The 288,358-nt window shown below is 42.5% G+C and overlaps 2 protein-coding genes and 2 long non-coding RNA genes across 12 annotated transcripts; 3 read left to right on the top strand and 1 right to left on the bottom strand.

Moving 5' to 3' along the window:
* Positions 1 to 73,265: 73,265 nt before the first annotated feature.
* Positions 73,266 to 225,074, bottom strand: LOC138740630 (uncharacterized). Of its 8 annotated transcripts, none has more exons than XR_011343086.1 (4): positions 224,793 to 225,074; positions 158,015 to 158,073; positions 134,522 to 134,656; positions 133,575 to 134,026 (listed from the first exon to the last, which is right to left on the bottom strand). XR_011343086.1 is itself a non-coding variant. In XM_069893546.1 (2 exons), exon 2 carries the CDS (start codon positions 202,670 to 202,672, stop codon positions 201,584 to 201,586), a length of 1,089 nt encoding a protein of 362 aa, XP_069749647.1. In that variant the 5' UTR covers positions 202,673 to 203,365; positions 224,926 to 225,074; the 3' UTR covers positions 200,460 to 201,583. The 8 variants fall into 8 exon arrangements, 1 of the variants encoding a protein (XP_069749647.1); XR_011343083.1 differs by having other exon boundaries at positions 224,926 to 225,074; XR_011343091.1 differs by lacking the exons at positions 133,575 to 134,026; positions 134,522 to 134,656 and adding an exon at positions 73,266 to 73,711.
* LOC138751137 (uncharacterized) lies at positions 75,249 to 115,771 on the top strand. Its single transcript, XR_011349746.1, has 3 exons — positions 75,249 to 75,303; positions 77,080 to 77,204; positions 115,716 to 115,771. It is a non-coding gene; the product is annotated as an uncharacterized lncRNA (long non-coding RNA).
* LOC138740646 (uncharacterized) lies at positions 120,681 to 179,421 on the top strand. 2 transcript variants are annotated; one of them, XR_011343093.1, is made up of 4 exons: positions 120,681 to 120,845; positions 131,587 to 131,664; positions 176,907 to 177,020; positions 179,225 to 179,421. It is a non-coding gene; the product is annotated as an uncharacterized lncRNA (long non-coding RNA). The 2 variants fall into 2 exon arrangements; XR_011343092.1 differs by lacking the exon at positions 120,681 to 120,845 and adding an exon at positions 124,226 to 124,327.
* Positions 225,075 to 225,104: 30 nt separating the features above from the next.
* Positions 225,105 to 276,316, top strand: snx2 (sorting nexin 2). Its single transcript, XM_069893537.1, has 15 exons — positions 225,105 to 225,270; positions 227,678 to 227,789; positions 228,323 to 228,480; positions 232,135 to 232,201; positions 236,764 to 236,807; positions 237,696 to 237,837; positions 246,922 to 247,000; positions 253,983 to 254,058; positions 257,328 to 257,441; positions 257,672 to 257,765; positions 259,189 to 259,394; positions 263,548 to 263,691; positions 270,721 to 270,801; positions 270,880 to 270,951; positions 275,834 to 276,316. The coding sequence occupies exons 1-15, from the start codon at positions 225,145 to 225,147 to the stop codon at positions 275,882 to 275,884; spliced, it is 1,566 nt and encodes a 521-aa protein (XP_069749638.1). The 5' UTR covers positions 225,105 to 225,144; the 3' UTR covers positions 275,885 to 276,316.
* The last annotated feature ends 12,042 nt before the right edge of the window (positions 276,317 to 288,358 follow it).

Below are 288,358 nucleotides of genomic sequence, written 5' to 3'. Positions count from 1 at the left end.
AACTGAATTCTGTGCAAGATGTATGCTCAGTTCATATTAATTTCAATACAAATGCACCATCATCTTGATCCAAATACCATCTCTGCTCCACACTTTAATTCAAGAATAGCCATGATTTAGCCCGTCCATTGAGGAGTGATCCAAATTCTAAGCACTTGTGCTTTGAAGAAACCTAAATTATGCTAAAAATGCAATTTTGTAATGTTGCTGATTGCTTTCTTTAAAGAAAGTGTTAAATGTGGTCAGTGCTAGCAAATGTAAACTAGCAACTGCTTAATGAAACTTTATAGGTTTCCTACTGTTCTTTGGAAGTGAGTCCATTTTAAAGAAGTTCAATTAGTTTGCCATGTGGAAACCTGCTGCAGAGGATTTTCCCTCGAAAGTGTCTGACGGTCTGAACCTGGGAGAGGTGCATTTGTGTGACTGCCTTTCCCACTGAATAGCAGGCAGGAAATTTTACACCGAGCTGTCTAGGATTGTATACGTTGGTTCATGTGTATCGAGAATCTGGTTAAAGACCAACTGGAATACAAAGGCAGAAACCTCATAAAATATAGAAAATCAAGCCGTGAGCTCTCAAATGGTTGAAGTAGCTGCCAGTAACTGAGAAATGCATCTAATCTGAAATTGAATGTTAGAAAATTGCAGGCAATTTACCAATGGAAAGTGTAATATGATTAATTCATCTTTACATAACACTAATTATCATTTATGATGGAATACTAAATGACTTGTGGGCATCCTGGTGAAAACCAAAGATTAAAAATGCAATATCATTTACTACTTTTCAAGGCCTTGAATGCAACATTGTATGTTTGGTGCAGCGGCTTATAATTTAAAAGCAATCAAAGTGAAAATTCCTTCTATCTTTTGACCAAACTCAACAATACCTCCATGTTTTCCTGTTACCTGAATATTTGATTTTCTATTTAAAAATGACAAATCTTTGATAAGAATTCCACTGCTGTACTTGTCTTCCAAATATGAGGGCATCAGCAATCTTTTCCTGTACTTAAAGCATATGAATCCCCATTATGTCTCTTCATTACTGATCTCCATCTTTTCTGTTTTTGTGTCAGATTTCTAGCATCCAGAGCTTTTTGTTTGTAGGTATTCATATTGTGAGCACCTCTGTGCAAAGAATTCAGACACAAAGTCCACAGACTGTACAATAGACTTTAATCAGCTTAAACTTGTTTGCACTGTACCCTGTTACAAGCCCAGAGGACCCCAAAACCCAACAGCAATAGATATTTACCAACTCAAAGGGTTACTTAAACAAAAGTTGTTTTTAATTATCTATAAACATGAAAATAGAATCAAACTTTAACTTATCACTATTAACTTACTTAACCCCCTTCTAATTCTAAGCACACGTGTATGTAATGTGTATGAAAGCTCAAAAGTTCTTTGGTTCACAGTCCAATCTCACTTCTCATTCCTTCAAGTTCGCTGGTGGCATGCAATTCCTATACTGTGCCCTGAATTTAACATTTATAAAGTTCACCAGGCTTTGGTGCTTGAAAGGTAAATGATTACCACTCAGGAAGGCTCTTGTCAGTTTTCAGAGAGAGATTTCTTGTTCCAGGACGTCTACAACTGTTCCCTTTTTAATCAGCCACTCCAGGGTCTTGCTGAAGAAACTTGCCCCCTCGGGGTTCTCCAGATGATAACCTCTTTCTTTCAGGTTACTACAGAGTTCCTTTTTGTTTCTCTTATTCCAAGTGAAACATTAGACACCCAGTCCTCCCCTCTTCTAAGGGCTTTGACCAGACCGACTTACAAAAGCTTGCCAGCTTTTCGTGTTCCAGTCCCGTCTGCTGGCTGTAACATTGTAGAAGTGATCATTCTCTCGCTCCTTGCAAAACCACATGACCGTCCTAAAACAAGTTCTCTTCCAGACAATCTGTGTCTCCAGCGAGGTCTTTTATCTAAACGACAATCCATTAGTGAAGTCTCTTGAGCACTCTTCAAAAAAGCTGCGAGGCCCTGATATGCCTAGCATTAGCAGAGCTCCATTGTTTCAAATAAGATCTGTTTTAAAGTGTTTGTATGTAACCTACTCTAACAAATCTTTCCCAATTTAATCTCCCAAAAATATATCTATATATTCTGTCACAACCCTTCTGGCTCCATGAGCCTGACTGCTCCCAAATGGGACGGCTCGAGTCTTTGTACAGGCTGATGATTGACAGCAGGTAAGTGGGGTCAGCCTCCCAGGTTGCCTATCTATAGGTACAGTGTTGCCCCCTGCAATAGGCCAATAGGAATGTGGCCAGTGTAATGGTTGTATCACCACACATGCACTTGGGTAAACTATTGAAAACATAGTCTCGTGTTCAATATGGGAGATACGAATGTATGTTGATAATACTGAAAATGGATAACTTTGCATGGTTAATGTGATTGGTGGAGCAGTTACTCTTCTGCAGAGCTTTAAATATACTCATGTTGGACAATATTATTCTTAATTGACTCCTGGTTAGATTTTGCAGCATTTTTTAAAAAATTATTTACATTTTTAATTTTTAATTTTAATTTTTTAAAAATTTAGACATACAGCACTGTAATTTGGCCAAACAAGTCTCCCCCCCCCCCCCCCCATTTTACACCTCATTAAACCACACCCTGGTATGTTTCTGAAGGGTGGGAGGAAACCGGAGCCCTTGGAGAAAACCCATGCAGACACGGGGAGAACGTACAAAAGACAGTGCAGGATTCAAACCCAAGTCAGGTCCCAATCACTGGCACTGAAAAGGCATTGCGCTAACCAACACACCAACCATGCCCCCCCACCCCAACCATAAATTGTTATTTGGCAAGCAGCCAGAATACTAGATTATAGATGCAAGTTAAAATCCCACCATGGCAGCAGGGGGATTTGAATCTAAATAATTAAATAGATTTGTAAGTTTAAATTAAAACCTGGTTGACTGTCATTTTGAAAAGCAAAGGGAACTGCTCTATCTTGAAAGTAACTCTAGACCTATTGTGGATGACAATAGGTGCTGACTGCATATGTGAAAAATCTGTTAATTGTCAGTAATTTAAACCATGAACAAAGGTATGTTATTGATAAAGCAGTTTACAGAACCAGCAGGCAAGTTTACAGTTGCTTGCTTTCATCTAACACCACTGCGTATATAGTCACATAATAGAAGTTTTCCTTAGTTAATGAATGTTCAATGTACATATTTTCATTTAAATGACTTTGATTCCTTGGGGTGATTCTTCTATTTAGATATTCATTATTTGCTCTACTGGGTAGCATTTCACTCTCCACCCAGAGGAAAACACCTAACAAACATGCCAAAATGAATAATGTCCAGCCTTTTCAATTTATAGAATTTAATTTAACGAATGTTTCACAGAAACTTGTACTGTCTATAAGTTGAATAGGATATTTATTGCAGATGGTAGATATGTTTATTTCTGTCTCCATAATAGATGACAAATGATTCAAAGTATTCAAACACCATATTCTTGGCTGATGATCTCCCGTCTGCACCCTTAGTCTTTTTCTCCCACTGAAGTTGCTCGACCCACTGACCTCCTCCAGCAGATTGTTTTTAACCTTTACAATGTTGAAATACCTGCCCAATCATTTTGTGCTTTACTTTGGCACCGAGTCCTTGAGAAATTTGGGTTGCAGATTGAACATTGAACAACAAAGCCTAGTATAGGCCCTTTGGCCCACAGTGTTGTGCTGACCCATATATACATACCAAACAAAAACTAAACCCTCCCTACCTCATAACCCTCCCATTTTTATTTCATCCATGTGCCTAAGAGTCTCTTAAATACCCCTATTGTTCCAGCCTCAATCACTACCCCTGGCAATGTATTCCAGGCACCCACAATTCCCTGTGTTTAAAAAGAAACTTGCCCTTGATGTCTCCTCCCTTTACTTCATATAAATGTTCTCTGGTGTTTTCTACTCCTGCCCTGGGAAAAAGGTGCTGGCTGTCTAATCTATGCCTCTCATAATCTTGTGACCTCAATTTAAGTCACCAAAAGCGAAAAGGCCTGGCTTGGCTACCCTTGCCTCATAAGACATAATTTCCAATCCAGGCAACATCCTGGTAAATCTCCTCTGCATTCTCTCCATAGCTTCCACATCTTTCCTGCAATGAGGTGGCCAGAACTAAACACGATATTTTAAGTGTGGTCACACCAGAGATTTCTAGAGATACAACATTACCTCATGACTCCCAAACTTTATCCCTGATTAATGAAGCTCATTATTCCATAGGCCTTCTTAATTGTCCTATCAACCTGCATAGCAACCTTAAGAGATCTATGGACCCCAAATTCCATCAGTTCTTCCATACTCAGAATAAGAATTTATTGTCATGAATAAGTCATGATATTCATTGTTTTGCGGGAGCATCACAGTGCAATATTTATATTATAACCATCTTACTATTTTTAAAAAATGCATGAAATGTAAGGCAGTGTCTTCAGTTTATTGATTATTGAGGAATCTGAAGGCAGTGGGGAAGCTGTCCTTGTGCTGTTGAGTGCTCATCTTTAGGCTCCTGTACCTTTATCCCAATGGTAGAAGAGTGAAGAAGGTATGACCTGTGTGATGGGGGCCCTTGAGGATAGAAACTTTTTTTTAAGACACCGCCTCATGTCAATGGAGTGAACTTTGGTGCCTGTGATGTTCCAGGCCAAGTTAGCAACCCTCTGGAGTTTGTTCTTGTCTTGAGACTGGGCCTCTCCATACCAGGCCGTGATGCAACCAGCCAGAATACTATCCAAGGTACACCAGTAAAAGTTTTTGAGAGTCTTCAGTTATGTACTGAATCTCCACAGACACCTCACAAAGTATAGCCTCTGTGAGCCTTGCATCAACATGGAGGCTCTGGGACAGATCCTTGGAGATATTGACACCCAGGAATTTGAGGTTTTTGACCCCTTCTACTACTGAGCCCTCAATGAGGACTATTACCCTGCCTTCCTTCTGAAGTCCACAATCACCTCCTTGGTTTTGCTAACTTTGAGTGCAAGGTGGTTGTCGTTACACCATTCAACAAGCTGATCTATCTCCCTCCTGTACGCTTCCTCATTGCCTCATACTGTTACATATCTTACATACCATGTACTCTGCCTTCAATCTTGATCTACCAAAATGCATCACCTCACACTTATCCGGATTGAACTCCATCTATCACTTTTCCACCTACTCTATATCCTGTCCTCAGAACATCCAGTAACCTATGACAGCCTTCAAAACTATCCACAACATTTCCAACTTTTGTATCATCTGCAACTTTACTGGCCCATCATTCTACTTCCTCATTCAGGACTGACTCATCTCTCTACTTGTCTGAACTGGCTGTGATTGTTAGTGGCGTGCTACCAAAGTGCATCATTTGGTATCTCCACACCAGTTCTTTGGTGAAATAAGCCTTTGTGATCATCCTGTTCCCCTCCTCTGTCATAGCACCTGTGATTCATCACTGACTTCTGTCATGCCTGTTGTACATCTGATTGGGCTTCACCTCGTTCTATGGCGATCTCCAAGTAATTGTAGGCCTTTGAAACTATTGTTTCAGTAACATGCTTGTTCTCTTTTGAAAACTTCTTGCATTTCTGATTCACTTTGTTGTTCATCTAGTTCGAGAAGCCTTTCTGTTTATAGACATAGTTATAGTTTATCTACCTATAAGTCTCTGCACAGGCCTGCAACAATAGTGCTAGTGATCAACCTGACCACTAGAGGAAGTCAGACATTAGTTTGGTTGCAGCATCATTTGGATTCAAGATGGATGCCTCCATACAATCTTGTGTTCTTTAGCTAATAATGTATAGTTGTTTTAAAAGAACCCAAGTTTCTTTATTACAATAAACAGAAACATTGCATGGTACCAGAAGTATGCATTGTACCAGGAATGTGTATTAGTTATTAGCAGCAGAGAAATGGAAAGTGTGAAGACTCCTGATGCTATAAATTGGACTGAAAATATTGACCATGAATGGAGGCTGTTCAAAGATTCATGCTGTACCCGCAATCCATTGGACTCGATAGCAAACTTGATGCATGGAATTCAAGCTCTAGAGGTTTTGAATACATTTGCTTTTGCCGAGGCAGAAGACCAGGGCAAGTTCAACAAGGTTATTGAGATGTTTGATGGTACATGTTTCGCTCATGCACAAAGCTGCAGGGAGAGAGCTTTGATGTTTTTAATTTCAAACCCATTTAAAAAAAAAAGTAAGAACATGCAATTTTGAATCGCTGCAAGATTCAATGAGCCGTGATCAAACTGTGTTCAGGATTATTGATAAGAATGTGAGAGAGAGAGTGAGAGAGAGTGAGAACCTACCTTAGCTGGAGCTGTGAAGATATGCCACACCAGTGAAATAGGTCTGTAGCATGTGAAAAAGATTGGTGATGGTGCAAAAGCCAGTGAAAATGAAGGCATAGCCACAGTGTTTGGACACACATATAAACAAATAATGAGATAGAGGGAACAATAAAAAGATGGAGAGATATTCAAGTGCAAATGATGTGGCACTCAACAAGTGCCAAAGCAGTGCCCAGCCTATGAAATGTCTGTAATAGTGCAAAGAGCAGAATCACTATGCAAAGCAATGTTTTTCCAAAAGGAAACCAAACAGAAGTGAAAGTATGCACACTCTAAAACACTATAGAAGAAACTGCTCTCAGTGATGTGCTTTTCATTGGCACAGTAGTGCAGGAGATTATAAACCAACAGACTCTGAACAGCTAAGCATGAACAGCAGTGAGAAGGACAAGTGGGCAGTGTCATTTCATACAAGTGAAACAAATATTCCTTTCAAGCTGGACACGGGCAATGGTCAATTTGATCTGTAAGCACAACATCAGGGCAAAGAAGATAAAGCCATACATCCATGCAAATCCTGTACAGCTAAAACCCTACAATGGACAGATCATCGACATGAAAGGTAGATGTAAACTCGAGGTGAAAGTTAAAGATAAAGAGGACCACCTCAGGTTCACAGTAGTCCCAGATGAACATGAATCACTGCTTCGTGACAAAGCATGTGAAAACATAAGCCTGGTCAAGACGGTGTACACACCAGGGAAACTATTGTGTTAGCTGATGCATTGTCAAGGGCAATGATGCAGAGTGAAGCACACAATGAGATTTCCAAGAGACAGATGTGAATCTCCACGTGAATCTGATCACTGAATCTCTTCCCGTATCTGACATGAAATCTAAGCAGATCACAGCTGAAACAGAAAAGAACACAGTTCTACAGAAGGTCATGAAGTAACTGAATGAAGGATGTCCTAGGGGTGAATGTCAGCCATTCTACAACATCAGAGCTGAACTGGGCTTCTTCTCAGTCAGAGCAAAATTGTCATTTCTCAATCATTGCAAAAAAAAGATGCTGAAAAGAGTGCACCTTGGAATGGAAAAATGCAAGAGGAAGGCCAGAACTGCTGCTTATTGGCCAGGGATAAATTCTGACAAAGAGGAGGCCCAGAACTGCTGTTTATTGGCCAGGGATAAATTCTGATATTGACAGGATAATTTTCAGCTGTGAGTCCTGTTTGAAATATCATGCAAAGCAGAGAAACAAACCCACGATAATAACTCCACCATCCTCAAATCAAGCAGACCTTGAGATGTTTCTTTTTATTGTAATAAAGAAACAGGTTATTTTAATGGATGGACTATTTAGATGCATCCATCTTGAATCCAACCCAAGCTGCAACCAAATTAGTCTCCAACTACCTCTAGTGTTCAAGAAGATCACCAGCACTCTATCACTACATTCCCTTTCCTTGAGATGTTTAATCTAACAACATAACACACCAATACAGTATTCATTTCAATTTAAAGTTCAACACATACATAAACACAACATCAACAGCACAAACTTTAAGTGTACAGTAATTTTTTTCTTTTAAGAGATTCAACCTGTCAGGTGCTTTGATAACACGTGGATCTTCTTAACACAGGTGCATGTGTTAGTTCTACTGGTCCACTACTGTCTGGCACTGGTGGTGTTTTCTCTATTGCTGTGCAGGCTGGATCTTCTGCATTTTTTCTGTTCCTGCAGTGCCTCTTGCATTTTCAGCAGGCTCTTTCAATTCCTCCTCAGTATTTGACCCTCCTCTGTTCTGACCGTGTAGGATCTTGGATTTACTACCTCCAGAGCAGTGGCCTTTTTGACTTGAGTGTTGGAATCTCTGAGTCTCACTGTGTCATGTTGTGCCAGTGGCCCTTTCCTACTGTTGACTTATCCTCAATAGCTTTTTGTCTCCATTGCAGATGCTTTTGTTTCCGTTTGATATCTTTGACATTTCTATTTTTTGGGTCTGCAGGCAAGGAAGTGGTGCATAGTCTATGTCCCATCAGAACCTCAGTAGGTGACATGCATGTTCAAGTGTCGAAGCTCTGTAAATCAATAGAGCTAGATACTGATCTGAGCCACTGTCTAGTGCTTTTATGAGCAACTGTTTAACTATATGAACTCCTTCCTCTGCTTTACTGTTTGACTGGGGATGCAGAGGACTTGAAGACACATCAAAAATCATACACTTCTGCAAAGTTCTGGAATTCTCTACAGCTGTATCATGGACCATTGTCACTGCAGATGATTTGAGGATTTCCATGACTTGCAAAGATTGAATTCATAGATTTGATCATACAAGCAGCAGACATGTTAGGAAGCAACACAATCTCTGGATAGTTCAATTATTAATCAATAACCAGCCAGTAATTATTTCCATCCATGTGGAACAGATCAGTCCCAACTTTCTGCCATGGTTCTTGAGTCCTCTCTTCAGTTCTTACTTGAAAGTATGAGGTTCAATCTCATGCTGTGTATTCCTATCCTCTCCGAATCACTTGCATTGTGTCATCATGTGTGGGAGTTCCAAAGCCTTCTGTATCAATGGCGGAGAGATCAGAATATTTTCAGAAGCATTCTCTGCAACATTTTGTACTCTATGGATGTGGTTTAACAGCAGTGATGTCAGGGGCCTTGAAATCATGATACACAGATGCCATTCTCTGATTCCATGTGATACATTTCCCTGTCTGTTGGAGTCCTGCTTGCTTTACTCTCCTGTATATTATTATTTCAGGACCTATTCCTAAGCATCTGCTTGGAATGTCAGCTCTTTTTTAAAAATAACCATATGTCTAAAGTTAAACTATCTTGTTTTTAATCAGATAAAAATCCTCTGTGATAAATGCAATATTCTTTGTTCTGAGTTTAGAAAAAGGTTTGAAAGACTATTTTAAACATTATTGGCGATTCTTAAGGTCAAATTAAGAACCTTGCCCTTTAATTGCTCTATTTGGACTCTCAAGAAAGATGTGAAGAAGGCAAATGGAATGTTGGCTTTCATAAAGAGGGGATTGGAGTATAGGAACAGAGACGCCCTTCTGCAGTTATACAGGGCCCTGGTGAGACCCCACCTGGAGTATTGCGTCCAGTTCTGGTCTCCAAACTTGAGAAAGGACATACTAGCTATAGAGGGTGTGCAGCGCAGATTTACAAGGTTAGTTCCAGGGATGGCAGGGTTGTCATATGCAGCAAGGCTAGAAAAACTGGACTTGTATCCATTGGAGTTTAGAAGGATGAGGGGGGACATGATTGAGGTATACAAAATCATCAGGGGGATAGACAAGGTGAAGTCTGATTACTTGTTCCCAATGATGGGGGAGACGAGGACTAGAGGGCATAGTTTAAGAATACAGGGTAGGCCCTTTAGGCCCTTTAGGATGGAGATGAGAAAGCATTTTTTTACCCAGAGAAGTGTGAATCTGTGGAATTCTCTGCCACAGAGGGTGGTAGAGGCGGATTCGCTGACTATGTTCAAAAGAGAGTTAGATAAGACTCTTGTGGGTAACGGAGTTAAGGGTTATGGGGATAAGGCTGGAAAGGGGTACTGATGGTAATGATCAGCCATGATCTAAAATGGCGGTGCTGGCCCAATGGGCCAAATGGCCTACTCCAGCTCCTATTGTCTATTGTCTATTGTCTATTGACTCCAACTCAAATGTTATCTTTTACCTCTGAAATGGAAAGACATTACTCCACCTACTCATGCATAATGGCTAAATGATATCTTGTCTTATCTAAGTTTAGAAAAAATGATATACTATTAAAGAGTCAAAAATTAATTTCAAAAGACGTGGGGCCCACTTATGGACTATTAGAACAATTAAAGCAGTGGTTCTCAACCTTTTTCTTTCCACTCACATACCACTTTAAGTAATCCTTATGTCATCAGTGTTCCATGATTTAATAAGGGATTGCTTAAAGTGGAATGTGAATGTGAAGGGAAGGTTGAGAATCACTGCTCTTGACCCCATTGTTACTGAAATATTTTGCTTGAGAAAAATGGTCAATGGCCCATTTCCTTTGGAGTTATGAAACTGTGCACATAATGCGTCAATTAGGTACGATTAAAGCAGTGGTTTTCAAACTTTTTTTCCACCCACATACCACCTTAAGCAATCCCTTACTAATCAGAGCATTAATGGCATAGAGAATACTTACAGTAGTATGTGAGGGGAAAGAAAAAGGTTGAGAACCACTGATCTAAAGAGTTATGGTAGTCAAAGTGCTTGGGTCACTTGATGTCCACGTATAATTTCATGATCTTGCTTAGCGCTGGGGTTTTGAGCTAAATGGGGAGGGGGCATCATTTTTCCCTTTTCAATAGTTCATTTAGGATTCATTTTATTCCTTTTTTTAACTGGATAATATATAACAGAAAATGGCTTTGCTGAACTGAATAATACAACTTTTGATTTTAAAAAAATTCTTAGAGAATAGGAAGAGGAGGGACAATTATATCTTATTTTTTCAAAAAAGATATTTATAATCCATTCAAAACTATTTATTTTTCTTTATTTCTCTTTTGGATTGGGTTTTTTCTTTTTTGGTAATACTGTCATAAAATATTTCAATATGTGTTGGTGCTTTGAATTATGCTCACATTTGAAATATTTTTTCTGTAGTTTTAAGTGTATTGCACCCTGTATTATGGTATCGTTCAATTGTTTATACATTAAATAGCAATCAGCCCACTGGCGGATTCACCCACCGCCAGTGGGCTGATATCGCCTCAAACCGTGCATCTTGGCGCCTCACAGTTTGGCGGGCAGCAACCTCCTTTGAAGAAGACCGCAGAGCCTACCTCACTGACAAAAGGCAAAGGAGGAAAAACCCAACACCCAACCCCAACCAACCAATTTTCCCCTGCAACCGCTGCAATCGTGTCTGCCTGTCCCACATCGGACTTGTCAGCCACAAACGAGCCTGCAGCTGACGTGGACTTTTTACCCCCTCCATAAATCTTCTTCCGCGAAGCCAAGCCAAAGAAGAAAGAAGAAATAGCAATAAAAATATTTTTAAAAGATAAGAATTAAAACAACCACAAAACACTCTGCTGGTCAGTTTTGAGAGAAGTAGAGGGGCCATTGCATTAGATAACAAAAAAGAATTGGGATCTATCTTACCAAATGAAACTTATATTTTGGATCCACATCCATTTCAATGGACTCTCTGAGTGGTTCGTACCTCTTGCTCAGATTGGAGCAGATGATGATCCCAAAAAGTGATGTCCTTCTCCAATATCAGTTAGATGTTGTACCTCCTTCTCTGCTTTGACTTTTCCTGGATCTGGCTTCAAATTTTGTGAGGAGTCTTGGTTCACTTTGAATATTTGATCAGTTACCTCAATTCCTTATCAGGGCTCTCAGCATTTGCTTTTGGCCTAGTTCAACATCCTTCAGTGTTTTCCCTCCTCTGAAGATCAGTATCATAATCTTGCAACCTGTCATCTGTAGAGCATTCAGTAATATACCCAGTCAGGTCTTTCGTCGGAGTGCTACTGGTACCACTTAACCCAGTTTTACTGGTCGCATGGTTGAGGGGTTGATGATTAAACAGGCTCCCCCACCAGGCTTGCCTGGTGTGGAGGGTGGCTAGACTCTCTGCAGGATGAAAATCAAGACCTGTTAAAGAGCAGACAAACCCTCTCGTATGGTCAATCTAGCAAAAACACGCGTGGAAAGGGCATCCCTTGCATCAAAGCTTAGTCTGGCCATTCACTGCAACAGAAACATAATTCCCCCCCACCCCCCCCATCCCCCAGCCATCTTGAACCTTCCCATGCCACTGGATCCAGGAGGGAATATCAAGGGGGTGGTTCTGGACCTGTGCAACACCCCTACTCATCTAAAATCCATTCACGCACACGCTGTTCCTTTCTGTAGCGTGGAGTATCCTTATATCAAACCCACAAACTGACTGAAAGGAATCATCATTTTTCCTATGGGTTAGAGAGCTCAAAGAAAAAGACCCAGTTACATATAGTGGATTCATAATTATTAGAATTACAGGGTCTAATGTAAAACAGTTGAAATCCTTCAGGTAACATTGTAAATGCATGAATTCATCTCATTCACACCAGAAAATGAGTATATTTGAATAATTTCCAATATTTGTTGTTTCCTATCATCAGGCACAATACTAATGAAAGAAAAATTGTTGATGACAGCAAAACCATCTCTAATAGAGAGAGAGCAATCACACAAGCAGAAGAAACCATGAGTCAGCCAGATAATGAGCAATGTTTTTAAGGAGCTTAACTGGTTTTAGAAGCTTTGATTCAGCAGGCCCATTCCAGGACTCAAGCCATGTATACTTTATTGAATGAGTTGAACTATATGGATGATGCCTTCCCTAGTGAAGGTAACTTTGATTTTTCTCACCAGTGCAAGACTGGCATTAGCTTATCGGCCACCTACTTTCATTTTTATTTACATGCCTTCACTGAAAATCAAAATGACTCCCAGGATCACAGTTTTCATTGTTGTGACAGAGAATATAGATAAGTTTTTGGGAGATAAATTGGGAAAGGTTTGTTTGAGTAGGTTACATACAAACAATTTAAAACAGATCTTATCTAAAATACTGGAGCTCTGCCCCATGCTAGACATATTGGGGCCTCACTGCTTTTGCAAGAGATTTGAAGAGTGCTCAAGAGACTTCACTAATGTATTGTTGTTTACAAAAGGCAACAGATGAAAGACAGTCTGAAGGAGAATTTGCTGTTCTAAGAGGGCCATGTGGTTTTGCAAGCAGAGAGAGTCAAGCTGGCTTTCTCTCAGAGGGAGAGACACAGAGATCACTTGTACAAGTTACAGCCAGCAGAAACAACTGGGACTGGAACAGGACAAGCTGGCAAGCTTATGGAAAGCCCATTTGTAAGAAGGCCTGGTCAAAGCCCTTGTGGTTCATGCAAGAGGAGAGGACTGGCTGTCTAATGTTTCACTTGGAATAAGAGAAACAGAAAGAAAATCTGTGGTGACATGAAAGAAAGAAGTTATCATCTGGAGAACCCAGAGGGGGCAAGTTTCTTTGGCAAGACAATGGAGTGGCTGATTTAAAAGGAATCAGTTGTGGATATCTTGGAACAACAAATCTCTCTCTGAAAACTGACAAGAACCTTCTTGAGCGGTAACCATTTACCTTTCAAGCACCAAAGCCTGGTGAACTTTATAAATGTCAAATTCTGTGCACCGTATAAGAATTTCCTGCAACCAGTGAACTTGGAGGAATGGGAAGTGAGATTGGACTGTGAACCAAAGAACTTTTCTGAACTTACACACACATTACATGCACGTGCACTAAGAATTAGAAGGGGGTTAAGTAAGTCAATAGAGATAAGTTCAAGTTTGATTCTATTTTCATGTTTAAAGATAATTAAATCAACTTTTGTTTAAGTAACCCTTTGTCTTGGTGAATATCTATTGTTGCTGGGTTTTGGGGTCTTCTGGGTTTGTAAAATTGTAACCCTAGTGGCTTTAAAATTTGGACATACATCACGGTAATAGGCCCTTTCGGCTCACATGCCAGTGCCGACCAATTACACCCAATTAACCTACAACCCCGCTATGCTTTTGAATGATGGGAAGTTACCTGAGCACCCACATTACAAACTCCTCACCGACAGCACCATAGTCAAACCTGGGTTGCCGGTGCTGTAGCAGCGTTGCAATGACCACTACCCTAACCATGCCGCCTGGGATCTCTAAATGTTCCTTGTTTATGAGGTTCTCACTTCCAGTTGCATGGTTTTTTTACTATTTTAAATACTCACTGAAATTTGTGAATGGGTGTAAGTGTCATACAATTCTGAATGGTGATAAATCAATATCTCAATTATTAACAGAAGAAAAGTCATGTGTGTGAATGCCATGCACCATACAAGGTAATGCATTTGGTTTCTAAATTCAGTAATGATAATGCCCCTATAGAATTAAAAATATATGCAAGCATTCTTTTACAGATACTGGATTGTGGCTTGATACTCTGCCAGGGGAAAATGCTTTAATGAAATGAAGTTTGAGTTCTGTAATGAAGATAATACATTGTTTTCATTAAAATGCAATCTGCATGGACTATATCTACCAACACTAGAAACTCTTCAGTTGTCCTATTTATGTAAGGAAGGGGAGCAGGCCCTTTCATTCTAATCACTGGAGTTTGTCAGGAACGAAAAACAGCTAGCTTCCCACAAATCAACAGACATGTACCCTGATAAGGAGATTGAGTTTGAAAAGACCAGCAGTCACTCCATTGCAATGCCTATACTGGTCTGATCAAAGAGCTTTAATTTGAAGGAGATAAATGAAGTACATTAAGACTCTCTATGTCAGTCGATACTCCAAAAAATTGGAAACTGGCAAACCTGTATCATATATAACATATAATGTTTATTCAAGGCTGACCTTTATCTAAAGTGGTTCATAACCAGCTAGTGTGAACACATTGTAGAATAGTGTATAATAAACTATTAAGCAAGCAGAAATTCTGCATTATATTTATTGCCAAAATTTGTTGTATTTTATTATTTCACGCATCATTTAAATATAACATTGAATTAAAAATATGCAGTCTTTGCATAACCACTTTTTAAATAATGTAAGTCAACACTGGAAATGTATAAGTGCATTTACACGATTCTCCACTGATGTCACTAGAGTACTAGTCTTATGTCGCACATCTCACTTTGTACTCTTGAGAAATTCCTATACGCCGACCATATTTTGCAATCAAGTTATGTTTATCATCTTTCAAAAATTGTCAATACTGTATAAGGATAAAATATGCAGGATGACTTTCAATTGGGACAGATTGCATTACTGACTTTTGTGCCCCATAGGCCCTGCCCTCTGTAACATCCTATTTGGGGCACATTGCTTGCTCAAGAATACAAGTGACATCTTTTTTTGGCTAACAAAAAATCTATCTAGGTGGGATTATCTAATTTCAGTAACTAAAACCAATGGATTTTTTTCCACTGAATGTAACATTAATAGTTGCAGATTCCCTTGGTACGCTTGAGCTTATTATGAGAAGAAAATGTTACAAGTTCAGAGGACCCCAAAATCCAGCAGCAATACATATGCCCCACAACAAAGGGTTACTGAAACAAAAATTGCTTTTAATTATCTTTAAACATGAAAACAGAATCACACTTTAACTTATCTCAATTGACTTACTTAACCTACTTAAACCCCCTCTAATTCTAAGCACAGGTGTGTATAACGTGTGTGTAAGTTTAGAAAAGTTCTTTGGTTAACAGTCCAATCTCACTGGTTGCAGGGAATTTCCGTACTGTGCATAGAAGTTAGTATTAATAAAGTTCACCAGGCTTTGGTGCTTAACAGATAAATGGTTACCACTCAGGAGGGTTCTTGTAGGTTTTCATAGAGAGAGTTTTCTTGTTCCAGGACAGCCACTCCAGTGTCATGCTGATGAAACTTACCCCCTTTCAGGGTTCTCCAGATGATAACCCCTTTCTTTCAGGTCACCACAGAGTTCCTTTCTGTTTCTCTTATTCCAAGGGAAACACCAGACAGCCAGTCCTCTCCTTTGACCAGGCCATCTTCCAAAGCTCGCCAGCTTGTCCCCCTGGAACCGAAGTCTGTGTCTCTCCTCTCTCTCTCTTTCTCTCTCTCTCACTCCCTCCTACTCTGAGAGCAAAGCTGTTCTGCCTCTGCCTGCAATGTTCACATGCTCTTCCAGACAGCAAACTCTTTTTCAAAGTTGCTGCTGTATGCTGCTACATTGTAGCACTCCATCATGAGTCTGTGAGCACTCTGCAAGAATCTGTGTTTTAAAGTGTTTGTGTGTGACCTGCTCTAACAAATCTTTCCCAATTTCTCTCCCAAACACCTTTACATCCTCCGTCACAATACAATTTAGCTGATGTTTTGATTTACTTTAATGAAAACGAGAAATGTTTAAGATTCACGTCCCTGTGCTTGTTTTCATGAGCGTGTGGGGAAATCATTAGCTGGTCAGTTTTGAGAGAAGTAGAGGGGCTATTGCATTAGATAACAAAAAAGAACTGGGATCTATCTTACCAAATGAAACTTATATTTTGGAGAAACACACCAAATGCTGTAGGAATTTGGTGGATCAGGCAGCATCCATGGAAGGTGGAAGGTAGCTGATGTTTCAGCCTGACCCATTGATTTCTTCCAGCATTTCTCCAGCTTCTAGCATCTGCAGTCTCTCTTAATTTATATCTTTGGGAGTGACACACAACACCACCTGACAATGTAATCAAGATACAATTTATTGTCATAGTAATAAAACAGGTTCATATTCCGTGAATTTTCCTTTTTTCCTGCTGTAAAGCTGACAGATTTGCCACTGGCAGGAATTGCCTGAACCCCTCTTATAGTCAGAGAGAGAGAGAAGCAAAAGAGAGTCCCCCAAGAGTCACTGACTGTACATAGATTTGCCTCCAGTCCAAACCATTGGCAACCTGAGCTCCAGATCTGAATCTCCCACAGGGTCAGGAACCCTCCAGCACCCTTGGAACTTCCTTGCATCCCGGTTCAGATACCTGGTACCCCTCCAGCCAATTCGAGTCAATCTCCAGCAGGCTGCAACCCCGTGTGAGTATCCTGAGAGCAGCCCACTGCTTCCATGGGTTCACCAGCAGCCCACAGCATGCACTGGTCCCTCATCCACAGGGCCCCCTCACTGGTTCACCGCCATGGTCACCGTCACTGAGCGTTGTCTTCTCTGCTTCTCCTTCTTATATGGGAGTGGGTGGGGGGGGGGGTGTGATCTTGCTGTCCTATGGTGCCCTGCTCCAGTTCTCCACTTCCCCTCATGGCTGCTGCCAATTAATAGGCATCGCCATCTTGGGAACAGGCCCGCGGTCACGGGATTTAAATAAAACCACTGTCGGCTCCTTCAACAAGCTGTTCAAAGCCCGTGCAGTGCCAACGGCAGTTGACTGGGTGGCTAGACCCCCAGCAGGAGCGCTGCATCTCCACCTCCCCTCTCCCTGGGGGTCCGCACCAGTGGCAGTGCTGTCATCTTCCTGACAGTTTATCACAAACAAACCAGAAGCATCAGACTGTTGGTGATGGAAATTTTCACACGATATAGACCAGGCATGGCCAAACATGCTTAATATAAGAGACACATATGATAAACTTCAGATGTTTGATGGCCACAAGCCATCGTGCACATTTCACTCTTACATGCACATTTTGTTTCAAAAATATAAATTAAAATAAATACATGAATACAATTATATTTATTGATGTAGTAGTTTTTAAACTGCTAATTTGTATTTGTTTCAATAATCAAAAAGTACACATACGCATGTAATAGTCAAATGCTGTGGACCAATTTTTAGGATAAAATTTAGGCATAGTCCTTTTGACCATGGTAAGTACCTGCTGGGAGCTCAGATGGGCGAGCGGCTGGGGTGTCGGGAGCTTGGATGGGAGGGCAGCCTATGCGAGAGTCCAGAGTCGGAGCGTCGGGAGCTTAGATGGTTGAATGGTCAGGTTGTCGGGAGCTCTGATGGGAGGGCGACCTAAGTGAGGGCCTGCGGTTGGGAGCTCGGGTGTGCAGGAGGTCGGGTGGCAAGGGCAAGGATCCACAGTCGGAACATCAGGAGCTCAGATGGGAAGCATTGGGAGCTTGGATAAGTGGGCAGCCTGGGGGAGCATCGGGAGATCCGATGGGCAACCAGCTGGGGAAAGGATCTGCAGTTGGGGCATCAGGACCTCAGATGGTGGGGTGGCCTGGATCACACTTGTACTCTGCTAATTCCACTTCCCCCAAAACTGCCACACGATTACAAGCCACACCTAATACCACTACACAGCCAACACATTCATGTCAGAGAGCTGCATGTGGCACACGAGCCATGGTTTGGCCACACCTGGTATAGACTATAGTGGAACTCCACCTCAGCCAGTTTTATGCATGTCTCTAGGCTGAAGTGTTCTGTGCCTGAGTCCCAAGATGTAGCATGCATGCATGTGTTTTAAAGGTGGCATTGGTGAGCAACTGCAAAGCATTTTGAAGGAAATCAATGTTTAGGCTGGTAGATGAGATGCCAACCAAGCAGGCTGCTCTGTCCTGAATTGAGTCAAGCTTTCTTAGGACTGTTGGCATCCTTCTAATGGAGGTAAGTGGAGAGTATTTCTGGCATGCTCCTGACTCATGTCTTGTGAATGGTAGAAAAGCTTTGCTTTGTCCTAACTTGTGGGACAATAGAAGTACAATCTGTTGTTTTGATGGGAGTGAATGGTCAGGAAATGAGTCAGTCATTGCAGGATTTCCAGCCCCTAACTTGTTCTTGTAGCCACTATGGCAGGTGAGCTTCTGTTCAATGGTGGGTGAGATGGGTCATCCTTGTGACTGAGGATAGTTCCAAATGCTTCTTTCTTTTATCTGGCAATCACAAGCTGTTGTTGTGGATTATGGGAATTTTGGAGCATTATCCTCCCACGAGCAGATGAAGTGTCCCCCTCTTTTTTTTATGACAAGATGCAGCAGGACTGCCAAACTTTGATCTGAGGCATTGGCTGTGAAATCACATTCTTCCATCTCTTTCTTCTGTTGGGAAGTCATATAAATCTGTGTGACAGCTTCACTGGGTTATCATTTGGTGGAACTTATGCTGCTGCCAACCTAACCTTTTGCTCTGACCCAGGGAAATCTAAAGGTGGAGTGAGGGATATGCCTGGCTGTGAATATGGTGATACATTTATGCCCAGTCTTGAGCTTCCAGTTTTGTTTTGAGTCCATCCCATTCAGCACAGTTGTAGAGCTGCAGAAAACAATGGAGGGTATCCTGAGAATGAAGAGAGGACTTTCTCTCAGAAACACTTTGTAAGACACTTCTGCCGATGTTATCTTGGACAAATGCACCTGCCACGGATAGATGGATGAGGGCAAATTGAATCCTGTTTGCTGCCAATTGTGACAATATGTCAAAAATACTTCATTAGCCATAAAGTGCTTTAGGAAATCTAAGTGTCCGGCATCTAGATATTAGAAATGCAAACCTTTTCTGTAATAGCATTAAACAACTACATACTTTCAAAGAAAGGCCCAGCAGCGTCTTAGCCATGGCTATAAAAATGGCTCTGACACTTACGAAAAGAACAGCATTGGGCCAGCATCCCTTTCAGAAACCTACAGCACCTCCCCACCAAGTTCTGACCAGGCCTGAGGCTACTTAGCTTCTGAGATCAGACAAGGTTATTGGGCTTTTGATGTGAAATGAGGCTTGCGCTGGTTCCCTCAAAAGCCTCAGAACCTGTTTTTACTGTCCATTTTACTTTATGCCCCTTCAGAACTTGTTCATGTAAATATAGGATTATTTATTTTGTGCTAGTTGATTCCCTGCATAAAACATCACTAAATTTTTGATTGCATCTTCATGGTAACTGCTCACATGGGGATGCCGAGGCTTTTATTTTCAATGCAGTTGTTATTATCCAGGATAATTAATTGTATTTGTTGCCTTTGATTCTTGTGAGGTAATAAATCCAATGACGTGCCAGAGATGGAAGGCACACCAGCTGAACAATCTATCTCATGTTGAGGACTGATATTTTTACAGTAGTTCTTGTGTGATTTCTGAAAGTTTGTGAGGGCTTTGTTTGAAAATGAAAGCATTAAAATATTGGAATGGAAATCATAGTTAGGTGCTTGAGTTGAAAATCAAAGTTGAATGTATGATTTTTGTGAAGTTGTCCTCACCTTATGCCCACATATATATGTGGGTGCTCCCTTCGGTGAACTGTTTGTGGCTGAAGACCATGGGAATGAAAAGTTCGATACTCCATCTAAAAGGGCAGCTCAAACTTCCAGTAGCTTTCATGGCAGTAGTGGTCTATTTGTTTTCAAGTGATTGCATTGCAAATGGTTGGCATAAATGGTTCTCTGAAGAAAATAATTTCACACAAGAGTTGAAGAACTATTATTGGCAGTTTTCTCTTCCATCGACAAATTGAAAGCGACGAGCAAGAAATAGTACTGAGGTTGTTTTGTTATTTTGCTTTTATTAAGTGTAACTAAAAGGTCAGAAAGAATGAAAAAAGAGAAGCTTAACTTCTTCTTAATAAAGACATACACTTGTAATAAGAGTTCATGCGTAGCTATAAATCTCAGCCTGAACACGGCACTGACAGGACAATGTACCATGCCCCCAACTTGTTATATAAATGTAGCCAATAAATCAGTCAGAAACATTTTCATAAAAAAACACAGATGACCTGACACTTTAATGACATTTTTAGTTGTTTCATTCTTTTATACTTTTCAACACCAAATCTAAGTATTTCACTTTGATCACTTGATTGGATGCAGTGGGACTCTTAGAAAATCCAGAAATATCAATAATCTAGTCGAAATCATGTATATCCTGTCATTTACCATGCCCTTTGAGAATTATCTGCAGCTTTACAGAGAGAAATACCATTAAAAGTTTCAAAACTAATTGTTGATTTTGAAGGTTATGGTGGGACATAAACCATCTCTTCATGTTTAAAGAAATAAATAGTGAGGGTAAAATTCCTTGTAGAATTTTTAAAGATGCTGGTGACTTTTTTATTACTGCTATTTATTTGGTCCACAATGTTATTAGCTCATTTAACATTTTTTTTAAGAACATAAAATAGCTAATCATTTTCATTTTGAGATGTAACCACACTTGGAAGGCTTAAATGGTGATCTGAAATGGCAAAATTGTACAGTCTAAATGGAGTCCATTACTGACTTTTTTCTGTCATTACACTTCTTCGTGTACATGAATTTTGTTTTGCAAGAACAAAATATTTTTATAGCTCAAAGATTTACATGATTCTTTGTAATTTGATTAGGGCTGAAATAAAAGGGGAATTGTTATCTCTAAGAAAACAGATTATTAGCCATAAAATTGTGACAGTGGAAGCAAATTCAGATAAAATGAGTCTCACTTGATGGAGTATTGATTGTCCGAAGCATTAGCACCTCATCCCCTGTATATAAAAAAAACCTTTCATTCCATTTGGCCTCAGAAAATCACAAAACTCAAAATGGGAAATGAATATTTTGATTAATCTGCATAGATTTTATATATATATATATCTATCAAGTTTAGGGTTCATACACTGTCATTGTTGGATCATTCCTTTCCAAACCCATGAACCCAGGGGTGTATGCAATGTGAACCCTTTCAGAAATTAAGTTGGTGGGTTTCACATGGTTTCTGAATACTCCAATTTCATTGGTAAAATCAGCAATAATTTGTCTTTTAGTGACTTTGTATATACTTAGGCAGTTTACTTTAGACAGAAGCCAGTAACTGAAATGTAATTAATTTTTAAACTTTTATCTGTTAAGAAATAGGAATGTTATGTGAAAGAAATGAGCATAAGCTGGATAGTTTTGCATGTGAAGGGAGGGAAAACTAAATTGTGAGGCAGATGACTGGGTATGGGTCACCTATCCGCCCTGAGGAGTGGTATGTTGTGTGGGAGGAATTTAGCAAGGGAGTGAGAGTCTGAGATAATTATTTTGAATTATTAACAAGACACTCCCTATTAAGCTGCCTTGTTCATCCATCTATGTCTTATAATTGTGTCCAACTACTTTACCATTCAGAGGACAAAGCTGTTCACTTTTCTGAACCAAATGTGGAGATTTGAGGATTAACAGTCATTTTTAAACAGAATAATATTTGAAATTTACATAACCTAATAATGATAAAGATGTGACTAAGAGTAATGCAATCACAGTAGGATTGACATTAAGCATGTACACTATATACAGTGTGTTTAATGCAGAGCGAATTAAATCTACACAATTCCTCCTGGCTGTGCATACTGCTTTATAATAAGTCAAATGAAAGAAATTAAGAATTTGTTAAAATTAGGTTTAATTTAGAATATGAAGAAATACAGAAAAAGCACACTCTATAATAGAAGCAGCAGAACCTTCTTCAACCCCATGAGCCTGGTTCAACATTCAATTAGGATCTACCAGTATATCCCTTGATTCAATTACCAAACGACTACCAATCAATTTTAGGCTTGCAAATATTAATTGATCTAGCTAGCTACCACAGCATTTTGGGAGGAAAGGTTTCTAGATTTGAACTAGCTCTCAAATGGATTCATTTATCATTAATTAAAATAGCTGTGGTAGGGGACAAATCAACAAACCAAATAGTTTGGTTCTGTGCTGCAATAGTCTCTGATTTCTACAGATCATGAACGTCAGATGTTTTATAAGGTTGAAACTGAACAACTATTCACTAATTCAGTATCGCACTTCATACTAATTGAAAGTTGTTTGCATTGTTTTGGTTTCAACAATATCAGAGGTACCTGTGCCTATTATATGGACACAATTACCACAGCTTGCAAAATGCGCTTATGATATCTTTGGTGAAAACGTCTTGAAATGCAGATATTTGCTGATTAAATATGTCAGTTAAAAGCTTTATCTAGTCACAAATTTATTTTGTTTTTAAATAATAGGAAAGATATTGAACAAGCAAAGCCCATCAATTTTTATTCTAAATTTGCATTTTTAAATTGTTTTTATCAAATGTTCCATAGATACATGACAATAAAATAAAGTATTAACAAATCTCATTCAGCAATACTGAGAAGTACTGAGACCTCTGTTCCATTAAAAAGAAAGATTAAAAGGAAAGACTATACTAAATATCAAATTCAATCCCCTCCCTTCTGAGGCTACTGACTGACACAAACAATCCACCACTACTGATAATAAAAAAAAAGGAAGGTAAACGTTGGATTGAAAAGCCAAAAACTAGTTAATCATACAAATTTTGAGAGTAATTAAGAAATAAGCCCCATAAAGAAGCAAAATTAAGATTCATTTCAGTTGTGAAACATCTAATTTTTCCCAAAGTCAGACGAAGCATCATATTGGACAAACCTCGAATGTGAGTGGGAGGGACGGCATCTTTCAATCTCGTTAAAATGGCCCTTCTAGCGATAAGGGGGGGTCAAGGGCAACTACATGGGATTGTGAAGCAGTCAGAATTAAACCAGATGGCCCACTTATTCCAAAGAGAGCAAGAAAAGGATTTGGAGACAAATTAATATTAAGGACTAAAGACATGGCACTAAATACCCCTTCATAAAAATTGGCAAGAGAAGGACATAACCAGAACACACGAAACACAGTGAACCTTCTTCAGTTATACATTTATCACGTTTAGAAGAGAGATTAGACGAGAATTTAGCCAATTGGACATTGGAATAGCGGGCCCGGTGCACAACCTTAAATTGTAATAAGGAGTGTCTAGCACAAAGAGAGGATGAATGCATTTGTTTCAGAATAGAATTCCACATAGTTTCAGAATTTTTTTTTTTACCATTTGAAAGATTTTTTTCTGTTCTCAATTTAATTTTGAAAGTGAAGTGTTGTGACTCCATTGGACCAGGGTCCAGGATCAGCCTCTGGTTAAGTGGAGTTTTTGCTCTCAACTTAGTTATGTATGGCAGTTAGTGAGCAAGGTTAGGCATACCCTGGGAAGTGACAAACATAGACTAGAACACAAGAGTGCTGCATAACATGTTTATCCAAAGATCCTGGGAGAGTAAAGGGAAGGTGACAATTAAGTTTGATATTAATAAATTAACCTGGAATTTGAAGATTACCAGTAGATTAGTGTAAAAACAAAGACCCTTTACTTTGTTTCAAATGTAATGTTGAGAAGACATTTCTACTCAGATCAGAGTCATGAAATTTGGGGTTAGCAGCAGCAATTATAGTGCAAACATTCATATTACAACCGTCTTACAACAATAATAGAAAAAAGATGATGGCAGATTGACCGTTGCAGGAATAATTTTAACTTTTCACTCTTATCCCTTGTGATATTAAGAGATGGGAACACATGGGACAATGCAGATGCTGGGATCTGGAAGAACTCTGGTTCAAGTGGCATCAGTGAGATAAAGAACCTCAGCTCAAAACTTTTTCTCCCACTGATGCCACTTGACCTGCTGAGTTCATCCAGTGGATTTTGTTTACAATTCCAGTGACCCTGGTTCAATCCTGTCTGTGTGGAGTTTGCATGTTGTGTCTGTGATCAGGCGCTCTATTTCCCTCCCCCGTCCCAATGATATGCAAATTGGGGAATTAAATAGCAACTGTGTTACTTCTGGTTTGGGGGTAGAATTTGGAATCTATAAAGAGTTGATGGAAATGTGCTACTGTATTAGTAGGAATGTGTGCCTGAGGTCAGCCAGGACTTGGTGGGCAGAAAGCTCTGCTGCCATGCTGTATGACTCAATGAGTTGACGATCAGGTGCTAATGCACCTGAACTTTTGCTTCAACACTGGACCTTGCTCCAGCATGGATTCCAGTGGAGGAACATTGGCCTGCTTAGTGTTTTTGATTTCACTGTTTGGCTAACTTAAGCCAACGTGTGGAAAAATTAAATAGAATAAATCAATGTACTTAGTTTTTTATAATATTTTAATGATTTGTTGTAATTTTAAGGATTTTAATTAAATTTATGTATATTGCAGTTCTCACTTTTGATCTAAGTTTTAAAATTTTGCTTAAACCTATTTGAAGAACTTTTAAAAACAATATCTCTCACTCAGGCACTTCATAAACAACTTCAAAGTCCTTTGATAGCAGTGGACTGTCAAAGGCTGTCAGGATATTCTGGGAATAGGGTCTAACACCTGAGGCCCGTACATATTGTGAAGCTCATGTATCTGGAGCAGTTCAGTGCGGATGGGCAGGCAGGCACCACAGGTGGCTGGTTAAGTTGTGGGACACCTCCAAGTCCAAGTTCAAGTTGGTTATCACCTGACTGTACATCTACAACCAGACGAAACTGTTTCTCCAGTCTACGGTGCACACACATAATACATTTCTCACATAGCATGTCTAATAACAACAGCAATAATAATAATAAAAAAACTATGATATAAAATAAATATTTATAAATATTCTTGAATAATTTATTCAATTTCATTCATATAAGATTCAAGGTTGCAGGGTTACAGATGATCTGCCTTAACGTCTAGGGAGTGGAGATGAAAGGTTAGATTATGATTTGATTATTACAATGTTTTGTCATTAATTAATTAGCAAGACAAGGCAGAAATTAGAGTTGGAAAACAGCACATGTGGTACTGCTTCAGCCATTCATTGTACATCCCTTTGATGTTCAGCTATTTTGACTAGTTTAACTGAGCATTAGGCACTTTGTGTTCTGTTTTAGACAAATTTCTATTCCTTTATTAAGGAATTTGAGAAGTTAACTTATTGTTCACTACGTGTGTATGTTTATTCCATGTTACACCAATTAAAACAGTTAAAACAAGCACACGTGATGTATAAGCTTTAAGCACATTGATTATTCATGTGAGACTTTGGCCTCTGTTCAGAAATGCCAGTGTTGTATGGAGAATGAACCTGAGTTCTGTGCTGGCAATGAAAGTAAATAACAAGTAATACAAATATTTTAAACTACTGGATGTTATAGTAGGCATAGTATTTTTGGGAATCATGATAATGGCTTTTGTATGTAATCATTCTGGAATGTTAATATTTTAAATGAAAAGTTACGATATTTTCATCTCAGCCAGATAAAGTGCAGGTATGCCACATGACATAACATAATCGATAGGCTGATGTTAAATCAGGCAAAAATACTTCAGTACTTTCAGCAAGCAGGACCCTTGTGTTAATTCTCCTTGTCTCTGGGGATTATTAATAACGTCGTGGTTAGATATGTAAATGCATCACGTTGTCAGAGGATTTTATCACTTCATCATGATAATATATTATGTAAGCACAAAATGCTGAGCGTTCTGGCTTATAGAGTTGAAATAAATAATTTGCTCTGTGATTATTATGGTAGGCAGAGCTATCCATCTGTATCCCAGGCTCAACGTACGATCCACAACTCATAATGGTGGAATGCCTAAACTAAAATGTAACACAATTTTAAAAAATTCTAACATATTCAAATTAGAACCCTTAAGCCAAAAATGATTGCATCATGATTATTCTACATCCTCACAGCAAGTCTGATTCTTATCACACCAGTGAATGTTTTCCTTTCTTCCCCTCTCAGAAGCTGCCATATCCTTTATCCTCGATGTTGAATACACAGCTTTTTTTTTCCCACTTAGTTTGATTCCTCTCATCTCCAAAGGGTTTGGGTTTAATCCAAACTCCAAAAACTTGAACACAACTCAGTTGTCTCAGACCACACTAGTACCCGATCAATGACCTTCAGAGAAGAAATCTGCCATCCCTATCTGGTTTGGCCTATGTAAGACACCCAGCAATATATCTGACCTATAAATGGCCTTTGAAACTGCCAGCAAGACACTCAATTGAATCATAAGTGCTTTGTTGAATCAGAAAGAATAAAACGCATGGTTTGCCTAGTGGTTAATGCATTGCTGTTACAGCGCCAGCCACCAGGCTTCAAATCCGCTGTCAGGAAGGAGTAGGTATGTCCTCTCTGTGTCTGCATGGGTTTCCTCCAGTTGCTCCAGTTTCCTCCCACCATTCAAAATATACCGGGTTGTAGGTCAAGTGGGTGCAATTAGGTGGCGTGTGCTCAAGGGCCAAAAGGGCCTGTACTGTGCTGTAGGTCTATTTTTTTTTAAATACTTACCATCTGAAATAGACTAAGGCAATGATTTCTGACATCCAGCCTGGTCAAACTTGGACAGTTCTACATGCCACCATCTAGGAATTGTTAACTAAATTAGAAAATCTGTATTACTTCCTGACATAGCTGCTTTTGCTTGACTGTACCTTATAGACAGCATGTCAGATTCATTCTTCACAATCACTAACCTAGAGGTGTTAAGGTGGGAAAGAATAGACCTGGGAATTTTCAGCATTAACTTAAAATCACATGAAGTCTCATAGAAACAGGTCAAATATACATGAAGAAACCTCCTCCTGATTATTGCTTGTGATCCTCCTTCAGCTAATGATTCAGTGCTTCTCCATGACAAGCAGCCCCTGGAAGAAGCAAAAGCACTGAATACACCCTGAGTAGGGGGTTTCAATGCATGGTACCTGGTTGACCTAGCCCAGGAGGACATGGATGACAAGTGCGAGTAGTGGGTGAACTAACACCAGGGATAAACTTGCTTTATCTTCTTGTCACCATTCTATCAAGGATACACTCTATTATATTGTGTTGCAATACCCTAATGCTAAATGGTATTGATTGAAATGGACTTGGAAGCTGAAAACTGGCTGCACCTTTATATAGTGTGTCAACTTACCTTGGATAGCACACAAAACAAAGCTTTTCTTTTTATCTTGGCAGGTGTGACAACAAAAATCCAATGCAATTCAGCCTGGTGATGTTACAGCACAGGCTGAAGATGTATTGAATTGGAAAAGATAAAAGTGCCTTCTGTAGGCTGAGTGATCCCATGACCAAAGGGGCAAGGCGCATTTCTGCAATCCTGCCATGGCTACCTGTGAACGGCGATGGACAATCAAACCACTATCGGGTATGGTCCAATTATTACCATCTCCAAAATGCAGGTCTCGCCTCTGATTGTCTGACTGCCACTGCAAATTCTGTCGCCTACACCACCGAGACAAAAAATGGTGTCAGGTGCATCGGATGTTTCTCCATCAGTCATAGAATACCCTTGCTTGAAATCTAGCACTGTCCTTTCTCATCAACTGAGTCCCGAAACTCCTGATCCAACACATTGTGATCCTGCTCCAACCCTTAGAGCTCACTCTCTACAGAGCCACAGGACTGGGGCCAAGTGTTTGTGCTGCCTCATGGTTGGCTACAAAGAAGTGTAAGGAAAGGAATGTGACCCTGACTTCATGGACTTGGAGCTCAGTACTCTGTTGGATTTGTTGAAGCAGAGGAACACTGTCCTCAATGTCAGAAGTTTCAATGGAGATTTCAGAGTAGCAGTGACAGAGAAGATGATGATGTGAGATGTTTGCGTTGGAGAAACCAAGCCAAACATAGATTGGGTGGTCACTTACTGAACATATGCTTATCATCTATTGGGGCAACCATGAGTTTCCTGTTGCCCGTCACTTTAATTCTCCATCCAACTCCCACTCTGAACTATCAGTCTGCGGCTCCTGTATTGTTGCAGTGAGGCCTAATGCAAGCCTGACGAACAGCACCTCATTTTCATTCTGGGCATTTTTCAGCCTTTTGAACATAATATTAAATCTGACAACCTCAGGCAACTTAATTTCTGCCTGTTTCGGACATCTGGTTATCATTATGGCTCAGATTGATTATCTTTTTACCCATTTTGTTTTCCTCCCAGAGTGGAGACAATGCTCAGGCAGAATGCTGGATCATTTCCTGACATCTTCAAGGGGTTTGGAGTTCTACCAATCACCTATAAGATACCGTTAAAGGAGGACACACAGCCAGTAGTGCATGCCGTGGGGGGGGGGGGTGTTCCAGCACCACTCAGAGGAAAGGTCAAGCAGGAATTCAACAGATAGATGTCAATGGAGGTCATAGAGAAAGTGGAGGAGCCCACAGAATGGGTGAATTCAATGGTGTGTGTCAAAAAGAATGGTGACCTACACATGTGTATGGACACAAAAGACTTGATGCCAATATAAAGAGGGAACGTTATCAGTTTCCAACCAGGGATGAAATTACAAGTGAGATGACTGGTGGAAAGTTTTGCACCAAATTGGATGCATCCCAGAACTTCTGACAAATAAAACTGCATGATGATAACATAAAATACTGTACATTTAATACACTGTGTGAGAATGACCTTTGGAATTTCCTCAACTCTGGAAGTGTTCCACGGGACAATGGAGCACATCATAGAAGGAATAAATGGGGTACGTGTGTACATGTATGACATGATCCTATTGAGATCCACACAAAGACAACACAATGAGAGACTCATCTAAGTGCTACAACACATCCAGAAACATGGATTAAGGTAAAACAGAGAAAAATGTCAATTTGATGTGAAGGAAATCAACTTTCTGGGAGATAAATTTCAGAGACAGGTGTGGAGCCAGACAAGAGCAAGGTCAAAGCAATTTTAAAGATGCCCAGACCCACTGACAAAACAGGCAAATTGAGACTGTCTTCCAAAACAATGTACCTAAGGAAGCTGTTACAGGACAAATGTGAAATCAAATGGACAAACAACCACAAGGAAGAATGTGGATGACTGAAAACCATTCCAACTACAGAACCAATACTTTTGATGTTCTTTGATGCATCCAGAAGGAAGAAAATATCCACGGATGCTTTGAAAGATGAAATAGGTGTCGTACTATTTCAGGCTGTGGGAGAAGATTGGAGGACAGTACCATACACAACAACGTCAATATGAAAGTCAATACGTACAGATCAAAAAAGAGTGTCTAGGTCTGGTCTATGGACTCTAAATTTCACAGAATGATCTATCAACATTCATGGCAGAGACAGACTACAATCAAGAAAAATCTCAGGAAAATGTCACCAAGAATCCAAAGATCGATGATGAAGTTACATAGTTATGACTTTGAATTGGTGTACACACTAGGGAAACATTTTGTGTTAGCTGATGCATTATCCAGGGTTACGACCCAGAGTGAAACACACAATGAGAGTTCCACAGAGACAGATGTGAATCTTCCTGCGAACCTGATCACTGAATCTCTTCCCATATCTGGTATGAAATCTAAGCAGATTACAGCTGAAACAGAAAAGGACACAATTCTACAGGTGGTCATCAAGAATCTGAATGAGGGTTGGCCAAGAGGTGAATGTCAGCCATACTACAACATCAGAGCTAAACTGAGTGTGGTCAATTGGTTTCTACTCAGACTGAGCAGAATTTTCATTCCTCGATCACTGTGACAAGAGATGATGAAAAGAGTGTATGAGGGGAACCTTGGAATTGAAAAATGCAAGAGGAGGGCCAGAACTGTTGTTCATTGGTCAGGAATAAATCCTGTCATTGACAGGATGGTTTCCAGCTGTGGGACCTTTATAAAGAACTGCACACTTAAAAGTTTGTGCAGCTGATAGTCATGTTACCTTTGTGTTGAACTTTAAACATCTCAAGGAAAGGAAATGCCGTGATAGAGTGCTGCCACCAGGAGGAGTCAGAGACAGAGTGCGTAGCATCTGTGGAATGTTGCATCTTCAATCGATTCAAGATGGATGCCTTCCCATGAGGTCGATGTGTATGTGTTCTGTTTTTAGTGCTGGTTGGTCAATTAATAAATCTAGTTATTTTAAAAAAGAATCAGTTTCTTTATTGTAATAGACAAAAAAATCACCCCCTCCCCAACCCCTATTCTCATCATTGCAACTTGGAGTCATAGAGTTCTACTGCATGGAAACAGATCCTTGGTCCTTCTTGTTCATGCTGACCAAGCTCATCCCTCAAAACCTGACCCCCTTATCCCTCAAAACCTTTTTATATTCCAATAAAATGCCTTTGAATGTAACCAATATCTCCTCTTTTACTATTACATCTGGCAGCACGATCCATATTTCCACCACTGAGAAAGGTTCTTTTGCCTCCTTCCCAGTTCTAACAAAGGGTTTTCATTCTAAAGCATGAGCTTAGATTCTCTTTTCACAGATGCGGCCTGACCTGCTATTTCCAGCATATTTAGTATTTATTTCACTCCAATGCTTCCTGTCTTAAACCTTCCCTGTTTGCATATATGTTCACAAGCATACACTTGCATACAGACCACCACAACAATTAAAACATTACAGCACCACTTTGAAATTGCATTTCTCTTTGCCTTCAGGAGAAGGTAAGTTGCAATTTGCACCTGTCTGAGACGAATGAAGTATGTACCTGACCTGTCCTCAAGCACTTAATAAGCTAGAGTAGTGGCTCTGATTCCTTGTAGGAATGGGGGGTCACACAGATGGAGTGGAGAATGGGATGAGTGAAATGAGGTATGGAAATAACATTGACCTTTATCTAGCCTCACCCCCCAAGGATATTCTGCCTACATGCATCGATATGTACATCAGCTGCTCTGTTCAATAGCACTAAGTAATAAAACAGAAGCATAATAGCCTGAATACGCCCGAGATGGTCTGATCTTGGAAGCTAAGCAGGCTCAGGTCTGGTCAGTTATTTGAGGGGAGATGGCCTTGGAGCATCAGGTGCTGTAGGTTTCTGTAACGGGTGATGGACAAAGTGGCAACTCTGTCTGCCTCACAGTAGACAAAAGTTAAAGAATCTCATGTATGTTACATTCTAAATGTAGTGCTACATGACAATAATAGATCCTTTACCCTTTACCTTTACTATGCATTCACCATTCTCATTCTTTTAATTTCCACTGCATCAGCACACTTAAAACCAAAACGCATGTGCTCAGCCTAACAGGTCAAAGATCACATGGAAACACCTGCTGCAGGTAGAATGTAAGGCAGTGGTTCTCCACCATTTTCTTTCCACTCACATCCCACTTTAAGTCATCCCTATGCCATCAGTGCTCTGTGATTTGTAAGGAATTCTTAAGGTGGTATGTGGGTGGGAAGGGAAGGTTGAGAATCACTGCTCTAAACCCAATTGTAACTGAAATATTTTGCTTGAGGAAAATGGTCATTGGCCCATTTCCTTTGGAGTTCTGAAATCATGCACATAACAAGTCAATTAGGTACAATTAAAACAGTGGTTTTCAAACTTTTTCTTTCCACCCACGTACCACTTTAAGCAATCCCTTACTAATCACAGAACACCGATGGCATAGGGAATACTTAAAGTGGTGTGTGAATGGAAAGAAAAAGGTTGAGAACCATTGATGTAAGGAGAGTGGTTAACATGCATATCCCCACTGGAAGATGTCACACAGAGTTTTCCCCAAGCAACTGGGAAAAGAGGTGTGATAGAAATGAACACTTGCAGAAGGTAAGATTTGTCACGGTTGTGAGGAAGCCCAGCTCTAGCTTCTGACAAGACCCCGACTGGAGACAGGAGCACTTATTGTCCAAGCTGTAAATGGTGCTCCACCTGAGTGAACTCCACCGATCAGCACCTGATGGTGGTGGTTTGTACTTTCACTGAAAGGTAGAGGTCAATCAAAGCCTGGGATGTCTGGCTTCTTCTCATCCAGAAGTGAACTGCGCTGCAAGAAGAAAGTTGCCATCTGAAAGCATCGTGCTGCTACCAGGAGCAGATCACTTCTCTGAAAGCATGAAGAGAGGCTCCCATACTAAAGATGATCACTTTTACCCATTTAAAAAAATAGGTAATACGAGTTTATGACAGATGTGTGTAAACTGATCAATGTCAGGGATCTTTTTCTCTGCTGAGTAACTAATGTCTTCCTGTCCTTTAACTTTTCAGGTGCAGAACAAGCTCTCCTACAATCTTTTTTCTTTGGGAAGTCCGACGTAGACATTCAGTGTATGTCAGCCTGGAGATAAAGACATTCCTATTACTGATGACCAAGGTAATTAAATGAGTCAAGTTGTCTGCTTTTGCTCTTGATTCTTCTCATTTGAATGTTTCCCACAAATAATTCATATCATATAGCAACATTATGCTGAGTTTATTACAGTTTATCTGAGAGAATAACAGGCTAGTGTCCTTCCAGGCAACATAGACAATTGTGGACGCTATTTCCATTTCTATCTGCAAAGGGATCTGTAGATGCAGAAATGTCACTGCAGTGTTTGGCCTTTCTGATGAGAAGCAAGATTTGCCAAGGTGCATGAGGTAGCCCAACTCTAGCTTCCCTCAGCACTTTATCTAATAAAAAAAATACTTCGGATAGAATTAGGCCACGGCCCATAGAGTCTTCTCTGCCATTCTAATCATGGTTGATGTATTTTTCCATTCAACCCCATTCTCGTGCTTTTTCCCCACATCCTTACTAATCAAGAACCTACCAACCTCTGCTTTAAATGACTTGTTTAGCTGCCACATGTGCAGCACCTTGTAAAAGGCTTTCTGAAAATCCAAGTGAACAACATCCACTGACTCTCCTTTGTCTGTCCTGCTTGTTATTTCCTCAAAGAGTCCCAACAGATTTGTTCAAGATCTTCCCTGAAGGAAACCATGCTGATATTGGCCTATTTTACCTTTTGGTTTCAAGTACCTACTCCAAAACTTCATCCTTAATAATGGGCTCTAGAATCTTCACTGAAGTTAAGTGAACTAGCCTATAATTTCAAGTTTTTTGCCTCTCTCTCTTCTAAAAGAGTGGAGTGATATTTGAAATTTTTCAATCCTCTGGAATCATTTCCAATTGAGAGATCACAATAAATGTGTTCCCAGATTTTTCAGTTACCTTTTTCAGAACTCTGGTGTGGACTCCATCCTGTCCAAATGACTTATCCACTTTCAACCCCTTCACCCCAAGCACCTTCTTCTTAATATTAGCAACTACACTCACTTCAGTGACATGGAGTTCTCATATTTCTGGCACATAATATGTGGTTTCCAGAGTTAATTGATGCAAAATACCAATTCAGTCCATCCACCTTTTCTTTGTTCCCCATGACCACTTCTCCAGCATGATTTTCCTGTGGTCCGATGTCTACTCTTGCCTGTTTTTTTATATATCTGAAGAAACCTTTGGTGCCCTCTTTTATGTTATTGGCGAGCTTAATTTATATTTTATATTTTCTCCCCTTACTGTTTCATTTTATTGCTTTTTGTTGGCTTTTATGAACTATCCAATCCTCTGGCTTCCACTAATTTTTGCAATACTGTATGCCCTTTCTTTTGATTGTATGCTATCATTGGCTTCCCTTGTCAGGCACGGTCATCTCACCCTCCCTTTAAAATGCTTCTTCTACTTCGAGATGAAATGATCCTGTGTCTTTTAAATTCTTCCCAGTATCTCCTGCTGTTACTGTTCTATCATCTTCCCTGCTAGGGACCCCTTCCAATCAATTTTGACCAACTCCTCAATCATGTCTCTGCAGTTACCTTTACTCAATTGTAATTTCTGCCTCTCAACCTGCAGAGTGAATTCCAACATATAATGATCATTACCTCCTTTTACCCCCAAATCAAATCTGGTTTGTTGCACAACACCAAATGTAGAATTCCCTTTTCCCTCATGGATTTGACCATGAGCTGCTCTAAAAAGCCATCTCGTAGGCATTCTACAAGTTCCTACTCTTTGAATCAAGCGCCAACCTGATTTGTTCAGTCTACCTCCTCATTGAAATCGCCCATTACCACTGTATCATTTCCTTTCTTACACACCTTATCTAATTCCTTTTATTGTTTGCACCCTACATCTTGGCTGCAATTTGGAGGCCTGTATGTAACTCCCATTCAGGGTCTTCATATCTATGGAGTTTCTCAACTTTACCACAAGGATTTTACATCCTCTGAACCTCGCTACGGATTTAATTTCATTTTTTACCAACAGAGTCACCACACCTCATCCACCCACCTGCCTGTTCTTTGAGAGACGTTTATCCTGGAATGTTTAGCTCCTTCAGCCATGTCTTGGTTTTGCCCACAATGTTGTACCCACCAAATTATAACTGTGCTTTAAGCACACCTACCTTGTTTTTGCACTCTGTGTGTATTTAAATACACCTTCACTACCCTTCTCCCTGTTTTTCTGAGTTCCTTTGCTAAACTTTCTGTCCTATCCTTTATTCCAGAGACTTCAATAACTTCTCCTGCACTGTTCTTCCCTTTAATTTTGTCCATACTTTTCTAATCTATTGAACCCACCCTGTCCACAGCCTGAGTTGTGTAATTCTCCAGGACCCTGGTCCCATCACGATTCAGGTAGAGCCCATTCCATCAGAAGGTTCCTTCCTTCCTCAATACTGCTGCCAACATCCCATGAATTCAAACCCACTTCTCCCTCACCAAGTCTTGTAGTCACATGTTTAACTGCCTAATCTTATCAGTCCTATGCCAATTTGTACATGGTTCAAGTAGCAGTCCAGAGATCATTACCTTTTTGGTTCTGGTTTTTAATTTAGCCCCTAACTGCTTTCATTTCTTCAGCAGAACTTCTTTTCTTGTTCTATCTCTGTCATTGGTACCCAAATGGACCATGAGAACTAAGCCTTAAATTTTTAAAAATTTAAATATACAGCACAGAAACAGGCCATTTTGGGCCACAAGTCTGTCCACCCAATTTAGACACAAATAATTTTCAAATGGTGGGAGGAAACCAGAGCCCCCGGAGAAAACCTTTAACCATAGCACTCCTCTCTTGCGACTCTGAAAGTAATCACTGAGTTGAATGGAATGATTCTTTTGAAATGCTGAGAATTTTTCATCAGTTCAGATTCTGATAATGAATCTATCTCTGCAGTCTCATTAACTCCAAACCACTGTGATTGAGGAATAGTTTTGGACAGATAATCCTTTCTGAAGGTAGGAAAGACTACATTATTCCCCCCTGTTTTATTCAGGGTCTATCTGTTCCTCAGCAAGAACTGATGAGCTGTCGTGATCAGCTTTTCGAAAATTTGTAGCACGTTTTATCATAGACCAAGGTTGAGGCTTTCAGAAGTGATGTTTACTCAGTTGAGGTATAAAATGTGAGTGACATGATTTTTTTTAAGCAGAGAATATTTAGCAAGTCAATACCCACTGCTGACATTTTCCTCACATATTACCTTTAAGTCCTGGTACCTCGACCTTGGTCCTCAGACTTTTAATTGTGCCCTAAGTGGTCCAATTGTCCTGGGGTTTCCATTCCACCTGTTTCCACCTCCTGCTTGATGGCCTGAGGTAAACACTGAGCCTTCCTAATGGGAACCATGTGTATGAGGCAAGATAAAATGACAAGGTGCTCAATTCTCTCTGCAAAATATTGCCAAACTGCTGCAAACATTGGGTACAAACCTGAAGAATCTCAGGAGCAATTAGCAGTAAGAACTTTGCATGATCCTCAGCAACTCCAGTTACAACTGCTGGAACCCACAGCACTTATAAGCCTTCCCCACCTGATCTCTCCCTTACCCTGCCATATAATCTGCAGAATGGTGATTAAAATATTGCATGCAATATGAAGTGCCTAATAAATGGAACAATGAAGTCTTTGCAGGTATATTAACTTTAAATGTGATATATTTTTATTCATGGTCAGTGTGTTGAATTTTCAGGTAGTAATAGAACCTTTACCTTCGGTGGAACTCTAGGTTCTGAAGGGGAGCTTGATGTAGCCCTATCGATCAAGCACAGTGGACTGAGAGTTGTGATTAATAGGCTTTAATCACCATGAGACATTAGCACATCTCACATCTTGCCAGTCTGGTTCCAAGGCAGGCACTGAGGGAGGGGTTTGGGTGTAACAGCCTTTATGAGGATTCAGAAAGGAGGACTCACAGGTGCAGGGGAGGGCCAGCCCCAGACAGTACATGCATACAGACAACGTTAATAGCTATACAGTGGTTCCACCACATTCACCCCTTCTTTTAAAACAGAGTTCGATGGGGTAAAGTGAATCAATGTCCGTAATAGGTTTATCTTGTCCGGTGGGCTCATCTATCACTGTTACTGTTGCAGTGTCTGCTGTGGCTCAGGTTTTGTGCAATAGGATGGGTCTCCGGTGGCTGAGGAGGGGTTAATAGGACCATGGGGTTGCTTGGTCTGGGGTGGGGGCGGGGCCACAGATGCAATTAGTGGCCTGTTATGCTGCCAGTTGGATAACCAACAAGGTCGGGTCAGATACAGCAATGAGCTCTCTGAACCCTTCTCCATTAACAATGGCGTGAAGCAAGGCTGTGTTCTCGCACCAACCCTCTTTTCAATCTTCTTCAGCATGATGCTGAACCAAGCCATGAAAGACCCCAACAATGAAGACGCTGTTTACATCCGGTACCGCACGGATGGCAGTCTCTTCAATCTGAGGCGCCTGCAAGCTCACACCAAGACACAAGAGAAACTTGTCCATGAACTACTCTTTGCAGACGATGCCGCTTTAGTTGCCCATTCAGAGCCAGCTCTTCAGCGCTTGACGTCCTGCTTTGCGGAAACTGCCAAAATGTTTGGCCTGGAAGTCAGCCTGAAGAAAACTGAGGTCCTCCATCAGCCAGCTCCCCACCATGACTACCAGCCCCCCCACATCTCCATCGGGCACACAAAACTCAAAACGGTCAACCAGTTTACCTATCTCGGCTGCACCATTTCATCAGATGCAAGGATCGACAATGAGATAGACAACAGACTCGCCAAGGCAAATAGCGCCTTTGGAAGACTACACAAAAGAGTATGGAAAAACAACCAACTGAAAAACCTCACAAAGATAAGCGTATACAGAGCCGTTGTCATACCCACACTCCTGTTCGGCTCTGAATCATGGGTCCTCTACCGGCACCACCTACGGCTCCTAGAACGCTTCCACCAGCGTTGTCTCCGCTCCATCCTCAACATCCATTGGAGCGCTTTCATCCCTAACGTCGAAGTACTCGAGATGGCAGAGGTCGACAGCATCGAGTCCATGCTGCTGAAGATCTAGCTGCGCTGGATGGGTCACGTCTCCAGAATGGAGGACCATCGCCTTCCCAAGATCGTGTTATATGGCGAGCTCTCCACTGGCCACCGTGACAGAGGTGCACCAAAGAAAAGGTACAAGGACTGCCTAAAGAAATCTCTTGGTGCCTGCCACATTGACCACCGCCAGTGGGCTGATAACGCCTCAAACCGTGCATCTTGGCGCCTCACAGTTTGGCGGGCAGCAACCTCCTTTGAAGAAGACCGCAGAGCCCTCCTCACTGACAAAAGGCAAAGGAGGAAAAACCCAACACCCAACCCCAACCAACCAATTTTCCCCTGCAACCACTGCAACCGTGTCTGCCTGTCCCGCATCGGACTTGTCAGCCACAAACGAGCCTGCAGCTGATGTGGACTTTTTACCCCCTCCATAAATCTTCGTCCGCGACGCCAAGCCAAAGAAGAAAAAAAGAAGATGCTGCCAGTGGTGGCAGGGGGAGGAAATGTTGGTTGGTCAAGGGAAACCATGTCCTGCTGCCCATCCTGGTACACCACTTAAGCATACTGGGGGTTTGCTTGGAGGAAGTGGACATTCTCAACCAAAAGGTCAGTCTTGCAGCCCTTGGTATGCCTCCGGAGCAGGACAGGCCCAGGGATCATCACCCAGGATGGAAGTGGTGTAGTTCCTGTCACTGACTTACTGGGAAGGAAGAGTCTTTCATGCAGTGTTGCATTAGTAGCAATACAGAGAAGGGGCCTGGTAGCGTGGAGCACTTCAGGGTGGTCCCCTTGCCACTGGGAGATGGGCAAGCCTTTCAACCTGAGGGCTAGAAGGATTGCTTTCCAAATGGTGGCATTATCCCTTTCTATCTGGCTGTTTCCTCAGGGGTCCTACTCATGGCTATGCCCTTGGCCAGCTGGTACTGGCACAGTTCCTCACTCATAAATGAGGATCCCTGGTCGCTTTGGATATAGCAGAGATATCCAAACAGTGCAAATATGCTATGTAGTGCCTTTATGACTGTGGCCATGGTCATGTCTGGGCAGGGGATGGCAAAAGGGAAGTGGGAGTATTCATTGATAATGTTGAGGAAATATACGTTCTTGTTGGTGGAGGGGAGGGGCCCGTTAAATTCATTTGAAAGGGCGGTGGTGTAGCAGCTGCTACACACACAGAAACACACCACAGGACACAGAGTTGAACTGTTTCTTTGAATTTCGTGCTTGCCCCTTTAAGGCCAACAGGAATTCCACCCCGCGCAGTGGTGACATTATCACATTTCCCGGGCGCGAGCTGTGGCCAAAGCCATGAAGTAATCAGCAAGCCTCAATGGTACCATCTTCCTGCAGCTGACCCGCCAGCATGGCAATACAAGCGGGGTTGGTTCACTACAAGAGATGTGCGGCACCACACAAACTGCCCCCCCCCCCAGAACCAGCTTACGCATCTCGCCGCTTGGGCGGCTGACCCCTCCGCTTAGGTTGGGCCATCCTCATGGGTTGATCTAAGTCCACATGCGCCGGTTTCAGTCTGTCGATCGTGAATAACTCCTCCCTGCCCCCAATGGCCAGGGTAAAAGTCTTTCCAGACCAGTGTCGAACCTTGTACGGGCGCTGCAGGGGAGTTCAGGTCTGGGCCATGCCAGACGAACACGAACTGCTTGGGAACATTCGCCGGGTGTTTCCCATGGTGGGTTGGTGGTGGGAGTGCCAGTGAGGCAAGCCTGTTGTAGAGGTCTGCGAGGAGGGTTGTGTTCTCACTTCTGGATTCTGCGCCTGCCCCGAAGAACTCTCCCAGCAGCGACAATGGAGCACCATAGTCAAGTTCCACAGATGAAACCTGGAAGTCCTCTTTCAGAGCCATTTGAATGTCAAATGGAAGTTTGTCTGTCCAATTGGGTCCTTTGGGCGATGCCATGAGACCTGCCTTGAGGTGTTGGTGGAAACATTCTACTCGTCCGTTCGCCTGGGGATGATAAACTGTGGTGTGGTGCAGCTTGATCCCCAAGCAGTTTGCCAGTTGCGCCCAGAGGGAGGAGGTGAACTGGGCACCCCTGTCCGCTGGTAATGTGGGCTGGAACGCTGAACTGGGCGACCCAGTTAGCGAGCAGTGCTCTGCTGCAGGACTTGACGGAAGTGTCTTTCATGGAGATGGCTTCTGGCCACCTCGTTGTCTGGTCGACTACAGTCAGGACACTGGTAGGGGGCCCACTATGTTGACGTGGATATGGTCAAACCTCCTGGCTGGCGGGTCGAAATGTTGTATCAGGGCTCTGACATGGCGCTGGATTTTAGAGCCTTGGCAGTGCGTACAATTCCTCGCCATCTGGACCACTTGATTTTTTAGTCCGTGCCTCCCACTATTTTATAAATAGCTAATGCTTAAAAGTGTAATGAAGTGGTTCTCAACCTTTTTCTTTCACTCACATATCGCTTTAAGTATTCCCTATGCCACAGGTGCTCCGTGATTAGTAAGGGATTGCTTAAAGTGGTATGTTGGTGGAAAGAGAAAGTTTGAAAACCACGGTTTTAATTGTACCTTGTTGACTCGTTATGTGGACAGTTTCAGAACTCAAAAGGAAATGGCCCAATGACTATTTTTCTCCAGCAAAATATTTCAGTAACAATTGGGTCTAGAGCAGTGATTCTCAACCTTCCCTTCCCTCTCGCATCCCACTTTAAGTAATCCTTTACTAATGACAGAGCACCAATGGCATAGGGATTACTTAATGTGGGATGAGAGTGGAAAGGAAAAGGTTGAGAACCACTGAGCTATAAAGTGGATCCACCACTCTTGAATTCCCACACAATGCAGTCTTATCACTTCCTGAATCTTTAGGAAGGCTGGAACACAGCAACTTAGCCTGAAGGCCTCTGTGGAAGGAAAAGCAAGCAGAGTCCTTTCCACTTGGATGGAAAGCTTCAGAAGCCTTTCTGTTGTTGTGGCAAACTGGGAAATATGCATTAATCAGTTGCTTGAAATGGTTCATTGGTTATAAAGTTCAGTGTGGCAGTTACCTTTGATAACTCAACTGGCACAAGTGTACCTCTGACACAGAAAATCTTAGCTCTTTGATGAGCTGCAGTAGAGGCAAGTCCTTTATCTCCCTTCTTCATCTCTGTGATAAGCAGATAAGCACCGCTTCTCTTGGTAACCAAATAACAAGTTTTAATTATGTTGGTTGGTCAGAAAAAATCTTTGCCAAACACAGAATATTATATTTGTGAAACAGCTGTTCTATAAGAATAGTTACTGATATATCAATAAGCATTTGATATATTGTTCTGAATAGCAATTCAGACAACAAGGAAATTTTCACCTCACCCCCTCCCCCCAAGGCTGTCGTAGATTCATCACCTCTCAATTGGAATTGGTCTGTCTTAACTAAAATGAGTTTGAAAGTCTGGATCAATATCCCTTTTTCTTAAAATATTCCTTTACAGAAAGAACATTATTGATGGTGTCCTCGCAATTTCCCACAGCCAGTAAAGTCCTGTTTATCACTAACTACCATGCATTATGTTGAGATCAGTTAATCTGAAAAAAAACTAAAGGTAGATGCACCAAGACAGCAAAATCTCCTCGGAGTTTGCTCTTAACGTCAAAAGTGGTATTCTGCTTGAATAGCGTATAAAATTTACTTGCTTAACCACAAAAAAAACTTATCTATGTGTACCCATCTGAAGGTTTGTAAATGAAAACATTACTGTAAACATTTCTTTTTTTTTTGGGGAAGATTATTAGAGCATTTTCATTCCTTAGACCGCAGATTGTGTTGAGCAAAAGTGAATATTATCTGTTAAAACATTAAAATGCTGGAGGAACTCAGCTGGTTTTTTTCAGCATCTGTAGGAGACAAAGATGTATTGCTGATGTTCCAGGCCTGAGTCCTTCTTCAGGAAAAAATCAAATAAGGGATATATCAGAAAGTCTCAGAATTCAAACAAGGGGGAGGAAACCAGACCAACAAAAGGTGTTAGTTGGATGTGATGACAGAAGGGGTAGAATTTATCATATCTGTGTGAAAGGAGACAGGGAATGGAGAGATGGGAACCTTTTTGATTTTTCCCTGAAGAAGGGTTCCAGCCGGAAATGTCGGCAATATATCTTTGTCTCCTATAGATGCTGAAAAGACCAGCTGAGGTCCTCCAGCATTTTGGTGTTTTTACTACAATTGCAGCATCTTCAACCTATTGTGTTTCTCTCAGTTCAGGTAATCCACTGCAAAATCTCTTCAAGGGAAGCCTGCTCTGAAGAAATTCCCCTCCTCTCTTTGAAGAGAATTCTGTGAGAGTCCCTCTCACTGCTCCCCATCTACACTGCCTGCTGCTCTCAAACTCTACGACCATGTTCTCACCCAGACTCACTTCCACCACCATGTGTCTTTCCTGGCTACTTGCTTCCCCTTCTGTCTGGTGCTACATGAATTCCAGCTCCAGTTTCAAGCCATCCAGTTTGCTCCCCACCAGGATCTCAGGTACCTGTGCTGCCTTGACTCCTGCTCTCTTTGCTTCTCCTGCCGCATCCTATGGACTACCTTCAGCTTGATGCGCAGGTAGATACCAGTGGACCCTCACTCTCTCACTACCACAGCTCCATACCTCACTCACCATGATCTGCCATGGTCCACTCCTGCATTTCATCTTCTGCTGGATCCGTGTATTCACCCATTGATTCTACGAACACTTGGCATCCATCAAGGATCAGAAGCTTGTGTCCCTGGAGACTATCGTTTTGGGTCCCAACACTTGGGTCTTCAATTTGGCCCTGGCAGTTTAAAGGACCAAGCTCCTGACGCAGGTCTCTACCTTAGCCCCGATGCCTACAGGATAAAACCTCCGACGTGAACTTTAACCCTGAACCTGCTGGCCCACAGGATGGGGTTTCACATGCGTATCTTTGTTTTGGCCCCGCAAACCTACAGGATTGAGCCTCCGACATGAACTTCCACCATGAACTCAGAAACTGACAGAACTGAGCTTCTGATGTGAGTTTCCCTGCAATCCACAGATCTGAGTGTTATGTCACTGTGTTAATTGGGAGGCTTCTTAAATAACTTAGAGATGCAAGATTCAAATAACAGAAGAGACTTTACTTACTGATGTCTTCCACCATCTCAGGAAACTGTTCACATACACATATGCATACTCCCCACAGTGGTGTATTTTTACGTGGTTACAAAATAGTTCACATTATCCTTCTTAGTGCTCTTTATCACTCTCCTTCCAGTGTAACTTAAGTCACTGAACTTGTACACTAGTTTATTTACACAACTATTTTTTCTTATCGATATTGCACTGGGAGCAGAATGTTCCTTTGCCATCTTGTGGATTAGGCTGAGACCATTGGGCTCTGTATTGCTGGTCTACGTGTAGGTGATGTAGCTTGTTGTGCTTCACCTGACAATTGCTGTGTTGATGTTTTGGTATTAGTGGTTGTGGTCTCTTCACTTGATACCTCACTTGCTGTTGGTGTTGCAGGCTTTGCTGGTATTAAAGCTTTCTGCTTCATCACATCTTGTGTTGGCCGGATGTGAATTCTGTTCCTCCTCAGCTGATTGCCAGAGTCTGTCTCGACAATGTATGATCTTGGTGTCTCAGCTTCTCTGATGACCTTTGCTGGGGTCCATGTTTTCAACATCAGCTCTTGAGTATGCACATGCTGCCCTCTAAACATTTCTGGTAATGTTTGTTATAATGCTGCCATCCTTCTTCTTGCATGTCAGCCAGTCCTCTTCTGGTTTCCTCCTGCTCTTCTGGAAGATGTATTTTGTTTGGCAGAGTTGTTTTAGATCTCCTGCCATTTAGAAGTTCTGCCAGAACTTCATGTCATCCCTTAAAGGTGTTGCTCGTAATGATAGAAGAGCTAGGGATGGGTCTTCTTTTATTTTGTGAACCTTAACTAGTGTGTGTTTCACAGTTTATACTTGTCTTTCAATGAACCCATGACTTTTGGGGTAGTGTGGGGATGATGTAGTGATAACAAACCCATACTCTGCAGCCAGCTTTCTGTATTCTTGTGACGTGAACCGTGTTCCATTGTCACATATTACTTGCTCGGCTATTCCTTGTTCAGCAAGGAGCGCTCTCATTTCTGAGGTGATAGTTGATGCTTTCAGGTCTTTCACCCTTTTGACAAATGGAAAGTTAGAGTAGTAACAGGCTACTATTAAATACCACACTTGATACTCGGTGAACAAGTCTGCTCCCATTGTGTGCCATGGCCTGGCAGTTATGTCTGTGGAAATCTGTTGATGCTTTTGGATGTCTTCTTCATCTGGATCCCATAATTGACAGAGATACTTGCAACTCTCGGCAGACCTAAATTGTTGGTCCATCTCCATCTACCACATAGAATGTACAGAGGATGTTCATTCCCTTATGGCAGCCATTGATCTTAGCTCTCCATAGCTGTTTGATCATGGGTCCCCCATAGGCTGTTAAGGTGACATTTGCTGTTTCCAATGCATTGTCTTTTGGATCCCCTTTTATTATGTTCTCTGGGAACATCTGGCAGTAGAGTCTGAGTGGAAGGATGTTGCTTTGTGATCCAGTATCCTGCTTCACCTTTAGGTTAAATATCACAGGCTTGTTCTGGATTGTCCTCTGTATTCGCTTCCTTCTTTCATCTCACCTGACATCTCATGAAGGTGTATGGTTTCCATATCCAGTATCTGGGTGTCAGAGACTTCATTGTTGTTTCCTTTTATGTGGTAGATCTTCTTCTTGCATTCTTTCTTCACTGGTATTAATGTTTTCTTCATACTAGACTTACTCATCTTCGCCCAGTGGTTTGCTTTACCACAAGCTCTACGTTCAGAACAGTATGCAGGGCATTTGTTTCAGTCATCGAAGGAATATTGTCTGATGCCCTTCCTACAGGTCTTGAGGGTTTGCACTTTTCTGATTGTCTTCTTTATAGCATCAGCCCTTCCTTCTCTTTGCTGTGGGTGGGTCTGCTTTGATAGGGATTTCATTTGCATCCTCATGGCTTCGAAGACTCTGGCTGTGTCTATAGCTTTAGCCGGCTTCAAACTATCTTTCTGTTGGGCACTACCAGTTACCCCAATAATTACGATGACAAAGACTGAGGGGAACGATAGGCTTTATTGTACAGAAGACTTGAGCTGGCCCAGATCCAAACTAGGAATGTGCAGGGAAGAGAGAGGTGGCTCAACCTTTATGGCCTAGATACAGGGGAGGAGTCCAGGGGAGAGTCTCATCGGGGGCAAGCCAGCCCGAGCCAATTAGTACACACAATCCATACCATTACATTCACCCCCTATTTTTAAACAGAACCACCCCCCCTCTTTTTTGACACAATGAGAGGGGAGAGAGAAGGAGAAAAAGGGAGAGAAAAAGAATTATTTAGCTAGAGGTTTAGCCGCACCGGTGACTTCCTCCTTCTGCGGACTGCCGGAGGGCAGGCGTGTCCAAGCTCTGCTGTTTTGGAAGGGAAGTGGTCCCGGGGGGAGTAGGGGAGGGAACCATCTGGGTTGGGGTGATGCTTGAAGGCTCCCGGGAGGAAGGGGGATTTGATGCCTCCCGGAGGGCCGACACCTGGAGAGGTGGGGAGTTTCCGTGTGGGGTGACCTACTCCGTGGGATGGACAGTGGCAGGCAGGGCAGTTTCGGGATCCATGGCCCTCACCAGGTCTCAGGCACAATGTCCTCGTAGTCATCGGGGTACCTCACAAATGCATATTGCAGGTTGGCGTATATGAGGTGTACCACTTCCACCAGTGGATCCGTCTTATGGCCCCTTGCATGTTTCCATAGCAGGATCAGCCCCAGGGTTGCCAACCAAGGATGAATGGAGGAACCATTCACTGATCTCCTAGGGAAAGCAAACAAATGTTCATGCAGGATGGTGTTAGTTGCACAAGAGCGATCGGATGGCGTAAAGCCCCTTGGGCAAAACATCCTGCGAGCGGGACACCAGCATGTTTTTGGACCTAAAGACCTGGAGCACTGCCTTCCAGATGGTGGCATTCTCCCTTTCCACCTGGCCATTACCCCTGGGGTTATTTCTGGTGGTCCTACTGGTGGCTATGCCTCTGGCCAGGAAGTACTGTCGCAGTTCCTCAGTCATGAACGAGGTCCCCCAATCACTGTGGATGTACTCGGGGTATCCGAACAGGGTGAAGATACTGCACAGTGCCTTGATTACTATCGCTGAGGTCATATCTGGGCAGGGAATAACAAAGGGGAACCTGGAGAACTCGTCCACTACCGTCAGGAAGTAGGCATTCCTATTTGTAGTGGGTAGGGGCCCTTGAAATCAACACTGAGCTGTTCAAAAGGGCGTGTGGCCTTGATGAGATTTTCCTTCTTGGGCTGGTAGAACTGCGGCTTACATTCAGCGCAGATCTGGCAGCATCTGGTTGAGGACCGGACATCCTCAACAGAGTACGGAAGGATCAGAACCTTGATGAAATGGTATAACCTTGTGACTCCGGGATGGCACAGACTGTAATGGAGAGTCTGGAGATGGTCAAGATGAGTGCTGGTGCATGTCCCCCGGGATAAGGCATCTGGGGGATCGTTGAGTTGACCTGGTCAGTACAAGATGTCGTAATTATAGGTGGAGAGCTCAATCCTCCACCTAAGAATCTTGTCATTCTTAATTTTACTCCTCTGTTTAGGGTTAAACATGAAGGCCACAGCCCTCTGGTCTGTCAGCAGGGTGAACCGTTTACCGGCTAGGTAATGTCGCCAGTGGCGCACTGCCTCAACGATCACTTGGGCCTACTTCTCGACCGAGGAGTGACATAACTCAGGACCATGCAGGGTGTGAAAGGAAAAAGCTACTGGCCTACCTGCCTGGTCAAGAGTGGCGGCCAGTGTGAAATCTGAGGCATCACTCTCCATCTGAAATAGGACGGACTCATTCACGGCATGCATCGTGTCCTTTGCGATGTCTCCTCAGATCTGGTAGAATGCAGCTTGAACTTCCACCGATAACGGGAAAGTTGTGGACTTAATCAGGGGGTGGGCTTTATCGGCATAATTGGGCACCCATTATGCATAATAGGAAAACAGCCCCAGGCACCTTTTCAGCGGCTTTAGGGTGTTTGGGACTGGGAGCTCCATAAGGGGTCACACACGGTTGGGGTCCGGGGTAAAGACACCATGTGCAACGCCAGATGGTCTGTGTTGAACACGCACTTGTTCTTATTGTACGTCAAGTTGAGAGACTTGGCCGTACGTAAGAACTTTGAAAGGTTTGCATCGTGATCCGATTGGTCGTGGCCGCAGATGGTGACATTGTCAAGGTATGGGAACGTCGCCGTCAGCTTGTGCTCCTCCACCATCTGATCCATGACCTTCTGATAAGCAGAGACACCGTTAGAAACACCGAAAGGAACACGCAGGAAGTGAAAAAGTCTGCCATTGGCCTCAAAACCCATGTAGAGCCGGTCGCTCGGGCAAAGGGGGAGTTGATGATAGCCCGACTTGGGGTCAGTGGTCGAGAAGCTTCTGTATTGTGCGACCTTATTCACTACGTTGGCTCTCTGGGGTAGGGGGTACGCATCTAACTGGGTGAAGTTGTTGATGATTTGGCTATAATCAATCACCATCCGGGGCTTCCCCACCCCTCTGACCATGAGGGGCTGGAGCTACCACAGACATGATAAATTCTACCTTGTATGTTATCACATCCAATTAACACCTTTTGTTGATCTGGATTCCTCCCCCATTGTTTGAATTCTGAGACTTTCTGATATATCCTGTTTCTGCTTTTCTGATTTTTTCCTTGAAGGGCTGAAACATCAGCAATATATCTTTGTCTCCTCTAGATGCTGAAAAGACCATCTGAGTTCCTCCAGCATTTTGGTGTTTTTAATACAATGGCAATGACTGCAACCTCTTGTGTTTCTCTCAGTGTGTCTATACAGTTGAATATCTTTCATATGTCAGGCATGCTGGAACCCTGAAATTAACCCTGTTCCTTTTCAGTAGTAAAACCATCAGCAGTACTGTTTCATTCATTCAATTGAATTCCATGTACAAAAATCAGACAACTCAGTTTGTAAGATACAATCATGAACTTCAACACCTGACTCTTTAATTTTGCATCACTGAAGACAAACCAAAATCAAAGCCATCCATGGGGAGATCCTGGTCAAACTGATCAGCATTTTAAATTAAGTTGGCATGTTGGTTAAGAACTTTCACCAGCTGTGTGAGTCCAGCATGTTGAGAGCTGGGAACTAAAGCCCTTTCCAGGAGCCAATGTAGAAAAACAAATATTGTAATATTGCTCCCAAAACAATTGTTACATAATGGATAATTTAACGAGGCCTCATTTGGATTATAGGTAAAGTAGTGATTAATTATATGTGATTCACATATCAATATTTTATTTTCCAAGGGCTTCTTATTTCCATGGTTTTGATTGCACTGTAGCAGCCGTGTAGCGGGCCAAGCGGGCACACAGCATGGTATCATGAACTGTCGCCAGCGCGGTTATGTGGGTGTGAGGAACCATAATACGGATGGCTGGATACTCACCCAATGGCCCACACGTGAGTGATACCAAGTGCTGAGGAATGGCACATTGATCTGCTGAGTCTCCCGTCGGAAGGTGCGGGACATTCACGAGGGTTAATTTAAACCTGACAGTCCTGTGGATCGGCAGCAATCTCATAGCGACATCCCACATCCCACCTTGTTCCATGGAGCCTGGGACATGCAGTGTATATAAAAGAAGCCTGTAAACCCTGAATAAATAAGTCTTGAGTTGACTAATCTGGTGTGTGTGTGTGTGTGTGTGTGTGTGTGTGTGTGTGTGTGTGTGTGTGTGTGTGTGTGTGTGTGTGTGTGTGTGTGTGTGTGTGTGTGTGTGATCCCACCTTGTTCCATGGAGCCTGGGACATGCAGTGTATATAAAAGAAGCCTGTAAACCCTGAATAAATAAGTCTTGAGTTGACTAATCTGGTGTGTGTGTGTGTGTGTGTGTGTGTGTGTGTGTGTGTGTGTGTGTGTGTGTGTGTGTGTGTGTGTGTGTGTGTGTGTGTGTGTGTGTGTGTGTGTGTTACTTTAGTAGCCGCTACAACACATTAAAAAAAATCTCATCAAAGTAAATATTTATTGTATTAAATGTGGTGTAAAATAAGTTAAAATTCTCAATATGTTGATTCCAAACTATGTTATCAATAAGTCATTATTTCAACCATGTTCTGATTAATTATTTGCATTCTCTCCTCACCAAAGACTGTCATATATTCAAGCTGAAAAACCAACAAAAGGCACCTCCTGCCTTTGTAGAATCCCTGTCTCTGAACAGCTTCTCTGAATATACAGAAAAAAAGGAAGTCTCATTTAAAATTGAAGAAAAATTCTAAATAAATCTTGAAACAATAGCACACTTTCAATTGATTTTTGAAATAAATTGATACTCTAATATTTTTGTAAGTGCTTTTCATAAATTTCTTTTAATCAGAAAGGATAAAGGTCAATATTTTTAATTTTACCAAACATTGTTGCTAGAAGGTTCTTCCAAGCTCTTTGGTTTTTAATGAGACATATCACTTTTGTGATTGGCTATTATAATGGGCCAAAATGTTGCATCCCAAGTGATTCATTACTTTGTCATCTTCCTGTGATGGATTTTTAAGGATACTATAAACAAGAATAAACCATTGGTTAGTATTTCTAAGATTACTTTTGAGTCATTGTTAGGCCCAAACAGTAAATTTTATTGTTACACATTCACCCAAATAGAATTGTCTACCAAGGAGAGTGGATAAGATCAGGTAGGCAGGAGCCAGATACATAATCTCTGATCTATTCAGTATGATTATGCCAAATATCAAACTATTCCAAAAGAAAGCTGCATGTCTATTTTTTTGTTCAGTGATTGGTGTTGAATATTATTCCACCCTAAGCATTCAAATCTATCACTTTGATCTTTGTCTCAGATGATTCAATTATACAGCATGTGTCTGTCTTACTGGAATAGAATGGGAGATATGTGAATCTATTGACTGAAGTAGTTAAGAGCAGCTTGGCTAAATTATATCATCTGTCAACTTTTCCAAAAATAAGCTCATAACGTTCATCACATAGCAACTTTGTGTATGTATTTTTGAGTAAAGTAGTGAACATCCTGAAGCCTTTCAATCTTGTTATTGATCAGTGCTTATTAACTGGATTTATTGCATTGTAGGGAAGCATAAAAATAATGGACAGAACTTCTGTTTCAAAATGGCAAACAATCCTCTAATTACACAGTGAGAAAGACAGCAATTTTGTATGCTCTCAATCCACAGCACCATATTTTTGAATGTGCATTTTCTATTACTTTGCTATTGGCAATTCTGTCACCTTCGTAGAGAAATAGAAATGGAAATGTACACTCACACTGTAATGGAACTGAAATATGTGCAGGCGAGTAATGTGATTGGACTTGCACAAAGTGGTTCACTGAAGAAGTGAACTGAAATATGGATGAAGTGTGATCCATAAACCCCTAACCAGAAAACCAAGCAGTAAGTCCTTGCTATCGTGAGCTTTCATATAAAAGAGCATTGTGAGTAGGTCCTACACGTCCTGATTGTGTCAATTAAACCTAGAATGCATAGAATGGGGAATCTGGCCATCCAGTCAGGGCTCAAGTTTTCCTCCCATTGCATTTACTGAACTAATTGGAATCCTTTCTTCATTCAGCAGGAATTCATGTCAGATGATGCAAATGGCTCAACATGGATCATAACATTGTTCTAATAAACTGATGAGATATTTTTACTGTCCACTGAAAGCTTAGGGTCTCCCTTCATACTGACCAGCCTTATCCTATAAAATTCAGCAGTTAAAGCCTACAGTATATCTCAAATTCCACAATGAATGTTAGTCAAAAAAACCATTCACTTTCCTTTACAATGTCTTATACAGATAAGACAGTGTTCACGCAATGAAATGGAATAATAGCTATCACATTATAGGGCAAGGAATCCAGAGCCATGATTCTTCAACCTCTTCTTTGGCAGTTTGTGCATTTGAGTTTGCTTAATTAATTAAATCTGGAATGAAAAAGATTGGTTCAGTATGTATATGCATGAGATAAGCAACAGAATTGCACCAATTCCCCATCCAGAAGAAAACTATTATCCTTACCAAGTTACTCCAAAGTCACATCAAATTCTATTTGAAATTAGCAAGTACCCTAGCCAAGCTATTCCAGCACACTTATTACATTCTCATCTACCAGCAATGTGACAAATTGCTTGGCTATGCTTTGTCCTCGTAAGTCAGGGGAAATCTAACCTGCATCACCAGCAAAGATGTCAATAGAGCTTCCTCATTGCTATCAGTTATTGGTTTGGATTCTGTCAGGACCTCTCCTCAGTCTTCGATCAAACGTGAAAGAGAGATATGAATTTTTATCATGAGACAAAATTATCTGCCCTTGTCATCACGGCAGCTTTTTCCCCAGTGTGATGTCAATGAATATCGATGCAATTGATCTCATTGAGAATCTCCCCAATGGTTGAAGTCATGTTTAGCACAAAGGAAGATGGTTAAGATATTTGCCTTTGGACATCATTGCTTCTGAAGCTGAACTGGAGTTACTGACTGTGTTTATTGGATCTCTCTTCAACAATTAGAAATAAATTTAAGGACGTTCTGAGGTGACGCACATCCTTATGCTGCCCTTAAAGGGGCACGCTGAATTTGAATAAAATCTATCATTAACGACCCTCAACGTGGTGGCTGTGTTTCTTCCACTGCTCACACCACCACAATTCTATGCAAAATAACTCTGTAAAGGGAATGTAGACTGTTTTAGAAGGGAAATTTTCTTCTTAACCACCCTGCTGAGCAACACAAAAGCAAGGTTAGCACTTGGGTGGCACAGTGACCATCGCTGTTAGTGAGATGCAGTAACAGCACCAGTGACCCAGGTTAAAAATCCACTACTGTCTTTAAGGATGTTTTCCTCATGTGGGTTTCCTCCGGGTGCTTCGATTTCCCCCACCATCCCAAAGACATAGTGGATGAGAAGATTAATTGGTCACATGGGGGTACCTGGGCAGAGATGATGGGTTGGCTGGAAGGGCCTGTTATTATGCTGTATCTAAACTTTAAAAAAAAAGGTAAGACGATGATTCATGATTCAAAGAAATCATCCATCAGGATGGATAGGAAGTTGGGTGAAGATTAGAAAACAATTTCTTGGCGTGGAAAACCTGGGCGATGGAAAGACAAGGAGTTGATGAGCTGCATCAAGTGAGGGTGACGACGCCAAACGGAACTGAAAGCAAAAAGAGAGAGTGTCGTAATTACAAAATGAACTCAAGTAAGTTGGGAATGGCAAGTAAAGTGCATAATATACAGTATTCAACCAATCGAGAACAGCAGTAAACAAATCCTCCACAGTATTGAATTTCATAACTATAAAGACAGAGGGTCTATTAACCAAATGAAGAAAGATCAACTGTAATGGTTTAATGTGATGATGTTGCACTTTCAATATTGTTTCTTGTCGAGGTTATTTATACACAAAGGAGATATTCAAGTACAATAGGTAATGCATTGATGTTGTCTGTGATGAAAATAGTTTTCAAGCAGTCCAGCTAGACATCTCAAGTAAGACACAGAGAAGTGCAGAGTTACACAGAGAGGTCAGATGATACAGAGTAAAAGCATCATAATTTTATTATTTTGAGGTCCATTAATGGTCTGATAATGGCAGGAAGGAACATACATCTGAACATAAATACGTAGGACCAGGAGTCGGCCTTCTGGCCCGTTGAGCCTGCTCCACCATTCAATGAGGTCATGGCTGCTCTGATGATGAGCTCATCCTCACCTACCTGCCTTTTCCCCATATCCTTTAATTCCCTACTCTGTAAAAATCTATTCACCCTTGTCTTAAATCTATTTACTAACGTAACCTCCACTGCATCAATGGCCGGTAAATTCCATAGATTCACCACCTTCTGGGAAAAGCAATCCCTCTTCATCTCCAAAAAAACTATGCTCGAAGCTGCCATAGCATCATGGCACTTGTGAATGTTCTTCTCCGTGTGTGTGGTGGTGGGAGGTGTGAAGAGAGTGTGGCTGGGGTGTGATGAGTCTGTCAATATGCTACCTGCTTTTCTAAAGTAGCAGGAGGGGAGTGGGGTATGTGTGATGGCCTGAGCATCCCTTTGCAGTTTCTTCTCATCTTGGGCAGAACAGTTTGCATGCTGCACATGACACAGCTTGATGGGATGCTTTCAGTGGTGCACCTGCAGAAAGTGTTAAGGGATGCAGATGATGTGCCAAATGTTATCAGGCTTCTGAGGATGTAGAGGCACTGGGGCACTTTCAATGTTGTGCCAACAAAAAAAAACAGAACCCTCCCTACCTCATAACCCTCTATTTTTCGTTCATCCATGTGCGTTTCTAAGAGCTGTCATGGTTGTGTACGTATGTGAGCCGGTCACTGCTGGTGACAGATCCGGAGCGACATCCAGCAGCTGTCAGATCTACAAATTATTCCCATCTCCTGCACATGGCTTGAAGTCCACTTTTGCAATTTTAAGATGATTTGGGAGCAATCTCTGACCATGCACTGCAACTGGAGGACCTCAGGTCTCTATGTGGTGGGTCACTGTATGTTTGATGTCCCCATGGCATTCAGATGCAGAGACTGCTGCTCGGGCATTCATAGATCATTAGGTATTGGTTTAAGTATTTTGGGCACCATTACAATGGGCCGGGTGTCTCAGATTAAGTCGGCGTTGTTGCAAGCTCTCACCGATCTTTTGGGCAGCACCTGCATTCAGATTACTCTGGATTCCGGTTTGTTCAGTGGACCTAATGAATTGATGATACCCAAACTTTCATTCTGCTCAGACTCTTTTTCTTCTGCAGATTTGTGAGTTATCTGCACAAGGTCTCATGAAGATGCTCTCTCTATAAAGGCTGGAAGAGACAGACCTCGTGTTTCACAGCTTGCCTTTGTTCAGTTTACACATGGATCAGGTTACATTTGGCCCAATCAAAAGTTCACACAATACATTCTTACCCAATGCAGTTACTACTAAGTACAAATTCCATTGCTACATAAGATTGACAGCCTCTTATCAGACCTGCCGGTTGATTGGTTCCGAGTAAATTCCTATAGTTAGTTGTCATGCTAATTGGTCCCTTTGAATTGCCTTGTCCGCCTTGCTAGACATTGCAAAACCTGGCTCGGAGCTCTTATTTGATGTTAACCCCTTCCTTCCTCACTACAGCCTACCATCCGCAGGACAACGGCTTAGTTAAATTTCCACCATCATTTGAAAGCTGCATTGACAGTGGATGGACCAACCATTTGCCCATGGTCCTCCTTGGCATGCATACTGCCATAAAATTGGTCCTTGGTTGTTCAGCAGCACCTCGCTGTTAATCCGGGAAAAGCTCTGTATGATTCCTTCAGTTATGTCGACCATCTATGGAAAAGCATGCCATTGCTCAACACTCACACCACATGCGTCACCTGCAGTGTATGTGCGGGATGATTTGATATTGTTCGTCAAACACTTCAGCCTGTTTATGATGGCCCTTACAAGATTGTACAATGTCACCTGAAAACTTTTGTGATCCAGAGAAATGGGAAAGTTGACAGTGCCTCCACTGACCTCTTTCTTCCTTGCTGCCAACTTCAAAGGATTAGCTACTCTCCTGCTAGTCGGAGCATACACTGCCTGCCTTGCAGTACCAAACAAAGTCAGGCCGGCATGTAAGCCCTCCAGATCGTAATGTAGTGGGACAGGTCCATTAAATTGCCTCCTTGCATGGCTTGGGAGCTGGAAAAGGGGGCATTGTGGGCACATTCTTAAATGGGTCAGGAATGGAGCTGGTCACTGCTGGTGATGTATATGGAGCAAAACGTGAAGGTAGTAATGCCCATGCGCAGGGTCACAGGAGGAGGAGATTAGGAGCGTTGCAGTCACGAATGAAAAGGGCAGGGGGGCTTGACTCGGTGGTGTTTGATGGGAAGAAGAAGCAGTTGTAGCGCTGAGAAGAATAAAGAAGGTTGATGCCATTTTTGTACTGAAGAGCGAGTGAGAATGTTCTTTTAATTGTGTGTGTATTGTAAAACATAGTCACTTTTCTTTCTCTTTGCCTTGGCTTCGCGGACGAAGATTTATGGAGGGGGTAAAAGTCCACGTCAGCTGCAGGCTCGTTTGTGGCTGACAAGTCCGATGCGGGATAGGCAGACACGGTTGCAGCCGCTGCAGGGGAAAATTGGTTGGTTGGGGTTGGGTGTTGGGTTTTTCCTCCTTTGCCTTTTGTCAGTGAGGTGGGCTCTGCAGTCTTCTTCAAAGGAGGTTGCTGCCCGCCAAACTGTGAGGCACCAAGATGCACGGTTTGAGGTGATATCAGCCCACTGGCGGTGGTCAATGTGGCAGGCACCAAGAGATTTCTTTAGGCAGTCCTTGTACCTTTTCTTTGGTGCACCTCTGTCACGGTGGCCAGTGGAGAGCTCGCCATATAACACGATCTTTGGAAGGCGATGGTCCTCCATTCTGGAGACGTGACCCACCCAGCGCAGCTGGATCTTCAGCAGCGTGGACTCGATGCTGTCGACCTCTGCCATCTCGAGTACTTCGACGTTAGGGATAAAAGCCTCCAATGGATGTTGAGGATGGAGCGGAGACAACGCTGGTGGAAGCGTTCTAGGAGCCGTAGGTGATGCCGGTAGAGGACCCATGATTCGGAGCTGAACAGGAGTGTGGGTATGACAACGGCTCTGTATATGCTTATCTTTGTGAGGTTTTTCAGTTGGTTGTTTTTCCAGACTCTTTTGTGTAGTCTTCCAAAGGCGCTATTTGCCTTGGCGAGTCTGTTGTCTATCTCATTGTCGATCCTTGTATCTGATGAAATGGTCCAGCCGAGATAGGTAAACTGGTTGACCGTTTTGAGTTTTGTGTGCCCGATGGAGATGTGGGGTGGGGGCTGGTAGTCATGGTGGGGAGCTGGCTGATGGAGGACCTCAGTTTTCTTCAGGCTGACTTCCAGGCCAAACAAAAATGGCAGTTTCCGCAACTACAGAGTATCTTAAATGTCCAATTGTTGCAGCCCCCACCACCACCCCTGGCAGTGCTCTGCCTTCAAATTTAACCTTTCAGAGTGCATCACCTCAAACTTATAAAGACTGAACTCCATCTGCCACTTTTCCATCCAACTCTGCATCCTGTCCATATCCTGTTGTAACCTATGACAACCTTCAACATTATCCAAAACCTCTCCAACCTTCATATCATCCACAAACTTGCTGACCCATCCCTCTACATCATCATCTCCAGGCAGAATTCTTCCCATCACTTACTATTTCTCTGCTTTCAACAGACAAGCTAATTCTGAATCTACACAGTCAAGATTCTACAAACCATGCCTCATGATTTTCTGAACAAATCTCCCATGGGGGACCTTGTCAAATTCCTTACTAAAATTCAGATACACTACATCTACTGCCCTACCTTGATCAATTTCAAGTTATAAGGAGAGACAGGAAAGCCTAGGATTTTCACATAGTGGGGCATATATGGGACAACCCACTGGAGGAAATGACAGAGGAGGCTACAATAATGACCTTCAAAAGTCTCTACCTAGTAGGTATTATTCAGTACAGAAATTGATTGATATTTGGGTATCAAATGAATTAAAAGTATATCATTTTGAATACTGATTGGGGGTGAATGATCTACCAGGGATAAGTCGTGTTGGTTAGGTCTCTGGCACAATGTTTGGCCCTTTGGCTCAGAAGGGAAGGAGAGAGGAGAAGAGATTGGGGATATATTAGGGGAATGGATAGGATAGGAGGTTCTGTGAATGAGATTAAGACTCCCAGATGGTATGTTGCCTCCCAGGTGCCAGGGTCAGGCAGAGCAGCCATATATTGTTGTCCACATGGGGATCAATGACAGAGATAGAAAGGGAGGGCACTGCAGAGGGATTGTACACTGAGTCAGTGTGGGTGGAAGTCAAGACTAGGAAGGAAGCCATCTGTATTGAGAGTCATCTATCGGCCCCCAAATTGTCCTGGGGTCACTGAGGAACAGTTAAGCAGACAGATTTTGAAATGGTGCAGGAATCACAGTGTCGTTGTTATGGGAGACCTCAACTTCCTGACCGCAAGAGGGGTAGATAGGGCTGAATTTGTCAGGTGTGTCCAAGAAGGATTCCTGATATAGTTTGTGGACCAGCGGACAAGAGGAGAGGCCATACTGGATCCAATTCTGGGCAATGAACAGAATGAACTGGCCAAGTGGTGGACCTCTCAGTGGGAGAGCATTTTGGGATAATTAAGATGGGATGAGGCAAGAACTAGCGAGAGTAAATTGGAAACAGATGTTCATGGGAGAAATCACCGCAGTAATGTGGAAGAAGTTTAGGGACCTCTTGCGCTGGGTTTAGGATTCGTTTGACATCTGTGGTAAGTAAATTAATGGAGAAAATTCTTAGAGATAGTACTTATAAACATCTGGATAGACAGGGTCTGATCAGGAGCACTCAACATGGATTTGTGGGAGGAAGGTCATGTTTGACCAATCTGATTGAATTTTTTGAAGAGGTGACTAGGAATGTGGATGAGGGTAGCGCAGTGGATGTTGTCTATATGGACTTCAGTAAGGCCTTCGATAAGGTACCACATGGAAGGTTAGTTAGGAAGGTGCAGTCTTTAGGTATAAATTTTAAGATAGTCAAATGGATTGAACATTGGCTGAAAGGGAGAGGCCAGAGAGTGGTAGTGGATAATTGTCTGTCAGGTTGGAGGCCGGTGACCAGTGGTGTGCCTCAAGGATCTGTATTGGGCCCATTGTTGTTCGTTATATACATTAATGATCTAGATGATGGGGTGGTGAATTGGATTAGTAAATATGCAGACGATAGGTGGAATAGTGGATAATGAAGAAGGTTTTCAAGGATTGCAGAGGGATTTGGGCTGCTTAGAAAAGTGGGCTGAAAAATGGCAGATGGAATTTAATGCTGTTAAGTGTGAGGTGCTTCATTTTGGTAAGAAGAATCAGAATAGGACATACATGGTAAATGGGAGAGCATTGATGAATACAGAAGAGCAGAAAGATTTAGGAGTAACGGTTCATCGTTCCCTGAAGGTAGAAACTCACGTGAATAGGGTGGTGAAGAAGGCTTTTAGTATGCTGGCCTTTATCAATCATTGCATGGAATATAGGAGTTGGGAGGTGATGTTGAGATTGTATAAGACGTTGATGCGGCCTAATTTGGAGTTCTGTGTGCAGTTCTGGTCGCCTAATTATAGGAAGGATATAAACAGAGTGGAGAGAGTGCAGAGAAGGTTTACCAGAATGTTACCTGGGTTTAAGCATCTAGAGTATAGGGAGAGATTGGACAGATTAGGTCTTTATTCTTTGGAGCGTAGAAGGTTGAGAGGGGATTTGATAGAAGTATTTAAGATTATGAAAGGGATAGACAGAGTGGATGTGGATAGACTATTTCCGTTAAGAGGAGGAAAGATTAAAACAAGAGGACATGAGTTTAGAGGTAACATGAGGGGGAACTTCTTTACTCAGAGAGTGGTAGCCGTGTGGAATGAGCTTCCGGGAGAAATAGTGGCGGCGGAGTCAATTGTATTATTTAAGAAAAGGTTGGACAGGTATATGGATGAGAAGAAGATGGAGGGTTATGGGCATTGTGCAGGGAGGTGGGACTAGAAAGGGGTGTTTGGTTCGGTGCGGAGTAGAAGGGCCTAATGGCCTGCTTCCGTGCTGTAATTGTTATGTTATTATGTTATGTTATTTGATCAGGAAAAAGAAGAAAGCAAAAGGGAACCGCGGTTGACAAAATGGGTGAGGTAGCTGGTTAAGAAGAAGAAGGAAGCGGACATTAGATTTAGGAAACAGGAAACAGGAAGGGTTCTTCATGTTATATGGTATCAGGAAGGGGTTTAAGAAAGGATTTAAGAGAGCTAGAAGGGGGCATGAAAAGACCTTGATAAGTAGGATTAAGGCAAATTACAAGCCATTCTATCTGTATGCAGAACAGAAGGATGATGAGAATGAAGGTGGGGCTGCTAAAGGATAAAGGAGGCAACATGTGCCTGGACACAGAGGAGGTTGGGGAGGACCTAAATGAACACTTTGTTTCAGTATTCACAAGAGAAAAGAACCTCGATCAAGGTTGGAATAGAATAGGCTTGTGTGCTTGATGATGTTGAGATTAAGGAAGAGAAAGGTTTTTATAGATATAGAGCATAGTAACAAGTCATTTCAGCCCATGAGTCATGCCGCCCAATTTACACCCAATTAACCTACACGTTTTGAATGGTGGGAGGAAACTAGAGGGCCCAGGGAAAACCTATGCAGACTCAGGGAGAGCCTACTAACTCCTTATAGATAGTGCGAGATTTGAACCCCAGTCCCAGTTGCTGGTGCTGTAAAGGCATTGACTGTGCTGCCTCTATGTTGGATCTTCTTAAAAACATTAAGATTAATAAGTCCCAGGGGCCAGGCAGGATATACCTCAGGTTCCTTTAGGAAGGGAGGGAGGAGATAGCTTGGGCTTTAGCTATGATCTTTGAGTTCTCCTTGGCCACAGGAGAGGTGCTAGGGGATTGGAAAATGGCAAATGTGGTCCTCTTGTTTCAAAAATGTAATAGGGAGAATCCTGCGAATTATAGACCAGCAAGTATTAAGTCAGTGGTGTGCAAAGTATTGGAGAAGATTTTTAAGCATAGCATCTATGAGCATTTGGAGAAATACAGTCTACTCAAGGTTAGTCAGCATGGATTTGTGAAGGGAAGGTCATGCCTCACAAGCCTAATTTAGTTTTTTTGAGAAGGTAACAAAAGTAATTGATAAAGGTAGGGTGGTGGATGAGGTGAATATGGATTTTAGTAAGGCATTTCACAAGGTCCCCCATGAAAGACATGGGACCTTGGTTCTGTGGGTTAAAAATTGGCGTGCATTTAGAAAGCAGGGACCAGTATTGGATGGAAAGTATTCTGTCTGAGGTCAGTGACTAGTGGAGTTCTGCATGGATCTGTTCTGGAGCCCTTACATTTTGTGATTTTTATAATTGACCTAGATGAAGAGGCGGAAGGATGGGTCAGTAAGTTTGCAAATGATATGAATGTTGGAGGAGTTGTGGATGGTGCTAAAGGTTGTCGTACGTTGCAAAATGTGATGGATGGGATGCAGAGTTGGGCAGATGGAGTTCATTCAGATAAGTGTGAGGTGATGCATTTTGGAAAGTCAAACCAGAAGGCTGAGAACAGGGTTAATGGTCGGTTACTTAAGAGTGTGGATGAAGAGAGGGATCTTGGCGTTCAAATCCACGCATCCCTCAAGGTCATCGCATAGGCTGATAGCATAGTTAAGAAGGTCAATGGGCTGTTGTACTTCATTAATAGGGCAAGTGAGTTCAAGAGTCTGTCATGTTGCAACATTACAAATCTCTGGTGAGACCACACTAAGAGTATTGTGTTCAGTCCTGATTACATTATAGGAAGGATGTGGAAGGAGCAGAAAAGATTTATCAGGATGAGCTGGATTGGAAAATAAGTCTTATGAGGCAAGTTTATCAGAGCTGGGACTTTTTTCTCTGGAGTGAAGAAGGATGAGAGGAGACTTGATAGAGGTCTACAAGATTATGAGGCATAGCTAAAGTTGACAGCCAGCACCTTTTTCCCAGAGCAGGAATACCAAACTCCACAGGACACCTCTACAAAGTGAAGGGAGGAAAGTTCAGGGGAGACATCAGGGCAAAGACTTGTGAGTGTCTGAAATGCCTTGGCAGATATTGTGGTGGAGGCTGAAACATTAGTTAACTGACAGGGGGTTATGAGGTAGGAAAGGTCTCATAGTTTTTTCTTTTTTTTTGGTTATAAATATATAGGTCTGCACCACATCGTGGGCCAAATGACCTGTTCTGTGCTGTAGTGTTCTATTTCCCTATGGATTTGTAAAGTGGCACTGAAGTAAAAAAATAGCTCTGACTTGATTAAATAATCAAGCAGGCACAAAGGGGCTGAATGGCCTGGGCCTACTTCTCTTTCTTACATCCTATGCCTAGTTTGCAATTGAACAGTGGAACAGGCTGAACCATTTTTCTTTTCACTTTTTGCTGCAATCACTAAATTCCTGGGCACTTCTTTAAAAGACTCCTTTCACAAGTGATGGGCTTACTAGGGCTACAGCTGCAGACTTATGGTAAACACTTGGATTATGTTTTATAAAATAAAACTTAATTGAAGGCTTACAAGGGCAGGAATTTCCCCCCCCCCCCCCCAATCTATTGGTGGCCCAATCTAGATAGGCCTCAAGGCCCTCTCTAAAGATGGATGAAACCCCCATGAATTTTGACATCTTAGGCAATAGAACAGTGGAATGGAAAGGTGTTAAAAGTGTGCAAACCAGAAGGATAGGCCTCGAAAGGACCAAGGTTACCATGGAGTTATCGTGTATGGCTGACTGGACCCATGGTAATCTTAAAATGCAAAATTAAAGCTAAAATAAAATTCCCTGCAGGTATTTTTGTACATTTTTCGTGAAAAGTATGGATGGATGGATAAAAATAATGTAAAACTATGGATAGACAACATCTGGAACAGGTGGCCAGGCAGGCAGTTTACACAAAGCACAGAGTTTGCTGGTCTGAGATATGTTTCGTAGCCACTTAGTGAGATCACTAAAAGTAGATTAGCACTACATAATACTTACATGGTGGTTATCCTGGGTAGTTTGACATCTATATTGCAACCTCTCGGTGTCTACTTGAACAAGACCATGGGTATGAGGAATGGAATACATTGATGTCGAGTGCAGAAAAGTCATTTACAAAAGGCGGGACATCACTTAGTGTAAGTTTGTGCTCAAGGCATTGGACAAAGTTAAAGAAGAAACACTGATAAAATTGTTGAAAAAAGTGCGCTATCTCTTGTGCAATTGATGACACAAACTAATTTGTTATGGGATACTGATGATGAAGGTGAAACCCTTTCATCAGATACAGACTGGCTGTTTAAACAATGAGAGTATGGATGTGCTTGCTGCCATCTTTGTTTCAGACGATGATAACGAGAGGGATTTTGAAGGGTTGTTGCTTTCAATAAAAATCTCAATGAAATCTGATGTAGTCGAGTTTTTTCTTGGGTTTTTTTTTCAAGGGTCGACTTATACATCAGATCAGCGTGGATTGGATTTTGAACTGAATTTAAGGTCTCAAAAATATATCTGACATAAGTCAACCCCTATTTTTTAGAGTTTTTTTGGGTATCATGGCAACTTGTGCACCAATATTTTTATATATATCTGGTAACCTATGACCATATCTCCCTTTGAAATAGCCACTCTATGAAAGAGTTATTCTTAAATTATTGTCAGATGTTGTTAGCTTTATTTATAGCAAAGAAATGTATCGCTGTAACGTGGAAATCCGATGTTTCATTAACATTAGATTGATGGTATGCTGAGATTCAAATTTGTATTCCTTTAGAAAAAAATACTTGCAATTTGAGGGGTAAATATTTCTTTATCCTTACAAATTTGGGGCCCGTATGCTAGAATTATGAGGTTAAAATTATAATTTTTTTAAAAATTCTCCTGTCAAGTGAAGTTTTTCCCTGAAAGAAATAGTTTTATGATATTTCTGGGGTCCTTGAGGGTCACCTGATGCAATCTGAATTAATGAATGATATTATGTATTTTAGTTATGGGATTAGAATTAGAATAGGTTTGGGGGGGGAAGGAGGGTTTCGAGGGTTTTTTTTCAGTATTTTAGTTTTTTAGTTTTTAGTCTTATATATTTTCATATTGGTTAACATTGCATTATGGTCACTTATTACTGTCCACTATCATAATCCTATATATGTTGATTAAATAAAATATTTTTTTAAAATACAAATGGCTACCCTACTTCCAACTGGTGTCACTTTGTCCATAAATGGACCTAAACATTATAAATTAGTTTTATTTAAAAATAACCCAGTATGATTTGTTTCTTTTTATCTTACATGAGCTTTTCTTTCAAATATTATTTTTAGCAGCGCTTTTGCTGGTTATAACCATGTGTCATTTTGACATATCTACAAGAAACTCATTTCTCAAGAGAATTTATCACAATTTACAGAGACAAATTCAGCTAAACTTTGAATCTTTATTCTTTCAAATCTACTGATTCAACTAGTGTCCCTTCCAAAGATTACTTCTGAAGATAAATGAATAGTGGGAGCAATTAAAGTAAGAAAAAACCTACAGATTGGCTGACATGATTTAAGTTTTCTACTGAGGCAGTTTGTCATTTTGTCCAACAATAGTCTCTATCAGAATTGACTACAGGAGTAAACATAAATCATTATCCTAATTTATTTGACCACAGAGTAGTCCAAGAGTCGGGAAATTGGTTTTCACTGACTTCAGGGACCGGGGTAGTCACCATGAATGTTTTTCGACTGAGGATCAATGGAATTAGTAACACTGTCTAACAAAATATTTTGCTCTAGTGAGCAAATTGGCCTGCTGGAAGTGACACATCCACATTAGTTATAGCGTAAGTGATCATTGGGTGCAAAATAACAAAACCCCACATTTGCTTATTTTAGGATTATTGAACCTATACAGTTTTGTCCCATAATATCTTTGCCATTAAAACTATCCCCTATGTAATGCTCCATGTTTCTATGTATTAATTTTGCAGAAAGGGTAAAATTGAAGTAAGAATGCAAAGAATAAAATATGTTATCATTGCTGTTTATTTAGAGTAACTATTTTTATAAACTATGGATAAGATGTAAGTTGTCCCAAAGGAACTCTGAAGGCTATTTTGCTTTATTTTCTCACAGATCATATTAGAGACTCGCGATATTAGTTTTTATGAAAGTGAAGTTAAACTGATAAATTCTACTTCATTCATTGAACAACAGTTCAAACTATTGTCTAGGGAGTCATTTGACACCTTTGAACACCCTGCTAACTTAATTGGTGATAGTTGGGGGGGGTGGGTAGAAGGAAACATTTACACATGTAACAGGCCTCTGCAATGTGAAAATGGAAAAAGCAAGCTTTTGCTCTTTGACAAGGGAAGTCATATATAGATTTTTGTGTCCATTGTTTTGGCTTATTTGTGTGTGCTTTACTCAGTCAATCAAATATAATTGACACCACTGGGTTCTTGTGCTTTGTGGATGACAGGAGCTAATACAGGGAAAAATCTGCAAGTAAACTTCTTTATGGATGCAGTGAAAAGGCTCTTACCAGCCCTGTGACATTTTTTCTCAATTGTATTAATTGACAAACTTGTAGGCTCTCAATGCCATGATTGATAATGGTCACCAAGTCATTTAAAGGCAGTGGAAATATCTCAAGTATAATGATACAAATCAACAGGTACCTGTAACAGCAAAACAATTAATAAATTACAGAATATCTGAGGGGAGGGAGTAGGGTAAAGCAAGCCCAGCTACCAGCACCAATGAGAACAATACCTGAGAACCACAACAGGTTAAAAAAAAATCCATGGGACCCACATATACATCTTGAATCTTTGTGTCCAGGAGTGATGGCACTTCCCCGGAAAAGAAGTTTCCGTCTTTGTTTCCACCAAAGAGACTCCATAATTTAAAATACTACTGCAGCATGGTTCACTCACACTTCCATCTATAATTCACTGCTTTCAGGGAAGATTCAGTTCCATTTTATGAGGAGACAGCCTTATTATATACCATATAGGTGGCAGTGCACTCAGGATATAGGATCAGGAGGCCTGCTGATCATGGATGCTACCATTTTTAAAGAATCAGGAGTCGGTGGGTGCCTCAACATAGGACCTAGGAAATAGAGTTCACTGAGTTGAGGCTTCCTGGTTCTCCATTTCAGTTCAAGGTTTTTTTGAGATTCTGCAGAACGGATTGATGACAGTAAACAATCAGGAATAAAAGTCAACCTCGAACCCAAAACTTTGAGGAAATTGCAATAACAGTTCATGTGATTTATCCAGAAAAGCATCTAACAGCTGTTCACAATTCTCAGTATTTTGGAAGGTAAGTATCAGTGCAACATCAGCACTCATCCACAGAAAGTTTCTAGGGATAGAAACAGATGATTGAGAGGCTCCAAGAAGAGGCAGGCCAAGAGCTATGGATCTTAAATGGAGAGCAAAACTCCTCAGCCCAGCATTCATTGGCACACACAGGCTCTTGGATTAAAGGGGTGCCCTTTTAAAACTGAGGTGAGGAGGAATTTTATCTCTCAGATATATGTGAATCTTTCAAAATCTCTAAGTATTCAAATCTTTGATGGATATTGTATTTATAGGGAGATTGAGAGTTATGGGGCAGGTAAGTGTAGTTGACAGAAATTATCAGATTTGCCGGCATCTTATTGACTGCCAGAGCAGATCAAAGCCCATAGTGTCTCCTCCTGCCTCCATACTTAAGTGACATCCCGAATCTCTTCAAAGTATAGCCGCTGGAGAGCCTTCTTCATGATCGGATCAACATGGAGGCCCCGAGACAGATCCTCGGCAATGTTGACACCAAGGTATATGAAGTTCTTGACCCTCTCCACCACTGAGCCCTCGATGAGGACTGAATCGTGTTCTCCTGACTTCCTCCTGAAGTCCACAATCATTTCCTTGGTTTTGCTAACGTTGAGCGCAAGGTTGTTGGCGTGACGCCATTCAAAGAGCTGATCTCTCTCTCTCTCTCCTGTATGCTTCCGCAATTCTGTCTATGATTCTGCCCACAAATGTGGTGTATGAAGTAGAATTAACAGACATGTATTCAGATACATTTTAATACAGTGTGATGAAGGACAAGGATAGACAATATTGAATGAATGATACAATTCTAAAGGTCATACTGGAACAGAAGGACCTGGTTCTATGTGCATAACTCTTTGAATGTGGCAGAGAATGGTTAAGAAAGAATATGAGAACTTGAGCTTCAGAGGGGGAAGCAAAATGCCAAAGAGGTTACGTTAAACCTTTATAAACCATAGAATGTGTCTCAACTAGAATATTGCATCTGGTTCTGGTCAACACATTTTGAAAGATTATGGTGCCACTAGAGAAGATAAATTAAAGAATTACTAGCATGCTTCTGGGGATACGGAATTTCAATTAGAATCTTAAGAATCTGCTGTCATTCATTCACCTTTGATGAGGAAAGATTGGGAGGAGATTAAAAAAAAACATTTTTATGCAGAAAGTAGTTCTATTTTAGAATGACCTGCCAAAAAGTATGGTCAACAAAAAAAAAATTAAATATGGCTTTCAAAGTTTGAAAAGTTTTGTAAGTTTGCTTGACTGTGGGGAAAGGGGAAGAAGATGCGATTGACTGCACTGTTCAACAAGGAACCATTGATCATAATGGCTTGTTTCTGTGTGCTGTAAACCATCACAATTCTAAAACCTGCTCCTCTATGGCTGACAAACTTACATTAGAGAAAACTCTTCATAGGGATTTGGGCTCAAATAATTTGATACTTATTTTTTGTTGTCCATTTAAGAGGCCTAGAGATTGGAAACATGAATTTAGAAGCGGGACCAAACCCAGACACAAAGTTGTCTTGGTTACACCCATTTTGTGAGTATATAAAAATGAACATTGTGTACCAATTTATATTGTAAAACCTATTTTGATTACATTGTACTGTGGGACTTTTGTCAGTGTTGAGCTGCTCCCCTAATGCTGTTCTGACCTTAGATGGTGGGAGACAATGTTCCAAGAGTTATGGACAAAACTTTGGCAACCAGGGAAATGACTAGGCTTTGCCACCTATTGATGATTTTGAATGTTCCCAAATATACCTGACAATTAGAAACATCCAAAATAATTAAAAGTCAATAAAAACTTTGAAAGTGGCAAAAATCACAAAAAAACTAACTTAAACACTCCAAAAAGAAATGAAAATGTTTAATCATCCATGTAATAATAACAGTTTAACCTCTTCTTTATTCACTATTAAAATGATTGGGCTCAGTGTTCAAGCGCCAGGCCAAACTCTGTGTAGACTTGGAGGAAATTTTCCAGGCCAAAGTGCTAAGAATTGTGATAACTACTTATTTCCAGGAGGACCCAATTTCTCACAGTTGGGAAAATCCCGAGAACAAGGCTGCCAGTAAGTTCAAGAACTCCAAAACAACTTGGTGGGACTTGGAAGAGTAAAGTCAACAGTTCTAGCCGGGATCTACTACATCTATCAATAGATTCTGGCTTTTCTTTACTGCTTGGATCTCTCATAATTTTACCCAAGGTGAATATAGTTCCAAATGGTTACCTTCAATTTATGTTGTACTTAAAACTATTGTTGCTCATTTGAATGACTGCATTTACCTGTGCTTTGTACGTATGAAGTGAGAAGTATCGGAATCAGAATTTATTATCGTGAACATGTGTCACAAAATGTGTTGTTTGGAGCCAGCATTACAGGTGCTAAAATTGCTATAAATTACATTTTTTTTTAAAAACAGTGTAAAAGAAGAGAAAAGTGAGGTAGTGTTTGTGGTTCATTAAGAGATCTGATGGTGGAGGGGTGTTTGTCTTCAGGATCCTGTACCTCCTGGCTGATGGTAGCAGTGAGAAGAGGGCATAGCCTGGGTGGCAAGGGTCCTTAATGATAGACACTGTTTTCTTGAAATACTAGCTCTTGAAGATGTTCTTAATGGAGTGAAGACTAATGATAAATCAGTGATAAACAACTGTGCAACTATGAAAATATCACTATGAAATCCATTTCGTGAAACATGAAAGTCTGCCGATGCTGTGATTGTATTCAGGCACCTGCCTGCTTTTTCTCAGACCTTGAAGAAGGGCTCAGGCTCAAAATATTGGTTATATATCTTTACTTCCTATGGACGATGTGAGACCTGTTAAGTTTCTCCAGCATATTTGTGCTTTTTCTACTAAATCTAGCTATTTTCAGGTGCTCGGTCGCAGATAATGCACTGGCAGATGCAGCTGGGGGAGTGCAGCTGGGACGTTCAGGTGGCCGTGGAGAAGACGCTTTTCTGTCACCTGAATGTGCCGGCTGAAGGAGAGCCACGTCCGAGCGAACACTGAACACTGGCTACTGTGGACTGTGGCCGTAGTCCCACTGCTGCTTTCAGGTGCAGGAGAATATACCTGAGGAGGAGGGTTAGGTAAGTGCTCCTGCTCCTCCTGGCCGGGTTCTCCACTTTCAGGGGGCCACCCAACAGCTGCATCGGGGTAGAATAGGTGGCTTTATAGTCGGGGTATTCTGGCCACCTGAAAGAGGCTAAAGAGTGAATTCAAGGAAAATCTCATCGCAGAAAGTAGTTAGCCTGTGAAATTTTCAAGACAAGTAATTGTGGGGATCCTTGATAAATACATAAGGGAAGATAGAATAGATGATTGGCTGATATATTTGGTTAAAAATGGATGGGGAAGGGATTTAACTGGAATGTAATTATGGACAGGAATATGCTGAATAACCTGTCTCTGTGTTAAGTACAATGGGAGATAGAAATTGTTAGCAGTTGATAATCTTCTCACATTGTCCTTGGGAAGGTAATGATGAAAAGCTGTCTTAAATTCCCTTAGTCCGTCAGGTATGTTTGTAATGCAATCTAACTGTGACACTTCTCAACAATTTCTTTTATTCATGAAACATGAAACATTTTTGACAAATATTATGCATATTTTATGTACAACTTTAAAACGCTTTTTATGTTTTATGTTCCAATTTCAATCAGGGCTGTTAAACAAGGCATTTGTTTTTAGACCAAGCTCACATAATCCTTATAAAATCAGAATCCATTAAATTAGACTTGAACACAGGTCTCACGAAGTAGAGAAATGGTTTCAAAACCTCCTGAGGGTTTGGGATTTTTTTCAATGACATTGTTATCACTTATGACTTGAATAAAAAATTCCAAATAGAAAGAGAAAAAATATAAGACAAAGAAATAAAGTAATTAAAAGATTTTTTTTAACTTGTCCACTTGCTGTATTGGCTTCTCTAGTGACATTACACTGAGATGGGTTTATACAAATAATTTTGGATACAAGTGTAGCTTCCATTCCTTTCAATATCAAGTTTTTGCAAAATCCTATTTTGTCTGAAAGCTAATGGAACTTCATAATGGCTGTTATTTTCATAAAATTACTCTTATTGTGTAAGTACAGGTGCTAGCATTGTGTGACATTTTATGATAACATTGTGTAAATTCTTGGGTAAGCACACTTGCACATTAGTAAGGACTGTAAAGCATTTTTACATGTCTTTAGCCTAACTTGGTTAAGTTGAACCATCAATTAAAAACAGAATGGCGATAAAACTTCAAAATAATTTCTCCAAGCTATTGACCAAACTTGGTTGCTTTTTCTCCTTTTGTTTAATTGTCATCCTTTTTTTCTGCCTTGCAACTTATCTTATTGATCTGTGTGGGGCTCTTAACTGTATATTCCTGAAGGGATTGAAATTGCTTGTCCCAGCAAGCCTCAGAGGCCTTAAGATTGACTGGCTCATTTGCACCTCAGTGGAATCCTCCTTACACCAAAGCATCATTTAGGACTGTGTTCTTCCATCTACCTTGTTTGCTGTAAATAGCTGCTCATTATGTCAGGTCAGGCAAGCGCTGTGGCGTCATGGCTCAGCGATCGTGAGCAGCTTGCAGAATACTGCAGGGAAGCCTCCAGGGGAAGATGCATGTGTCAAGCTCTGTAGTTGTCAAGGTTATAAGCGACAGTTTAGCTTGAAGCTTGAAAACGTCCTAGCAAAACCTTAACTTCTCCGGCAAATGACTTTACAAAGGGTTGACATTTGGCTTGAAAGAAGACAGATGTTGGTGCAGTTTTCTTCAAGTTTGCACTAATTCTAGATGGTGCAATTCACCAAACGTAATGCTTTACATCAACTGAAGACTGAGTGAGTGAGACAGGGCCATTCATTTTCTGAACACTGTGACCAAATATTTTTTTTACTGTGGCTTGATTTCATTACTTTAATTCCATTTGTAAAAAAAAAACAATATATGCATTGGTCTGTATTTATTTATTGGGCAGAGAAAACACCATGATTCTGAAAAGCTAACTTATGAGTATACTTTTCCATACTTGGAGTCAGCAACCGTGAAACTTCACTGTAATCGAAGGCTACTGTGTTTTGTGAGCTATCCAATTGTCAATGTTCATGGTATTATCCTGAATTATACCAGGGTAATCTGGTGCATAGTAATTCACGGTCTTCTGGAACAGTGGACTCCATAACTGACACTGTAAATAGTAAGTAACATCAGAACATTTTGTAGTTCTTTTGAATCTATGATTTCTTTTGTTGTCTAATTGGAAATTGTTTTATTGAAACTGGGCTGTAAATCCATTCAGTACTCATATTTCAATTTAGTTGGTCATGTTTTACTATTCATTAGACAGTGTAGCAGACTTCAATAGGGATTTTATCTAAAGGCTGCACCTGGCAAACGGAGTCAGGTGACTCAGGCAATTGGAGTTGAAAAGCTCAGATCAGCAGGAAGCTGTTTGGGCAATAGAGATCAAGTGATCCAGGGAACCTGTGACACCGAGTGGTATTAATTCACTTCAACTCAGCAGTCTCGAGTATTGGTACTATTGACTGGATTTCCATGCAGTACATGCAGCAGTGAGTAGGAAATTTACAACCAATTACGTTTTTGTTCTTTAACAGCAAGCAGAAAAGTGAATTCATAAAGAAATGTCTTCAAAGTCCTCCACTAGAATTGTTAACTTTCTTTGGCAAGATAGGTTCCATTTGATTTAATGGTTAAGGTGATTGAAGCTGTATATCTGTAGATGTGGGATAATCCCAATGATTATTAATCAGTCTTTGTTTATCGTGAATTATGCTTTTCAAAACTTTTGTGTGAACATCTGATTTTTGCTGTGTCATATCCTGTCTATTTTTGTAGGAATTAGTTCAGAGTCACTGAGGCATCTATTTCAACTTCTGTTAGATATTTAATTTCACTAAGTTCATGTTATTTAAAATATGGCTATTACTGAATTCTAATTTAGAAATAACAATTTAGATTCTTGATAACTTCAGGAAAAGATATTAGGATCTGAAGGGAGAGATTAATCCTTGTGCACAACCAGCCTCCAATTAAAACAATCACTTCATCTGCCAAATTGTGTATAGGACTTGCAAATATGGAAACAACCAAACTTTACTTTTCAAAGCTTTTTTTCAGTAACGTTAAGTACAACTAGAGTTGCTATACATTTGCTGCGCTATGTTGTTATATCAGTTTTACAAGGTCACCATTTACTATGACAAGATTAATTCAAGTCTCCAGGCTTTGGAAGTTGTGCTTTAATTTATTCATACCAGCCGACATTGAAAACCAAATTTTACAGAATTGTTTTGGTGAGAGCTACTATTAGGATGTTATTTTTTTTTGTAATTCCCTCTCTTGTAGAACATGTTGACTTGAAGGACATGACTCAGAGACAACAGATGTTCTTCATGTTGTTCTCCCATTGATTGTTTCTGCACTTGCTTACTCCTGATGACAACATCTGCGATGTTTCTTCTTTGAGGACCACTGAACTCCTATTTCCGATAGGATGCATTGCTCGTTTGCAATTAAGTAGATTCTCAAAACAGCTTGATGTTGCTCAACACAGAGTTCTGAAAGATTCACAAAGGATTTGTTTCCATGGCACAAGATGTATCATTAAGTTACTTATTATTTTTGGAAGTTAACTTTTATAATGTGATTATTTTAATTCAAATGTTACTGCCAAGGATTTAATATTGTATGCCCTGTGTATTAAAAGAATGTCTTCCATTTATTCAATGTGTATTAAGCAAAGCTAAACATTGGTTTGTTTCCGTCGGGAAGTGATAATGCAATGAAGAAGAGGGGTAAATTAAATGGTGATAACTTGCAAGGAATCCCTAGTGGATGTCAATTGCTCAATAATTTATAAAATATGGTATGTTACTTCTGTCTTAAATATTCTTAACTGCCATTTTTCAGTTTAGTAGCAATGGAAAAACTCATAACAGGCATAATATATTCCTTCATTGAAACTAGATTGAGTGACAATCTAATTAAAGAATAATTAGAGTGCATTTCTTAAATACCAACTACCTCTCCATGTCCTATCAGGTACACGTTATGCTGCAAACCATTTTCATGTATGAAAACGAACTGGTTCAACCTGCCCAATAATATTGTTTCCAAGAATACTTTTATTCTGTTTTCCACATGAGCTTTGTGATGCATCAGTATGAAGAACCAAAGGGATAAGGTTATTATCTTATAACCTATACTCCGTATAGGACTTGCTGGAAATATTCAACAGATGCAAAATATGTGAATACAACATCTGGAAAGCCTATATATTTGAGGGAAAAAACCCAAGATTCCACTAAATTTAAACTTAGACAGTAACAGGCCATTTCAGCCCAAGAGCCCATGCCACCCAATTAACCTACAATGCCCAATATGTTTTGAACAGTGGGATGAAACCAGAGCCCCTGGAGAAAACTCACACAAACATGGGAAGAGTGCACTAATGCTTTAGAGTTGGCCGGCGCTGGGTTTGAACCCTGATCCCAGTTGCTGGTGCTGTAACGATGTTGCACTAACTGCTACCCTAATCGTGCCACCTCCAAATGTAGCAATAGTAAATAATTCTAAAGAGAAAAGGCTTTAGAATGGTATTGATAAAATAGAACCTTGGCAAAAAGTGCCGATGCAATTCTGTGACCGTATTTTTGAGATGGTATATTTTGATTTAAAAAATATTAGTTTTATACACCAAATGAGGTGCTCAGAGCAAGAGGATTTCCTTTCAAGGTCAAATTAAATAGAATATAACTAATCAAACCTTAATGCTAAATTTCTGCATAACACCAGAAGCATTCTAATGAATAGGAATAGTGTATTTACTTATTACACCAGGACAATACAGATTTAATTGATGCTATTTGCAGCAAAAAAAACACATGCTAGAAAACTGATATGAAGCAAAAAGTGTTGGAAGCACTCTAAGTCAGGCAACACATGTAGGAAGAGAACAATGGGAAACCCTTCAAGATGCTTCATAAGAAGTTTCATTTTTCTCTTTAATTTAGTTGTTACCTTGGTCTCCACACAAGCACAAACTTTTATTGTCCTCTCTTTCTCTGCAACTTAACTCAGTTGTTTTCTTTCTTTTTCCATTCTAATGAAAAGTCCTTGAACTGTAACATCTACTCCAGTGGTTCCCTCTGCCATCGGTGCTCTGTGATTAGTAAGGGATTGCTTAAGGTGATCTGTGGGTGGGAAGGGAAGGTTGAGAATCACTGCTCTGGACCCAATTGTTACTGAAATAGTTTGCTGGAGAAAAATGGTCATTGGCCATTCTGAAACCATGGACATAAAAAGTCGATTAAGGTACAATTAAAACAATGGTTCTCAACCTTCCCTTCTGACTCACATACCACCTTAAACAATCCCTTACTAATCACAGAGCACCGATGGCACAGGGAATACCTAAAGTGGAGTGTGAGCGGAAAGAAAAAGGTTGAGAAACAATTTGTCTTTCCTAAGTAAACATCACAAAGGTCCCAACCTGAAACATTGACCAACCATTACTGCCCATGCACACTGCCTGGCCCACTGAGTCCCTCCAGCAGTTAATTGTTTGCTATCGGCAGTTCTTGAGCTTCTCTGTTTCTTTCCCAAATGATGCAGCTTAACTTGCTGAGTGATTCATAATTTTCGGTTTTTATTTGGTTGCTGATTAGCAACAAACATTTGACCCTCTTGGTGGGACGTTTATATGGAGGTTTGATTTTTTTTCTTTAAGTGGAATCAAATTCAATACTGTAATTGTGCTCTTGCTTGGTGTTTTCTTCATCTGTATCTATGTTAGAGTGGGTCTGCTGGACAGCTCACGGACGAACTCTTCTCACTGTACCAGGTATAATGTGACAAGTAAACTTCCAATTTGTGCTTTGTCTGGACAACGATTGAAACACTCACACTGGGGTCCATACAAAGACAACCAGTAAAAGTAGGTTGGATCAGCTCTGGAGAAAATTTATCTGTGAAAAGATAGACACAAGAGGTTATGAATTATAATGTTAGGTAATAAGCAATAATCTAGAATAATTTCATCTTATAATTACCTTAAAGTACATCTCTGCCAACCATGCACTACCATTCTAATCTCTTAGAGACTTGAATAATGCAAGAATAGCTCTGTTCTCTGACCACAGTGACTATTTGACCTCAGAGTGTCTCTCCAGCCTTTTCTGTTTTTATACGAGAATGGCATTGACCTTAAAACATTTTCTTATTTTGCTATTATGTAACTTATTTATTCATTTTTTCTGTGCGATACAAGACTGGATAATACTTATATATCTAGTGTGCACCCTAGGAGAAATAAAATATATTGATTGATTCGAATTTACATAAATAATTCCATTTGTAAAAGTTATTCATAAGCATATTAAAATAATTAATGGGTGACTGGTGATAAGAAAATTCAGAAAACTGAAAGCTATGAGCACAAAACATTAAAAATAATAAATTTCATGAAAATGAATGAGAGTGCCTATGCATTCAATTTCCCAATTACATTAACAACTTCTACTGATGCAATAGAAACAGAAAATGATCAAGCAGCTGCTGTAGAAAGAGGACCAGAATTAATATTTCATGTTGAAGATCCTTCATCAGAGCATTCTAACCTGCTGAGTGTTTCCATGATTTATTTATCCATGCACATTGACATTGGGATTATCCAGATGAAATTCAGAAGAATGTAAGAATGAGTTATTTCAATTACTTTCTTTTTTTGGGGAGTGGGGTGGGAGGGGGGGGGAAGTTGTTTGGATATGGTTATGACCAGGCCTTAATAGTATATTGGGAGATGACGTCCCAAATGAAGATGACCCAGAAGTGACTCTAGTGTGTGGCAAGCAACTTCAGCATCAGTGGAAGATCTCACTCGTTCTTTTTGGAGTCTCAAGAATGTACCAACAAGATTTTAAAATTAAAATTTGCTTCACTTTCTTCACTCTTCTCAACTGTGCTAATATGCCACAATGTGGGCCTTCTGGTGTTTGTCATTATGTAGAAACATGCTTAACTTTTGACCATTAAATGATTATCAACTTGCATGGAGAATAAGTAAATTATTGGAAAGTCTTTGGAGAGTTAAATTCAAGTTCAGCATTGTACAGCATTTTGTAGCTCAGTCCAAGGTTCACAGAGCAAATCTTCTGTGCATGTTTACATGAGAACAAATTGATATCACCAACATGTTTGAGGGAGTTCATAAGGTCCCTTATGCTTTTTTTTAAAAAACATTTTCAGACAGCTGTTTAAATGACTGTCTTCAGAGTGACAGCAAGTTTTAGTCTTTCTTCCCCCAAAGGACTTCAATATCTCAGCAAGTCAAAAACCCTTGACAAAAGCAAACAGGGGAATTTTTCTCTCTGACCTTTTAGTTGCCTGTTTCAACAGAGGGTAATGCTTCCTGATGAATCAAGAATTTTTTTCTGAAATAGTGGGTTTTTTTGTTTCACTTGAGTTTTCATCATGAATTAAGCAAAAGTTATTCTGTGTCCTAAGGCAGCAGTTTTCAATTATGTGTGGCTAGTCAGTGTCTCGCTCCATTTTACATCAGGTCAGTTCTTTTAAGAGTCTACAGTTGAATGAAAATGGTCAAAATCTGTTCTGTGGCACAATCCCATGCATATTATCATGTGATTATGTTACATGTAGAGTTTTTCAAATGCATGTATTTAGAAATATGGTTGTCAGATCAAGTCTGTTATTTTTCTCTAAGGTTGTAGATGCACAGTTTCCCCTTTACAGTTATAGCATAACTGGCAATACTTAAGTGCACATTGCTTAACCTATTCAAATGTCATGTTATCCTCCACTGATACTGGACAGTCATCTTGAGATCCGGAAACCAAAAAAAAATCCATCAATTCTTTGTTGTGTTCCCCTCATCCAGTGGGAGACTCGGCAGCACCAGGTTCCAGCAAGGACTCCTCATTATGTTCTCCGACTTCTTTCTAATGGTTAACATAGCCTATTAATAAGTGCCTGAGGTTGTGAAGGTGCATAAGCCCAAACCATCAAAGTGATGTGCACATTTGTCATCTATCATTTGAGTTTCCATTATTCTCCATGGAAATTGAAGATTGAAGGTTTTTCTGCATGTTAGTGGCTCAAGGCCAGTAACAAAAAGGTTAATACTTTTCTGGATTTTCCCATTGCTTTCATTACTGATACCTTTCAGCACTTAATAGTAAAAGCACAAGAACAGCACTCTCTTAATCAAAATGAGGTATTGAAAGGATGTAATTTCAGAATCTGCTCTCTGCATTTTGTATATTGCTGGTACTTGTGACTTAGTACATTTTTGCTCCACAGTAAACCACATTTTATAGTCCTTAGCCTTGGTTAATCTGGTTATGAACTGAAAGTAAATGAATTATTTAATTACAGAAAGAATATTATGTAGTCTCGCATAATTCTAATCCATTGCTCAGCAAATCTTTGTATATTCTCTCAATGTCTTAATTCCCCACCAATGTCTTAATTCCCCACCAAGCCCCTAAATCTGTAGTTCTAATTCTTTGATTCATATACAAAATCTTCTTTGTTGAGTTTGTTTTAATCTCTTAAGTGTAACAAAGTCTGAAAATTGCATCTCATCTATTGCAAGTTCCTTTGGCATAAACGTGTGGGAACCTTGTCATAAATGCAGAATGGAAAAAACGTTGTCATGCCCCATTGCTGCACATCATTTAAAACAGTCTCAGAGTGACACTTGCACGAAAATTTTCCACCCATCAATTGGGCTAATTTTTAAATGCAACAGATCGACACAAAAGGAAATGGACAAATGAGAACATAGAGGAGATTTTTAAGTTTGCTGGGGTGCTAAGAATTGCCTAGACCCTTGGTTCTCTACCTTTCTTTCACCCACAAATTACCATAAGTAATCCTTAGCTTACCTCGGACCCTTAATATTAAGTCCATGAATATTGAGTCAGGGTGTATGGGGCTGGTGAACACTTGTTTCTTCCCAGACCACTGTCGGAACTTGTGTTTTGTTTTAACGGGAAGACGTTTTGTAAACTTTGTTCTACATATCACATTTTCATTATATCAGTGATGTTATTCAAAGCCCTATTGCCTTATTATCAATGGTTCACAGTCCAAAAGTTGAGAAATAATGGCCTAGACCAACTAAAAACACTCTGAAAAAGACTGCAAAACATTCTTGATATTAACATTAATTTGAAGGAAAATTGACTGTACATTTGTGGAATCCTTCCCAATTAACCTTCTTTCTCTGTCTTTCCCCCACCCCACCCCCTTCTGTCATAGCAACAGTTAAGACAAAATATGCTCCCATTTATAGCAAGGAATTTTTATTCTCCAGAGCACCAAGCATTCTTGGTGGGATTCTGAGTTGGAGGATGATGGAAGAAGGGGATAAGCTGAGTGAGAACATGGAAGATGGAATGGAATGTGAACACCACAAAACAATGGACTATTTGTTAAATGGTGAGAGGGTATTCCTATTTAAAAAGGACATACAGATACAGCAAAAAATGAACTTCTGAAAGACTAAGTGGGTTGAGCAGCATTTGTGCAGACAGGGGGATGGTTGACATTTCAGGTTGAGACCCTGTATTATTGTTTCTTCCTGATTGCAGCATCTACAGTCTCTTGTGTCTCCTTATAACCCCATCAAGTGACTCCGTTGTTACTTCTCATTATGAGAGAGCTTGAGTGCAAGTCTTATTGCATTTACATGAAGCCTTTTTGATACTGCACTGGCCTATTGTATATAGCTGTTTCACAAATATAATATTCTGTGTTTGGCAAAGATTTTTTCTGACCAACCAACATAATTAAAACTTGTTATTTGGTTACCAAGAGAAGCTTATCTGCTTATCACAGAGATGAAGAAGGGAGAGAAAGGACTTGACTCTACTGCAGCTCATCAAAGAGCTAAGATTTTCTGTGTCAGAGGTACACTTGTGCCAGTTGAGTTATCAAAGGTAACTGCCACACTGAACTTTATAACCAATGAACCATTTCAAGCAACTGATTAATGCATATTTCCCAGTTTGCCACAACAACAGAAAGGCTTCTGAAGCTTTCCATCCAAGTGGAAAGGACTCTGCTTGCTTTTCCTTCCACAGAGGCCTTCAGGCTAAGTTGCTGTGTTCCAGGCTTCCTAAAGATTCAGGAAGTGATAAGACTGCACTGTGTGGGAATTCAAGAGTGGTGGATCCACTGTATAGCTCAGTGGTTCTCAACCTTTTCCTTTCCACTCACATCCCACCTTAAGTAATCCCTATGCCATTGGTGCTCTGTCATTAGTAAGGGATTGATTAAGGTAGAATGTGAGTGGGAAGGGAAGGTTGAGAATCACTGCTCTAGACCCATTTGTTACTGAAATATTTTGCTGGAGAAAAATGGTCATTGGCCCATTTCCTTTTGAGTTCTGAAACTGTCCACATAACGAGTCAACGAGGTACAATTAAAACAATGATTTTCAAACTTTTTCTTTCCACCCACATACCACCTTAAGCAATCGTTTACTGATCACAGATCACCTATGGCATAGGGATTGCTTAAAGTGGTGTGTGAGGGGAAAGACAAACATTGAGAACCATTGGCATAGACCATTTAAGACTGTGCTGAGGAGAAATTTCTTCATGCAGAGAGTGGCGAGCCTTTGGAATTCTCTACCCTTGAAGAATGATTTTGTTTCTTTGAAGGTGGATATCAATAGATTTCTGGATGTGAAGGAAATCGGGGATGTGGGCATCCTCCAGGAAAATGGTGATGAGGTAAAATATTAGCCATGATCTTGATGAATGGTGCAGCAGGCTCAGAGAGGTATGACTAACTGCTGCTCCTATTTATATTCTTATTGTAAATAAGTTGAAACAAATTAAAATGTTCAACTGTATGTTACTCAGGTTTGTTTATTGTTCAAGTTTATTTATCATCTGATTGTACCAATACACCTCGATGAAACAGTGTTCTTGGGTTCACAGTGCAAAGCAATGAAAACACACATCCAGCACCTAAACAGACAAGTACCTTAGCTGTATACATATTTTAAAATAAATATTATTAATTAATAATAGTCTTGGAGAGTTGTTATAGCAGTTCATCAGTCTTAGCAGTCTCACTGCCCATGGAAAGAAGATGATTCTCAACCTGGCAGTTCTGCCTCTAATCTTCTTTGGCTTGGCTTCGCGGACGAAGATTTATGGAGGGGGTAAAAAAGTCCACGTCAGCTGCAGGCTCGTTTGTGGCTGACCAGTCCGATGCGGGACAGGCAGACACGATTGCAGCGGTTGCAAGGGAAAATTGGTTGGTTGGGGTTGGGTGTTGGGTTTTTCCTCCTTTGCCTTTTGTCAGTGAGGTGGGCTCTGCGGTCTTCTTCAAAGGAGGCTGCTGCCCGCCAAACTGTGAGGCGCCAAGATGCACGGTTTGAGGCGTTATCAGCCCACTGGGGGTGGTCAATGTGGCAGGCACCAAGAGATTTCTTTAGGCAGTCCTTGTACCTTTTCTTTGGTGCACCTCTGTCACGGTGGCCAGTGGAGAGCTCGCCATATAATACGATCTTGGGAAGGCGATGGTCCTCCATTCTGGAGACGTGACCCATCCAGCGCAGCTGGATCTTCAGCAGCGTGGACTCGATGCTGTCGACCTCTGCCATCTCGAGTACCTCGACGTTAGGGGTGTGAGCGCTCCAATGGATGTTGAGGATGGAGCGGAGACAACGCTGGTGGAAGCGTTCTAGGAGCCGTAGGTGGTGCCGGTAGAGGACCCATGATTTGGAGCCGAACAGGAGTGTGGGTATGACAACGGCTCTGTATACGCTTATCTTTGTGAGGTATTTCAGTTGGTTGTTTTTCCAGACTTTTTTGTGTAGTCTTCCAAAGGCGCTATTTGCCTTGGCGAGTCTGTTGTCTATCTCATTGTCGATCCTTGCATCTGATGAAATGGTGCAGCCGAGATAGGTAAACTGGTTGACCGTTTTGAGTTTTGTGTGCCCGATGGAGATGTGGGGGGGCTGGTAGTCATGGTGGGGAGCTGGCTGATGGAGGACCTCAGTTTTCTTCAGGCTGACTTCCAGGCCAAACATTTTGGCAGTTTCCGCAAAGCAGGATGTCAAGCGCTGAAGAGCTGGCTCTGAATGGGCAACTAAAGCGGCATCATCTGCAAAGAGTAGTTCACGGACAAGTTTCTCTTGTGTCTTGGTGTGAGCTTGCAGGCGCCTCAGATTGAAGAGACTGCCATCCGTGCGGTACCGGATGTAAACAGCGTCTTCATTGTTGGGGTCTTTCATGGCTTGGTTCAGCATCATGCTGAAGAAGATTGAAAAGAGGGTTGGTGCGAGAACACAGCCTTGCTTCACGCCATTGTTAATGGAGAAGGGTTCAGAGAGCTCATTGCTGTATCTGACCCGACCTTGTTGGTTTTCGTGCAGTTGGATAATCATGTTGAGGAACTTTGGGGGACATCCGATGCGCTCTAGTATTTGCCAAAGCCCTTTCCTGCTCACGGTGTCGAAGGCTTTGGTGAGGTCAACAAAGGTGATGTAGAGTCCTTTGTTTTGTTCTCTGCACTTTTCTTGGAGCTGTCTGAGGGCAAAGACCATGTCAGTGGTTCCTCTGTTTGCGCGAAAGCCGCACTGTGATTCTGGGAGAATATTCTCGGCGACACTAGGTATTATTCTGTTTAGTAGAATCCTAGCGAAGATTTTGCCTGCAATGGAGAGCAACGTGGTTCCCCTGTACATCATCACCCTGTACAAAAACAAAGGCGAGAAATCAGACTGCTCAAACTACAGGGGAATCACGTTGCTCTCCATTGCTCTGCCTCTAATACTATGGGGAGAATGAGGGGATTTGACTCTCATTGTAAACATATTCATTTATCTGAAGTGAATTTTAATTAGTGTACAAGTTGGCAACTACTATATTTTCCAGCAATCTTCATGTTATTGTGGTAGTCTTTTGAGCATATTATTATATGCAAAAATATCCAGTCCTTTTTAACTTTAAGCTTTCACAAACTTAGTAATATTTTAGTTTGTTCTTGATTACTGTATTGAGGCAGCAATTTTGATGAAATAAAATTGGGGTTATTGAATACATTGACATAAACACGGTAAGCCACGATTAGCATTGCCATTAGAGAAGTGCATTACAAGTTCAAATCCAGCACTGTCAGGAAGGAGTTTGTACCTTCTCCCCGCTTCTGCATGGGTGTCATCCCACTCTTCAAAGCATACAGGAGTTGCAAGTTAATTGCGGTATTTTGGGCAGCATGGATTCAAGGGCTGGAAGGTCCTGTTACCATGCTGCATGTCTAAATTTAAAAACTATCACCCATCCCTCTTTCTATATTAAAGTCTAACCCTGGGGTATCTGTTCAGAGTGAGATGCCAGGGAAATTGGGAGAAAGATGAATTTAAATTGTGTTAACCCACTAGAAGATTGTTGGTGAATGAAGGTAATGGTTATATAAATTTTTAAAAAGTTTTCAGTCTGGGTAATATCTGTAATATTTATAAATATGCTGAAATAAAATAGTTTTGTCTTGTCTTGATGGAAACTCCATGATACCACTATCTCTGTACTCCAATACACTTTTCTGATAAATCAGCAAAACTCAGTGGCAAATAATGCCAATACAGTAACTTTCTGACCTTTTCAGAATGCACCTTAATTATAAAATCTCTGGTAATGATATGTTTCAAAGAAATTTGTACATTAAATATTTAAAAAATCTGATAGAAACACAATTGATTGTAGAGGGCCAATACATTGATATGGTCATGTTAATAGCATCTTAGTCGTGCTTATCAATTCTTCTTGGATCTTGGTTCTTTGAATTAACATTTTATAAATGAGAATGAGAGGAAAATTCTAAATAGGCTCCAGCAATTAAATTCAGGATCTGGATTTTTTTTCTTTGCATGATGCAATGGCAGATCGATATGTAGTTTTGTTGCTGTTAAATGTTCAAACTGCCTATTGTCGATGATCTTTCTGGAATCATTGGATTCTGGTATGGTCCCAGAGGGCTGGAATATTGCACTTTCACCCCACTATTCAAACAGCGAAGGAGGTAGCAAAAATGGACTTATAGATGGGTTAGCCCGTTGTCAGTGGTTGGGAAGATGTTGGAGTCGATTGTCAAGGATGAAGTTACGGAGTACTTGGAGGCACATGACAATGGCTTCCTTCAGGGAAATTCTTGCTTGACAAAGTTATTGGAATTCTTTGAAGTGCCAAGTCATCTGGTTAAGGGAGATGGAGTGGATGTTGTGTATTTAGATTTTCAGAAGGCCTTGGACAAGTTGCCGCACATGAGGCAACCTCACAAGATAGGAGCCCATGGTAAAACAGGAAACATACTAGCCTGGGTGGAGTTTTAGCTGATTGACAGGAAGCAGAGAGTTAGAATACAGGGATCCTATTCTGACTGGCTGCCAGTTGCTAGTGGTCAGTAATGGGCCCATTTCTTTTTATGTTCTTTTTAATGATTTGTTTTTTTATGGAATGAATGGCTTTGTGGCAAAGTTGGCTGATGATACAAAAGTAGGTGGAGGAACAGGTAGTGCTGAGTGTGGTGCTACCACTACGTGTATAGATGTGTATATATATGTGGCTGGCCCACCCCCTGAACCTGTGACTCCTCCCTCCCAGATATCAAATCCCTCCCTCAGTACCTGCCTTGGAACCAGGCCAGCAACATGGAAAGCCTATTACAATTCTCTGTCTGATTGTGGTTTATTGGTAGCACAAGTTAATCACCTTAATTTTAGACTATGGACAAGGTAGTGCAGGTGGATAGATTAGACAATTACCCCAAGGATTCAGAGGCTTTGACTAAATTTGGCCCGTGGTGCACTGACACAATGTTTTCATGAGGCACAACGAGGTGTAGAGTGAAGAAGACGAGGGAAGTGCTCATCACTCAAGTCGGCCACTGGGTTTTCCAAGCGATAAGGGACTAAGTATTTACTCTGAAATGATGGGGTTCCTGCCGAAGTAGTACCAGGCCCTGATGAATGGCGTATACAAATGATTCCTCCTGGGCAGCCGAAAACAAGTGCCAGGTGAATCGGTTGATGAGTATATGGGAGCATAGTGGCACCTGGGGCAAGCCTGCGACTACCGAGAAGTCTCTGCGGCTGCCCACTTTGAAGGCCTAATACGGGATGTGTGTGCAGCTGAGTTCAGCACTGGCTACGTCAGACAGAGACTCCTGGAAAAAGATGATCGGAGCCTGCAGGAAGTAGTGGACTTAGCTAAATCGCTGGAGACTGTGCAGAAAAGCACCGAAGCATTCTCCTCAGGTAATGAGGCTACCATGTGGGGGACACAGATGCTGCCATCTTGAGGTGCAGTGTCCCATGTCACTACCCCTGCCATTGAGTGCCAGAAGTGCTACTTCTGCGGACACAGGAAGAACCCCCGGAAGAGCTTCCCAGCCCGAAGCGCCACATGCTCCACTTGCGGGAAGAAAGGGCACTATGTGAAAGTGTGTAGGTCCCAACCTTCCCCCAGAAGCGCCGCATGTGACCAACACTGTCACCATCTTGGACCACCCCATTGTAGTATCACCTCAGGCGTCACTTCTGGTGACCAGGGACAGATCGACAGGGCTCTGGGGACGACAAGCCAGGGTGGCACCACTCCCAATGCAAGAGACTGCACTGAATGCATGACGTGGGGCAGCCATCTTGGCGAGTGCCCCAGAACCAACACAGTAGCGACTTGAACAGCGACAAAATGCTTGCCTCCATCGTCCTTGACCAAGAGACCCCGCATCAAATGGTCAAAGCCATGATGAGCGTCGAGGTAAATGGCCAGCCTACGAACAGTTTCTTTGACACAGGAAGCACTGAGAGTTTCATCTGCCCAGGTATTGTAAACCAATACTCCCTCGTTATAACGCTGATGCAATGTAAGGTCTCCATGGCCTCCAAATCCCACTCAGCCAAGATCAGTGGCTGGTGCACCATGACGCTGACTATGCGGGGCACAGAGTACAGGAACTGATCATGCCGGTCATACTGGGACTGGACTTCCAGTGTCAGCTACAGAGCATCTGAATGCAGTTCAACGGCCCCCTCTCAGTCTGCAACATCAAACTTCTGAACCGGCCGACTCTATCCCCCCTGAACTCTCTGGGTCCCACCACCGCCCATGTTTAAGAACCTCACCCTCAACTGCAAGCCGGTAGCAACTAAGAGCCCCAGGGACAGAGCATTCATTAAAGCAGAGGTCAAATGGCTCCTAGCAGAAGGAGTCATAGGACCCAACACAGAGAACTCAAGTTATGGTAGTAAAGAGCAGAGAGAAACAGCACATGGTCATTCACTACAGTCAGACCATAAACCGCTTCACTCCGCTAGATGCCCACCCACTTCCCCGCATCGCTGATATGGTCAACAAGATCCCCCAGTTCCACGTTTTCTCAACTATCAACCTTGTTGTCTAACCACCAACTACCAATCCAGTGTGAGGACAGCCTATACACTGCCTTCAAGGTGAATGGCTGCCTCTACCACTTCCTCTACGTCCCTTTCGAAGTCACCAGCGGGGTCTCTGTCTTTCAGAGGAAGATGGATCGCATCATCGATGATTCAAGGCCACATTTCCCTACCTGGCCCATGTGACCATTTGTGGCCATGACCAGCAGGATCATTACACCAACCTCCACAAGTTTCTCAAGATGCCCAAAAGCCTCAGTCTGAGCTATATCCAAAAGAAGTGCGTCTTTAGATTTCAAATCTGGTTATCCTGGGCTGCGTGGTGGAGAATGACATCATTGGGCCAGACCCGGCCCACATGCACCCCCTGTTAGAACTCTCTTACCCCAGACCCTCAAGGCCCTGAAAAAGGGCTTGAGCTTCTTTTCCTATTATGCCCAGCAGGTCCCCAATTACGTGGACAAAGCCCACCCCCTGGTGAAATTGGCCACCTTTTACCATCGGCAGAAACCCAAATGGCATTCATGAGCATCAAGGGTGACATCGCCGAGGCAGTGATGCACGCTGCAGATAAATCCATCCCCTTCCAGATGGAGAGTGATGTGGCCGCTATACTCAACCAGGCAGACAAGCCCGTGGCATTCTTTTCCAGAACCCTCCAGGGCCCCAGGTTCCAGCACACAGCTTTTGAGAAAGAGACCCAGACCGTAGTGGAAGCCTGTGCACCACTGGATGCACTACCTGGCCGGAAAACCATTCACCCTGCTTTTATGCTTAACCATAAACAGTGGGGAAAAATGAAGAATGACAAGATCCTGAGGTGGAGAATTGAGCTATCCACCTACAACTATGAGATCTTGTATTGGCCCAGGAAGCTCAACAAGCTTCCTGATGCCCTGTCCCCAGGCCCCTGCACCAATGCACAGTTGGATCATCTCCAAATCCTCCACAACAACCTCTGCCACTCCGGAGTCTCCATGCTCTCGCACTTTGTTAGAGCCTGTAACTTCCCCTACTTGGTTGAAGACATAAGTGTGTTGACACACAACTGCCCAGTCTGCGCTGAGTGCAAACCCCAGTTCTATCAGCCTGACAAAACCCAGCTTGTCAAAGCCACCCGCTCCTTCAAGCAGCTGAGCATGGACTTGGACTGAGCGTGTACTTTGATGGACCTGTCCTGTCCATCAATAACATTAACATTGTGGATGAACACTCCCATTTTCCCTTCACCATTTCCTGCCTGGATATGACCATGGCCACAGTCATAAAAGCACTACACAGTACCCCTGCTATATCTATAGCGACCGGGGGTCCTCGTTAATTGAGCTAGGAGCTGCGCCAGTACCTGTTGGCAAAGGGCAGAGCCATGAGCAGGATCACAGGCTATATTATTCCCCCAGGGGAATAAACAGGTTGAGAGGGAAAATGCCACAGTTTGGAGGGCGATCCTCTTAGCCCGAAGTTGAAAGGACTGCCCACTTCCTGGTGGCAAGACGTCCTCCTCAATGTGCTCCATGCTACCATATCCCTTCTCTGTACGACCACAAATGCAACACTGGATGAAAAGCTCTTTCCTTCACCAGGAAGTCGGGATCCGGAACCACACCACTGATGAACCCTGGGCCTGTACTGCTTCAAAGGCACATCAGACACCACAAAACTGACCCTCTGATCAAGTGGGTCCACCTCTTCCATGCCAAGCCCCAATATCTCTACGTGGAGTATCAGGATGGTCGGCAGGAAACTATCTATTATATAGTCAGGATAATGTGAACTATTTGGTAACTGCACAAGAATACACTCTTCTCGCTGTAGTAGCTGTATTGCACCACTGTGGGGCGTATGCATATGTATAGAGAGTGTGAACAGTTTCCTGAGATGGTAGAAGACATCAGTAAGTATACTCTCTTCTGTTATTTGAATCTTGCATCTCTGTTATTTAAGAAGCCTCCCAAGTAACTTCAGAGACATAACAGTCTCTATTCGGAACCTAGAGCATGCAGAAGATCCCTTGACTGACTGGCCAATCCCCTCCATCGGTATCCCTGACCAACCAGCCCCATATAAGTGCCTGAATTTGCATCCCAACCTCCAACACCCCCTCAACCATTGGAGGCAGAGCCTGTTGCACAAGACACCACCTGGGAACCGACAGCTATGCCGCAGCAGACCCTGCAACCATCACAGCAACAGATGAGATCACTGGACAGGGTGAATCTGTAAGGGTCTTTGGAACTTCAACGAACATTAAACCACAACACCCTGCCGGACTTTGTTTTAAAAGGAGGGGTTAATGTGGTGCTACCACTGTGTGTGTGTGTGTGTGTGTGTGTGTGTGTGTGTGTGTGTGTGTGTGTGTGTGTATGTGTGTGTGTGTGTGTGTGTGAGGGGGTGGTGGGGGCTAGCCCACCTCCTGAACCTGTGACTCCTCCCTCCCATATATCCCTATAAAGGCTATCACACCCAAACCCTCCCTCAGTACCTGCCTTGGAACCAGGCCAGCAACATGCAAGCTGTGCAGTCACTTGAAGGTGATTAAAGCCTATTAATGATGACTCTTTGTCTGATTGTGGTTGATTGGTGGTACACTGAGGAAACTGGGAAGCCGCAGAAAGACTTAAGCAGATTAGGAGAATGGACAGACCAAATGCAATATTGAAAGTATACCTGAGCGTCCTCCTGCAGGATAGCCTAAGGATAAACTTGCATGTTAATCTGGTGTTGAATAAGGGGAAAGCAATGGTGGCATTCATTTCAATAGAAATAGAATATTAGAGCATGGAGACAGGGGACAGGGCTTATAAGGTGCTGGTGAGACTTGGAGTATAGTGGGCATTTTTGGGCTCCTCGATTGAGAAAAGATGTGCTGATGTTGAAGAGGGTTCAAAGGAGGTTCAGATGGATTTTTCTGGGAATGAAAAGCTTTTGAAAAGCTATGAGAAAAGCTATGAGAAGCTTCTGACAGCTCTTGCCCTGTAGCTGATGGTATTTAGGAGAATGAGGAGGGGGGGGTGGGAATCTCATTGAAACATTTCAAATGTTGAAAGGCATGGAATGAGTAGATATAGAAAGGTTGTCTCCCATGGTGGGAGAGTCTAGGTCAAGAGGGCACATTTTCAGGATTAAAGGGTATCTTCTTAGAACAGAGATGTGCAAGAATTTCTTTAGCCAGAGGGTGGTGAATCTGTGCAAATTTGTTGCCACAGGAGGTTGTAGAGGCCAGGTCATTGGATATATTTAAGGGAGAGATTGATGGGTTGTTGCTAAGTCAGGGCATCAAAGGTTATGGGGAGCAGGCTGGGCAGTGGAGCTGAGAGGGAAAATGATCAGCTCCTGCTTAAATGATGGGGTCAACTCAATGAGCTGAGGAGCTTATTTCTGCTCTTATGTCCTTATGGCCAAAAGCTTGAATTTTTGAAATATGTTAAGTAGATAGGTCATTTGATTTGCCTAAAATTCAAGGTAGTTTTTTTAAAATAAAGGACTTCATATTAATGTGAAGTTGTTGATCTATGGGTTATACAAGGAAGGCATTGTAACTTGAACAATCTATGTATGGTATTTAATTGAAATTATCATCATATTAAATTCAAGTATTAATTTGTTGAGGGCTATATATTTGAATTTGCAAATCATTTTGATGAAGATGCATGGGCTGTTAAGTTTTTAATGTTGTAACCACACAGATAAATAAAGGGAAAATGTATTTGAAATTGTGTTTAAATGTCAAGAAACATTTCATAGCTTTTGGGAGAATTGTTGACTTCAACTGGCTGTAAGCCAAAAATTGCACATTTGATAACACGAGGAATATGTTTCCTAATGGAGGAGAAGCATCTACCTCATAAAGATCTGTTTAGGTGTCTTTCTTTCAATAGGCATTGATATTGAAGGCTACTGATCTAACCAGGTACAAGTATACATGCACAAAGCATCTTGTCTATAAATCTGCATCTGCAGATGTTCTTGTTGGTCTAAATTCATATAAAGGTGCTTTTATAGTAAATTGGTTGATGTAGCAATTGAAAGTCAGCTGGATGTTGTCTCATTAGACTCATGTGGAGCATGAAGCTGACAGAGATTGTGTAATCTAAGTATTCCTGGCACTGTTTGTACTTGCAAGTTATTAAACAAGAAAGTGGTTAGTAAATGTGGTTCTGGTTCTGGACTGTTCCTGCTCTACGTACAGGTGCGTCTCAGATTAATGAGAGGCCGTCAACATGGATTTGTTAAGGAATTTGGAGTCTGACCAACTTGATGAATTGTTGGAGTAGGTAACAAGACCAGTGAATCTGATGTAGTCTACAAGGCTTTGGACAAAGTCCTGCATGGCAAGCTGGTAAAGAATAAAGTAACGATTCATGGTGTCTGAAGGTGAGTGGCAAACTGAATGCAAAAATGGCCCAGAGGCAGGAAGCAAAAGGGAAGGGTTTGTTGGTGACTAGAAGATTCTTCTGATTGGGCTTCCACAACCTGCTGTGGACAGTATGCACTGATACCCACTCAGTGTGACACTGCAGAGGGTAGATACCCACTCAGTGTGACACAGCAGAGGGTGGATACCCACTCAGTGTGACACTGCAGAGGGTGGATACCCACGCAGTGTGTCACTGCAGAGGGTGGATACCCACGCAGTGTGACACTGCAGAGGGTGGATACCCACGCAGTGTGACACTGCAGAGGGTGGATACCCACGCAGTGTGACACTGCAGAGGGTGGATACCCACGCAGTGTGACACTGCAGAGGGTGGATACCCACGCAGTGTGACACTGCAGAGGGTGGATACCCACGCAGTGTGACACTGCAGAGGGTGGATACCCACGCAGTGTGACACTGCAGAGGGTGGATACCCACGCAGTGTGTCACTGCAGAGGGTGGATACCCACGCAGTGTGACACTGCAGAGGGTGGATACCCACGCAGTGTGTCACTGCAGAGGGTGGATACCCACGCAGTGTGACACTGCAGGGAGTGGATAACCACTCAGTGTGACACTGCAGGGAGTGGATACCCACTCAGTGTGACACTGCAGAGGGTGGATACCCACTCAGTGTGACACTGCAGAGGGTGGATACCCACTCAGTGTGACACTGCAGAGGGTGGATACCCACTCAGTGTGACACTGCAGAGGGTGGATACCCTCTCAGTGTGACACTGCAGAGGGTGGATACCCACTCAGTGTGACACTGCAGAGGGTGGATACCCACTCAGTGTGACACTGCAGAGGGTGGATACCCACGCAGTGTGACACTGCAGGGGGTGGATACCCACGCAGTGTGTCACTGCAGAGGGTGGATACCCACTCAGTGTGACACTGCAGGGGGTGGATACCCACTCAGTGTGACACTGCAGGGAGTGGATACCCACTCAGTGTGACACTGCAGAGGGTGGATACCCACTCAGTGTGACACTGCAGAGGGTGGATACCCACGCAGTGTGACACTGCAGAGGGTGGATACCCACGCAGTGTGTCACTGCAGAGGGTGGATACCCACGCAGTGTGACACTGCAGAGGGTGGATACCCACGCAGTGTGTCACTGCAGAGGGTGGATACCCACGCAGTGTGACACTGCAGAGGGTGGATACCCACGCAGTGTGACACTGCAGAGGGTGGATACCCACGCAGTGTGACACTGCAGAGGGTGGATACCCACGCAGTGTGTCACTGCAGAGGGTGGATACCCACTCAGTGTGACACTGCAGGGAGTGGATACCCACTCAGTGTGACACTGCAGGGAGTGGATACCCACTCAGTGTGACACTGCAGAGGGTGGATACCCACTCAGTGTGACACTGCAGAGGGTGGATACCCACTCAGTGTGACACTGCAGAGGGTGGATACCCACTCAGTGTGACACTGCAGAGGGTGGATACCCTCTCAGTGTGACACTGCAGAGGGTGGATACCCACTCAGTGTGACACTGCAGAGGGTGGATACCCACTCAGTGTGACACTGCAGAGGGTGGATACCCACTCAGTGTGACACTGCAGAGGGTGGATACCCTCTCAGTGTGACACTGCAGAGGGTGGATACCCACGCAGTGTGACACTGCAGAGGGTGGATACCCACGCAGTGTGACACTGCAGAGGGTGGATACCCACGCAGTGTGTCACTGCAGAGGGTGGATACCCACGCAGTGTGACACTGCAGAGGGTGGATACCCACGCAGTGTGTCACTGCAGAGGGTGGATACCCACGCAGTGTGACACTGCAGAGGGTGGATACCCACGCAGTGTGTCACTGCAGAGGGTGGATACCCACGCAGTGTGACACTGCAGAGGGTGGATACCCACGCAGTGTGTCACTGCAGAGGGTGGATACCCACGCAGTGTGACACTGCAGAGGGTGGATACCCACGCAGTGTGACACTGCAGAGGGTGGATACCCACTCAGTGTGACACTGCAGGGAGTGGATACCCACTCAGTGTGACACTGCAGAGGGTGGATACCCACTCAGTGTGACACTGCAGAGGGTGGATACCCACTCAGTGTGACACTGCAGAGGGTGGATACCCACTCAGTGTGACACTGCAGAGGGTGGATACCCACTCAGTGTGACACTGCAGAGGGTGGATACCCTCTCAGTGTGACACTGCAGAGGGTGGATACCCACTCAGTGTGACACTGCAGAGGGTGGATACCCTCTCAGTGTGACACTGCAGAGGGTGGATACCCACTCAGTGTGACACTGCAGAGGGTGGATACCCACTCAGTGTGACACTGCAGAGGGTGGATACCCACTCAGTGTGACACTGCAGAGGGTGGATACCCTCTCAGTGTGACACTGCAGAGGGTGGATACCCACTCAGTTTGACACTGCAGAGTGTGGATACCCTCTCAGTGTGACACTGCAGAGGGTGGATACCCACTCAGTGTGACACTGCAGAGGGTGGATACCCTCTCAGTGTGACACTGCAGAGGGTTGATTTCTTTTTGTACTCTGGCCCACCAGCCCAAACATTTGCAAGGCAAATAGAACTCTATACATTTTTTTTTAAACTTCCTGCCATGGTAGGTAACTCTTCTCCACGTGTTCTTGCACCAGCAATGGATCCTAATGTGGAGAGGCTACCTATGAGAGCTGGTGATGGCCACTCCAAGCCAAATGATGTTCCTACTCAGTGCTGAGATTGGGGGCTTAGGGTGCCTTCTCAGTGAGAGCCATTGCTATAAGCTCTGTTCTGGTGGTATTTCCATGTCATTTCTTCCAAAGAAGGTGTCCTGGGCACCAAGTTCCCTGTGTATATTATTGTATGGTAATAGTGCAGGGAACGAGATCAGAGCTGCTCAGGTTTACCTAAGAGCACTGAAGGTCAGTTTCTTTCTTGCTGCATGTCACAATCACTGTCTGAATGAAGAGTTTCAGATCAAAATGTTCTTTTTCTCCCACTGAAGCTGCTTCACCCATTACGTTCCTCCAGATCACAGATAGCTTTAAGTTCCTTGGAGTAAATACCTCCTGAACGAACTGCATTGACATGAGAGCAGAAGGAAACTTGGCCTTTCCTCAGTGTTTGGCTAAACGTCATAATCCTCTGGCCCATCAACCTGCTCTTTCCAAATAAATCCCCACTCCTCCAAAATAGGCAAAAGATAATAACTTGTGATAACATATTCTTAGAATTTCCCATTGAAAATGAATAGAAATGAGGATAGTTAGGTAAAGAGAGTACAAACAAAGATTGTGTAAAATCTGTGAAGGGCAGAGCTGTAGGAAATGCACAGCTGGTCGGGGGGCTGCGTGGTGGTGAGGGTGTGTGTGTGCTTGTGTGAGAGAGTTGAATATATTGTGCTGTGTATGAGTGCTGGCCTGTCCACTCATGACTCATTCCCCAGTAGCTCCTCCCCTTGTGACCTGGCCATAAAGGTTGAACTCCCTCCCCCACCCCCCATCCATTCATTTGAACACATGGAGTTGGGCCAGCTACAGCCTATCGTCTCTATCTCTCAGTCTTTAGAGTCATTGATAGAGCATATCAATTTAATACATATTAATTTTCCACATGGGATGGACAAGCTGCAGAGACCCAACAGGCTAGACACCGATCCACAGATGCCTGGAGCTACCGAGCAGTACAAGCAGTGGATCGCCTGTTTCCCAAACCTTCTGGAAGTCACAGCAGGCATGGTGGACTTAGAGGAGAAGAGACTCAAAGTCCTACAAGTGTGAGTGGGCCATAAAGCGTAGCAGGTGATCAGGAATTGCATGACCTATCCAGAGGCCATGGCTGAACTCCGCAACCTCTACCAACCCCGGGTGAACGAGGTGTACTCACGATATGTGCTGGCCTCCAGGAAACAGCAGCCTGGTGAGTCTATGAATGAGTTCCTTCAGGTCCTGTACAACCTGGGGAGAGACTACTGGAGCATTGTGTCAGCCCCTGTACCTGCAGCCCATTGTGTGGAGGTGTTGGTCCGGGATGCCTGTGTGTCTGGTGTGAGGTCTGACTACATCCATCAGCACCTGCTTGAGGACAAACTGCTTCTGAACAGAGCCTTCCAACTTGCTAGGACTCTCAATTCTGCCCAGCGCAACACCAAAGCAATCGCTGCCAGTAAGAATGGGCACTCCATGTGTGGGCTGTGGGCGCTGTCATTTTGAGACCCGTCATCACTGACTGCCTCCCTGCAAGCTGGCCAGGACTCTGCCACCGCGATTGGACACCTGAAGTGCCAATTCTGTGGCCAGGTAAAGCACCCCCGATGACTCTGCCTGGCAAAGGAAGCCATTTGTTTGGGATGCGGGAAGAAAGGACATTACCAGTGCATCTGTAAATCAAAACTCACCTGAGTAGCACTGTGTGCACCCCTGGGAGTGGGCCATCGACCCTGATGCTGTTTCTGGTCCTGAATAGCTTGTCAGCATGCACAACCCAGGAGTTGCCATCTTACTCAACGTCTCTTCCACCTTCTTGGACGCCATCACTTCCACCGCCTTCCTCCTCATCGCTTAATACAACCATGTGGTCAACATGGGGGCTGCCATCTTACTGACCGGGCCCCCCCTCTGACAGCAACAACGATCCAATCCTGGCCTCTCTGATACTGAACCAAGGCAGTCTTCACCTGATCGCCCACTCTATGATGGAGATTGAGGTAAATGGGAAAAGAACAAAATGGCTGTTTGACAGTGAGAGCACGGAGAGCTTCATCCACCCGGACACTGCTCATAAACTCTCTCTCTTTGTTAGACCTATGACCGGCACCATCTCTTTGGCCACAAAGAACCAATCCTTGGGTATTGTTTAGCGTCGTTAATGGTAGGGGGCGAACATTATGATAACTTTCATTTCCTTGTGATGCCACCGTTCTGCGCTCCAATCCTTCTGGATCTCAACTTCCAGACCCGGTTCAGGAGTGTCACAATGGCATTCGGAGGACCACAACCGCCCATAACAGTATACAACCCCCCCTCCACTGACTCACTGCCAGCCTCCACCTGTGACCTCTCCACCCTCCACATACTCTTTCCATCATTATTTGAGAACCTGACCCTAGACTGCAAGCCCCATTGCAACAAAGAGCAGGCACTATAGCGTTGAGGACAGGGCATTTATAAAGTCCGAGGTGCAGCAACTTCAGGTGGAAGGAATCATAACCCACAGTTCCAGCCCATGGAGAGCCTAAGTTTTGGTGGTCAGAGGTGGGTGTAAGCCCCAAATGGTGATCAACTATAATCAGACGATCAACCGATTCACGCAGCTTGACACTTAGCCCCTCCCCCAGATCACCGACATGGTCAATAAGATCACCCAGTATAGGGTATTCTCCACTATTGACCTGAAGTTGGCATACCACCAACTCTCCCTTTTCCCAGGGGACTGACAATATACCACATTCAAAGCAGATGGCAGGCTCCACCACTTCCTTAGGGTGCCATTCGCCATCACTAACAGCATCTCAGTGTTCCAGAGGGAGATGGATCGGATGGTAGACAGATATAAACTGACAGCCACTTTCCCCTAGCAGGACAATGTCACCATCTACGGCCATGACCAGCAGGACTACGACACCAACCTTGCTAAATTCCTCCGCACGTCCAAGTCCCTCAATTTGACTTACAACAAGGAGAAGTGTGTGTTTAGCATAACTTGCCTGGCCCTCCTCGGGTGTGTCGTGGCACATGGTATCATTGCCCCCGACCCCGACCACATCCATCCTCTCATGGAGCTCCCAGTCCCACACAATCTCAAGACACTGAAAAGGTGCTTGGGGTTCTTTTCCAACTATACCCAATTGGTGCCCAATTATGCCGATGAAGTCTACCCCCTGGTAAGATCCACAAACTTCCCCTTATCGGCAGAAACCCGGGGTGCATTCATTTGAATAAATGAATAAATCCATCCCATTCCAGGTGGAAAGCGATGCCTCGGACTTTGCACTGGCTGCCATTCTCAACCAGGCAGGTAGGCAGTAGCATTTTTTTCCCACACCCTCCATGGCCCCAAGACATGGCAATCCTCTGTCAAGGAGGAACAGGTGATCGTTGAGACAGTACCTGGCTGGGAAAAGATTTAACCCTGCTGATGGACCAATGAGCCATGGTCTTTATGTTCAACACTAAACTGTGGGGTAAAATCAAGAATTATAAAATCCTGAGGTGGAGAATCGAGCTCTCCACCTACAACTATGGTCATCTGTACCAGCCAGACAAGCTCAATGACCCCCCCCCCCAAGATGCCCTATCCCGGGGAACATGCACCAGCATGCATCTTGGCTGCCTCCAGTCCCTCCTCAACAACCTCTGGCACCCAGGGGACACGAGGTTGTTCCAGTTCATAAAAGCTTGGAACCTCCTATACTCCATCGAGAATGTCGGGTCTCTGACCAGACAATGTTGAGTCTGCATGCAATGTTGTTGGGCCTGAAAATCGCAGTTTTCAGGCCCGACAAGGCACACCTCATCAAAGCCACACACCCCTTTGAATGACTCAGTGTCAATTTCAACGGACCTCTGCCCTTGTCCAGCAGCATATTCACCCTTTTCGGGTACCCGAACTATACCCATAGTGATCGGGGTCCTCCTTCATGAGCGACTAGGAGCGGCAGTACCTGTTGGCCAGAGTCATAGCCACTAGTAAGACCTCAAGCTACAACCCCAGGGGGGAACAGCCAGGTGGAGAGAGAAAACATCACCGTTTGGAAGACAGTCCTCCTGGCCCTCAAGTCAAAAAGCCTAGTGGTGTCTCACTGTCAGGAAGTCCTGCCAGAGGCACTCCATGCCATTCTATCGCTCCTATGCACTGCTGCCAATATGACTCCCCATGAATGCATGTTTCCTTCCCCAGGAGGTCAGCAACTGTAACCACACTGCCACCCTGGCCCTCATCTCCGGGACCCATCCTGCTGAGGAAACACCCAAGACCGACCCGTTGGTCGAAGCGATGCAGCTCCTACACGCTAACACTCAATACACCTACGTGCTGTACCCTGTCGGCCACAAGGACACAGTCCCCATCCAGGACCTGGTACATTCCGGAGACACACATCCACCCCCCCCACCCCAGCCACCACCTACACACACATCGCCTCCCACAGGGGCTCGGTGCAGGTTAGCGACATGTCCTGGGCATCCATACTGTGCACCCTAGACCCACTTCCAGCTGCTCCGACCACCACGACTTCCCCCACAGACAACCGAGCCCCACCACCTACAGAGACAGTGTACCTGCGCCCCCCCCCCCCCACCAGCCTCAAGACACACAACCAGTACACCACCAGCAGAACAGAGGACTTTAACCCGGCGGGGTTTTGTTCTTTAAAGAGGGGGTGAATGTGCTGATATGTATATACTGCTGTATATGAGTGGCTGACCCACCCACTGATGACTCACTCCCCAGTAGCTCCTCCCCTTGCAACTTGACCATAAAGGTTGACCTCCCACCCCTCTATCCATTCATTCGAGCACATGGAGTCGGGCCAGCTACAATCTAAAGTGTATTAAAGCCTATTGTCTCCCTCTGTATTTGGGGTCATTAATAGAGCGTATCAGTGTGTGTGAGAGAGAGAGAGTCTAAGTCAATATTACAGATGAATGTTGTAAAGCAGAACTGACCAATTCTGAAATAGAAAGACAAAATCAATCAATTACGTGAAAATACAAATTTCCAAACAAAATTAATTTCAACAAGTTTCAAAATGGAAGATGAATTGGGCCTCATTAGAACAAAAAGTTAGTTCAGTGGGAGGATGTGGGATGGAGCAACCAAAGTTTGATGAGCAATGAGTTGTCCCTGCAAAAGTTTGTATTAGGTTTCTCCACTTGGAGGAGACCACGTCACAAGTACTGAATACCCTACACTAAATTGAAAGAAGTACAAATGAATCACTGATTCATACAGAAGGTTTATTTGGGTCCCTAGATGGTGGGAAGGGAAGAACAAGTTTAGCATCTCCCATGTGAAAGCCACATGAGAAGAGGCATGGTTGATGGAGATGGAAAATCAGATTAGGGAATGTGCTGGGAATGCTGGTGATGCATCACATTGAAGGTGGCAGAAGTTGTGAAGGTGAGAAATGGAGGATTAGGAGGGCTCTGTCCAGGAGGAGAGTGAGTAAGAGCAGAAGTGTGGGAAGTGGATGAGAGGGCCAAGGACTCTATAATTATTATGGGAGAGGGAAAGTCACCTTTAAGAAGAAGAAAGCCATCTCAGACGTACCTGTATGTAGAGGAGGAACAGCAAAGACATTGGAACTGGCAGAATGGAATTGTGTCCATGCAGGAGAAAGAGTGGGAAGAAATATAGATAAGGCTAAATAAGTTGCATTTTAATTAATTATGTTTGTTGTAATGTTTTAATTATTTAATCGATTGTACATTGGAAGGTTTATTTACTTTTACTAAAAACATTTTTGTCTTTTTTAAAATGAGTTCTGTTTAGTTTATGAATGTCCAGCTTTTCTGTTGAACAAATATATTCTTAGCACTTTAGTGGGTGGGGCATTTTCTGCATGGTTTCATCGTCTGTCAAAGATTCACTGAGCAGTTTTGCGGGCATCACATTTTCTGACACACCCATATGTTCCAAGTAGCTCACATACTCCCCTTGCGAATGGGTTCAAGAGTTGAGTTACAGGGAAAGATTAAACAAGCTAGGATTTTACTCCTTGGAATGAAGGAGAATGAAGGGGAGACTTGATAGAGGGTTACAAGGTTATGAGATGTATAGACAGAGTGGATGCAAGTAGGCTTTTTTCCACTTAGATTGGGGGAGATCATTACGAGAGGTCATAGTTTTAAGCTGAAAGGTGAAATGTTTAGGGGAAACGTTAGGGGGAAGTTCTTCACTCAGAGAGTGGTGGGCGTGTGGAATGAGCTGCCATCTGATGTGGTAAATGCAGGCTTGAATTTTAAGAATAAATTAGATGGGAGCAGTCTGGAGGATTATGGAATGAGAGCAGAATGATGGTCAGCACAGACTTGAAGGGATGAATGGCCTGTTTTCTGTGCTGTAGTGTTCTATGTAACTGTGCTAGGCAGTTCTGTCATGCAAATCTAAATCAGGGAACCATAGGACAATTGGCTATCTAAGCTATGACTGTGGACAGCGGTCTCCACTTTTCCTGAGTGCATTTGAATTCTGATTGTTGTCAAGCATTAACTATGTTGGATGAAAACTTGTTGAGACAGATCACAGTTGATTCTGCCTCCACATTGTACCCTAACCAATGTCAAGAACAGGACATAACCAGAGAGTTGAAATTAAAACTGCTGTCATAATTGAGGTGCAAGGAACGATTTTCCAGGGAATAAAAGTTTATGGACGTCAAGGCAGACAAATCAAGTATTACTGAATGGTGTTGCTTTCCTTCAGAACTACATTCCCCAATTTACCAGGGAATTAAATGAAATCAGTAGAATCTGATAATGTACGAGGGATGATATTACACACCCTGGAACTCATTTAAATTTTTTATTTTGGAACAACTAGAAATGTAAATGATTCATTCCTGTAAAGCTGAACCTATCTCTCAACGTTTTCCTCACAAAAAAAATCTCTACTTGATTGGAATTTCATCACCTTGAAAATAATGATCTTTTAATCTACTTTAATATATTCCTGAGAGACTTCGATGGGTCAGCAAAGGAAGCAATAATTTTTTTTCTTCTATTCCTGGAATTGATCGTTGACTTAAAATGTTCAATGAATATTTTATGTCAACGTGTATCTTATTTTTTTATAGGATAGAGAGTTGAGAAGGAAAATATATTGAAAAAAATTTATACCCTGGAGAATCCGAGCCTTAGGGATAATGGGAAGATTGTCGGACTACCAGAAGAGTTTGAAGGATCAGATCCAGTGAATTTTTTTCATGAATGGATACCAAAGGTGTTGGGTGCTGAAATGTTTTCCAAGGGGTTGGAATTGGATAGAGTACATAGAGCCTTAAGATGTTAAACAATGCCTGGTCAGCAACCCCGATTGGTTTTGATTCGATGCCTGCGATATCAAGATAGGGAATTAATTTGACGACTGGCAGTACAGAATGAGAAAGAACATGGAGGCCCATTGATGGTTCAGAATAGAAGGGTTTTATTTTATGCGGACTTAAGTCAGAATGTTATTAAACAGCTTAAAGAATTTAACCCTGCAAAGGTGATTCTTTGGCAGAAAGGTTATAAATTTGCTTTTCGATTCCCAGCGGTGTTGAAAGTTTTCAATGGTAACTTTAATTCTTGATTTTTTGATGATGAGAGAGAGGCCTTAGAATTCACGGTCTTTGCCGGATCTTAAGAAAGGTCAGTCTTCCCCACCTCAAATGAGAAAGAATGGAAGTGGAGAAGAGTCTTTGAAGAGGAAGAAAAGGCAGGAGAAGAAAAGTCAATCGGAAGAAAAGCAGTGAGAAAGCTCAAGTGATTCTGAAGACCAAGAGAACAAAGAATTGGAGGAAACCAGCTATACTTGAGAAGTGAACTTCAAATTTGTGATAAATCTGTTTGGGGAAGATGTGAACACATGGTAACTCGGCCAAAACCATCACTCACTTAGTGGCTTGGGCCACTACCCGTGTTTTTGGGGAGAATGTACTTGTGTGATAGAGTATATAAAGGTGTTTGGGAGTTAAATTGGAAAGTTTGTTGTAGTAGGTCATGTACAAACACTTTAAAACACAGAATTTTTCCACGAGCTTTTGCAAGAAACTTATGATGGACTGCTATTTGCAAAAGGCAACAATGTAGCAACATATAGCAGCAGTTTGTCTGGAAAACAGTTTGCTGTCTGGAAGAGCATGTGATTTTTTCAGGCAGAGGCAGAACAGCTTTGCTCTCAGAGTGGGAGGGAGTGAGAGAGAGGAGAGACACGGACATCAGTTCCAGAGGGACAAGTTGGCAAGCTTTGGAAGACGGCCTGGTCAAAGGAGAGGACTCTGTGGTGACCAGAAAGGAAGAGGTTATCACCTGGAGAACCCTGAAAGGGGGCAAGTTTCATCAGCAAGACACTGGAGTGGATGTCCTGAAACGAGAAAACTCTCTCTCTGAAAACAAACAAGAACCCTCCTGAGTGGTAACCATTTTACTGTTAAGCGCCAAAGTCTGGTGAACTTTATTAATGCTAACTTCTGTGCACAGTACAGGAATTGCCTGCAACCAGTGAGATTGGACTGTGAACCAAAGAACATTTCTAAACTTATATACACATTACACACACATGCACTTAGAATTAGAGTGGGGCGGGGGGTTAAGTTAAAGTTTGATTCTGTTTTCAAGTTCAAAGATAATTAAAAGCAACTTTTGTTTAAGTAACCCTTTGTATTGGTGCATATCTATTGCTGCTGGGTTTTGGGGTCCTCTGAACTCATAACACTTGCTACGAGTTGGGTTTTTTAATATATTTATGTTCTTCTCTTTTTCCTTCTTTAAGGGGATGATTTGTCTTGATTTGTTGGGATGGAGATCCAACTACATAGACTATGGAGAGGATAAAATGGATGGCTAATCTAAAATTTGCTACTTTATTGTGAATGGGCTCAATAATCTGATTAAATGTAAGAAAGTGTTAAATTATATTAAGACATTTAAAGTAGATGTTGCTTTTTTGACAGATAGTGAACACCAAAAATTAAAAAGAGATTGGGTAGGTCAAGTTATTTATTCTTCTTTCAATTCAAAAGCTAGAGGGGTTGCGACATTAATTCATAAGCATTTATCTTTTACTTTGGAATCTGTATATGAGGCTATTGAGAGAGTGTTGATAGTTAATTGTAAGATTTTCACAGAATCTTAGACTTTGGTGAATATTTATGTACCAAATGTTGATGATGAAAGATTTTTTCAGGATGTCTTGCTTAATATGTCAGAATCTAAAGATCATACAATAATAGAGGGAGATTTTAATTGTTTGGATCCAGTGATGGATAAATCAGTTGTACATAAGAAAAAAAATGTCGAAGAAGTTACTGTTTTTGATGGAAGTATTGAATTTAATTGATGTGTGGAGAAAAATGAATGTAAGAGAGAAAGATTGTTCCTATTATTCAGCACAATACGATGCGTATTCTAGAATCAACTTTTTTAAAATGTAGTAGAGACTGAATATAAAGCTAGGCTATTATCTGACGATTCTTTAGTATTGCTGATGTATGCTGGGACTGAAATGGTGCAACCTTCTTATCAGTGGAGGTTTAATCCAACATTGTTGAAAGATGAGGCATTTTATAAGTTTATAACGGAACAAATTCAACAGTTTTTGGACATAAATAGAGATTCAGTTACAAGTAAGTTTATATTGTGGTATCCATTTAAAGCATTTTTGAGAGGAGAGATTATTAGTTATACAGTTAGATTGAATAAACAGTATTCAGCTGAATCAGAAAGGTTGGAATAGGAAACTGGAGTTTTAGAAAAGGAGTTACAAAAGGAGAAAAAGCATAAGGAGAAGAGAAGCAAACTGGATGCCTTGAAATTGGAATATAGTATGTTACAAACTTATAGAGTTCAATCTGAGGCGCCTGCAAGCTCACACCAAGACACAAGAGAAATTTGTCCGTGAACTACTCTTTGCAGATGATGCCGCTTTAGTTGCCCATTCAGAGCCAGCTCTTCAGCGCTTGACGTCCTGCTTTGCGGAAACTGCCAAAATGTTTGGCCTGGAAGTCAGCCTGAAGAAAACTGAGGTCCTCCATCAGCCAGCTCCCCACCATGACTACCAGCCCCCCCACATCTCCATCGGGCACACAAAACTCAAAACGGTCAACCAGTTTACCTATCTCGGCTGCACCATTTCATCAGATGCAAGGATTGACAATGAGATAGACAACAGACTCGCCAAGGCAAATAGCGCCTTTGGAAGACTACACAAAAGAGTCTGGAAAAACAACCAACTGAAAAACCTCACAAAGATAAGCGTATACAGAGCCGTTGTCATACCCACACTCCTGTTCGGCTCCGAATCATGGGTCCTCTACCGGCACCACCTACGGCTCCTAGAACGCTTCCACCAGCGTTGTCTCCGCTCCATCCTCAACATCCATTGGAGCGCTTACACCCCTAACGTCGAAGTACTCGAGATGGCAGAGGTCGACAGCATCGAGTCCACGCTGCTGAAGATCCAGCTGCGCTGGATGGGTCACGTCTCCAGAATGGAGGACCATCGCCTTCCCAAGATCGTATTATATGCGAGCTCTCCACTGGCCACCGTGACAGAGGTGCACCAAAGAAAAGGTACAAGGACTGCCTAAAGAAATCTCTTGGTGCCTGCCACATTGACCACCGCCAGTGGGCTGATAACGCCTCAAACCGTGCATCTTCGCGCCTCACAGTTTGGCGGGCAGCAACCTCCTTTGAAGAAGACTGCAGAGCCCACCTCACTGACAAAAGGCAAAGGAGGAAAATCCTAACACCCAACCCCAACCAACCAATTTTCCCTTGCAACCGCTGCAATCGTGTCTGCCTGTCCCGCATCGGACTTGTCAGCCACAAACGAGCCTGCAGCTGACGTGGACTTTTTACCCCCTCCATAAATCTTCGTCCGCGAAGCCAAGCCAAAGAAGAAGAGTTGAAAGGTTCATACAATGATCTAATCAGAGATATTATATGTTAGGAGAATTTTAAAAAATACAAAGTATTGGCATGGCAGTTGAAATTTGAACAAATGTCAAGAAGAATAAAGGCAGTGAGGAAGAATTCAGTGGTATCTTATAGATTGCAAGATATTGATGAACAGTTCAAAGAATTTTATAGGAAATTGTATGAGAGTAAAATAAAGGAGTTTTTAGGTGGACTGCAGCTGCCAAAATTGAATGACTGGACTAGGGATCAGTTGGAAAGACCAATTGGTTTGAGAGAACTTAGATCAGCTTTGAATTCAATACCGAATGGTAAATCTCTAGGGGAGGATGGGTTTATGGTAAAATTTTATTTAAACATTTCAAAGCTTAATTTTTCTGGTATTTGAGGAAGTTCTTAAACAGGTATCAGATTTGCAATCGGTACCAGAATCACTTTCTCAAGCAATTATTATGGTGATTCTTAAAAAGGATAAAGATCAGTTAAACCCTGAGCCTTATAGACCAATTTCGTTATTGAATGTTGATTATAAGATTTTGTCTAAGGTTTTGACAAACAGATTAGCACAGTATTTATTGAATTTGATTCATGTTGATCAAACTCGTTTTATAACATAACATATAACAATTACAGCACGGAAACAGGCCATTAGGCCCTTCTAGTCCGCACCGAACCAAACACCCCTTTCTAGTCCCACCTCCCTGCACAATGCCCATAACCCTCCATCTTCTTCTCATCCATATACCTGTCCAACCTTTTCTTAAATAATACAATTGACTCCGCCGCCACTATTTCTCCCGGAAGATCATTCCACACGGCTACCACTCTCTGAGTAAAGAAGTTCCCCCTCATGTTACCTCTAAAGCTCTGCCCCTTAATTCTTAACTCATGTCCTCTTGTTTTAATCTTTCCTCCTCTTAATGGAAATAGTCTATCCACATCCATTCTGTCTATCCCTTTCATAATCTTAAATACTTCTATCAAATCCCCTCTCAACCTTCTACGCTCCAAAGAATAAAGATCCAATCTGTCCAATCTCTCCCCATACTCCAGATGCTTAAACCCAGGCAACATTCTGATAAACCTTCTCTGCACTCTCTCCACTCTGTTTATATCCTTCCTATAATTAGGCGACCAGAACTGCACACAGAACTCCAAATTAGGCCTCACCAACGTCTTATACAATCTCAACATTATCTCCCAACTCCTATATTCCATGCAATGATTGATAAAGGCCAGCATACTAAAAGCCTTCTTCACCACCCTATTCACGTGAGTTTCTACCTTCAGGGAACGATGTACCGTTACTCCTAAATCTTTCTGCTCTTCTGTATACCTCAATGCTCTCCCATTTACCACGTATGTCCTATTCTGATTCTTCTTACCAAACTGAAGCACCTCACACTTATCAGCATTAAATTCCATCTGCCATTTTTCAGCCCACTTTTCTAAGCAGCCCAAATCCCTCTGCAATCCTTGAAAACCTTCTTCATTATACACTATTCCACCTATCTTAGTATCGTCTGCATATTTACTAATCCAATTCACCACCCCATCATCTAGATCATTAATGTATATAACGAACAACAATGGGCCCAATACAGATCCTTGAGGCACACCACTGGTCACCGGCCTCCAACCTGACAGACAATTATCCACTACCACTCTCTGGCCTATCCCTTTCAGCCAATGTTCAATCCATTTGACTATCTCAAAATTTATACCTAAAGACTGCACCTTCCTAACTAACCTTCCATGTGGTACCTTATAGAAGGCCTTACTGAAGTCCATATAGACAACATCCACTGCGCTACCCTCATCCACATTCCTAGTCACCTCTTCAAAAATTCAATCAGATTGGTCAAACATGACCTTCCTCCCACAAATCCATGTTGAGTGCTCCTGATCAGACCCTGTCTATCCAGATGTTTATAAGTACTATCTCTAAGAATTTTCTCCATTAATTTACCTACCACAGACGTCAAACTTACAGGCCGATAGTTGCCAGGCTTCCTCCTTGAACCCTTTTTAAATAACGGAACCACATGCGCAATGCGCCAATCCTCCGGCACTATCCCCATATCTAATGACATTTGGAAAATTACCGCCAGAGCCTCTGCTATTTCCTCCCTCACTTCTCTCAATGTCCTGGGGAAGATCCCGTCTGGTCCCGGAGACTTATCCACCTTTATATTCTTCAAAAGCCTTAAAACTACACCTTTTGTAATCTCTATATTCCCCATATTTACCCAATTTGCTTTTTTTATCTCTCATCTCCCAATATCCTTCTCCTTAGTGAATACCGAAGAAAAGAAACTGTTCAATATCTCCCCCATTTCTCTAGGTTCCACACACAGTTTTCCACTCTGATTTTCTAAGGGACCAATTTTGTCTCTAGCTTTCCTCTTACCATTAACATATTTGTAGAACTCTTTTGGATTAGTTTTCACCCTGCTTGCCATAGTTTTCTCGTACCTTCTTTTAGCTTTCCTAATTCCTCTCTTAAGATTCCTCTTACATTCAATGTATCTTTCAAACATCTCCTTAACTCCATGCTTCTTATATCTAATGAATGCCTCCCTTTTTCTTCGAACCAAGTTTCCAATATTCCTTGAAAACCACGGCTCTCTCAAACCTTTTGCCCCTCCTTTTAACCTAACAGGAACATAAAGCTTTTGCACTCTCAAAATCTGATCTTTAAAAGACTTCCATCTCTCTACTACATCCTGCCCATAAAACAAATTGTCCCAATGCACACCCTGCAAGTCCTTTTGCATCTCCTCAAATCTAGCTTTTCCCCAATCAAAAACCTCAATCCTTGGCCCTGATTTCTCTCTTTCCATAATGACATTGAAGCTGATGGCATTATGAACACTGGACCCGAAGTGCTCGCCAACACTAACCTCCGTCACTTGACCCATCCCATTTGCCAACAGTAGATCTAACACTGCTCCTTCTCTGGTCGGCACCTCTACATATTGTTGTAAAAAACTATCTTGCACACATTTCACAAACTCTAACCCATCCAGTCCTTTCACAGAATGTGTTTCCCAATCTATATGTGGAAAATTAAAATCTCCCATAATTACAACCCTGTGCTTATCACAAATATCTACTATCTCCCTACAGATTTGCTCCTCTAGGTCTCGGTCACCTCCGGGTGATCTATAATACACCCCTACAAGTGTAACCTCTCCTTTCCTACTCCTCAGTTCCACCCAAATAGCCTCCGTGGATGTGCCCTCTAATCTATCCTTCCTAGGCACCGCTGTAATATTTTCCCTGACAAGCAATGCAACTCTTGCCCCTCCGACTCCATCACACCTAAAACAACGAAACCCAGGGATATTCAGTTGCCAATCACATCCCTCCTGCAACCATGTCTCACTAATCGCTACCACATCATACTTCCAAGTATCAATCCACACCTTCAGCTCATCCACCTTTTTTACAATACTCCTGGCATTAAAATATATGAATTTCAGGGATTTCCCAATTTTTAATCCCTGTTTTCCCTCATCTTTAAGAACAACATTATTTACTTTTCCTGCCAATTGCCCTTCATCTTCTTCCAGAGCATTTCCCTTCTCTATCACCTGCCCATCCATATTCAAATACTTACTACAAACTTTCAGTAGATAATGTGGTTAAATTGATTAGTTTGATAAATGTTTCTAAGGAGGAATCCTATTTACCTTTTGACTTATCGTTGGATGCAGAAAAAGCATTTGATAGGGTAGAATGTTTTTTTTTTAAATTTAAGGTATTGGAAAAATTTCAGTTTGGAGCAATATTTATTAATTGGATTAAGGCAATATATAAACAGCCAAAGGTGAGAGTAATAACTAATGGAGTTTAAGTGGATTGTTTTGATTTAGAATGATCTACTAAACAAGGGTGTCCTCTGTCCCCAGCTTTGTTTGGATTGGTGATTCAACCTTTAGCACAAGTAATAAGGCAAGAAGATAGAATAAAGGGAATTATATCAGATTTAAAGGAATATAAGATTAGTTTATTTGCAGATGATGTATTGATATATTTAACTGACCCAAAAGAATCTTTGAAGGTATTGCAGGAAAGATTGTTATAGTTTGGGGAGATATCTGGTTACAAAGTGAATTGGAACAAAAGTGAACTTATGCCATTGTTGGAAGCTGATTATTCTGAATGTTAAGGTGTAGCAGGATTTAAATGGTCAAATTGTATTAAGTATTTAGGTATTAAAGTGAATACAAATATAAATCAACTAGTAGATTTGAATTATTTACCACTGTTGTCTGCAATAAAATAGGATTTGAATAACTGGAAGGATTTGCCATTTACATTGGTAGGAAGAGTGAATTGTATAAAAATGAATATATTTCCTAGATTACAATATTTCTTTCAGAATATACCTTGTAAGATACTGAATAGATTTTTTAAGGATTTAAATGTTTTGGTGAGGAAATTTTTATGGAAGGGAAAGTTGGTATGTGTCTCTAGGCATAAATTAACTTGGAAATATGTTAGGTGGTATGCATTTACCAAATTTTGTGAATTATTGTAAGGCAGTTCAATTGAAAATTATTAATAGAATGTTTGATTTAGATAGTTCTGTTACTTGGTTAGATATTGAATTAGAGAGGTTAGAAGGGATCAGTTCATTTATAAGTGGATGAGTAAAACTATTAATAGTTGTAAATCACTGGTTTTATTTAATTTGATAAGTATGTGAGAGGAGGGTCATTAAAACTATAGGAATGTCAGGTGGATTATCCAGACATACTCCTTTCCTTCAGAATAAGAGTTTACCTCTTACGATGGATAATAACCCCCTTAAAATTTGGAACCAGAAAGGAATTAGAACAATAAATGACAGTTTTGAGGTGTCATTTTTAAAAAATTTCATAGGTTGAAGGAAAAATATCAAATCTCTAATAATTTTCTTTTTTGTTATTATCAACTTAAATCAATGTTGTATGATTGTTTAAGGAGACATCTGGATTTAACCTAAAGAAACATTATTTGAAGTATTGATACGAGACGGAGAAAATAAAGGGCTCATTTCGGAAATGTACAAATTAATACAGCGGAAAATATCTAAGATTGATTTGCATAAATCAGATTTAAATGGGAGAAGGATTTGGAAGTTTAGTTTGACATGGATAGTTGGAGGAAGATTAACAGAGACACTATGACAAAGTTTGTTAATGTTAGATATAGGTTGATGACTTATACTTTTATACATCAATTATATTTAACTCCAGAATGTTCGAAACGATATAAACTGACTGCTTCAGATTTGTGTTTTCGTTGTAATGTGCAAAAGGGTACATTTCTGCATTCAGTTTGGTCTTGTCATAGGGTTAAGGGTTTTTGGGTTAGTTTAAGAGACTCTTTGCAGAATATCCTGAAAATACAATTTTCTTTAGACCCAAAGATATATTTGATTGGTGAAGTTACTGAAATGGCTTTGCTTAATAAATTAGATACATTTCCAGTGGCCTTTTTACAATTAGCTTTGGCCTGTAGCAAGTAAATGTATAGTTGTTTCATGGAAAGATCAGATGGAGCTTAATTTACAAAGATGGTATTCAGAAATGAGGTCCTGTATATCAATGGAGAAGATAATGTATAATTTACGGGATCAATATTATATATTTAAAAAGATTTGGAGCCCGTATTTGGATTATTTCAGTTTGAAATTCTGAGTCTGGTCATGAGTGCAACTGGATCCCCACATGGCTTAGTGAATGAATGATTGAAGTTATTCTCCTTATGTCTTTCTTTCTTACTTTCTTTTCCTTCGTGGGGTAGGGGGGTAGGATTTGGTTTAGGGGAGGGGGAGATAGGGGGTGGGGTGATTAGGTTTTTTTTCTTTTTAGGATTCTTTGTAATTCTTTTAGGATTTTTCTCTATGTAATCATGAAAGTTTTTGACAATTTGTTGATATTTTAATTTTGTAATTGTGGTTATTACTTTGTTTTCTAATAAATAAAATATTAAAACAAAATACATGTATCTTACTCAGTTTTGCCTTTTCTTTGTTTGAAAGGTGCAAGAGACTCCATTCTATTTTTACAAAGTAAGGCCAGGAATGGGGGCTGTTTGAACTGTCTACACTAGCAAAGTCTGCAGGGCCTCATTGTAGCAAACCCCTGAGACACTTGGAAAGGTCTTTTTAGAGAACAGTATTGATCTGAAGGAAGAACAGACACTGTTATCAGCAAGCTATCCATTTTGTGATAATCAACTCTTTAAAAATTCCTTTAATCAAGTGTTTAAACCGTGGCTTTATAACAGATAGGGTGGCAGTACTTTTACTGGCTTGCGTGTAAAATTGGTTTATCGACAACTTACATGGGACATGTACAAGTACTGGTAAACCTTGACTTTCCTTTATGTCAATCATACAAATTGTGTACTTATTTAAAAAATGTATATTTTCTTTAAGCTCATAAACTCAAACATATTTTCAAAATAATGTAGTTTAAAGTTATTAATCTCATCAGTCCATCAAATTTCATATCACATTGAGGTTTTTATTGTTGCTTCAATTAAAACACAAATTGCACAAAGTAAACACAAACTGGGTTTCAAACTGAAAGATTTACCACACTTTAATATAAATAATTTCCAGATGACCGTTATTTTCTGACTCATTACATGCATGTGGCTCACTTCCAGGTCTACAAATAATTTAAATTATGGCAAAAGTATGATAAGGGATGAAATACTATTCATGTAGTTAAATGGTGGGGAATTGTTTTATTCGCAAAACTATTGGGTATACTGACAGGGAAACAATGAAAAATAGCCACTAGTGTGAATTAATGAAACCTTTTTATTGGAAAAGCCCTTTGCATGAATGGGTTAGGTTAAGAAGAAATGTGTTGGGCTTCATCGTCTGTTATCTTGTGGCCTCAGTTTATTTTCCTAATTTGGATTTATAGCTTGGACTGAACAAGAAATACCTCTGTAATTTGTAATTTCTTTTGGATTTAGTTATTTTGTATCTGTAAGACCTGACATGATACAGAAATATTTCTGTTACTTTTCAGAGCAGCAGAGATATTCTGAAGCTATAGCTGTGCTGTTTGCAGTTTGCAGAATAGAGGTGAAATTTTACATTATGTTTTAACTGAGTTTAACAACAAAACATGCCCTTACTCTTTGTAATAACAATCAAATCTGCTTGCTCTTAAAAATATACAAGGGCAGATTATCTTCAATTGTTACAGCTCAGTATAAATTGTGAAATATTTATACGAAAACGATGAGTTATGATTTATTTCCTGTGATGTAATTGTGGATGGTTTTGTTAGTCTGAGTATGATTTTCGAATATGAACAATCCTTGCATGCTGAATATGTTTGAAGAACAGTTGACAAAGGAGGAGGTGATTAAACTGGAAATATCGATGCTCACCGAATTTTCCCTGTGACTGATTCGCCGCAGTGTGTACTCTCATGCTGGTGGTTCACAGGCAGCAACCAATTCACAAACAAAATCCAACTACAACATGAAGTATTAAGCAGTATTAAGACATTTCTTTTCCATGATTCCTAACATCTCAATGAACCATCATGTGAGTTGAATGAAGAGAAGCAACATCTACATCTAGAAAGGAGAGGAAAAAAATCAAAAGGGCATCTCTTGTATTACAAGTTTTAAAATGGTCATGACAGAGAGCAGCAAGTCTTCAGTCTAAACCTTGTAGAAGATGTAGAAGATGCAATAATAAATCTGCAAAAATATAACCCAAATTATGGTCTTTTCAATAAATCTCACTAAATGATGAGTAAAAAAGAAACACACAAATGCTGAAGAGACTCAGCAGGTCAAACAGTGCCTTTATGTAGCAAAGGTGAAGATACATCACCAACGTTTCGGGCTTGAGCCCCTCATCAAGGTTTGAGAAAATGCTGGCAAGCATCCAAACAAAAGAATGGGGGGGGGGAGGGAAAGGGAGGAGATGATAGGTGCAGAAAGGAAGGAGTGGACAGCAAGAATGAGGGGGAAGGGATGGCAGGGTGGTGAAAGAACTGGAAAGGCAGAAAAGGGGGAGGGGAAAGAAAAGGCGAGCAGCTTTCATGGAAAGCAGTCAAGTTAATGTAAATGGGGAGTAGGTTTTCTCTATTTCAGAAACGATCGCCTTACTCTCCTACCAGAGAACTAAATGGAAAGCTTCTCATTCTGTGTAGCCTTGTTACTCATGTAATGAACTTCTAGACCAATTAATGATGTTAGTTCAAGAAACGATCCCACCTTTCACTCCACGACCTCCAGGTCTTTTCTGGAAACACTCTTCTTAAACTCAACTCCATTCTGTGAGATAATTTATCTTTTAAAAACAAAACACTCACTTTTTAAATCAAAACCAAATTGATATACAGTCATAATATAGACCTATCCCAAAAAGATTGTGGCAAAAAAAAAATGAAATGTATTTGTTCCTGGGATATGGACATCATTGGTAATGCTGACATTTATTGTCTATCTCTAACAGCCCTGTGATCAAAAATGTTATGCAATAGGTTTATACAAATGTACTGAATGTCATTAGTAAATCACAAAATTCTGTGGACCCCGTGGTTAGGTAAAAACACAAAATGCTGGAAAAGTCAGGAGGTCAAACCATGTCCTTTATGTAGCAAAGGCAAAAATACAAAACCAATGTTTCGGACTTGAGCCTTTCATCAAAGAGTGAGAAAATGCCGGCAAGCGTCTGAACAAAAGAGTAGGAAGGGGAAGGCAGGAGATAGGTGGAGAAAGGAGGGAGCGAACAGCAGGAATGAGGGGGAGGAGGGGTGGAAAGATGGTGAAAGAACTGGAAAGAAAGGAAAGGGCTAGGGGAAAGAAAAGGCGAGCAGTTTTAATGGAAAGTAGTAAAGTCAATGTACATGCCATGTGGCTGGAGGGTGCCTAGGCAGAATGGCTATCCCCTTTTTTTAGAAAGGTGCAGATGGAGTCTTATTGCATATAACCATTTAAAAGTTGTGTTACCTTTTTTTGTTGAATTTATGTAGTGATTCAAGTGCAGTCATCTGAACTAACATAATAGAATTGGGACGAAGGGGCCTATGACCAAAATAACATACTACTTCATTTTCTGTAATCTTTTGCATTGATTCAACATTAAGCACATTCGGTTCAGGTCATGCACAAAACTAGAAATGTTCTTGGTGAAATTCCCTTGGTGTCAATTTTTCTTTCATATTCTTCAAATTATTTTTATTAAGTTTCCAATTTTACATTTGTTTTAAACATATAAACAAACAAAGAAAAAAATATTTAGCATCATGCTTTTCAAAGCTACTTACGTACATTTAATATGAGGTAACCCACAAATATGAACAAGGAACACATGTTACAAAAGGGATATTTTAATGATAAACCATTTTTTAAGATGCACTTATGAAGCAAACAAAGATTTCCATTCTTATTGCTATATCTTAATGGAACAACAGAAACATATTTATTGTGCAGATCATGAAATTATGATTCATAATTATGTAAGTAAACTGAATTGGGAATAATCAACAGTATAGAAATTAATTCTTTTTAATTAAGAAGTAATTCTTGCCTCATGCATAAAAGAGGAATGCAACATTGGAGGGTAAGGTAGTGTAGTTAAATTACCGAAGTGCTAATCTAAAGCCCTGAGTTAAAGTCCCACTTTTCAATAGTAAAATCTAAATTTAGTTAACTAATCTAGAGAATTGTTGGACCTAGGACTGGGGCTTTGGAAAATTGGATGAATACGAAAACCATACAGAATTGGAGGGCAGAGTAGTACAGTAAAAGCCCTGGTATTTGTCACCAATGGGGATTGGTAGATGCCAGATAAGTGTAGTTTCTGCTTGCTTGAGACTAACTCTTACAATGCCTAAATTACATAAAGAATAAACAGTTCATAAGACAAAAGACAAATATATGATACTGTACTTAAACAGAACAAACTTGCATGAATATATAAACCTTAAAGCATTTATTTTCAGACACATTCTTTGAAAACATTTAACCATCGTGGCATCTGCAGGTTCCTCCCCCTCCATGGAGACAGCCAAAAGATGAAGAGTAACATTACAGATAATTAACCCCCCCCCCCTCCCAGGCTTACAGATAAAGCCTCTGACCAGGGCAACTCTTACTTAGCAAGGACAAGGAGAAACTTTAAGAGAGTCACCCCAATGGTGAGCGGCATCAACCAGCTCTTTATCAAGCCATTCCACACGACTTTATTCAAACAGCTGCTACAAGCAAAGTATGACCAAGACACTTCACTGGCTGAATATTTGCTCCCATCTTCATCAAAATTTTACATGTAACTTCAGAGAAGATTTATTTTACAATTCTAAACTTGCATATTTTTTCTTATATTTTAATTTTTATAATTTATTTTCCTGGTTTTTTTGCCAGATGCTTGAGGCTGCCAATTGCTTGAACTCTGGATACCAGGGGTTTTACTGTAAATGGAATGGGAGATTACATCTATGCAGTGTTGGGGATCAGGGATCTGAAAGATAGGACACCAAGAGGGGTGCCAATCAGTGCAGCATTATTAAATTCTCACTGCCCAAATGACCAATGCTTCTGGAATAATGTGGTCTAAAAAAATTATATTGGTAATAACATTAGACACACAAGAGTGAATCATGCAGAAAAGATTGGTCAAACTTCCAGAACAACTGGAAATAACCCAAAAGTGTTCAATATCACTATATATTTTACTCAAGATAAATTCAATCTATAATTACGTAACAAATTTCTAGGCAGCAATTTTTTGCAGTGATGTTAAGATGATTCATTATTTTCACATGATTAATATCTTTACATTCTATGCCTAATGTTTCCCATATTTTACTTAATAAAACAACGGGGGGAGGGGGAAAAACTTAAATTTATATAGTGTATTTTACAAACTTTTCATGTCTCTGCCAGACAGTGAGGTAGTTCTGGACACAAAGCAGAAGATATTGGAAATGTTCAGCAGGCAGGCCAAATTCATAATTTAGCTCCAGGTCACTTTGTCAGAAATGGGAAAGAGAGAAATCAAGTTAGTATTCGGAAGTAGAGATGGTAGGGAAATGATGGGTAGAACAAAGGTAATCGGCCTGATAGGGAGAGACCAAGTGACTTTCTGTGACAGTTATGTCATAGATTATGATGCTTCTTTGTGTAATGTCTTGCTAATGTGTCAGCAAGCCAGACTACACAAATAGAAAAAAAGAAAGGAATTTTTGTTTTTTGAAGGTTGTACATGTTCAAATGGATAATATGTGTTTCAGTACTCAAGGCCACACACAGAAAGGTGAGAACAGGAGTAAGGATGGTGAATTAAATTGGTAGGTAACCAAAAGGTCAGGGCATACCTATTGACTGAACACAACTGCTCCACTATGTGATTCCCCAATCTGTGGATCAGTACAGGAAACCAAGTTTTGAACACTGTATGAACACACCTGAATGGAAAAAATGTTACCGAATCACTGCTTCTGCTGGAAAGACTAATAGGTCCTGCCTCTTAGGAATGGATGAGGTGAAGGGAAAGTGTTTCCTCTGCATTGGTTGCATGGCGAAAGAGCCATGAGTTAGGGAGTGGTAGATGGGGATGTAAAGGATCCCAAAGCTGAATTGTGAACCTTTTCTCTTTACACATGTATGACTACTGAGTGTTTCCAGCATCTTCCATTTTTATTTCAGGTTTTCAAGTATCTGCAGTGTTTTGATTTTCTCATACTGCAAAATCCCTGTTATCTGGAATTCAAGCAACCGGCAAAAAAAATTGTAGAAAATAAATAGGCAAAAATTCTGAAAGTTGGCGCTCTCTTGTGCTCAGTTTGCCAATTCATGCAACACGTACTCTCAAGAAACCGGAAAATTCATTTATCCAGTATCTACTAATCCCCATTGGTGTTGGCTACCAGGGGTTTCATTGTATATTGGAGGCAGATCAGAAATGTGCAGTCAATTTATACAAAGCAAGATCCCAGAAACAGTAATAAGATATTGACAAGAATATTGGCTAAACTCAGAACTGTGGGATGGAACTGAGAGGGAACCAAACCTGTTTAATATGTCATTCAAAAATAGCTACACCAGTGGTGGAGAAGTCATTCAAAATTTTCCTTAAATGTCAGCCTGGTTGTGTGTCCTTCATTAACCATGGCTGTCACTCAAAGTCTATAGCCTTTATAATAATGCAAACATTTTAAAAAATGGTCAGATTCATCACAAAAGAAAGTACTGTAGATTTTTTTCATAAGTGTAGTGAATATGTATTTTATAAAATGTGTTTTTCTTGCCAATTTTTATCCATTTCCATTATTTTGGAACACATGTGTTGCATTTGATTATGGTTGTTACAAAATGAATTGAATATTGGCTTGATGCATCTTGGGCCTGTTTTTAACATGATCACTTTCTTGGTCACAGGCTGCTGCCATGACAGAGAAAATGCAAAATAACATATCAATAATGAAGAAAAATTATGATTAAAATATTAAGATTTCTTCAGGTCAGTTCAACAGAAAGATGTCAGATTAGGAATCCGTGTGTACATTTTCTCTTCACTCTAACCTAAGGCTTACTTTCTAATGCTAAAATATCTTGTGTTACAAATTAAAACAAAAATATAATTTGTAACACAAGATGTGGTGGTCCACCACTGGCCTACTGCAGGGGGAAACCTCTGTACCTGCAGAAGAGCATGGGACAAGACAACACCTGACCAGCTGTCAATCAGCTGACCTGAATAGACCAAGCCCCACCCAGTTGGATGTCAATCACCCTCCAGGATATAAGCCTGAGCCGACCCCTCGAAGTCACTCTCAGAGTTTACAGCAGCTCTCCTCACAGCTGGCTCTGTGGAAGTTTATGTCAAATAAAGCCTGTTGTACAGTCTTTTGGTTTTGTGTGTTCGCTTCTGACCGACAGCACACCACACAAGATATTCTGTACTTCTCTTTACCCATCCCTTTAAAGGGAATCGTTCATTTTAGCACTATTCAGTTTGAATCCAATTTGTATTCTTCCAAATTCCTTATTGAGGATGCATTGGGTTTTGCTCCCACCGTGAAGTTTTGCTTGAATTTAGCATGGATTGGACTATCGGGATTGGAAGTCAGCTCAATTTGCAACAGAAAAATGTAATGTACACAAATGAGACCTAAAGGCCTTTACCTTTGTATGTGCAGTCTGCAAGATTGTTGAGTAATATTCTCAATTAGTTCTGGTTATTGGCAACATTTACCCTTCAACGCAGTGCAAAGTGGAACTTTGAAACCAAATCTCAGACCTGCTTCGTGTACTAACATGAATCAGTTCTATGAAGCTGAATTGGTAATGGTCACTTGGTCTATCAGTTTTTGTGCATTGCCTGGATCCACAGCACGCTGCATTTTGCTCTGTTCTCTACATAACATGTTCCACAGTTTGGCTGAGCTGTCTCAGGATGCTAGTCACTTACCCGCAAGCAGGGTAAGACTGATTTGAGAAACCAGTGTACTGATGCTGTACTCATTAGCTCCTCTTGTGACTGGTTACAGGGCAGTACTCTCCAAGTCCTGAGGGAAAAGGAAGACAGCCAGCACTATTGTTCAGGTAATGAACCATAGCACAAGGGAACTTAATGAGTGGGAGAAAAATGAACTGAAAATGGGAATAGATTGTTTTTGATAATAGTGTTGAACACTAAATAATTATTTATTTAAAATTTTCATTAATTCAAAGGTGGTCTTGAGATAGTGTAAAGTTAGTTTATAATTTGCTGTCATTAGATAAAAGTTGTTAGTAACACAAAAGTTGTAATATTTACAAAGTAGATATAAATGTAAAATGCTATTCTTGGGAAATACTGAAGAGTATTTTAAAACAAAATATCCTTGTATTAGTGTGTCTTCTTTATCAGGCTATTCCCCATTAACCCAAAATCTATTTGTATTTATTCTACATAAATTGGTAAGCAACTAAAGAAAAATATAATTTATAAGAAAAAGGTTCCTATTAACCAAGACTTTTTAACTGGCATTTTCTGAATATCTAACCCCAAAGAATGGAGAATGAATATTTAGTTTTCTTTATCATTCCATTTATTTAATATAGTCCCTGATATATATTTTTACATAAATCAAAACCTTTCAACAGCACCTAATGATTTCCTTCAGATTGTTTACTTATTTTACAAAAAAATTCAATTGAGGGGAAAAAAATGGTTGAAATAATGGGATCGTTTAAAAAAATCATGAGTGAAAATATACATCTCTGCAAATAAAATAGAAAAATGAATTTGATGTAGCGAGCAATTAACACCAATGTACACCTACTGCTTTCATCTATTTTCTACTTGGGGCAGAAAGGCTCATCTTGCAAGAGTGCCAGAAGAGCAGATACAGCTTATGGGACAGGGGTGATAGTGTAAGCAGATAATAGTGGCATTTGAGAGGCTTTTAGACAGGTGCATGAGCACATAAGGAATGGAGGCAGATGGGATTAGTTTAACCTTGCATCTTGGCCAGTATAGACATTGTCAGCAGAAGAGTTTATTTTTGTACATTTCTATGTCCTGTGTTCTTCGTATGATTTTAAGTTTTTTTTTACTGAGTTTAACATATAAATCTTACATACAAAGTATTCTAATAAAGCAGATAACAGGTCATATAATATACATATCACATTAATATTAATGTAAATTAAAAACCCATCCATATTTGTTAATTTAACAATATTTCTTCAAAATTATTCCAGATAGAAAATAGGTAAAATTACATTAGACAAACCTTTGATCTGAAAAAAGGGTAAATTCTGTCTAATTTAATGATGTGCTCTTCTTCTTTGGCTTGGCTTCGCGGATGAAGATTTATGGAAGGGTATGTCCACGTCTGTTGCAGGCTCGTTGGTGACTGACAAGTCCGATGCGGGACTGGCAGGCACAGTTGCAGCGGTTGCAAGGGAAAATTGGTGGGTTGGGGTTGGGTGTTGGGTTTTTCCTCCTTTGTCTTTTGTCAGTGAGGTGGGCTCTGCGGTCTTCTTCAAAGGAGGTTGCTGCCCGCCGAACTGTGAGGCACCAAGATGCACGGTTGGAGGCGATATCAGCCCACTGGCGGTGGTCAATGTGGCAGGCACCAAGAGATTTCTTTAAGCAGTCCTTGTACCTCTTCTTTGGTGCACCTCTGTCTCGGTGGCCAGTGGAGAGCTCACTATATAACACGATCTTGGGAAGGCGATGGTCCTCCATTCTGGAGACATGACCCACCCAGCGCAGTTGGGTCTTCAGCAGCGTGGATTCGATGCTTGTGGACTCTGCCAGCTCAAGTACTTCGATGTTGGTGATGAAGTCACTCCAATGAACTCTATGATAACCATATTAAACCCATATTTAACAAATTGATCTAAAAAAATTAACTTTTTTCTTTTTTTTTAAGATTAACTTCTTAATATGATTTTCTAACCTCAAAGTGTCAGAAATTTAGGCACTGTTTACACCAAATTCTACAGATGTACTTTCAAAATGTTAAACAAACTGCACACAAAGCCCAGTCAGAAAACATAAACATGAGATTTCTTTAAATAGAGAACAGTTCCTTCTTAAACCATAAGCATTTAACTTTGTTTAGAAGTCAAGAAATCATCTCCAACTATGTGCACTGCAAAAGTCCAGAAAATCCCAATAGCTATTCATGGCTGTCATCCTGAAGTTTTGGAACATGAAATTCCTGTAGTTTCCCCAGCCACTGCACATGGAAGTTTGTCTAGTGTCTCAATGCCAGGTTTCTATTGGCACGTGTTCCATAAATCCAGTCATTGCAATGGAGAGAAATGACTGAGAATGAAAGAGGTAAATTTCAAACGGTTTATGTTCTCATTTTTTTTCATTTAACTTTCATGCATACAATTGTCTTCAGGTATTTCTCATGTGTTGTTCCTTTCTTTATTGTTTTAGTATTTTAATTGAATAATTTATTTTAATACTTTTATAGCTTTGGATGTCACGGACAATTACAATTATTCAAGCTATTTGATAGCTATTTCAGACTGTGTGGGAATCAAATAATTTCTCAGAGCCTTAGGATCAGAAAACCTTGCATAAGCTAATGAGATCAGAGTTAATTTAATTGAGGAAGTTCCCACTTGGGGGATCCGGTCAAGGTAGGAGCAGATTTAGTAGGTAGTTAAATGCCAAGTTGCTCTAACTGCACTTTTTATTTTATTAATAACAAATTTAATTTAGGAGATTAGCCAATCGTAATGAAAACAGAAAGAGCAGAGAAAACAGTAAAATTAAATGAACCGCAAGTAAAATCATAAATGTTGCTACGGTGTTTATTGGAGGCTTGTTTCTAGTTGGCAGAATGTACTTGCCAGGAGCACAGGGCCTAAAAAAGGCAATGCAAATTCACCTCCAAACATTAAGAACACTTACTACAATCTAAAAGGGGTTATCAGCAACACATTATTCATGTAATATCTTATCAACACTATCAACATTATTTAGCATGCATGTAATATTTTAAAAATACAGAAGATGGCACTATTTTCAGTGTTTTTTTCTCAAAGGAGATCACAATGGTATTGGGAAAAAGGGAGAGGATATTTCCATTTCTCATTTATATTCTTGAAATCAGATGCCACAATTCCTAGTACAACAAATGGGATGAGGAGGTAGGAGGGAGGAAAGATCAATTGCAGACAATTTGGTAATATTGATTGTAAGTCTGATTGACTGCTTTGGTCTTGTTATGAATAATAGCCTAGATTAGATAACAATTAAATGAGGTGAGCACTTGGGAGCAGTTACTTTTAAAACATAAGCAAAATGAGGGGAAAAACACAAAACAAGACCTATTGATGCAATGGTTCCATGTTTATATTAATGTTAAGCTATATTTCTTATAAATGTGTCTTGGGTTTGTTGTGGGTTGGCTACAGGTTTACACACACCTTACCATATATTCAGAAGTGAGATCATCTTTTAGAGTTGCAGCCTCTAGAAAGACAGAGCTAATGGAACTGAAGTGGGTCTTAATTATTCCAGAACAATGGAGTGTTTGCTTTAATAAAAACTGAAGTACTCAAGAAGAACTGCTGAGGGAAGCCATCTGTTTAAACAAACACCAGTTTATTAGACTTTCTGGCATTGTTAAACCACTCAAGCCTCTTGGAGATGAGGTCAGAGGTTATGGATGTGAAGTGGTTTTGAAAAAGGCAAGAGGTTTTGTAGAAATGAAACTAATAGTCATGTGGTTTCCAAGAATTGGGACTGACCTCAGTGATGATCTAGCTATCACGTGATTTTGAGAAATTTATTAGCAAATTCAGACATTTTTTGGATCAGTTTCAGAAGTCAAAACCCTGTGACACACACAGGAGGTGGAACCTTGTGGAAGATGGGGTTAAATTACAGTAACTAGAATAGGTGCTGTTAAGTCTTACTCCTAATAAAATGGGGAGGCAGAATAAGTAGATTTCAAAAGGGAAACCTACTTCTGACTGTATCTTTAAGATAAAGAGGAGTTGCGAGCTCAGAGGATCCCAAAACCCAGCAGCAATAGATATTCATCAAGACAAATGGTTACTTAAACAAAACTTGCTTTTAATTATCTTTAAACATGAAAACAAAATCACACTTTAACTTATCACTCACTATTGACTTAACTAACCTAACTTAACCCCATTCTAATTCTAAGTGCCCATGTATGTCATGTGTGTGTATGTTTAGAAAAGTTCTTTGGTTCACAGTCTAATCTCACTTCTCATTCCTCCAGGTTCACTGGTTGCAGGCAATTCTTACACTGTGCACAGAATTTAAAATTTATAAAGTTCACCAGGCTTTCATGCTTGAAAGGAACCTTCTACTCAGGAAGGTTCTTGTCGGTTTTCAGATTTGTTGTACGATGGACACCCAGCCACTTCAGTGTCTTGCCGAAGAAACCTGCCCCCTCAGGGTTCTCCAGATGATAACCTCTTCCTTTTTTCTTGTTTCTCTTATTCCAAGTGAAACATTAGACAAGCAGTTCTCTCCTCTTGCATGAACCACAAGGGCTTTGACCAGGCTGAACTAAGAATTCACAACCTATCTTCCAATGGGGCTTTCTACAAGCTTGCCAGCTTGTCCTGTTCCAGTCCCAGTTGCTGTTGCTGACTGTAACTCTGTAGAAGTGATCTCTCTCTCTCTGTCTCTCTCTCTCTCTCTCTGAGAGAAAGCCTCTTTTACTCTCTATGCTTGCAAAACCACATGACCCTCTTAGAACAGCAAGTTCCCCTTCAGACTGCCTGCAGCTCCAACAAGCTCTTTCATCTGTTGCCTTTTTGTAAACAACAATCCATTAGTGAAGTCTCTTGGTCATTCTCCAAAGCTCTTGCAAAGGCTGTGGTGCCGATATGTCTAGCATTAGCAGAGCTCCAATATTTCAAATAAGATCTGTTTTAAAGTGTTTGTATGTGACCTACACTAACAAGCCTATCTCAATTTATCTCCAAAAAACATCTATATACTCTATCACAGAGAGCAGTTTCATTGTTTGGGAATACAGATTCCAAAGTCTTCATTCAACAGAAGAAGATTTGACCTCCTGGAAAGAAGACTTCTATTATCCTATTCACAGGAGATGCATATGTGGCCTGGTGAAGGTCACTTCTGTTTGAAGAATCTCTCTGAAGGACAACTCATTGAAAGAATTGTGAGTTGAAAGAGCTTGAAAATATGATGCTTTATAATTTCTGAACTGAAAATTTAATATCTTCACATAAGACCAAAATGATTCTGAAGGTTTAAAATGGACTTTTCAGAGAGAGTGGGGACTTTAATATATACACACACACAGACACACAAACACACTTACATTTGTGCATTTATAATAGGGTTAATAATTTTGGAGACTAGTAAATGTTATTAATAGTTAAATTCAAAATAATAGATTTTTTAATTAACCATTGTCTAGTGAATTTTCTATTGCTATTCCTTTGTTAGTGCAAACAAAGTCCTTTTAGTCTAACAAAATTAAAAGGGTTGTTAGTATGTAACACATTTTACAGTTAAAAGATCTGAGAAGAGAGTTGGTGAAAGGGAGGTGAAAACAACAATTGTCATATAAAGCAGACATAAAAATGGTGGCAAAACTCTGCATGCCAAACTGCATGAGTTTTTCAAGCTCTGCTGGGACCAAGGAAAGCTGCCTCAGGACCTTCGTGATGCCATCATCATCACTCTGTACAAAAACAAAGGCGAGAAATCAGACTGCACAAACTACAGGGGAATCACGCTGCTCTCCATTGCAGGCAAAATCTTCGCTAGGATTCTCCTAAATAGAATAATACCTAGTGTCGCCGAAAATGTTCTCCCAGAATCACAGTGCGGCTTTCGCGCAAACAGAGGAACCACTGACATGGTCTTTGCCCTCAGGCAGCTCCAAGAAAAGTGCAGAGAACAAAACAAAGGATTCTACATCACCTTTGTTGACCTCACCAAAGCCTTCGACACTGTGAGTAGGAAAGGGCTTTGGAAAATACTAGAGCACCTCGGATGCCCCCCAAAGTTCCTCAACATGGTTATCCAACTGCACGAAAACCAACAAGGTCGGGTCAGATACAGCAATGAGCTCTCTGAACCCTTCTCCATTAACAATGGCGTGAAGCAAGGCTGCGTTCTCGCACCAACACTCTTTTCAATCTTCTTCAACATGATGCTGAAACAAGCCATGAAAGACCTCAACAATGAAGACGCTGTTTACATCCGGTACCGCACAGATGGCAGTCTCTTCAATCTGAGGCGCCTGCAAGCTCACACCAAGACACAAGAGCAACTTGTCCGTGAACTACTCTTTGCAGATGATGCCGCTTTAATTGCCCATTCAGAGGCAGCTCTTCAGTGCTTGACGACCTGTTTTGCGGAAACTGCCAAAATGTTTGGCCTGGAAGTCAGCCTGAAGAAAACTGAGGTCCTCCATCAGCCAACTCCCCACCATGACCACCATCCCCCCCCCACATCTCCATCGGGCACACAAAACTCAAAACGGACAACCAGTTTACCTATCTCGGCTGCACCATTTCATCGGATGCAAGGATCGACAGCGAGATAGACAACAGACTCGCCAAGGCAAATAGTGCCTTTGGAAGACTACACAAAAGAGTCTGGAAAAACAACCAACTGAAAAACCTCACAAAGATTAGCGTATACAGAGCCATTGTCATACCCACACTCCTGTTCGGCTCTGAATCATGGGTCCTCTACTGGCATCACCTACGGCTCCTAGAACGCTTCCACCAGTGTTGTCTCCGCTCCATCCTCAATATTCATTGGAGTGACTTCATCGCCAACATCAAAGTACTCAAGATGGCGGAAGCCGACAGCATCGAATCCACACTGCTGAAGATCCAACTGCACTGGGTAGGTCACGTCTCCAGAATGAAGGACCATCGCCTTCCCAAGATCGTGTTATATGGCGAGCTCTCCACTGGCCACCGAGACAGAGGTGCACCAAAGAAGAGGTACAAGGACTGCTTAAAGAAACCTCTTGGTGCCTGCCACATTGACCACCCCCAGTGGGCTGATATCACCTCAAACCGTGCATCTTGGCGCCTCACAGTTCGGCAGGCAGAAACCTCCTTTGAAGAAGACCGCAGAGCCCACCTCACTGACAAAAGACAAAAGAGGAAAAACCCAACACCCAACCCCAACCAACCAATTTTCCCTTGCAACTGCTGCAACCGTGTCTGCCTGTCCCGCATCGGACTTGTCAGCCACAAACGAGCCTGCAGCTGACGTGGACATTACCCCTCCATAAATCTTCGTACGCGAAGCCAAGCCAAAGAAGAAAGAAAGAAAAAATAAGAAATGTTAAGAGGGTACAGGATAAATATGTAATATTCCCACTATAGAATTCCATGAATAAATAAATATTTTAAAATCCAACTGCAGTTAAGAAGTGAAAGTATAGGGCCTAAATTTACAGTAAAAATGAAATATTTTGAGAAAACAAAGGCAGATTGTTAAAGTTGGGCCGCTTGCAAAGAGAGGGTGGTAAGTTATTAGATAGAACATGGATACACAGCAAGTATATTACTTTAGTCTTTACAAATAAAAATGTATTTAAGAGAAGATAAATTGTGAAGCAGATGAAAGCAAGATGTTACATAAAATGATTTTGAAAATTTTTAAATTTAGGCATACAGCATGGTAACAGACCCTTTCAGCACACAAGCTTGTGTTGCCCAATTGGCCTACAATCCCCATTATGTTTTGGAAGGTGAGAGGAAACTGGAGCCCCTGGGGAGAACCCAAGTAGACTCAGGGAGAATGTACAAGCTCTTTAAAGACAGTGTCAGATTTGATCACTGGCACTGTAACAGCATTGCACTAACTGCTATGCTCACCATGCCACACCATGTAGCAACTGGGTGCTTGGCCAACATGGACAAAATGTTGCTTATGCACCCTAAATTACTGCGATTTCATGATTTTTGATTTGATCATTGTGTTCAAAGCAACCAAATATAGCAAACCGATAATACAGTAAATATTTGGTGAAGAGATTAAGATTTTGGTCAAAGAGAGCAGATTTTATAAGAAGCAGTTTTGAAACACATGACATTGGTTGGCCATTACTCAGGAATTCAAGGAAGCTTGGTGCTTCAAAATGTGAGGCATCTTAGAGGAAAGGATAAGAAATTGCTGAAGATTATATGGAAATTGGCAACAATTTTTAATGACTCTTTAGTTCAGTTCAGGGTTTGAAATGCAGGTCCACATTTTAAATCATATTCCATAAAAATAAATAAAATATTTACTTTTATTTATATAATGAGACCAAAAAATAGAATATAGGATAAAACAAGACAAGATATTCTTTTCTAATGTAATTACCTGGTAAAAATTTATGAGTGATTGGATTCATGATATATTTTGGTATTGAAGTCGACCTTCAGATGTCAGGTTCCCAGTTTAGCCACATTTTCATGGTTTTATCATATACTGGGTTTATTTTGACCACCCCCCACCCCCACCAAATCACATTGATTGAGCTGTTGGTCATTGCTGCAGTCTAGTTGTTATCATAGAGCTGCCAGCAAAACAACAAAAGTTTGAAGAGAGTTTTAAGTTGAAATTAATAGAAGTGGTCAAGAACACCCAGCAACTGTGCTGCTGTGAGGACACCGGAGATAGGTGAGTAGGTCGGATTCATTTTTGGTATTTCAGGTCATCTTGTATGCCAAATCTGTGTCGAGCAGTTTTTTTAAAAATTGAATTTAAGGTCTCATTTTTGTTTCTGGCATACAATTCAATCCCTGTTTTTTGAGTGTTTCCAGACTTGCTGAAATATATGGTAATATTGTTATATATTTTCTCTTCCAACTTTATGACAGATATGGGTCTGTGGCCAATTTATCAAAAATGAAGTTTACAGAAAGAATGTGACAGTTGCAAAGTCTAACATAAATGATTAACTGTACAGATACATAAAACAGCGTGGTTTTTAATTCCACACATGTCCTCATTGGACATATTTTTGCAGATATTTAATTGGGATGACATTGCTTATTTTCCTTTTGTGGAAACCACAAACATTTTATTTATTCCTATGCAAATTAACTTTTGAAATCAAAAATGCAAAATTGGATTAAATGATTCTTTTTATTTTCATGGCACTTATTGACCACTCCCTTGTAAATTTAACCTCTATTTAATTTTTAATGCTCCAGTGAGGTGTGAGCAAGGAAAAATTTGGTTTTTAAAATTAAGGATGGGTAGAAGTTTTCAAATTTATATCTCTTAAACTTCAATAAGACAACTTTGCTAAATAAACCAGAATCAGCCAATTCCAGTACTCTCATGTAAAAAGCTCAAGTCCATCTTGATCTCCAAGACCTGAGAAATACATTTCAAATTTGATCCACAGGAATTGATGCTGAGACCTCATCCTGTTTCAATCTAGATCAGTGGTTCTCAACCTTTTTCTTCCACTCACATCCCACTTTAAGTAATCCCTATGCCATAGTTTTCTGTGATTAGTAAAGGATTGCTTAAGGTGGTATATGGGTGGAAAGAAAAAGTTTGAAAACTACTGTTTTAATCATACCTAATTGACTCGTTGTGTGCATGGTTTCATAACTCCGAAGGAAATGGGTCAGTGACAATTTTTCTCAACCAAATCATTTCAGTAACAATTGGGTCTAGGGCACTCACATACCACTTTAAGTCGTCCCTTACTAAACACAGAGCATCGATGGCATAGGGTAGGTGAGTGGAAAGAAAAAGGTTGAGAACCATTGATCTATTTCAATAATCTGGATATGGGAAACAAGAAATTGTCCAGAATCAAACAGCATGGAAATTGAACCTTATGCCCATTAACCATCAAACACTCATTTACCCAAACCCTCAAAGGGATCAATTTCCCTCAGGTTGTATCACTCAAGCTCATGCTTGGACAATTCATAGGTCAATTCATGGGGACAATTTGTTGTGGTTTCTTCTACATCAGACAGACTGGATGCAGGCTGGGAGATCTCTTTGTTGAGCACCTTGGCTCTGTCCACCACAATAGCGTGAATCTCCCAGTGGCCACTCATTTCAAATCCCCATCCCATTCCCTTGCCAACATGTCTGTCCATGGTTTTGTGTACTGCCAGACTGAGACTCAATCGTAAATTGGAGAAAAAACACCTCATCTTCCAACTGTGCTCCACCAACCAGATGGCATTAATACTGACTTCTCTGGCTTTTGTTAGCCCCCCCCACATCCTGCTTCCCTCTGTTGTATCCCTCCATTCACTGTCTCCTTTTGCCCAGATGTGATAAATTCTACCTAGTCCATTATCACATCCATTTAACACCTTTTGTTGGTCTGGATTCCTCTCCCATTGTTTGAATTCTGCTTCTGCCTTCTGATATTTTTCCTTGAAGAAGGGCTCAGGCCCGAAATATATCTTTGTCTCTGATAGATGCTGAATAGACCAGCTGTGTTCCTCCAGCATTCTGGTGTTTGTAATTCATAGGCCCAATCAACCTAACATCCCATATCTTTGGAATATGGAAATAAAGTGGTCACAGGCAGAGCAACCAAACTCTATACAGACAGCAATAGAGTTCATAAGCTGAATCACTGGAGCTGAGAGGAAGCAGATGTAAGATTGTGCCACCCCAAATTTGGATGGCAGTATGGTTTGTGAGGAGAATGCAGAGACACTACAGGGGATAAAGATAGTTAAAGTCAAATCAGATACAATGTAGGAAAAAGGGAATCATAGATCTTGGCAGTAAAAATAGAAATGGCAAGGGAATGAAAGGTGTTAGTATTCAGATAGATCTGGGAGACAATATATACAAGTCACTTAAAGTTAACATGTAGATTCCCAAAACAATTAGAAGTCAAACGGTATGCTATCTTCATTGCAACAGGATTTGAGTCAACAGTAAACATGCTATGCCCCAAATATGTGGATCATGGTGTGTTTGTATCTGGAGGTTTAGAACAAATCTAGACTCAATTCGCGAGGATACTGGAAGTGCAGCAAGTTTCATTTGATTTTTTTCCTTGGGATAGTGGATTTCTTTAATAAGGAGAGATTAGGAAGACTGCGGGTCAATATTTGCTTGAGTTTGGAAGAAAGAGAGGTGAATTCATAGAAAAGGACAAAATTTTGATGGGGCTTAACAAGGTAGATGATGTTTTACTTTGCTGGGGTGTCTAGAATCAAGTGTCACTATCTCAAAATAAGTGTTTGTCATTCAGAGCTTGGATGAGAATATAATTCATCACCAAATCATAGGAAATCTTTAGAATTCTCCATCCAAAAATGTGGTAGACTTTCAGTTGCTAGATACATTCAGCTCAGAATGGGGGGGGGGAACAAAGGGGGGGTAATAAGGTTTAAAAAAAATCAGCAATGATCTTCTGATTGGGAAAGCTGGCACAAGTTTTCATAAGAACATAAGAAATAGGAATGGGAGTAGGCCATCTGACCCATCCAGCCTGCTCTGCCATTCTGGTTGTGAACTAGTTCCACCTATCAGTCTTTTCCCTATAGCTAACACATATCTGTCTTGAATATATTTAACGAAGCAGTCCCTATTGCTTCCTTCCACAGATTCACCACTGTCTGCATTCCTCCCCATCTCTGACCTCCTCTACTTTCCTAAATCTTCAGGCAAAATCTCTTAGTTCTTGTCTTATCTGCCAGTGGGATTAAATTACCTGCCTCTGTCTTATTTATGCCTTTCATAATTTTAGATATATTTATACATTTCCCTCTCATTCTACTCAATTCCACTGACTATAGTCCCAGCTGATGCAATCTCCCCTCATAGGCTCACCCACTTATCTCCAGAATCAACTTTATGAGCTTCTTTCACCGCCTCTAAAGCCAGCAGAATGAGACCAGAACTTGTACGCAGAACTCCAGATATGGCCTCAACAGTACCCTGTGCAAATGCAGCAGATTATCCCTTTAATTCAATCCCTCTAGCGAGGAAGGCCAACATTCTATTTGATAGCCTGCTGCACCTGCAAACCAAACCTTTTATGATTCATGCACAACAGCATGTTGCAATTTTCACGATTTAAATAATCTCCAATTTTCCTTCCAAAATTGATTACCTCACATTTACCAACATTGTACTCCATCTGCCAGACCTCGGCCCTCACCTCCTAGTTCTCATGTCCTTATAATGGTTAGATGATGAAGTGGCTCCAATAGTAAACTGTTAGTAAGCACCTCCCACATGGATGAAATTATCAGTGTGTTAAAATAACATTTACTGAGAAGGTCAACTCATTCAAACCAAGAATGTTAGAAAAATGAAAAACATGTGTAGCATTGACTTTTGATAGTCTATGTAGTGGAAGCAGATGTGAAGTATACAGAGAGTTCACATGCAATCTATGAATAATCTGCTCCCTGAAATTGAGTTAAAAGACAAAGCAGTTTAAGACTGTATTCCCAGCATGAATTAACCCCATAACCATGAAGGAAAGACAATCAATCTTGATATATTTATCAGACTTTTCTGAATACTTGAAATTACTTTGAATGGTTTTTGAATGTACAGACAATCCTCAGGTCACGAACAACTCGTAGAAACAAATGGGCTGTTCCCCAATTTGTGCATGTGCATAAATGTGCATAATGTTAACTCACGAGTGCTAAATAAGAACCGTAAGTACCTGTTCTGCCTTATGAACAAATTTGACTTATGGTCAGGCCCAGGTAATGGAACTCGTTCTAACTTGGGGACTGCCTGTACTGAGCACACTCTGAGGATAGATACCGACATGGCAAAGGGCAATAAACTTCCATCAGTTGCTGCCTGGTATGTGCAAGACGAGCTTTGCTTTGCTTAATCATTTACAGGATTGCCACATGTAATCAGCACTTTCCCTGTTGTTGACTGGTTTCAGTATGGCAGGTGACCCCATGTCATTGTCCAGTGTCAGTTAATACCAACCTAAAGTATCTAAAGTCAGCTAATCACTTGAAAGGGGAATGATGTTGCAACTCTGGAACTCATTCCAACAAATGAGACATTCAAGAATGGTGCCTTGCTTTTCCAGTCTTGTACAGTTAGCTTTGAAGGAGGAGCTAGAGAGGAAGAGAAATGGCTTTGGTTCTCATTGACTAGGAGGTTCTTCAGACGTGAGCTGCAAAGGCAGTGGGATGACATGTCCACGGTGATCAATGACAGGGGTTGTCCACAGGATCTAGGTGTTAATCTAGCAGGAGTTCAATGGTTTCCCATGTGTCATTAATATCTAAAGTATCTTCAAGTATAAGAGCATAAGAAAGAGGTGTCCAGTCTGCTCCACCATTCGATAAGATCATGGCTGATCTGATGATAGCCTCATCTCCACCTGCCTGCCTTTTCTCCATATCCCTTAATTCCCTTACTTTCTAAAAAATCTATCTAAATTTGCTTAAATATACTTGCTGAGGTAGCTTCCATTGCTTCAATGGGCAGCGAATTTCAGGTCTCCCCCACCAATGGTAACAATTTACCTGCCTCTATCATACCTATGTCTTTCAACAAACATTAAATATATGCAGTTTTCCTTGGTCCCAACAAAGCTTGAAAAACTCATGCAGTTTGGCATGCAGAGTTTTGCCGCCAGCCTTCCAGACCTCTGGGGGGATTCCATCCATACCTGCTGCTTTGCCACTTTTCAGTTGTTTGATTGCCTTATATGTCTCATCCAGGGTGAGGACCTCGTCCAGCTCTAGCCTTAGGTGCTGTTGAGGGAGCTGGAGCAGGGCGGAATCTTGGACTGAGCAGTTGGCACTGAAAAGAGATTGGAAGTGTTCTGACCATCGGTTGAGGATGGAGATCTTGTCGCTGAGGAGGACTTTGCCGTCTGAGCTGCGCAGCGGGCTTTGGACTTGGGGTGAGGGGCCGTACACAGCCTTTAGAGCCTCGTAGAAACCCCTGAAGTTGCCAATGTCCGCGCTGAGCTGGGTTCGTTTGGCGAGGCTAGTCCACTACTCATTTTGGATCTCCCGGAGTTTGCGCTGAAGATGGCTGCATGCGTGACGGAAGGCTTGTTTCTTCTCTGGACAGGACGGCTTTGTAAGGTGAGCCCATTCAGAGCCAGCTCTTCAGCGCTTGACGTCCTGCTTTGCGGAAACTGCCAAAATGTTTGGCCTGGAAGTCAGCCTGAAGAAAACTGAGGTCCTCCATCAGCCAGCTCCCCACCATGACTACCAGCCCACCCACATCTCCATCGGGCACACAAAACTCAAAACGGTCAACCAGTTTACCTATCTCGGCTGCACCATTTCATCAGATGCAAGGATCGACAATGAGATAGACAACAGACTCGCCAAGGCAAATAGCGCCTTTGGAAGACTACACAAAAGAGTCTGGAAAAACAACCAACTGAAAAACCTCACAAAGATAAGCGTATACAGAGCCGTTGTCATACCCACACTCCTGTTTGGCTCCGAATCATTGGTCCTCTACCGGCATCACCTACGGCTCCTAGAACGCTTCCACCAGCGTTGTCTCCGCTCCATCCTCAACATCCATTGGAGCGCTTTCATCCCTAACGTCGAAGTACTCGAGATGGCAGAGGTCGACAGCATCGAGTCCACGCTGCTGAAGATCCAGCTGCGCTGGATGGGTCATGTCTCCAGAATGGAGGACCATCGCCTTCCCAAGATCGTGTTATATGGCGAGCTCTCCACTGGCCACCGTGACAGAGGTGCACCAAAGAAAAGGTACAAGGACTGCCTAAAGAAATCTCTTGGTGCCTGCCACATTGACCACCGCCAGTGGGCTGATATCGCCTCAAACCGTGCATCTTGGTGCCTCACAGTTTGGCGGGCAGCAACCTCCTTTGAAGAAGACCGCAGAGCCCACCTCATTGACAAAAGGCAAAGGAGGAAAAACCCAACACCCAACCCCAACCAACCAATTTTCCCCTGCAGCCGCTGCAACCGTGTCTGCCTGTCCCGCATCGGACTTGTCAGCCACAAACGAGCCTGCAGCTGTCGTGGACTTTTACCCCCTCCATAAATCTTTGTCCGCGAAGCCAAGCCAAAGAAGAAACTGGAATTTTGTTAAGATGAATTCTTTTTTGTTGCTGTGCAGGAGAGACAACTCAATGAACAAGATGAGAAAGCCTTGAAACTTCAGACTGATCACAAAAAAACCCACTCTGGATATTCAAGCATTATATCAGCTTGGGACATCATAGTGTTTTGGTACTTGGCACATCAGCACAATATTTTGGTCGATTTTACACATATCAGAGATATTTTGAAAACTATCACCTTGCTTTTTAATCCTTCTGTTCAACTGAATATATTTTGCTAATTTATACAAAAAGTTCTTAATTCGAACTGAAGTATTTTATTTCTACCATACGCTAATGACAAGCTTTCACAAAGGGCTAAGGTGTTTTATTCAGTTTTTGACAACCATTGTAGAATAATGACAGGCAGCTTGAAGCAAATCTAAACCTTAATGGCATTTGTTATTTATGACAGTATAAAATTGTGGAAATGTACATCAAGACAGAAAATGTGCTTCATTAATAGTGCATTCTAATGCTTTTTAAATTGACTTTATTTTTGACTTAACACAAATCAATGGTTATTCAAAATATTTATGATCATATGCTTGCACATCAGATTGTCTGTGCCATCAATTATGCTATATAGAATGATGTTATAGAAAATATTTCAACACCGTCTCTCCCAGGAGTGTATGTGTAGCAAACCATAATTGAGTACCAGATTTCATTATGGGTGCAAATCTCCAAAAAGGTCAAATTCTGTTCAAAGGCTGTTAGTATTTTAATGAGAGTTTTAATATGTCAGGCATTTCTCTCAGAACAGTGATATCTGTACAGAACTAATAAGCTATCCTGGTTAAATGATCTTTGGGGGATGGATATTTGAGCTAATTTGATCAATTACTTTGTGTTGCAGAGGTCCCCAGATGAGACAGAAGCCAGTGTACACACTTTGGCAGATGACGAATCAGTGCAGTCAACACATACTGTCAAGGTAATGAACACTCTACTTCTTGTCATTTTTCTTTGCCTTTTAAAGCAAAGCAACATCCATTTGGCCCTAGAGAGAACTTGAGAAGTGTTTCAGTTTATAGTTAAAAGCTGAATGGAACTATTGCATTCCAAGCCAACTGGATAGATAAAGTATCTTGTTACATTTGCATTGTGTTGATTGTAACAAAATTTGCTATTCAGATCATTGTACTGAATATGCACTGTTTCTTGAGCAAGTATAGTAACTGTTGTCTCTTAACAGGCTATTTGAACGATTTTAAATGATAGAAAATGCATTGATGTATTAATTTATACTTAATTATACATAAACCTATCATTTCCTGCCCTGCCATCCCCCCCCCCCTTCCTTCCCCCCACCCCCAACTCTTCTGACACTCACCGGCATTTTCTCATACTTTGATGAAGGGCCCAAGTCTGAAACGTTGGTTATGTAGCTCGGCCTTTACTTTCTGACCTGCTGAGTCTCTCCAGCATGGTGTGTTTTTACTTCAACTACGATGTCCACAGAATTCTGTGTTTTACCCCCCCCACCCCCACTGATGTATAAATTTGAGTTTTTTGTCATATCCAACAAAAGTAATCTGCCTTTTATCTCTTTATAAGAAATATCTTCTCCCTACTTATGATACAGATTTAGATTTCAGATTTATTGTCAGAGTACATATAACCCTGAGATTCATTTTCCTTCGGGTGAAGCAGAATTACCACAAGAAAAGTAGTACGATAAAAATGTACACAGCGTACACATGAAAACAGATAATGAATGTAAACAAACCGACTGTGCAGTACAGAGAGAAATTTTTTTAAAATCACAAATAAGAATCCTTAAATGAGTCTCAGAGTTTGCTGTTGAGGAGTCTGATGGTGGAGGGGTAGCAGCTGTTCCTGAACCTAGTGGTGCGAGACTTGTGGCAACAGCGAGAACAATAAGATGTCCTATTATCTATAGATCTTCTGCAATGACATATGACTCCCATTAACAGATGGATGTGGACAGTCAGATTCCTTGGTTGTATCTTGTCATCCTGTTTTCCATCCACCCATTCTACAAAGATCAAGAATTTATCATCAGTATCCTGTCATCTGGTGCATTGATATGAGTGTTGGACTCGATAAGAAATAGTTAAATGTGCTTAGCTACTATTTATCATAAAAATAATCTCGTAGTACTTAAGTAAACATGAGGAATGCTAACCTACTGACAGAAGGAAATTTAATTGGGGAAAATTGAAGATGCAGTCAGAGAAATAGATTTCCTGGGGAGTCTTGAAGGGAGGGAGGTTGAAAGACAAAATAGTTGGATGAGAAAATTCCCAGAGACCAAATGAATGATGTGGTGAAATGTAAGATGCTTTGAACAATTAGTAATCTTGAGCCACAGGAATGTAATGTGCAGCAAGGAGTGTAAGCAATATGATGATTTTTCGGGTAAGAAATATGGAGTGATTTGGTGGTGAATTGTAGACTTTTTGTTCAGTTTCAGGAGAGGGAGTTTTGACTGAAATAGGAACAGTTATGTTTTGACCTCGAATTTACGCACATAGTTTGAGGCATATGAAGGACCATGATTTGTTTTGACACAACTTGGTAATAAGAGTTATAGTGTGACGATGAAGGTTCAGTAAATTCTCTGCTGGCATCAAAGTGGTTTTATTGATAGTGAAGATGGTAGCTGTTAGATGCAGCACAATTTTGATGAATTAATAAGATGCACAGAGCAATGGAAATAATGTGTGAGTGGTTCATTTTGCAAAGATGCTTCAGGTTAGTTCATATATAATGAATGCTAAAACCCGTGAAAGTATTGAGGAACTTGGGAGACAAGGTAAAGGATCCCTAAAGATGGCTCACAGGTGGATAAAATGGTTAAGAGGTAATGGACTACGTATGTAAAACATTGATTAGGCTACATTTGGAATATTAGGTGTAGTTATGGTTATCACACTATAGAATGACATGATTACACTGGAAAGTATACTGAGGAGATTCATCAGGATGTTGCCTAGGATGGAAATTTCAGCTATGAGGAGAGACTCAATAGGCAGGATTTAGCTTCTTTGGAGCAGAAATTGTTATGGGGTGATCTGATTGAGACCTACAAAATTATGAGGGTGTAGGTTGCAGGTTTTTTTTATTTTTAAATGTAGACATACAGCATTGTAACAGGCTAAATTAGTCTTATGAATCTGTGCAGTCCAATGAACACACCATTAACCTACACCCTGGAATGTTTTTGAAGTGTGGGAGGAAACTGGAGTCCCCGGAAAAATCCTCTTGCACACGCAGGGGAACGTACAAACTCCTTATAGACAGTGCGGTCCCAATCGCTGGTGTCGTAAAATCTGGTTGGAAAAAAAGTGAATATTGTTGTATCATTATCATTCTGATACCAAAGAGGGCAAAAGTAACAGGCTTCAATGACTACTGCCCCATGGCACTGACCTCCACCATAATATAATGCTTCAAGCATCAGGATGATGGTCACACCAATGAACAGCTCCCAGAGGCAATGGACCCATTTCAATCTGCCTAGATGGAACCATTTCATTGATTATTCTATAGCCTTGTCCCTCCACTCTGTCCTGACCCACCTGGAGAATGACACCTCATACACTAGGCTGTTGTTCATCAACTTTAGCTCAGCATTTAATATCATTCCTTAGAAGCTGGTGGAGAAGCTGTCCTTGCTGGGTCTCAACACCCCTCTCTAAAAATGTATTCTAGATTTCCTAACAGTAAGACCACAGTCTGTCCAGGTTGCTAGCAGAATGTCAAGCACCGTCACGCTGAGCACCTCAGGGCTTTGTGCTTAGTCCACTTCTGTTCACACTACTAACCCACAACTGCATCGCCAGATCCAGTTCCAACAGTGTCATCAAGTTTCTGGTGGCACAACAGTCGTTGGACTTATCAGCAACAACGAAGAGTCGCACCACAGGGAAAATCTTGTGATATGGTGTGAGCACATCAATCTAAGTTTAAACAGAAACAAATGAAGATGATTGTGGACTTCAGGTGGACCAGGAATGACCACATATTAATGACCACTACATAGTAATAACTCAGAAATGGAGAAAGTAGAGAGCACCAAGTTCCTCAGAGTCTACTTTGCAAGTAACAAAATGTGGACCACATCTCCTCACTTGTCAGGAAGCCATAACAGTGCCTGCACTTTGTGAGATAGATGACCCATGACTGTAGCTAGGCACAATCCAAATGCCATCTACAAATTTGATGATAACACCACGGTTATTGGCAGAATCACAGAGGAAGCGTAGAGGAGGAAGAGAGATCAACTAGCTGAGTTGAGTCACACAATAACCTTGCACTCAATGATAGCAAAACTAAGGAGAAGAAAATCAGGAGTACACAATCCAGTCCTCATTTGAGGGGTCAGCAGTGAAAGGGGTTAAGAACTTCAAATACTTGGGTGTCAACAATCTCTGAGGATCTCTCCTGGGGCTTCCATGTTGATGCAATCACAAAGAAGGCTTGCCAGCATCAGTCTGGTATCAGGTGCCGATGCACAGGACAGGTAAGGACTACAGAGAGTTGTGAACACGGCCAGCACTAACAAGGACATCTATAAAAGGTGATGTTTTAAGAAAGCAGCCTGTAACTTCCAGGATCACCCTCTTCACATTGCTATGATCAGGAAGGAAGTAAAGGAGCCTGAAGACAAACAGCCTCTTCCCCTCAGCCATAAGATCTCTGAATGGACAATGAACCACAGACACTGCATCATAACTTATAGTCATGTTTGCACCTGTCCATTCTGCCACAAAAATCAAAACTTTTGTGACATGTTCAAGGCAACAAGTTACTATTCTTCTGATTCTTGTTGAGGAGGGCAAGGCTACCAGTCATCGTCCTGTCAACTTTCTGCAGGAGCTCTATCCAGTCTCTCTGATGTAGAGGAGACCACGATGGGTGCACCAGTTGTAAAAATCGGTCACAGACTAGGAAATCGCTTTGTGGAGTATCTCAGTTCTGTCTGCTGCACAAATGGAGATCTTCCAGTGGCCACTTATTTCAATTCCCCACTCCATTCCCTTGCTGACATGCCTGTCCATGGTCCCATGAACTGCCAGACTGAGACCACCATTGACAAATGATTTCAATCTGGATGGCATGAACATCAACTTCTCTAGTTTCCACTAGCCACCCCACCCCCCCACCCCCCGCTACCCAAGTCTCCTTTCCTGTGACTCTCTCTCACTCTCCTCTTTTCCTCTGCCTTCTCTACCCCAGCTTTGCATTCACAGAGCTCCCCACTCCCCCACCACCACTATAAGTGATCACCTTTTCTTTGTCCTGGCCACTTCTCCATATCCAATTAAAACATTTTGTCTCTTGGTCTGTACTTCTTCCCCTGCTTTTTCTCATACTTTGAGGAAGGGCTCAGGCCAGAAATGTTGACAATATATCTTTACCTCCTAGGGATGCTGCGAGTTCTTCTAGCATTTCTGTGTTTTTACCATTCTTCAGCAATTTCTTCAGCTCCCATTCCAAATTTTCCTCCATTGCTGTTGACTCCATCAACTTTCTCAGACATCTTCGAAGTTAGACTACTTGTTGTCCCCAAGTATTGTTTGACACTAACTGAATTGTTGCCCTTAGAAATGAGCAGTAAATGACAGAATTGTATTATAAAAGTCAGTCATTTAAAAATATTTTGTATTCATTGCTCTGGGGCCTTAGTATCCCTCTCTCATTAATTTCTCCTCTAACCTTATCTATATCCTTGCTCTCTATTCTTCTGACTAAAACTTCTTGGACATCTCATTCTTCTTTTACTCACATTTGATGTCTGTCTTCAGTCACAGAAGCCTTAATGTGATGCTCTCTTGAAGCCATCTTTCAGGTGCAAAGTGATATTTGCATTGGTAATTTCTTAAGTGCAGTACTGACTGCAGAAATAATCTGTGTCCTTTTACAGAAATGCTGACCACCTTTAATAAGGCATCAGAACTATGTTTTCTTTGGCTCCCTAAACAGGTTTTTTAGCCAATGAATATAGTGGATTGCAATGGTTAATAAAGAGTGCTCAATGACAATGTGTCGAATGGAATAAAGTCGAGTTACCTTAAAGTCAAGTGCTTGAATTAATATGTTTGTCTTGTCTGCTCCCTTGAAAAAAAGTTGACTTGCAACTTTTATTCCAGCCTCAAGCCTCATCAGAGAGATTTTTCCCTTCAGCAAATTTTAAGCGACAAACATCTTGAAAAGATGATCATTTTCAATATTGCAGGAATGACAGATGTATTGATTCGCTCTGGCTGCAGCCTCCAAATCCAGTATCAAGGCATTTTATTAGCAACGCCTTTTAACAGCAGTGTAATGCTATTCCCACTCAGTGTTACAAAATACCTCACTATAGTCGAGAGCATTCACTGAGTTTTTATATTAAATTACTTAAACCGTTTATGACATTGAATCAACAACCTGTTGTAACATATTCTGGTTCCTCGAGCTCTTTTGCAGAAGTTAAAACAGTGCAGCAGGAGAAAACTTTATGTTAATTTACTAATCTACCCTTAATTATGTGACTGCTCATTTTTTGTTTAAAAATTATACATTACCATCTTTGGTTATTCTGAGTCCTTTCATCCATGTATTTAGTTTATACATTTTAACCTTTCAAAGCAAGAAAATCCAAGCAATGAGGGAATTGAGAGAGCTATTCTATCATGAGTGGCCAAAGAAGTTGGATCTATCTTTTTTTTGCGATTGAGAGGAATGAATGATGACCTTGGAGTCAAAGCATCATGGAATCATACATGCCTTTCATTCTGGACAAATCCCATTTGCTGGCATTTGGTCCATAAACCCTTCCTGACCATGTATCCATCCAAATGCCTTTTCAACATAGAAATTACACCTACTTCTGAAACTTACTCTGGCAGCTGGTTCCAGATTCAAATTATCCTCTGAGTGAAAAGGTTTTCCTTCTGGTCTCTCTTAAATCTCACCCCCCTTACCTGGTTCCTTACCACCAACTTCATAGCCAAGAAAGCACAGAAGTGCTTCTACTTTTACGAAGACTAAGGAAAGTTCATATCCCACCCTCCAGCCTTACTACATTCTACAGAGGATGTATCGAGATCATCCTTTGTAACTGCATTGCCTCCAAGTTTGGAAGCTGGACCTCCTTGGATTGCAAGACCCTGCAAAGGAGAGTGAAATCAGCAGAAAAGATCATTAGGGGTTCTCTTCCTACCTTGAAGGACATCACTCAATGCAGGTGAAAGGCAATAAACACACACCCCCTCACGTAAATTGTTCTCCTTTCTGCTATTTGGTAGGAGGCACTGTAGCACTCAGGGCATTACGTTCAGATTGGGCAACAGCTTTGTCCTCCAAGCTATCAGGCTCCTGAATTCCCAGAACATATGTGGATAGTTTACCGTGTACTTTTACTGTATGTATCTTAATATTTTAATGTGTTTAACTTTTATTCTAACTTATATATATGTAAATCTGCTCTGTGTGGCAATATGACCACCACCGACTGCAGGGGGCGATCTCTGTACCTGCAGGAAGACCTGACGCCACCTGTCCAACTATCAATCAGCCGACCTGAATATAGACCTGAGCCAGCCCCTCCTGAGTCAGTCACACAGGAGCAACCGAAGCATGAACTGGTGTTCAGACTTTTACCTGAATAAAGCCTCTTGTACAATCTTTTGAGTTTTGTGCTTGCTCGCTGCTACCTCAGCGCACCACACTCTGTGCTCCTGGAGAAATGCTATCTCATCTTTACTGTGCCAGCGTGGTACAAACAATAAATAAAGGTGATTTGACTTAAAGCTATGCTTCATCATTCTGGGGCCATCTATTCTGGCATAAAGATTGAGCATTTACTTTGCCCCTCATAATTTTACACATCTCTGTAATGTCAGCCTTCTATGCAGGGAATAAATGGTGATCTTATTGAAACATATTTCTTTGATGAGGGGTGGGGAGCATATCATGACTGTATAGATGTTAGTTGTTTCCATTAATGGGAGAATCTGATATGAGGACACACAGACACAAGAATTGCTTGTTTCAGGGTAGTAAATCTCAGGAATTCTCTATCCCAGAACACTGTTGGCAAGAGATTATTAGAAGTATTTAAGTGGAAGGTAGGTAAATATTTGAAAGGACGAGGGATTGTGGGCTATGGGGTACTGGTATGGAATGAAGGAAAAGCCTGGGGCAGATCAATCTTTAAAGGCCAGATGCCCTAATCTTGATCTTATTTTGTTGTGCCTTCATGAGTTAGAATTGTAGATTTGTATGGCTAGGAAGGGGGAATTGGGGTCTTTGGATCAGTCAAGGTGAAATATTGAGCTGTAACATTATTGGGTTTTAGTTTTGTGGGATAGGATTTAAGAGATATCCATGTTCATCTTTGTCCCTACCTATATCAATCTTATTTGTCCGCATTAGGTTGAATCCTTCCAGACCTTGCCTATTCAAGTGCCTGCCTAAATGCCTTTTAAACATAATGATTGCACTGATTCCATCTCCTCATCGAGCAGCAGGTTCCAGATATCAAGCACTCTGTGGGGGAAAAAAAAACCTTTCCACTCAGCAGATTAATGCTGGAGAGAAAACACACACTCTTAACTTCCTCAAACTCTGCACGTTTTGGAAGCTGCCAGAGTAAATTTACAGTCATATTTCCTGATGTTAAGAGTGTCCAGAGTGTTATTGTACAAGCGAAAAAGAGACGCAAACTAGCTCCAAGCTCAAGTAAGACTGTTCCACAATGATCAGAATTTGAAGATTTTCCCTCCAGTTTATAATTGCATAGGTAATGGTATTTACATAGGGGTACCTGACACCAGGAAAATGTAAGGCATGTTAACACCAAGCAGGCAGGGAAGTGCTCGGACGAATATCATTATATGTCAGGCTTAATCTGGAGGAGATCACTAATATAGTCTGTGTCATAGCATATTCTACATAATTAGCACCAAAAAATTATTGTTATGTGATCCTCCTAATTTCTACCCTCTTGATTCCACTGCCCCAACCTCGTCAGTTTGTCTCTTCTTACTTAGCCTAACTCGAATCCTCATCTCGCAAAACTTTGCTCCTAATTATTACCCAGGTACCAAATTATGGAAGTTCAAGGGCTAGGAATAACTGTGTGTCTTCCAAACCCTTGAGGATTCCTTTGCACACCTGAATTCTAATTTTCACAAACCTGGATGATTTGCTGTTTGCCTGGATAAGTGCTGCCTTCCACTACGATCCAAGCTCCAAGCTAAAGAAGCAGTCAGCAATTCTAAGCCCTTTTTTCAAAAGATGGCAAAAGATTTCCTCACTGCCCTCAATATTTCAGTAGCTTTGCTTAATATTTTTTTTAAAATACACCCACACACTCCTAATCTTAAGTAGTGAAAATTGTTTCAATAATACTGGGATTGACTCCCACTCCCTAAAACATGCTGGAATGTTGATAATAGAGTTGAAAATCCAGTAAGACACTACATGCAGATTCATTTCAGATGGGTTTTGTCTTTTTAGCTTTAGCACATATAGTCCCAAAAGTTGTACAGCGATGCATAAGGAATAATGTTTTTCAACATCCAGAAGTTGGTGCAGAATTCCATTTAAAGATAAAGTCAAACAAAATGTTCCAAACTTTATCAACGATTCTTAAAACTAAATTAGAACCATGCCCTTTAATTGTTTTATTTGGCTTTTCTTTAGAAGAGGATATCTCTCTGTCCTCAACCAAGAAGAGAATCTTAGCTTTTGCTTCGTTGATGCAGACGAGCAATTTTGATGAAGTGGAAAGACATTGTTTCACCCACTCACTCATCACAATGGTCACATGACATCATGTCTTATTTAAGTTCAGAAAAAAAATTAGATCTAATATTAAAGTTGCAAAATCTGAATTTAATAAGAAGTAAGGGTCGTTCGTGGATTATTATCAGAATTTGAGGATTTAAGTGGTGTAGATGCTCTAGGGATTCCCTGGCTAGTGCCTGGGGGCCATTATTTGATACATATTTACAATGTATAAAGATAACCTTGTTTAGAAGGAGGGGGTAATTTAGTAGGGAGAATTTTTTTTTTTGCTTTTTATTATTAAGTCAAACCAGTAAAGTGGGGGATGAACTATAGATTATAGTGTGGCAGTACACCATTAGGCAAGCGAACCGGCCCCGCTTGTCATGCACGCGGCGGGGCAGTCAGCCAAAATGGTGCTGTCGGGGGTTTCCACCCGACCTTGGCACTGGACTCAGAAGCCCATGCTTGGTGACCCACATGACGCCCCAGTGATGTCGGGGCTCCCCAGCACGGTTCTCAGCCAGGTCCAGGCTTGGAGTATAAGACCAGCCAGGCAGCCTGCAATAAATCAGTTTTTGCTCACTGAACTCAACCCGTCTGGTTGTGCGATCCTTCAGTTTGCAGTGTAGCCGCCACTACAATTGGTGACCCCAACAGGTTCAAACATCTTTGAACCCGACATGAACGACCCTTCGATCAACGCTATAGCCATCAAGCTTTCTGACTTCTGGGTTCAGGAGCTGGAGACCTGGTTCAGCCATGCAGAGGCTCAGTTTCACCTCTGCCAGATTTCATCGGATTCGACCAAGTTTTACCATGTGGTCGCCACCCTGGACCAGGCAACCGCCAAACAAGTGCTGCACCTCGTTCAGCACCCACCCGTGGAAGATAAGTACAGGACCATCAAGGGAGTGCTCACCGGCTCCCTCAGCCTCTCCAGGCGCCAGCATGATGCTCGGATGCTGCGCCTTGACGCCTTGGGGGACAGAACTGCAATCGAGTTGATGAACGAGATGCTTGTGCTCATGGGCAATCACACCAACTGCCCACTCTTCGAGCGCATCTTCCTCAACCATCTGACTGAAGACATCCAGCCGTTACTGTCGCAGGTGTGCTTCATTGACCCTAGGAAGGTCACTCAAAAGGCTCAGGAGCTATGGCTCGAACGATTCCCAGAGGGCTCAGCAGTCCAGCAGGTTAAGAGTCACGGCATAACCATGCCAAGCCTTCCTCTAGCACTGCGGTGGAACACCCAGCCCCTGCAGGGGCCTCAAAGAACATAGCCAGAAGCAAGCCATCCACTTCAGGCCTCTGTTTCTTCCACCAGTGCTGGGGAGCCAAGGCTCAGAAGTGTTGTCAGCCCTGCTCGTTCCAAGGAAACGAGCTGGCCGGCTGCTGTTAATGGCTGCAGTGGCTGGCCAAGAATACAGCCTTCTCTACCTGCGGGATTCAGTCAGCGGCCGACACTTCCTCATTGACACCGGGGCCCAGATCAGCGTCATCCCGGCCACAGCCATCGAGTCCCGGAACCAGCCTCGAGAACCTCCCTTTCCCAGCCAATTTGACGGAGATCCGAACATATGGAGATAAAACCATCCACTTCCAGATCAGCCAGCAGAAGTTCTCGTGAAGGCTCACCGTTTCGTCACTCCCAACCGCCATCCTGGGTGTTGACTTCCTCCTCGCCCACAGTATGTCTCGGGGTGCACTCGACTTCTGGGTTCAGGAGCCAGAGACCTGGTTCAGCCATGCAGAGGCTCAGTTTCACCTCTTCCAGATTTCATCGGACTCGACCAAGTTTTACCATGTGGACACCGCCCTGGACATTTGAGGTAGGCAACTGGTAGATACCCGTACCTTCCAATCCGTTCGCCTCAATGCCTTCAGTACAAAGCAGCCGCAGATGGCCACGGTCAGCAAGCCCAAGGACGAGTTTCAGCGAATTCTGGATGAGTTCCCATCCCTCCTCAAGCCACAGTTTCCGCCGCCTCACCACACCATGGGGTGTTTCATCACATCCCCACCCAAGGCCCACTGGTCCATGCCAAGGCACATCGGATCCTGCCGGATAAGCTCCAGCTAGCGATGGAAGAGTTCTCGCATCTGCAGGAGCTGGGGATCATTCGACACTTTGACAGTCCTTGGGCCTCACCACTCCACCTGGTCCTGAAAGCCTCCAGCGGCTGGCACCCCTGCGGAGAATATTGACGTCTTAACGACGCGATAGTACCTAATAGTACCGATCCCTCACATCCAGGACTTTACGGCCAACCTGAATGGTGCAATGGTATTCTCCAAGGTTGACCTGGTGTGCGGGTATCACCAAATCCCAGTGCACCCCGAATACATACCCAAAATGGCCATCATCACCCACTTTGTCTTATTCGAGTTCCTATGCATGCCATTCGGGCTCAAGAACGCTGCCCATACCTTCCAGCGCCTTATGGACACAGTGGGCAGGGATTTGAATTTCATATTCATTTACTTAGATGACATCCTTGTCGCCAGCGTAGACTGGGCACAAAACAAATCTCACCTGACTGGCCGAATTCAGCCTAATGAACAATCCGGCCAAATGCCAGTTTGGGAAAGAGTCCATGCAGTTCCTGGGCCATACCATCACGGCCGAAGGAGCTACACCTGCCGCTACGAAGGTCGCTGCAGTTAGGGAGTTCTCACGCCTGGACAACCTCAAGGGGCTAAAGGAGTTTGCGGGTATGGTCAATTTCTATAACCGTTTCATTCCAGGCACTGCGTGCATCATGCAGCCGCTCTTCGCCAAAGACAAGACGCTCGCCTGGACTCCAGATGCCAGAAGGGCATTTGAAGCCATGAAAGATGCCCTCACGAAGGCTACCCTGCTCATTCACCCACACATGGCGCTCTCCGTCGATGCCTCTGCCACAGCCGTCGGCGCCATCCTGGAGCAGCAGGTGAGTGGACAGTGGAAACCACTGGCAGTCTTTAGCCGACTTCTTCACCTGCCAGAGCTCAAGTATAGTGCTTTCGATCGTAAAATGTGGAGGCCTTTCACCATTTTTACCAACCACAAACCCCTCACTCAGGCGCTCGCTATAGCAAGAGATCCCTGGTCAGCCCGCCAACAGCGTCACCTCTCCTTCGTGTCAGAGTTCACTACCCACATACAGCACAAGACAGGGAAAGGCAACGTGGTCGCCGACGCACTCTCATGACCGACCATTTGGGCGCTGACACCCGCCCTCGACTTTGACCAGCTCACCCGGGACCAGAAGTCCAATGAGGAGACGTGGGCCTTCAGGATTGCCATCATGGGCCTGCGGTTCCAGGACCTCCTGACTCCTCATGGTGAGGGCTCCATTCTGTGCGATGTCTCCATGAGCACCGCGTGACCAGTGGCTCCCCAGCAGTGGTGCAGACAAGTCTTCCACCATATCCATGACCTTTCCTACCCTTCCGTATGGTGGCAGAATGTTTCGACTGGCACGGGCTTTGGAAGCAGATTGCAGACTGGGGCAGAACCTGCACCCATTGCCAGCTTTCCAAGGTAAACAGGCACACCAGAGTGCCCGTACAAGATTTTGAGCACATCAGGAATGTTTCAGCCACATACATGTGGACATCGTCGGACCCTTACCCATTTCCCGAGGTAACCATTACCTTTTCACAGTGGTAGACTGCACCACTCATTGGCCCGAAGCGATCCCGATGCCAAATGCCTCCATGGACTCCTGCACCTGAGCGCTTTTGAACAGTTGGGTTGCCCAGTTTGGCATCCCAAACCACCTCACTAGTGATCGGGGTGCCCAGTTCACCTCTAAGCTCTGGGCACAGCTCACCAACAGGCTGGGGATCGAGCTACATCACACCATGGCCTATCACCCACAAGCCAATGGGCTAGTCGAGCGATTGCACCGCCACCTTAAGTTGGCATTTATGGCCCGCCTCACCGGCCCCAACAGGGTGGACGAGCTGCCTTGGGTGCTCCTGGGCATCCGCTTTACACCCAAAGAAGACCTACAGGTGTCATCAGCCGAACTGGTCTACAGTGCACCACTAGCCCTACCTGGTGAGTTCATAAATGCACCTCACAACCCCCAGCAGTCACCGCACGGTCTACTTCCCCACCTCCAGGCCCATTTGGACTCCTTCACACCCCCACCACTGCCCAGATAAGGCACACGGGGCTCTTACATCCCCAGCGAGCTGTACTCCGCAGAGTACGTTTTTATCAGGCAGGGCCCGTCACAGCACTTCTACAAAGACCATATGAAGGGCCGTACAAAGTCATCCAGCATTCAGGATGCACTTTAATACTGGACATCAGTGGTAAGAGAGAACTGTTTATGGTGGACAGGTTAAAGCCAGCCCACCTCGACCCCATCGAGCCAGTAGTTGTGGCCCAACCCAAGAAGCGAGGCCGCCCGGCAAAAAAGGACATTGGCGCCGGTTCTGGGGGGAGGGGCTGTGTGGCGGTATGCCATTAGGCAGGCGAACCGGCCCCGCTTGTCATGCACGTGGCAGGGCAGGCCATAATGGTGACGTCGAGGGTTTCCTCCCAACCTCGGCACCGGGCTCAGAAGCCTGTGCTTGGCGACCTGGTGATGTCGGGGCCCCCCAGCGTGGTTCTCAGCCAGGTCCAGGGTGGGAGTATAAGACCAGCCAGCCAGCCTGCAATAAATCAGTTTTGCTCATTGAACTGTGTGATCCTTCAGTTAGTAGTGTAGCCGCCACTACAATAGATCATATTGCAGATACTTCTTTGATGAGATCACAGATGATCACATCAGAGAGGTATAAAATATCAATATAAAGGAATTTTTCATATTAGCTATCATTTTCATATTCAGTATTATTATTGGATGTCATAAGAGTTATGATTTAATTGTTTAGTTATAATTAGAGAATTTGATGTCTTGAATGAGATGTTATGTAATAATTATGGTTGCTTCTAATTTTTAATAGATATGTGACATATATGATATGATTTGATTTATGATATGATTAGTTTACCTTGTGTAAAGGGTTTTTGTTAAACTCAATAAAAATATTTTAAAAAGAAAATGTTAGAAATGAGAATTAGTTTCCTGGAGTAAATCCTATCATAAGTAGAGTTCACAGCGCCGTTGCTTTTAATATTGCTCTCTGCTCTTCCCAGGTTTCTCTTCTTTCCCTGTTCACCCTCAATTATTCTCACTCATGTCAAATTTTTTTCAATTTAAATCCTTAATAAAATATATCAAAGCATTCTGGAGATTTTCATTTTTATGGTACATTGGGCTATCATAAAGCATGACATTTCAAGCAGTAATAACCAACATCCTCTCTCAATTAGCACCACTGACAACTGAACATCATTGTCTTTTCCTGGTCCTTTCCAGACATAAATTGATTGCTGCCTTACATGTAAAACAACAGTGACTGCACTTCAAAAGATATTTGTTAGCTGAGGATCACTTTGATAGCTTTAATAAGAACATGTGGCGACGCACATCCTCATGGCGAACCGGCCCCACTTGTATCGCCACGTGGCGGGGCAGCCATGGGGAAATGGCGTCGTCAGAGGTTTCTCTCTGACTCCAACATCCCTTCCAGCGCCCACCCTGGGCAGCGATTATGATGTCAAAATGCACCAGGTGACTGAGCTCCTGCTGCCCTTAAAGGGGGTGCACTGAATTTGAATAAAAACTATCATTAACGACCCTCAACGTGGTGGCTGTGTTTCTTCCACTGCTCACGCCGCCACAGTGGTGACCCCCCAAAGAGCCCAGATGAATTTCTGGACACTTGAACACCATGGATTCAGCAGAGCTTAACGCTGTCTCCATTGAGCTTCCCTCCCTTTTGGACCCACTGACTTGAGAACGTGTGGTTCGGGCAGGTGGAAGCACAGTTTCAACTCTGCAACATTTCCGCAGACGCCATGGTGTTTTACCACATCGTGAGCGCTCTGGACCAAGATACGGCAGCGAGGGTGCACGACATCATCCACCACCCCTGGCTGTGGGCAAGTACACTGCCCTTAAAAATCTGCTGCTGTGAACTTTTGAGTTCACCCCCCAGCAATGGGCTTCCAGGCTCCTTCATCTAGATGGGCTTGGGGACCGTAGTCCGTCGGTGCTGATGGACGAAATGCTGGCCCTGGCAGAAGACCACAAGCCTTGTTTTCTCTTCCACCAGATATTCCTGGAACAGATGCCAGAGACCATCCAGCTGCTCCTCACAGATGAAGACTTCTCGAACCCGAGGAGAGCAGCAGCCCATGCGGATGCCCTCTGGCACACAAAGAGGGAGAACAAGGCAGCCCTCAACCAGGTGGCATGACCAGGAGCCAGCCAATTGGAAACCGCTCCCAAGACCAAGCCAGAGAAGGGCCAGTTGACCTGGTGTTTCTACCACCAGCACTGGGGAGCACAAGCCCATAAGTTTCAGGGAAACTACCAGGCCAGCTGCCATTGATGGCTGCGATGGCTGGCCACACAAACATCCTCCTTCATGTGATGGACAGATCTACCAGCCACTGATTCCTGGTGGACACAGGGGCTGAGCTCAGCGTCCATCCCCCACAGCATTTGAGACTTGCACCCGATCTCAAGGTCCAACCCTGTGGGCAGCCAACGGCTCTACCATCAGCAATTATGGCACCCACAGGGCACAGGTCCAGATCAGGAAGGAGAAATTCCACTGGAAGTACGTCCTAGCCTCCATGGGCACCGCGTTGTTAGGGGCCGACTTCCTCAGAGCTCACGAACTACTGGTTGACCTGAAGGGCAAAAGACTGGTCAACGCCCGAACGTTACACTCCACCTGACTGGACACAGCAGAAGCCCGGAGGTCTGAGTTTGATGAGAACCTCCACAAATTCGCTGCCATCTTAGAGCCATGGTTCAACGCTGCCCTGCCCCAGCATGGGGTCTTCTACCACATCACCAAACAAGGCTTCCCACTGCACACTAGACCCAGACGGCTGCCACCTGAGATGCTCCAGCAGGCAAAGGAGGAGTTCTCCAGGCTCCAGGAACTGGGAATCGTCCAGCACTTGGACAGCGCCTGGGCATCACCGCTCCATATGGTCCCAAATGCGTCCATGGGCTGGAGACCATGTGGGAACTACTGTCGGTTGAACGATGCAACCACCCCCAACAGGTACCTGGTGCCCCACATACAGGACTTCTCCGCCAACCTCCACGGCACACAGATCTTCTCCAAGGTGGACCTCATGCAGGGATACCATTAGATTCCCATGCATTCAGACGACATAGGTAAGAGAGCCATTATCATCCCTTTCGGCCTCTTCAGTTCCTGCATATGGCCTTCGGTCTAAAGAACGTGGTCCAAATGTTCCAGCACCTCATGGACGCAGTTGGAAAAGACCTGGACTTTGTGTTCATTTACCTGGATGATATTCTCATTACCTGTCGCAACCGCGATGAACACAAAGCCCACCTCCACACAGTCTTTGCCCGGCTGGCGGACTTTGGCCTTATGGTCAACACGGCCAAATGCCAGTTCGGCAAGGAGTCCCTCCAGTTCCTGGGGCTCACCATTTCAGCGGCTGGGGCCACGCCGGCGCCAGAGAAGGTAGTGGCTGTTCAACAATTACCCAAACCTTCCACCCTGAAAGGCCTCCAAGAGTTCGCGGGGATGGCGAACTTTTACCATCATTTCATCCCTGGAGCCACGTACACCATGCGCCCATTGTTCACGCTCATGGCCACCAAAGAAAAGACTTTATCATGGTCAGAGGAGGCAGACAGGGCTTTCATTGTGACAAAGGAGTTTCTAGCCAGCGCCACGCTGCTGGTGCACCCACGGCCAGAGGCACACACAGTGCTCTCCAGGACGCCTCAGCTACGGCAGTGGGAGGGGTTCTGGAACAGTGGCTCCATGGACAATAGCGCCTACTGGCCTTTTTCGGTAAGCAGCTGAGCCCACTGGAGCTCAAGTACAGCACCTTCGACTTGGAGCTCCTGGCGCTGTATTTGGCCATCTGCCACTTCCGCTACTTCCTCGAGGGCAAGCCATTCACAGCCTTCACTGATCACAAGCTCCTCACTCAAGCACTGGCAATGGCCAAGGATCCGTGGTCCGCCAGACAGCAGCGCCACCACTCGTATGTGACTGAGTTCATAACCGACATCCGTCACAGGGCCGGGAAGGACAATGTAGTGGCGGATGCGCTCTCCCATCCAGCCATCAACACTCTTGTACCCAGCCTGGATTACGAGTAACTGGCTCAGGCACAGAGGAACGATGCGGAGACGCAGGCCATGCGGACAGCCATCTCGGGCCTCAAACTCAAGGATGTCCAGGTGCCCAGCAGCCCGGACACATTGGTCTGCGATGTCTCAACAGGCATGCCGCACCCGGTGGTCCCACTGCACTGGAGAGCGAAGGTCTTCAGTCTGATCCACAACCTCACTCACCCAGCAGTAAAGACAACCATGCAGATGGTTGCGGAGTGGTTTGTGTGGCATGGGCTGAAGAAGGAGGTGGCAGAACTGGCCAGGAACTTTACCAGGTGCCAGACCTCCAAGGTCCAGTGACACATGCAAGTCTCCATCCAGAACTTTGACCCGGCGGTTCACAGACTCCAACACATCCACGTTAATGTCGTCGGGCCCCTGCCAGTGTCCAAGGAAGCTCGTTACCTCCTCACTGTGGTGGATCGGGCCACAAGGTGGCCGGAGGCCATCCCGATTAAGGAGACCTCCGTGGAAACGTGCGCCAGGACTCTGCTCAGCCAATGGATCGCCTGTTTCGGAGTCCTGGCACACATCACGAGTGACAGTGGGGCGCAGTTCAAGTCTGTGCTGTGGACTCAGATGGCGAAGCTCCTTGGGGGGGGGGGGGTGGGGGGTCAAGCTCCACCACACCACAGCATACCATCCACAGTCCAATGGGTTGGTGGAGAGGTACCACAGGCACCTGAAGGCATCACTTATGGCCATGCTGTCTGGACCAGACTGGGTGATGAACAACCCTGGGTCCTCCTTGGGATTAGGATGGCACTCAAGGAGGACCTGCAGGTTTCAGCAGTGGAGATGTTCTCTGGCGCACCGCTTTCCCTGCCGGGTGAGTTTTTCAGCCCAGACCCTGACACCACGGCCACTGACAAAAGCCTGCAGGCGGACCTACTCAGGCAACTGGCCTCCCTACCTCCTCCCTACCCCCGGCACGCCATGGCACCCAGCTGTTTCATCTCCCCAAAGAGCTTGACTCGGCCCAGTTCGTTTTTGTGCAGAGGGAAACACAAGGTGACGTACAGCGACTGTACGAGGGGCCATACAAAGTCTTCCGGTGGATCCTTCAACCTGGTCGTTGGTGGGGGGGGGGGGGAGAGAGAGGAACTTTTTATGGTGGACCGCCTGAAGGCGGCCCATCTGGACATCACAGCCGGTGCAGGCGGCCGCGCCCAAGTGCCAGGGCCAGTTGCCAAAGCGACAGGATGCGTAGCCGGTTCTGGGGGGGTGTGGGTTGTGTGGCAGCGCACATCCTCATGGCGAACCGACCCCGCTTGTATCGCCATGTGGCGGGGCAGACATGGGGCAATGGCATCGTCAGAAGTTTCTCCCTGAATCCAGTATCCCTTCCAGCGCACTCACTGGGCAGCGATTATGACGTCACAAGGCATCAGGTGACTGAGCTCATGCTGCCCTTAAAGGGGCGTGCTGAATTTGAATAAAAGGTCATTAATGACCCTCAACGTGGTGGCTGTGTTTCTTCCACTGCTCACATCGCCACAAACGGTTATTTTTAGGAACGATGTTTTTTCAGTCATATATCCCCGCATCACGTTAATCCACAAATCAAAAAATGTGTTTAAAAATGTGATAATTCCCAAATCATTCAATAGCTTTGAGAAATATCACATGACCAGGAATCTGACTGTCACCTAATAAATTTTTCATTACTTTGAATTTCAGGATTTTGCTAAAATGTTAGTATTTCATATTCCAGAATGCTTTTCAGAAAAATGTAGATTTTTCATTCTGTTCTGCTCTCAGATATATCCCTCATTAACAGCATGTACATTTGGATAAATAGTGATTTAGAAATTATTACCAAAGGAGGGGTGCATGTAAATCAAAACTGAAGAGGCAAGCGATCTAACCAGATTCTGCTGCAAGGTAAGATGATGGAAAATTTTGCAAGACCTTGTTCCTGTTCAACAAAATCATTTCAAAGTACTGTCCCACTGTAAATTTCTGAACACTTCAAAGCTTTCTGGAAACGTTTATTATGGATTCCTCGGCCAATTGTATTCCAGTCTCCTCAACATCAATTTTCAACCATACCGTCCTGCTATTGCTGACATCACAGAGTTCATTCCCTGCATTTGTAGCTCATTACTGCTTGCAGAAAATCACACTTTGCAATCTTTAAGCCAACCAGAGCCTTTGGATGCAGATCATCAGGCTCTTGAAACGAGCACTTCAGTGACAGGTGTCCTGCTCTACCGTTCACAAAATATGGGCTTCTTGGAAGCGAGCTGCATTTTAATTAACTGAACAAAGTTGGAACTGAAATTTACTGAAAAACTATGCTCAGTCTCCATCCATTTTTTGATTTGCTCTCAATCATTCTAAAGTTGATAAATAGATAAATGTTTTCAATTTAGCAATTATTCACTCTTTAGTTTTTAAAACAGTAATTTCTATATGTTTACAGAATGTTATAAAGATGGCAGAATAGGAAGAGCTCTTGCGAGACTGAATTAATCATTAACTTTGAGACCAACAAACATTTTTACATCTCACTATTTATAAAAAATTATACAGGTGGTCCTCAACTTACGGCAAACTCAAGTTACGACCACCCACACATACAAGTGACTTTTAAAAAAAAACTGTACATATGCTGAGATTCTTCATTAAAGGTTCCCTTGTTTAATTTTTTTTGGAAAAATTGGTTTAATACCTCTAAGATATGTGAATCCAACTTATGACCAATCTGAGTGATGACCAATCCTTTGGTCTAAATTACCTGTACATCAAAATTTATACAATGGTCACTGAACTGAAAGATTCCATTGTCAATTTTTTTCTTGTAAAAAGTAAATGCTGGGTAATGTTTGACATTTTATGATCAGTAGAAAATATCTACTGATCCTTGAATGTCCACAGAATTAGAAAGAAAATAATCAGCCAGTTTTCCCAATACCCTGTCAATCATGGTAATAAATTTATAGTTTAGATAGAGCCATTGTATGCTAGCCATTGAACCTGCAAAATGAAAATATTACATGGCAAGAATCTGAGATTGTCAGTGCCCAGTTTTTGCATGTTTTACAAAGTGGCATCCACTACACATACACTTTGGATTCCACATTGCTGAGCTGTGTGCCCTCAAACAACACTTATTAAATCCCAGAACTGAAAGTTTAGACATGAATGGTCTAACTGATATAGCTGAACATGTATTCACAGTGGAAAGGACCCTCCATCAATTTTGATGACCCATGAGATCTTTCTGAATTAAATGTAGACATGAAATCATGCCATACTACACATTAATTCATGTAACTGTACATTCAATGCCTGACTTCCATGTCCTTATCTTTTCTGGGTTTAGAAAGTCTACTGCCCTCATTAGAGTTCACTAGAATAGGATATGTGGTGTGTTAATGACCCATTGGCACAAATGGAGAGGAGAGCATTTTGAAGAGAGGACAAATTGCTTTACTGGCTTTGTGCCCTCTGTGGTGGTACACCACCAGCCCACTGCAGGAGGCAATCTCTGTATCTGCAAGAGTGTGAGGGGACAGGAGAACACCTAACTGGCTGCCAATCAGTCAGCCAGAATGGATCAAGCCCCACCCGGTCGGCTGTCATTCACCCTCTGGGCTATAAGCCTGTGCCAGTCTCCCAAGGCCTCACACTGAGTTGCTGCAGCCACAACCAGCCTGGCTCTGTGGAGGTTTTTGTGGATTAAAGCCTGTTGTTCAGTCTTTACCTTGTGTGTGTCTGATTGTGTCTAATAGTACACCACAATTTAATCCACAAAATTTTCCCACAGCTGCCATGGAAAAATTCTTGTTCGCAGGAAGCCTCCAGGTCGACCCACGCCACCCGGAAGCCCAGACACGCTTTGAGATCTGGCAACACGCAGTCAAGGCAATCATCGAGGCACATGAGGGCGACATCCTGGACTCCCTAAGGTTGAAGGTTCACCCCACCACTTGCTCGATCGCCCTCGCCACCAAGGATAGGACTGTTGGTACCCTTGGACACTGCTTGGTCAATATAACGGTGGGAGGGGAGACTTACACAGGATTCAGGCTCCTGGTCATGCCCAAACTCTGTGCACCACTCCTCCTGGGCCTGGAAATCCAGTGCCACCTGCAGAGTGTCACCCTTGCCTTCAGGGGGCCCCAACCTCCACTCACATTGCACAGCACACCAACCTACCAGGCCCGGCCAACCTGCGGCCTCTCCACACTGCAAATCACCCCACCAGCGCTCTTCCCACATCTTGCGCTAGGCTGCAAGCTGATCGCCACCATAAGTAGGCGCTATTGAGCTGCAGACAAGGACTTCATCAAGGCGGAAGTACGATGACTCCTGGCGGAAGGCGTTATAGAGCTCAGTAACAGCCCTTGGAGAGCCCAAGTCCTGGTGGTCAAAGGGGGAAGTAAGCCAAGGATGGTTGTGAATTACAACCAGACCATTAATTGGTACACCCAGCTGGATGCCTACCCCCTGCTAAGGATCACCAACATGGTCAATGAGATTGCCACTACCAGGTTTTTTCCACGATTGACCTGAAGTTGGTGTATCACCAAATCCCTATCCACCTGAAGGACAAGCCCTACACCACCTTTGAGGCGGTCGGGCGCCTGTACCAGTTCCACCGGGTTCCTTTTTGGGTTACAAACGAGGTCTCCATCTTCCAGCAAGAGATGGATCTTATAGTAGACCAGCATAAGCTAAAGGCCGTTGAATTCTGGCAGGACACCCTGCCCGAGGCGCTCAATGCCATTTGGTTACTGCTGTGCACGGCTACCAATGAGACCCCTCACGAACATTGTTCTCATTCCCCAGGCGGTCGGCGACTGAAATGTCTCTCCCAGCATGGCTCATGTCCCCAGGACCTGTGCTTCTGCGTAAACATATACGGACACACAAAGCCGAAGCCCTGGTGGAGCAGGTTTTCCTCCTTCATGCAAACCATAACTACACTTACGTTAGGTTTGGCAGTGGCAGGGAGGACACCATCTCAAACAGGGACCTGGCACCAGCAGGAGCACCCACCACACCACACCTCCCTCTGATCCAAGGCAACGCTGACCGGGCATACACCCCCATCTCCAGGCAGCTATGGGGCATCCAGGGCCTCCGTGACCACCAGGGGCCCACTTCAGCCTTAGGAGACGAACCCGTCCCCCTACCCATCCACTATAACCTGCATACGTCGACCCCTGGCCCCCCTGGCCACCCCTCCGCGCGACACCACGCCAGCCACACAGACCCCTGCTGCCAGCCCCCCCACTTCCCCTCTGACCAGTGACCAGGAGCCAGTCCTACAACAGTCACAGAGACCCCGCCAGACGCCGAATCGTCCCAACCTGTAAATATTGTGTGTACATAGTTGATGTGATTCCTTGTTACTGCCCCCCCCACTCCAGGACAATTTTAAAGAAGGGGGTGAATGTGGTGGTGCACCACTGGCCAACTGCAGGGGGCAACCTCTGTACCTGCAGGAGTGTGAGGGGACAGGACAACACCTGGCTGGCTGCCAATCAGTCGGCCTGAATGGATCAAGCCCCACCCGGTCGGCCTATAAGCCTGTGCCATTCTCCCGAGGCCTCACACTGAGTTGCTGCAGCCACAGCCAGCCAGGCTCTGTGGAAGTCTTTGTGGATTAAAGCCTGTTGTTCAGTCTTTACCTTGTGTGTGTCTGATTCTGTCTAACAGCGCACCACACCCCTACTAAGGGAATGGCAACAAACTGTTTGAATGCAGCGGTTTGACCTTCCTTTGCTGCACACAAGTAGAATGTTGCTCTTGTCTTCAATCAAAGTTGCATCATCCAACAGGCAATGGGTATTATTGGGGCTGCGATGAAGCTGACAGGCTTCTGGCACTTGAAAGGATATATCTTAGTGTGGTGCGCTGTCGGTCAGAAGCAAACACACAAGACCAAAAGGCTGTACAAAAGGCTTTATTCGACATAAAACTCCACAGAGCCAGCTGTGAGAGTTTGCTGCTGTTTGCTGTGAACTCTGAGAATGTGACCTTGAAGGGCCGGCGCACGCTTATATCCAGGAGGGTGATTGACACCCGACCGGGTGGGGCTTGGTCCATTCAGGTCGGCTGATTGACAGCCAGCCAGGTGTTGTCTTGTCCCCATGCTGTTCTGCAGGCACAAAGGTTGGCCCCTGCAGTAGGCCAGTGGTGGGCCACCACACTCACCCCTTTCTTTAAGATTGACCCGGGGTGGGGGGGGGCGGGCGGGGGAAGTTGCAGGACTAGCTCCTGGTCACTGGTTGATGAGAGTGTGGGAGGGCTGGGAGCAGGGTTCGGAGTGGATAGCGTGGTGCAGCGCGGAGAGGTGGCCGGGTTCGAGTCGTGTGCATCGCATTGGATTGGCAAGGGGACAGGTTCATCCTCCATGGTTGTAGCAAGTCCTTGGTGCCCAAGGAGGTCTTGAGTGCCCCATAGCTGTTCGGGGTTGGGGGTGTGTGTCAGGCTGGCAGGGTTCTGGGCTGGAGGATGCTGTGTTGTGGTGGGTGCTCCTGCCAGTGCCAGGTCCCTGAATGAGACGGTGTCCTCCCTGCCGCTGCTGAACCTAACGTAGGCATAGTTGTGATTCGCGTGTAGGAGGAATACCTGCTCGACCAGGGGTTCGGCATTATGCGCCCAAACATGTCTATGCAAGAGTACCGGTCCTGGGGACACGAGTCATGTCAGGAGGCTCATTCCTGTCGCCGATCTCCTGGGGAACAAAAACAGGTGTTCATGAGGGGTCACGTTGGTAGTCGTGCACAGAAGTGACCGAATAGCATGGAGCGCCTTCGGAAGAGTGTCCTGCCAGTACTCTATGGACCACCCTTTTGACTTAAGAGCCAGAAGAACTGCCTTCCAGATCACCCTGTTCTCGCATTCAACTTGCCCATTACCTCTTGGCTTGTAACTAGTTGTGTGACTAGTCGCGATGCCCCTTGCTGTCAGATACTGGCATAGTTCCTCACTCATGGAACTAGAACCCCAGTCACTGTGGATGAACGCAGGGTAGCCAAATATGGTGAAGATCTGTGTCAGTGCCCTGATGACAGTGGCCATGGAGGTGTCTGGGCAAGGGATGGCAAAAGGGAAGTAGACCAGAAGTGACGCTGTTGTAGTCTTCGGCGGGCAGCACTGACAAGGGCGAGGGCTGGGCTGGGCGCATGGCACACATGTGCCAATTGTTGCCAGCGAGGCCGGAAGTTGGGTTGCCGGGGCTGGGGCTGAGGAGGCTAGAAGTGGCTGTGGGGGCAATGACACTGCCCGGCAATCGCACATGGTGGGGGCTGTGAGGGAGGGGGGAAAGATCTTTGAGGGCCGCTGAGCTGCCAGCTGGCTTTGAGAGGCATACCTTCACAAAGTGGCCTTTCTTGCTGCACCTCAAGCAGTACTGGGATTTGACCGGACTGTTTTGATATGATCGGCGATCGGACCTACACCGGGACCCACAGCAACAATTCTTCCCCAGCTTGGCCACAACAGCCAATTGTGCTGACCATGAGGAGGCCTGAGGGAGCCTGGAATCGAAGGCTTCGATGAGTAGGGTGGCTGCTTCCAGGGTTCAAACTACCTCCACTGTTTTAGTCAGTGAGTAGATATTTTCTTCCAGCAGCTTCTGTCTGGTGGCCCTCGCGTGTAGCCCTCGGACATAGGCGTCCCTGATCAGTCTCTCGACCTCCTTTCACTTACCCTGGGTTCTGCCAGACAAGGTCGGGCCAACTCACGCAGAGCTCCCAGGTAAGGCTCAGCCGCCTCCCCGGATTGTTGGGCTTGGATACTCAGGAGGTACCTTGCAAAGTCCATGTTTGTGGAAGGTTTATATATGGCCTTGAGGATGGTCATCTCTTCCAAGTATCTGGTGCAGTTTTTGAGAATCTGAAAGGCTCTGGGACCCAGCTTGGATCAGAGTAGGACGAGTCTCTTCCGATCCAGGATGAAATTGGCATGAGCCTCGATGACCACTTTGACCATGTGTTGCCAGATCTCGAAGCGCATCTGTGCTTCCAGGTGGCATGGGTCAACCTCGAGGCTCCCAGCGCTCAGGAGCTTTTCCATAGCAGCTTGTAAAATTTTATGTCGAATAAATTGTGGTGCGCTGTTGGTCTGAAGCAAACACACAAAACCAAAAGACTGTACAACAGGCTTGATTCGACATAAAACTCCACAGAGCCAGCTGTGAGAGTGTGCTGTTGTTTGCTGTGAGCTCTGAGAGTGTGGCCTCGAAGGGCCGACTCGGGCTTATATCCCGGAGAGTGACTGACACCCGACCGGGTGGGGCTTGGTCCATTCAGGTCAGCTGATTGACAGCCGGCCAGGTGTTGTCTTGTCCCCATGCTGTTCTGCAGGTACAGAGGTTGCCCCCTGCAGTAGACCAGTGGTGGACCACCACATTCAGCTCTACGCAAAATCTTTGTTTTGGTACAGGTTCTTCCATTATGCTTAATATTATACAATGTCTAAGTCATTTCATTGTTTTTTTTTCAAAATTTATACCTAGTAACATTTTAAATATACAATATATTAAACATTTTCTCACAAACACAACAAACAAAAACAAAACTGTCCCTTCCCTTCCCCACTTCCCACTTCCCCTCACTTCCATACATATAGATCCATTCACTGTAAAAGCTTACATATATTTTAAGTATATAGAGTATAGTTGGGGAAACTACACTTTAAATCTATCTAATAGTTACTTTTTTTCTTTTTTTTTTCCTTTTTATTACTGTATCTGGGCCCCTATGTGGTCCAGGTCTGACTGCCAAACCTTTACAAAAGTGTCATATTTGTTCTTCAAGTTATGTGTGATTTTTTTTTTCCTTAGGTATACAGCTTTTCATTTCTGCAGTCGGACTTCCAAGTAATCGCGATACATTTTTTTGCTACCGCCTGTGTTATTTTTATAAATGAGTTTTCACATTTGGTCAATATGTCACTTATTTCCATGAAATTACCTGGTCACCTGTGAAGGCCAATGACCTCAGTTTCATGCATGACCACTTAGCCTGTAGAAAAGTTCTTATCTCAGTCCCGCATCTGAAACACACCTCTGAAATGTTGGCTTTTGATCTTTGTAACTTTTGTGGGGTAAGATATAATTGGCGTAAAAAATTCTACTGAACCAGTCCAAAGCTTGCATTTATAATTGGTGAGTCATTTCATTGTTGGTGTCATGTTGGATGTCCCATTGCAGTGCTCATTGGATTTCATGTCTTCAAAGCTCATGAGTAGCCTAGCCTTCTAATGTGTCATTTGTGCAGTCCCACCTCTAAATTTTCCTCCAATATGTGTAGAGTGGCAAAATATGAATAGATGGGAGTTTGAAAGTGTTACCTGCATTGTTGTTTTCTTGCTGTCCTCCATCACTGATCCAGGCTGTGGTTCTCAACTATCTGCAATTTTAAAAAAAACATTAACCATGTTTCACCAGCAATGTACAATTTGCTCGAGAAGTTTAGTGGGTCACCCAGCAGCAGTGCTAGAAAAAGAATAGTCAACAATTCAGGCCGGAACCCTCCATTAGGACCATGTTTCTCTCTCCACAGACACCGCCTACCCAGCTTGGTATCTTTAGCATTTGATGACTTTAAATTTCAATGTCCTGCCCAGCTACTTTAGAAAAAAATATGGCACCGGCAATTAACGGCGACTTTCTGTGGGCTACAGAAGCCCCTACATTTTCCTTTAAAAACTCGCCTTCTGATCTGCTTCCACTGCAATTGGAAATCTGCTTCCCAATGACCAGCTGCTGAACTGCATTGATAATCTACAAATCTCCCATGCAACAGATGAGTCAGGCCGGCTGGAAAGCAGAGCCCTTAAAGGGCAGTGACATCACTAAGGTGCCAGAAATGTGGTATGAGGACTGGGATCCGAACCAGACTGAAGAGCAGGGGATGGAGAGCACCCCTATTATCTATACTACTGCCATTAGAAAATAAAACTTATGACCTCAGGGCAAGGCTGCTTTATCAGAAGGCTTTTGCAAATGGGTTGCTCAGGACCTGCATATCCTACAGCAGGATATCCTGCAGTTCCCTGCAGCCCCTTACGCACTGGACCCTAAATTACCCAGTCGAACGACAACAGGCAATTTAAGGGCGCTTCCGCCCCTTCAAGCATTCACCATGTCGCCGGACACCCCGCAGGGAATCCCTTGTTCCCTGCGTTGGCCTCCAAAAGGCAAGTAGCTGGGGAAGATGCAGAATTGGAGTGGGGGGTGGTGCGGGACGGACCCTGTTAGGGCCAGGAAGAGCACGGAGTCAGAACACTGTCAGGGCCAGGGGAGAATGCTATTGGGGCCAGGGAAGGAACGTGGAGTTGGGGCTGGGGGGAGAACACTGTCAGGGTCGGGGGGGGGGTGGGTGGGGAGCAGAGTGATGTCAAGGGAACGGAATGGACTGGCGGAGAGTGGAGTGGGCTGTTAGAGAAGCAGAGTGGGCTGTCAGGGAATAGAGTGGACTGATAGGGGAGCAGAGTGGACCAGCAAGATGCAGAGTTGGGGCAGGAGCAATGGCCGTCCTTCTAACCCATAATTCCCCATGCTGCTGGAACCATTCTGGCAGTCCTGCGGCATGGGGGATTATGGGTAAGGAAGACGGCCATTGCATGGAAGCATTGATGGAATTTTCTACCCGAGCAGCCATTGATTGTTTACGAATTGACCAGCAGCAGCTACACAGTGTGTGTATGTGGGTCAACAATCCACCTCTGAGGTGGTTTGCCTACCCGTGCAGTTTTTTTTAAATTCTACCCACCAGTTGGCCTGTACACGGTTAGATAACCTGCCAAATTGGTAGGTTAAACTTGTGTTACAATCCAATTTGTAAACCCCTAGAGCAGGTGAGACAAATCTCAGTTGTTTGCTGCATTGAGACCTGGATGACAGAGAACCCACCAGACACTGCAATCTCACCATTCACAAACTGGACTGGAAGTCTAATTCCAGCAAAGAGAGAGGGGGTGGTGTTAACACCAGCTGGTGCCCGAACATTCAGGTCACGTCGACCTCCTGCTCCACCACCTTAGATAAATCGCAACAAAATTCAGATCTTTCTATCTATGCCAAGAGTTCTCATCAGTGATTCTCACCAGATTTTATATTCCTCCAAATGTCGATTATAAACAGGCACTTACAGAGCTGCAGGATGTGCTCAATAAACAAGATACAGCCCACCCTGACTTTAACCAGGCCTGTCTCAAAAAAAAACCCTGCCCAATTAATATCATCATGTAACCTTCTGTACCGGAGGTCCAAGCACACTTGATCACTGCTCCACGAAGATAAGGAAGACCTATTGTTCTTTCCCAAGACCACATTTTAGCAAGTTGGATCAGTTGGCTGTGTTCCTGCTGCATTCATAAAGACAGAGCCTAAAAAGAAAGGCTTTGGAGATCAGGACAGCTAGAAGATGGTCACAGGATGCTGAAGAACAGATACAGGACTTCCTCGAGTCACTGGATTGGGTGATGTTCAGGAACTCAGCTAAGGGTATGTATGATCACACCAGGGTCATAACAGACTTTATTTAGTGGATGAGTGTGTCCCCACCAAATCATTCAGGTTTTTCCCAACCAGAAGCCCTGGATGAACAATGAAATCTGAAAACTGCTGAGAGGCAGATCACAGGCATTTAAATCCAGAGATCCAGAACACTAAACAAGGAACAGGTACAACCTATGGAGAGCCACCTCACGGGCGAAGTAAAGATTCCGGACAAGAACAGAAACAACGGATGATACCTAACAGCTGTGGCAGGGCCTAAATGACATAACCTGCTACAAAACCAAATCCGGTGCAGTAGGAGACAGCAAAGCTTCACTCAATGCCTTCTATGCCTGATTTGACTGCCAGAACAAGGAAGAACCTCTGCACACCCCCATGTCCGCTGACATCCTCTTCTGTCAGTATTTGAAACACAATCTCCATCAGCACCAGAGAGGCACGGGTTGGCATACTTAGTCCCCTGCTCTACTGCTTTACACCTACGACTGCTCAGTACAGCAATACCATCTACAAATTTTCTGAAAATGCCACAGTAGTGGGTTGTATAAAAGGGGGCAACAGGAGGGAATTTGTAAATCGACAACAACCTCACACTCAGTGTCACCAAAACCAAGGAGCAGATTGTGGACTTCAGGAAGGAAAGACCAAAGGTATACAATTCAGTGATCATTTGGGGAATCAGAAGTGGGGAGGGTGACCACATTGAAATTCCTCTGAATCACTATATCAGAGGACTTTTCTTGGACCCAACACACTAATGTCACCATGACGAAAGCAAGTCAGGACCTCCCTCTCCTCAGAAGTTTGCTGAGGTTCAGTATGACATCAGAAATGTTGGCAAACTTCTACAGATGTGCTGACTAGCTGCATCATGGCCTGGTGTGGGGGCACCAATACCTCTGAGCGGAAAACCTTGCTAGAGGTAGTGGTCACAGCCCAGGACATCACAGCCAAAACCCTCTGCACCACTGAATACATCCACATGGAAAGCTGGCATCAGTGAGCTGCAGCAATCAAGGATCTACACCATCCAGGACAAGACTCGCACCACCAGGTTCAGGAACAGTGGCTCCCCCTCCACCATCAGACTCCTCAACAATGAATTCAATGAGAAACTCATTTGAGGACTCTCATTTTGCATAAGTTGTATTACTGATTTTTTTTTCTATTTTGCACAGTCTATTTTTTTTACCTTTCTCTCTTTTGGATACATATCTTTTTCTTGTGTACAGTTTGTGCTATTGCTAAGTAGAAATCCTGCCTGGCCCGCAGGAGAAAGAATTTCAGGGTTGTCTGGAGGTCTTGTACTGCATGCGCGCTGAGAATAAATCTGAACTTCCATCTCTAGGCTCTAGGTCACTCCATCGGGTAAAACCTTAATTTAAACCGGGAGTTGAATCTATTGTTTAAATGGAAAACTGTTGCATAAATATTTGGATTGGTCTACAAGTCCCTTTATCAGATTGACTGAACTTCTGCAATTGTAATTCATGAACACTTGTACCTCATTCTTGTTCTATATTACTCTATTTTTTTTTCCCAGAAGCAAATCTACGTGTATTAATCCCTGAGGTATGAAATTCATTATCAGTGTGGTGCTCTCTATATCTGTTTTGAAATTTTTTTTAGATAAAGCTCTCAATTTAATATGGTCAGTGTAAGTAGTTTGTGTAGGAGATGTTCTACTTGTGCCCGTGATTACAGAAAACATCAAACAAAACAATTTATAACATATCCTTTAATCATTACACAAATGATCCCTGCTGCTCAGGCATTTCAAGAGATTGCAGTTGCAAGATACTATCCAGACGTGGATATCTTAGCCCATGTTCACCTCATGGCCAGTAGCAGTCAGTGTCTCCTAAATGAAGCAGTATAGTGTGGCACAAAGCCACAGGAGCTGTGCCTAGAGGAAGAATCTGCCTCCCTCAGTGCTGCTAATTGTAATCACACATCATTTGTTGTGAATGAAAGCTACTAAGATAGAAGCTTAAGGATTTGGCTTTGCAATTTGTTACACTTGTGTCATGACATTCCAATAGATCAGGGGTTCCCAACCTGAGGTACGTGTAACCCCAGTGGTAAATTTGCATTTTCAGGGGGTACATTGGGTCTGAGAGAATTACCACTACTGTACAATAAATGGTGTTGTTATCTGCAGTCAGATTGCACAATGTCGTTTTTTTATCCTTAATTTTTAGGGGTACATGGGAACCTATAAAAATGCCCAAGGGGTACACAGGAACAAAAAGGTTGGGAACCCCTGCATTAGATCAAAAAGTTAGATTTAATTGATTTTGAAAATTTCATTGAAAATAATTTATTTTCATTCACAATGGGTACTTTCAAGGTTTTTGATGTATCAATTAAGTCTTGAAAAATGAGTAGATCTTTATGGGATTATAGTTTGAAACAATACAGTCTTAGGCCACCTGCAACATGGTGGATGGAGGTGGCACATAAAACTAGAAATAGAAGTTGAGATGACTCAGCAAAAACATCGAGGAGGCATAATGATGCTTCTATGCACCTGAAAAATAACTCAAGGTAAACCTTACTGTCTGGGATCATAATGGGGTTGGTCCGAAAAGTCTTGATGCTGTATCCCTACAATATGTAAATTTTGCACTCAAGGAACACTGACAATTGTATGTTCCATTCATCTGGATTCTCGGTCCACTGTATTGATTGCATCTGAGAACTAAGTTGTTAGATAGTTCCTCGAATAAGCTTGTATTGCAGAGATTTTCATGCTGTAGATCAGTGTTTCGCAACCTTTTTCTTTCCACTCACGTACCACTTTAAGTATTCCCTATGGAAAGGATTGCTTAAGGTGGTATGCGAATGGAAAATCTTTTTTTCTTTGGCTTGGCTTCGCGGACGAAGATTTATGGAGGGGGTAAATGTCCACGTCAGCTGCAGGCTCGTTTGTGGCTGACAAGTCCGATGCGGGACAGGCAGACACGGTTGCAGCGGTTGCAGGGGAAAATTGGTTGGTTGGGGTTGGGTGTTGGGTTTTTCCTCCTTTGTCTTTTGTCAGTGAGGTGGGCTCTGCGGTCTTCTTCAAAACTACTGTTTTAATCTTACCTAATTGATTTGTTATGTGCACGGTTTCATAACTCCTAAGGAAGTGGGGCAATGACAATTTTTCTCAAGCAAAATATTTCAGTAACAATTAGTTCTAGAGGAGTGATTCTCAACCTTCCCTCCCCACCCATACACCACTTTAAGCAATCCCTTACTAATCACAGAGCACTAAAAGCATAGGGATTACTTAAAGTGGTATGTGGGTGGAAAGAAAAAGGTTGACAACCACTGGGTTAACCAATAGAAGGCAAAGAATTGAAATAAATGGGTGTTTGGCTGGTTGGCAATCAGTGATGAGCTAAGTGCCACAGGGGTCAGTGCTGGACCCACAACTGTTCACTATATACATTAATGATTTGGAAGATGCTGTGTGCAATGTATCAAAGTTTTCTGAGGACACTGCATTAAGGGGAAAAGCTAATTATACAGAGGATGTGGAAGGTCTGCAGAGAGCATCTTCACTGAGCACCTTCGCTCTGACTGCAACAATAACAGGGATCTCCCAGTGGCCAACTATCTTAATTCTACACATCATTCCCACACCATCTTATCCATGACCTCGTGCACTGCTGAACCGTGGCTTCCTGCAAATTGGAACAACATCTAATATTCTACTTTCCAACTGGTCAGCATTAACATCAACTACTCCAGCTTCCGTAACCCCCTCCCTCCAAGTCTATCTCTTTTTCTATCCCTCTGTCTTCCTTCCTTCAGCTCCCCATCCCCTTCATTTCACTCTCCATTCAGAGCTACTCTCTCCCCTATCACCTCAGCTTTCTTCTCTTTTACCCTCCTATGTCCTTTTACCTGCATGCCTCCCCCTGCCCCTCCCTTCCTCCTCTCCCTTCTTCAACCTTTTTAGTAAGCTTTTTGCTCATACCTGCTTCAGGGCTCAAGCCCAAAACGTTGTTTACCCCTTTACATGCAATAGATGCTGCATTCTACTACATTTGCAGACCTCCCTGTTTCACTACAAAGAAGTATAGATACGTTAACTGAGTGGGAAGGGGTCTCACCGGTAAATGTCAGATTTAGAAGAGAAAATCCTAGAGCAGATTATTTATTTAAATGGTGAAAGACTGCAACATGTTCTTGCAGTGAGAGATTTGGGAGTGGTTATGGATGAAACACAAGAGCTGATGAAGAATGCAAATGTAATGTTGTCCTTCATTGCTGAAGGGATTGAACTTGGAGGCTCAGATGCAACTGTACAGGGTACTGGTGAGGCAGCACCTATAATACTGCATGCCGATCTGGTCTCTTTATATGAGAAAGGTAGTGTCGAAGAGATTCACCAGGTTGAAACTAGTGATGAAGGGATTAGTTTATAAGGAAAGATTGAATCACCTGGTACTATACTCCCTGGAATTCCAAAGAATGAGAGGGAATCTTTTAAAAAAATTTAAAATTATGAAAGGACCAGATACAATAAAGACAGGAAAATTGTTTCCACTGGTAGGTGAGACTAAAACTGCAGGAGATAGCCTTAAAATTCAGGGGAGTAGAGTTAGATTGGATATTATGCTTTTCCCAGAGAGAAATTCCTGTTGAATTCTCAGCTCCAATAAGCATTAAGTGCTGCCTCTTTTAGATACATTTAAGACACAGTTACATAGATTATTGTGTAGTAGGAGAATTAATATAAGGCATGTTGGTGGAACAGAGTCCATAGTCAGATCATCCATGTCCTTATTAAATAGCAGAGAAGGTTCAACAGGGTGGATGGCCAACTCCTGTTCCTATTTCTTATATGTTACACATGTTATTTTGAAGTGGATTTTTATAGTTATGTCAGTTGGTTGGATAAAATGTTACACTTTGATTTTTCTGACTGGAAGAAAGACAAGGTTTATTAAGATCAATCAAGCGGAGTATTTCTTCTCTTCAGAAGTGATTAAACAAAGAGTAAAAGATTCAGTCATTCCTCTATGACCATTTACATTTTCTGGCATGACATTTCCTTGGCTCATACAGTGCTAAAAAGTGCAAAGAAATAGTAACATAACCTTTACTGCAATCTCCGGTTAAATGGCACAACTTTAACGGCTTTGGATGGAAGTTAGTTCCATGTACCCAATATTCTACACTTGAAAATAATTAAACTGTGCAAGTTGGGAAGGAATTCCAAAAAGATACAAGAAGTGGAAGAGTCCCAGATAATTGGACATTGTTTTATTGCATGACTTCAACATGGTCAATGAACATGGTGCTCAGTGCTGAAAACTGAATGGAGGGTGGGGGTTGAAGTGGAGAATGTTAGCAAATCAAAATATCAAAAGGGCAAAAAATACTGAGAAAGGGGGAGAATAAGGGAGGCAACAGTGGCAAGGCTGATTGTGGCACCTCAGGACTGAAATTCAAACCATTGGAGTCTGAGTTATAGCATAAAAAGCTTACATTTCTTTAGAGTGACAGGATTGTTTAGGACGTTCTTACCTTGGCCAGTTTTGCAACAGGGACACCCTCTCTTTCTCCACATCTAATGTGGCAGGCAACACACATACAGTTTGAATTGTACTTGTTTGCTGTCTTCCATTTTGATCCTTTAGCAGGCGCGAGTCTTGTAGCAAAAATGTTCTGCCTGAGTGCAATTTAGTCTGTTCTGTCCCATTTGCCATATCTGCAGGCTACTCACAGTCCAATATAGATGCTTTCAGTTCCTTGGCACCTCAATTAGTTTTACCACCACCAATGCCAAATCAGTTTCAGTGGTTGAACCAGTAAAATAATCTTAATTTTTTTTACAACTGGAGGTAATTTCATTCAGTTAGTCTCTTGGATTCTTCCTTATGCTGCAGAATGCAGTTCAAGCTATGAAACAATATACAAAAGGTGATATTCTCCCAATACTCTCTGTTATATACAGAGGAAACTTGGGACTATTTTATGCTGGATCATGAACACTGCAAGACTGTAAGAGCTGCATCACACTTGAGTGGTGAGCATGCTCAGTGCAACAGTGTATCAATACATGGCCTGATGTGAGTAAAGATTTGTGCTTCTAAATTACAAGGTTTTCTTAGTGTTTATTAAGACCTCCAATGGTACAACCGAGGACATAATATGGTGGCAGCAGTGGGATTGATAGAAACCCACACCATATAGAAAAAAAATCCCTGGAAACCAAAATAAACACGAAGAGAAGGAAACAAAGAAAAAGCAGTATTACCTGACTACCAGAGCTGGAGAAGAAAATGGCCACAGCCGCAGCATTACACCCAGTCATGGAATGGGAACCCAACGACGTTACAGAGGCTTTTAAAAAGTTCAATCAGAGGTGCAACCTGGCATTCAAAAGTTTCCTCAAGGGAATCACACCAGAGGAAACAGTTAGTTACATCCTTCTTTGGATGGGGGAGCAAGGACTAGACCTGTTTAATAGCTGGGAGCTGGCTGAAGGGGAAGAAAATAACCCAAAAAGGATATTAGAAAAAATTTCTTCACATCTGGAATATAAATCCAATTTCCAGGGATTAAAACAAGATCCTGATGAGTCAGTAGATAATTTCCTCACAAGGCTGAAGAACATGGCAGCAAAATGCAACTTCAAAGAAATCTAGGAGAGAAGAGTCGACCAACTAATCTGGGGAAGTGCTCATCCTGAAGGGCAGAAAGCTCTCATAGGAAAAGACAGCTTGAAACTAGCAGATGCCGTAGACACAGCTCAGGCCTTTGAGGCCACTAGGAAGCAAATGCAATCCCTCTCCATGCAGGCCAACATGCAGCACAGAGATAGAAGGGTCGATGCCATAAAGTGCCCGCAGAGAAAGTCGCAGACATCCGAGAACTGCAGGAGGTGTGGCAGAATACACCCCTTCGATAACCACAAGAAATACCCCGCATATGGTTCGAAGGATCTGTGGGAAGGTCAATCGTTGGGAAAAGATGTGGAGGTCTGACATGAAAAAAGGAAGAAACCAAGAATACAGAAGGAAAGTACAACTCGTCGAGGGAAGTGACAGCAGTGACTCCAACTCACTGACGCTCGGCATCGAAACTATACTCCTTCATGAGATGTCCAAGAAAGGGAAGGGAGAAAAAAATGAATTACACACCATGATCCAAGTTAAAAGAAAGATTGGAAACAAGCCAACAATATTCAACTTGAAAATAAAGTTGGATACTGGATCACAAAGCAACGTCCTCCTGCTTAGACTGTACTGCCAGATGATTCCCGAGCACATAAAGAATGGGTAACAAGAGGAAGGCACACTAGAAGCTGCAAATGTCACGCTCACAGCCTATGGTGGCCCTGTGATTAAACAACGAGGAAAAGTCCAAATAAAAGGCAAGCATAAAGGAAAGGGCATCATATGCACATTCTGTGTGGTTGATGCCGACGGACCAGCAGTCCTAGACCTGAATAGTTGTCAGGAATTACAGCTAATCTCTGTAAACAATGAGATCAGGGAGAAGAAAATGTCCAAGAGGATCAATAGCGACATTCCACAAGCAATGCCCTCTGATCACAAATAAAGCCGAACTCATGGACATGAGTTTTGCTTCGATCTGTCAATGAGGTAGATGGTTGTTCCAGTCTTTAGTTAATAAAAGCCTGATAGTTTCACAACTCCAGCCTTCTGTGATATTGATATTACATCAATTTTATTAACTAAAAATATCAAAGAAGCATGGAACAGTACCTGAAACCTGAGAAGCTTGACATTGACCCTCACTTGCTGGATGCCCCAAACACGTTCGAGCTTTGGCTATGCTGTTTTGAAAACTTCCTGGTGGCAACCGTGGATGCCATCACCTCAGATGCTAACTGACTGAGTCTACTCCTCTTGTGGGTCGGGCCCCAAGTGTTCCCGATGATCAGCAATGCCAGGTCAAGGCCCAGTATCACAGGAAGGTTAATGAGGTCTATGCCAGGCATCTCCTGGCCACCAGAAAACAGTGACTTGGTGAGTCAAGTGTCAATTATCTGTGGGCCCTATGGAACCTGTGCAGACCGTGCAACTGTAAGGCCATATTGGCTGTCTAGAACACAGAGGATGTCATCAGAGATGGGTATGTGGCCAGCATCCTCTCTGGGTACATATGGCAATGACTACTGGAACAAAAGGTACTTGATCTGCAAAAGGAAGTTGAACTTACAGAGACACTTGAGGTGGCCCTCCAGAACTTAGATGAGTAATCTGCCGCTTAGTCGCCGTGGGCACCACTATCATAGAAACATAGAAAATAGGTGCAGGAGTAGGCCATTCAAGCCTCTACCACCATTCATTATCATGAATGATCATGGCTGATCTCTACTCAGTACCTAGTACCTTCCTTCTCCCCATACCCCTGATCCCCTTAGACACAAGGGCCAAATCCAACTTCCTCTTAAATATAGATAAGGAACCGGGTTCAACCACTTCCTGTTACAAAGAATTCCATAGATTCACCACTCTCTGAAAGAATTTTTTTCCTCATCTCAGTCCTAAAAGACTTCTCCCTTATCCTTAAACTGTGACCCCTGGTTCTGGTTTTCCCCAACTACAGGAACAACCTTCCTGCATCTAGCCTGTCCAATCCCTGAAGAATTTTATACGTTTCGATAAGATCCCCCTCAATCTTCTAAATTCTAGCAAGTATAAGCCTAGTCAATCCATCCTTTCTTCATATGTCAGTCCTGCCATCCCTGCTATCAATCTAGTGAATCTTCTTTGCATTCCCTCAATGGCAAGGATGACTTTCCTCAGATAAGGAGACCAAAACTGTACACAATACAGTTTGTGGTCTCACCAAGGCCCTGTACAGCTGCAGTAGAACCTCTCTGCTCCTGTACTCGAATCCACTTGCTGTGAATCCCAACATACCATTTGTTTTCCTCACTGCCTTCTGTACCTGCACACCCACTTTCAATGACTGGTGCACAGCAACACCCAGGTCTCGTTGCATCTTTCCTTTTCCTAATCTGACACCATTTAGGTAATAATCTTCTCTCCTGTTCTTGGTTCCAAAGTGAATAACCTCACATTTATCCATATTATATTGCATTGGCCATGCCTTGGCCCACCTTGTGAGTGATTGGTCCCCTACACCATCCCACTACTCTAGAGATCTGAACTTTGTCGCCGTTGCAGGTGATTTCCCCAATTGCTACTTCTGCGGGGAGGGTCAGCATCCAAGGATACGCTGCCCTCCCAAGGATGCAGTGTGCGGCAGGTGCCGGAAAAGGGGGCCAAAATTTGCCAGTCCAAAACATCTGCAAGATCTAGCAGTGCTACATGTGGACAGTCGTCACTCTGGGCATCTTCCCTGCACACCAGCGATGCCATGTGTGAGTCATGGGGCCGCCATTTTGGACTGCACGCCAAATGGCATCTTCCCAGGCAAACGACATCACGAGGTTCCCCCTGTAGGCAGCGTGTAGCCTCTCAACCCTTGAGGTTGACCTCCCTCCTGTTGTTTGTCAATCCACACCTGATTGCAAGCTGGTGACCATCAGGAGTAGATGGTACTGTGCATTCATTAAGTCAGAGGTTCAGCGCTTATTGGACGAGGGCATCATCGAGGCCAGTAATAGCCCTTGGAGGGCCCAGATCACCAATGGGTATAGGTAGCTTGATGCTTACCTCCTTCTCTGCATATCTGATATGGTCAACCAAATTGCACAATATCAAGTATTCACCACAATTGACCTAAAGTTAGTGTATCACCAGCTCCCAATCTGCCCAGAGGACCACCAGTATACAGCATTTGAACCAAAACATTGCCTCTCCCACTTCCACTAGGTCCCTTTCAGCGTCATAAATGGGGTCTCCATCTTCCAGTGGGATTTGGACTGCATGGTGGACCATTACAATCTACAGGCCTCTTTCCCATACCTTGATAATGTAATTTTCTGCAGCCATGACCTGCAGGATCATGATGTGAACCTCTGTAAGTTCCACCAGGCAGAATAATGCATGAAACGTACTTATAATGAGGACAAATGTGTGTTCTGGACAGCACGACTAGCCATAGTTGGCTGTGTGGTCAAGAATGGGGCCCCGACCCTGACTGCATGCGTCCACTGATGGAGCTATCTTCAAGTTATTGTGGCTTGCAAGGAATTGCTAGAACAGCTTGCACACACACATTTTAAAACACAGAATATTTGCAGGACTTTTGCAGAGTGCTTTTTGCAAGAGGCAACAATGTATCAACATACAGCTTTCCTGGGAACATGTGATCTTTGCAAGCGGGACAGAACAGTTTTGCTCTCAGAGAGGGAGGGAGTGAGAAAGAAGGAGTCACAGAAATCAGTTCCAGAGGGACAAGCTGGCAAACTTTGGAAGGATGGCTGGTCAAAGGAGAAGACTGGCGATCTAAAAGGTGACCTGAAAGAAAGAGGATCATCTGGAGAACCCTGAAGGGGGCAAGTTTCGTCAGCAAGACTGATTGAGAAGGAATCAGTTGCGGATGTCCTGGAAAAGGAATCTCTCTCTGAAAACCAGAAAAAACCCTTCTGAGTGGTAACCATTTGCCTGTTAAACACCAAGGACTGGTGAACTTTGTTAATGCTAACTTCTGTGTACAGTACAAGAATTGCCTACAACCAGTGAGATTGGACTGATCGAAAGAACTTTTCTAATCTTAAATATACATTACACACATCTGTGCTTAGTATTAGAGGGGGGATTAAGTAGGTTAGGTAGGTTAAGTAAGTAAGTTAAGTAACAAGTTAAAGTTTAATTCTGTTTTCTTGTTCAAATATAATTAAAACTACTTTTGTTTAAATAACCCTGTGTTGTGGTGCATATCTATTGCTGCTGGTTTTGGGGTCCTCTGGACTCTGTAACAGTATCTTAGAAAGGATGTGATGTTGTTGGAGAGGGTGCAGAGGAAATTTATGAGGAAAATTCCCAGAATGCAAGGGCTAACGTACGAGGAGCATTTGACAGCTCTTGGGTTGTATTCATTGGAGTATAGGAGAATGAGAGGGAATCTCATAGAAACATTTCGAATTTTGACGGAGTGGATGTAGTTAAGATATTTCCTTTGATGGGTGAATCAGGGACAATGGATCACAGTCTTAAAATTAAAAATTATCCATTTAAAACAGAGATGAGGAAAAACTTCTTTAGTCAGAGAGTCGTGGATCTGTGGAACTCACCGCCTCATACAACGGTGGAGGCCAGATCAAATTTAAACAGGAAATTGGTAAGTATCTAATTAGTAAGGGTATCAAGGGATGTGGGGAAAAGGCTGGAAATTGGGACTAGGTGTGAGCATAGTTCATCTTAGTGCAGCATCACAGAACAGACTCAATGGGCCTAGTGGCCTGCTTCTGTTCCTTGATCTTGTGATACCCTCAAAGCATTGAAAAGATCTCTCAGGTTCTTCTCATACTATGCTTAATGGGTCCCTAACTATGCAGACAAGATTCACCCATTGGTCAACACCACCACATTTCCCCTACCAGCTGAGGCCCAAGCTGCATTCAACAGTATCAAAAATGACATTGCAAAGGCAACCATGCATCCCATAGATAAGTCCACAGCATTCCAAGTCGAGAGCGATGCATCTGACCTTGTCCTGGCTGCCACACTCAATCAAGCGGGCAGACCTGTCGCCTTTATCTCATGTACCCTCCAAGTCCCTGAAATTCGCCAATCTTCTTTCGAGAAGGAGTCCCAGACCATCATGGAGGCTGGGCACTACCTCGATGGGAAACGATTCACCCTCCTCACAGATCAGCATGTGGTCGCATTCATGTTTAATAGAAGCGAGGGGGTAAAATTAAGAATGATAAGATCCTCTGGTGGAGAATCGAACTGTCCACTTACAACTATGACATTCTTTACCAGCCCGGCAAACTTAACAAGTCCCCAGACCCTCTATCCCAAGGAACCTGTGCCAGTGTCTAAATGGACAGACTGTAGGCTCTTCACAATGTCCCTTGCCACCCCAGAGTAACTAGGTTTTCCATTTTATCAAATCTTAGAATCTACTATACTCCACTGAGGAAGTCGGGCTATGACTAAACACTGCCATGTCTGCGCCGAATGCAAAAACCCTTCTGACTGGTAACCATTTGCTAACTTCTGTGCGCAGTACAAGAATTGCCTACAACCAGTGAGATTGGACTGATCCAAAGAACCTTTCAATAGTATCAGAAACTTAAGTACTTATTTTGAGCAGCTCAACCTTAATTTCAAGGGACCCCTCCTCTCCTCCAACCAGAATGTCTATTTCTTTATGATCATTGATGAATACTCCCATTTTCCCTTCACCATCCCATGCCCAGACATAACCACGCCACAGTTATCAAGTCCCTCCGTAATATCGTCACTCTTTTTCGCTTTGGACCACCAGCTACAACTCTTGGGGTAATGGGCAAGTGGAAAGGGAAAATGCCAGAGTCGGGAAGACCATCCTCCTGGCATTGAGGTCAAGGGGTCTCCCCGTCTCCAAGTGGCAAGAAGTCCTCCCATACACACTCCACTCCACCTGGTCACTTTTATATTCGGCCATCAACAACATGCTTCATGAACAGATGTTTGCTTTCCCTACGAAGTCTGCATCAGCGACTATGCTACCTGCCTGGCTTACCTCGCCAGGACTAGTATTGCTCTGGAAGCACATCCAATCCTGCTCCCGGAACCTGCAGCTGACCAACTCCTACCCCTGGCCACTGTTGTGGCCAACAATGTACCAGCCCCACACTCCCCCACCCCCCCACCTATCCCCACCCCTCAACAAACTGTTAACAGGCCTACCTCACAAATTGCTCAGAGCACTGTAAGCCATGCCCCAACCATTGCCATGTCACTCGCTTTGGCAGAGGAGACCATCTGATAGATTAAACGTGTAAAATGTATATACATATAATGGTTTCACCCTCTCTTTTTTTCTCACCCCAAAGGACTCTTCTTAAGAAGGCGGGGTAAATGTGGTAAACCACTATTATGCCATGATTGTCTGCTGCCAGCCCGAGACCGATCCTACCCATAACCTTTCCCTTTCTCTTTGCTTCGATCAGTCAATGAGGTTGATGGTTGTTTCAATCTTTAGTGAATAACAGCCTGATAGTTTTCCATCTCCAGCATTTTATGATTATTGATGGTACATAATCTTCTATTTGAGGCATGGTTATTTTTGTTTCACCAATCATGGGACAATTACATTCGGCTGACAGCTTTCTCCCTCTTTTTTGATAGAGGTTATATTTTAAAAATGCCTTATCCCTGGTTTTGATTGAAGGCTTCTTTTGGAAATTGAATCATCGAATCTCTGGTATTTGAAATTTAAACACAAGTTTCTTCATTGTGCTCATGACAGAGCATATCAGGAAATTGTACTCCCAGTGGACCAATAATCAGCTTTTGAAATGTAGTCCAGGAACAATGAGGACTTGCCCTTATTGGAAAATATTAAAATCATCCAGCCCTCAACAACTTTAGAGCTGTTCATTATGCCATTAACTTCCTCATCATTTATTTTTCTGTGAGCCCCTTTTGAAAATTATGTTCAATGCTTTACAAGATCTAGGTTTCAGTAGAATAGTTGTTATCTATCTTAAATGTCTTTGAAAGAAATGTTGATATACTGGCTCCTTGAATCACTGTAATCCATCTATTGAAAGAATTTCCTTAATCCTGTTGTATACAAAAGTGATGGTAATAAATCTACCTCTCACTCCTTCCTTCAGCCAAATGCACTTCGCACCTCTCCCTCATCTTTTCCCTCTCCCTCTCCCTCCAGCTGCATCCACCTTTGGCCGCATCATGTCATTTCCCTTTATTTTTCACAAGCTATCCGTGTTTCCCCATTCACTAACCTTTCTGCCTGAACAAATCCATTCCTCACCCAACGTACTAAATCCCTGCAGTTCGCATGACATATAATGTGTTTAAGGTTTGATCATCGGAAGACCAAGGAACTAAATTAACAATTTATTCCCATGAAGACCAGATGTCAAATTGAATTCAATAAATCTCCTTATTTGTATATTGTTAGGATGTTCATAAATCCAAAACAGTTCAATAGCTTCCTTCTTGCCAGCCTGATTGGTTTATTACATGCATATCTTTAGTGCCCAAATATGTAATTGATTGTTGATTATTTCAGATGTAGTTCAACCTGTAATATGTCCAGATCATTTTCTTTCTGCCTTTGCCTGTCCTTCCCACCAAGGACCAGTTTGCTGGCATTAGAAATATTATCTTTCTATCACAATACAAAATGAAAGAAAGAGAAAAACAGAAAGTAATTTATTTGGAAATGATTGTTGATACCTCAGCAATATTAGACAGTAGAAACTTATTGACATTCATTTTTTTGAGGGTAGTCACAGAAAAAGGCAACGTCAATTATGACTCCATCATAGCAACATTGTTTCCATACACTTCACTAATTTTTGAATTAATGTTTTCACTGGAATTTCCACAGAAAATCTCAGGACTGATTAGAATCAACAAAGAGCCTGTTACACCACTAGCCTACTACAGGGGGCGATCTCTGTACCTGCAGGAAGACCCACCGGAGGACCGACTACACCTGGCTGGCTGTCAATCAGCTGACCTGAATAGACCCCGAGTGAGCTAACTCCACCCGGCCGGCTGTCAATCCTGAGCCAGCCTCTCTCAAGCCAGTCACTCAGGAGCCACCATCACAGCTATGACTGTAGCAGAGACTCTTAGCCAAATAAAGCCTGTTGTACAGTTTTTGAGTTTGTGTCTGCTCACTGCTGCTGCAGTGCGTCACACTAGACAAATATCAACGAAAGTTTTTGAATGTAGCAATAGTGGTGGCTAATTTAGGCATAGATGGCATATGGAAATACAAAATTGTATACTGTTAGAAAAAATTACTTATAACTTAAGGAACCAACCAGAAAAAATGTATGTGATTTGGAAACCATATAAGGATTTTGATGAAAGTCCATCCATATTGTCCGTTATACCCGCACCTCCCAAATAATATGTTCAAGATAGAATTACTATGTTAGAAAATATAAATAATGAATGATGTAAAATTATTCAGGTGTGCTTTCTTTTTTCCTTTTCTTTTTTCTTTCTCTTTGGGGGGAGGGGGAGGAAAGGGGGGGATAAAAAAAAATTAAAAAAAGAACAAAGACCCTATAGAAAGCATTCCTCGCGCATAAAGTACACAGAATTGGGTGAAAGTGTGCACCCTTCTTAACAAAGCTACAGTTAATTTGAAATTATAGTTGGCATGTATTTGAACTTCACCATTAATGACAGAAGCTGGGTTAATCTCTCAGTAGTTTACACAGTGTTCATTTATTATTCTCATATATTAAGAAAAAAAGGGATGGAATTAGGAAACCTTGAAACTTGCAGAACAAAGGATAATTCTTGCCCATATTTTAATGAATATACCAATAAATCAAATTAATACTGTGGAAAATATTGAAGAAGAATTGTTTCTTAATAAAGCCAATTTTGTGATGGAAAGGAAGGTAAATTAGTCTCTATTGGAAATGTCGAATTTAAATAAAGGTCTGAAATAATGTTGTTCACTTAAAAATATATATCAGATACTCTAGAAAAGTGTGTCAGCATGCGATCTTTCCAAGTAATTTTTGTATCATTTCCCATTTGCTTTCCAAGGAGTTATTGCATCATGTTCTCTGATATCCTGTGTATTATGGATTTTATGAGCCAAAAATTCTATTGTGTGTGCAGAGCACACTTTTGGGAAAGAGATCAAGGTCCTTTGTGCACAGTATCCATTTGCAAATGGATATTGCTAGCTGTACACAAGGGATTTGGGGTGTTATGCAACATATGACTGATGGCACTGTTGAAAAACCATTGTTTGAAGACATGAATTGTAAACAACACAGGTCTTGGACATAGGAGGTGGCCTAAGCCTAAGCTCTTGCATTTGTCTCCTCCCAATTCCAGCAAAAAGGTAGTGATTTGATTCTCCTGGAATGCTTCCACAATGGTGGTTCTGTAAAGTAAGTCTTCTCTACCTTATTGTTAGAGGGTGGTAGAGACCATTGAGTCATAGAGTTGTACAGAAATAAATTGAGCCCATCAGCCCACAATATCCATGTCAACTTTACTGTACATCTATGCTAATCCAATTTGCATGCATTAATACTGTATTCCTCAATGTCTTGCCTATTCAAGTGTCGGTCTAATTGCTTCTAATCAGAGTGATTATATTTGGCTCCACTATGTTTACTGGCAGTGAGTCCCAGATATCAACCACTCTGCAGAAACTTGAGGGAAAAGATTTACACAGAGAGTGGTGTGATAGTACTGATCTATCACCAATGTACATAGTGTATATAGTTACTGTATCTAGACTGTGCTTACAGCGATTGGCTGAGAGCTAAGCCACGCCTATTGTCTGGGCCTTAAAGGGTTGTGTCCCTAGCTAGGTCGGATCATTCCGGACTGGTCGGCCACCTGTGAAGAGCTCCTGTCTTTTGCTAATAAAAGCCTTGGTTTGGATCAACAAGTCTTTGGTTCTTTCAATGAGCTCTACAAGTGATTGATATCTGGAACTCAAAGTGGTGAAACCAAATACAATCACAGTTATCAAGTAGCATTTGGACAGACACTCAAATTAGCAAGGCAAAGAAGAGCATAGAAAATCTAAATTCTATTTATTTATAATCTGAATTTTAAATTAAAGTCCTCCAATTCAGGCAATATTCTGTAAATCTCCTCTCCTCAGATAACTGTGATCCATGTCCCACATATTCATCTCAGCCTTTGGAAGGATGTGGTCCAAACCCTCGCTATCTGGTGAGAGAACCTCAACTACTGGTGAGGAGAACCTTGGCAACTGGTGAGTGTCAGGAGCTGTGCTTTGTTTCACGGGAGTTTAAGTTGAAGTGGAGCAAGATCTTTGGATATTGGTTGGAGACTGTGATATAGATAGAGCCAGCAGCAAATTTTTAGATGGAGCAACCAGTCTGTGAGTAGCTCAGTGTAGGTGGGATAGAGATTTTGACTCGCGAGGCTAATGTGAACAGACCTGAGGACACGCTACAGGTACAGGTAAGGTCAGGTAAGATCTTTTCATACTAACCCTGAGTAGGTAGTGGTATTCTCCAAATGCAGGATGTGGGAAATCTCGGATAGCACAAGTGTCCCTGATGACTACGTCTGCAAGAGGTGTATCCAACTGCAGCTCTTTACTGACTATGTTAGGGAAGTGGAGCTGGAACTAGATGAACTTCAGATCATTTGGGAGGCAGAGGGGGAGATAGGCAGGTAAATGGGTGACTGTTAAGAGAGGGACGGGGAATAGGCAGAGCATCCCTGTGGCCATTCCCCTCAACAATAAGTACACTTTTTAATTCTGTGGAGAGGGATGATTTACCAGGGATAAGTCATAGCATGGAGTCTGGCCCTTAGAAGGGAAGTGAATGAAGAGGAGAGCAATGGTGGTTGGGGATTGAATAGTTAGGGAAACAGATAGGAAGTTCTGTAAAGAAGATCGAGACTCCTGGGTGGAAAGTTGCCTCCTAGGTGCCAGGGTCAGGGATGTCTCAGATTGAGTCCACAGCATTCTCATGTGGGAGGGTGATCAGCCAGATGTCATGGTCCACAGTTGTACCAATGACATAGGTAGGAAAAGGTCCTGAAGAGCAAATCTAAGGAGTTAAGAAGGAAGCTAAAAAACATGACCTCGAGGGTGGAATCTCTAGATTTCTGCCTTTGCCACACTCCAGTGAGGACAGGAATAAGAAGTTATAGCAAATGCATGTGTTGCTGAGGAACTGGTCAAACTGAATCAGTGACTTATTTAAGGACTCTTTCTTTGCACCCTATTTATTATTGAATATTTATTTTCTGCATTGCACAGTTTGTTTGCACTTCCTTTTTGTTTACATTCTTCTCTTTTGTACACTTCTTGAGTACAGTTTTAAAAAAGAATTCAGCCTGGTTCACAGGAAAAAGAATCTCAGGGTCGCATGTGATGTCATGTATGTTCTCTGACAATGTATCTGAACTTAGGCGCAGCAGGCAGGGGTTCAAATTCATGGATTATTGGGATCTCCTCTGGGAACGGTATGACTTGTATAAAAAGGTCAGGGTGCACCTGAACAGGAGGGGGACCAATATCCTGGCGGGCATGTTTGCTAGAGCTGTTGGGAAGTGTTTAAACTAGCTTTGCAGGGAACCAGAATGTGAGGGAAGAGAATGGTGGAAAGGTTGAGTTTGTGAGGAAAGGAGGCAGAGGAGGAAGCATAATGGAGGGTCTGAAATGTATTTATTTCAAGTCAGGCCAAGTCAAGTCAACTTTATTTATCATTCATACATTATTCACATGGTAGGACGAGACAGCATTTGTCCAGAACTACAGAGCATCTTCACTTAGATATAAGTTAGGAAGGCAGTTAAAAGTCCACGGCACTCTATGCACATCTGTACTGGGAGTTCAGGAGCCTGATGGCTTGGGGGAAAAAGCTGTGGACGTAAGGGCCCAAGTGCTATGGCACCTCCTACCTGATGGCAGAAAGGAGAACAGTTTACATGCAGGAAGTGTGGAGTTTTTCACAATGTTTATTGCTTTCTTCCTGCATTGAGTTGGAGATGTCCTTCATGCTAGGGAGAGGTTCCCCAATAATCTTTTCCACTGACTTCATTATCCTGTGCAGGGTCTTCCATTCCGAGATGGGTCAACTTCCAAACCAGGCGGTAATACAGTTGCACAGGATGCTCTTGATACATCCTCTGTAGAATGTAGTGAGGATGGAGGGTGGGAGATGGACTTTCCTCAGCTTTCAGAGGAAGTAAAGGCATTGCTGGGCTTTCTTGGCTATGGAGCTGGTGTTAAGGGACCAGGTGTATGCTTCGCCAGATGCACTCCAAGGAACTTGATACTCTTGACGACCTCAATGGTAGAGCCATCAATGGTCAGTGGAGAGTGGTCTCCCCAGGCTCTCCTGGTCTAACGTTCAGATACAGGTTGTTTGCTCTGCTCCAGTTCGTTAGTGTCCGCACTTTGTCTCTGTACGCTGCCTCTTCTTTCTTACTAATCAGGCCCACCACTGTCGTGTCGTCAGCGAACTTGATGATGTGGTTTGGCTGCACAATCATGGGTCAGCAGAGTGAACAGCAGTGGACTAAGCACGCAGCCCTGCGGGGCCCCAATGCTCAGTGTGATGGTCTTAGAGGTGCTGTTTCCAATCTGGACTGCCTGAGGTCTCCCCATCAGGAAGTCAAGAATCCAATTGTTTAGGCCCAGCAGACCCAACTTCCTTATCATGTACTGGGGTGTGATCGTGTTGAATGTCAATTGAAATCAATAAACAGCATTCGAAAATACGAGTCTATATTTTCCTGGAGGGTGAGGGCTGGATGGAGGGCGGTGTTGATAGCATCGTCCATGAAGCGATTGGGTCTATATGTGAACTGCAGGGGGTCCAGTGAGGGGGCAGCAGGTGCTTGATGTTCCCCATAATGAGCATCTCGAAGCACTTCATGATGGTGGACGTGAATGTGACAGGGCGGTAATTGTTGAGGCAGCCACAGATGACTTCTTCAGCACAGGGACAATGGTGGTGGCTTTTGTCACATTTGAGGCCCGAAATGTGAAATTAATAACACCATCACCACATGGTTTACCAGTTGAACATCTCAGTGTCTTTATTTTCCTGCTTCCCTTATTTCACCATCCTGCATCTTCCACCTCCAGTGCATACCATCGACTTCCGGTCAGGTTAATACATATGATGCATATTCATTATCATGACAGCTTTGTAGCACGTATTGCTCATATTAAGAACTTACAGCAGATCAGGATGTGGAGTTACAATGTAGTAGCCATGACAGAGACTTGGCTGATGCAAGGACAGGCTGTGTGATACAGGTGCTAGGGTTTAGCTGTTTTAAAAGAGATAGAATGGGACATAAAACAGCATTACTAATAAGAAATAGTATCACAGCTACAGTAAGGGAGGAAGTTGTAGATGGATTGTCTTCTGAGTCAGTGTTGGCGGAAGTCAGAAACAGGAAGGGAGTCATCACTATATTGGGAGTAATCTATAGGCCCCTAAATAACCCACAGGACATTCAGGGGCAGATAAGTAGGCAGATTTTGGAAAGGTTGTCGTAGGTTACAATAAAACAGAGAGGAGGCAGAGTTGGGTGGAAAAGTGGCAAATGGAGTTCAATCCAGATAAGTGTGAAGGGTTGAATATTAGAAGGTCAAACATAAAGACAGAGTGCATGGTTAATGGCAGGATTTTTTGCAGTGTGGAAGTGCAGGGGACCTTGGGCTCTGAATCCATTGATCTCTCAAGGTTGCCATGCAACTTGATAGGGTAGTTAGGAAGACTTATGGGATGCTGGCTTTCATTGGTCGGGGGATTGAGTTCAGGAGTTGTGAGGTAATGTTGTAGCTCTATAAATCTCTGGTGAGACCACACAGAATATCGTGTACATTTCTGGTCCCCTCATTATAGGAAGGAGGTGGAAGCCCTGGGAGGGTGTCAAGGAGATTTACCAGGATGATCCCTGGATTGGAGAACATGTCTTATGAGGCAAAGTTAACAAAGCTGGGGCTTTTCTCTTTGGAGCAATGCAGGATGAGAGGTGACGTTATAGAGGTCTACAAGTTTATGAGAGGCATATCTTGGTTGGACAATGAGCACCATTTTCCCAGAGTGAGAGTAGCAAGCATCAGAAGACATCTATACAAAATGAGAGGAGGAAAATTTTGGGGACATGTCAGGGGTAAGTTTTCACATGGAGATTCAAGAGTGCCTGGAACACGTTGCTGAGGGTGATGGTGGAGGCTGGTCTGTGATCATCATCATTCAGGTGCCTTGACTGATCGTGCCGCACAATCTCTGACCATCCGAGTTGTAGATGTTGCCTCCCTTGTTCTCTTTTGGTGAAGGCTCAGTCTTTGAGCTGAGACTGTAGTTGATGTTGAGTTCATGATTATACATGGGAAAAGTACTGAAGTGGTTTCCCGTTGCCTTCTTCAATTGCAGTGCCCATACTGGTATATAGAGACATTGAAAAGACTCTTGGACAGACTCATAGGTGAAAGAAAAACAGAGGGTTATGAGATATGGGTTTAGTTTGTTGATTAGGTTTATACAAGTCGGCACAAAACCATGGGTTGAAGGGCCTATACTGTGATGTACTGTTCTACGTTCCATCACTCCTCTGCCACTACAGCCAATCTCCCTAATACTGTTCAAGAAAGGAAACTCCTGCCTAAAAATTTCCAGCAGAGCTGAACTCAGCAGCAAAGTTACAATTTCTTCTGAATCTCTGCTGCTAAGGCATGTTTCAGCCAGAAATATATAGAAAAGACCATGAGTCTAATCCAAACAGCACACTAGGTACCACGACATTTGAATATTGCTTCCCTGTTGCTTTCCACAAAACCATGGGGAGGTGCTGGTTTCCCCCTTGAAGTACATTTTACACATTGAACCATTTTTGGGTCAATGTTTTTCGTCTGCTGGGGCAGCATTGATTCTAAAGCATTGATTTACCTGTATTGTCTGCATTGTGCTTTTATTTGTTCCAGTTCAAACCAAGACCCTTCCAAAGCAGCTGTAAAATCTGAATTTTCAGCACTGATGTTAACCATCATGTAACAGTTCATGTAACAGTCTCTTCAATCTGAGGCGCCTGCAAGCTCACACCAAGACACAAGAGAAACTTGTCCGTGAACTACTCTTTGCAGATGATGCCGCTTTAGTTGCCCATTCAGAGCCAGCTTTTCAGCGCTTGACGTCCTATTTTGCGGAAACTGCCAAAATGTTTGGCCTGGAAGTCAGCCTGAAGAAAACTGAGGTCCTCCATCAGCCAGCTCACAACCATGACTACCAGCCCCCCCACATCTCCATCGGGCACACAAAACTCAAAACGGTCAACCAGTTTACCTATCTCGGCTGCACCATTTCATCAGATACAAGGATCGACAACGAGATAGACAACAGACTCACCAAGGCAAATAGCGCCTTTGGAAGACTACACAAAAGATTCTGGAAAAACAACCAACTGAAAAACCTCACAAAGATAAGCGTATACAGAGCCGTTGTCATACCCACACTCCTGTTCGGCTCCGAATCATGGGTCCTCTACCGGCATCACCTAAGGCTCCTAGAACGCTTCCACCAGCGTTGTCTCTGCTCCATCCTCAACATTCATTGGAGCGCTTTCATCCCTAACGTCGAAGTACTCGAGATGGCAGAGGTCGACAGCATCGAGTCCACGCTGCTGAAGATCCAGCTGCGCTGGGTGGGTCACGTCTCCAGAATGGAGGACCATCGCCTTCCCAAGATCATGTAATATGGCGAGCTCTCCACTGGCCACCGTCACAGAGGTGCACCAAAGAAAAGGTACAAGGACTGCCTAAAGAAATCTCTTGGTGCCTACCACATTGACCACTGCCAGTGGGCTGATATCGCCTCAAACCGTGCATCTTGGCGCCTCACAGTTTGGCGGGCAGCAACCTCCTTTGAAGAAGACCGCAGAGCCCACCTCACTGACAAAAGGCAAAGGAAGAAAAACCCAACACCCAACCCCAACCAACCAATTTTACCCTGCAACCGCTGCAACCGTGTTTGCCTGTCCCGCATCGGACTTGTCAGCCACAAACGAGCCTGCAGCTGACATGGACATTTACCCCCTCCATAAATCTTCGTCCGCGAAGCCAAGCCAAAGAAGAGAACAGTTCCGATTGTACAATTTGAACAGGCAGCTTCCATTTCTGTAACACATGGTTCCAAAATTGCAAGTTTTAAATATCTTCTAGATGACTGTTAGAGGAAGAGGATTCATGCCCCAATTTGCTCTTTCACATGCTCTTGCGCTGAAAACTATCAAATATTGGATGGCACTTCCCTCTATATAATCCAAGTTAAATTTTCTCTATTTTAACAAGGTTTCATAAACACTTTCCATCTTCTTCTTTGGCTTGGCTTCGCGGACGAAGATTTATGGAGGGGGGTAAAAGTCCACGTCAGCTGCAGGCTCGTTTGTGGCTGACAAGTCCGATGAGGGACAGGCAGACACGGTTGCAGCGGCTGCAGGGGAAAATTGGTTGGTTGGGGTTGGGTGTTGGGTTTTTCCTCCTTTGCCTTTTGTCAGTGAGGTGGGCTCTGCGGTCTTCTTCAAAGGAGGTTGCTGCCCGCCAAACTGTGAGGCACCAAGATGCACGGTTTGAGGCTATATCAGCCCACTGGCGGTGGTCAATGTGGCAGGCACCAAGTGATTTCTTTACGCAGTCCTTGTACCTTTTCTTTGGTGCACCTCTGTCATGGTGGCCAGTGGAGAGCTCGCCATATAACACGATCTTTGGAAGGCGATGGTCCTCCATTCTGGAGACGTGACCCACCCAGCGCAGCTGGATCTTCAGCAGCGTGGACTCGATGCTGTCGACCTCTGCCATCTCGAGTACTTCGACGTTGGGGATGAAAGCGCTCCAATGGATGTTGAGGATGGAGCAGAGACAACGCTGGTGGAAGCGTTCTAGGAGCCTTAGGTGATGCCGGTAGAGGACACATGATTCGGAGCCGAACAGGAGTGTGGGTATGACAACGGCTCTGTATACGCTTATCTTTGTGAGGTTTTTCAGTTGGTTGTTTTTCCAGACTCTTTTGTGTAGTCTTCCAAAGGCGCTATTTGCCTTGGCGAGTCTGTTGTCTATCTCATTGTCGATCCTTGCATCTGATGAAATGGTGCAGCCGAGATAGGTAAACTGGTTGACCGTTTTGAGTTTTGTGTGCCCGATGGAGATGTGGGGGGGCTGGTAGTCATGGTGGGGAGCTGGCTGATGGAGAACCTCAGTTTTCTTCAGGCTGACTTCCAGGCCAAACATTTTGGCAGTTTCCGCAAAGCAGGACGTCAAGCGCTGAAGAGCTGGCTCTGAATGGGCAACTAAAGCGGCATCATCTGCAAAGAGTAGTTACGGACAAGTTTCTCTTGTGTCTTGGTGTGAGGTTGCAGGCGCCTCAGATTGAAGAGACTGCCATCCGTGCGGTACCGGATGTAAACAGCCATATGAGAGAGCAAAATGGGGCATGAGTCACCTTCTCTTAAAAGTGGTCTAAAAGACATTTCTTTTCTTTGGCTTGGCTTCGCGGACGAAGATTTATGGAGGGGGTAAAAAGTCCACGTCAGCTGCAGGCTCGTTTGTGGCTGACCAGTCCGATGCGGGACAGGCAGACACGATTGCAGCGGTTGCAAGGGAAAATTGGTTGGTTGGGGTTGGGTGTTGGGTTTTTCCTCCTTTGCCTTTTGTCAGTGAGGTGGGCTCTGCGGTCTTCTTCAAAGGAGGCTGCTGCCCGCCAAACTGTGAGGCGCCAAGATGCACGGTTTGAGGCGTTATCAGCCCACTGGCGGTGGTCAATGTGGCAGGCACCAAGAGATTTCTTTAGGCAGTCCTTGTACCTTTTCTTTGGTGCACCTCTGTCACGGTGGCCAGTGGAGAGCTCGCCATATAATACGATCTTGGGAAGGCGATGGTCCTCCATTCTGGAGACGTGACCCATCCAGCGCAGCTGGATCTTCAGCAGCGTGGACTCGATGCTGTCGACCTCTGCTATCTCGAGTACCTCGACGTTAGGGGTGTGAGCGCTCCAATGGATGTTGAGGATGGAGCGGAGACAACGCTGGTGGAAGCGTTCTAGGAGCCGTAGGTGGTGCCGGTAGAGGACCCATGATTCGGAGCCGAACAGGAGTGTGGGTATGACAACGGCTCTGTATACGCTTATCTTTGTGAGGTTTTTCAGTTGGTTGTTTTTCCAGACTCTTTTGTGTAGTCTTCCAAAGGCGCTATTTGCCTTGGCGAGTCTGTTGTCTATCTCATTGTCGATCCTTGCATCTGATGAAATGGTGCAGCCGAGATAGGTAAACTGGTTGACCGTTTTGAGTTTTGTGTGCCCGATGGAGATGTGGGGGGGCTGGTAGTCATGGTGGGGAGCTGGCTGATGGAGGACCTCAGTTTTCTTCAGGCTGACTTCCAGGCCAAACATTTTGGCAGTTTTCGCAAAGCAGGACGTCAAGCGCTGAAGAGCTGGCTCTGAATGGGCAACTAAAGCGGCATCATCTGCAAAGAGTAGTTCACGGACAAGTTTCTCTTGTGTCTTGGTGTGAGCTTGCAGGCGCCTCAGATTGAAGAGACTGCCATCCGTGCGGTACCGGATGTAAACAGCGTCTTCATTGTTGGGGTCTTTCATGGCTTGGTTCAGCATCATGCTGAAGAAGATTGAAAAGAGGGTTGGTGCGAGAACACAGCCTTGCTTCACGCCATTGTTAATGGAGAAGGGTTCAGAGAGCTCATTGCTGTATCTGACCCGACCTTGTTGGTTTTCGTGCAGTTGGATAATCATGTTGAGGAACTTTGGGGGACATCCGATGCGCTCTAGTATTTGCCAAAGCCCTTTCCTGCTCACGGTGTCGAAGGCTTTGGTGAGGTCAACAAAGGTGATGTAGAGTCCTTTGTTTTGTTCTCTGCACTTTTCTTGGAGCTGTCTGAGGGCAAAGACCATGTCAGTGGTTCCTCTGTTTGCGCGAAAGCCGCACTGTGATTCTGGGAGAATATTCTCGGCGACACTAGGTATTATTCTATTTAGTAGAATCCTAGCGAAGATTTTGCCTGCAATGGAGAGCAACGTGATTCCCCTGTAGTTTGAGCAGTCTGATTTCTCGCCTTTGTTTTTGTACAGGGTGATGATGGTGGCATCACGAAGATCCTGAGGCAGTTTACCTTGGTCCCAACAAAGCTTGAAAAACTCATGCAGTTTGGCATGCAGAGTTTTGCCGCCAGCCTTCCAGACTTCTGGGGGGATTCCATCCATACCTGCTGCTTTGCCACTTTTCAGTTGTTCGATTGCCTTATATGTCTCATCCATGGTGGGAACCTCATCCAGCTCTAGCCTTAGGGGCTGTTGAGGGAGCTGGAGCAGGGCGGAATCTTGGACTGAGCGGTTGGTACTGAAAAGAGATTGGAAGTGTTCTGACCATCGGTTGAGGATGGAGATCTTGTCGCTGAGGAGGACTTTGCCGTCTGAGCTGCGCAGCGGGCTTTGGACTTGGGGTGAGGGGCCGTACACAGCCTTTAGAGCCTCATAGAAACCCCTGAAGTCGCCAATGTCCGCGCTGAGCTGTGTTCGTTTGGCGAGGCTAGTCCACCACTCATTTTGGATCTCCCGGAGTTTGCGCTGAAGATGGCTGCATGCGCGACGGAAGGCTTGTTTTTTCTCTGGACAGGACGGCTTTGTAAGGTGAGCCTGGTGGGCAGCTCGCTTCTTTGCCAGCAGCTCCTGGATTTCCTGGCTGTTTTCGTCAAACCAGTCCTTGTTTAGACTTCTAGTAAAACACAAAAATCTGTAGACATTGTGGTTTAAGTAAAAACACAAAGCTGGAGAAACTCAGCAGATCAAACAGTATCCTTTATATAGCAAAAGTAAAAATACATAACTGACATTTCAGGCTTGAGCCCTTCATCAAGGTGTGAAAAAATGTCGGCAGGTTTCTGATCAAAAGAGTGGGGTGGGGGGATGTATGGCCTCAAGGCAGGAGGTGATAGATGGAAAAGGGAGGGAGGAGACAGCAGCAATCAAGAGGAGGAGATCACTCCGCTGAACACCTTCGCTCTGTCAGTTACAGTGACAGGGACTTCTCAGTAGCCAACCATTTCAGTTCTGTGTCACACTCCCACACTCACATGTCTGTCCTTGGCCTTGTGTCCCACCAAGACCACCCGCAAATTGGAGGAACAACACCTGATTTTCAATCTGAGCACTTTCCAACCAGATGGAATTAGCATCGACTTTTCCATTTCTACTGATCTGTTCTCCTTTCCCCACTTCCCCCCTTCCCTTCCGCTGACCAGTTCTCCTCCCTCCCTTCACCCTCCTCCCCTGATCACTGCTGTCCCCTCCCTCCTTTCTCCACCTATCACCTCCTGCCTTTGCAAACCCACCTCCCCCCACAACAGCCTCCACCCTTTACTCTTTTGCTTGGAATCCTGTTGATATTTTTCCACACCTTGATGAAGGGCTCAAGGTCAAAACGTCGGTTCTGTATCTTTACCTTTGCTGTATAAAGGACATTGTTTGACCTGCTGAGTTTCTCCAGCATTGTGTGTTTTTACTTCAAAATTTGTAGTGTTAGAACCATGAGTATCAGAAAAGGAAGCTGTTTGTTGAAAGGATACAATAGGAACTGTCACTGTAATTATTGAGGATAATTAAAAATATGACCAACCATATAGTTTTTAATTATCCTCAATTTTCTCCCTTTTTGATTCTTTCCTTCCTGAATGCAGTGACTCATGGTGGATTATGATTCTATGGACAGTGGCAAATCTCCAGTAGTTCGTTGAAGTGGTCATCTGTCATATTTGAAAGCAGGGAGTTAACATCAAAGTCTTTGCCAACTTCCATGTACCTTGAGCGCTTCAGGCAGACACTGATCCAAAGTCATTGATACTGGTGAATATTTTGCTTCCTTATCCATAGCTGTCAAGGGCTTTTGTAGTTGGGATCGGATATCTCAGCATAAAGCAGTGATTAAACTTGGCCTCAAATTTAGATCATATCATGTTTCTTTCAGCACTGTGGAATTGAAAACTTACTTACCACACAATGAAACAGCAAGAGTTCAAGTTCAAATTCAGTTTATTAAATGTTCCTTTTATTGTCAGTAATAATGTATTAAAAATGTAATATACAAGATATACCTCAACTTTTATCTGCCGTAAAGCAAACAAAGTGTCGACATGAGCATTGCCCAGCACCCCTAACTGTAGGAGAATGAGAAGCAAAAGGGAGTCCCTTCAAAGATATTGAGTGTCTGTGGATTTGCTTCCAGGGCTCCTGCAGCCTCTGCAGCTGCAGAGACTCCATGTCAAAGCATCAGCAACCCGAACCCCTGATGCAAACCTCTGATTCAAGCAGGAAGCCTTCAGCGCCCCGAGTCCCTTCGGGAGCCCGCCTTGCCCTCAGCACCCTCTTGCATCCCATTTCCGATACCTGGTTCCCATGAGCCCCTCTCCAGCTGCCCACAGCCAGCGCGGGACCCTCCATCGCTTGTTGCTAGCCACCTGTAGCTGGTGTGGGTCTTTTAGCTGCTGATCCTTTGTGGGCCTGCAGCCATGGCCACTGTCCTGCAGGGTGGTTCTCTTTCTCAATAGGGGGAGGGGCGGTGTCCTTACTGTTTCTGGTGCCATGCGTCAGTCCACTGCTCCCCTGGAGTCAGCCACTGCATGGTATGCTACCTACCACAGACACACCCATCTTGGGCACAGACCCAAAGATGCAGGATTTTAAAAAATCATCTGCTCCTTTAAAGCCAGTACAGAGACATCAGTATTAGCATTTGGCAATTGGGCCTTGTGGAGCAGTCCCCACTCTCCTCTATCTGCACTAGTGGCAGTGTGTGCTACCGTTACAGCACCTCCACCAGCACCAGTTCCCTCTAATTTGTGGGCGAGTGTGCACACGTTTTGCAACCAGTGAACAAAGGAAATTAATGTGTGCGCAAAAGGTCAGTTAACTACTATAAGGCAATGTAGCTGGGATACCCGAACATGGTGAAAATGGAATGCAGAGCTCTGATGACTGTGGCGGTGGAGGTGTCTGGGCAGGGCATAGTAAATGGAAAATTCGAGTACTCATTGATAACGTTAAGAAAGTACAAGTTTCTGTTGGTAGAGGGTAAGGGCCCCTTGATGTCAACACTGAGAAGGGAAGCTTTTATCAGGTGTGCTTTGTCAGGGTGGGAGAAGTATGGTTTGCACTCAGTGCAGACCTGGCATGACTCGGTCATCTCCCTGATGCCTTCGATAGTGAAGGGTAGGATGCATGCCTTGACGAAGTGGGCCATACAGGTGATGCCCGGGTGGCAGAGCTCATCATGAAGTGACCGCAACTGGCTGGTATGTGCATCAGCACAGCTTCCTCGGGATAGGGCATCTGGAGGTTCATTGAGCGTACCTGGCCTCTACACTCTCATAGTTATGGGTGGAGAGTTCAATTCTCCACCTCGCGATCTTATCATTCTTTATTTTGCTCCTGTTCGTATTATTGAACGTGAATTCTACAGATTGCTGATCAGTGAGCAGAGAGAATTTCCTGCTGGCCAGCTGGTGCCTCCAGGGCCTGATGGCCTCCACAATGGCCTGAGCCTCTTTCTCTACAGATGGGTTTCAGAGCTCATGGCCTTGCAGGGTGCAGGAAAAGAAAGCTACTGGCCTGCCTGCCTGGTTACATCGGAGGCATCGCTCTCCACCTGGAATGGTGCATTTTCGTCCACCGTATGCATGGTGGCTTTTGTGATGTAGCTCCTGATGTAGTTAAAAGCCGCCTGGGCTTGGGCTGACAATAGGAAAGATGTGGATTTTAAAAGGGGGTGAACCTTGTCAGTGTAATGAGGTACCCACTGAACATAGCATGAGAAGAAGCCCAGGCACCTCCTTAGCGCCTTCATGGTCCGCAAGATAGGGAGGTCTAAGAGGGGGTGCATACACTCAGGGTTTGGGCCAAAGATATCGTTCTCCACCACATAGCCCAGGATAGCATTTGGTACTGAACACACACTTACTGGCTTTGTACAAGAGGTTCAAGGATTTGGCTATGTGGAAAAATTTCTGGAGATTGGCATCATGGTCCTCCAGGTTGTGTCCGCAAATGGTGACATTGCCAAGATAGGGGAATGTAGCCCTTAACCCGTACTTATCTACCATGTCGTCCATCTGCCTCTGGAAGTCTGAGACCCCATTTGTAATGCCGAAAGGGGCCCACAGGAACTGATAAAATAATTAATCTGCCTTGAATGCGGTGTAGGGACTGGCAACTGGTGATATGGAGCTTTCAGGTCACTAGTCCATTAGACCAGATACTGCGCAATTTCATTCACCTTGTCCAAGATTCAGGGGAGGGTGTATGCATCCAGGACTGTGAAGCGATTAATAGTTTGGCTATAGTCAATCTCTAGCTTGGGCTTTTCTCCCCCTCGCATAACTACTACCTGGGCTCTCCACGGGCTATTACTGGGTTCAATTTTTTTTTTTCTTTAAGCAGTCACTGTTTTTCAGCTCTAATAAATTCTCTGTCCCCTGCACGTTATTGCCTGCTCTTTGTGGCTGTTGGCTTACAGTCGAGGGTTAGGTTCTTAAACGGTGTGGGGGGGGGGGTGGTTGATATTCAATGTGGAGAGACTGCATATAGTGTCTGGATTTTGGGACCTTCCGTTCTGCACCGTGATTGGGGGAAGTGGGCCTGAGTACTCCATGGTCACACTTTTAAGGTGTCAAAGGAAGTCTTGCCCCAACAACACAGAAGCACACAAACCTTTCGATATATACAGTCAGAACTTGCAAAATCCACCCCCCCTTTACAGATGAGTGTAAATACCCCTGAATGTGAATACTATTGTGACAGTAGATAGATATGGTAGTCTGTGGGGTAAACCTTTAATTTGTACAGCCGAGTGGACATACAGTTTATAAAGCTCTCCATCAAGCCAGTGTCTATTAAACAGTCCATCGGATGTTCGTTTACCCTCAAACTTCATCGTCAAGTTACTCAGCTGGTGGGGTTCGCTTGGTCGAGGGTGACATGCCAGAACTCTGGAGGCTGCATCAGTCCCCTTGCTGCCATCGTCTTGATCCAGAGGCTGGAGAGGTGGCATCAACCACAAGGAGCAGAAAGATGGGCACTGTTCCTGCCGTTGCTTCTCTTCTGGTAGCGGTGACAGCCGCCATTGCTTCTCTTCCGGTAGTGATTCCCGCCACAAGGCGCAGCAAAATACGGGGGTCCACATCTCTGAGCTTGGGCACAGGGTATATGACTGTTCAGGGCCCATGCACACCGTAGCCTCCTGGGATTCCCCTTTGCCTGACAGACTTTCACCCGGAACACTCAGAGTCTCTCGCAGGGCATCTGGTGTGGGGGTGTTTGGCTTGTCCACAGAAGTAGCACTCCCAGTTGTATGTGGCCACGGTAGTTGGTACCTGGGACAGCTGTGCTCTGTAGGCCTAGCTTTCTGAGAAGGCGCCTTTTTCATTAGCGAGGAGGAGCACTCCCAATTGTGCCAGTTGGAGGAATTTCGCTAGATTGAGGGTACTGGCAAGGTCCTTCTTTCCCAACTCCAATAGTCACTGCCTCACATACCTCGAACTCACTCCAGCCATGAGTGTATCCTAGACTTGTTCTTTCCTCACCTGGGCTGAGACTGCCTCATAGTGGCACTCTCTCACCAGCGTCCATAGTTCCAGAATGTAATTGTCCAGCAATTCACCCGGTTGTTGCCGACATTGTGAGAGTCGGTGTCTTACCAGCATGTCGTCTGGGGACTCATGTAGTAGGCCTTTGATGGCCGTCTTGTATGTCACGCATTCTCTCATGACCGCATATCCCTCGGGAGAGGAGGGCCGATCTCTGGAGACCAGTAGAGTAAAAAACTTCTTGGGTGGCTGCTATGTAGGACTGGAAGCACTCCAACCAGTAGGCAAATTCCTCCAGGGCCTCTGGGGACAGAGGGTCGACCTGGAGTATCTTCAAATTAAGTTAATGAAATGAAACGTGATCGATAGTACTTGGTGACCTGTGAGGAGCTCAAACACAGTTTTATTAACTTACAACTAACGGCCAGTATTTACAGAAATTTTCAGGTGAATCTGAGGTAAGGCGGGAAAACAGGTTTATATCGGGACCGATGGGGGTGAAGCCAAGAGGAGGGTTCAGCCGTTTAATCTACACACAAGCAGACAGTAAATTCCAGTTCACTGCACACTAAAAATTACTGTAGAAGGAACTTTGGCCAATGCCCCCATTTTTTGAGATCTGATCATACATACACAACACGAAGAAACAGTGTCTCTCCAAACCATGATGCATGCACAAAAGCTCACAGTAAACGGTACATAAAGATCACATAAATAATCAAAATAAATCGATATATAAATATTTGGGATGATCTTCGCGGTTACTGGATACCATTCATCAGTCTAACAGCTTGTGAGGAGAAGCGAGTCCCCAGCCTGACCGTCCTGATTCTGATGATCCTGCACTTTCTTGACAGTATTGGTTTGAATGTGTTGCTGAATTGAAAAAGTCTTCTGTAATTCCTTTTTTCCTATTTAGTTGGCATTCCCAGTAAGTATCGTCTATAAGAGGAAAAAGAAACTACAGTGATCCTCTCGGCTATTTTAATTATCCTCTGTGTAGACTTCCAGACTGATGCTTTACAGCTACTGTCCCACACAATGATGCAGCCAGACTCAGAAACTCTCAATTGTGCTCCTGTAGAAGATTGTCAAAATGGGGGCTGGTAGCCTTGCCATCCTCATCCTCCTTAGGAAGTGTCGGTGCTGCTGCATCTTCGTGACGAATGAGGAGGTGTTGTGAGTCCAGGATAGGACACCTGTTATATGCACATTAAGGAACTTTATGCTCTCCTCTCTTTCCACAATGGAACCATTGATGTGTAGTGGTGAATATTTGATCATCATCCTCCTGAAATCATCTTCTTTATTTTGTCCACGTTGAGACTCCGGTTGTTCTCTCGCCATTTTACAAGCCTTTCAATCTCCTCTCAGTCACTCTTGGATCATCCACAATTGTGATGATTCTGTTGGAACTAAATCTGGGCATGCAGTCATGAGTGAGCAATGTGAACAGTAGTGGATTCACCATGGAATTTTGGAAATGAGACCATGTTACTTGACAACCATCGTTGGGAACTGCTGGAACACCCTTGATTTCAGTTCCAACCCTCTCCCCAAGTAAATCTCCTTCCAATCTGCAAAGACCCCAACTCCAGTCTTTCTGATACACCGAGACCCAAATCTCCCCACGATTCAATCTGCTGACCCACAACCTCCCTCCCAATCCCTCCCCTCCATCTCTCACCACACTTCATCCTCCCAACCCATCAATCAATGCAGGCCCCAAACCAACAATTCACCAAGCCTCACTCCTTGCCATTTACATCATCACGGCCAGTGTTTCAACTATAACACCAGCACCATTCAACCCCAACTCCAAACACCAGTCCCTAATCCTAAATCACCAAACAGCACCACATTGGCATCTCCTGCCTTCCCCATCTCTCTGCTATTTTCCTGATCACTGACGCAATACAACCTCTTGGCTCTTGCTACCTCTTCCTTTACCAATGCCAGACCTGGCTGGCATATTTTTACTTTAATTCAGCAGTTATAAGACAACTGAATGGTCTGTAAATTTCATTGGATCTTAATTTAACAATGTCTTCAATTCATATTTAATCTTGTCACAAACTCCTCTGTATCTTCAATCTTTCCTAAGACACCATCTCAATCTGAGATATCTTACTCCTCGAGTATCTTGGACATGTAACTCTCAAATGTAACTCTTTCAACACTGATGGCTGTCGCTCTAGAATTCCCTTCCTTGTTTTAATAGTTTATTTAAAAATCTGGACCATCCATGCAGTCAATTACAAAATTAAAAGTTACGAGTACATACGTAAATCCATGAGGGGTGTGCCCCAACCCCCACTCACCAAAGAAAAAAGGCCAAAGAAAAAGAGGAGAAACAAGAAAAATCAAAAGGGAATAAAAGGAATGGAGAAGAAAGCAGAATGGATTGTTGAAAAGTGCTGCACACTCCACGATTACAAATTCATGTTCTACTTAATTTTCTTTGGAGAAGATCAACGCATGTCTCGAGGGTTGGGCAGAACACAATTAAAGATTTATATCTGAAAATTGTAAATATAAACACCAAACTTGCAAAAAATATGTTGTTCTTATTAAAATTCTAGGTGATTTTTTTGCGGGGAATATAACTATGTATTTCTGCATTCCAACGTGCCATACCTAACTGCTCTACATTTTCTACCCAATGCATTTTTAACACATTCTATTTGATATTTAGATAGTTTTAATTTAGGTTTGATCCCTGCAATATTTCCCAGTAAGAATAATTCTAGGTTTTGTGGAAATTTAATTCCTGTAATCTGCTCCAAGAAATTTCCTAGATTGACCCAAAAAGGTTTCACTTTAGAACATAACCAGGTTCAATGTAAAAAAAGTTCCTACCTCTTCACCATATCTAAAACATGAGTCTGATAAGCCTGAACTTAATTTATTTAATTTCTGGGGTGTGAGATATAATTGATGCAAAAATTATATTGTACTAATCATTGATCGTATTAGTCATACTATCCAGAAATAGTTCAGACCAAGTTTTGTCATCTATTCTTACATTTAAGTCTAATTTGGAATTTCCTTCCTAACCTCTGAAACTCTGCCTCATTTTCCTTCCTTCCAGTCATCTGTCTGCACATCACTTTGTGCTTCAATGTCAAATCTTATTTATTTTAAAAATCTAAATGTAAGAATGTCATATTGTTCTTGTTGATGAATCTTGCACATTGTACATCAGGAGTACAAATTTTAAAGAATAATTTATTACCTTGATTTTTTGGCCTGCTTGCATGAAAAATACGGATAAAGTCAGTGTTCACTGGAGCTTGGCAATAAAAACAGACTCTCTGCATTGAGTACCAGCACTTTCCATCACAGCTTCAAAATAAATGGTTGCATCATCAAACATTGGTTCCTCAATGGTGGTACATGTTACTATTTTAAGAAACAAGCACAGTCTGAGTGCATTGTTCCATAAATAAGACCATCCATTTTTACAGCATTTTCTGCAACCCCAAATTGTTTGGGAACCAGCTAAGAACTTAAAGAGAGGTGTAAACTAACATCACCTAAATAGCACTGAACTAAGTGATCAATTTAACTGATTAAATTGTAAAAATCACATTTGAATGCTGACATTATATAATTTGTATCTATATATGAAAGAAGTGATGAGAATGCTATCCCACTCAGGGCCATTATAATCTCTATACATTATGAAAATCACACATGTATCTCTCCCTCTAAAATTCAATTTCTCAGGAGCCAATTCACCACGTTTACACTTCTGGGGAATGATTTTCTATGCAAGAAATGCAGCATTCCCACAGCAACATACTGAAATGTCAGAGTTGATTAAATTTTCAATACCATTATGTGCAATCAATTCATGCCATCTGGAAAAAATTACAGAACACTTATTTTTTAAACATTAACATGCAATCATGCGTAGTCACAAAGAAAGGTATTTCAGTCATTGAGTTGACAAGTGGACAGCATGCAAGGTAAATTTGGGAGAAGGGTCAAAGAGTGAGGTCCTGATGAAAAGTAGAGTTGAGAAGGTCTTGATTTCAATGTGCAGCTCAGAGATGAATTCATTCCCTTCCCTATGGTTTTTTTGACAGCTTGTAGAGACTTCATGTGACCCAACATTGGCTATTTTCAGGACAGCTATTTATGCTCGAGAGATGAAACAGCATAAAGACTCTCCATGTGTCTGAACAGAGATTTCATCCCTATTTAAGCCTTGGTTTCTGTATGCCTTTGTTCACACCAATATGACAAGTAACAAATTCCAAGTTTTAAAAAACATGGGCTTTCCAACAGCCAGTGTCAAGGGTTAGGTATTTAGTTAAAAAATAAACCAACATTTATTACAAATGAACTTCAAATATTTGGGTGAAATATTATTCAAATTGAAATTCAGTCATTGGAAATTGTAGTTCATGTCTTTATCCTTGCAATACATCCACATCTTCATAATTGGTTTAAATTCATTCAAGTTTCCCTTTCTCTTCATGTAAACAATGAATTAATTAATTTCTGCTTTTTTTTTCCAAGGTCTACATCAACTTATATCAAAAGTTCAGTCATAAGATTTTTGTTTTAATTTTTCACAAAAGGTAGTAATTACTGGTTAGATTTAGATTTCTGATTTATTGTCAGAGTACATACATGACATCACATACAACCTTGAGATTCTTTTTTCTGCAGGTACAGCAGAATTACTACCTAATAGTGGTGTAAAAAAAAAAGCTGTACACAATGTGCACATGTAAACAAATAAACAAAGTTAACACCTGACTGTTTTTGCACAAACAATAAAGTGCAAAAATAAGAGCCCATAAATGAGCCCCTGATTGATTTTGTTGTTGCGGAGTCCGATAGCAGAGGGGTGCCAGCTGTTCCTGAACCTGGTGTTGTGAGTCTTGTGGCACTGATATCTCTTTCCTGATGGTGGCAGCGAGAAAAGAGTGTGTGCTGGGTGGTGTGAATCCTTGATGATTGCTGCTGCTCTCCGACAACAGCGTTCTCCGTAGATGTACTTGATGGTGGGGGGGGGGGGGGGGTGAGTTTGTCTGTGATATTCTAGGCTGTGACATTACCTTTGCAGGGATTTACACTTAAGTTTATTGGTGTCCCCATTACCAGACTGTGATGCAGCTAGTCGGCACATTTTCCACCACACATCTGTAGAAATTCGCTAGGGTTTCTGTTGTCATACCAAACCTCCACAAACTCCTGAGGAAGTAGAGGAAGTGGGGGAGATATGAAAAGAGACAAATTTGATTAATGGCTGTGGGAGCTTTGACTGATCATTAATCTGAATGTGACAATTGCAATATAAATTGTATGCTCAATTCCTACTGTTCACTGATTTCCATGATTTAATGCAGCAAGTATTAACTATGATGCAGATTGGTAGAATTCTAAGAGTTAAACTCCTAACTCCTGCACATTGTACCACAAGACATGTGATCTAGATAGGTCAATGCTTTCTTCTAATTCAAAGGTCGCCAAAACCATCGACCCCCCATAATGGAATCCTTGATCCCTCATAGACCTGCAGGCATGTACAAAATTAAATAAATAAATAGACAAATTGATGTGCAGCTTCCATCTGGATTAGTGAGTGAAATTGCATACCATATGCATGGTGTCCAGATCTCTCATCATCAACCCAAACTTTGTTACAAAACCCCAATCGCCAAGTAACAAATCTGTAAATTAAGCAAGCAAGTGATTACAATAGCAGAAAAAAAACCTTTCCTTCAGGCCGGGAAGATGCCCAAACAGAGCTGGGTTCAAGCCTTCAGCATTGGTAACAGCATTGGGTACGGTGCCGTCCACATCAAAGAAGTCACCTCAGGCTCCATTGGGACATTGGGCTCCTAGTCAGGAGTGGGGACCTTGGACTCTGCTATTCTTTCGATACCAAAAGTTGACCCCCTGGCATTTATCGACCCCCTCTCAAACCCCTGGCATTTATCAACCCCCTCTCAAACCCCTGGCATTTATCAACCCCCTCTCAAACTCCTGGCATTTATCGACCCCTTGGGTAGTCCCATCGTCCTCCAGGGATCGATATCGACTCCTTTGGAGATCCCTATTCTAATTATAGTATGTTCATTTCCTAATTAGTTCACCATACTCTACCTCACTAATCAGCAATCTAGACATGTTATATTTGCATTACAACCTAGTGGGTCTGCAAATCTCACATCCATTCAGATATCCATCCACATATGTGTGTGTGTGTGTGTGTGTGTGTGTATAGCTGTTTATGTCTAGCTAGCTATCTATACTGTATTCAGTATATCCACATATATATATATATAAATAGTTATAGGCTCTGCTTGCTCAGTATGAGGCTCTAATAGCTCACTGGTTAGTGTGTGTGTGTGTGTGTGTGTGTGTGTGTGTGTGTGTGTGTGTATACAATATACATATATTCCTTAACGAAGGGCTCAACCCTGAAATTTTTACCTAGACTATATAAAAGGACAATGTTTGACCTGCTGACTTTCTCCAGCATTTCTATGTTTTTATTTGAATCACAGTATCTGCAGACTTTTGTGTTTTACTTTGTAGATAGGACTACCTGCACCTGCTGATCCAAGGTTCCAAACCAGTCATATCTATAGCTTTACCGCCTGCTCATGGTAGGGCTATGAATAGCCCAATGGAGACTGTATGTGAGCATCTGAATAGAGAACAGAGCACTTTTTGAAAGTTTCAGCACTCTGTAATTTCTAGATGTCTGACAAGCATATAAGTGCCTTAATGTTTTCAGAGTGCCCCTGTAAGCAGAAAAAAATAAGCTAAACCAGAAAATATGCACTTGTTGACCTTCGAGTAAAGTACAAAATGACCTCTTTGTGTTGCACATAGAGATCTAACTGAGGCCATTAATGATGGAAATATGCTTATTAATAATGACATCGGCAGCACCGACAGCACAAGGAAAATAATAAATGCATCAGAGTGAATCATGCCTGATACAGCTACCTGCCACATAAGATATTACCAAAAAAATCTGCCAACCTTCAGAACTAAAATTGTGTTGTGTGTTCAACATACTATTTACAAAAATGTACAAATTGATTTTACCTGTTGTAATTTTTAGACTCTTTTTTTCCAGTAAATTATAAGTAAATCTTCAAAAAAAATGAACTAATATTATGTTTATGTTTCTTATATCTGATTCAGAATTAGAAATTGAATCTGGGGAAAAACATTCTTCTGAATCTGTGTTTCGAATACATTAGGGAAGGATGGAGGCAGATTTATTCTGTATATAACTGAGAATGCACAATGCTGTTGTTTGACATAAAAGCATTAAAATCAAGGAATTTGTTTTATATCAATTGTTCTATTTGGGGTTATTCAATTTAAGGATCAATGTCTTGAATGCTTCAGTGAACAATTTAACAATGATCTTCTGGCCATCTGTCAATGGCAAAATTCACTTGCATCTTCAGCCCACCAAGATAATCTCCCACCAGTCATAAACTGGCCCTCCCACAGTACATTCTGGGAGTGCCATTTATTCAACTGAGTCCAGCATGGAAACTACCCTCAACTTATCCATGCCAACCAAGCTGGTCCTATTTGCGTGCTTGCGTTCCCTCCCTATCCCTCAAAACTAGTGGTTTTCAAACTTTTTCTTTCCACTCACATAGGTTGGTAAGGGATTGCTTAAGGTAGGATGTGAGTGGAAAGGGAAGGTTGAGAATCACTGCTCCTAACCCAACTGTTCCTGAAATATTTTGCTTGAGAAAAATTGTCATTGGCCCATTTCCCTTGGAGTTCTGAAATCGTGCACTTAACGAGTCAATTAGGTACGATTAAAACAATGTTTTCAAACTTTTTCTTTCCACCCACTTACCATCTTAAGCAATTCCTTACTAATCACAGAGCACCTATGGCATAGGGATTTACTTAAGGAGGTATGTGAGTGAAAAGAAAAAAGTTTGAAAACCACTGCTCTAAACCTTTCCTTTCCATGTACCTGTCTGAACATCTTTTGAACATCACAGTTGTCCATCAATTTGTTTAATGCCCCGTCCCCACCCACAGATTATTTTTTGATGCACGTCATGTAATTATCACCCCAATGCCAAACCATATTGATTCAAGATGAGAAAGTCAGTTATTTAGCCACACATGAAGCATAGGTTCAATGATTCCCTGTGGTCAAATATCTGCTCATTCACAGTTTTCACGTTTCAAGTCCAAATCGTGTTAACTCTCAAAGTTTTTAGCTGCCAAATGTATTGAGATGTTCAGTCATCTCTGGCCATGGATATAATGGACTAATTTTAGTTTAGAAATCAGATGAGTTGTGATATTCAAAAAGGCCTAAAACTTGAGTATGTGATCTCACTCTTTATGAAGCAATTATGATAAATACATGATTGATAGATTAAAATGAAAGCTACTGTATTGGTCAGCATAGATGGTAGATTGGTCAACATGATGTTGATTTGTCAATAATCTGACAAATGAATTGAACAGGGTCATCCTGAATGAGACCCATGGTCCAGAATCACGGTCAGTAATGGACTCATGGAACAGTTGCCTGAGCTTCATGAGGAGGTCCTTCCACAATATTAAGTTCAACAATGATCCTGATATGAAAGGCATGCTCTTTCAAAGATCCTGGCATCCTTTCTTGAAAGGGAGTAGTTTCAGAGCTTCTTGGAGAATATGACCAATCGGCCAGAGTCCTCACTGTTGCTAGTCAGTCAGTTTACCCAGTTTTCTGCAACTCTTATCAAGCTAGGATGTCAAAAAAAAATGGCTCCATGTAATTTCTTACGCCAAATGCAAGCTTATTCATTGTAACAGAATGGCACAGTCACTAACGAGGTTGTCTGTTTCTGATCCAAATAGCAGTCGGTATCAGAACTGTTCGTGAATTCAGGAAAAAAGTGGTCATATTTTCTTTAGTGAGGTTAGGTTATCTGGACACTAGGATCCTTTAGATATCACTAGGTTTCTAGTGGGAAACCAATGCTAAAATGAACACGTTAGCATGAGGAGTTGATATTTGATGCACCATCAATTACTTCAAAGACTAGACATTATATAGAAACTGATAGACTTTTATTGACAACAGACTGGAGGTGCATCCATGCTGGTTGACTGTCGTTGGTGCAGGAGGGAGCTGTGGTACAGTCACCTTTAGTCAGGAGTCTGTGAGAGGATCCTCAGGCACAATCAGCAAGGGGCATGTCCTAACACAGCCAAACATACATTTAGTGGTTTACCACAATAGTACAGACAGGTTTCTTTCTTTAACATTGACAGCATTCATCTTGACGTACTCATCGAAAGAAAAAATTAAAGGGAGGAAAGTCCGAAAAGATACAGAAACCATGTTTCAATCGTGAGATGTTAAATAAAGGAATCATTCAATAATGAATCAGATTTTACAGCATTATTTCCAGCAGAGTTGAAAGCTCTCCCAAAAGGAATGTGACTGAAAAATGAGTTACTGGTCTCATGATTCATTCCTGTTTGCAGAATTCATTGAAAAGCACAGTTAGTGGCTGTTTGACGAGAGGAACATGCAAGTGGCTTTGTTGCTTTTGAGCAACATAACATGTGACAATAGAACTGCCTCCTCTCTTTTCTTCCAAACTACTTCTGCTCCCTCCCCCATTCCCATTTTTGCCCCCTTTCCCGTATAGTTCCACACAGCCCACCATCCATTCCCGTGCTGCTCCCAATCTGGTTCCATCCTGATGCACCATCAATTACCATAAAAGGCTGAAGTGGTGAAACTGATTGGCTTTTATGGACTATAGACTGGAGCACCAACCCACCTCGTCGACTGATCATGGCAGGATGAATGGGGAGATTGCAAGGGGTTATGGGTAGGATCGGTCTCGGGAGGTGTACCCAGCCAGCAGTGGCCAATCACAATATGAGTGGTTTAACACATTCACTCCTCCTTTTTAAAAATAGTCCTGTGGGGTAAAAAAAAGCAAATATATACAAATATATATAGGTTACACGTCAAATCTGTCAGGGGGTCTCCTCTGCCGCAGTGAACGACATGGTAACGGTTGAGGCAGAGCCGTGGAGCCCTGAGGAGCCTGTGGGGTTGGTCTGTCATCACCGGTTACAGTTTGCTGGGGGAAGGAACAGGTGGTGGGAGGAAGGGTTGTGGTGCTGGTGCATCATGGGTGACAACAGTTGCCGGGGGTGGAGTGCGGTCGGCAGCAGGTTCAGGGTCCCCCAAGGTAGCAGTGGGAGAGTGTCTGTTGGTGGTCAATAGCGGTTGGAGGGGCGCCCGATGGAGCCAAATCCTGGATTGAGACCGTGTCCTCGTGCCCATCAGGGAGGCCCTTGTAGGTGTACTGGGAGTTTATGTGGAGGAGGTGTTTCCTCTTGACCATTTGGCCAGTCTTAGATTGCCTGGTGTGCTTCCGAAGCAGGACCGGTCCAGGAGAGGTCAGCCAGGCAGGCAGCGTGGTCCCAGACAGACTTCCAAGGGAAGGGAAGCATACGTTCATGAGGCGTATTTTTAGTGGCCGTACATGAGAGCGACTGTTAGGAAAGGAGCGCGCTTGGGAGGTCCTCTTGCCAATGGAAAAAGGAGAATTCCGGTGACCATAGTGCCAGTAGGATGGTTTTCTCCCTTTCCACCTGCCCATTCCCTCTGGGACTGGAGCTGGTGGTCCTGCTCGTGGCAATGCCCCTGGCCAAAAGGTACTGCCGCAGCTCATGAATGAGATCCCCTGGTCACTGTGGATGAAGCAGGAGTACCCAAAGAGTGTGAAGACATTGTGGAGGGCCTTGATGACTGTAATTGTGGTCATGTCCAGGTAGGGGATGGTGAAAAGGAAGCATGAGAATTCATCGATGACAGTGAGGAAGTAAATGTTATGATTCAAAGAAGGGAGCGGCCCTTTGAAGTCGATGTTCAGGTGCTGGAAGGGGTGAGTAGCTTTGATCGGGTGTGCCTTGTCAGGGCGGTGGAAGTACAGTTTGCACTCAGCGCAGTCCTGGCAGTTTTTAGTCTTTGTTCTGACTTCCTCAGTGGAGTATGGTAGATTCTGGGCTTTGATGAAATGGAAGAACCCGGTCACTACATGGTGACAGAGGTTGTTGTGGAGTGTCTTCAATCTGTCCATTTGGACACTGGCACAAGTCCCATGGGAGAGGGTGTCTAGGGGCTCGTTAAGTATGCCAGGCCGGTATAAGACATCGTAATTATAGATGGACAGTTTGATTCTCCCCCTGAGGATTTTATCATTCTTGATTTTGGCCCTCTGCTTACTAATGAACATGAAGGCGACCACCTGCTGGTGCATGAGAAGAGTGAATCGTTTGCCAGTGAGGTAGAACCTCCAATGGCGTACTGCCTCCACGATGGCCTGGGCCTCCTTCTCAACTGAGGAATGGTGGACTTCAGGGCCTTAAAGGGTGTATGAGAAGAAGGCGATGGGTTAGTCTGCTTGGTTAAGTGTGGCACCCAGGGCAAAGCCAGATGCATCACATGGACTCATCTGTCACATGCAACCATCTTGGCAATGTCGTCCTTGATGTGGCCGAAAGCTGCGCAGGCTTCTGCCAACAGGGGAAAAGAGATTTTGATCAATGGGCATGCCTAGTCTGCATAGTTGGAGACCCATTGAATGTATATGAGAAGAAACTCAGGCATTTCTTCAAGGGTCTGAGGGTGTGGGGAAGACGTAGCTCCAGTAGAGGGAGCAAGCAATCGGGGTCAGGGCCAATGACTCCATTTTCAACCATGCAGCCAAGACAGTCTGGAACACACATTTCTCCCTGTCGGCCCAGAGGAATTTTCAAAGGTTAGCATTGTGGTCCTGCAGGTCGTGCTGCAGATGATCAGATTGTCAAGGTAAGGAAAAGTGGCCTCAGGTTATAAGGTCCACCATACAGTCCATCTCCTGCTGAAAACAGAGACCCTGTTGGTGACGCTGAAGGGGACGACCATCCTCCTCGAATGCAGTATGCTGGTGGTCCTCCGGCCGGATCGGGAGCTGGTAATAGATAGACATCAGGTCAATCATGCAGAATACTCGATATTGGGCAATCCAATTGACCATAACGGATATGCGGGGAGAGGGGTACGCATCAAGCTGTGTGTACTGGTTGATGGTCTGGCTATAGTCTATGACCATTCTGATCTTTACCCCATTCTTTACTACGACCACCTGGGCCCTCCAAGGGCTATTGTTGGCCTCGATGATGCCCTCGCCCCACAAACACTGAACCTCCAACTTGATGAATACTCTGTCTGCGGTGCAGTATCGCCTGTTCCTGGTGTCTACTAGCTTGCAGTTGGGGTGAGATTCGCAAACAGAGGTGGAGGGGTGACCTTGAGTGCTGAGAGCCCACAGGTTGTGTGCAGAGGACCATCTAGGAACTGTTCATTGCAAACGGTGGGGGAGAGGGGCCTATCGAACTGCAATGTAATGCTCTTAAGTTGTCACTGGAAGTCCAGCCCCAGCAGCGAGGGGGCACAGAGCTGCAGCACGACAAGGAGCCTGAAGTGTTTGTAAACTGTGTCTCCAGCAGTCAAATTCACCATATAGGACCTGTGGACATCTGCCGTATGGGATTTGGACACAAGTGAAATCTTTTGGGAGAATGGCCATACTTTGAGGGATAGGTACTTGGGATGGATAAAGTTTTCCATATTCCCGCTATCAAATAAACAGTTTGTTATGCATCTGTTTACCTGGACGTCCATCGTAGACTTGGCGAGTTCATGTGGTCCCTCTTGCTTTAGGGTGATAAAGTCTGATAAGGGCTTGAGTTCCCAGGATGCCACCTTTGCTGTTTCCCCATGGTGCTGCAGGCCCATGAAAATGGTGGCGCCCTTGACTTGCACGTGGTGTCACTAATCCGCAGAAGAGATGGTGCCAATTGTGCTGTCCAGGGTAGCAGCTGTCCACACATGGTGCTGTTAGCTTTTACAGGTGGTTTACACTGGCAGACTTTTGCATAATATCTTCTTTTTCCACATCTAGTGCATACTGCCTCCTTGGTAGGGTAGCATTTTCTCAGGTGCTTGCCCTGCCTGCAGAAGTAGCATTTGGGGCAATTACCCACCATGGAGGCCAAGGTTAAATCAATACAGGAATATGATGATGCCTGTGACCAGTTGCTCACAGCGTGGGATGATCCCTCAACTCGTAAGAAGAGGTACTTCGGTCTGTCCTCATCCGTGTTAACAACATTTGCAGTCGCCATCAGGAAGTCCTCAAAGCAGCGCAGCCAGAGTTTGAATGTGTTTGAGGCATCAGAAAATCGACGGTCTATGTTGAATCTCGCAGATTTCAGATATTGCTCCATTTTCTTGAAAAAATATAGTCAATAAAATTGATGCCCCATCAATTACCACAAAAGACTGAGGTTGTGAAACTAATTGGTTTTTATTGACTATAGAATGGAGCAGCAACCGACCTCATTGACTGATTGTGGCAGGGTGAATGGGGAGATTGCAAGGGGTTATGGGTAGGATCGGTCTCAGGAGGCGTGTCCAGCTGCCAGAAGCCAGTCACAGTATAACAGTGGTTTACCACACACCCATTCCATATTTTACCAACAGGATTTTCCTTCAGTTCTACCTGATCCCATCAGCCCTTCACTTCTCCCTTAATGGCTTAAATGGTATCACTATTATCACCTTCTTCACATCAAATTCCAACACTAGCAGCCTTTAGCCCTTTTTATCCTAAAACCCCACATTATAGCAGGCTCAAGTTAAAAAAAAGGGGTGAATTTACCTTTCCTAAAAGGTGGATCCCACAGTGCCTTTATACACAGCCGAGTCAGGAGCTGGCTTATGGAACCAAAGGAGGCAGGGCAAGTGGTCCAGTGCAGTAGCACTGTCTGCCACTGTGACGTCAAACTTACGCGCCAAGAAGGGAAAGTGGTCTATACTCGAAAATGGTGACTGAAGGGCAGGAATGAGCACTTAGTGGAGATCTGTGCAGGCAGTCTTAGGACTCAGGCAGATCTCCTGTGCAACATAATAGCCTCTATTAACCATACGGATCATCAGCCCTCTCCTTTGGAGCCGCATTCAGCAGAATTCCTTTTACGGAGGAGGTGGAGTGATTTCACTCCACCTCTGAGTCTACCCCCTTAGATGGATGGAAAATGAAGCAAGTACAACCAGTCAATGCGCTTTTGGACCTTTTATGGAGGTAAGAATATCTGTCTTTATAATCCCTTTTTTAAATATAAAAGGGTCTTTTGCCTCCATTTATCACCCTCTCCAGCCATCTCCAACTTCATCCTGTATGACTCATCTTCCTCCACCTGACTTCCATTTTCCTCTTGCCCTTTTCTCCCTGTTTGCCAACTGCAACCACCTCCAAATGTGTCTGTCATTCTTTAGCCCTCAGTGGTCCACCAGTCCCCTACTGTCCCAGTCCTATCCCGTCCCTGGTGCCTTTATATTAATGATCTCCTCTCTACACTCAGTCTGGATGAAGGGTCTCCCACTGATGCTGCTTGGCTCCCTGAATTCCTCCAGGAAAATTGTTTATTTAATATAAAAAGATAGCTTATTTTAAAATATAAAATGCTTTTGCTTTTGTTACTTTTGGTTTTGATCCTTTTGCTACAATTTGATATTCGTGTTGATTGTCTCACATGGGTAGAAATGGAACTACATTTTGTTCAGAATACTTCCTTGTTGGCAATTCTAGGGTCTTCTTTATAAAAACTAACTGATAACCTAATAATTAAACACTGTTTGAGAATATGGGGACAATCTAGAAGGTTTTTTTTGGATTTCAGAGTTTTTCTCTTGTCAGCCCAATTATATCCAATCACCTTTTTCTAACTTCATTACAAGACACTGCCTTCAATAGATTGGATATTTTAAAGACCTTTAAAACACTTATAAGTAACAATTTTGCATCTTTTGAACAATTTTCCCCAAAACTCATATTTTTAGACACTTTGTTCACTGATTTTCCGAGAATCCCTGAGGCGACTGTTCTTGACACCTTTTTTGATCTACAGTCGTCCCATTAAGGCTTAATATCTCTTATTTACGATAATTTGGCTGACCTAAGACTAGCCCCCCCTAGTTAAAATCAAAATATAAAGTGCAATCCCACCAGGATGTTATTAGTTTTCTATCTGATTATTTGCATTTTCTGTTTAAGTATGCAATCTTGTAGGCATAGGGTTTATAGTGCAATGAAGATCTCCAAAATCGGAGTCATTTTTAGTTCCCTTTAGTGGCAATCTATTGGATTGATGGGAGAAAATATATACTGTATTTTGTCACCTTATGCCATTTATCACTATGCATTGCAATCTAGTTTTAGAGTTAGTTATGGATAGCCTTCCACATATTCAACATCTATTCAAAGCTAACCTTGGATCAAACAGAAATTTTCAGAAAATTTAAAGGCTTTGATTTTCAAAGAATTTTGACAGGAAACTAAAATAATCTTAGCAGACAAGGAAGGAAAACGAAATAGGAAGTGTTCCTGTCAGATAAGACCCACCCAAGCAATTTACATTTACCCAAGCCTGAGTGTCAGCACAAAAAATTATCATCACTTGCAAAACAGTCCTTCAGCGGCCTTAAGAAAACAAGACCAAAAGAATTCTTTTGTTCTTCTCATTTACTTCTTATGTGCATAAACTTCCTGTTTGTCAAATTTAAAGTCTCACAAATATGATTATGCAGTCAGTTGCATTTCATTACCAGACACAGGGGACTCTATTTAGGATATACAACTTCTGGACTCAAGAATATAGGTTTCTGCCAATTGGAAAGGGCAGGATCAACAGTCTGAATATATATATATACAATTTCCAATGTTTCATGTGCCATCCACAGTAATCTTTGTTTCATTTTAACTGGTCTCATTTTAAGAAATACTAGGCTAGTATTACGTACATGACAGCAGCAATAAAGATTAGCCCAGACGGTGTTATATTTAAAATAATATTTTTAATTATTAATTAACAATTATATAATACCTACTCTAATTTAACAAACCTATCTAAACTTAACTAAATTTATATAGAATTATCTAACTTAAACTTTAACAGTGCGTGAATGTATTGGTGTGTGTGGAATACCCCAAGCGACTACAGTTCAAGGCCCAATTCGAGGAAGGCAGTTCAAAGTTCAGAAATTCGGTAATGACACGTGGACTTGAGATTGATGCGACAGGCATGCCTTAGATGGTTGAGGCCTGCAGGCCTTAGATGATTGGGGAGACACACAGGCTTTAGATGAATGGGGAGATGGGGAGACACGCAGGCTTTAGATGAATGGGGAGACGGTTGAGGCACACAAGCCTTACTAAAATAAATGGTGGCACTGCCAGAGCTGCGATAACAGCTGCACTGCTGCTGGTACAGACCCAAAAGAGCGGAGACACAGTGCTGCTCCAAAGGGTTCCGGAAGCTACATACAGGTTTTAAACAACCTGTTAAAGGAGCCAATGGTGTTTTTATTTAAAATTCTGCAATGCAGAGGTCTGTGCCCAAGATGGCAGTGCCTGTGCTGGGCAGAAAGGGGTTGCAGAATCCAGGGGAGCAGCGGATTGGTGAAGGGCACCAGAAATGGGGAGAAACCTCCCCCCACCCTGTTAAGAAGTAGAAGCAGGGAAGGTTGACCATGGCAGTGAACCAGCGAGGGGCTCAGCAGCTGAGGGACCCACCCGGGCTGCAGGTGACTTGGGGTTAGGGGATTCGCACAGACTACAGGCAGCTGGAGTCTGATTTATCGGAACCAGGTATCAGAACTGGGATTTGAAAGGGTGCTGAGGGCAAGAAGGGCTCGCTAATGGTTTTTGGGGCCCTGAAGGCTTCTGATCATGTTGGAGGTTTAGATCGGGAGCTCAGGCAGCCGATGAATTGAATTAGAGTCGTGTAGTTGCAGAGGCCGCGGGAGAGAGTGCTGGAGGAGAATCCGTGGACACTCAGTGTATTTTATTTTTTTAAATTTTTTAAACATTTTTTAATGAAAAAAAAAAGTTTTAATTTAAACATTCTGCACAGTAACAGGGAATTTTGCCCCACGAGTCCATGCCACCCAATTTACACCCCATTAACTTATACCCCCGCTACATTTTGAACAGTGGGAGGAAACTGGAGCCCACAGAGAAAACCAACCCACAAACTCCTTCAAACCCTGGTTCGGTCCTGATTGCTGCCACTGTAAAAGCAGTGCGCTAACCGCTACGTTTTGAAGGGATTCTCTTTTGCTTCTCTTTCTCTCACACTCTAAGGGGCACCAGGCGACAGTAATGGCGACACTGCCTGCCTTAGAGCAGACACAAGGCAATTTTGTGAATTATTATATGTTCTGTGATATTACATGACAAAAAAGGAATCTTGAAAGTCTCCTGCAGCCAGACATTTTAACGTGCTCCCTTATTTCACAGGAACCTAGAGTGACACCCCAAAGAGCGAGGTTATATGGCCCATTGAGCCTGATATATTCTTTAGCACGATCATTCAACTTTCCTATTCTTTCTTAACTGCCCTGCAAATACTTACACCTCATGAACTTATCTATTCCATGTTAAAATATAGGATAAAACTTAACAGCCAGTGCATTCCAGATTAATTTTTACCTACTGTGAAAAACCTCTCTGTTGCCATTTGAGACAACAACCTGGGACATCTGCAAATTATCCAAAAAAATATTGGCATAACCGAAGAAGTAGTGAAGCACAGTTAAAAATAGGTTCAACCCAGAGGCATGCAAGAGGTACGGTTGGTGTAGCAGTTAGCACAATGCCTTTACAGTGGCAGTGATCAGGATATAGGTTCAAATCCCATGCTCTCTGTAAAGAGTTTGTACGTTCTCCCCATGTCTGTGTGGGTTTCCTCCCACCGTTTCAAATGTACCAAGGGTGTAGGCTAATTGGGCAGCACGGACTTGTGGGCCGACATGGTGTTATCATACTGTATGTTTAAATTAAAATTAAAAATTGTGCACATTTCTATATCCTGTAACTCCTACTGGAGAGAGCTCAATACTGGACCTTTTCTATGGGACTGTGATCAGGCAAATGACCAAAGTGTCAGTGGGGGTGCTCTTTGTGACTATTTGGGACTGAATATTTTGAGACCTAATTTTAAACTAGTAGTAGTGGAGAGGGATAGGGCTGGTCCACAAATTCAGGTCTAAATTTGGATAAGGCTGATTTTGAGGCTTTAGGTGGGAATTAGGTGGGTAAGGATGTTTGAGGTAAGGGAACAGTTGGAAAGTGGGAGACTTTCAAAGAGAGCAAGAAAGAGACAGATAGGAAGGAGCAGCTTTGTTCACTCATAGGGTAGTCCGTATCTAGAATGAATCACCAGGGACTAAAATTACTATGTTGAAAAGGCTTTTGTTCAGCTATATGAATAGGATGGAACTGGAAGGAAAATGGTCCAATGTCGACAAATGAAACTAGCTTAGAATGTCGATTTGGTCAACATAGAGAACCTGGACTGAAGGACATGTTCCATTAAAAAGTAAAAGCACTACGCTGGACAAACTCAGCTGGTTAAAGAGTGCACTGTATCTTCTTTCTTCTTTGGCTTGGCTTTGCGGATGAAGATTTATGGAGGGGTATGTCCACGTCTGCTGCAGGCTCGTTGGTGACTGACAAGTCCGATGTGGGACAGGCAGGCACGGTTGCAGCGGTTGCAAGAGAAAATTGGTTGGTTGGGGTTGGGTGTTGGGTTTTTCCTCCTTTGTCTTTTGTCAGTGAGGTGGGCTCTGCGGTCTTCTTCAAAGGAGGTTGCTGGCCACCAAACTGTGAGGCGCCAAGATGCACGGTTGGAGGCGATATCAGCCCACTGGCGGTGGTCAATGTGGCAGGCACCAAGAGATTTCTTTAAGCAGTCCTTGTACCTCTTCTTTGGGGCACCTCTGTCTCGGTGGCCATGGAGAGCTCGCCATAGAACACGATCTTGGGAAGTCGATGGTCCTCCATTCTGGAGACGTGACCCACCCAGCGCAGTTGAGTCTTCAGCTGCATGGATTCGATGCTTGCGGACTCTGCCAGCTCAAGTACTTCGATGTTGGTGATAAAGTCATTCCAATGAATATTGAGGATGGAGCAGAGACAGCGCTGATGGAAGTGTTCTAGGAGCCGTAGGTGATGCTGGTAGAGGACCCATGATTCGGAGCCGAACAGGAGCGTGGGTATGACAGCGGCTCTGTACTCGCTGATCTTTGTGTGTTTCTTCATGTGGTTGTTTTTCCAGACTCTTTTGTGTAGTCTTCCAAAGGTGCTATTTGCCTTGGCGAGTCTGTTGTCTATCGCATTGTCGATCCTTCCATCAGATGAAATGGTGCAGCCGATGTAGGTAAACTGGTTGACCGTTTTGAGTTCTGTGTGCCCGATGGAGATGTGGGTAGGCTGGTGGTCATGGTGGGGAGCTGGCTGATGGAGGACCTCAGTTTTCTTCAGGCTGACTTCCAGGCCAAACATTTTTGGAGTTTCCGCAAAACAGGACATCATGCGCTGGAGAGCTGGCTCTGAATGGGCAACTAAAGCGGCATCGTCTGCAAAGAGTAGTTCACGGACAAGTTGCTCTGTGTCTTGCTGTGAGCTTGCAGGCACCTCAACTTGAAGAGACTGCCATCCGTGCGGTACCGGATGTGTTGAGGTCTTTCATGGCTTGTTTCAGCATCATGCTGAAGATAGTAAAGAGGGTTGGTGCAAGGATGCAGCCTTGCTTCACACCGTTGTCAATGGAGAAGGGGTTGGAGAGCTCATTGCTGTATCTGACCCGACCTTGTTCATTTTCATGCAGTTTGATAACCATGTTGAGGAACTTGTATATAGCAGAGATAAAGATACATAATTAACGTTTCGAGCTTAAGCCCTTCATCAAGGAATGAAAAAATGTAGGCAGGAACCTGAACGGGATGGGGGGGGGGGAAAGGGAGGGTCAGGAGGAGGGGCACTGTCTCAAAAGCAGGAGGTAATAGGTGGATAAGGGAAGGAGGGAACACTAGTGAGCAGGGGGAGGAGGGTTGGCTGTGTGAACGGAGAGGAAAGGGGTGGTGAGTTTGAAGAAAGAAGACAAAGGGAAAGGGAAGGGAGGGAGGACGGAGAGTAGGCTAGCAGAAAATTTCAGATTTATTGTCAGAGTGTATACATGACACCACATTCAACCCTGAGATTCCTTTTTCCTGTGGGTGAGGGAGAATTACCACTAGTTGGTAGAGGTAAAAAAAAACTGTACACAGCGTATACCTGTAAACAAACAAAGAACTGTAAATAAATAACAAATGTAAACAAACTGACTATGCAATACAGAGAGAATTAAAAGATCAATAAATTGCACAAGTAAGAATCCTTAAATGAGTCCCTGATTGAGTTTGATGTTGAGGAGTCTGATGGTGGAGGGGTAGCACCTCTTCCTGAACCTGGTGGTACGGATCTTGTGGCACCTATGCCTCTTTCCTGATGGCAGCAGCGAGAAAAGGGCATGTGCTAGGTGGTGTGGATCCTTGATGATTGTTGGTGCTCTCCGATGTCCATGTTCCCTGTAGATGTTCTCGATGGTGGGGAGTGTTTTGCCTGTGATGTCCTTGGCTGTGTCCACTTCCTCTTGCAGAGCTTTACACTCAGGGGTATTGGTGTTCCCATACCAGACCATGATGCAGCTGGTCAGAACACTTTCTACCACACCTCTGTAGAAATTTGCCAGGGTTTCTGGTGTCAAACCAAACCTCCACAAATTCCTGCAAAAGTAGACGTACTTTTTTTCACAATGCTATTAGTGTGTTGGATCCAGGAAAGATCCTCCGAGATAGTGACTCTCAAGAACTTAAATTTGCTCAGCCTCTCCACCTCTGATCCCCCAATGATCACTGGATCGTACACCTCTTGCTTTCCCTTCCTGGAGTCAACAGTCAGCTCCTTAGTTTTGATGACAGTGAGTGTGAAGTTGTTGTTGGTGCACCATTCAGCCAAGTTTTCAATCTCCATCCTGTGTGCTGACTCATCCCCATCCTTTATACAATCCACTACTGTGGTAAGATCGGCAAATTTGTAGATGGTGTTATTGTCGTACCGAGTCACAGAGTTGTAGGTGTAAAATGAGTAGAGCAGGGGGGCTAAAAACACAGCCCTGTGGTATTCCTCTGGATCTGATGGAGATTATGGAGATGTTCCTACCAATCTTCACTGATTGTGGTCCGGAGGTGAGGAAATGTTGAATCCCAGGTCTTGGAGTTTGCTGATCAGTTTTGAGGGGATGATGCTGTTCAATGCTGAACTGTAGTCAATAAAGAGCATCCTGATGTATCATCTTTACTATCCAGGTGTTCCAGGGCTTTGTGTAGACTCAGTGAGATGGCATCCACTGAGGACCTGTTTCTATGATAGGTGAACTGGAATGGATCCATGTCACCGCTCAGACAGGAGCTGATTTGCTTCATCACCAGCCTTTCAAAACACTTCATCACTGATGATGTCAGGGCTGCTGGTCGATAGTCATTGAAGCAGGTTACTACACTCTTCTTGGGCACCAATATGATTGACATCTGTTTGAAACATCTGGGTACCATGCTCTGCTGGAGTGAGATATTGAAGATATCCATGACTACCTTGGTTAATTGGTCAGCACAGATTTTTAAAACTCGGCCAGAAAAGAAACTGGAAAAGTCAATGCTAATACCATTTGGTTGGAGAGAGCCAGATGGAAAATCAAGTGTTGTTCCTCCAGTTTACAGGTGATCTTGGTGGGATAGTATGAGGCCATGGACATATGTGGAATTGAAATAGTTGACTACTGGGAGATCTCTGTCACTGATGTAGACAGAGCAAAGGTCCTCAGTGAAGTGATCTCCCAGGAGGTGCCCAGTCTCTCCGATGTAGAGAAGGCCACAAAGGGAGCACCGGATTCAGTAGATAATTCCTGTTGATACACAAGTGAAGTGTTGTTTCACTTGAAAGGAATCTTTGGTGCTCCGATTTGTGATGTGGGCACAAATGTGACACTTCCTGTGGCCACAGGGGTAGGTGCTGGGGGGGGGGGGGGATTGGTAGAGGGGTATGTGTAGATGAGAGAGTTGCAAAGGGAGTGGTTCCTAAGGAAAGCAGAGGGGGAGGATGTGTCTATTAGTGGGATCCTGTTGTTTTAGGTGGCAGAAATTAAAGAGCATAATGTGTTGGATGTGGATGCTAGTGAGGTGTAGTAAGGACAAGAGGAAACCTGTGTTTGTTGCATCTGGGGGCAGAGGAGGCCAGGTCACGTGAGCAGAGAATGCAGGAGATGTAGGTGAGGGCTAAGTTGATGGTGGTGGAGGGTAAGCCACATTTTTGGAAGAAGGCGGACATTTCAGAGGATCTGGATCGGGAAGACCTCATCTTGGGGACAAATGCTCCAGAGATGGAGAAATTGAGAGAAGGGAACAGGGTCTGTGGAAGTGTAGTCAAGGTAGTTGTGGGAGTTAATGGGTTTGTAAAATATGTTGGTGGAAAGCTTGTCTCCCAAGGTGGAGATGGAGAGATCAAGAAAGGGGAGAGTGTTGTTGGAGATAGATCAGGTGAGTTTGAGATTGGAGTGGAAGTTGGCAGTGAAGTCAATGACGCTGATGGGTGCATGAGGCAGCCCCGATGTAGTTCTCAATATACCAGAGAAAGAGTTGAAGGGCCTTGCTTATGTAGGGTTGCAGTGTTGATTACTCCACAAAGACCAGAAACATGCAGGCATAGCTGGGACCCATGGCTACTCCTTTGATTTAAAGAAAATAGGATGAGTGAAAACAGATTTTAAAGTCCCTTTTCAACTGACATCCCAGTTAATTGGCTGTCCAGTGTCCCGGAATAGGAAGCCCTTTGTGTTGTTTCCATTGGGCCTCCCTTAACTGGGACACTACTTGCTTTTCCACTGAACACACTCATCCCTGGGGATCAGAGTATTCTACCTTCAAATGGAAACAGGTGAATTTCTGCTGTTCCTTTTCCAATGGTTTTATTAGCATGCTGGGATCAGCAAACATCTGGGATATGAGTAGGGGTAGGTAGAGGTGATTAATCCCCGGCTTGGAATGACAACATTTGATGCCGGCATTTGGACAGTTAATTCCTGGGACAGGGTGCCAGTGGAAAAGGGGCTTAAGATTGAGAACAACTTCTGACAGGTGGAGGAGGGTGGCGATGGAGGGTGACTGGTTAGGTTTCTTGTCAAGAAGAAAAGAAGGGCTTTGAGTCCTTTTGTATGGGGGATTGAGGTGTAAAGGGATTGGATGCCCATAGTGAAAATGAGGCAGTCAAGTTCAGGAAATTGGAAGTCATTGAAAAAATAGGTCATGTGCGGTACTGAGAATGTAGGTGCGGAGGGATTGGACCAGGGGAGAAAAGATGGAGTTGAGGTAAGACAATACTATTTGGTGAGGCAAACTCAAGTGGAAACAATGGGTCTATCTGGGATAATTGAGTTTATGTATTTTGGGTAAGAGGTAGAATTGGGCAGTGTGGAGATGGGAAACAATGAGATTGGAGGCCATGGTATGGAGGTGACCAGAGGTAATGAGGTTGGTTGGAGATGGTGGCTTGCTGTGCCATGGTGGGGTTGTGTGGAAGGAGTAAGTAGGAGGACGTGTCTGACAGCTGTCCCGGCAAGGTAGAGATCAGTGCACCAGACCACAAAAGCACCACCCTTGTCTGCAGATTTGATAGTGAGATGGGGATTGTTGCTGAGAGTGTGAAGGACAGAGTGTTCGGAAGAAGCGAGATTGGAATAAAAGGGAGAAGTGAAGTTGAGACAGTTGATGTCTCGGCGGCAATTGGAAATAAAAAGATCCAGATTGGGCAGCTGGCCAGGATGAGGTGTCCAAGAGGAAGAAGGCTTAAAGCAGGAGAAGGGGTCTTGGTGGGGGAGGGGGGAAGGGTGGAGAGTCACGATCATGGAAGTTGGCCTAGAGTTGGAGGCAGCAAAGAGTTTGGCATGCGTGGAACTCATTAAGGTGTGGGCGGAAGGGGACAAAAGTCTGGCCTCTACTGAGGACCAAGCCCTTCATCCCAGAGAGGGAACGGTCAGAGGGGATAGTAAAGACCAAGCAGGAGTCAGAGTGGGAGCAGGTGCAATGGAGCACTGGGGGCAGGTTGAAGATGAGGAGGTCAGAGGGCATGTTCCATGTCAGGAAATTTATCCCATGGATTTTCAATGGAATTTCTAATTGCAAAATTGCTCTATATTGAACCAACAGTGCAATGGAGAGGTTTCATCTCCAGTATAGTTTTTAACCTCACTGATCTGGAAAATCCCAGTTCTTATTGAATCACAACAGCTGGTTTAGTTGTCACACAGATTTGCTTGAATTGCAACATTCTCGGAAGTGTGGGTTTTTGCAATCTTCAGTATTCTTCCTTCATTGACAACCTCCTGCCAGAAATGAATATCTGCAGTCCTGATGGGTTCCTGGGATCCTCAGGCACAAAGAAACGACTTTCTTCAAACACAGTTCTTCACCAGTATATCCAGATCTTCTGATACCTTGGGAGGACTCTATTCCATTGATTCTTAAAGCAGCATCACTCCTGATTAGGGTTTAGTTTATGACATGTTCCTTTACGGGTTGGCACCATTGTTGCAGATGAGTTCTTGAGATAGATCAAGAAAATAGAATTGAACTCAAGAGCAGAAATGAACTGAAACTAGCATAAAATGAGGAACCCTGGGAATGCTCTTCGAGGAATATTGCAATTAAAGATTGTGATGTTTGTATGCCTTATATAAAAGAACATTGGTGGTATTCTCTGCACTGTTTTAATGCCATCAAAATATTTTAAACCGGTTTCTAGGATGTGCTTAGAAATATTTTTCAAATATCCCTGAATTGAAAGAAAATAAAATGAAATAGCAAATTATTTTTTTAAATTTTATATTATAAGGTGGGTCAGTCAAGAACATGTCTGACAAGAAATGAAACTAATATCAGAATATACAGTCATTTTAAAGAGCAGAATGGACAAATATAACAACTTTTCCCAGAAAATGTGATTTTAATCATATGGTGCCTTAGTTATTTTTGGGTTTGATTTGTTCAATATATCCTTGTTGTCTATACTAATTTTCACCAAGTCTCAATCGTTTAATTTCTTTGTTCTTGTTGAACTAGCTCCTGCCTTATCAAGCCTTGATTTTAAAAGAAAACATCTTTGTTTTCAAATCCTTCGATGATCTCACTATTCCCGCTCTGTTTATTATTAGCCCATCAGACCACTTTAATTCCTTTAAAATGCTTTTGACAACCAATTTCTTTGAAAACATTTTACCATTATCCTTGTATTGCTCAACATGTTTTTTTTTGGGATTGCTGTTCCTCGAATGTCTGTCGATGTTTTTAAAGTTGAAACAATTGTTGCTTCTGTTCTGAACATATTCCCTCTCTCCAATACATGGTGTCCAAATGGCAAATGGAATAGATACAATTAATGGGAATTTAAGTAAACAAGTGAGAATAAGAGGGATATGCTGATGGAATATAAAAGGTTGGTATAAAAATAATTGGGTCACATTGTCTCTTTCTGTATTACAAGTTCAAAGTAATTCTTTATACAGTAAAATTCCTGAAATCTGGAATTCAAGCAACCAGCAAAATAACTGAGGAAAATAAATTTATAAATTAAAATAAGTAAGAAAAAAATTTTAAATGTAAATTTAAAATTATTAAAATAAATGTTATCTGAAGTCACAAATAAACCTTTGGTGAAGATGGGAGCAAATATTCAGACAGCAGAGTGCCTTGGTCGTGCTTTCCTCACAGCAGCTGTTTGAAACAGTAATGGCGTCGCTCAGGATGAAGAGCTGATTGAAGGACAAGTTGGAGTGACTCTAAGTGTCTCCTTATCCCTGCTTAGTGAGAGTCACCCTAGTCAGAGCCTTTATCTCCAAACTTGCAGGAGTGGGGTTTAATTATCTATAATGTTGTTGTTCTTCTTTCAGGTTACTCCGTGGCAGGGGAGGAAACTGGTAGATGCAGCAACAGTTAAATGTTTTCAAAGAATGTGACTGAAAATAAATTAAAATACTTTAAGGTGTAGCAGCGGCTACACTGCTACCTGATGGATCACACAACCAGACGGGTTGAGTTCAGTGAGCAAAAACTGATTTATTGCAGGCTGCCTGGCTGGTCTTATACTCCCAGCCCAGACCTGGCTGAGAACCACACTTCACCAGGACGTCACATGGGTCGCCAAGCGCGGGCTTCTGTGCCCAGGGCTGAGGTCAGGAGGAAACCCTCGACGGCGCCACATTGGCCGGCTGCCCCGCTGCATGGGTGACAAGTGGGGCCGGTTTGCCTGCCTAATGGCATACCACCACACAGCCACCACCACCCCCCACCCCAGAACCGGTGCCAATGTCCTTTTTTGCCGGGCGGCCTCTCTTCTTGGGTTAGGCCACAACTGCTGGTTCGGTGGGGTCAAGGTGGGCTGGCTTTAGCCTGTCCACCATAAAGTTCCATCTTACCACTAATGTCCAGTGTGAACACTGGACGACTTTGTACAGTCCTTTGTATGGTTTTTGTAGAGGTGCTGTCGACGGGCCCCTTCTGATAAAAATGTACTCTGCGAGTACAGCTCAGTGGGGACTTAAGAGACCCGTGTGCCGTGTCTGGTGGTGGCGGGGGTGTGACAGAGTCCAACTGGGCCCGGAGGCGGGGAAGTAAACCATGCGGTGACTGCTGGGGATTGTGAGGTGTGTTGTCAAACTCACCGGGTAGGGCTAGCGGTGCACCATAGACCAGTTCGGCTGATGACGCCTGTAGGTCTTTTTTGGGTGTCAAGCAGATGCCCAGGAGCACCCAAGGCAGCTCGTCCACCCAGTCGGGGCCGGTGAGGCGGGCCATAAGTGTTGACTTAAGGTGGCGGTGCAATCGCTCGACTTGCTCATTGGCCTGTGGGTGATAGGCCATGGTGTGATGTACTTCGATCCCCAGCCTGTTGGCGAGCTGTACCCAGAGCGCAGAGATGAACTGGGCGCCCTGATCACTGGTGAGGTGGTTCGGGATGCCGAACTGGGCAACCCAACTGTTCAAAAGCGGTCTACCACTGTGAAAAGATAACAGTTACCTCGGGAAACGGGCAAGGGTCTGACGATGTCCACGTGTATGTGGCTGAACCGCTCCTGGATGTGTTCCAAATCTTGTACGGGTGCTCTGGTGTGCCTGTGTACCTTGGAAAGCTGGCAATGGGTGCAAGTTTTGGTGCAGTCTGTGATCTGCTTCCAAAGCCTGTTCCAGACAAAACGTTTTGCCACCATATGGACCGTGAACCTGATGGAAGGGTGGAAAAGGTCATGGATATGGTGGAAGACTTGCCTGCACCACTGCTGAGGAATCACTGGTCATAGGGTGCCCATGGAGACATTGCACAGGACGGCAACCTCACCGTGAGGAGTCGAGAGGTCCTGAAGGCCTGCATCTCCTCTTTGGACTTCTGGTCCCAGGCAAGCTGGTCGAAGTCGAGGCCGGGTGTCAGCGCGCAAATGGCCGGTCGTGAGAGTGCATCAGCACCGTTGGCGGGCCGACTCGGAATCTCTTGCCATAGCGAGTGCCTGAGTGAGGGGGTTTGTGGTCGGTAAAAATGGTGAAAGGCCTCCCCTCTAGGAAATAGCGGAAATGACGCACCGCCAGGTACATGCCCCGCAACTCACGATCGAAAGCGCTATACTTGTGCTCTGGTGGGTGAAGAAGTCGGCTAAAGAATGCCAGTGGTTTCCACTGTCCATTCACCTGCTGCTACAGGACAGTTCCGACGGCTATGGCAGAGGCATCGACAGAGAGTGCCATACGTAGGTCGGTGTGTAGATGCACGAGCTGAGTAGACTTCGCAAGGCCATCTTTCATGGCCTCTGGAGTCCAGGCAAGTGTCTTGTCTTTGGCCATGATGAGGGCGAAGAGCGACTGCATGATGCGCGTTGCGTCTGGAATGAAGCGGTTATAGAAATTGACCATACCTGCGAATTCCTCAAGCCCCTTGAGGTTGTCCAGGCGTGGGAACTCCCTGATTGCAGTGACCTTTGTAGCAGCAGGTGTGGCTCCTTCGACCGTGATGGTATGGTCCAGGAACTGCTTGGACTCTTTCCCGAACTGGCACTTGGCTGGATCGATCGTTAGGCCGAGGTCGGCCAGTCAGGAGAAGAGGGTGCGCAGGTGAGACTTGTGTTGTGCCCGGTCTCTTCTGGCGACAAGGATGTCATTCAGGTAAATGAACACGAAATTCAAATCCCTGCCCATTGTGTCCATAAGGCGCTGGAAGGTCTGGGCGGCATTCTTGAGCCAAAACAGCATGCGTAGGAACTCGAACAAGCCGAAGGGGGTGATGATGGCCATTTTGGGTATGTCCTCGGGGTGCACCAGGATTTGGTGATACCCGCGCACCAGGTTGACCTTGGAGAATACCCTCGCACCATGCAAGTTGGCCATAAAGACCTGGATTTGAGGGATCGGGTAACAGTCAGGTACCGTCGCATTGTTAAGCCATCAATAATCTCTGCAGGGGCGCCAGCCACTGGAGGCTTTTGGGACCAGGTGGAGTGGTGAGGCCCAAGGACTGTCAGAGCGTCGAATGATCCCCAGTTCCTGCAGATGTGAGAACTCTTCCTTCGCTACCTGGAGCTTATCCAGCGGGAGCCAGCGTGCTTTGGCATGGACCGGCAGCCTTGGATGGGGATGTAATGAAACATACCGTGACGTGGTAGGGCGGCAGAGAACTGCGGTTTGAGGAGGGATTGGAACACATCCAGGATATGCTGAAACTCATCCTTGGGCGTGCTGACTGTGGTCATCTGTAGGTGCTCTGTGCGGGAGGTGTTGAGGCGGACAGATTGGAAGGTATGGGCATCTACCAGTCGAATGTTGACCAGGAGTCCGTGGGCGAGGAGGAAGTTGACACCCAGGAAGGCAGTTGGGAGGGACGAAACGGTGAACCTCCACGAGAACTTCTGCTGGCCGATTGGGAAGTTGTCAGCCTTGTCTCCATAGATTCGGATCTCCGTCGAATTGGCTGCATGGAGGGGAGGTCCTCAAGGCAGGTTCTGGGACTCAATGGCTGTGCTGGGATGACACTGATCTGGGCCATGGTGTCGATGAGGAAGAATCGGCCGCTGACTGAATCCCTCAGGTAGAGAAGGCTGTGTTCTTGGCCAGCCGCCGCAGCCATTAACAGTGGCTGACCTGCTCATTTCCCTGGAACGAGCAGGGCTGATGACACTTCCAAGCCTTGGATCCCCAGCACTGGTGGATGAAGCAGAGGCCTGAAGTGGATGACTTGCTTCTGGCTATGCTCTTTGAGGCCCCTGCAGGGGCTGGGTGTTCCACTGCAGCACTACAAGAAGGTTTGGTATGGTCATGCCCATGACTCATAACCTGCTGGACTGCTGAGCCCTCCAGGAATCATTCAAGCCATAGCTCCTGAGCCTTTTGAGCGACCTTCCTAGGGTCGACAAAGCTCTCTTGGGATAGTAACGGCCGGATGTCTTCAATCAGATGGTCGAGGAAGATCCGCTCGAAGAGTGGGCAGTTGATGTGATCGCCCATGAGCGTGAGCATTTTATCCATCTACTCGATTAGAGTTCTGTCCCCTAAGGCATTGAGGCGCAGCAACTGAGTGGCACGCTGGCGCCTGGAGAGGCCGAGGGAGCCAGTGAGCACCCGCTTGATGGTCCTGTACTTATCTTCCACGGGTGGGTGCTGAACAAGGTGCAGCACTCGTTTGGCGGTGGCCTGGTCCAGGGTGGCGACCACATGGTAAAACTTGGTCAAATCCAATGAAATCTGGCGGAGGTGAAACTGAGCCTCTGCATGGCTGAACCAGGTCTCCGGCTCCTGAACCCAGAAGTCAGGATGCTCGATGGCTTCCTGATCGAAGGGTTGATCGAAGGGTCGTTCATGTTGGATTCAAAGACATTTGAACCTGTCGGGGTCACCAATTGTAGCAGCGGCTACACTGCTAACTGAAGGATCGCCCAACCAGATGAGCAAAAACTGATTTATTGCAGGCTGCCTGGCTGGTCTTATACTCTCAGCCCGGACCTGGGTCACGTGGGTCCCCAAGCGCAAGCTTCTGAGCCCGGCGCCAAGGTTGGGAGGATACTCCCGATGCTGCCATTTTGACCAGCTGCCCCGCCACGTGCGTGACAAGCAGGGCCGGTTCACCTGCCTAATGGCGTACCGCCACAAAGGTTTATAAACTGTATTCATGTGTTCAGTGTAAATGCAGTATTTTATTTTTGGCTATTTAATTGTTTATTCTTAATGCAAGTGCATTAGTTAGGCAATGTTTGAGTAAGTCTCAAACAACCAGAAAATACACTTATCTGGCATCTTCCAATCCCCATAGGTGCTGGATACCAGAGGTTTTTTTTTTACTGTGATTCTATTCAAACCTCTCTAATAAATATTAAATTTAACCTAGAATTATCCACCTTTACTCCCACCATGTGGTTTCACTTTATCCAGAAGTGGGTATTGTAACGATCTCCGGGCTTTGAGGAATTCTAATGTTTGAACACCACCCTAAAGGAAACAACATTATGGGTTTATTGTTTCTGAAGACATTGATGTGCTTATTGAAAATAAGCTAATCTTCGGAATCTTGAGCCCTTGATAATAGCAAGATGTCACCTGCTTAATTATAAGGACAGCTTGATAACAACAAAACAAAAATCCTCACTTCATCACTGAGTGGTCTTGTCATTCTGAAACCAGATGGACGAACTGAACATATCTCAGAATTACCTTTGAGGCTAAAAGGAAAATAAAACAAAATGTATAGATGTGAAAATGTGATTATTACTGAGCATGGGTACATTGGTACAATAGATTTTTTTAAGTGCTTTAAATAAATGAACAATCAGCAGTTATTGCAAATTCAATTATATTGAAGAATATTCATGATTATATATGATGAATCATTATAAATGATGATGATGTTGAAATTAGATCCAAATTCTTATTTTTGATTATATAGTCACCTTTGAAAGTCCCCACACCTGGAAATATGTCACTAGAAACTGAAAAGACATAAAGGGGACACACAGGAGACTGCAGATGCTGGATAATGTTTTGGTGGAACTCAGCAAGTTAAGCAGCATCAGTGAGAGAAAAAGAACAGGTGACATTTCAAGCCAAAGCCCTTTATGATTTTGGCTTGAAATGTTAACCATTCTCTTTTTTTCTCCCACTGAAGCTTGTCCTGTTGAGTTCCTTCACCACATTATTTTAGACATAAAGGGGAGTAGTGTGACAGTAGGGCAATAGCATTATTTGGTGTTCAAATGTCTTCTTTGGCTTGGCTTCGTGGATGAAGATTTATGGAGGGGTATGTCCATGTCTGCTGCAGGCTCGTTGGTGACTAACAAGTCCGATGCGGACTTGACAGTTCAAATGTACAGGTTGTTAAATGTGCTTAATAGAAATTATGTAGTTGCCATATAATTCAGCCAGATCAAAATATATATGGAAAGCTTATTGAACCACCTATTTTTATATACATTCTGACTCCCAAATTTCATTACACAACTGATATGTATGAAATCACACTGAAGATATTACTTTCTGAAGACTTTTGAGTGTGTTTCATAGACTTTGGGTGCTGATCATGAAAATTGCCTTAAAATGTTCATAGCATGTACCATTTTTTAAAAAAGATCTAACCTATATATAAGCAAGTTGTTTTGGTCAGTCCAAGCATGTACTCAGTGCAGGTGCTCGTGAGGATGGAGAAAATAGCATGGAAGGTATTCAAAGATATTATTGAGAATTTTCTTGGCACCAAACTACATCCAGCTGATTGACGGTATACAAAACCATGAAGTGCCACATGTCATTTACTCTGTCTATACCCTTCATAATTTTAAATACCTCTATCAAATCTCCTCTCATTCTTCTATGCTCCAGGGAATAAAGTCCTAACCTGTCTTTCCCTGTAACTCAGTTCATCCTAGCAAATCTTCTCTGCACTTTTTCAATCTTATTGATATCTTTCCTGTAGTTATGTGACCAAATACAGTAAGAATTGAGAATTAGTGAAATGCAGAATTTGTTTCCAATCCATTGATTTTATATATTCTATTTGTCAATGACAAATAATGTGATTGGAATCTGTGTGTTCAATTTATTCCCTTTTCTGCACAGAGTCCAGTATTCATTTATAATTGCATACATTTTCACATCTTGTTTCAGCATCAAGGGCACATTACCTAATCTTGCTGTGGACATGTTGCGGGGTAAATACTGTACATTTTAAGGTGTTAAACAAAACAATCTGCAGATTCTGGGGTCTAGTTCAATACACAAAAGTACTGGAGAAAGTCAATGGTTACACAGAATCCATAGGAAGTAAGAGATAAACAACAGTTCAGGCCTGATTTTAAGGTGGATGGTGCCAAAGTTAAATAAGTTTGTTGGAACAGAGAAAAGTAGTGTGTGGAGGGGCAGATCCTTCTGCCTATTGCATCTGCAGCATCCACATCATCTTAAATTAATCCTGTCTTCCTGTACATGGTTCATCTCTCTCTTTTTTTTCCTGTCTCTTCAGGTGTTTGCTGAAATTCTACTGCTATTCTATTGACCTATCCCACATCCCCTGCCAGTGTCTTCCAGGTACCTACCATTTCTGGATAAACTAATCTCGTCTTGCAGATATTCAAACTCTTCCCTCATCCTAAACTTATGCCCTCTAGTATATCTCCACTCCGGAAAAGGCTCTGGCCATCAACCTTATCTCAGGTCACTCAGCCTCTGATGCTCCAGAGAAAACTATCCAAATTTGTAGGACTAATTTGATAGCGAATACACTGCAATCTTGGTGAACCTCGGCATTCTTTGCAGACACTGAACATCCTTGGGTCCAAGCCTTTAAAAGTCCTTTTGACATGAACATTTATTTTTGCTACTATTACAAAAAATAGATATGCTTACTGAACCACTGAGTTCCTCTAGGATTTTGTGTGTTGGAAATACTCAGGTCAGGCAGCATCTGTGTAGCTTTACAGATGAAGCTGAACTTTGCAGTAGCCGTTTTCCTGGAGAATGCGGCTTCGGATGTCTGCAAAGGGACGATCAGGTGGCAGCGCTGAAGGCGGTGTTCTGCCACGTGAAAGGTCCGAACCGGAGAGAGATGCCGCGGAGCAACGGCGGCTCCTGAGTCCGGACAGGGTCAGCTCACCTACCAGCTGCCTGACAGCCCCCCGCCCCCCCCCCCCCCCCACCGGTGCGGGACTACAGGGCTGGAGCAGCTGGCGTGGAACTTCAGGCATCCCGTAGTCCCATGCCAGGGGACTGTCAGGCAGTGGGGAGGGTGACAGTCAGTGGGTCGCCAGCTGACTGTCAACAGCCCGCCCCCTGCTAGGTATCTGAAAGCTTGCTTTCAGGTGCCTCCGGGAGCGCTCCGAGCCGCAGACTAGACCTCCTCCCCGAGCAGGGTTGGGGAAGTGCTCCTCATTAGGCGGCCTTACGTTGGGGGTCCTGTGGCCACCTGAAAGCACGACTCTGACAGTCAGTGGGGCTCCGGCCAACTCGGAGCAGTGGCAACACCACAAATGCAGCTTTTCTCGGCCGAGCGAATATTAATGGAAGAATTCAGCCTACGTTTCCATCCACGGATTGGTGCCCAAACCAGGTCATCGGACCACACGGAGGCGGCAGAAAGGGCCGGCTCCCCGAACCACGTCCCGCTCCGGCCTCCGCGCCCGTCACGTGATTCGGCGGCGAGCGCCCACGGACGACGTGACGTCAGGACGCGGGGGGGAGGGTCGTCGGTCACGGGGAAGAGTCATATGATCGGTGGCTGCGACCGTGACGGAGAAGATGGCGGCTGAGAGGGAGCCTCCTCCGTTTGGAGACGGGGACCTGGAGGGAGAGGAAGAGGACGCGGAGTTTCGGGAGCTGGAGGGGAGCGAGGACCTCTTCGTCAGCACCACGAGTACCTTGGAGGTGAACGCCGGTGCGGGAGGGATGCGTCGGGCTGAGGGGGTGGTGGCCGCGGCCGCGGCTCGGCCCGACTCAGGGCGCCGGCTGCATAGATTTGGAGCTTGTCTCTGGGGGTTTCGCTTCTGCTTCTCGGAATCTCGCTGGACGGGATTCCGTGGCACCGTGTTGCTGAGCGGAAGCATGCTGCTAATCACATCCCTTCCACTCAATTAATTAATACAGCCTTTTCCAAAAAAAAGTTAATATAGTGAACTTGTCCTCCGCAAATTGCGCATGTTGATTAAGAGACTATTTTCCGCGGACGTGAGAGATGTCTCTACTTCGAGATATGTTGACAAGTAGTTTATTGCTTAAGAAAACGTGGTTTCCCATTACTGTCATTAACTCAGCCTTCACCTGCATCTCTATTCCCCTGCACATCTGCTGTGATCCCTCCACCATGATGCAATAAGGATAGGATTCCTCTTGTCCTTACCTACCAACCCATCAGCCGCTGCATATATGTATACTTTTTTTTTGCAATGTATCATCTACAATAGGATCCCACCACCAGATACCACCACCCACCTCCTGTATCTGTGCTTGTCCTTGACAAATGTCTGCATTTGCACCTCTTTCCTCACCATTAATTAAGACCTTGAACAGTCCTTCCATATGAAACATCACCTCACCTGTGAATCCATAGGAGTTGTTTACTGCATCTGGTACAGCCTTTGCTACATTGGAGAGATTGGATGCAGACTGGGAGATTTGCTTGGGCACCTTTGCTCTGTCTCCTGAAACAACAAGGACTTCCCAGTGGTGAGCCACCACACCCTGATGCCACACTGGCATGTTTGTAAATGGGTTTATGTGCTGCCAAATTGAAGCCACTTGCACCTTGGAGGAACATTACCTTGTCTTAGCAGTATCCAACCAGACAAAATCAATTACCCTCTCTTCCAGTCTCCCTTTTCCCTCATCCCTCTGACTTCTGCCAGCTCCCCAGCCCCTTCCTCCTATCATGTTATTCTTGGCTTGTTTCTCTTCTCTCTCTCACCTGTGCACACCTCATACCTGAGTTGCTTCCCACCCCCTCCTCCCACCTTTATCAGGTATCTGTCTGATTTCTGCCACTCCCGAAGACTGGTTCAGGCCTGAAACGTTGACTGCCTTTTATTTTCTGGATGCTGTGTGACCTGCTGAGTTTCTCCAGCACTTTTACGCACTGCACTAAACTACAGGAAGTGTATTTTAAGAATAATTACCAGCCTCAGCTTCTTGTGTGGGATGTGGAAAATATTGTATCTGGTATTTGGTTACAAACACATAATACTAATCAGTTCATGTAAGTTTAGTGTTTTGATCTTAAAAATAGCAGTTACAAACTTGGAATTTGATTTGATCAAAATGATTGTATTGGCTTGTTCGGGTTTGTTTCAAAAGCAATCTCACCACAGTTATAAAAAGTTAATGTTGGGTTTGGGGCAGAACTGAATTTTGGACTCGTCACAAATGTGGAACTAACTGTTACATGTGAAACTTAGGAGCAAGTAGAAATCAGTGCCTTAAATTTGGTGCACATTTGTTCAAATGATGTACTTTTGAAAGATGTTTTCCACCCAATCCTTTGTGCTGTTACTATGATAAACTCTGTGGTACTAACTTGTTTCTGCATGCTTCATCCCATTCATCCCCATTTATTTGAGTGGCTTGGCTGAGGTGGATGCTTTGCAGGTTTTGGTTCTGAGAAGTTCAAACCACTACTTGTTCTTTGAACTAAAGCTGTTGTATTACTACACCAGTTAACTTGTAAAATTGGCATATTGGATTTTCTGGAAACATTCTGTTCCTTGCTAGGGTCTAGATGTACTGTTTGATTAACAATCTAAATGGAGTCACATTTTCCCAAATCCTCATCCGAAACAGTGACTGCCAAACCAAGTTTGTTCCTACCAATGAGTATTAACGATAGCTGGGAATACTGTCAGTTATGAGCATGGAGAAGAGCAATGTAAACAGCAAGTTGCCTAATTTTGCAAATTACCAAGTCTATGGTTCTCGTACTGTCTTTGTCGCCTTAGTGACCATAGAGCTGCAGTGGAAGAAAGTTTTTCTCCATCCTGAAGAATAGAAAAAGTGCTAGTAAATGGATATATTGTATTTGTTTTCTGCTGAGGTACAAGGCACTAAACACTTGAATTGTGTGTTTGACTTGTAAGCAATCTTACTTAACATTAGATGCAAAGTTAGAATTTTTAAAATGATAACAATTGGGCCCATTATACAAGTGTGACTAAACCATAATTAGCCTGACCTGTTTTGTACACATCTGATAAAAGATTGTTTGGCAGAAGTCTGCATTCAGCTAACTTGTGTAACTCAAGTTTTCAATGCTAATGACAATTAACTTGCTGACATGTCTTTTCAGTCTAGCCCTTCTTCACCTGATCCTGTGAGTCTCCCAGCTGAAGATACAAGTGTAAAGTCTAATGGTCCCAAGTCTGAGGTTTTACTGGATGACCATGAAGACCTATTTGCTGGTAAGGCCAGATGTCAGATACCTGGTTTCGTTCAGGAACATTTAATTAAAAAACATTGTACAGTAAGCTATTTACTGACTATTTCTTTTGTAGCTTTTTTTCCTAGAGTATTCTACATGTTCATTTTGTAAATTGGATTTTGAAGTTAATTTGCCTATATTTTGATTAAATTGGACATTTAATATCAGGTCGGCAAATATTGATTTGAGAAAGGTTGTCAGTATAGAATTCGGAATGTTACAACTTAGAATTTGTAAGCTGGTCAGATAAAAATAAGAAATTTCAGAGGAAAAGAGGTGAATATTGAAGTTGCCCATGAAAATGTAATATTGTAGCTAGTTGTCAGAACTCGGTCCTGTGTTAAACATTTTCTAACTCATTAAGAAATAGTTTAGATGGTGAGATTTGAAATTAAGCTTTAGCAAAGAGGCTTATCTTTGACAATGTTTAAAAATTGCCTGTGGAATTTTTAAAATCCATGACTAGGCAGTTATATTTGCCATTGTTTTTTTTCTTCCTGCACTTTTTTCCAGAAGCCACAGAAGAGGTGTCACTTGACAGTCCTGAAAAGGATTTCCTACTTTCTCCAGAACCTACTCCTGCTATTACGCCTGTATCTCCTATGCTCATTGCACCACAAGCTGAGCTAAAAATGCCTAATCCAAAAATGTTTGAACAAACCAAGGAGGAGGTATGAATGTAATATTGCTTAACTTTGTATATAATCTCTGAAGCAATGTATCTCCATTATTAGTAGCCGTTATACACGAAATTAAAGTGCAGATGTTGAAGCAATTTATTCACCACAGCACAATATCTTGTAGGAATTTTCAAGTAGAGCAATGAAGGTTGATCAGAATATTTGTCAGAATTTAAAATTTTGTGGGATGATTCATCCAACCCTCTCAGCAATGGGTTGTCTTTTTGCCAAAGATGTATGAAAGCTTGGATATTTGGTTGTTTCATTATTAACATTATCATCCTGTTTTAACATAGATACTAACACCAATTAGCTTTTGTGGCCAATCGTGATTGGAGTTTTTAATGACTGAATCAAGTAAAGTTAGTGAAAAATTTATGGAGTCAGCTTACTAGATTCCAGTAAACTTCTGGTTCAGATTATCAGTACTATAGAATAGAGAACATTACAGCCAATAATTGTGTGTGTGTGTATATGTGTATATATATGTGTGTGTGTGTATACATAATATATATTATATATAAACCCTTCTATAGACAACAGTTTTTTTATTCTAATATATCCTAACTTCAAAGTATCTTCTTACAAAAGCATGAGCTATGATATTCCGAATTTCAATCTATTTAATCTAACAAATCAAACTTTGTGACTGCTATTTTATGTAATTCGTTGATAAAATGGATGAACATTTTGCACAGCTTTGTATTAAGACTTCCATATCTATGAATAACAAAATACTTGCTGTTTAATGATAGAGATATAAGACCTAGATAAAGAAGCTCAAACTTTAAAAAGATGCATAATGCTATTTAAAGACAAAGTATTTAAAGAGAAACACAAAACATTCAAAGAAATATTTCTCCTGCTCGCACTTCCTTTACGTTGTCGAGTAATGAGCAAGCTGTTAGTCTGCGCAGATATTATGACATATTACTTCATAGTCACTGTGGCAATGCTACAAACAATAGTCTCTTAGAGATGGGCACAAGGTTTTAACCTTTACACTTCCTAACTCGTAATCCTCTATTTTTCTTTCATCTGTGTGCCTGTCTTAAGAGTCTCTTAAATCCCCCTAATGTTTCAATCTACATCAAAGAATTCCAGGTACCAATGATTCTCTGCAAGGGGGGTAAAATCATTTTGCCCCTGGTGTCTCCACTAAACTTTCTTCCCTTCATTTTTTACAGATTTCCTCTGGTGTTTGCTACACCTGCATGCGGGGGAAAAGACACTGATTGTCTACCTTATCTATATCTCTCGGAATCTTGTAGACCTCTGTTAAGTTGTCTCTCATCCTTTGCTCCAACGAGAAAAATCCTAGCTCTGCTAACCTTGGGTCAATACTTATTTTCCAATTTAGGCAACATACTGGTAAATCTCTGCACCCTCTCATAGCTTCCATATCCTTCCGATAATGAGGTGACCGGAACAACACAATATTTTAAGTGTGGTCTCACCAGAGATTTGTAGAGTTACAAATGGACTCTTGAACTCAATCCCCTGCCTAATGAAGCCCAGCATCCCAAAGCCCTTCATAACTATCCTGTTAACCTGTGTGGTAACATTGAGAGATGTATGGATTTGGACCCCAAGGTCCCATTGTTAATTATCAGACCATTAATCCTGTACTTAGACTTCAGATTTGACCTTCCAAAATGCATCACTTCGCACTTATCCATATTGAAATTTCCACTTTTCTGCTCAAATCTGCATCCTTTCTATATCCTTTTGTAACCTTTGACAACCTTCAGCTCCACCCACAACTCCTCCAAACTTACTGACACATCCTTCACTTCTTCATCGAGGACATTATTAAAATTGCAAAGGGCAGGGGTTCCAGAACAGATCCCCGTGGAACTACACTAGTCACTGACCTCCAGGCAGAATACTTTCCATCTACTACTACTATTTTGCTTTCTACAGGCAATCCAATTTTTAATCCACATAGCCTAGGTTCCATGGATCCATCCCTCATGACTTTTTGGATTAGTCTCTCGTAGGGGACCTTGTCAAATACCTTTCTAAAATCCATATATACCACATCTACTACCCTACCCTCATAAATTTCTTTTGTAACCTCCTCAAAAAACTCAGTTAGGCTCGTGAGGCATGTCCTTCCCATGCTGACTACCCCTGATAAAACTTCTTCTCCAAATGCTCATAAATCCTCTCCAATAGTTTTCACACCACTGAAGAAAGGTTCTTTTTAAACAAGGAGCCACATTTGCCATTGTCCACTCCTCTGGCACCACCTCTGTGGCCAAGGAGGAAGCAAAAATCATACCAACACCCCCACCCTTCCCATAGCAATCTGACGTGTATTGCATCCAGCCCAGGGGACTTATCAATCTTAATGTTTTTAAATAGATCCAACACTTCCTCTTCCCTAATCTCAACATTGTCCCGCACACAAGCCTGTTCTATTCTGACCTCCCACCTACCTCTTCCTCCAGGTACATGTGCCTCCTTTATCCTTGAGCAGCCCCACCTTCATTCTTGTCTCCCTTCTGTTCTTTGTATGTATTAGAACAACCTGGAGTTCTCCTTAAACCTTATTTGCCAAGGCTTTCTCCTGCTCCTTTTGAGCTCTCCTAAGTGCTTTCTCAAGTTCCTTTTTGGCTACCGTACAATTTTAATGAGACCTTCCTGTTTTCCTAAATCTAATGTATGCCTTTTCCTACCATCTTTTCCTTGTCTCAGTGGGTCAAACTTGTACTGAATCCTGTGCAAGTGGACCCTAAATATCCTTCATGTTACTTCTTCTATTCCCAATTTACTCTCCCTAGTTCTTGCCTCATCCCATCATAATTAGCCCATCCCTTATTTTTCCATTTTGTCCACTTCTGTCCTTGTCCATAGCTATGCTAAAGATCAGGGAGTTGTCACTATCACCGAAATGCTCTTCCACTGGGAGTTCTGACACTTGACCAGGTTCATTATCCAGCCCTGGATCCAGTATGGCCTCTCCTCCCGTCGACTGGTCCACATACCGTCAGGAATCCTTGGACACACCTGACAAATTCTGCCCCATCCATGCCTCTTGCAATCAAGAGGTGCCAGTCAATATTTGGGAAGTTCAAGTCTTCCATCACAACAACCCTATAATTTCTGCACTATTCCAAAATCTGCCTATTGATCTGTTTCTCAGTGTCCCAAGAGGTATGGGGGGCGGGGTGGTGGGGGCAACATTTTTGCAAATGTTATTAAACTCAACGAAGCTTTATTTAAATTGTGCCAAATGGGATTGAATATTTAGGAATGGGCAACTTGAGGGCCACCAACACCTATCTGGTTTGAAAGTTTGGAAGCTAATTGGATTCTTTGATCCTCCTGCCTATGACCAGTTTTGGCCTGTTTCTTCACATGGAGTCCTTTTAGTGCATTTCTCTTGGATGCAATTTAATGAATATCCGTATTATTGAAATTTCGTTTTTACTGCTATTCTTTCCTGTAATATGTACAATATACTATGTTGCCATTTGACTTAATCTTTCTGGAGCACTTATTTTTATGCCATTGGTTGGAGCTTCAGCCATAAGGATTCTGCTTCTAAAAATCTAAAATGAATTGGTTCTCACTTTATTCTGTGCTAAAAAGGTCTGGGGAAAGATGTGCTTTGTCATTTGATTTTGTCTTTTATTGTAGCTCGAGGAAGAGGCAAATGGAGATGTGTTTGACATTCATGTGTCTGTTTCTGATCCTGAAAAAGTTGGTAAGGTTTTGAAATAACAAGCACCTTGTGAACATTTATCTTGAGTATTGTTGATGCTGTGGTGGCGCACTCTCTCATGGCGAATCGGCCCTTCATGTAACGCCACGTGGCGGGGCAGCCATAGGAAGATGGTGCTGTCAGGGTTTTCTCCCTGCCTCAAGTCTCCTGCCCAACGCGCGCCTGGGGCAGCGATTATGATGTCACAATACATGAGGTGACTGACCTCATGCTGCCCTTAAAAGGGGTGCGCATTGAATTTGTATAAAAACAGTCGTTAACAACTTTCAATGTGGTGGCTGTGTCTTTCTTGGCTGTGTCCAGCACTAAATTGGTGACCCCGTTGAGCCCAGATGCCTCTCTGGTCTCAAGAACATGGATCTGGCAGAGATCAATGCCATTGCCATCAAGCTGTTCCCCTTCTGGACCCATCACTCGCGTACGTGTTTCGGGCAGGCAGAGGCGCAGTTTCAACTGAGGAACATTTCAGCAGATGCCACGATGTTCTACCAAACATGAGCGAGCTGGACGAAGAAACGGCAGCCAGGGTGGACGATCTAATACACAACCCACCGGCTGAGTGTAAATATCCTGCCCTCAAGAACCTGCTCCTTGGGACTTTCGGGCTCTCCCCTCAGCAGTGTGCCTCCAGGCTCCTGCACATCGACAGGCTTGGGGACCGCACACCATCGGCCCTAATGGACGAGATGCTGGCGCTGGCGGAGGATCACAAATCTTGTTTCCTTTTCTGTCAGAGGAAGATCTGACGGAAAAGGAAACGAGATTTGTGATCCTCCTGAGCAGATGCCCAGGGCCATCCAACTACTCCTGGCGGATGAGGACTTCATGGATCCACTCTCAGCCGCAGCCCGAGCGGACACCCTCTGGCGCACCAAGAGGCAGAATGAAGCAGCCTTCAGTCAGGTTGCGCAACCAAGAGCCAGCTGGCCGCAACATTCCCCCAATCACAAGCTCGAGGAGCACCATATCACCTGGTGCTTTTACCGTCAGTGCTGGGGAGCGCAAGCTTGTAAGTGCTGACAACCATATGACTACCAGGGGAAATGACCCAGCCAGTCATCGTTGATGGCTGCGACGGCTGGCCACATAGACAGCCCCCATGTTACCGACCAGTCCACCAGCCGACATTTCCTAGTGGACACAGGAGTGAAGCGGAGCTGAGTTTCCTGCCCCCCACTGTCCTCGAGACACGCACCCGATCTCGTGGTCCCACCCTGTGGGCAGCCAATGGTTCCGCCATCAAGACCTTCGGTACCCGCAGTGCACAGATCCAGATTGGGAAAGAGAAATTCCGCTGGAAATTCGTGTTAGCCTCAGTGGGTACTGCGTTGTTGGGGGCCGACTTTCTAGGGGCACAGGGACTGTTGGTCGACATGAAGGGGAAGAGGCTGATCAATACTCGCACCTTCCATTCAGTGCGCCTGGACGCCACGAACGCCTGCAGGCCTGAGATCGCTGCCATCGCCACTTTCAGGGATGAGTATTCAAACATACTCCATGAGTTCCCCACCATTCATGATTCAGCGCCACCTTACCCCAGCATGGGGTATACCACCTTATCTCCACGAAGAGCCCCCTGCTGCATGCCAAGCCCAGACGACTTCCGCCTGAGAAGCTGCAGCTGCCAAAGGAGGAGTTTTCCCAGCTGCAGGAGTTGGGGATTGTCCGTCGCTCGGACAACACCTGGGCATCCCCTCTCCACATGGTCTCCAAATCCTCTGGGGGGCTGGAGACCCTGCGGCAGTTACCGGCGTTTGAACAACATGATCACACCAGACAGGTACTCGGTTCCACACATTTAAGACTTCTTGGCCAATCTCCACAGCGCGCAAGTCTTCTCCAAAGTCAATCTGGTGCGGGGGTATCATCAGATCCCGGTCCACCCCAAGGACATTGGCAAGACGGTGATCGTCACTCCCTTTGGCCTCTTTGAATTCTTGCGTATGCCTTTCGACCTCAAGAACATGGCCCAGACTTTTTAGTGGCTCATGGATGCAGTGGGTGAGGACTTGGACTTTGTGTTTATCTACCTGGACGATAACCTCATCGCCAGCCACAATCGCGAAGAGCACAAGGCCGAGCTCGCTACTCTGTTTGCCTGACTTGGCCTCATGGTCAACGTGGCCAAGTGCCAGTTTGCCAAACAGACGCTGCAGTTCCTGGGCTGCAGTTCCTGGGCCACACCATCTCAGTAGCAGGGTCCCGGCGCCAGAGAAGGTCGCGGCGTCCAGCAGTTCCCCAAGCCAACCATATTCAAGGGTCTGCAGGAGTGCGTGGGGATGGTGAATTTTTATCATCGGTTCATCCTTGGCGCCGCCCGCATCATGTGACCACTGTTCATGATGATCGCCACTAAGGATAAAGTCTTGACCTGGTCGGAAGAGGCAGAGACTGCTTTTGCCACAACAAAGGAGGCACTCACCAACGCAACTCTATTGGTGCACCCACACCCGGAGGCACACACGGTGCCTCAGCCACAGTAGTAGGGGGCATACTCGAGCAGTGGCTCAATGGACAGTGGCGCCCGCTGACCTTCTTCAGCAAATAGCTGCACCTGCCGGAGCTCAAGTACAGCATTTTCGACTGGGAGCTCCTGATGCTCCACCTGGCCATCTGGCACTTTCGATACTTTCTGGAGGGCAGGCCCTTCATGGTGTACACAGACCCCAAGCCCCTCACACAGGCATTCGCGATGGTCAAAGATCTGTGGTCGGCTCACCAGCAACGCCTCCTCCTATGTTTCTGAGTTCACCACTGACATTCGGCACAGGGCAGGCAAAAACAACGTCGTGGCAGATGCGCTCTCTCATCCGGCGATCAATGCTCTTGCCCCCGGCCTTGACTACACACAGTTGGCACAGGCCCAGAAGCCCAGACGCAGGCTCTCCAGACCGCCATCTCTGGCCTCGAGCTCCAGGACTTTCAGTTGCTCAATAGTCCGGACACGCTGCTCTGCGACGTCCCAAAGGGCTCGCCACGTCCAGTAGCCCCACCTCAGTGGAGGTCGTGGGTTTTAAGCTTAGTCCATGACCTAGCCCACTCCTCAGTGAAGATTTTGATGTGAATGGTGGCAGAGCAGTTTGTGTGGCACGGGCTCAAAAAGGAGATGGCCAAGATGGCGAAGAACGACATCAGGTGCCAGGCCTCCAAGGTCCACTGGCATACACAGGCCAGTTCGACCCAACGGTGCGGAGATTTCAGCAAATCCACGTTGACGTCGTAGGCCCCCTGCCGGTGTCCAGAGAAGTGCGCTACCTTCTCACAATAGTTGATTGGACCATGAGATAGCCATTCCCATCAAAGAGGCTTCGGCAGAGACGTGTGCCAGGAACCTAGTCAGTCACTGGATCGCTAGGTTCGGAGTCCCGGCACACATCACCAGCGACAGGGCGCCCAGTTCACCTCCGCACTCTGGGATCAGTTAGCGAACCTCCTGGGGGTTAAACTCCACCACACCACAGCCAACCACTCGCAAGCAAATGGTTTGGTGGAGAAGTTTCATCGTCATATGAAATCTCCCCTCATGGCTCGCCTCACCGGCCCAGGCTGGGCAGACGAACTGCCCTGGGTCCTCCTCGGCATCCAGTCTTCTGCAGAATTGGTCTACGGCTCTCGCTGCCCGGTGGGCTCTTTGGCCCAGAACCCAACGTCACGTCTGAGCACATGAACCTTTTGGCAGATCTCCGTAACAAACTATCCTCGCTAGCCGCCCGCCTCCCTCGTATCGTAAGAGTCTGGCCAACACATCGTCCCGAAGAGCTGGACTTGGCGGAATTCGTATTTGTTCAGCGCGGTCCACATACGGCACCGTTACAACGCCCGTACGAAGATCCATACAAGGTCCTCCAGTGTTCCGGCAGGACTTTCCCTTGGGTGTGGGTAAAGATGAACTTTTCACCGTGGACCGTTTGAAGGCGGCGCACTTCGACATATCACAGCTGCTGCAGACGGCCAGGTCCAAACGCCGGGCCGCCCGCCAAAGGGGCGCGTAGCCGGTTGTGGCGGCGCACACTCTCATGGCGAACTGGCCCCACGTGTACCACCACGTGGCAGGGCAGCCATGGGAAGATGGCGCTGTCAGGGTTTTATCCCTGCCTCAAGTCTCCTGCCCAACGCGCGCCTGGGGCAGCGATTATGATGTCACAATTCATGAGGTGACTGAGCTCATGCTGCCCTTAAAAGGGGCGTGCATTGAATTCGAATAAAAACAGTCTTTGCTGTGTTTCAACGTGGTGGCTGAGTCTTTCTTGGCTGTGTCCAGCATTATACAAGCTATGTTTTGTATTTACCCTTTTATGGATTTGAATGTGGTCTTGTATATTTTAAACATTCAGTTCTCTGGTACCTTTCACTGATTTTTCTGTTCTGCATATTCCTGTCATTTGATTTGAATTAATTTGTGTTCCTCACTTCAGAAAGAAATTAAACCATGCTTATTAGTCTCTTGTGGATTTTCATGCTGTATTATATTCTGCTGCTAGTTTCAAAATCGAATTGCTTTTCATAATTCTCATTGGTATATTTAATTGTGTTTCTTCATTTAGGGGATGGTATGAATGCCTACATGGCCTACAGTGTATCAACTAAGGTAATGGGGTTAAAAGCATGGTTACTCTGTTGGGAGGTGCTGTAGATAATGTGCTAGTGTTGTGCTGGTTTTTATTGAAGCGAGATTGCATTGTTTATATACTTAATTACTCCCATTAATTAATCAACAAGATGAGTGTGTTCTCCTGTCATTGAGGCTGTCAGCAAAAGTGATACTTGGGCTCTAATTTCAGTAGAATTTGTAGCTTAATTACATGATTACCATGACATAGGTTACCAGTGGCATTGGTTAAAGGCTGATCATTGGTCTTGCGTAACATTGATTGAAATTAATTGTAGTTGCAGGAATAACAAACCCGGGTCAGTAGCTTTAATTAACTGATCACTGTAGGTCAGATGATTAGTGTTCAATCTTTGTAAAGCTTTGTATTCTATGATCTGGGCCAAATGCAATGAACATCTAAATCATTAGACACTTGCCATTTGGACCCATTATGTTGCTAGCTATGTGGGTGGGAATTCTTGGTTAATGAACTTCTCACCAATGCAAAAAAAAATGCTACTTGCAAGTTTATGGGTATGATGTGTTCATGATCTTCATTTCCCCTAGCTGGTTACAAATTTAGTGGGAGGGCAAAAGAATTTTTTAAAAAAAAAAGTCACATTCTCATATTTTGGTCAGTACTCAGTAGCTTGGTCACTTTTGGACCATGATGTAACCTTAAGATAGGCTTCTAAAGTGCAAATTAGGAAGCATTCAGAGCTTGGGAATGTTTCAAACTGGAGTCACATGAGTGTCCTAAAATATTTCCAATTTAATCCATGGAAATGAGTGTGGGGTATATATGTACCAACCACCGTGGCATCAACTGTACCATTTCCTGTGTAAAGGATTATTGAGTAATTTTGAATATCCTTTTATTATCAGACGACTTTATCCATGTTCAGCAGCAAAGACTTCACAGTCAAAAGAAGATTTAGTGACTTTCTGGGGCTGCACAGCAAATTGGCTACAAAGTATATGCACGTGGGCTACATTGTACCTCCTGCACCAGAAAAGAGCCTTGTGGGTAAGATTATTAAATGTTACAATGCAATATTCCCATTCAAGTGCAAAAAGAAGCTGGAGGAACTGGGGATCTCTCAGCCTCTGTGAAAGGGATGGTCAACAGTGTGGGGCCAATTCATTAGCTCAAGCTGCAAAACATTGTCCAACAAGTTCTGCTGCTTTGTTCTCTTGCATTTTGTGCAATTGATGATTTTTATAGTCACAAGTACAAAATATAAATGCACAAAAGAGATTGCGGTAGCCAGTTGCATAAAATACAGCAGCTGCAATAGTAGAACTTATGTTCTGATAGAAAAAAGAAATTCCAAATGGATAGATATGAACAATTGCTCTTAGTGTCAGAATAAAAGTGATGCTTCACTAGAAGTCACAAGGCACTTTCAGGTGCCCCGCTTGTAAAGCTGCATATTTTGGAAAATGCGGCTGTGGGAAGGCCACGTGAATGGGCAGGAGGCGCCTGCAAGGCAAGTTGGGTAACCCTCCTCTGAGAGGGATAATCCCCCGCGGCACAGTGGACTCCCCAGCCGTCTGAATGCAGCCGCCTCAAAGCAGGCCAGTGCCTGACAGCTCCTCTCCCAGTCCCCACACTGTCGGGCAGCCGGTGCGGGCTGTCCCCACACTGTCGGGACTGATTTTGAGAGTAGGGAGAAGGGGGCTGGAGCGGCTGGCGGGGGAGAAGGGGGCAGGCCGAAACATTACCCGACTCAAGCGCCTCCTTCTTCTCCCCCAGTGGTGCTCCAGCCCCCATACCTCCACCCTCCCTCCCCGCTGGTGCTCCAGCCCCCATACCTTCCCTTCCTGCTGGTGTTCCAGCCCCCGTGAGTGGGGACATCCCCGTGCTGATAGCCAGCCATCCTGAATTGACAGCCCAAGGGACAGGAGCCGGAATGCACTCAGATGCACATCCCAGCGCAGATGTTCTTTCAAGTGGCCAGCGCTGCACTTTCAACACTGCCACCTGAACTAATTTAAAAGGCCGCTTCTGCTTCTTCAGGGGCATTCTTAGTGGAGAATGCACTTGAAGAAGCCTACAGTTTATGGTTGGGAATGGGGAATTTCAGGAGCGTGAGTGCTGTTAAAGGGGAAAAAGCTGCTCATTGTTTATGGCATATTTTATGGAAATGTTTGGTTTGAATTTTTATTCTTTTTAAAGCTGGAGCATAAACTAATCAACCCAATAGTGTAACAAACATTAAAAAATCAGAAGTGAAATAGTCTTTCAGGTATAAATTAACAAGAAACAATCCAAATTGAAAAGACTTTGAGGTTAACATCCATTTGCAGTTTGAACCTCGATGGAGGTTCAAATACAAGGTTGCCAATTAAGAATTTGTACGTTCTTGCTGTGACCTGGGTGCTCTGATTTCCTTCAAAACGTATGGGATTGGTAGGTTTCATGGTCTGGCAGCCTTTTACCATATTGTATCATTTCAAAAAAATTAACAGAATATATGTGTACTTGGTTTGATAGCTCATTTTAGACAGTTTCTATTTTTAGGCTATATAAGAAGCCCATGCATCATCCTAATATCCATATGGTGAAGGTTTTTAAATTTTGCTTTTCCTTTTAATATATTAAGTATAATATAATTTGTTTATCTGTTTTGAAAAAAAGTTATTGCTTTAGTGCAACTTTATCTCGCTAACTAAAAGCTGAAACTGCAATGTCACGAGGAGTTTTGAAACTGCCTCAACTGAATTGATTAAATTTAAGAAATCTTTCCAAAGATTTGAGAATAGCAAGCTGAAGCTGGGCCAGTGGGCTTCTGTGAAAAATTGCTCAGTTTCGAAAGAGTGATGCTATCTTTGCTCAGTAATAAAGTCAGAACTCTTATACAGCTCGTGCAGTTATAAAGTGAGTGGAATAGCAACTCCTGAAGCGGAGAGTGAAAATTTCCTTTTCCTTTCTAAAGTACACTTTTACAAAGCCATTGGCTGAAGACGATATATACTTTGTGTGCAAGTACAGTAAAACTCTTGGTATCCGGCGCCGAAGGGGTTGGTAGATGCCAGATAAGTGTATTTTCTGGTTGCTTGCGACTTACTCTTGTAATAACATAACATAATAACAATTTACAGCACGGAAACAGGCCATTAGGCCCTTCTAGTCCGCACCGAACCAAACACCCCTCTCTAGTCCCACCTCCCTGCACAATGCCCATAACCCTCCATCTTCTTCTCATCCATATACCTGTCCAACCTTTTCTTAAATAATACAATTGACTCCGCCGCCACTAATTCTCCCGGAAGCTCATTCCACACGTCTACCACTCTCTGAGTAAAGAAGTTCCCCCTCATGTTACCTCTAAACCACTGCCCCTTAATTCTTAACTCATGTCCTCTTGTTTTAATCTTTCCTCCTCTTAACAGAAATAGTCTATCCACATCCACTCTGTCTATCCCTTTCATAATCTTAAATTTCTTTGGCTTGGCTTCGCGGACGAAGATTTATGGAAGGGGTAAAAAGTCCACGTCAGCTGCAGGCTCGTTTGTGGCTGACAAGTCCGATGCGGGACAGGCAGACACGATTGCAGCGGTTGCAAGGGAAAATTGGTTGGTTGGGGTTGGGTGTTGGGTTTTTCCTCCTTTGCCTTTTGTCAGTGAGGTGGGCTCTGCGGTCTTCTTCAAAGGAGGTTGCTGCCCGCCAAACTGTGAGGCGCCAAGATGCACGGTTTGAGGCGTTATCAGCCCACTGGCGGTGGTCAATGTGGCAGGCACCAAGAGATTTCTTTAGGCAGTCCTTGTACCTTTTCTTTGGTGCACCTCTGTGACGGTGGCCAATGGAGAGCTCGCCATATAACACGATCTTGGGAAGGCGATGGTCCTCCATTCTGGAGACGTGACCCATCCAGCGCAGCTGGATCTTCAGCAGCGTGGACTCGATGCTGTCGACCTCTGCCATCTCGAGTACTTCGACGTTAGGGGTGTAAGCGCTCCAATGGATGTTGAGGATGGAGCGGAGACAACGCTGGTGGAAGCGTTCTAGGAGCCGTAGGTGATGCCGGTAGAGGACCCATGATTCGGAGCCGAACAGGAGTGTGGGTATGACAACAGCTCTGTATACGCTTATCTTTGTGAGGTTTTTCAGTTGGTTGTTTTTCCAGACTCTTTTGTGTAGTCTTCCAAAGGCGCTATTTGCCTTGGCGAGTCTGTTGTCTATCTCATTGTCGATCCTTGCATCTGATGAAATGGTGCAGCCGAGATAGGTAAACTGGTTGACCGTTTTGAGTTTTGTGTGCCCGATGGAGATGTGGGGGGGCTGGTAGTCATGGTGGGGAGCTGGCTGATGGAGGACCTCCGTTTTCTTCAGGCTGACTTCCAGGCCAAACATTTTGGCAGTTTCCGCAAAGCAGGGCGTCAATCGCTGAAGAGCTGGCTCTGAATGGGCAACTAAAGCGGCATCATCTGCAAAGAGCAGTTCTTAAATACTTCTATCAAATCCCCTCTCAACCTTCTATGCTCCAAAGAATAAAGACCTAATCTGTCCAATCTCTCCCTATACTCTAGATGCTTAAACCCAGGTAACATTCTGGTAAACCTTCTCTGCACTCTCTCCACTCTGTTTATATCCTTCCTATAATTAGGCAACCAGAACTGTACACAGAACTCCAAATTAGGCCGCACCAACGTCTTATACAGTCTCAACATCACCTCCCAACTCCTATATTCCATGCAATGATTGATAAAGACCAGCATACTAAAAGCCTTCTTCACCACCCTATTCACGTGAGTTTCTGCCTAACTAACTCTAAATGACCTCTGCCTAACTAACAGAGGTGCACCAAAGAAAAGGTACAAGGACTGCCTAAAGAAATCTCTTGGTGCCTGCCACATTGACCACCGCCAGTGGGCTGATATCGCCTCAAACCGTGCATCTTGGCGCCTCACAGTTTGGCGGGCAGCAACCTCCTTTGAAGAAGACCGCAGAGCCCACCTCACTGACAAAAGGCAAAGGAGGAAAAACCCAACACCCAACCCCAACCAACCAATTTTCCCCTGCAGCCGCTGCAACCGTGTCTGCCTTTCCCGCATCGGACTTGTCAGCCACAAATGAGCCTGCAGCTGATATGGACTTTTACCCCCTCCATAAATCTTCGTCCGCGAAGCCAAGCCAAGAATGTACTTGAAATACAGTGCTTGCACTGAACAACCTTTTCTTGCATGAATATATAAACCTTCAAGGATTTTGCTTTATTTTCAGTCACATTTTTTGAAAACTTTTAACCGTCACTGTATGTGCAGGTTCCTGTCCCTCCATGGAGCTCCCTGAAAGATGAACTAATATTTTGGATAATTAACTAACGCACCCTCCTCCAAGCTTTCAGCTAAGACTTCTGACCGGGGTGACTCTCACTAAGCAGAGATAAGGAGTCACTTTAAAAGAGTCACCCCTACAGCGAATGTCATCAACCAGCTCTTCATCCTGGGTGATGAGGTTAGTGTTTCACACAACTTGATTTAAACAGCTACTACAAGCAAAGCACGTCCAAGGCCGTCTGCTGACTGAATATCTGCTATCACCAAAGGTTTATGTGTTACTTCAGAGAACATTTTTTACAATATTAAACTTGTGTGGTGTACTCGCTCAGGGTGATCCGGCCCCGGTTGTAATGCCACGTGGCAGAGCAGCCCTGGGAAGATGGTGCCGTCGGGGGTTTCCCTGTGTCATGCGCCCTGGGCAGCGATTGTGACATCATCATGCATGTAGTGACTGAACCAACGTTGACCTTAAAGGGGCATGCGCCAAATTCAAACAGTCGCTTCCTGGTGGACACTGGCCGAGTTGAGCATCCTACCCCCCACAGCCTTGAGAGACTCGCACCCGATCTCGTGGTCAAACCCTGCGGGTGGCCAAAGGCTCCACCATCAAGACCTACAGCACCCACAGGGCACAGATCCAGATCGGCAAGGAAAATTTCCACTTGAGGTTTGTGCTAGCCTCAGTGGGCACCGCGCTGTTGAGGGCTGACTTCCTGAGAGCTTACGGTCTACTAGTCACCATGAAGGGCAAGAGGCTGGTCAATGCTCGCATGTTCCACTCTGTACGATTGGACACGGCAGACACCTGCAAGGCGGAAATCGCCGCTGTAGCCGCCGCCAGGGATGAGTTCTTTGACATCCTCCACAAGCTCCCCGCCATCTCGGAGCCATGCTTCGACGACACCCTGCCTCAGCATGGGGACTTCCACCACATCGCCACGCTAGGCCCAGACGGCTGCCGCCTGAAAAGCTCCAGCATGCAAAGAAGGAGTTTTTGAGACTACAAGAGCTGGGAACCATTCAACGCTCAGACAGTGCCTGGGCATCGCCGCTCCACATGGTCCCAAATTCGTCTGGGGGCTGGAGGCCTGCGGGGACTACCGTCGGTTGAACGATGCAACCACTCTGAAAAGTACCCGGTTCCCCACATACAGGACTTCTCCTCCAACCTCCACGGTGCACGGGTTTTCTCCAAAGTGGACCTTGTGCAGGGGATACCATCAGATCCCAGTGCACCCAGACAACATGAGTAAGACGGCCATTATCATCCCCTTCAGACACTTTGAGTTCCTCCACATGCTGTTTGGCTTAAAGAATGCAGCCCAGACATTCCAGTGCCTCATGGATGCAGTGGGAAATGATTTGGACTTTGTGTTCATCTACCAGGACGATATACTGATTACCAGTCGCAACCGCGAGGAGCACAAAGCCCACCTCCACACATTGTTTTCCCGGCTGGCAGATTTTGGCCTTACGGTCAAGCCGCAAAATGCCAGTTCGGCAAGGAGTCCCTCCAGTTCCTGGGGCATACCATTTCAGCGGCAGGGGCTGCTCCGGCGCCGGAGAAGCTGGCGGCCCTCCAAAGTTTCCCCAAACCCTTCACCCTTGAAGGCCTGCATGAGTTTGTGGAGATGGTGAACTTTTACCATCGTTTCATCCCCGGTGCCGCCCAAACTGTGCGCCCCTTGTTCACGCTGATGGCCACCAAAGAAAAAACCTTATCCTGGCCGGAAGAGATGGACAAGGCATTCACAGCAGCGATGGAGGCCCTTGCCAACACGACGCTGCTGGTACACCCATGGCCAGAGGTGCACACGGCACTCTCCGTGGACACCTCAGCTACAACAGTCGGGGAGGTTCTGGAACAATGGCTTGATGGACAATCGTGCCCGCTGGCCTTTTTCAGCAAGCAGCTGCGACTGCCAGAGCTCAAATACAGCGTCTTCGATCGGGAGCTCCTGGCGCTGTACTTGGCCATCCGCCATTTTTGTTACTTCATGGAGGGCAGGCCTTTCACAGTCTTCACAGACCACAAGCCCCTCACCCAGGCACTGGGAATGGTCAAGGACCCGTGGAGCGTCAGACAACAACGCCATCTCTTGTACGTGTCGGAGTTCACTATCGACATCCGGCACAGGGCAGGCTAGGACAATGTGGTGGCGGATGCACTCTCACGCCCGGCCATCAACACGCTCGCTCCCGGGTTGGACTACACACAACTAGCCTAAGCCCAGCGAACCGACGCAGAGATGCAAGCCCTGCGGAACGCCCTCTCAGGCCTCGAACTCTAGGACATCTAAGTACCCAACAGCCCAGACACACTGCTCTGGGATGTTTCAACAGGTACGCCCTGTCCGGTAGTGCCATCACACTGGAGAGTGAGAGTCTTCATTCTGGTACTTGACCTCGCTCACCCAAGCGGCAAGATGCGTAGCCGGTTCTGGAGGGGGGTGGGGGGGGGTTGTATGGCGGCGCACCCACTCAGGGCGAACAGGCCCTGCTTGTAACGCCACGTGGCGAGGCAGCCCTGGGAAGATGGCACCATTAGGGGGTTTCTTCCTCACTCAAACCTCCCGCATGGCGCGCGCCTCAGGCAACGATTGTGACATCACCACGCACGTGGTGACTGAACCAATGCTGCTCTTAAAAGGGCACATACCAAATTCAAATAAAACATTCGTTAATGACCCTCATTGTGGTGGCTTTGTTTCTTGCATTGCTCACCCACCACACTTGCATATTTTTTTACTATTAGTTTATTGTTATTTAATTTTTTTGCCACTTGAATTCTGCACACCAGGGTTTTACTGTAGTTTGCAGTGTTAATCATGCTGAATGGTTTAATTAACTTGTGAATGACCTGTTGAGCTATATCTGCTTTCTGATCTTTATAATTTGAGATGAGGGAATGACTTCACATTCCATGATTTTGTTATCTGCCATCTATCACATTGACAATATTTCCAACTGTAATCTTGTCTGTCTTTACCTTGCTAGTTTGTAAAGTTTTTTTTGCTGTCTGAATTCTCTATATGATCAGTTCGTCCAGCTTAGTATACTCAATGCATGGCATTTTTTTGCAACTATCATTAGGTATATTTATGGAGCAACGCCACACTGAGGCTGGCTCCATGGGGGGAGGGGGAGTGGGGTAAAGACGGACTTGCCTTTTTATGGAGAAGACCTTTTATAGAAAGTGACGTTGGGCTCTGTCCTCCAGAGCTGAGGGAGGCAGGACGAGTGGTGCAGTAGTGCCGCTCGTCGCCGTAAGGTCTAACATGTGCGCCAAGCAATGGCTGATTTTGTTACCTATAATTCCCGTATGCAGCTGGAACGGTTTTGGCAAATGCAGAGAGATTCTAGCTGCATGGGGAATTATGGGTAATGAAGACAACCATTGATCCTTCTTCCCGCTCTTCTGTCCAATGCTGCCCCTCCGGCACGCTGAGCACGGCTCTTCACTCCCCTCTTGTATCCATCAGACTTCCCAGCTTTGCTTCCCTGTCTCCACTCCTCAGCATCTGTTCTCCTTCCTCTCAGGCCATGGAGCTCAGCACCAGGTCCCTATGCCCTCTGGCTCCCGGCGGCTCAGCAAGATCAGACTTTCAGGCCGGACTCCCTCCACTCCCCCTCACCTTGCACGTCCATTCCTGCTCTCTCTGGCTCATTGCTGCCTTCCTGCTCCTTGGTCTCGGCAGCCTTGGTGAAGGAGTGAGGGGCAGAGGGGGAACAGAAAGAGGCCATCTTCTGGTGTCAGGAGAGAACCCTAACCCCTGCACCAAGGGAACCCTGGTGATGGCTCCTGGGTCGCAGGCTGGTGGCGTCATTGTGATGTTATTAGCCCACCCTTAAGCGGTGCCTTCAGCGGCATTGCTTTTGTGGAGCAAGTCGGAGCAATTTGCTTCACCTGTGAAACTATCCCCTCTCCCCCACCCCCGGAAAGATAGTACCTTCATCCAGCATCCGATGTCGGCGTTTTTATAAAGGTAGTTGAATCATTGTCAAGGTAGAGAATATCTGCCTTAATCAACATTTGCGGGAAGGAGTTTGCACAATCTGAGCCAACATTTATTTGAGTGTACATTTGTTAAAATGATAGTATATTGTTAAACACAAGTATTATGTACTAGTGCAATGAAATGTAAAAATACTGTATTTGCAATTACACAGGTGTGCAAAATACAGGATTAATCCAGTATAAATGACCATGAGTGAAAATACAATATATGTAGGAAAGATAGATAAATATAAGACAGTGCAAAACAGTCAAAAAATTTATTTGAGGCTTCGGTTTATGGTACAGCTGGATATTTTTAATAAAATGCAGGCACTGCAAATCTGGAAAAAAAGTGTTGGAAACACTGCAGAGGATGCTGCATCTGTAGAAGGAGGTAGCCATTTAGGTCTGGTATCTTCAGAACCTGACATTTTGTTTCTGATCCTTGACAAAGGCTTTTGCCATTTTGCTTTGTTTATTCTCTAAAAATCTGTATCTCAAGTTCTGTTTAATAAATTGATTTTACATTTTAAGGCAGTGTTTCATCATAAACTGCTGTTTTCGTGTTTGGTTCTTTCCCCAGATCCTGATTACTGACTAATAGTAAACAAGAAATCTGAAGATTGCAGAAAAAGTTGACATTGCAATGGTTATTTATCCTTCTCAGTAGATTACCAGAAAGCATGATTCTGTTTTCAATGTAGCTTGCAATGTTTTTTTACATAGTGGGGGAAATTTACTTGGTTCCTGTGTTTAACTGGAGTTCACTAAATTGGACACATGAGTGGTATATTAATGTTGTAATTGGAACGTCTCTTGTTCTGAAAGGCATGACCAAAGTCAAAGTTGGAAAAGAAGACCCATCAGCTGCTGATTTTGTGGAGAAACGGAGGGCATCTTTGGAAAGGTAAATTGCTTTGGAACAAAGTTTTTTTTGAAAGAATGCCAAACATGGCTCAACATTGAAGGCTGACATTTGGCTTTTTAAATTTTGGACGCATTTCACATGTAGAAAAAAATGTTACCACAGCCTTTCATTGAAAACTGTATATTGACAACTACTTTAAACTCTTGCTTAGCATCGAGATGCAAACTCCATTAGTATGAATTAATATTGTTTTGTTTTGCCATCACTCCCTTTCCCCCAACATAATTAAGTCTTGATCTTTAGTTTGTGCTTGTATGAAGGCTGCTTTGCCAAGGAAGTCGATGCTAACCAGGTTTTGTAGCACAGAAATAGTCCCTTTTGTGTGTTTTTTTTTTACACATAAAGAACGTAATTTTTGTGCACTCGATTTTCACACTTGCCTTCTGGAGTGGCAGTTCACACAGAAAAACGTGTGTGTGGATATTGCCATGTATTTATTTAGACAAAGTACTGTAAGTGCAGCACTTGCATAGGCTGGACGTGGATCAATATCACCTGTGACCTATGACTTGCATGCAATGCACTGCGTCGATATCATGAGTGTCTTCATTCACCTGCGTCTAAAAAAGCCTCCAGACAGAAGAGCAAAATGCCTCTCGATCCACAGATCCTGTTAATCCCAGTATCACTCCAGTGATTCAACACAGTGCTTGACTGCTGCTGGTAAGTAAATGTCTCCTTGCTGCACATTTAAATCTCCCGCGTTGCAATATTGCGAGCTGAATATCATTGTTGCATCTTATTCATTAGACCATTGTAGCAACTGCCTGCAGTTCTGTTTAAACTGCGGGCAGTCTGCAACAATGTCTTGGGGTGCTGCAGGTAAAATTTCAGAATGGGAATGAGTCATTCATTTTCGTTCTGATCTTTTTACACAGATTATGTTCTGGGAATTTGGGGATAATTTCCCGGAATGCAGCAGCTGTGTAATTTTTAAAAAATAAATCTATTTAGTCCAACTGCATCAGGCTGACCGAATTGCGTCACACTTGCCCATGTCTGATCTTCATACATCCCTATCCATGTGCCTGTCTAAATCTCTTTTTGAATATTGAAATTGTACCATTTCCTCTCAGCTCATTGCACATACTGCCATCCGTATGGGAAAGGTGCCCCTCTGGTTCCTCTTTAAATCTTTCTTCTTGCCTTAAATTTGTGCCCTCTGATTTTTAAACTCCACTTCCCTGGTAAAAAAGACTATTTACCTTTCTAAACCACTAGGGTTATGCCTCACCCCTACCCTGGATCAGATTTCAGATTTATTATCAGATACATCACATACAACCCTGAGATTCTTTTTCCTGTGGTCCAGGCAGAATGACCACTTACTGGTAGTGCAAAACAAACTACTCAATGTGCAAATGCAAACAACTGGAATACAAAGAGGAAAAAATACAATCAATAAAGTGCAAAAGTAGGAGTCCTTCAGTGAGTCCCTGATTGAGTTTGTTGTTGAGGAGTCTGATGGTGGAGGGGTTCATGAACTGGTGGTGCATGTTTTGTGGCATCTATACCTCTTTCCTGATGGTAGCAGCGAGAATGAGTTTGTGCTGGGTGGTGAGGGTCTTTGATGATTGCTGGTGCTCTCTGACTGCAGCATTCCCTGTAGATGTTCTCAATGGTGGGAAGTGGTTTGCTTGTGATCAGATAGAAAAGTCCCAACCTTGTACAACTCAAGCCTTTAGTCCTGGTCCTGTCCTCGTCAATCTTTTCTGTACTTTTTGCAACTTTGAGCTCCTTCTTATAAATTCAGCAACCAGAGCTGCACACAATATTCTCAGTGGTTTCACCAATTTTTTTTTTGCACATTTGCCACATGATATTCTAACTCCTTTTTCTCAATCCACTTATCGAAGAAAATAAGTGTGTGCCAAATGTCTTTTTCACCAGCCTCTACCTGTCCTGTCTTTAAGGGAATTATGTACCTGTGCATCAAGGTCTCTATTCCAAGCTGTGCAGAGGCCTGCCATTTACTGCTGGAAAATGGCAAGCTGCTGTTACGGCAGTGTTGCCACGGACCCATGGGGAGTGAGAAGTGGAGATACAGCACTCATGCGGGGTCCAACCACCCAGTCAACTGTCGTCAGATCCGCATAGGCTTTGAACAGCCTGTTAAAGGTAGTTTCATTTTAAAATCTCGCGACCGCAGTGTCTGCACCCAAGATGGTGGTGCCTCAGATCAGCAGAGCCATGTGGGATTTCAGGCTCTAGGAGAGCGGCAGACTGGTGCAGGGCACCAGAAGAAGGGGAGACAACCTATGGGATGGTGACCAGGGTGGCAGACCAATGAGGGAGTTCTGCGGCTGAAAGACCCACGCATGTGACTGGTGACTCGAGACAAGGAACCTGCAGAGGCTGGGGGTTTCTGGAGATTCCCGCTAGGATGTGGACTGCTGGAGACTGGCTCGAAACCGGCTGAAGGGGTACTAGGAATTGAAACCAGGATGCAAGGAGGGGGAGTGCTGAAAGCACTGAAGGGTTCCTGAGTGTCGAACGTTCAGATCCGGAGCTCAGGTTGCCAATGGTTTGGACCAGACTGTGTGTGGCTGCATAAGTCCTGGAGGTGAATCTACAGACTTGGTGACTCTGGTGGGGGGGGGGCTCTCTTTTGATTTCTTTTACTGTAAGAGGTGTTTCAAGCAATTTCTGCCTTACAACAGGCAAAATCTATTTCTTGTAATAACTTTTTATTAGAATGACAATCAAATTAATCTAGTAAAAAGTCTTGTCCCAGTTTAACTTGCCATCATGTGTCACCTCACACTTGTGTAATTAAATTCCATTTATCATTCTTCCACTTCTCAAGTTAATATGGATCCTGTTTTACCTCAGACAATCTTCACTCTCCATGATAGCACCAATTTAGTTATAATCTGCAAACTTGCAAACCATGTAATATCCCCATTATCTGGCACCTACGGGGATTGCAGGTGTTGGATATTTGTATTTTCCAGTTGACTAGAACTCGCTTTTCCAATGCCTAAGACACGTGCATTAAGAATACATCACTTAAATGACAAAAGTCAATGCAAAATGTAAAGTAATTTGAAAAAAATATCAGTATTGCAGTCTTTATGTAAAGTTCACCTTAATCAGCTAATATCCATAACTTACGAAATGTAAATCTGAACCCCGGTCACTGATGCTGCAATAGCGTTGTACTAGTTGCTATGCCAACCATGCCACTGCCATAGTTAACCCCCTCCCCTCTCGCTAAGGACCAGACTTCAGGCCTGCAGTGCAGCCCGACTTGCCTCCACGCAAGTGTCCCGGTCAGGCCCTCGGTGAACCTCCTTAAATTTGAACCCTGGTCACTGGCAGTGTAGCACCTTTGTGCTAGCCGCTACGTTAACTGTGCTGCTGTCATAATTAGCCTCCTCCTTCCTCTAAGTTTACAGTTGAAGCCTTACCAACATACTTAATAATATACTAATAAAAATAAGACTCTGTTATGAGCCCAGAGGACTCCAAAACCCAGCAGCAATATATATTCACCGAGACAAATGGTTAATTAAACAAAAGTTGCTTTTAATTATCTTTAAACATGAAAATAAAATCTAACTTTAACTTGTCACTATTGACTTACTTAACCTAACTTAACCCCCTTCTAATTCTAGGCGCACATATATGTAATGTGTGTGTAAGTTCAGAAAAGTTCTTTGGTTCACAGTCCAATCTCGTTTCTCATTCCTCCAAGTTCACTGGTAACAGGCAATTCTTATACTGTGCACAGAATTTAACATTTATAAAGTTCATCAAGCTTTGGTGCTTGAAAGGTAAATGGTTACCGCTCAAGAAGGTTCTTGTTGGTTGAGAGAGAGAATTGTTGTTCCAGGACATCCACACCTGATTCCTTTTTAATCAGCCACTCCATTGTCTTGCTGATGAAAGGTGCTCCCTTCAGGGTTCTCCAGATGATAACCTCTTCCTTTCAGGTCACATACAGTTCCTTTTTCTCTTATTCCAAGTGAAACATTAGACAGCCAGTCCCCTCCTCTTGCATGAACCACAAGGGCTTTGACCAGGCCGAACTAAGCACTTACAAACCTATCTTCCCAATGGGGTTTTCCACAAGATTGCTGGCTTGTCCTGTTCCAGTCTCAGCTGCTGTTACTTACTGTAACACTGTAGAAGTGATCTCGCGCTCTTTCTGACAGAGAATAAAAGCCTGTTTGATTCTCTGCTTGCCAAACCACATGACCCTCTTAGAACAGCTCCAGCCAGATGTGGCTCCGACAAGCTTTTTCATTGTTGCCTTTTTTAAGCAATAATCCATTAGTGAAGTCACTTGGGCACTCTCCAAAGCTCTTGCAAAAGCTTTGGAGCTGATATGTCTAGCATGAGCAGAGCTCCAGTATTTCAAATAAGATCGGTTTTAAAGTGTTTGTATGTGACCTACTCTAACAAACCTTTCCCAATTTATCTTCCAAAAACATATCTATATACTCTATCACAACTTTTACAAGGCAGGGATAGGAAGACACTTACTTTAGGAGAGTCGCCCCAGCGGCGAGTGGCAGCAGCCGGCTCTTCATCCTGGACACTACCATTTTATTCAAACACAACTTTATGGAAACTGTTCAAACAACTGCTGCAGGTGGGCCAAGACTGGGGTGCTCTGCTGGCTGAATGTTTGCTCCCACCTTTAAGGGGTTTTCTGTTGATTTGGAGCACCTTTACTTTTACAATTTTAAGCCTTTATTTAAAACCTTATTTTTGAAATATGTATTTATTTCCTTGACATTTTCGCCGGTTGTTTGAGTTTCTAGTTGATTCAGTGCCAGATAATGGGGAATTTACTTTACATTATTATCCATATCATTTTAATATAGATAACAAACAACCCGAGACAGATCACTGTAGCACAGACTGATCAGGCAAAACAACCTGTGAATATTCTGACTCCTTCCAAGTCGATCTTGAAATTGCATGTACTATAAACACAAAAATGCTGGAGGAACTCAGCAGATCACACAGCATCCATAGGAGGTAAAGATAATTAACGTTGCAGCCTGAGCACTTCAAGGTATGAACAAAAAGCAGACATGCTTGAATATAAAGGCTGGGGGAAGAGGACAGGTCACTGGGCAAAAGGCTACAATTGGGCATGGACAGGAGAGAAAAGGTGAGAATTGATTGGAGGGAGAGGGGTGACTTTGAATGCAGAACTGGAGGAAAGGGAAAGAGACTGAGCTAGAGGAAAGGAGACACAGGGATAGGGAAAGGGGAGAGATGGGAGTTGGGTGCAAATGTAAACTGGAGAAGTCTGTTAATACTTTCTGCTTGGAGGGTGCCCAGATGGAATATGAGGTGTTGTTCCTCCATTTTGCAGGTGGTCTCAGTCTGGTAGTGCACGAGGCCATGAATAGACAGGTCTGCATGGAGATTGAAATGGGTTGTCATTGAGAGATCCCTGCTATTACAGTGGACAGAAGGAAGGTGCTCAAGTAATTCTTGACTTTCCAAATACAAGTAGATCCTGTCTCTGAATTTCTATCAGTGTTAGACCAACCAGCTCCCTGGCTTGTCCTTGCAATCCTTTTAAAATAAAGGAATGAAATTGTTGTCTTTGGGCTTCTGATGCTTCATCTGAGGCTAATGTGGTGCAAATATCTCTGCTTGGGCTCCTGCAATTTCATCCCAAGCATAACCATAATATCCAATTGTCCCCTAACTGTTTATTCACCTTAAAAGGCTTTAAGACTGCCAGCACCTCTTATAACTACTTATTTTCCTCAAATTCTTGCATTCTGTGATTCCACAGTAAATACAGATGTATTCATTTAAGACCTTGTCCATCCTCTTTGGCTCCATTTAAAAAGATGATCATGTTGCTTCTTACTGGGGCCTATTGTCTCCAAGTTGCCCTTTTGCTCTCTTTGGATCTGTTGAAATGTTCTACCCTGAGTTGGCCCCCACCTATTAGAATTAAGTGCTGTTATGTTGGTAAACCCCTTGATTCAGTGGCTCGGTTGTTTGTGTGTGAGTGTGCTCATCTGCAGATGTCCAACAACCTGCTGTGCTTCCATGTCACTATCTGGGAAGAGGTGCAACCTGTTACCGGAGATTATGATTTAAAATTGTCGGAAGATTTCTGTAAATTTTTTTTGGTGTTTTATGTGGTGCAAGAGTAAACACATTGCATATTGGAAGAAAATAGTCATGTTCCTTGAAGGACCAAGGTTGAATGGATTAAATTTTTAAACTCATGTGAACTTTGAAGAGCAACGAGTATATCTTTAACCATCCCTAAAATGCTCTTGTGACTGAAGGAAGGACATGTAGTTGAAAGTGATCCCAATTTCTATTTTAATGGGATGGGGTAGCTAATGATCAAATAAGAACTTGAATGGTCTACAGGACACAGGCCATCTACATTTTGTGCACTTGGTTTGGGCAGAGATCTGTCATTGGTTAGCGTAAATTTAATTTTTACCTGTGACTTACATTTGAGCTTCTAGGTTTGGGTTAAGGTTTTGTGATTAAACCTAATCTCTTTGTACTTGGTTGCAAAATGGTCATAAGAACTTTTGGATTCAGAATAGCAGTACTTTTCCCCATTTGGAGCCAAAGTAAAACATCATTAACATGGACCAAAAACTAATCATGCTTGATGTAATTGAGTTGCAAAACTTTGTAGTCTGCTTGTGAGACCTGTCTGGTATTTAACTTGACGTGCTTTGATGTATGATATTTTGCACACCTTGATGCACAGAATAAAAATTCAATTTTGAAGGAGTCTTGGCATTTCTCTGCCCTTTTTTAAACTTTTTGATGTATCAAAAGGTCAATGTCATTATATAGTGTTGGTATCAAACAATGCATTGCATAAAAATCTGATCCTTAAGAATTGACATTTTGTAGAAATTGTTAATGGTAATAGCACTAAATCTAGATATTATGTAACTTGTGTAAATTAAACTTCCTTTTGACTGGATAAATGACATTTTTCTTATTGCAGATATCTACAACGCACAATAAATCATCCAACCCTGTTGCAAGATCCTGATTTGCGACATTTTTTGGAGAGCAGTGAGGCAAGTGAAATCCCATTCCAATGTTTTTTAAAAAATAATTTTATTATGGCTCTTGTTTTTTTAATTCCTGTATAACAATGCTCTGGACCTGTGATATGGACACGATCAAGAATTCAGTAAATTGGTTGCTTTTCAGTAAACTGAAAAGTTTTTTTAAATTGTTTGCTGTCTGCTTGGTCAACCAATATTAGTGGAATATCATTGGTGATACTTGACCATAAATACAATTGAGTTATGGAATGGGAAATAAATTACCGTGAATGGTTAAAGTGACCATTTGGAATACTACAAAATTGCAGTCGTTGCAGCTGTAAAATGGTTATGAAAGCTAAGGTGTTACATGATCTACAATTATAAATCTTGTCTGAACAGTAGAACAGCAAAAGATAAAACTAATCTATTTGGAAAGCCCTGGTGAATCTGTGGAATTTGATGTTGCAGATGGCTGTGGAGGCCAAGTCATTGGGTATATTTAAAGCAGAGGGCTAGATAGATTTGCTGGGCTGTATTCTACTCCTGCCTTGTGCTAATGTGTACTAAATGATCTGGAACTTGTGAAGTATATATATATATATATATATATATAAATAAAAATAACTGGTATTTTTTCATGCACAAAACCATTTGCGGATTTTTAAATTTTGAAAGTAATTTGAAGTGATTTGATTGCTTTGTACTTAAATGCTATTCTATTTCAAAGATTTTGTTCATGGTAAATTTTGAATATTTGCTATTTTATTTCTGATTACTGTAAGTGGCTGTTTGAAATGGGAGAAAAAATTGTTGTGATGTATATTTTCAAATGAGAAGTCTTCAACTTGAAATGCTAATTGCTTCTCTCTAAATGTTGCATGATCGGGTTAATCTTTTGGATTTTCATTTTGTCCTTGGTGGTTAATCCTGATTCCATTTTTGTGTATAAAATTGAGGGAAGATGGGGCAGCCAGTTAACTTAATGACCTAACTTTGACTTTGTTTCAATTGTGTCATCTTGGGAAACTAAAATTTGGCTAGTGACTTTTTATTGAATGCAAAAAGTGCTTTCTGGGCTGTTCATGGTGTAGATAGTGTTTAATTGATGGTATGCAGTGAAGGCAAACCTGGATGATGAAAAAAATGGTTTGTACTTGGACTGCTCTGAGAAATGATTGTGGATTAATTTGTCTCAGACATTTTTGTGAATAGTGACTATTTTGTGGATTGACAATCAGTTCCTCAGTTTTATGTTTAGTGTAAATTGTGCTCTTATTCATTCAATATTGAAACCTTAAGTAGAGACAGTTCAATCTTGAGGGAATAATAAACTAGCAGTTGAATTCGGGATGTGGTGGATATGGTATTTGGATTATGTTTAAATACTTCGAACACCTGGTGCATATTAAAAGATTAAGCAACAGCAGGAATTGAGGGGTAAATTTTGGGTTAGGAGGCTATGACTGATGGGGTGTTGCAGGTCCCAGCAGATCAATCTCAGTAATTTTGGTTTTGGGGAGGGGGGTGGGTGGGATGTGATCATGTAATGTCTTAAGCTTGTTGAAAGAACTGGGTGGTAGTATTGAGTTTAAATAGAATGTATTGGAGGTTTCTGAGATTGACATATAAAGTGAATGTAGAAGGGGAATAAGAAAATTGAGTCCAATGGTGTTCAGAGTGTCTTAGGTGTCCACGTTGACTTACAGTGCATGTGGCAGAAGGTAAAATAAATGTTAAGGATATCTTTTGCTTGAATTGGAGCAATTAGTTTTTTAACCCAAGGAGATTTACAAGAGTATTCCTGAGATGGTCTGGTCATTGCTGAACAAGGGAAGATCAAGCAAACTGGGAAAATACAACAGTTTAACACTTGAATAAAGTGTCTAAATTTACAAATTTCTTGCTGTTTTGTGAATTTTTAAAAAATCAGCAAGATTGTTTTCCCTTGGTTGTGATATGCATAACCAGTCATAACTCCAGTGGTTAGCAAGTTGGAACAGTTATGAATAAGCATCAAATTGTGGTACATCTTCGGTATTCTGTACCCAAGAGTGTTGTAACCTACTCCGAGAATATTGAAGGAATGGAGATGTGCAATTTAATGTAATAAAGTGGTTCACAAGATGCAATCCCTTTAAATGGAACAAGTGCAAGGAATAAGAGCCCACCTTGCTATGTTGAGTGGAAGTTAAATGAACTTTGGCATGTTTGTACTAAGGTTGAGGAATGTCGAGTAATAAAATGCCAAAAATATTTTGGCTAGGACCTCAGGTTAATGATTAGGTCTGCCTTTTGGAATTGACAATCAATTAGCATTTTCAGATGACCTTTCCATTTTGTTAGAGTGCCTAGTTCTGAACTTGTCATGGTTGAATTGTGTTTGAATTGGGTGGGTGGGTGGTTGGAATTAGTGTGCAAGCTTAGTGTTTTTTATTTAATCACCTGTTACCAGCATGGACAATTTCTGTGTGTTGGCTGTGCTCTGGATGCTGCCTAACTGCTGAGTTGTTTAGGCATTTTGATTACTTTCCAGCAAGGGATTTTTTAAAATTCAGGTAGGCACTATAGCATAATCTCCACTCCATTGTAGAAGTTCCTTCTGTCCACCCACTCTCCTTGTAAATTCATATGTCTGGTTTCTGAATTTTCACCAGTGATGAAAGATTACATGAATGAAGTGTTTGTTTGCAACATCTGGAATCTTTTGCTGTTTTCTATATTTCATTTATTAAACACAGAGTGACAATCGTATATTGTAGTGAGAATTTTATATGTCACTTTTGCTCATCTGCAGTGCTCAGCTCATGATCTAGTTCTTGGACCTCAATTAATCTAATGTTCCCACTTTGTCAGTTTGCTTCAAATCACTTGGTGTTTTTTTTTAAATGCTAAATCAGCATTTCAGCCAATTTTATTTTGAAACAGAAATGTACAGGTGTAAAGTAAGTCTCCAACAAAACTCTTGGCCATATCATACAATGTAATTTTGCTCACAATTTAAGTCGGAAGTTGCTTTCCTTCTCGCCAATTATTATGATGGTGTCTAATTGATAAGTGATGAAATCGGGTAATGGTTTGAGTTGTCTGTTGAAATGGAACTGGAATTTGCCTGTAAGAATACAGTGGTAATGCTAAATTCCTGTTCTGGAAAGAATTAAAGGTGAATTTTGTGGGGACATTACAGTTAGCGTCGATGTGGAATGGATGAACAGAAAATGGAGTTGGCCTTGTACTGTAACTCTAACTCCAAGGCTTTTCACAGGATTGCTGAACCCTTATTTGTCATTCAATTCTAGCTGCCTCGTGCGGTTAGCACCCAGGCTCTAAGTGGTGCAGGCATATTGAGGATGGTGAACAAAGCTGCTGATGCTGTGAACAAAATGACAATCAAGATGAATGAATCAGATGCAGTAAGACCTGATATTTGAACTTGATTAATGAGATGAATTAATGAGATTTTTCGGTTCCTTTCTCAGGGTAAAGACAGTGGGGATGGATAGCTATTTGCTTATTTTCTCTCTGATTCACAGTCAAATTGTGTAAGCTATGACCGCAGTTAATTTTCTTTCCCTTAAAACAAAAGTGGTTGACTGGTGGTAATGTAATTTGTAATGAATTAACTTCATTCTTCATCGAACAGTGGTTCGAGGAAAAGCAGCAGCAATTTGAAAACCTGGACCAGCAGTTAAGAAAACTACAAAACAGTGTTGATCTCCTGGTCTGCCACAGAAAAGGTGTGTGTGTGTGTGTACATTTTGAGTCTTAACCCCTTGCTGGATATATTCAGTTCAAATTCTTGCATGTTTTCGATAAATGAGCTTGGTCAAGATACCTTAATAACTTTCTAATAAAGTATTATGATGTCAGCTAGCTTGGTTAAATTGAGAAATAAAAAGTAACGGTGGACTTGACATGACTGGATTATTCTTCTACCCAATCATCTGATTTTGCTAATGCCCATACCTGGTCTGACTTGATTCCAGATCTACTTTGCATTACAGCACCTTTTAATGCTCAGATGGTGAGCAAGAACATTTTTTAAAATGAGTAAAGTAGGAATAGGAATTCTTATTGTGCTTTCCCCACCCCCAACCTTTAAGTGCCTAGAATGGGTGACACTACTACATTTGGAGATGAACTGGTTTTGTATTAGATTATCACATAAATTTGGTTTGTTTTGCCTATAATTGGTGCATGTGAGATTTTCTGTCATTCTTGAATATTTTTGTGCCCAGATGTTGAGTTCTGGAGTCTCCTTCTTCGACTTAAACTATTTTCAAAGATTGCATGAAATCCCAGCTCGATTTTTTTTTCCCAATGTAAACAGTCATTAATCTAGACTGAAATAAATGAGGTTTATGAAGTGGCTGATAAAAATACAAAAAGTATTTGAGGGATTATGCTGAGCATTTAAATAGTATTGGATCAATAGAACAGCAGCCATCAGGTTTTTCTCATGTGAATTAACTGGTTTATTTATTATATATCCTACACAACTGTTTTCTTATGTTGCTGCCCTGTTTATTTCATGGGCTTTAACTTGAAGTTTAATGTGAGGCTTGATAAATTGCTTTTGGTCATTTACTCAAATGTATGGTCATAGGGCACCAAACATTCCCTCTATCTCACTTGACTTGCAGTCACGTTTTAAAAGCAAATTGACCGTACCTTTATTCTCCTTGCTGAAATAGTGACAGTTTTCTCACTATCGGTTACATTATCACTATAAATTCCATTATCTTTCGAATGCAACATTTGCAGTTCTCCAGCACCTTGGGAAAGATTGTGGCTTATCAAGTCGAAATGTAGAAACTGTAAAAATAATATTTTCCATCTGTTGAAGGAAACGATATTAAATGCCAGTCTTACCAGTACCTGCTCTTTGACCTTGTTTCTTCATGTTTGGCAGAGTTTCTATTGCAAAAAAAAAGGACTAAAGGCCATGCTATTTGTTGTCTTCAATTCTTCATGGACTCTACCAAATAATGATCTTATAACATCAAAAAGTCCAAACTACCCTGCAATCAATAAAATTAATAGCTGTATGAAGAATTAAAGTAGTTTGTTCTGCATTTGGGGGCAACAGAAATGTGCAAGTTTTTGTCAATTTTTAAATTGGGTTTGATGTTTGGACATAATGCAAATCACTTTGTCTAGAACTTTCAGTGAACACAGCTGCCTTTGCCAAGAGTGCAGCCATGCTGGGTAACTCTGAGGATCACACTGCCCTGTCAAGAGCACTATCGCAGCTCGCGGAAGTGGAAGAGAAGATCGACCAGCTTCACCAAGATCAGGCAAATGCTGACTTCTACTTGTTGGCAGAGCTTCTCAGTGATTACGTTCGACTCATCGCATCTGTCAAGGTAAATGATTAAAGCAGATATGGAATTTCGTATTTTCCTAGCAAAATGTGTAAGAGTTTGGACATGATTAAGCTCAGTCTTGCCATTTTAACTTGAGACAAATCGACTCGACTTGTATAAACTATATTAATTTCAGAAAGATGAGGATAAATCTGCCTTGAACTATAGAATAGCAAATCCTGAATGGTTGGATAGACACTAAAAGCATTGACATAACATTTTACTGCAAACTGCACTTGCTGTGGGAGTTGGTATTCAACTTCTGATTTCACAAAAGTTTCAGTTGCAGAGCAATAGATATAAAAACTATCCCCGAACACTCTGAGCGGATTTGCAAAGTATCGGACATAAGGATATTAAACAGTCTCCATTCACTGGGATTGTTGTGCAATCTGCAAAAGTGTTCGGGGAACTCAGCCAGTCAGGCAGCACGTAACGGAAATAAAGGGTAACCATTGTTTTGGGTTGTAGCCCTTCGTTAGCGTAGGAGGAAGAAGCCTGAATAAAAAGATGAAAGGAAGGGCCGAGGGAAGAGCACAGGCTAACGACCAGCAAAAGGTTACAGGTGGATATGGATTGGAAGGTAGAAGAGGGGAAAAAGCTAAGTGACGGGGGGGATTGGGGTGCTAGAGTAAAGGAGAGGAGGATAGGGAAGGCGACTTGGGGGAGGGGTTCAACAGAATTTGAAGATGATACGTGACCCAAGTTTCTCCAGCACTTCTGTGAATTGAATATTAACTGTTAGAAGTTGAGACCTAGGGAGGTGCAAGTCCCTTGCATGCTTTTATCTTGAATAAGTCATCCAAATATATTTCCGATCATTGTTACGAGGAAGTGTCCTGGATTAAATTCGGGAAGCTACATGATTGCGCAGATTTCTGGAGGTGCAAGTTGCAATTTTGCATAGTCCTTTTTTTAAATAAAAAGCAGATTTCAAGGGAGCAGCAAAAACCTCATCCCTCGTGCTTTGACCCCCTCAGTCTGCTGGTTCACTTAACATGGGGGGGGGGGTGGTGTGAGTATGCGCGAATTGTGATGGGACTCAGTAGCACAGCTGCAACATTTGAATGTATTCTCAAATACAATAGTTTGCTGAAATGATGATAGTTAAATATTTTTTTTTCTTTTTCAATCTTTTTATTATTATTATAATTTATAAACATACTGTTCAAAGAGATATAAAAAAATACATAGTAAGTAATGAATTAATACAGAGATATTAAATAATAATATTACAGAATAAAAATATATCATAAAAAAAAATTTTGATCAGTTTAGGGTGTGAACTATCTCTAAAAAAAAGATATAATTAATAACAATATATGAAAAAAGAGAAAAAAAACCCCAAAAAAGAAGAAAAAACAAATCTGAATTTAAAAAAAACTTAAAAAAAAACCCTACAGATATAGCTAAACCATGCCGATCACTCCGATCTCATCTTACAGCCCAATTATCATACATAATCATAGAAAGAAAACAGAGCCAGATCAACTCACCACAAATGAAAATATTGAATAAATGGTCGCCAGGTTAACTCAAACTTAGAAGGGGATTCATAGACAGAGTTTCTAATTTTCTCTAAATTTAAACATAGTATAGTTTGGGTAAACCATTGGAAAACAGTGGGAGGATTTACCTCTTTCCAATTTAATAGTATAGATCTTCTAGCCATTAGTGTAAGAAAAGCAATCATACGATCCGCAGGAAGAGATAAATAAGTCAAATCTATCATAGGTAATCCAAAAATTGCAGTAATGGGATGTGGTTGTAAATCAATATTCAAAACAGTATATATAATGGAAAAAATTTCCTTCCAATAATTCTGTAAAGAGGGACAGGACCAAAACATATGTGTAAGGGAAGCTATTTCCAATTGGCATTTATCACATATAGGATCGATATGAGAATAAAAGCGGTGGAGTTTATCTTTAGATATATGAGCTCTATGAACAACTTTAAACTGTATTAGTGAATGTTTTGCACATAGAGAAGAAGAGTTTACCAGTCGCAGAATTTTATTCCAATTTTCATTAGAAATATGAAGGTTGAGTTCTCTTTCCCAATCATTTTTAAACTTTTCAAAAGTCCCAGAATTTATTTTTGTAATTATATAATTTAGATCTCACACCTTTTGGAGGGAATTTTGAATATAGTATATCCTCTAAAACAGTCGTAGTCTCCCGATTGGGAAAAGAGGGTAAAGTCGAAACTAAGAAACTCGTAATCTGCAAATATCGAAAGAAATGAGATCGAGGTAAATCATATTTCATGGATAATTGTTCAAATGACATGAAAGAGTTATCCAAGAATAAATCCGAAAAGCATGTTATACCTTTAACTTTCCAGAGTAAATAAGCTTGATCAATTAGAGAGGGATGAAAAAGGAAATTTAGTACAATAGGAGTTTCCAAGATAAAATGACTTAGGCCAAAAAATTTCCGGAATTGAAACCATATACGTAGTGTATGTTTAGCCATTGGATTATCAATTTGTTTATATAATTTAGTAAGAGTAAAAGGGAGAGCAGCTCCCAAAATAGAGCTAATTGAAAAATTTTGTATCGGTTTAATTTCTAAATTTACCCAATGGGGATTTAGAGATAATTCTGAATAATTCAACCAATACCTTAAGTAACTAATATTAATTGCCCAGTAATAAATTCTAAAGTTGGGTAATGCCAACCCTCCCTCTAGTTTAGATTTCTGTAAATATTTTTTCCCCAATCTAGGATTCTTGTTTTGCCAGATATACGAGGACAATTTAGAATCGACCTTATCAAAAAAAGATTTATGAACAAAAATAGGTATAGCTTGGAATATATATATAAAAATTTAGGTAAGATCATCATCTTAATAGCATTAATTCGGCCTATCATGGATAGGGATAATGGTGACCAATTGGTAAGTAAACTGCTGATCAGGTCCAATAGAGGGAAAAAATTAGTCCTAAACAAATCTTTGTTTTTTAGTAATCTTAATCCCTAAATATATAAAATGGTCTCTAGCTATTTTAAAAGGTAAACTATCATAAATAGGGACCCATCCATTAAAAGGGAATAATTCACTTTTATTTAAATTCAGTTTATATCCTGAAAAATTACTAAATTGGGCTAATAAAGATAAAACTGCAGGAATAGAATTTTCAGGATTGGAAATATATAACAATAAATCATCTGCATATAGTGATACTTTATGAATATCCCTGCAACGAATAATACCAGTAATATTGGGTGCTTCTCTGATAGCAATTGCCAAAGGTTCTAAAGCGAAGTTAAATAATAAAGGGCTAAGGGGGCACCCTTGCCTGGTGCCGATAGTTAAATATTTATGGCTCCCAGCATGGGACTTAAATTCCTGGGTGTGACTGCTCAAAGAGATGAACATTGCAAACCTAGTGTCCAGTTGATAACATTGCTGAATCCAAGCACAAGAAGGCACCACCTGACTTTCCCAAATGCTGCACCTGGCAAGTTCTGCAGTAGCCTAATTATCCAGAGCAAAATTCATAAAAATAGTGGAATAGTGCATCTTCCACTTCTCTGGGCACTCAATAATAAATGGCAAAGGTAATTTGTGCATTTCTTTTGTGCCAGTTCTTTAAAATGACTGCCTGTTCACTCTCCTGGCTGGGCCATGATTTTTACCCTTCAGTATTAATCTTTTTTAAATTTTACCACTAGATTTATTTTCTTAATCACCATCTGTTCTTTTGCATATCACCTTAAAAAAATTTTAATCTTACTGCCCTAATCCATTATTATTTAAATATTAGATCTTTTCCTTTTCCACATGACAACTGCTCCCTGTTTCTCCACACTACTAATCCTTTGTATCTTCTAGTCACGTTATTCAAATATAGTTTCTGAATTCGTGCTGCAGATCAGGCTTAACATGAAGTTTAATGCAATGTTTGTTCTATTCCATTAGCTTTAACAGCTTAATATGTTAGCTTCACATTTGTGCATGTACTCCACTGTTCATTGTTTTGTTTAGTTGCAGTGGCCTTATTCTCAGTGTCCCTAAAAATATGCTAGACTGTTTGTAATTTTTCTTTGCAAAGTCCTACGCTTTTCTTAAATTTCATCAAAGTTGTTTTCCAAGACTGTTGGCATAGTCAGTTCAATTGCAGAATTGCAGGATGTTTTTTGCTGCAGGGTGTGTTTGACTATCGAATGAAATGCTGGCAGAAATGGCAGGATGCACAGGCCACTCTGCAGAAGAAAAGAGAAGTTGACGCTAAACTTCAATATGCAAACAAACCTGACAAAACACAGCAAGTTAAAGAGGAAATAAGAGAAGTAAGTTTATTTCTCTTGGTCTTTCTTGTCAAGGTGATTCTACAATATTTAAAGTAATTCTGAATTTCATTGGAAATGTACTCTTGCATTTTTTAAAAAGCTTAAAACACTTGCTTTCATGAAGCCAAGAGCTCACAGCTTTAATTATAATGTTTTCCATCTGATGTACTCTGCTGCCTGTTCAAAAATCAAACCAAACTGCAGCGGATGATGCATGGTACGGGGAGAAAATGAAAAGCATATAAGATGGCTAAAGTCTTTCCCTTTGTCGCTGTGAAATTAATGGGTAAACACACGTTGCAAGATCATGAGATGGTTTGTTTGTGCAGTAAAAGACAATAAAAGAACTTTGTACCAGAAATAGTCGATGAACAAAAGGGGCCTGGCCCATCCACGCAAGTCGGGACTACACAGTTGTGAAGGCATTGGTCGTGACAAACTGATCACAAGTTGAAACTTGGCAAATTGAAAATGAACAACTTCTGGTACTGTGGCCTTGTCATAATGTATGTATTGAATAACATTCAAGTTATGCTGGTATTTCACAAAAGCAACTCAGAAGGATGGTTGGCAAATAGATATAGAAAAGTTGAGCAGCAAGTGGAGAAATCACCTGGTCTGATTGGATGTACCCAAGGTTGAGTCAGGCGGAAATTGTGGCAGCACTGACTTATTTAAACTCTTGTCGGAACAGGGTTGGTGCATGAGGCGTGGAGAGATGTAGATGTCATATGAGAATGAAGAAGGATGAACCCAGCAGTTAAATTAGTGGTCATTTAGGCAAATGTTGATGTATTTGGGGAAACCCAGCATAGTTTAATCTAGAGGTTTTTAAGATGTGGGTTGTTAAGGAAAAGATGGTCTTTTAAAAGATATTTGAATTGCTGTATGATCTACTTTCCTTCAAGACAAGCTTGCAGAATAAAAGGATGGTAGCAGTAGAGATTTTTTTAAAACTTGGATAAATTTAGTCTTTTTTTTTTCGTCTGGACCAGATCAATGTACCATGTTTCCCCCAGTTTATACTCGGACCACAGCTTAATATTGGCTGCAATATATACATGATACAATTTCTAACCTTGCAGAAGATGCCACCTGAGAGCATTCTACATTCAAGATTAGTAATTTATGGAGGATAATTCCTGGCTGTATGAAAGGCAGATATGGGATATGAATTTTTTAAGCAGAAAAATATGGATACTTGCAAAAAAATAAGAAGACAAATGTTAGCCTTTATTTTAAGTCTGGTGTCTTAACTGGACAGGTCTCCAGACCAAACCTCGAGTACGGTTTTCAGTTTCATTTGGAGGGTTATGGGTGGGAGGTACTGCTGTTATTTTCATCAATTGATTCCCAATGTGAGTGAATGATTAAGCCCATGATATGGCCTGTTTCCGTGCTGTAAACGGTTATATGGTTATTTGGTTATAATCTTTTTAGACTGAAATGTGACTTTGAAATGGTAGATATTGAGCGTGCATTTAAAGTTGAGGATGAAAGGAAGACCTGTAAAGTGGAAAATAAAATGGGGATTATATTGCCATACATATAAACGTACATATAAACAGAAATTCTTGCTGGAGCCAAACAGGTACTTTAATAAATCTACAATAGTATACATATTTAAATTCAAAAGATGATTTAAAACAAAACTGGATTTCATCTCATCCGATCTGAGGGGAAGTAAGTTGGGAGATGAATGAGAGCAAGCATGTATAAATCTATTTGAACTCATCTAGGAAAGAGTGAATTGATAATTGACCGGTAAGAATGATCATTTGAGATAGCACTGCAATATTCAGCTGTTCCCTATGCAGGTGGTGGTTGATTGGTGCATTTCCAACATTTTCTTCCAGTTTCCAGCATCTGCAGTTGTTTGCTTTTCAGATACTAATGGGTTGTTGGTGGAGGCGAGAACTGGGGAACAATTTCTCAGGATTAAAAAAAAACCGCACAAAATATTTAAGACTGAGAAGGAATTTTTGCCTGTACTTGGAATTCTCTGATCCAGAGGAATGTGGATGCTATTTGAGACTTTTGGATTGTAGCAGATCTAAGATTTTGGGAATGGCAGAAAAGGAAGATTGGATCACGTATAATGCCAAATGAAACAACAGGCTCAGAACTTGGCTGTTTCAGATTTTTGCATGGGTTTAAAATTGCTTTTACAAGGTCAAATGAAGTTTTTGCCTTAAACAGTCACCTGACAAAGCTCCTACAGTATTTGCTTTTTGAATCATTTTGGGAAACTAATCTTGTATTCATTTGTAATGTGCTTATTTGAAAGCCAGTTTTTTTTTTGCATGATTAAAACTAACATGCACACATTTTATTTTTTCAGTAAATACAACAATAGCTTACCTTTCAATCTACTTTTCTAACCATCTTTGAAAACATCCTATTTCTAGTTTTGTGGAGTAAAAATTTGCTGATGTTATATTTTAGATATTTTGGGTTATGTACATTTAGTATCACATTCCTTCCTTAAATGTAGTTGATTTTAATAGGCCATTTAATCTTTCCATTGATAATCTTTGTCTCTCTTTCCAATGTAAGTTATTTGCAATATCTTTGTCCCTGAGATGGTTCATGAAAAATTAAATAATAACATTTAAAAGTGCACCGAGAATTTAGGATAGGTAACTTGATGCTCCTGTGGCTGAGTTTTGAATTAAAAAAAAAAGTTTGGTAATGGCCCTTTTTTTATGATGGTTAGAATTGACTAATACAAAAAGACAGCATGCAACATTACTTGTGTTCTCGGAACAATCCATCTAAGTCTCACAATGGTCATCTTTAGTATTCCAGTTTTTCCATTTTGGGGCTGCTATTGATTCTGCATTCAGTACTTTTCAAATCAGAACCATTTCTTGCACTTTTTCTTCTGAATTCAGTCTGTGCCCTCTCGTGAACTGTCACCTGACAAAGCTCTTACTGTGTTTGCCCTTGTATTGATAAATGCTTGATATTGAACAAGTCAATGGAAAGAAAATATTATCTGTTGCTTTTGGCGACTTGATATGCCCTAAACTTTAGGGCTATGTGGTTAGGAAAGAACAATGCTATTTTTAAATTGATCGATTTTTGCACTGATGACTAAATGAAGAATTTCCAAGGTGTGTTTTTAAAAACAACTCAAATTAACATCATTTACATACTTTAACTCAAGCCAGCATCGATTAGGAGCAGAATTTTAAAGTAACAAACTATTTTCAGGGGTACACTTTAAGAAAGTGATAGGAAGGGAAGCTGTTAAATCATTAACTTGTATAACTTTTTTGTTTTGCTCTGCTTCACGAGGAGATTGAGGAGGTAGGAAGAATTTTTAAATTGATTTGAGTGACTGCTGCAGCCTGTATAAAATCAATTCAATTGTAATGTTATTCTAATTTCTTTTACTGAATTCCTCTGAAAGCCATTTGTGCTCAGTTCTCAATAAATTCATAATTGCAGTTACAGTAAAACCCCTGGTATCTGTCACCTCTGAGGATTGCTAGATTCTGGATAAATGTATTTTCCATTTGCTTGAGACTCTTAGTATCTAATTAATACACCTACATTAATAATAAAGTTTAAAAGACAAAATACTGTACTTGCACTGAATAAATTTCACTCGCTTGAATATATAAACCTTAAAGCATTTAACTTTATTTTCAGTCACATTCTTTGAAAACATTTTAACCATCGCTGCATCTGCAGGTTTCTCCCCCTCCGCAGAGCTGTCCGAAAGACAGACAATAGCATTATAGATAATTAATACCCCTCCCCTAAGTTTACAGTTAAAGCCTTACTAATACATTAATTATACTGTATACTAATAAAGATCAAGACTTACTAAGCAGGAATAAGGCAACACTTTGAGAGAGTCACCCCAACCATGAGTGGCATCAACAAGCTTTACATTCTGGGCGATGCCATTGCTGTTTCACACAACTTTATGCAAACAACTGCAACGAGCAAAGCACGACCAAGAACTCCGCTTGCTGAATAATTGCTCCCATCTTCACCAAAATTTTAAACTTGCAAATTTTATTATTTTTTATTTTTATAATTTAATTTTCTTTTTTCCAGATGTCAGGGATTTTACTGCACAATTTTAAAATCAGTCCTTGATTTTTATGGCTGCATCTTTAATTTGAAATGTCATGCAGTTTTACACCTTGCATTCCCTGAAGCCTTTTTTTTTTGTTGGGTATGGTTCCACTGGTTCCCTGATTTTTATCTTGCCTGAGCCATTATTGAGTCTCGACAGGCTGTGTGTCCTTGTACCTTACCACTGTGTCTTGGATAGGATTTATTTACTCATTCCAGAATAAAGTGAGAATTCAACTTAGGTGCTTGGGATGAACTTGTTTAGCCTCTGGGTTGTGCATGCTAATATTTAATGTTTGTTAAACTACATGGTGGACTTTATTCAAGGGTACGTTGGGAGGTATTGCCTCAAACTAGATGGTGTGGATCTTTGTGTTGCCTGTTTTGATGAGCAGTCATGAAAATCTAAACCTTGTTATTACATGCTCCAGTTCATTTCTCATTGGAAAAAAAAATCAAGCTGCAAGCTTTGGAGATTGACTGGGGTGACAGACTGGGGTCAGTGTGCACTAAAATTTGCTACTTTGGAAGAGAGGAAGTGGCCCTGGAAAACACCAGTGCAGAGACCATATGACCAACATGTTAAAGAAACAGTACTCCGTTTGATCCGGGCCAATTTAAGGAAGCAGCACTTGGAGAAGCATCTCTTTGAAGGAATACTGTGCTGAAGTGGCCTTGTGTGGTAATAGATAATTTGTCTGGTTTCTCTCTGTAAGGAGAATGAATATGCCCCATCATGGCCATAGGAACCACACAGTGACCAAAAAGGAAAGGTCTCTTTCAATGGCTAACATACAAAGGGGTTCTGGAAGCTTTGTGAAAATCCCTCACTTAGTGTTCCCAAAGTAAAGGGGAGTTTTGATTGCCACTCGCCTGAAAAGGACATTTCTTTGGAAGAACCTCGACAAGGATTTTGTGAGTATACAACAGTCTGTCACCCCAGTCTCTCTCACCTACTTCGTCATTACTTCTTTGCATCAATTTAAAGGCAGCGTGGATCTGAATTTGGTTTACCTAATTAAGCAGCCAGTACATTGTAATATTATTGAATATTTGCTATAACGATGGTATATTTTAATTTGTGGACGTTAAGCTTTATTGATGTCCAACGGGCTCGAAAACCAGATTTTGCCAAGGAGTTGGACAAGATTGAAACCAGTTGTGTCTGTTTGATCAATTATTATTCTTTGTACAGGAGGAATTAGAATAAACACTTAATCAGGGAATATTATCCAATGTGAAAGTTGATGGTTCTGCACACTTTTGGACACTTTGCAGAGGTTAAGTATTTGTTGACAAGAATTAAATGCTATTAATGGTGGAATACTACCACTGGAATGCCATTAAATACAAAATTCAGCATGTTTTGTAGCCACATTGGCAAGTAACAATAATTTGAGGACAGTCAGCTGGATGTCATCCATTTGATCAGTGGCTGTGGTCCGATACTAGCCTCTACTTTCAATGTGTAAAATGTAATTTGGTTGAGGCATGTCAGACTATAAGAATATTAAACTGAAAATGCAAAAAACAACTGTAGATGCTGAAGTAATCAATGCTGGAAATGAGTTGTGCAAATTCAATGCAGAAAGTCTTGTTTCCAAGCGAGCCAATGCTCCAAAATATGGGTGCTGCAAACTAAGCCAATGCTCATAAACAGTTGAAGGAAAATTGATTCCAACATTTTTAAATTTCACCAAGGTAAAAAGCTCTGGAGCATCACATTTTTTCATTTTGATTTTTGTAAATTGTGCTAATTTATAACAACTTGCATTTAATGCCCAGGGTGGGGAAATATGCAGCAGCAGGTAGATGGACAGAAGAGTGAAGAGCTGGAATTGAAGCTGGCTAGCATCATGTAAATAAATGTTTCGTTCATTTTATTTAATGCTGCATCATTTATAATGGCAACATTATAATTCTAAAACTGTACTCCCCTTTGTAATAAATTGAAGAGTATTTGAGGGTCAAGGTTAAGTATCTTTTCTGCTTTGTAAAATTGCGGCTTGGTTCTGCAAGTTGGATAAATGGAGAAATTGGGTGGGAGGTTTAAGGCAAAAAAAATGTATTCCTAATCTCAATGTGCATTTACTCCAGAAAACTCCACAAGTTGAATGAAGATGCACTCACTTTTTAATTGAAAGCTTCGAAAACCATCACATGTTGCAGCATTGCAATTTGATCAAAATTTTCAATTATTTCATTTGTTTGACAGCCACTTTCATCTTTGGGAACTCGTTTTGAATACTAGTTAAATATTTTTTGATATTTCTTAAACACCATATTGGAAGAAGATCTTGCAATTGTATTCCTGTTTTCATTTTAACGTGCATTTCTTAAAATTTTCCAGAGCATGTGTTTTGGATGAGATCAGGTTAGCAGATGGGCCAAAAAGTGGATGAAAGAATTTCAAGTTGAAAGATAATTTTAAAAGTTGATCGTTTGAGTTGGGCGTTTTGGGTAGTATGCACAAGATTCTATCACTAAATATCTTGTAAGAATGAATAGATTTTGGGCTGCAGGTAGCTGCACAATGTGGAAAAAATAGTTTTGGTTGCCGAGGGACAGTAATGGAGCCCCTTATTAATTGAAGTGTTGATAAAACCAACTTGTGATAGGTTGAAAAGGAAAAGATGTGCAAGATCAGGATTGGAGGTGTGGCTGTCAGATTTGCTTGTTCCAAGCTAGTTGTAGTTTTGTTATTTCCATGTTTACTTTTTTATAATCTCGATCATTAGCTATTTTTATAAAATTACAAGCAGGCATTGAAACAACTTTTTAATGTTCTAATTTTTAATTGTCCTTTCCCTCATTTTAATACTCTTGGATTTTTCACAGCTTGATTTGTGAACGGTTGAGATCTACTTTTAAAAATAATATTTTAAATGCTTAGCAATATGACTAAATGTCTTAACAGTAATTTCCTTCCATTTCTAGTGGGAGGCAAGAGTTCAACAAGGTGAAAGAGATTTTGAACAAATCTCAAAAACCATTCGCAAGGAAGTAGGAAGATTTGAGGTTGGTGGAAAGATGTTTCTGTAAATTTGTATAAATTATTGTGAGCTGTTTTTGATCTTTTTTCTCTTTCATTTGTAGAAAGAGAGAATAAAGGATTTCAAATCTGTTATAATCAAGTACCTTGAATCTTTAGTACACACTCAGCAACAAGTAAGTTAATAACCTTGGGGGATTCTAATTTCATATTATGAAGTATCTGTTAGCTATGAGCTTGAATTAGATTTTTGGTATATTGATACTTGATTTGTTTATAACCATATAACCATTTACGGAGCAGAAACAGGCCCTTCGAGTCCGTACCGGTTCACTGATTTTGTTATCTTGTTCATTGTTTTAAATTTCTGTAATTGGACCTTGTTTGTCATTTTACAGAAAACGGATTCTATGGAAAATCTGGCCTTCCACTAATGTTGAGCACATTTTGAATTTTTTTTTAATAGCTGTCCAGAAATCAGATGTATATGATATTGTTATACTTGAACAAGTCTTTAAAACTTGCAGTAATATCCAGATAGATTTTTACACATGCTTTTGACGATGGGGGCGAGGGAGAAAGGCAAGGGGAACTGTGAGGACCAGTCATATTTTGTACATCTCTGCTTTAGCATCTATCACTGGGGAGAAAATAGGTTATAAATGGCTTTTTATCATTAGTGTTACTGTCCACCCTCTGAACACAAGCACTTCACGAAGATGAGAACTTCACTTCTTGTGTTATGAAAATACAAGGTTTTGTAGTAATTACATTGGACAACTTTTTTTCCCACAAAAGGTTTGCTTCTTGAAAAAATATTGGAATTATGATAGACAACTTCAAGCCGAGCACGAAGATCATTTCGGATTTCCTGTATCACTTAGGAAGTTGGAGAAACATTAAACGTACCAAATTCAATAAAAGTTGATTTAATCACATAATGCTGACACATTGTGTTAGTTCATTGATGGATTCCAGTTCCCCTGATAGTTTTTCCATGGTCGTAAAGTCCTGGCCCCCCCTTGAAGATCAGAGTGGTCGGCTATGTATGCAGCCAGAAGAGATGGGGGAGATCTTTTTTTTTTAATTTTTGCACCAGTATTTACTCAGCAAACTGGCATAGAGGCAAGGGAAGTGAAGAAAACATTCAGATTAAAGAGGAGAAAGTGTTTGCTGTCTTACAGCAAATAAGGGTGGATAAATTCCAAAATCCTTGCAAGATATTCCCTCGAACCTTGAGGGAGACTCGTGTAGAAATTGCAAGGGCGACAGCATAAATATTTAAAATGTCCTCAGCCGTGGGTGTGGTACTGGAGGATTGACAGGTAGCTTGCGTTGTTCCATTGTTTGAAGAAGGCTCCAAAAGTAACCATGGAAATTGTAGGCTGGTGAGCCTGACATCAGTAGGAGGTAAATTATTGGAAAGTCATCAAAGAGATTGGATAAACAAGTGTTGGGATAGTCAGGAATTGATTAGGGATGGTCAACATGGTTTTGTGCATGATGGAGATTTTAGGAGGTTATCAGTAAACTTGATGAAAGAAAGGATGTGGATGTTGTCTATGTGAACTTTAGTAGGGCCTTTGACAAGTCCTCCATGGGATGTTAGTTGGGAAGATTCAGACGCTTGGTGGTCATAGTGAGCTAGTAAATTGGATTGACATTGGCTTTGTGGGAGAAACTAGAGAGTGATAGTATATGATTGATTCTGGAAATCTGTGATGAGTGGTGTGCCTCAGGGATCGTTGATGGGACCATTATTGTTTGTCATCTATATCAATGATCTGGAAGATCAGTAAGTTTGCAGATGACAAAAGATTGTAGGCATTGTGGAAAGCGAAAAAGATTTTCAAAGCTTGCAGAGGGATCTGAAAAATGGCAGATGAAATTTAATGCAGACAAGTGTGAGGTGTAATATTTTTGGAAGGACAAACCAAGAAAGGACATGCATGGTAAATGGTCGGGCACTGAGGAGTGTGGTCGAACAGACCCATAATTCCCTGAAAGTGCGTCACAGGTACACAGAGTTGCAGAGAGCATTTGCATATTGGCCTTCTTAAAATACTGAGTATAGGAATTAGGATGTTATGGTAAAATTGTATGACATTGATGAGGCCAAATTTGCGGTACAGGTTGAGTCTCCCTTATCCAAAAACTGAAAAGATCCAAAAAACTTTTTTAGCATAGATATGATGTCTCAAATTGAAAAAATTCAAGACCTGACTTGTGGGGTTCTGATGCTCTGTTCACGCCAGTTTGATGACAATAACCTTTTATATTAAAAAAAATCTGTTTCTGGCTGGGAAGGTGCCAAATGGTGCTGGGTCCAAGACTTCATCAGCTACAGCCAGAGTCGGTGACTCCATTTTCAACATCATTACGGTGCCATCCGCATCGAAGAAGTCGCCTCGGGCTCCCGGGCAGAAGCATGAACCATACTTGGGGACTGGAAGCAGTGGGGGGAAGAATGGTCAGGGAGGTGGTCTTGTACATAGTGTTTTTTTTTTGAAAAGTACTAAACATATTTCATGTTAATATTCCACTTGTGACATCATGTCGGCACTCAAAAAGCTGCCGTTGTTCGCTGTTGCTGTTTAACCTGCTGGTGATTCTCTGCTGCTTAGTTCAGTTATTCCAAAATCTGGGGGGAAGAAACCCAAAGACCAAAAAAGTCAGGTCCCAAGCATTTTGGATAAGGGGTGCTTGACCTGTGTTGTGTGCAGTTTTGGTCACCTAATTACAGGAAAGATATCAGTAAGATTGAATGAGTGCAGAGAGGGTTTACTAGGATGTTGATCAGACTTCAGTAACTGAATTACAGGGAAAGGTTAAACGGGTGAAGACTTTATTTGATAGGCATTTAAAATTATGAGGGGTATGGACAGAGTAAATGGAAGTAAACATTTTCCACTGAGATACAAACCAGAGGACATGGTTTAAATGTGAAATGGGGAAATGTTTAGGGGAACTTAATTACATAGAGTGGTGTGTTACAAGCCCAAAGGTCCTCAAAACCCAGCAGCAATAGACATTCACCACAAGTAGTTCAACAAAAATTGTTTTTAATTGTCTTTAAACATGAAAACAGAATCAAACTTTAACTTATCACTATTGACTTAACTAACCTAACCCCCTTCTAATTCTAAGCGCCTGTGTATGTAAATTTAAGAAAAGTTCTTTGATTCACAGTTCAATATCACTTCTCATTCTTCCAAGTTCTCTGGTTGCAGACAATCACTATACATGTTAAATTGTGTGCACAGTATGAAGTTCACCAGTGCTTGAAAGTTAAATGTTTACCGCTCAGGAAGGTTCTTGTAGGTTTGCAGAGATAGATTTGTTGTTCCAGGATTTCCACACCTGAGGTACCACCATTAGTCACCTCAATGTCTTGCTGATGAAACCTGCCCCATCAGGGTTCTCCAGATGATGACCTCTTTCTTTCAGGCTACCAGAGTTCCTTTCTGTTCCACTTATTCCAAGAGAAACATCAGACAGATAGCACTTGCAGCCATCTGCCACGCTGGAGTTTCTGTTTCAGTTCCAACAAGCTCCTCCTTGCTTGTTGCAGCTGTGTCTCTCTCTCAGATTCCAACTGCCAGCCACATGTACCTTCTTACTTGCAAAACCCCCTCCTTCTCCAGCAAAAAATAGGAGTTAGTCTTCTGCTCCCATCTGTTTTTTTAGGTAAACAAACCTCTCAATGACCTCTGAGTGAGCACTTTGCAGAGGTCAAAAGCCTTGCAAAAAAAGTCCAAAACAGACAACCCTACTCCAGTTGTTCTTCCAAGACGATAGTCTGTTCATTTCATGACATTTCATTTAGCACCTACTTTTGAAATGTGCATAGCATTCTTCAGTTTCTGTAAAGTATTTCAAATAAGATCTGTTTTAAAGTGTATGTATGTAACCCTCTGCAATTTTACCAATTTATCTCCCCAAAACATTTCCAAATATTCCATCATGTGGGAGAGTGGAACGAGCTGCCAGCTGAAGTGGTGAATGCAGGATCAATTTTAAAATTTAAGAAGAATTTTGACAAATAAATGGATGGGAGAGGTAGGGGGGGTGGCGCTATGGATTGGATGTAGGTCAGTGGGACTAGGCTGAATAATAGTTTGGCACAGACTAGAAGGACTGAAGGGGCCTGTTTCTGTGCTGCAATGTTCTATGGTTATAAACCTTTCACCATGTTTGTCACTGACTGTACCAAGAGCAGCTGGGAAGAAGCCCAAGCGCAAATGCAGAAAATGAATTTTTAATGAATTAGATTTTATTGTCATGAACAGGTCACAAAATGTGTTGTTTTGTGGCAGCATCAATCACAGTGCAAGCATTCTTATAAACGACAACAATAAATAAAAATAGTGCAAAAAAAGTCAAAGAAAGGCAGTGTCTTTGTTTCATTGATCATTCAGGGACCTGATGTCGCTGAGTGCTTGCATTTGGGCTCCTGTACCATTTTGCTGATGGTAGCAGAGTGAAGAGGGCATGGCCTGGGTGATGAAGGCTCTTAAAGATAGAGGCTGCTCTCTTAAGGCAGTGCCTCTTGTAAATATCTTAGCTGGAGTAAAGACTGTTAACGTGGCCTGCAACATCACAGGCACCAGTCTTTTCTTGTCCTGTAGCTGACAGTGATAGAACCAGGTGTGGCACTTCATGGTTTTGTCTTCTTTGAGGACATTGTCAATCAGCTGGATGTCATGTGGTGCTCTGTCATTGCCAAGAAAATTCTCACATCTTTAAATGCCTTCCAAGCATGCCTGGGCCTCAGACATTTGCATAGCAGCTGCAAATGCTTGGACTGACCAAACCAGCTTGTTTTGTGGGCATTATATGAGTAGACAAACTATAGTAGGAAATCACAAAAATAGGCTGTATCTATATTTTTTAAAAAAAGGATATGATAGGAAATTTTTAAGGTGATATTTCAGATAAGCAGCCCAGATTCTAAAATATATCCTTGTTCAGGAAGCATAATCGTGGTTGTCCAGTGATAGTTAAATGTGTTACACTATATATCTAAATCTGATACCAATCTTTTGAATTATTTTTCAGTTAATAAAATACTGGGAGGCATTCTTGCCAGAAGCCAAAGCAATCGCATGAAATTCCAATGAGGTGAAGCGTGGCCTGTCTCTTGTTTACAACTGGTTCCATACTAGGCACTGACATAATTCCAACATAACCACTATATATGTTTTAAATTGTAACACTGCATTCCAAAAGTGGTTTAAGAAATTCTTCTATTTTGTCAACCAGCTGCATGACCTAATCCACTCAGAACAAACTGGATTGTGGAATGAAATTCTGCAGTAGTTGCTGAATTGAATATGACCGTACAGCTTTTTGTTTTGCAGTGAAGTGCGCATTGTCAGTGCTGGAACTGAGGTTTTGCTGTAATAGCACTTGTTTCATTCTTGAGATCTATAAACTGAATTTTCATATAACTAATTGTAAATTGTGAAACAAATTCACTATTCCTGTATAGAAATCATGAATTTTGATCTTTGTTACTATAATAAAGGGATATACAGTTCACTTATATAGTCCAGTTTTTTTAAACTGCTTTCCCAATATTCAAATTTAAATTGCTTTTAAGATTACGAACACTGTTTAATGTTAAATAGTTTTTTTTCCTGCAGATGTCCAATAAAAAGTCCTTCAGAAGATGATGGTCAATCACTCATTCTATTTTAGGATATTGTTCCAGGAACTGAACTGTATTCCAGTGCAACAGTTTCCCTTTGTTTTTTTCCAAGTCTTGTGCTGACTGAAAAGTGCTCCCATTAGCTTGGCTTAAATCTTTTCACCCATTAATTATATGGAAATACCAACATGGTGGCTCATCACCCTTTTTAGGGCAATTTGGAGATGCCCAATATTTGGGCTTGCCAGCAAAATTCTTCTTGTAACGAATGGATACCTTGATATGAAGCAAGCTGATGCAAGTCTTTTAGTGATAATTTTTTTGGGTTACTGTTCCATTGCCATCTAATGCTGTAAAATATTTTGCAATATTTTGAGCAACTGGATTTTAAAATTAGTGTATTTTTTCAATTTTTGATTCAAAAGTCTGCCGTTAAGAATTGGGGTGTGTTGCGCTCATGCCAAAACAAAATGTGTGAATTTAGAATGCGAAGGTTGTGTAGGTTTAAACCTTTACCCAAAAACAAATCTATCACAAATTCCTTGGTAATTTTCAATAACTAGTCTGTAGAGTGGAAGTGGAGATATTTTAGTTGGGGCTTAGCCTCAGAATAAAAGGGCAGACCTTTAGAATACAGAAGGGAAACTTGCACCAGAGGGCTCTGAATCTGTGGAATTCATTGCCAGAGATGGCTGTGGAAACAGCCATTGTATATATTTAAAGTGGAGACAGATTTTTGAGTAGTCAGGATGTCATGGGAGAAGGTAGAATGGAGTTGAGGAAACTACATCAAATGACAACAGATTTGATGGCCATATGATGTAATTCTATCCTTTATGATATGGTCTAATGTTCAATGCACGACTGGGGTTTAACAAATGCTACTCATTTTACAAGGATATGGGATGCTTCCAATGTCTTTTGCATTAAGAAGAAATGAAATGGTTTGTGGTGTGTCATCTAACTGTCTACCATTACCCCTTTTTCCACTGGCGGCCCAGGATAGGAAGCTGTTTGTGCTGTTTCCACTGGGCCACCTTTAACCAGGACACTGACTGCTTTTCCACTGAACACCCCTCATCCTCAGGGATCAATGAGTCTACCTTTAAATCGAATGGATGGAAGTGTCCTTGTTCCACTGGACCCTTAATTGGTTAATTCCTAGGACAAAGTGCCAGTGAAAAAGGGCCTATTGTTAAGTCGATGGTTGGGGTGAAAATCAGACAATAAATTGTATATTGAGCCTGCAAAATTTAGCTTTTAAATCCTGTGGTTGTGGGGGGAGAGAGAGAGAGAGAGAGAGAGAGAGAATAGAATATTTTTTTAATATTTGGACTTGGAACTACTTTGGATAACTCCTACTCACTCCCCTCCCTCCAACAAAAGGAATAAGCTCACAGTTCAATCACTGCTATTCTGAAGGATAGGAATGTTTTTGTGCCAAGAATTTGTGGTATGTCCCTGTAATTATGTTTAGCTGTTTAACAGTTGTTGCTTTGATTTTGATCCTACTTTGATAGGAGTGGACATCAATTACATCATTGCAATGGATTGTGGGTGATCTGGCCTCAAATCTTTTGTACCAGTTCCCATAATCCTTGATATTTCAGATTTATTGATGTACACATTTTACCTAATCTGCCCTTGGAAGCAGAATTTTAGATGAAATGTCGACACCTCCATTTTAAGTGACCAGCTCTGACCATTGTGTGTGATGATTACAAGCAGAAATCTACCTCTTCAAGTCCCTTTATGCCAGAAATTGGCTGAGTGAATCTCCTTTGGCTTACCTTCAATCTTGGATTCGTGGTTGAGAAAGTGACCAAATTTCTACAGCATTTTTGTGCATTGTAGTTTGGAAGTGCCTTTTAAGTCCAAATCTTAAACGAAACAGGTCATGCAGCTTCCCTAGAAAGTAAAAAGGTCATTTATCTGTAAAAACAATGCTGGAAAAAAAACTGTAGCAATTCTCCAACAACACTCTTTCCTTTCTGGAACTCTGTCTCCAACTTGGGAGATTAGCTTTCCACCATTGTATTTTACAAATACACCAACTCTCACAACATCGACCACACTTCTGCAAGAATTCTATTTGAAAACATTGCTTTCCTTTCACCACCATCAACACAGCCCTGGCCCCCCAGACTCAAATGACAAGTTTCCCCTCATCATCACGAGCCTCCGAAATTTCTGGCACTGACAACGGGATTTCACTACCAGAAACATCTGCACCTCTGACTGGCTGCAGGAGGTACTACATGTGTCCACACCTCCCTCACCACAGTCCAGGACCCCAGGCTTTTCAAAAGAAGCAACACTCGTGAACCCCCAGGACTGATTCACTCTACATGTGGTCCATACTCACATGCTTGAATGGCCTCATGGACTATCCCAAGACCACTCAGATTGGGGAAATTACCCCTGATTTTTTTTTTCCATCTGGGCACTCTCCAGCAACATGCCATTAACATCAACTTCTCTGGTTTCTGGGAGGAGTCACGTGATGGAGTAGTGGCCGGTCGGGAAACTCCAGCCCTCTCCGGAAAAGTTTAAAAAAAAAGAGAAAACGCAAAGGCACAAACACGAAAACTAAAGTGAAAGTAAAGATGGGAAGAAAATGGCAACGAAGAAAGAAAAGTCGAAAGCAACGGGAAAAAGAGAAGACATTGGAAGAAGAAGGTGAAGGCCTTACCTGTCCGAGGAGGCCCGCTGTGGAGAGAGAAGCCCGCTCCCTCAGGTCATTGGAAGTCCCGAGTTCGGGACTACAAAAATGGTTCACAGAGCCAAGCAAGAGTGCGGATGCGCGATGCGCAAGACAAAAAAAAAACTGACGGGAGGGGGGACCAGCTGAGGAGACGATCTCCACAGCTGAGAATGACAGCCACACCACAACAACAAGAGGAAAACACAGAAAATAACGAGAGCAAGAAAGAAGAGAGTAAAAGGAAATCAAAGAAACAACAGATGACCAACCCAGAGGAAGAACACAGAAATGGAAGAAGAAGGGAAGGGCAAGTACATGGATATATTTTTTTAAAGAATACGTGGAATCAATAAAAGAATGGCAATCACAAGAATTTAGTGAAATAAAAAGGAGAATATAAAGTACAGATGAAAAAAATGAATAGATTAGAGATGGTCATGTCAGATATAGGAAAAAGAGTGGACAAGGTGGAAGAACGAGAAACAGCCGTAGAAATGGAAGTAGAGGACTTAAAAGAGAAATTAGAAGAATCTAATAAAAAAGTTAAAGAGACACAAGAGCTGTTAGCTCAGAAGATAGATATAATGGAAAATTATAATAGAAGAAATAATATAAAGATAGTGGGCCTTAAGGAAGATGAAGAAGGCAAGAATATGAGAGAATTTATAAAAGATTGGATCCCCAGGGTCCTAGGAAGACCAGAATTACAGGAAGAAATGGAAATCGAAAGGGCACACGGAACATTAGCCCCTAAACCACAACCACAACAAAAACCAAGATCCATTTTAGTAAAATTCCTAAGATATACAACAAGAGAAAATATATTGGAGAAAGCAATGAAGAAAATAAGAGAAGACAAAAAGCCACTGGAATACAAAGGTCAAAAATTTTTTTTCTATCCAGATATAAGTTTTGAACTCCTGAAGAAGAGGGAGGAGTTTAATACTGCAAAAGCGATATAAATTTATGCTAAAGTACCCAGCGGTACTTAAAATAGTTATTCCAGGGCAGCAAAACAGACTAGTCTTGGATCCGGAGGAAGCATGAAAATTTGCAGAACAACTATAAAACAGACAGAGAGATGAAGACATGTAACGAGAACAAAAATGACCACGAACTATATGTATGTGTGTGTGTGTGTGTATGTATATATGGGTGTACATGTGTGTATGTGTATTTAAAAAATAGAGTATAGGTAAGAATTAATAAGGGAAAGAAAGGGAAGAGTGGAAGTAAGGAGGGAATTAAGAGAGTGACCTTTGTTGTATATGAAAATTAAAATCTTTTGAGGGGGGGCTGGGTGGGGAGGAGTTACGGTCACTGCGAAATCAATTGACGCTTGCGAGTGAATTGGCAAATCCAAATAGAGAGGGGAGATGTGGTTGCCCAACAAGGGATAAAGGGCAACTCAGGAAGGGGAGAGGATAGTGGGGTTAAAGAAATTTTACATAGGAGAATAAGGGAAATGTTTGATGTTTTAGAAATGTTGTCTTATAAAGTGTTCAAAAAAAATCAGAAATGGATAAGAAGGAAAGGTGATGATGAGGAAACGAAAAGGAAAGGTAAACAAAGTATGAAATGGCTATGTTGAACTATATGACTTTAAATATTAATGGAATACATAACCAAATCAAAAGGAAGAAACTGCTAAATTTACTGAAAAAAGAAAAAAATTGATATAGCATTCATGCAAGAAACACACTTAACTGAAGTGGAGCACAAGAAATTAGAGAGATTAGATAGGACATGTAACAGCAGCGTCATATAATTCAAAAGCTAGAGTAGCTATATTAATTAGTAAAAATGTACCAATTAAAATAGAAGAGGAAATAATAGATCCAGCAGGGAGATATGTAATGATAAAATGTCAGATATATTCGGAGTTTTGGAATTTACTCAATGAATATTCACCTAACGAAGAAGATCAAAAATTTATGCAAGATATTTTTTTGAAGATAGCAGACAGGCAAGGGAACATACTAATAGGAGGGGATTTCAACCTTAATTTTTTTCCCAGTTTTATCCATGTTTGAATCAAAATTAACAGAAAGAACAAAGTAACCACATTTATAATTAAATCGATGCAAGAAATGCAACTTTTGGATATATGGAGGAAACAACACCCAAAGGAAAAGAAATATTCATATTATTCGGGTAGACATAAAACATACTCAAGAATAGACCTATTTCTGTTATCAGCTCGCATGCAAGACAGAGTTAGGAAAGCAGAATATAAAGCTAGAATATTATTGGACCACTCACCCCTGATATTGACAATAGAGTTAGAGGACATCCCTCCAAGAATGTATAGATGGAGATTAAACTCCATGCAACTTAAAAGGCAGGATTTTTTAGAGAATTCATTGAACAACAAATTAAAATGTACTTTGAAATAAATACGGAATCAGTGAATGATAAGTTTACACTGGGATGCAATGAAAACGTTCATCAGAGGGCAAATAATAAGTTATGTAACCAAGATGAAGAAGGACTCCAATCAGGAAACAGCAAATATAGAAAAAAGAATTAGCAATGAAGGAAGACACAACTAAAAGAAGAGAATTGGCAGATAAAAAAATAAAATATGAAACACTACAAACATATAAGGTGGAGAAGAACATCATGAAGACAAAACAGAAATATTATGAACTAGGAGAAAAAATGCACAAAATTCTAGCATAGCAGCTTAAGACAGAACAAACTAAGAGAATGGTATTGGCATCAAGGAAAAAAGACAAACAAATCACATATAATCCAACGGAGATTAATGAAAACTTAAGAGAATTCTACAAACAATTATATCAAACTGAAAACAAAGGGAAAGAAGACAAAATAGATGAATTTTTAGCTAAAATTGAACTACCGAAATTACAAACAGAGGTACAAAATAAATTAACAGAACCATGTGAAATAGTAGAAATACAAGAGATAATAAAAAAAACTACCGAATAATAAAACACCAGGAGAGGATGGATTCCCAATAGAATTCTATAAAACATTTAAAGATTTATTAATTCCTCCCCTCCTGGAAGTAATCAACCAGATTGATAAAACACAAAACATACCAGATTAATGCAAAACAGCAATAACTACAGTAATACCAAAGACAGGGAAAGATCCACTCGCACCAGCGTCATATAGACCAATATCTTAACACAGATTATAAGATAATAGCTAAACTATTAGCAAACAGATTAGCCGACTATGTACCAAAACTAGTAAATCTAGATCAAACTGGATTTATTAAAAAAAGATGAACAACAGACAATATTTGTAAATTTATTAACTTAATTCATGCAGTAGAAGGGAATAAAGCTCCAACAGCAGTGGTTGCTTTAGATGCAGAGAAGGCCTTTGACAGAGTAGAATGGAATTATTTATTCAAAGTACTACAAAAATTCAACCTACCAGAGAAGTATATTAATTGGATTAAAGCATTATATAAGGGGCCATTGGCGAAAGTGACAGTAAATGGATATATATCAAAACAATTTAACTTAAGCAGATCAACAAGGCAGGGATGCCCACTATCGCCCTTATTGTTCGCGTTAGCCATAGAACCACCAGCAGAACTGATAAGAACAGAAAATAAAATAAAAGGGATAAAAATAAAAGACAAGGAATATAAAATCAGTTTATTTGCAGATGACGCTATAGTATACTTAACAGAACCAGAAATATCAATAAAAGAATTACATAAGTAATTGGAGGAATATGGAGAAGTGACGGGATACAAGATTATCACAAATAAAAGTGAAGCAATGCAATAAATAATGCTGATTTCTCAAAATTTAAGAAAGAATCACCATTCAGATGGCAAATGCAAGCAATGCGATACCTAGGTATACAAATAAATAAAAACCTCGGCCATCTATATAAACTCAATTATTATCCACTAATGAAAAAATTACAGGACGACTTAGAGCATTGGAAAGACTGACCACTAACACTGATAGGAAGGATAAACTGTATTAAAATGAACATTTTCCCAGGGATACAATACCTATTTCAGGCATTGCCAATACACTTGACAGAGAAATTCTTCAAGGAGTTAAAGAAAATAATAAGGACATTTTTATGGAAAGGGGGGAAACCAAGGATAGCACGAGATAAATTAACAGAATGGTATAAACAAGGAGGCTTACAACTGCCAAACTTTAAAAATTATTAGAGCCACACAAGATACCTATCAGATTTTTATCAAACAAGGGAAAAGCCAGATTGGACTAGATTAGAACTAGATAAAATAGGAGAGAAGATACCCGAACATATATTATATAAATGGGATGAAAAATTGGTACAACGTAGGAATTCCCCAGTATTACATCATCTGCTCAATATTTGGAAGAAGATTCATGTAGAAAGGAATAAAACAAATTACCAACTACCAAAACTAATACTGACGCAAAATCAGCTAATCCTTTTTACAATAGATAACCTTTCCTGTAGAGAATGGGAGAAAAAAGGGATCAAAGAATAGAAATTGCTTTTCGGGAAATAGATTATTATCCTTTGAACAAATGAAGGATAAATATAATATAACTCACGACACAGTGTTGGCATACTACCAACTGAAATCCTACTTGAAGGACAAATTGGGAAGCAGTCTGAGGTTATCAGAGGGAAGTAAATTTGAATATGTGATTTAGAGACACAATGATAATCAAAAAATCTATAACAAACATGTATATTAAACTACAAGAAAAGGAGAATGAGGAAACAAATGGTAAAACAAAACAAAAATGGGAACAAGATCTAAACATAAAGAAGGAAACATGGGAGAAGTTATGCTCAGGAACTATGAGAAATACAATAAATACGAGGTTACGTATGATACAATATAACTGGATACACAGGCGATACATTACACCTCAAAAGTTTAATAAATGGGACCAAACAGTATCTGACAGATGTTTTCGCTGTAAAAAGGAAATGGGAACAAAAACTCATGCAATTTGAACATGTGAAAAAGTGGAAAAGTTTTGGGAAGATCTAAACCAGATATTAAATAAAATCACAAAAATCAATATACCAAAAAAACCCAGAGATCTTCCTCCTAAGTAACATAAAAAACAAAGATTTTGGACTTGATTTGGATGGTGAACAAAAAAGATTTGTTATGATAGCCCTAGCTGTAGCAAAAAAATGTATTATGTCAGCCTGGAAATTAAAAGATAACTTGAGAATACAACAATGGTATATACAAATGAATAAATGTATTCCATTAGAAAAAATAACATATAATTTAAGAAATAATATTACAATATTTGAACAAATTTGGGAGCCATACATGAAACATAATAGAGAAAACCTACCGGGGACATCTACCACCTAAAATGACAGAAGGAGAAGAGAATGAAAAGAACTGACGCAGTGGAATTTCTTCTTTATTTTTATTGAATGACAACATTGTTTGACGGGTTTAATGTATCTTAGATTCTGAATTTTAAATGAATGGGAGGGGAGGTAGGGAGGGTGGGAGGGGAAAAGGGGGGGAGAAAACGACACTATATATTTGAAAAGGAAAATGTATGTATCTTGATCAATGTGGCTTATAGTGTGAAAAATAAAAAATTTTTAAAAAAATTCTGGTTTCTGCCAACCTGCTCTGCTGCGCTGCAATGAGTTTGTACGTTCTCCCTTAGTCAAAGTGGGGGTTTTCCTCAGGGGCTCCAGTTTCCTCCCACCCTTCAAGGCAGACTGGGGCTGTAGGAGAATTTAGTGAAAATTGGATGGCACAGGCTCGTAGGCCAAAATGGCCTGTTACTGTGCGGAATGTCAAAATTTGAATGACTCTTTCCCCCTGCCCCCTTCCCCCCTGCTTGCTGACTTGCCCTCCCTTCCTTCTCCACCACTAACTGGCCTATGGGACCATGCTTTCTCCCCACCCCCCACAACACTCCCATTTTATTCAGATGCCTTCTGATATTTCTCTGAACCTGGAGGAAGGGCTCACACCCGAAATGACAGTTATGTATCTTTTGTACCTGCTCTATACTGCACAAGAGGGTGAAGGGATTAGACAATCAGATAGAAAGCTTCAGTGATGATTAAAAGTGATATGACCAAGAGACCGATCATTAAGCGCCAAGACACACGGAGCCAGTAACACGTTGAAGGTCCAGTATGCAGCTCCAAGACACATGTTGCCTTTACATTTCCCACATTGAAAGTCCAGTATCCAGCTCCAAGACATAATAACCTTTACCTTTCCCACATTGAATGTCCAGTATCCAGATCCAAGACACAAGTCGCCTTTATCTTTACCGCATTGTTGGTCCTGTACACAAAACCAAGACACAAGTAGTCTTTACCTTTCCCACATTGAAAGTCCAGTATCCAGCTCCAAGAGACAAGTAGCCTTTACCTTTCCCACATTGAATGTCTAACATAACATATATAACAATTACAGCACGGAAACAGGCCATTACGCCCTTCTAGTCCGCACCGAACCAAAACACCCCTTTCTAGTCCCACCTCCCTGCACAATGCCCATAACCCTCCATCTTCTTCTCATCCATATACCTGTCCAACCTTTTCTTAAATAATACAATTGACTCCGCCGCCACTATTTCTCCTGGAAGCTCATTCCACATGGCTACCACTCTCTGAGTAAAGAAGTTCCCCCTCATGTTACCTCTAAACCTCTGCCCCTTAATTCTTAACACATGTCCTCTTGTTTTAATCTTTCCTCCTCTTCACAGAAATAGTCTATCCACAATCATTCTGTCTATCCCTTTCATAATATTAAATACTTCTATCAAATTCCCGCTCAACCTTCTATGCTCCAAAGAATAAAGACCTAATCTGTCCAATCTCTCCCTATACTCTAGATGCTTAAACCCAGGTAACATTCTCTACAATCTCTCCACTCTGTTTATATCCTTCCTATAATTAGGCGACCAGAACTGCACACAGAACTCCAAATTAGGCCACACCAACGTCTTATACAATCTCAACATCACCTCCCAACTCCTATATTCCATGCAATGATTGATAAAGGCCAGCATACTAAAAGCCTTCTTCACCACCCTATTCACGTGAGTTTCTACCTTCAGGGAACGATGAACCGTTACTCCTAAATCTTTCTGCTCTTCTGTATTCCTCAATGCTCTTCCATTTACCACGTATGTCCTGTTCTGATTCTTCTTACCAAAATGAAGCACCTCACACTTATCAGCATTAAATTCCATCTGCCATTTTTCAGCCCACTTTTCTAAGCAGCCCAAATCCCTGTGAAATCCTTGAAAACCTTCTTCATTATCCACTATTCCACCTATCTTAGTATCGTCTGCATATTTACTAATCCAATTCACCACCCCATCATCTAGATCATTAATGTATATAACGAACAACAATGGGCCCAATACAGATCCTTGAGGCACACCATTGGTCACCGGCCTCCAACCTGACAGACAATTATCCACTACCACTCTCTGGCCTCTCCCTTTCAGCCAATGTTCAATCCATTTGACTATCTTAAAATTTATACCCAAAGACTGCACTTTCCTAACTAACCTTCCATGTGGTACCTTATCGAAGGCCTTACTGAAGTCCATATAGACAACATCCACTGCGCTACCATCATCCACATTCCTAGTCACCTCTTCAAAAAATTCAATCAGATTGGTCAAACTTGACCTTCCTCCCACAAATCCATGTTGAGTGCTCCTGATCAGACCCTGTCTATCCAGATGTTTATAAGTACTATCTCTAAGAATTTTCTCCATTAATTTACCTAACACAGACGTCAAACTTACAGGCCGATAGTTGCCAGGCTTTCTCCTTGAACCCTTTTTAAATAACGGAACCACATGCGCAATGCGCCAATCCTCCGGCACTATCCCCATATCTAATGACATTTGGAAAATTACCGCCAGAGCCTCTGCTATTTCCTCCTTCACTTCTCTCAATGTCCTGGGGAAGATCCCGTCTGGTCCCGGAGACTTATCCACCCTTATATTCTTCAAAAGCCTTAAAACTACACCTTTTGTAATCTCTATATTCCCCATATTTACCCAATTTGCTTTTTTTATCTCACATCTCCCAATATCCTTCTCCTTAGTGAATACCGAAGAAAAGAAACTGTTCAATATCTCCCCCATTTCTCTAGGCTCCACACACAGTTTTCCGCTCTGATTTTCTAATGGACCAATTTTGTCTCTAGCTTTCCTCTTACCATTAACATATTTGTAGAACTCTTTTGGATTAGTTTTCACCCTGCTTGCCATAGTTTCCTCGTACCTTCTTTTAGCTTTCCTGATTCCTCTCTTAAGATTCCTCTTACATTCAATGTATCTTTCAAACATCTCCTAAACTCCATGCTTCTTATATCTAATGTACACCTCCCTTTTTCTTCGAACCAAGTTTCCAATATTCCTTGAAAACCACGGCTCTCTCAAACCTTTTGCCCCTCCTTTTAACCTAACAGGAACATAAAGCTTTTGCACTCTCAAAATCTGATCTTTAAAAGACTTCCATCTCTCTACTACATCCTGCCCATAAAACAAATTGTCCCAATGCACACCCTGCAAGTCCTTTCGCATCTCCTCAAATCTAGCTTTTCCCCAATCAAAAACCTCAATCCTTGGCCCTGATTTCTCTCTTTCCATAATGACATTGAAGCTGATGGCATTATGATCACTGGACCCGAAGTGCTCGCCAACACTAACCTCCGTCACTTGACCCATCCCATTTGCCAACAGTAGATCTAACACTGCTCCTTCTCTGGTCGGCACCTCTACATATTGTAAAAAACTATCTTGCACACCTTTCACAAACTCTAACCCATGCAGTCCTTTCACAGAATGTGTTTCCCAATCTATATGTGGAAAATTAATATCTCCCATAATTACAACCCTGTGCTTATCACAAATATCTACTATCTCCCTACAGATTTGCTCCTCTTGGTCTCGGTCCCCTCCGGGTGGTCTATAATACACCCCTACAAGTGTAACCTCTCCTTTCCGACTCCTCAGTTCCACCCAAATAGACTCCGTGGATGTGCCCTCTAATCTATCCTTCCGAGGCACTGCTGTAATATTTTCCCTGACAAGCAATGCAACCCCACCTCCTCTTGCCCCTCCGACTCTATCACACCTAAAACAATGAAACCCAGGGATATTCAGTTGCCAATCACATCCCTCCTGCAACCATGTCTCACTAATCACTACCACATCATACTTCCAAGTATCAATCCACACCTTCAGCTCATCCACCTTTTTTAGAA

This window comes from Narcine bancroftii, chromosome 1, assembly GCF_036971445.1.
Source record: "Narcine bancroftii isolate sNarBan1 chromosome 1, sNarBan1.hap1, whole genome shotgun sequence".
In the NCBI taxonomy this organism is placed as follows: Eukaryota; Metazoa; Chordata; class Chondrichthyes; order Torpediniformes; family Narcinidae; genus Narcine; species Narcine bancroftii.
The sequence above is the reverse complement of the archived record's forward strand: the minus strand, read 5'-3'. Positions and strand labels throughout refer to the sequence as shown.

Bases quoted from the DNA above. Each gene is read 5' to 3' on its own strand.
- LOC138740630 (XM_069893546.1), bottom strand. From the start codon at position 202,672: ATGCACCAGCAGGTGGTCGCCTTCATGTTCATTAGTAAGCAGAGGGCC.
- snx2 (XM_069893537.1), top strand. From the start codon at position 225,145: ATGGCGGCTGAGAGGGAGCCTCCTCCGTTTGGAGACGGGGACCTGGAG. The intron at 257,442-257,671 runs GTAAGACCTGAT...TTCATCGAACAG, and splicing joins AGATGAATGAATCAGATGCA to TGGTTCGAGGAAAAGCAGCA. The intron at 257,766-259,188 runs GTGTGTGTGTGT...CACTTTGTCTAG, and splicing joins CCTGGTCTGCCACAGAAAAG to AACTTTCAGTGAACACAGCT.